The sequence below is a fragment of the Dysidea avara genome, chromosome 2, assembly GCF_963678975.1.
Source record: "Dysidea avara chromosome 2, odDysAvar1.4, whole genome shotgun sequence".
In the NCBI taxonomy this organism is placed as follows: domain Eukaryota; kingdom Metazoa; phylum Porifera; class Demospongiae; order Dictyoceratida; family Dysideidae; genus Dysidea; species Dysidea avara.
This window is the reverse complement of record NC_089273.1, coordinates 30,145,186-30,395,811: the sequence shown is the minus strand read 5'-3', so window position 1 is coordinate 30,395,811 and position 250,626 is coordinate 30,145,186. Positions and strand designations below refer to the sequence as shown.

At 37.7% G+C, this 250,626-nt stretch overlaps 3 protein-coding genes across 3 annotated transcripts; 2 read left to right on the top strand and 1 right to left on the bottom strand.

Moving 5' to 3' along the window:
• Positions 1–7,233: 7,233 nt before the first annotated feature.
• Positions 7,234–158,878, top strand: LOC136247993 (uncharacterized). Its single transcript, XM_066039811.1, has 28 exons — positions 7,234–7,420; positions 16,277–16,984; positions 40,935–41,201; positions 43,942–44,030; positions 51,623–52,363; positions 84,073–84,156; positions 84,218–84,379; positions 84,817–84,862; positions 153,539–153,805; positions 153,861–154,115; positions 154,175–154,450; positions 155,359–155,651; positions 155,711–155,799; positions 155,854–155,974; positions 156,031–156,111; positions 156,197–156,298; positions 156,348–156,395; positions 156,448–156,564; positions 156,612–156,680; positions 156,731–156,789; positions 156,840–156,962; positions 157,016–157,334; positions 157,809–157,922; positions 157,975–158,008; positions 158,058–158,203; positions 158,258–158,452; positions 158,509–158,563; positions 158,622–158,878. The coding sequence occupies exons 1-28, from the start codon at positions 7,234–7,236 to the stop codon at positions 158,699–158,701; spliced, it is 5,127 nt and encodes a 1,708-aa protein (XP_065895883.1). The 3' UTR covers positions 158,702–158,878.
• LOC136246320 (uncharacterized) lies at positions 131,953–134,445 on the bottom strand. Its single transcript, XM_066037714.1, has 5 exons — positions 134,325–134,445; positions 134,190–134,270; positions 133,957–134,057; positions 133,566–133,905; positions 131,953–133,017 (listed from the first exon to the last, which is right to left on the bottom strand). The coding sequence occupies exons 1-5, from the start codon at positions 134,443–134,445 to the stop codon at positions 132,905–132,907; spliced, it is 756 nt and encodes a 251-aa protein (XP_065893786.1). The 3' UTR covers positions 131,953–132,904.
• Positions 158,879–178,676: 19,798 nt separating the features above from the next.
• On the top strand, positions 178,677–179,386 carry LOC136247992 (uncharacterized). The gene is made up of 2 exons (XM_066039810.1): positions 178,677–178,734; positions 178,788–179,386. The coding sequence occupies exons 1-2, from the start codon at positions 178,677–178,679 to the stop codon at positions 179,384–179,386; spliced, it is 657 nt and encodes a 218-aa protein (XP_065895882.1).
• Positions 179,387–250,626: the final 71,240 nt, after the last annotated feature.

The window sequence follows — 250,626 nt, the reverse complement described above, 5'->3', positions numbered from 1 at the left end:
GTGCGGCCCAAGAAGCCGGCGCGCAACCCCGTGAGTATATTGACAGGAAGAAAGAAAACTCAATTTTCGCACCTCCGTAGCTCTGTGCTGCCTTGATGAAACAAGACAAATTTTGCTGTGTAGATTCCCTCCACCTTCAGCACTCCACATTCCAAATTTGAGCAAAATCGCTTCAGGCATTCCTGAGATATGCGACTTCAAAAATTGGCTTAGTTTCTTCGTTTTTTACTTCTTATTTTTCTTCCTCTTTTCGCACACTTACAAAAACTGCTATAAAACGCGAACGCGTTATCCGATTGCCTTGAAATTTGGCACACAGAAGGGGGGTATAAAGGCGCATCTCGGTACCAACTTTGGCTGGAATACGATAAATAGGCAAAGAGTTATGAGCGATTATGCACGAAAAATAACACCAATATGTTGTCACGCCTACAGGGTAAACCGCGTATGGGAAGAAGCCGAAAATCGGTGGGTGAATAGGTAAACTATTGAACCTCAAACCTTTTGTGGTTTGAAAGAAATCGAGCTAAAAACCAGGAAGATACAGCGAAAAAATCAACAGTGTGTAACAATTACGCAATCGAGATTAGTTAATTTTTTATTTTTTATTATATTATTATTATTATTATTATTATGCTTGCCACGCCTACCAGATAAATCACTTGGGTAATGCTTTGAAAATCGCTGCACAGATGCAGTTATCATCTTAGAAAGGCTCTTCAATGGTGTAGAAGAATCAGACTTAAAGCCACGGAGTTATAACACGAAATCCAACCTGGTGTAGCAAGTGCGAGATCGAGATACTCTAATAGAGCAGTCATCCTAATAGAGCAGTCACCCTGAACAGAATTCAAGAGATCAGTTAGAAATAAGTAACCTGTATAGAGATCAGCTACAAACAATTCACCCTGTTCAGACATCAGTTAGAAGAAGTTTTCTTGTAGAGAGTTCAGTTACAAACAAATCACCCTGTTGAAAGATCAGCTAGAAGATGTCACCTTGTAGATAGTTCAGTTACAAAGAAACCACCATGTAGAGAATTCAGCTACAAACTAGTGACCCTGTAGATACATCAGCTAGAAGAAGTTACCTTGTAGAGAGTTCAGCTACAAAGAAACCATTCTGTAAAGAGCTCAGCTGCAAACAAATCACCTATACAGAATTCAGCTACAAACAAATCACCCTGTAGAGAGATCAGCTAGAAGAAGTTACCTTGTAGATAGTTCAGCTACAAACAAATCATCCTGTAGAGAGATCAGCTAGAAGAAGTTACCTTGTAGATAGTTCAGCTACAAACAATTCACCCTGTACAGAGCTCAGCTAAAAGAGGTTTCCTTGTAGAAAGTTCAGCTACAAACAAATCACCCTGTAGAGAGATAAGTAAGAAGAAGTTACCTTGTAGATCGTTCAGCTACAAACAATTCACCCTGTAAAGAGATCAGCTAGAAGAAGTTACCTTGTAGAGAGTTCAGCTACAAAGAAACCATCATGTAGAGAATTCAGCTGTAAACAAATCATGTATAGAGAGTTCAGCTACAAACAAATCTCCCTGTAGAGAGATCAGCTAGAAGAAGTTGCCTTGTAGAGAGTTCTGCTACAAACAAATCACCCTGTAGAAAGATCAGCTAGAAGAAATCACCTTGTAGAGAGTTCAGCTTCAAAGAAACAATCATGTGAGAGTTCAGGTACAAACAAATTGTCCTGTAGAGAGATCAGCTAGAAGAAATCACCTTGTAGAGAGTTCAGCTACAAAGAATCTATCATGTAGAGAGTTCAACTACAAATAAATCACCCTGTAGAAAGATCAGCTATAGAAGAAATTACCTTGTAGAGAGTTCAGCTACAAAGAAACCATCATGTAGAGAGTTCAGCTACAAACAAATCTCCCTGTAGAGAGATCAGCTAGAAGAAGTCACCTTGCAGGGAGTTCAGTTACAAAGAAATAAACCATGTAGAGAGTTCAGCTGCAAACAAATCACCTGTAGAGAGTTCAGCTAGAAACAAGTCATCCTGTAGAGAGATCAGCTAGAAACAAGTCACCTTGTAGAGAGTTTAGCTAGAAGAAGTCACATTGTAGAGCTACAAAGAAACTACCATGTAGAGTTCAGCTGCAAACAAATCACCCTGTAGAGAACTCAGCTACAAACAAATCGACCTGTAGAAAGATTAGCTAGAAGAAGTTACCTTATAGGGAGTTCAGCTATGAACTGATCACCCTGTAGAGAGTTCAGCTACAAACAAATCACCCTGTAGAGAGTTAAGTTACAAAGAAACCACCATGTAGAGAGTTCAGCTGCAAAAAATATCAATCACTCTGTAGAGAGTTCAGCTAGAAGAAGTCACCTTATAGAGAATTAAGCTGCAAATAAATCACCCTGTAGAGAATTCAGCTACAAACAAATCACCCTGTAGAAAGGTCAGCTAGAAGAAGTTACCTTGTAGAGAGTTCAGCTACAAAGAAACCACCATATAGAGAGTTCAGCTGCAAACAAATCACCTGTAGAGAGTTCAGCTAGAAAAAAGTCACCCTGTAGAGAGATCAGCTAAAAACAAGCCACACTGTAGAGAGTTCAGCTAGAAGAAGTCACATTGTAGAGAGTTCAGCTACAAAGAAACTACGACGTAGAGAGTTCAGCTGCAAACAAATCATCCTGTAGAGAGTTCAGCTAGAAGAAGTCACCTTTTAGAGAGTTCAGCTACAATGCAACCACCATGTAAAGAGTTCAGCTGCAAAAAACTCAATCACCTTGTAGAAAGATCGGCTAGAAGAAGTTACCTTGTAGAGAGTTCAGCTACAAAGAAACCACCACGTAGAGAGTTCAGCTGCAAAGAAATCACCCTGTAGAAAATGTAGCCACGAACAAATCACCCTGTAGAGAGATCAGCTAGAAGAAATTACTTTGTAAAGATTTCAGCTACAAAGAAACCACCATGTAGAGAGTTCAGCTACAAAGAAACCACCATGTAGAGAGTTCAGCTGCAAAGAAATCACCCTGTATAAAATTCTGCTACAAACAAATTGCCCTGTAGAAAGATCAGCTAGAAGAAGTTACCTTGTAGAGAGTTCAGCTACAACGAAACCACCATGTAGAGAGTTCAGCTACAAACAAATCACCTGTAGAGAGTTCAGCTAGAAACAAGTCACCCTGTAGAGAGATCAGCTAGAAACAAGTCACCTTGTAGAGAGTTCAGCTAGAAGAAGTCACATTGTAGAGAATTCAGCTACAAAGAAACCACCATTTAGAGAGTTCAGCTGCAAACAAATCACCTGTAGAGAGTTCAGCTACAAAGAAACCATTCTGTAAAGAGCTCAGCTGCAAACAAATCACTTGTACAGAATTCAGCTACAAACAAATCACCCTGTAGAGAGATCAGCAAGAAGAAATTACCTTGTAGATAGTTCAGTTACAAACAAATCACCCTGTAGAAAGATCAGTTAGAAGAAGTTACCTTGGAGAAAGTTCAGCTACAAAGAAACCATTTTGTAAAGAGCTCAGCTGCAAACAAATCACCAGTACAGAATTCAACTACGAACAAATCTCCCTGTAGAGAGATCAGCTAGAAGAAATTACCTTGTAGAGAGTTCAGCTACAAAGAAACCACCATGTAGAGAGTTCAGCTGCAAAGAAATCAACCTGTAGAAAATTCTTCCAGAAAAAAATTGCCCTGTAGAAAGATCAGTTAGAAGAAGTTACCTTTTAGAGAGTTCAGCTACAAAGATATCATTCTGTAAAGAGCTCAGCTGCAAACAAATCACCTATACAAAATTCAGCTACAAACACATCACCCTGTAGAGAGATCAGCTAGAAGAAGTTACCTTGTAGATCGTTCAGCTACAAACAATTCACCCTGTAGAGAGAGCAATTGGAAGAAGTCACCTTGTAGAGTGTTCAGTTAAAAAGAAACCACCATGGAGATTTCTGTAATCAATATATGTGACCGGGCCTGCGAAAACAGGGCATGTGGGCACAAACTACACCCTGTCACTCTACAGGTCATATCTCAGTACTGGAAAAGTATATTTCCATTCTGTAACTTGCATCATGATGCCAATTAAATGCTTATTAATAGCTGGAAATTGCAGTTTCATAGCATAATGGTGCAAAATGTTATGAGTGGTGAAACTTTGAAAAAGTAGGCAAAAATTGTGTGCCCACATGCCCTATTTTCGCAGGCCCGGTCACATATGTGACCGGATTTGCGAAAAGGGGTCTTCTACACACATCAATTCCGTAAACGTTGGAGACCATAACTCATTGTACAAGTAACATATTAACCTGAAAATTTCACCATGTATTCAGCTATAGTGGTGCTCACCACTGTCCAAATATCAAGGTAATAGCTCTTTCCAATCTGAAGTTATCAATTGTCAAAGTTGGCAAATTGGATGTGTGTGGAAGACCCCTTTTCGCAAATGCGGTCAAATATGTATTATACAGTATATATAATTTGTACATTTACTGATAAAATATTTAAAGTACATCTACTTCATCTTTTCTTCTTCCTGTAGTGAAGAAAAAAACGTAGGTTAAAAAAGTCCCAAAGCTGGTATACAAATACAAAAAGAAATGAAATCTAATCCAAAACAGCCAAGCTGTAAAAACAGTGTGCGGCCCTCAGAAAGGCTATGGTGAAAAAAGATGTGAAATCCAAGGTGGCGGCCAAGAAATGGCTGTGATGGTAGGTTAATGGTAAAAATTTTAATTATGACAATTTAGGTAAATTTTGTGAAGCGGCACAAAAATTCACCTGAATTGTCTTTATTAAAATTTTTACCATTAACCTACCATCACAGCCATTTCTTGGCCGCCACCTTGGATTTCACATCTTTTTTCACCATAGCCTTTCTGAGGGCCGCACACTGTTTTTACAGCTTGGCTGTTTTGGATTAGATAATAGTAATAATAAATATAAAAAATAGCTAATCTTGATTGCATAATTGTTACAGACTGTTGATTTTTCGCTGTATCTTTCTGGTTTTTAGCTCGATTTCTTTCAAACTACAAAAGGTTTGAGGTTCAATAGTTAACCTATTCATCCACCGATTTTCAGCTTCTTCCCATACGCGGTTTACCCTGTAGGCGTGACAACATATTGGTATTATTTTTCGTGCATAATCGCTCATAACTCTTTGCCTGTTTATGGTATTCCAGCCAAAGTTGGTACCGAGATGCGCCTTTATATCCCCCTTCTGTGTGCCAAATTTCAAGGCAATCGGATAACGCGTTCGCGTTTATAGCAGTTTTTGCAAGTGTGCGAAAAGAGGAAGAAAAATAAGAAGAAGAAAAAAACGAAGAAACTAAGCCAATTTTGGAAGTCGCATATCTCAGGAATTCCTAAAGCGATTTCGCTCAAATTTGGAATGTTGAGTACTGAAGGTAGAGGGAATCTACACAGCAAAATTTGTCTTGTTTCATCAAGGCAGCACAGAGCTACGGAGGTGCGAAAATTGCGTTTTCTTTCTTCCTGTCAATATACTCACGGGGTTGCGCGCCAGCTTCTTGGGCCGCACGACACACTACCGTGTGTCTTGATATGTATTATATATATAATTTGTACATTTACTGATAAAATAAGAAATATTTAAAGTATTTAACATCTGCTTCATCTTTTCTTCTTCCTGTGGTAAAGAAAAAAAAGATAGGTTAAGTAGGCCGGCTTTGGGGTATACAAATACAAAAAGAAGTGAAATCTAATCAAAAACAGCTAAGCTGTAAAAAAAGGTGCGGCCCCCACAAAGGCCATGGTGAAAAAAGATGTGAAATCCAAGGTGGCGGCCAAGAAATGGCTGTGATGGTAGTTTAATGGTAAAAATTTTAATAACGACAATTCAGGTGAATTTTGTGCCAAGACCAAGCGGCAACAAATTCACCTGAATTGTTGTTATTAAAATTTTTACCATTAACCTACCATCATAGCCATTTCTTGACCGTCACCTTGGATTTCACATCTTTTTTTACCATGGCCTTTTTGAGGGCCGCATCTTTTTTTACAGCTTAGCTGTTTTTGATTAGATAGAATAATGCAAAGAATTATAAGCATTATTACCTCAGCCTTACTTTTTAGTAAAGAATAGAAGATATTTAGTTACTGGCTGCATGTGCCCTTTATGACACATAGTATTGGAGAATAGCTTATGGTGTCATTTCTGTTTAGGCGACCCACAAGCATTGTGAGTCCCTTATATAATGACATCATTTTCAGTCAAAATATAATACCACTGAATCTCAATAGATCAAATTCGTAAAATTTTCCTGTGGAGGGTAGACCCCCTAGATAGAGCTCTGCATAGTGAGTGTGCTTCACACACTATACTGCTGTACCTAGTTGTATCAGGCAACCAGTTGTGGCCTGGCAAACGTGGTTACTTACTTGTCAACAATTTGGCCTTCCATGCGGGCCGGAGATCATTCATTGTTTAAAGATAATAAAATCAACTGTTTGTTACTATAAAGTTTAGCTAAAGCCTTTTAAGAACTAATACGTAGCTACTTACGACCAGACATTCTTTGTGCTGTAATGAATGATAGCCAGCCTTCTTATAAGAATAAGTGTAATAATAAAATTAGAGGCGGCGTGCCAGGGTATTAAAAAGGGCTGGTGCATAGGATGAGAAGCAATTAGCTAATTAAGTTTGCCTGGCCTTACTGCCGCCTTATAGATACCCCTTCTTCTGAAATTCCCCTGCAAGGTGTGAGTGTGTGTTAAGATTGGGCATATATACAGCACTCTAACTGCTGGAATTTGACTATCTGTACAATTTGGAGAGGGGAGGGGATGCCCATGGGAAGGACGGTACGGAGTCTATAGCGGTATCTATGATTAAATCTTCCCCCCTTCCCCCCCCCCCGTTGCACCTGGATCCCACCCTTTTAAAAGATCCTATGGACACCCCAGCCCTAAAGGGTGTGTTAAGGCACATTCCCGCGCTCGTGTGGTATCATGTGACCTTTCACGTGATTAACACCGTGGGCGGCCGAGTACGAGAACTATAAGGCGTGTCATAGATACTGGTGGGTGTAGTATCTATGGGCGTGTCAAGAAGCGGAGTAGCGAGTAGTTTTCAAACTCTTGTCATCTTTACTATCTATCATGGTAGAAACCAAGAAAAAGGCCTTCAAGAAGTTTTACAAACTATTGTTAAAAGTTTTGCCCATGGAAGAAATTGTAACGACGTTTTACTGCAGCGATCTCCTTCCTGTGAACGTCAAAGCCAAAATTGAGTCTTTGTCGATGAGAGAAAGGTCACAATATTTCTTGGATGAAGTGATATTGCCAGGTCTGGAGATTGACTACACAGACCAATTCGATGAGATGATCAGCGTCATGAAAGACTATGATGATCCTAAAGTGAGGCATCTCGCCGATCGAATTAAAGCTTTTATTGATCAGGACTCGGTGGATCGTCATTTGAAGTCAGGTATTGATATTACATTGTAGGTAATGAATGGTAGTAGTCCTGTAAAACAGTTAGGGAATGAAATATTAAATTATTGGTTTCTTTTGTTATCACAGTGGGTACTAACAGGAGCTTATAAGCGACGAAGGCGCCTTATGGCGCTTGTGAGCTCCTGGTACTAATCAGAAGTAATTTGACCATAAGTCTAATTGCTCAATAAGCTGTGTGGAATAAATTGTTTATTCTAGTTATCAACTTACAATTGCTAGTCAGTTCAATACTGTCTGTTGAAACACTTACGACCTATTCAATCAAGGAATCAAAGGGCTTTTGTACAGTGAATCAAGCAATCATGACATCCAAAAAAGTGACGATCAATCACCTTTGAAAGCATCACAAGAATTTACCAGGCTTTTACGATAGACAATCAAGAATCAAGGCTCTTTATAGGTGAAATCAAGCAATCAAGGTGAAATTTCGACGATCATAATTCTTGATCCCGGTTGTTAGTGTATCAACTGGCAATATGGAAGTGCATGACTACCCCTTGACTTATACCTAAGCAATATCCAAACAAATTATGCACTAAGGCTACTCCAAATAAATTTTGTTTCCTGTCACAGTCTGCATACAGCTGTAAATATTCCGTAGTTCCATATTCCTCATATTTTCTTCTCTGCTGTGTACAGGCTTCTAAAAGCCATCTTGTAACTGTCAGTTTATGTGTCAGCAGTGCTATCAAGTCGGCACAAAATCACCTTTGTGTTATTTTTACAACTTAAACAGGGAGTACTACCTTAAGTATGTTTTTTATGGTTGTACCAGGCAAATAATGGCTTGAAAAGCTGCCAATTTTATAGTGGAAATGGACCGCCTGCCTACATGTAAGTATGCCTTAGTCAGGACAAGAAACAGAGAATTTATTTGGGGTGGCCTAATCAATATTATTCCCCACTCACACCAGATGGGACAATTGGTAGGGATTTGTGAAGGGTTTGTTATTTTAATTTGTCCCTAGGATAGGAGCATTTGCAAAAAAGCATACTGTTAGTGAGATCTGTAATACGAAATTGTCCCAGAATTTATTTGTCAAATAAATTTTGCAATTTCCCAACAAGCATTGGCATACTGTTAGTGATTCCAATGGAGATGTATAACACGAAAGTGTCCCCATGGGGTGAGGGAATTTATTTGTCAAATAGCTTTGCAACAATACTCGTTTATTCCCAACCTGCAGTAGGTGGTGTGTGACATTGTGGTAGGTGCAGTAAAGGCTAGATGTGCAGCTGGTTATGTACTTCAAGTCACACTTAGAGTCTGCATATCCAGGTGCAGCAACCTCAGTACATTACGCATGTCATTCATTAATTGTATCTTTTGCTTGAATTGCTTTTCACAGCTTTAATGGTCATAAGCTGTTTGTGGTGACCAGTACTTGCAGATGCAGTGTAATGGCTAATTACCGTAAATGAGGAAATTTTTATGTTTTATTAGCTGTACAATGCATTAATGTATTGTATTTTCATGGATGGGGTAACTATGAAATTTTATCAATAAAAATTTCTGTATAACAAATATTCACCTTGATACTGTATCTGTGGTCAGCAAACTGTTGGGTAACAAGGCCCTTGCTTTGAAGACTTCACTGCATTATCCTGACCAGGCCATAATTTTTAGAGGTGTGTGCGTAGCTCTATGTTATGTGCAGTGCTTAATTAACTAGTGGTGACAATGAGCATGTACGTTGTAGTGGATGCTTGTGACTGAGATAGGTATGCAGCTACCTCTCTATTTGCAACTACAAAGTGAACTAATTCAGGCAGAGAGGGCATGGTCTCTGTGTGTATTGGCAGGCCATGCTTATAATGATCCATCTGTTGTTCTAACCTGTATACATACTTACCACAATTTTTCGTAAGTTGTAGTAAATACTTACAAGTGTAAATATTTTGTATCATTTTTTTGTGGTCAAAACAACCATGAACTGTTGATGATGAATCACAAATACAAAATAAAACTGTTCCTTGTCCATAAAAAGATTCATTACCAATGGAACAGTCATATAGAGTCCACTTCGACTCTCCCTCTCCCCTCGCGAGCGGCGCGTGCACACACACACACACGCACTATTGAATGGTATGACTGTTATAAATTGTGACCCTTTGTAGTCAACAAACTAAAAGTGATGTGATGAAGTCTACTGGTCTACGTATATAGTCCAGTAATAAAATGGTCATAACCATGCATACTATACTGATGGCGCGTACATACATTCCACTAGCCCAAGCAGCAAAAATCTATAATCCTTGATATTATTTCCACTAAAGACCGCATTTTAGAGTACTATTATCAATTTTTTATGACATGCAGAACTAGGTAGAATATTTTGCTTGACTTTTGACTTCCACACTATATACTGTATATTAAGGTGGCGGTTACCTGGAAGTCATGGTTTTGAAGCCATTTCAAATGAAGCTATATGTCTTGCCACAAAAATTCATCTATTGCATCATGTGATTAGTGTCTACATAATAATTTAAAAGGAAGTTGCATGTACTAAGGCCCGTAGCAAGAAGAAACTTGTTACTATTCCATGTTTTACTGCATTGTAGTGTGCAGCAATTAAGGTTTTTCATAAACTAACACCGAAAGTATTTTCACATGCTCTTACAATCGGCTCTATAGTGTTGTTGTTCAACATCTAATGGCCATACAAATCAGCATGTAGATTGAGGAAGAGCTGGTCTACAATATAATGGTAGCATAGCTCTCCAAATGTGTTCACAACTGAATTTTAAAAATATCCTTTAACACCGGAAATTGTGAGGCAACCGCCACCATTTTGCAATTCCACCCTAGTCTCGTGTGGCCTGACCACTATCTTGCCTCCTCTTCTTCTTTGTGATGTCATTAGTAGGCAAAAAGGGTCTCGTGTATTGCCATCAATGACGTTGTGCATTTCAACCAATATTTGGTACATACGTAGATGTTATTTCATTCACTAGTTGCACATTGGCATGGCAGAACATTAACTTTATTGCCGAACTTCAACAGGTTTGATACTGTTACTATGTGGCATTTCCCAGCAAGAAAAAACAAACATTGTGACTGTTTGTCCATGAACACAACTTTGTCAACGGCAAATTCACCAGACCCTATCTCGACAACCAATGACATCACAAAGAAAAAAGAGGAGGCGAGAGACTAATTCCGCCATTGTACTGCCTGTAGAGGTGTTTTAGATCTTTATTAGGTCCAATGATGCAATTTTTCTCTAAGTGTTTTGGCTGCTTGAATTCCAAACATGTAGAAATATCATGCAGTACAATAGTACTGTATATATTAAGGATGATAAAGGTGTGAGAGTGGCTGGTGATCAATTTTTTTTCACAACACGAGAGTATTGGTTGGGTAAAATCAAACCCAAAATTGTCTTCGGTTTGACCAGAAATGTTTTTGTCAAGTTGCTACAGAATTTTAATTTTTTGGTCACTGAATTTTAATTTTTTGGCCTGTGTGGTCACTGACTAGCTATTCCGTCACCTAGCATAAAAGGGGTGTGTCATCGTGGTTTCAATCGATAGATTGATAATGCGTAGAATAAAGAATGGGACTAATTATTATTATTTCATCTTGTGACCTATCGTGAAGATACCGGTAGCTATCCAGTAACAGTACCTCCGTACAGTAGCATAGTCTAAACGCCTTAAATAAACTTGTGGCGCCTAACACGCTGCTTAAAGAAAGTGATGATACAGAAAATTAACGCCTCGACATGGTTTCGTTGTATGAAGAAGAAGACAAGCAACCTGATTGAAGATGAAAGAAGGGACAAGGCTTAGAGGACCTACACTTGTCAGAACTCCAAAGGCACATCCCACTGGTGAGATTGTTATTGTGGCATAAAATGGTGGCCGTGCACTGCTACGTTTGACCTGTAGCCTTGCGACTGTGGTCAGTGAGTGAGGCAGTAAGGCAGTGAGGCTAAAATTCAAGTTTTGGCGATTTTTAAAAAAATTTTATATGCGACCACCTGCAAGTGTTTTGTTGCATTTGGTGCTGTTTTATGTATTATATGGAGTAGTACTAGTCTGTAAAGGTGATTTTGGTCACGTAAAATGTCTCTAGGGTGATTTTTAAAGGTGGAGTTTTAAGCAGCGTGCGAAAGTTTCACTGCAATCCCTACTTAAATGGTACTACTGTACCGTTTGATAATGCATGTACAGCCGTGGACAAGTGTTGTAGACGTTGCAGTGCTAAGTGAACAGACACAAGTGTTTGTTTTTAGCAAAGTTAACTTCACTACTTAGCTTGCATTTCTGAACGTTTTGCTGTGACCAACACTGTTCTCTACAGGCACTGATCCAGATGAGGAAGTTCCACTCTTAGTGATAGAGTCCCACCATTTAGGCTTTTAGAAATGCAAATGAAGCCTTTAACAGTTGCTGTAATAGCATTACAAGACAAGACGATAATTAATTTTTGAGTGATATTTGAAGTATTATTGCTGTAAAAAAGGGTAAAAGTAAGTATAAAATCCAGTAATGATTGTTTCTTTAACTGATAAAAACTGATTTAGATTTATTGAATTGAAGAAAAACTTGTCAGTCAGGCATATTCCAAAGGGAGTTTCCATTTGAGCTCCCCCTCCCCCCAGGAGCTACCATGATGTGTCAAGCAAACCACATAATATAGCTATAATACCATGTAAACAAAGTTAGTGAGTAAACCTTGTGTTAAACTTGATAAGTTCTAAGTGAATATGGTTAGCAATAATATGTGGTGTGTTATACTTTTAACTAATTGGCGAAGATTTGCTGACTACTTGCATTTACCCATATAATTATATTGCTGTCATTAACTATCAGTTTTGTGAATAGGGGTCTTCCCATGCACAAATCCAATTTGCCAACTTTAACGATTCATAGCTTCAGGCAAATGTAAACTATTGACTTCAAATCTGGTCAGTAGTTAGCACTAAATAGATGAAAAGTTTTAGGGATATTATACAGCTCCTATATGGATGTGTGTTAAATACTTATTTTCAAAAATTCAGTTAGATTATTATACAGTGTAGTGGTCATGAACTTGCAGAAAAGGTTGACCAACAAGTATAAGAATTTTAAACTAAAGTAGGGACAATGTAGTACCATGATAAAAAGTACTGAAACAAGTTGGATTGCAGTAGTATGTAATGTCCAATTGCTGTGAAGCAAACATCCCTACTGTGCATTTCAAACTCAACAGCACAGTAGGGGTATTTGCTTCTTATTGTTTTACAGCAATTGGACATCACATACATACTACTCCAATTCAACTTGTTTCAGTACTTTTTATTGTGGTACTACACTGTCCCTACAGTACTTTAGATTACAATTGCTAATTTTTCTATACTTGTATTATAGATGTATTCCTAATACATCATGATACATGATATGCAAGTTTACATGTGTACATACTTCCCTTATTTGTATATAGGTGTATATTCAACTGTAGAGACTTCTAATCTATCAGATTCACTGGATCCTAGTAATACACGCGTAATAAATGAAGGTAAAGATGCACAAATATGTACATATGTATGAGTATGTATGCATACTGTTAAGGTGGTTATTTCTTTCAAGCCATACATTCTAAGCAAAAGCATTATTTTTTTGCAAGTATTTATGTGTTCCCTTGGAGTCAACATTAGTACACATCATGCAGCATGGAAGCATGTTGCATGATGTTCTGCTTAAATGCATCTACTTGAACCTTAGCCCCATGTTTGAGCTATCAAAGTGCTTAAAGCAGACCAAGTTTCAACCTGCTACGTACCTTTTCACAAGACAATTAGTGATGAATTGTCAAGTTATGCTAATTGTCAAGTTATGCTAATTGGAAAGGCTATCAGACAGGTTTTTGCCAGGTTGGGCATATAATACCATTTGACGGCTTTACTAGGTATGATGTTTTTGCTACCTCCAAATCTGGTATCTAGTTGGTGTGCAAATGTCAGGTTTCTTGATGTTTTTAAAAAATATGTGCTTGTACATATGTTTGACTTTCACACTTACGATTTGATCAAGGGTAAAAGAATTGAAAGTTGTACAGAGTGTGTACGTATCAATGGTTAGCAATTGTTATGGCGGAAAGTTCCAAGGCTGTTGGCAGTGCTCAGGTCTTTGGACAAGGGTGTCAATTTTCTAAGAGGTTTGCCTACGAATGGGGATTGATTCTATTATAAGAAACTTACAACAAGGTGAGTAATTCAAACAATGCAAAGCTAATAATAACAATGTAGCAAACCAGAAGTGCTTTTTAGACTTTTCCCAGGAGCTAAATGGATAATTATTGACTAATTAAACAGAATGGTCTGTAATGATCTCAAAGAAAAAAAGTCAGTAGGTGACCGGATCTGCAATAAGCTGACATAATGACGCATTTTTCAAATTCTTTATAATTGAATATTTATAATCTACTTAGCTGAGTGCATGCACTGGCCAGGTTTCGGCATTGTATTCCAACAACTTTTTGAGTTACAGCCCTACAAAGTAGCAGCAACAAAAAGATCGATTTGTACAGCAAGTATTGGGGAAATAAATTACAGGTGCTTACAACAATGACTGTAACTTACAAAATCAATGCAGTATAGAGTTACAATTTATATCATCGTGTTCATAATGAATAGGGGAGTCCATTACATGGTGAGTTTTTCTCCTACTATCTTTCTTCACTACATACAGAGACGAAATCAGTGAAGAAAAATCAATCATGTACGACTGCTTTGACATGACGTAAACAAACGCTCATAACTCATGTATACTATAGGCTACTGCTACGAAACAACAATTTTCGAACTCCTCTTGAGTAGACGAGTAAGATGGTACCCGTGTCTTTATCATTGCACCCTATCTTCATATAGAACAAAGCATTTAAACATTTTACGAATTATTTTTTCATTTAGCAAATATTTTATGCATTGCAAACAATAGCCTATACAGAAAATTTAGGCTTGCGCCATTATGTTGGGTTTTCGCAGATCCGGTCACATATATTACTGTATCATGATACAGCAGAGGCAATATATGTATCAGTACAGGAGTGTAGGAAGCATGGGTGCCATGAGTGCTTGGGCACTCATAAATATTTCCAGTGGTGTAACTAATGGGTGTCAGCACACTGTGCTATATTATATTGCTAAAAAGATCGAGATATTCTAATAGAGCTGTTAATGACTTTAACAAAATAGTCACATGCACTCGCGACCTTTCTTTTTTCTTTGTCTTCAGCTTTACCATTGGGCACCCATAAGTTAAATATCTTCCTACGCCCCTGCAGTATATCTACATACTTTATCATTGCAACTCTAGTACGTACTTATTTATGTATCTGTCTACCTATCAAATATTTGTCTATATACATTCATTTTTTATGTGGTAAAAGCATCAACCATGTGAGAAGAAAGCTAAATGTAGCTTGTGTATGTATAGAACTACTGCATAAGTTTATAAATTTTGCTCTTAGGTGGGTGTTGGTTTGATGTACAACTGTAGCAACTCTAGACTATAAAAATAGCTTTCTCATTGGACTTAATGCATGTGTGACAACTGAAAATGATGTTGCAGGGCTTGCAAGCTACCTAGAATAATGTACATATATCACTTTGAGTTGAAAGTGTTTCCCCATCTTATGTATACAGTAATAGAGAGCAGTTTTGTCTAGACACTGTATCTGTGTAAGAAAGCATGATAGACAAACTATAAAACAGTTGAAAAGAGAGTTCTGTAATAATCTATTGCGGTTTGTGTGATCATAGATAATAGGCTACTGTACTTAAAAGGCATGGGAAAATGTGATGCCACTAAATGCATACAATTCTATTGGAAGTCCATGTATTACACGATGAAGATCATTATTATGCTAGCTGCACTTGAAGAAACAGATTGTCGAAACAATAAATTTTCCACCCAATGATTGTAAAAGTTTGTTCAAGTAGGGAACTAGAATGGTGCCAGCGAAGAAAAGTGGCTCAAATGTACTTAAACTCCTAAATTATAGTCCATATACTTTTAACTCTGATAAGTATGCCTTATCATTTTATCAGAGAGAACCAGAGGAAATATCAGAGCAAAACAAAAACAGTTGCTCAACCAAGTATCTTCCATTTTTAGCAAAAGTTTAAAGCCCCTAGTAGTGCAGTGCAAGGGTAAAAGTATGTGTTGAGGATACTCCTAGAATCTCGTAGGATAGAAGTGTATGGGCAAGGTATAAATTTACTACATATGACAAAGCACAAAGGTGTGTAATAGTCACAGTTAATGACATACATCCCATTTGTTATAGAACCTAAATTTTGCCAAAACGTTTCACAAAGGCATGATAAAATAAACAGTTGCTGTAGTCTGTTGGATTACAATTGTGACTGGATTTGCAAAAGGTACCTTTTCCACACATTTGACATACCAGCAAACAAAATGATGTGACACTTGACTTCTTACACTGATTAACTTGCTCTTAGTATCAAAATGTAGCCAGATACTGTAGCTACAAAACTTCAAGCAATTATATGCCATGATCAAAACGTTATGAAACTTTAAAGCACAAAAAATGGGTCAAATTTTGTGTGTGAAAAGGTACATTTTTGCAAATCCAGTCACAATGTATGTTTCTTAGAACACTAATTTCATGAAAGCTATGGAGTGTTAGATAGTGCATGATGATTTATTTTGCCATATGGCAGTTGTGGTGGTGAGTGGATTTTTTACTTAACTAAGTGGATTACACCATTTTACTAGCTACAGTGCGTATATGTGCACACTTACTGTATGCATGTACTTATGTACATACTGTAGATGAAATTGTTTCTTGAATTAAATGTGTTTAATGTAATTACAGAATTTGATTCTGTACTTCAAAAATATGAAAAACAGAATAATCCTCTTGGAGCATTTACGTATTTATTTCAACAACTTTCAGTGTTGTTCCAACAGGAAAACTTTTTGAAATTACAAAAAACATGCTCACTGACAGGAGCTGGTTGTTCACGGGAGTTTAAAAAAGAAATTCAAGCAGCTAAAAGCAGTGACGACATCCTGAATGTGTTGGATGACTTCAAGATATACTGCAACTGGCTAAATACTGAGTACTTAAAAATGATTGTAATAAATGCAGGAATGCCAAATGCAGAGAAGTTGATAGTGTCATTTGAAAAACGATTTTATTCTAAACAGGTCTCAGATGTTAAGAAGTATATCAGGAGTACTTATTTTGACCCTCATACTGTTGAATTTGTAACAATGAAAATCAATGAAAACGGTGAAAATCTGACTGTCCAAAAATTAACTGATTACTGCAGAGAGTTAGAAACCAATATGGGATTAGCTACAGGATCAATCACACCAGTTGGTCCTGGTAAAAGTGGATGCTTACTTCTGGTGTGTGCTATGCCTTTACACTGCTCTTTGCATGCTTATGAGATGGCTAAATTGAACTCTTTCAAATTTCGTAAATCTCATATCCAATTTGTGCACATTGAATCATGTCAGAAAATCTTCTCCTTTCCATATTTTGTAACAATGGAAAATCTGCCTGTCATTTCAAAGGGTAAGTTTTTGCATGTCACAGTACTCACAACAATTACATATAATTTTGTATTTACTGTGTAACCGTAATAATTAATAATGTATACTATGTGTATATAGGGATCAATATCTTTCTATTTTACATTCCAGCAATTCCTGAATTTTGTAGTTAGTTTAGTTTACTGAAATTTGCCATGAATTGAACACTACTGTAATGGCAGTCAATTCGATTTCATTCTTGTAGTGAAACTTTTCATCTGATTATAAGCTGAAACTCTTAGAAAATTTAACTTTAATATAATGACAATACTGAAATTCTTCTGTGGAAACCTGCCTTGCTAGTATCAAAGAGAGAAAAACCAATGGATTGTTAAAATTTCAGTCTGATCTGGTAAGAGCTTTCGGAGTTGTAGTGGGGGACAACAATAAGAGCAAAACAATTGATTTGTGTAGTGCCTATATGGGTAAAATTACAGTTGCTTGTTTAATTAATCATAATTATATAACTCTAGAGTGCAACAGGCTACAGAGTTGGGACTTGTGACAGGCTACAGAACTGAGTCATTCTATTCACCATGAACTGGGGCATTCAGCAAGGTGTAGATTTGGCCTAAATAGACCCATGTTATTAAGCAAAAAGGTTATTTAAGCTTAAAATGATGGCAGTGAAGTTACATTTTACCGCAGCATAATCAAAGACACAAACTCATGTTTGCTTCATGGTACAGAAACAAAATGTGTTCTAGTATGGGAAAACCGGTCTTATCACCCATGTCAGCAGATTTGATTTTTCACCCAGAACACAAAGCTACATGAATAAACTATCTAATTTTACAATCAAAGTCAGCTAGACTTGTATGATCAAGACACACGGTAGTGTGTCGTGCGGCCCAAGAAGCCGGCGCGAAACCCCGTGTTTATATTGACAGGAAGAAACAAAACGCAATTTTCGCACCTCCGTAGCTCTGTGCTGCCTTGATGAAACAAGACAAATTTTGCTTTGTAGATTCCCTCCACCTTCAGTACTCGACATGCCAAATTTGAGCGAAATCGCTTCAGGCATTCCTGAGATATGCGACTTCCAAAATTGGCTTAGTTTCTTCGTTTTTTTTTTCTTCTTATTTTTCTTCCTCTTTTCGCACACTTACAAAAACTGCTATAAAACGCGAACGCGTTATCCGATTGCCTTGAAATTTGGCACACAGAAGGGGGGTATAAAGGCGCATCTCGGTACCAACTTTGGCTGGAATACCATAAACAGGCAAAGAGTTATGAGCGATTATGCACGAAAAATAACACCAATATGTTGTTACGCCTACAGGGTAAACCGCGTATGGGAAGAAGCTGAAAATCGGTGGGTGAATAGGTTATCTATTGAACCTCAAACCTTTTGTGGTTTGAAAGAAATCGAGCTAAAAACCAGGAAGATACAGCGAAAAAAGCAACAGTGTGTAACAATTACGCAATCGAGATTAGCTAATTTTTTATTATTATATTTTATTATTATTATTATTATTATGCTTGCCACGCCTACCAGATAAACCACGTGGGGTAATGCTTTGAAAATCGCTGTACAGATGGAGTTATCATCTTAGAAAGGCTCTTCAATGGTGTAGAAGAATCAGACTTAAAGCCACGGAGTTATAACACGAAATCCAACTTGGTGTAGCAAGTGCGAGATCGAGATACTCTAATAGAGCAGTCATCCTAATAGAGCAGTCATCCTAATAGAGCAGTCACCCTGAACAGAATTCAAGAGATCAGTTAGAAATAAGTAACCTGTATAGAGATCAGCTACAAACAAATCACCCTGTAGAGAGTTCAGCTACAAACAATTCACCCTGTTCAGACATCAGTTAGAAGAAGTTTTCTTGTAGAGAGTTCAGTTACAAACAAATCACCCTGTTGAAAGATCAGGTAGAAAATGTCACCTTGTAGATAGTTCAGTTACAAAGAAACCACCATGTAGAGAATTCAGCTACAAACTAGTGACCATGTAGATACATCAGCTAGAAGAAGTTACCTTGTAGAGAGTTCAGCTACAAAGAAACCATTCTGTAAAGAGCTCAGCTGCAAACAAATCACCTATACAGAATTCAGCTACAAACAAATCACCCTGTAGAGAGATCAGCTAGAAGAAGTTACCTTGTAGATAGTTCAGCTACAAACAAATCATTCTGTAGAGAGATCAGCTAGAAGAAGTTACCTTGTAGATCGTTCAGCTGCAAACAATTCACCCTGCAAAGAGATCAGCTAGAAGAAGTTACCTTGTAGAGAGTTCAGCTACAAAGAAACCATCATGTAGATAGTTCAGGTACAAACAAATCACCCTGTAGAAAGATCAGCTATAGAAGAAATCACCTTGTAGAGAGTTCAGCTACAAAGAAACTATGATGTAGAGAGTTCAACTACAAACAAATCACCCTGTAGAAAGATAACTATAGAAGAAATCACCTTGTAGAGAGTTCAGCTACAAAGAAACCATCATGTAGAGAATTCAGCTACAAACAAATCGGCCTGTAGAGAGATCAGCTAGAAGAAATTACCTTGTAGAGAGTTCAGCTACAAAGAAACCATCATGTGGAGAGTTCAGCTGCAAACAAATCACCTGTAGAGAGTTAAGCTACAAACAAATCTCCCTGTAGAGAGATCAGCTAGAAGAAGTCACCTTGCAGGGAGTTCAGTTACAAAGAAATAAACCATGTAGAGAGTTCAGCTGCAAACAAATCACCTGTAGAGAGTTCAGCTAGAAACAAGTCACGCTGTAGAGAGATCAGCTAGAAACAAGTCACCTTGTAGAGAGTTCAGCTAGAAGAAGTCATATTGTAGAGCTACAAAGAAACTACCTTGTAGAGTTCAGCTGCAAACAAATCACCCTGTAGAGAACTCAGCTACAAACAAATCGCCCTGTAGAAAGATTAGCTAGAAGAAGTTACCTTATAGGGAGTTCAGCTATGAACAGATCACCCTGTAGAGAGTTCAGCTACAAACAAATCACCCTGTAGAGAGTTCAGTTACAAAGAAACCACCATGTAGAGAGTTCAGCTGCAAAAAAAATCAATCACTCTGTTGAGAGTTCAGCTAGAAGAAGTCACCTTGTAGAGAGTTAAGGTGCAAATAAATCACCCTGTAGAGAATTCAGCTACAAACAAATCACCCTGTAGAAAGATCAGCTAGAAGAAGTTACCTTGTAGAGAGTTCAGCTACAAAGAAACCACCATGTAGAGAGTTCAGCTGCAAACAAATCACCTGTAGAGAGTTCAGCTAGAAACAAGTCACCCTGTAGAGAGATCAGCTAAAAACAAGTCACCCTGTAGAGAGTTCAGCTAGAAGACGTCACATTGTACAGAGTTCAGCTACAAAGAAACTACGACGTAGAGAGTTCAGCTGCAAACAAATCATCCTGTAGAGAGTTCAGCTAGAAGAAGTCACCTTTTAGAGAGTTCAGCTACAAAGCAACCACCATGTAAAGAGTTCAGCTGCAAAAAACTCAATCACCTTGTAGAAAGATCGGCTAGAAGAAGTTACCTTGTAGAGAGTTCAGCTACAAAGAAACCACCATGTAGAGAGTTCAGCTGCAAACAAATCACCTGTAGAGAGTTCAGCTAGAAACAAGTCACCCTGTAGAGAGTTCAGCTAGAAGAAGTCACATTGTAGAGAGTTCAGCTACAATGAAACTCCCATGTAGAGAGTTCAGCTGCAAACAAATCACCCTTTAGAGAACTCAGCTACAAACAAATATGCAGTGTAAAAAGATCAGCTAGAAGAAGTTACCTTGTAGAGAGTTCAGCTACAACGAAACCACCATGTAGAGAGTTCAGCTACAAACAAATCACCTGTAGAGAGTTCAGCTAGAAACAAGTCACCCTGTAGAGAGATCAGCTAGAAACAAGTCACATTGTAGAGAGTTCAGCTACAAAGAAACCACATTTAGAGAGTTCAGCTGCAAACATATCACCCAGTAGAAAGTTCAGCTATGAACAGATCACCCTGTTGAGAGTTCAGTTAGAAACAAGGAATCCTGTAGAGAGATCACCTAGAAGTATCGCCTTGTAGAGATTTCAGCTACAAACAAATCACCTGTAGAGAGTTCAGCTACAAACAAATCACCCTGTAGAGAGATCAGCTAGAAGAAGTCACCTTGTAGAGAGTTCAGCTATAAAGAAACCACCATGTAGACAATTCAGCTGCAAACAAACACCCTGTAGAGAACTCAGCTACAAACAATTCACCCTGTACAGAGCTCAGTTAAAAGAGGTTTCCTTGTAGAGAGTTCAGCTACAGACAAATCACCCTGTAGAGAGATCAATTAGAAGAAGTTACCTTGTAGATCGTTCAGCTGCAAACAATTCACCCTGTAAAGAGATCAGCTAGAAGAAGTTACCTTGTAGAGAGTTCAGCTACAAAGAAACCATCATGTAGAGAATTCAGCCGCAAACAAATCATGTGTAGAAAGTTCAGCTACAAACAAATCTCCCTGTAGAGAGATCAGCTAGAAGAAGTTTCCTTGTAGAGAGTTCTGCTACAAACAAATCACCCTGTAGAAAGATCAGCTAGAAGAAATCACCTTGTAGAGAGTTCAGCTTCAAAGAAACAATCATGTGAGAGTTCAGATACAAACAAATTGTCCTGTAGAGAGATCAGCTAGAAGAAGTTACCTTGTAGAGAGTTCAGCTACAAAGAAACCATCATGTAGATAGTTCAGGTACAAACAAATCACCCTGTAGAAAGATCAGCTATAGAAGAAATCACCTTGTAGAGAGTTCAGCTACAAAGAAACTATCATGTAGAGAGTTCAACTACAAACAAATCACCCTGTAGAAAGATCAGCTATAGAAGAAATCACCTTGTAGAGAGTTCAGCTACAAACAAATCGGCCTGTAGAGAGATCAGCTAGAAGAAATTACCTTGTAGAGAGTTCAGCTACAAAGAAACCATCATGTGGAGAGTTCAGCTGCAAACAAATCACCTGTAGAGAGTTAAGCTACAAACAAATCTCCCTGTAGAGAGATCAGCTAGAAGAAGTCACCTTGCAGGGAGTTCAGTTACAAAGAAATAAACCATGTAGAGAGTTCAGCTGCAAACAAATCACCTGTAGAGAGTTCAGCTAGAAACAAGTCACCCTGTAGAGAGATCAGCTAGAAACAAGTCACCTTGTAGAGAGTTCAGCTAGAAGAAGTCATATTGTAGAGCTACAAAGAAACTACCTTGTAGAGTTCAGCTGCAAACAAATCACCCTGTAGAGAACTCAGCTACAAACAAATCGCCCTGTAGAAAGATTAGCTAGAAGAAGTTACCTTATAGGGAGTTCAGCTATGAACAGATCACCCTGTAGAGAGTTCAGCTACAAACAAATCACCCTGTAGAGAGTTCAGTTACAAAGAAACCACCATGTAGAGAGTTCAGCTGCAAAAAAAATCAATCACTCTGTTGAGAGTTCAGCTAGAAGAAGTCACCTTGTAGAGAGTTAAGGTGCAAATAAATCACCCTGTAGAGAATTCAGCTACAAACAAATCACCCTGTAGAAAGATCAGCTAGAAGAAGTTACCTTGTAGAGAGTTCAGCTACAACGAAACCACCATGTAGAGAGTTCAGCTACAAACAAATCACCTGTAGAGAGTTCAGCTAGAAACAAGTCACCCTGTAGAGAAATCAGCTAAAAACAAGTCACCCTGTAGAGAGTTCAGCTAGAAGATGTCACATTGTACAGAGTTCAGCTACAAAGAAACTACCACGTAGAGAGTTCAGCTGCAAACAAATCATCCTGTAGAGAGTTCAGCTAGAAGAAGTCACCTTTTAGAGAGTTCAGCTACAAAGCAACCACCATGTAAAGAGTTCAGCTGCAAAAAACTCAATCACCTTGTAGAAAGATCGGCTAGAAGAAGTTACCTTGTAGAGAGTTCAGCTACAAAGAAACCACCATGTAGAGAGTTCAGCTGCAAACAAATCACCTGTAGAGAGTTCAGCTAGAAACAAGTCACCCTGTAGAGAGTTCAGCTAGAAGAAGTCACATTGTAGAGAGTTCAGCTACAATGAAACTCCCATGTAGAGAGTTCAGCTGCAAACAAATCACCCTGTAGAGAACTCAGCTACAAACAAATATGCAGTGTAAAAAGATCAGCTAGAAGAAGTTACCTTGTAGAGAGTTCAGCTACAACGAAACCACCATGTAGAGAGTTCAGCTACAAACAAATCACCTGTAGAGAGTTCAGCTAGAAACAAGTTACCCTGTAGAGAGATCAGCTAGAAACAAGTCACATTGTAGAGAGTTCAGCTACAAAGAAACCACCATTTAGAGAGTTCAGCTGCAAACATATCACCCAGTAGAAAGTTCAGCTATGAACAGATCACCCTGTTGAGAGTTCAGTTAGAAACAAGGAATCCTGTAGAGAGATCACCTAGAAGTATCGCCTTGTAGAGAGTTCAGCTACAAACAAATCACCTGTAGAGAGTTCAGCTACAAACAAATCACCCTGTAGAGAGATCAGCTAGAAGAAGTCACCTTGTAGAGAGTTCAGCTATAAAGAAACCACCATGTAGACAATTCAGCTGCAAACAAACACCCTGTAGAGAACTCAGCTACAAACAAAGCGCCCTGTAGAAAGATCAGCTAGAAGAAGTTACCTTGTAGGGATTTCAGCTACAAACAAATCACCCTGTAGAGAGATCAGCTAGAAGAAATTACCTTGTAGATAGTTCAGCTACAAACAAATCACCCTGTAGAAAGATCAGTTAGAAGAAGTTACCTAGTAGAGAGTTCAGCTACAAAGAAACCACTATGTAGAGAGTTCAGCTGCAAAGAAATCACCCTGTAGAAAATTCTGCCAGAAACAAATTGCCCTGTAGAAAGATCAGTTAGAAGAAGTTACCTTTTAGAGAGTTCAGCTACAAAGAAACCATTCTGTAAAGAGCTCAGCTGCAAACAAATCACCTATACAGAATTCAGCTACAAACACATCACCCTGTAGAGAGATCAGCTAGAAGAAGTTACCTTGTAGATCGTTCAGCTACAAACAATTCACCCTGTAGAGAGAACAATTAGAAGAAGTCACCTTGTAGAGTGCTCAGTTACAAAGAAACCACCATGGAGATTTCTGTAATCAATATATGTGACCGGATTTGTGAAAAGGGGTCTTCCACAAACATCCAATTCCATAAACGTTGGAGACCATAACTCAGTGTTCAAGTAACATATTAACCTGAAAATTTCACCATGTATTCAGCTATATATAGTGGTGCTCACCACTGCCCAAATTTCAAGGCAATAGCTCTTTCCAATATGAAGTTATCAATTGTCAAAGTTGGCAAATTGGATGTGTGTGGAAGACCCCTTTTCGCAAATCCGGTCACATATGTATTATACAGCATATATAATTTGTACATTTACTGATAAAATATTTAAAGTACATCTACTTCATCTTTTCTTCTTCCTGTAGTAAAGAAAAAAACATAGGTTAAAAAAGTCCCAAAGCTGGTCATAGGCCGGCTTTGGGGTATACAAATACAAAAAGAAATGAAATCTAATCCAAAACAGCCAAGCTGTAAAAAAAGTGTGCGGCCCTCAGAAAGGCTATGGTGAAAAAAGATGTGAAATCCAAGGTGGCGGCCAAGAAATGGCTGTGATGGTAGGTTAATGGTAAAATTTTTAATAATGACAATTTAGGTAAATTTTGTGAAGCGGTACAAAAATTCACCTGAATTGTCGTTATTAAAATTTTTACCATTAACCTACCATCACAGCCATTTCTTGGCCGCCACCTTGGATTTCACATCTTTTTTCACCATAGCCTTTCTGAGGGCCGCACACTTTTTTTACAGCTTGGCTGTTTTGGATTAGATCTGGTTATGCTGGCTGCTTTTCCCAACCGCAGTGGCGATCCGTACATGCATTGTGGGGCCTTAAAGGAGTACTGGCCAGCCTGGGGATGGCTGTATATGGCTGTACAGCTCCGCGGTGTTGAATAAATACCTCTGCTGTGAAGTTCCTTTCAGTTTTGAGACCTGAATGGCCCATAACGTGCTCTAGTTCATCCCTACACTTTCTTTTTCAATTTTTTTGGAACAGCCTCTTGCCCTCCATCCGGGTCCCTGCCTCCCTCCCCTTTTGGAGCTTGCCTGATACAGTCAACCTTGGTTCCAAAACTATCTAAAATGGCAGGAAACTTAGTTGAATGTTCTAGAATGTAAGGAATTGGTGTGAAACATGTGAAAATTTGGCACACATAGCTTCGATTATTGGCGAGCTACAACACACTAAATACTTAAAACTGGCATATGTCAATACTTTTGAATATGTGATAAGACTGGTTTTTCCAGACTGGGTCACATACACCTACAGATTGATAGCCAGATACTCCAGAACAGCTAACTCAATCTCAGCCACTAGCCACTTACAACAGCTACAGCAACCAGTTTACAGCTTTGTATTATTGGGTGAATCACGAGATCTTACATGACACACTTGTATGTAACTCAGTCTGGGAAAACTGGTCTTATCGCCCACATCAACAGATTTGATTTTTCACCAAGAACACAAAATTACATGAATAAACTATCTAATTTTTAATCAAAATTAGCTAGACTTGAGTAGTCTGGTTTTGCCGGCTGCTTTTCCCAAGCCCAGTGGCAATCCATACATGCGGAGTGGGGCCTTAATGGAGCTCTGGCCAGCCTGGGGATGGCTGTATATGGCTGTACAGCTCCGTGGTGTTGAATAAATACCTCTGCTCTGCTGTGAATTTCCTTTTATTTTAGCCAGTTTTGAGAGCTGAATACTTGGCCTAGTTCATCCCTACGCCTCCTTTTTCAAATTTTTGAACAACCTCTTGCCCCCCAATCTGGGCCCCTGCCTCCCTCCACTTTTGGAGCTCAACTGATACAGTCACTCAGTTCAAAAACTATCTAAAACGGCGGGAAACTTAGTTGTTGGCTACTTGCACAGTGGATGCTCTAGAAAGTAAGGAATTGGTATAAAACGTGTGAAAATTTGGTATACATATATGGCTTCAACCCTTGGCGAGCTACATCACAGTAAATATTTAAAACTGGCTTTTCTCGATACAATAGGCGATAAGACCGTTTTTTCCCAGACTGGGTCACAAATAAGGATATTCTTACTTTCCATAAAAAAGGCAAATCCATTGGTATATTAGATATTTCAATTCGAGTCTTTCTTTGCTGTTTACTGAAACAATTCATACATGTGCTAAGGTAGTCATGTAGCATACCATTTTACCTACAGAGTTTGTTAAAAATTGGCTATCACTATTTTCCCATGAAATTAAGACTAACTTTCTTTCTTTGGACAGGGCAAACAATGGCATTATACAGTACTACCAGGTGGTAGAGTAAGTGGAAGCTCATGAAACAAATTATCATTCAGCTTGGTGAAATTGAACCTTTTTGACCGACAACCAAGGTTGTTAGCAATTTTAACAAATCCAGAAAAGCTGAAGCTTCTGTGATTGACTGGGGAGAGATGTTTGGCAAGGCTACTTATGATCTTTGGGGAGATGTTTACATGTTAAAGCAAGTACAAAAGGTTGTTGCAGCAGTTAGGGTTGCACTCACACCGAATACTGAGGCTGTTATTCAAGCTATTTTAACAAAAACATCTATGTAGCAGAGACTGCGTATTTATGCTAAAAACTGTGTGTGAAAAGCCCTCAAGCATTTTCAACATCAGCTAGTCCTTATTAAAGGTTACATTGTCTGCATTTAAGCAGTTCAAGTTTTTAATCCATGCAAGCTTGCTACACTTAATGTCTCACATGTCAATTCATTGCAAGTTATTCCTGCACTTGAAGATGGGGAAGTTTGAGAGGTTGAAAGTTGAACTCTGTGCGTACAGAGCAAAAGCTAATTGAATTAGTTTTTACCTCAGTACACTTGAATGGTGGAAACTAAACTCAACAGGTTTGTCTTCTTGTTCATATGGAATCAAAAAGTGTTAGTAATGCAGCCTTTCTCAACTGCAGCAGAGAGAGTGTTGTCATTGCTGATTGCAGGATTTGGAGATCTGCAAGAAAATTCTCTTAGTTATTATCTAATCCAAAACAGCCAAGCTGTAAAAAAGGTGTGCGGCCCTCAAAAAGGCTATGGTGAAAAAAGATGTGAAATCCAAGGTGGCGGCCAACAAATGGCTGTGATGGTAGATTAATGGTAAAAATTTTAATAACAACAATTCAGATGAATTTTGGTGCCGCTTGGTCAATTGGCACAAAATTCACCTGAATTTGTCGTTATTAAAATTATATCATTAATCTACCATCACAGCCATTTCTTGGCCGTCACCTTGGATTTCACATCTTTTTTCACCATAGCCTTTTTGAGGGCCGCACACCTTTTTTACAGCTTGGCTGTTTTGGATTAGATTTCACTTCTTTTTGTATTTGTATACCCCAAAGCCGGCCTATGGCCTGCTTTGGGACTTTTTTAACCTATCTTTTTTTCTTTACCACAGGAAGAAGAAAAGATGAAGCAGATGTACCTTAAATATTTCTGATTTTATCAGTAAATGTACAAATTATATATATAATACATATATTTATTACAGAACTGTCCATGGTGGTTTCTGTGTAACTGAACACTCTTCAAGGCAACTTCTTCTAGCTGATCTCTCTACAGGGTGATTTGTGTGTAGCTGAACTATCAACAAGGTAACTTCTTCTAGCTGTTCTCTCTAGAGGGTGAATTATTTGTAGCTGGATTCTGTACAGGTGATTTTTTTGCTGCTGAGCTCTTTACAGAATGGTTTCTTTGTAGCTGAACTCTCTACAAGGTAACTTCTTCTAACTGATCTCTCTACAGGGAGATTTGTTTGTAGCTGAACTCTCTACAGGTTATTTGTTTGCAGCTGAACTATCTAGATGATGGTTTCTTTGTAGCTGAACTCTCTACAAGGTAATTTCTTCTAGCTGAACTCTCTACATGGTGGTTTCTTTGTAGCAGAACTCTCTACAAGATAACTTCTTCTAACTGATCTTTCTACAGGGCAATTTGTTTGTGGCAGAATTTTCTACAGGGTGATTTCTTTGCAGCTGAACTCTCTACATGGTGGTTTCTTTTTACTGTAGCTGAACTCTCTACAAGGTAATTTCTTCTAGCTGATCTCTCTACAGGGAGATTTGTTTGTAGCTGAACTCTCTACAGGTGATTTGTTTGCAGCTGAACTATCTAGATGATGGTTTCTTTATAGCTGAACTCTCTACAAGGTAATTTCTTCTAGCTGAACTCTCTACATGGTGGTTTCTTTGTAGCTGAACTCTCTACAAGATAAATTCTTCTAACTGATCTTTCTACAGGGCAATTTGTTTGCGGCAGAATTTTCTACAGGGTGATTTCTTTACAGTTGAACTCTCTACATGGTGGATTTTTTTACTGTAGCTGAACTATCTACAAGGTAATTTCTTCTAGCTAATCTCTCTACAGGGTGATTTGTTTGTAGCTGAATTCTATACAGGTGATCTGTTTGCAGCTGAACTCTTTACAGAATGGTTTCTTTGTAGCTGAACTCTCTACAAGGTAACTTCTTCTAACTGAACTCTCTACAGGGAGATTTGTTTGCAGCTGAACTCTCTTCATGATGGTTTCTTTGTAGCTGAACTCTCTACAAGGTGACTTCTTCTAGCTGATCTTTCTACAGGGTGATTTGTTTGTAGCTGATTTTTCTACAGGGTGATGTGTTTGCATCTGAACTCTCTATATGGTGGTTTCTTTGTAGCTGAACTCTCTACAAGGTGACTTCTTCTAGCTGATCTCTCTACAGGGAGATTTGTTTGTAGCTGAACTCTCTTCATGATGGTTTCTTTGTAGCTGAACTCTCTACAAGGTAACTTCTTCTAACTGAACTCTCTACAGGGAGATTTGTTTGCAGCTGAACTCTCTTCATGATGGTTTCTTTGTAGCTGAACTCTCTACAAGGTGACTTCTTCTAGCTGATCTCTCTACAGGGTGATTTGTTAGTAGCTGAACTCTCTTCATGATGGTTTCTTTGTAGCTGAACTCTCTACAAGGTGACTTCTTCTAACTGAACTCTCTACAGGGAGATTTGTTTGCAGCTGAACTCTCTTCATGATGGTTTCTTTGTAGCTGAACTCTCTACAAGGTGACTTCTTCTAGCTGATCTCTCTACAGGGTGATTTGTTCGTGGCAGAACTCTCTTCATGATGGTTTCTTTGTAGCTGAACTCTCTACAAGGTGACTTCTTCTAGCTGATCTCTCTACAGGGTGATTTGTTAGTAGCTGAACTCTCTTCATGATGGTTTCTTTGTAGCTGAACTCTCTACAAGGTAACTTCTTCTAACTGAACTCTCTACAGGGAGATTTGTTTGCAGCTGAACTCTCTTCATGATGGTTTCTTTGTAGCTGAACTCTCTACAAGGTAACTTCTTCTAGCTGAACTCCCTACATGGTGGTTTGTTTGTAGCTGAACTCTCCACAGGTGATTTGTTTGTAGCTGAACTATCCACATGATGGCTTCTTTAAATTTGTAGCTGAACTCTCTACAAGGTAACTTCTTCTAGCTGATCTCTCTACAGGGTGATTTGTTTGTAGCTGAATTCTGTACAGGTGATTTGTTTGCAGCTGAGCTCTTTACAGAATGGTTTCTTTGTAGCTGAACTCTCTACAAGGTAACTTCTTCTAACTGAACTCTCTACAGGGAGATTTGTTTGCAGCTGAACTCTCTTCATGATAGTTTCTTTGTAGCTGAACTCTCTACAAGGTAACTTCTTCTAGCTGAACTCCCTACATGGTGGTTTCTTTGTAGTTGAACTCTCTACAGGTGATTTGTTTGCAGCTGAACTATCCACATGATGGCTTCTTTCAATTTGTAGCTGAACTCTCTACAAGGTAACTTCTTCTAGCTGATCTCTCTACAGGGTGATTTGTTTGTAGCTGAATTCTGTATAGGTGATTTGTTTGCAGCTGAGCTCTTTACAGAATGGTTTCTTTGTAGCTGAACTCTCTACAAGGTAACATCTTCTAGCTGAACTCCCTACATGGTGGTTTCTTTGTAGTTGAACTTTCTACAAGGTGACTTCTTCTAGCTGATCTTTCTACAGGGTGATTTCTTTGTAGCTGAATTCTGTACAGGTGATTTGTTTACAGCTGCATGAGCTCTTTACAGAATGGTTTCTTTGTAGCTGAACTCTCTACAAGGTAGCTTCTTCTAGCTGATGTCTCCACAAGGTCACTAGTTTGTAGCTGAACTTTCTACATGGTGGTTTCTTTGTAACTGAACTCTCTACAAGGTAACTTCTTCTAGCTGATCTCTCTACAGGGAGATTGGTTTGTAGCTGAACTCTCTGCAGGTGATTTGTTTGCAGCTGAACTATCTAGATGATGGTTTCTTTGTAGCTGAACTCTCTACAAGGTAATTTCTTCAAGCTGAACTCTCTACATGGTGGTTTCTTTGTAGCTGAACTCTCTACAAGATAACTTCTTCTAACTGATCTTTCTACAGGGCAATTTGTTTGTGGCAGAATTTTCTACAGGGTGATTTCTTTGCAGCTGAACTCTCTACATGGTGGTTTCTTTTTACTGTAGCTGAACTCTCTACAAGGTAATTTCTTCTAGCTGATCTCTCTACAGGGTGATTTGTTTGTAGCTGAATTCTATACAGGTGATTTGTTTGCAGCTGAGCTCTTTACAGAATGGTTTCTTTGTAGCTGAACTCTCTACAAGGTAACTTCTTCTAAAAGAACTCTCTACAGGGAGATTTGTTTGCAGCTGAACTCTCTTCATGATGGTTTCTTTGTAGCTGAACTATCAACAAGGCAACTTCTTCTAGCTGATCTCTCTACAGGTTGATTTGTTTGTAGCTGAATTCTGTACAGGTGATTTGTTTGCAGCTGAGCTCTTTACAGAATGGTTTCTATGTAGCTGAACTCTTTACAAGGTAACTTCTTCTAGCTGATGTCTCTACAGGGTCACTAGTTTGTAAATGAATTCTCTACATGGTGGTTTCTTTGTAACTGAACTCTCTACAAAGAAACTTCTCCTAGCTTATTTCTCTACAGGGAGATTTGTTTGTAGCTGAACTCTTTACAGGTGATTTGTTTACAGCTGAACTCTCTACATGATGGTTTCTTTGTAGCTGAACTCTCTACAAGGTAACTTCTTCTAGCTGATCTCTCTACAGGGCGATTTGTTTGTTGCTGAACTCTCTACATTGTGGTTTCTTTGTTGCTGAACTCTACAAGATGATTTCTTCTACGTAGCTGAATTACCTCTTTCTATAGTTGCATGAATTCCCTATAAGGTAACTTCTTCTAGCTGATCTCTCTACAGGGTGAATTGTTTGTGGCTGATCTCTCTACAGGGTGACTTGTTTGTAGCTGATCTCTATACAGGTTACTTGTTTCTAACTGATCTCTTGAATTCTCTTCGGGTGACTGCTCTATTAGGATGACTGCTCTATTAGAGTATCTCGATCTCACACTTGCTACACCAAGTTGGATTTCGTGTTATAACTCCGTGGCTTTAAGTCTGATTCTTCTACACCATTGAAGAGCCTTTCTAAGATGATAACTCCATCTGTACAGCGATTATCAAAGCATTACCCCAAGTGGTTTACCTGGTAGGCGTGGCAAGCAGTCGTTTTTTTTATTAGCTAATCACGATTGCGTAATTGTTACACACTGTTGGTTTTTTCGTTGTATCGTCCTGGTTTTTAGCTCGATTTCTTTCAAACCACAAAAGGTTTGAGGTTCAATAGTTAACCTATTCACCCACCGATTTTCAGCTTCTTCCCATACGCGGTTTACCCTGTAGGCGTGACAACATATTGGTGTTATTTTTCGTGAATAATCGCTCATAACTCTTTGCCTGTTTATCGTATTCCAGCCAATGTTGGTACAGAGATGCGCCTTTATACCCCCCTTCTGTGTGCCAAATTTCAAGGCGATCGGATATGGCGTTCGCGTTTTATAGCAGTTTTTGTAAGTGTGCGAAAAGAGGAAGAAAATAAGAAGAAAAAAATAACGAAGAAACTTAGCCAATTTTTGAAGTCGCATATCTCGGGAACGCTTGAAGCGATTTCGCTCAAATTTGGAATGTGGAGTGTTGAAGGTGGAGGTGTAGAGAACAGGTTATATAGCGCTTATTATTTAGAATTAGTGTGTACCATTTAGAATGTATTATGTAATGTTTAATCACGTGAGAATACTGTGGCATGTGTTGTGTGTGCTCGAGCTGAGGGGAATCCGTCGACATCACGGCAATCCAGGATAGTTCCAGTTCGTTACGGTCCTGATCGCCAACGTTTTCACATATTGTTTGGTGCTGTGGACCAGTGGGAGTGATTTGCTGACGCAACTGACTCGACCCTCGACCGGGACTCTTACTTCACCGTACACCCCCAGAAGTCGTGGTACCGTGGCAGACTGCCTAGCAGTTAACGGTACCATTTAAGGCAAGCTTCTTTAACTGTCAGTACTGTTTTTTTTTTGTTCCTGTCGTTTTAGCGAATCATTCTGATGGAGGATCTAACACGCCTTCAAGCTTCCCGGAAGGCCTACAAGTCACACGTCACGAGGCTCTACAATAAGATTGATGACTTGTTTAACTCTGAGACCGACGATTATACTATCACAACCTTGACTACTGCCGTCGAACAACTGAGCAGCAAACAGACTAAGATCACTGAGCTAGATGAACGGATCACCACGCTGATTAAGGAACCTGAGGAGCTCACTGAGGCTATGATCGAAGCTGGAGAACTCGAGGACTCAATCATGGATAAGATTGCTAAGGTGAAGAGGTTTATAGAGCTAAATAAGAATAGTGTAAAGCCACATACATTGATAAACCCCACCACTCAACCACCAACTGAGATGGGTCCATTACTATCAAATCCGCATCTACAGCCTATGAGCTCAGCCACTACACTATCACTAGAAGCTAGTCCACTGTTAAACTCTACACACCAGACTGTATCAACCATTGTTAGTAGTGCCCCAATACCGTCCAGTGTTAGTCTAGCAACTCAACCAACAGCAAGCAGCAATGCCACAGTCACAACAGTGCCACTCGTTATCCCGCTGCTGTTACCTTCTCTGGTGCCTGCTACAAACACCACAGCAAGTCTTAATTCTTTAGCACTTCCAATGTTACCAGTGACCACTATTACAAGTACAACAAGCCTTTCAAGTCATAGCTCTATTACCACCCCAGAACAGAGAAGCCATGTACATGCCTCCTTACAATCAGCTAACAGTCGTCTCCCTAAACTCACATTGCCTACTTTCTCTGGAGACCCCTTAAGCTGGCAAACTTTCTGGGACTCATTCAATGCAGCAGTGCACACAAATCCTGCCTTAGGTGGTATACAAAAGTTTAACTACTTGAAGGCCCAGTTACAAGGAGATGCTGCAAGAGCCATAGCAGGTCTTCCACTTACAGAGCTGAACTACCAGCATTCAGTTGCACTACTTGAAGAGAGATTTGGACAACCTCACAAACTGATCAATGCACACATGCAAGTCCTGTTAGATATGCCTAATGCTACTACAAGCCTTACCAGTCTCCGTCTGCTTTATGACACAGTTGCAACACACACAAGGGCACTTGCTTCTTTGGGGAAGTTGAAGGACTCGTATGGTGATATAATGGTGTCAGTTATATTGAAGAAGCTCCCTGCAGAGATTAGAAGAAATCTTGCACGAGAACAGGCAAATACTGAGTGGACGTTTGACGATTTGACAGCAGCTATTTTGAAAGAGATCAGAGTTCTCGAATCTGGTTACCAACCAACAGATTTACATGCTTCCTCCAGAAGCACAGCGACATTTTATGTTGGATCCAAGAGCAATTCCCCAGGTTCTCACTCAGGTACTAAGAAAAGTACAGCTTGTGTCTTTTGTAAGGCCCACATCCTTCACACTCCTGTGTTACAACAGATCAGCAAGCACGGATTGACATAGTTAAGAAGGAAAACTTGTGTTTTAACTGTTTGGGCCATCATAAGATCTCTCAATGCACATCCAGATTTCGCTGCAAGAAACGACATCACACAAGTCTGTACAGCAGTGAGACACCTAGTCCCAATGACAGCAGAAGCAGTAACCAAGGTGGTGCATCATCTGATGTTCAAGTTGTCCCTGCCACAACAGCTGGTCTGCTTACTTCAGCATTTAATAGTCACTCCCACAACTATACTTGTTTATTGAAGACAGCTGTTACCCCTGTTATTGCTGGCTCCATCAAGACACAGGCCAACATCTTATTCGATGAAGGAGCTCAACGCTCATTTATTTCTGCTGAACTTGCCACTGAACTGTGCATTCAGCCGACTTCAACACAAGGAATGGCACTAGCATCCTTTGGCACCACTACAGCTTCATACCAAGAGCTTGGTGTGGCAACTGTAGAGACTGAGACGATATCCGGTGAAGTTATTCCAATATCAGTTCTGGTTATACCATCAATAGCAGCTCCTATTCAAAGCTCAATCAACTCTTCGGTCAGAAACATGTCGTATTTACAAGGTCTCAAGTTGGCACACCCAGTAACCTCCAACCATCAATTCAAGATTTCCATCCTCATTGGGACCGACTATTATTGGACATTTATCCAAGATCACATAGTCAGAGGAGACGGTCCCACAGCTCAGCAATCCAATCTGGGCTATTTGCTGTCAGGACCAGTACTTTCTCCACTTCTAGAATCATCATCGTCAGTTCTTTTACAACTCACTTCAGCAGTACCTACTCCAGAAGCACCAGATCTAGAACAATTCTGGTCAGTAGAAGCAATTGGCTCTACCAGTGACAAATCATCTGACTCATCATTCCTACAGACATACCAAGATACTTGTGTTTATCAGTCACCCACAGGAATGTACGTAGCAAGATTCCCATGGAAGGAAGACAGACCATTCTTACCATCAAATTTTGCCATTTGTCAGAAGAGAACAACTCACCTGCTCAACAAGTTAAAGGGTACTCCACAACTCTTGAAGATCTATGATGAGATAATAGTGGAACAAGAGAGACGTGGATTTATTGAGAGGATTAATGATCACAGTACCAACAATACACATTATTTACCACATCGCCCTGTGAAGAAGGATTCCACCACAACACCTATTCGTATCGTATACAACTGTAGCTGTAGAGAACATTCAAATTCTCCTAGTCTCAATGACTGTTTGATGGTGGGGCCTCCATTCCTTAATAACCTTTGTGCCATCTTACTCAGATTCCATAATCATAATTATGCGCTTTCTACAGACATCGAGAAGGCCTTTTTACATGTTCAGTTGCATAATGATGATCGGAACTTTACTCGCTTCCTATGGCCAAAGCTACCAGATAAACCAGACAGCAAGTTTCAGGCGTACCACTTTGCAGTTGTACCATTTGGCTCCTGTAGTTCCCCCTTCATGCTTGCTGCTGTTCTTAATCTACATCTAAACAATACGCCTTCACCCATAGCTGATGATATGAAAGAGAATCTATACGTAGATAATATTTTGTCAGGCTGTGATACAGAGGAGGAAGTAGTACAGTACTACACTCAAGCTAGAACAATCATGGGTAAGGCAAAGTTTAATCTGCGGTCGTGGTCCTCTAACAGTCAACAGCTCCAAGAACTTGTAGCCAAAGAGAAGACAGGAGATCCTAGCACAACAGTTGGAATTTTGGGGTTACAGTGGAACATAGCAACTGATACTTTGTCGCTCTCCCCAAAGAAGCTGTCCACTAACACAAGTCTACTTACCAAGAGAGACGTGTTGCAAACATCCTCACAAATCTATGATCCTCTAGGATGGGCTACACCCATTACAATTAAGGCCAAGATACTACTTCAAGATATTTGGCAAAGCAAGCTCTCTTGGGATGAGCCTCTACCAACTTATATCAGAGACAGATGGATCGGTATTCTTGCTGACTTGTTTGAGTTACCCAAGCTAACAGTACCAAGACCCTACTTCACACCATCTAATCAGAGGTACAATACTTGTAACATGTATGTGTTTTCAGATGCCAGCACCAAAGCTTATGGCACAGTAGTGTACTTATGTCAGCAGGGCAAGGTCTGTTTAGTGATGTCCAAGAGCCGAGTTGCACCTACCAAGACTGTTACACTACCCAAACTAGAGTTAATGGCTGCAGTAATGGCTTCTCGACTAGCTAACTTTGTCAAGTCTTCACTACATAGTTACAATTTATCTACCAATACTCACTTATGGACTGATAGCCAAATTGTGCTGTATTGGATTTACAAACAGACCAGTTCAAAGCTATTTATCAATCACCGTGTCACTGAAATTGTCAACTCCTTCCCACCTAAGATGTGGTCATTTACTCCAACATCAGACAACCCAGCTGACCTACTTACAAGAGGCATATCAGCCCAGCAGTTATTTTCTTCACAGTTGTGGCTTCACGGTCCCTGCTGGTTACCATCAGAATCTGAATGGCCCAAGTGGTTGCCAACAGGTATTCTACACATCAACATAGCAGAAGCTGAGGAGGAGGTAGAAGTGACTACACCAGAAGATGACGCCAGCATTACTACAGGTATTTCAAATGTTATCACCATCACACGCCACAGTAACATCTACAAGTTGTTAGCTGTAACTGCATATGTTTTGAGGTTTACTCACAATTTGTCTCGACAACACACTAGACTAAGTGGACCCTTGAGTGCTTCTGAATTGCAGGCAGCTAAGAAGCTCTGGATCTCAAGTAGCCAACACTCATGTTTCAAGGAGGAACTCTCCTATTTGATGAAGAGGAGTAAGCACCATTGCCCTACGCTGGTTAAGCAGCTGAGATTGTTCCTTGACAAGAGTAACCTCATACGATGTGGTGGCAGAATACACAATGCCCCTGTAGCAGATGCTGCCAAATTTCCAATTCTACTACCCCCCAAACACTTACTGACTGACATGTTTATACAACAAACACACAAGAAGCTTCACCATGCTGGAGTCAGTGCCACCGTAACCGCGTTGAGACAAGTCTTCTGGATTCCGACTATTCGACAACGTGTCAAGAAGCAGCTACACCAGTGTGTGACATGCAATAGACTCATGGGTAAACCTTACCAAGCCCCAGATCCTCCACCGTTACCAAGAATGCGTGTAGAAGCATCTCAGCCATTTAAAGTCACAGGAGTTGACTTCACTGGGGCACTGTATGTAAGAGACACAACAGGAGAGAGGAAGGTTTACATATGCTTGTTTACCTGCGCCTGTACTAGGGCAGTTCATTTAGAAATTGTACATGACTTAACTGTAGATAGTTTTTTATTTGCTTTTCGTAGATTCTCAAGCCGAAAGTCACTCCCAACACAGATGCTATCTGACAATGCCTCTACTTATCTTGCTGCTGCGGAGGAAATTAAGCAACTGTTTGAATCTGATGATCTGAAGGAAGCTTTGGGGCGTCAACATGTCACATGGAGTTTTATACCTAAACGGGCCCCATGGTATGGGGGGTTTTGGGAGCGCCTTATAGGCCTCACAAAGCAGGCAGTAAAGAAAACCCTAGGAAGAACGTTTGTATCACTGCAAGTTTTAGAGACAGTTGTTATCGAGATTGAGAGCATGCTTAACGATCGACCACTTACTTATGTGTCTACCGATATTTCTGACCCTGAACCTCTTACCCCGGCTCACCTCATGTACGGCAGAAGAATAGTGTCTGCTCCACACCCTATTGATGACCAGGAGGAGATCACTGATCCATCCTACTTGACTGACAAAGACATGAGAAAGGCTGTAAACAAGCACTCAAGACTTATTCAACAGTTCTGGCTTCGTTGGAAAAGGGAATATTTAACTGCCCTTAGAGAATTTCACAAAGCTTCAGGAAATAACAAACAGTGCATCAAGAAGGGTGATGTTGTGTTGGTCCATGATGACACCCCAAGACTCCACTGGAAGTTGGCTATAGTGGATGATCTAGTCAAGGGAAATGATGGATTAGTTCGCTCAGCCCACATTTCAACTGCTAACTACAAGACTAATAGACCCATCACCAGACTATATCCGTTGGAAGTTGTCAGCACTCCAAATAATTTGACTGGAGAGAGTACAGAGGATAGTTCAACCCCAGTAAGTATGCAACAACAATCTAATGCTGATGTTCAAAGTGATGGTCCAGTACTACCAAGACCTAAGAGAGCAGCTGCTACTAGAGCTATGAAGACAATTTCAAAGTGGACTAATACACTACGCCGCCCCCCGGAGAAAATGTAGAGAACAGGTTATATAGCGCTTATTATTTAGAATTAGTGTGTACTATTCAGAATGTATTATGTAATGTTTAATCACGTGAGAATACTGTGGCATGTGTTGTGTGTGCTCGAGCTGAGGGGAATCCGTCGAGGCAGCACAGAGCTACGGAGGTGCGAAAATTGCGTTTTATAACTTCCTGTCAATATACTCACGGGTGTTACGCACCGGCTTCTTGGGCCGCACGACACACTACCGTGTGTCTTGATATTGAAGCCTCTATCACGTTGAGGTTTAACCATAAATAACACGACTTGTAGTTACTTAACAATTTCTAACTGTGTGCTTGTAATAATTGCTTACATATATGTATGTGTGTAAACTGCAGTACCTTTATATATATGTTTATTACCACTGAGCAAAACAGATAAATTTTGAGCACAATATTAGCAAAAATACACAGGTAAAGGCAGCACCCAGTACCACCAAATGCGTGAAGCGTGCATGCCTGTAGTTTATATTACGAGCATGACTCTGAATAACCTTTTACATTAGCTACAGTACGCACATAGCCAAATAAAGCATACATGGCTCATAATAATTGTAGCTAGCTGTGAAAAGACTAAAATATGCATAAACTCCAACATAAACCATTATTGTACCAGAGGTATTAACTACCCAATTGCTCATAGTTTACATGCATGTGCTATATTGTTTCACCGAAGATCAACTTGTGGATGCCAACCACTGAATATATTGTAACATGGGTAGGGCATGTGTAAAACCATTGTGATGTACAGTAGAGCCGTACACTGCAATGTTGCCATGGATCCGTGTAATTAACCTCATGATGACTGCACACCTGCACACTCACTTTATACCAGGATTAGGATATTCAATGATAAACCGAACAGAGTCTACAATGTATTAAAGTGTTGGTAAAATGTTCTATTATAAACAAGCAATTAGCATATTACGTGACCACCATGCCAACTGCTTGCTGACAAGGCTTTATAATTATAATGTTTGAATGCAGTATGTTCAAGTAGAAGTCCAGAGATTGTGAATTTTTGTCTTTGCTCTGGTCTAGGGACCCGCCGATTATGCTGGCATAATTATGAGCATAATAGGTGCATGAAAGCATTGAGCATACTGCTAGCATAATAGGAAGAATATTTGAGCCATACTACAATTCCTTGATGGTCAAAATACATATCACAGAAAAAGATTGATATACACTAATAGAACAGTTAATAACTCTAATAGAGTATATTGATCTTTTCTGTCACATCATTTTGAAGTGCAAAGATGTAGTGCCCATAACTGCAAGTTTATTAACAAAATGTGATATATGAGCAGGGGCGGATCCAGAGGGGGGGGGGGCTTTGGGGGCTGAAGCCCCCCCCCCCCTTCATATTTAGACTTTACTTGATCAATATGCTGAGTATTATAATGAAATTTTGTCTTAGCATAATTATATGATCACTAATAATACAAATACTCATAAAACCACCTTATAAACATCTTTCCAAGGTATTATCAGTGGATTTATGCTAAAGTTTATGCAACAAGGACCCGGATCAGCATTGGAGGTGTACAAGATCGAGATACTCAAATAGAGTAGTCACCTAACTACTCTAATAGAACATTCACTGGAAGCATAATAATTATTATAGTTGGTTCTGTTATGGAATTTTTCTAAATATTCCTACACCTATACATACAATGAAGGCATTGTTCTGTTTAAAGGGCTTCATTCATCTACTTGTGTAGTTAATATGTATGGCAATACTTAATTCAGGTACACAATTTCCATTGGAAATGCTCTCAGATTCAATCTTGTATTGTTCAATTTTCAAAATTTTCCACTTTCATCATCATTATTCTAACATGCACCTATTCAGTGTTGTACAATTGTGAGAAGGGTGTATCATGTGCTTGGTTGTCTGTACCTACCCAAACTTTTCCATTAACAAAATGCTTCAGAGAGCCATACCTATAATCTAAAGGTAGTATATAAAATATCTACAGGCAAAAATTATTAGGGATTTTATTGTGGAAATGTCTCCAAATTGCAGTATTTTAGCATCTATTTTTCAAAATTTTCCTAGTGGGGCATGCCCCCAGACCCCCCCTAGTTCCAGAATGCAAAGTTTGCACACCTTTACCCAAGAGATTAGTACCTTGAGTTAGCCCCCCCTTTTATAAATCCTAGATCCGCCCCTGATGAGGCATAAAGCTTGAGCATAATTTGAGCATAATAGGCGGGTCCCTACTCTGGTCATAGGAAAGACTTGGTAGACATAACTTACCCAGCAATAGATTTACCTGTTCATATAGAATGAGTAGTATCGAGTACTGTATTTGTAAGTTATGACCATTTAATTATGTACCTGTAGTTTTTTCTGTAGCTTTGAAAGTTCTTGAGTTAGGGCTGAAACTTTAGTTGGCCATTCATATGGCTAAAGGAATGTAGTGGAATCCACAGAGTTCTTGCGTGTCTGATTACAATGTTGTGTATGCTAAGATTCTGTATGTAACAAATGGGGTCTTCCATACACTACAAACTTGTAAATTTGTTTTGGACATTGAATCCCAAATCACCCTTTTATATATTTTCTCTTAGATCATTTTGTAGCTAGGAAATTTCAAGTGGCAAGTAATTCCAATTTGTATATCATTACAGTATGTGGCCACCCTCTTTATTGCCATTACAATGCATAAGTATGTTCATGTGGTGCCTAGCTTCTGTACGTATGACATTATATCGATTAATGTTCTTTAGTAACACACCCACATCAGATCATCAGTCACTACTACACATATCTGGAGGGTCACATGGATGCTGATTCAGTTAGTCACATGATGCACTGTAAACATCTCATAACTGATGATGATTATGATGTCATCACTAGTGCTCCTAATGAAATGAAAATGAACTGTCTGACATTACAATATGTTAAAATGATGGATCTTTCAAAGTTATTTGAGTTTTGTAACATTTTAAAAGACATTGAAACACAACATTCTATTGGAGAAACTTTAGAAGCATGTAAGTATGCATATATGTGACCGGATTTGCGAAAAGGGGTCTTCCACACACATCCAATTTACCAACTTTGACAACTCATAACTTCAGATTGGAAATGGCTATTGATTTGGAATTTGGTCAGTATTGCAAACCAACATAGTTTAGTGGATGGAGATAGTTTCAGGTTAATATGTTTCTTCATAGATACTACACCCACCAGGGATTGGAAACTGGTGTTTATGACACCTCTATCCGCACCTCCGTTGACACCTTTCTACATGAAATAAACATATGCTCTGCCAAGTTATCTTCCCACTGCCGATACTGTAGTCACAATAACGAAGCAGTAACAGTAAAAGAAACTTCCAAAGAAGCACCAAAGTGGTTGCGAACAATGTAATTCCTGCGCGTTCAACTGAAACAGTAATATTTTTAGGCAGTTGACACATGTAGTGACTTTTTTAAAATAGAAAATTTTGTTTTCAAGGCTATAGTTGAGTTTCAAACTGTGTTGGTTCGATTAACTGATGTCTTGTCTATCAGGAAATGAAACGATAACTTACACAGGACATCGATTTGTTACGCAAAAGAAGAAGACCTGGGCGGAGCGCAAATACTGAAAAATTTCTTTGTGATGAAAGAAGCTTTTCACAATTACGCTGGTTCGATTCGTCATACCAAGTTACCTGCACAGTACAAAATTGGCTTTTGTAGAAACTGCCATTTGAGACTTAGAGCGGCTAGCAAAAGTTTGAGAGCGGCAACAGGAGTAATCGTCCTTAGCGTCCTGTCTGGCGTTCAAGAAAGGCCGACAGTGATGGTTCACCAAAAGAAAGGAATTTCAACTTCACACAACTCAATATGCGTTGTATTACAGAAGTTAAAGAAAGTTCTTCTGAGTTAACACCAATCAACTGGAAGTGCGGATACGGCAGATTTTTGTATGGGAAGTATGCGTAGTTTCCAATCCCGGGGGGTGTAGTACCTATGGTTTCTTGAATACTGAGCTATGGTCTTCTGAATTGGATGTGCGTGGAAAACCCCTTTTCGCAAATCCGTAGTATTTAGGCTCTGTAATATGCCTATATTTACTCTCACCAACATATTTACACAGCTGCAATCCTATTTATGGGACCTCACAAGTAGGGCTGTGGGATGCCAAAATATTTTTTGTAGCAACTGGATTAGTTGCAAAGATGCTTCTTGTACTTTGTAATGCTGTGTAATGGACATAGCTGAAAACAAAGCACAATGGCCATCTCCCTTTCCATTATTTAATTGATTGTTGAGGTGCGTGCATTATGATGAATTACCTTTATGCCATTCCTAGTGCCTATTTATTTTAGTGCATGTGGTATGTGCTAGTTCATTTGTTATTTTATAAAATGCATTTGTTATTTTATAAAAATGTAAACAACCAAGTAGATGAAAAAATTAGGAATTAAGGGATCAAAGACAAGTGGGAATAGTTAAAAAGTGGTGAAACAAGCAAGGTTCCCTTTACCTGCAGTAGACATTTAATCCCTAATTCAGTCATGATTATAGACTGAAGTTTAGGGATTTAATGTCCATTAGTATTCCTGCACGTATGCCCATAGTGTTTTGTTAACTGAACAATTTGAACATTTTGATTTTAAGCAATGGTTTACAAATGAGATCAATACTTGTGTTGTAGGATAAAACTAATAGTAAGCTTTCATTACAGATTGCATGTATTCTTGGTATATTATGTCTGTGACCAAATCTGCTGCATGATAGTACATTTTTGAATTATTTTATTTTAAAGTTAGTGTTTGTAATCTACACTGCCAAGTGTGTGTCCTGGTGAAGTGTAAGCATTATATGCTGGGAACTTTTGGAGTTAAATCCCTGCAAATAAACTGAATCAGAAAGATCAATTTGAACAGAATTCATTGGGGAAAATTAAGAAAAAATAGTTGTGTAACTTGCAATGAAATAATACTTGGAGTTAAGACTTGCACCATCTTGTTTGATACTATGAGTAGGAAATGTATTGCTGGAAAAGCACTTTATATCACTTTTCTTTACAACAGGCAAAGACACATAAAATCATTGAAGATCAATTACATACTATACTCTTTGATCATACCCCCAGTTCAAAATTACATGACCAAATTCTCATAACTTCATGCTCCTGTTAATCCACTGCAATGAAGCAAAACTTTTAAAGCTCTTTTTGATTAGGCAGATATATAATATTCATCATTTCATCATTTGCCTCTTCCTTCACGAAAATAATGTTTTAAACATACAACACACAAGACACACTAGACTACAAATAAACTACAAATAATACACACAAGTGTATACGTATCTTATGGACTGTTTTGTCGTTTGTTTATTGTGTCTTTGTACAAAAATTCTTTTGATAAAGCAAGGTCAAGACTGCTCTTTCTTTTGTATTGAAAGGACACATTCCCTTTCATCTTGAAAATATTTCCTACTCTATTTGTAATCTCAGAGACCATCTATAAAGTAAAGAGCTTTTGCAGTTGTGCCCCTGTAGAAAAACATAAATAGTCTCTTTTATTGAAAATGATTTCAGAAGACTATAGGTGTGTACCCACAGCTGACCTGAAGCTGGCTGTGAATATATCCCTGATTTAAAAAAAATTTAGTTGCTGACATGTATAAATACGTAAATACGTACATACATACATATAATTATACTATATGAGTCTATGTGTGTGCTACCCCTACATAAGTATGCAGCATGGTTTTTCAAATATTTTTTTTGCAGTATTGAAAGCAGATTTCCAGTCTATTTCATCTGGTGCTACCCCTGTTCAAGATGTGACCAGAAGTGTCTCAAGATCTGCAATGCTTATGGTAAAAATTGATGCATATCATACAGTATGATAGTACTTGGGTCATGAGGAATTGGACTTCTCTAGCCAAAATTATCACCCTAAAGCCAGCCTTGATTTCCCTTCATGACAGTTTGGCAGCATTAGTTAGGTACAGTCAAGCCCAAAACTGTCTTCGGACCAAGCCCAAACCCCTTCAAAAAGTTTCTGTGGAATTAAAAAAAACTGTATATTTAACAGAATTTTATGCTGACTGACTGACTAAGTATCAGACTAGCTAACTAACAAACTAACTAGTTTACTAACTAATTCTTCTCCAGCCAAGCATAACTTGACTATGGATAAAGCTATGGGCTTGCTTTACTCTTCGACATTGCTTTGTCACAAGAGATTTGCCTATTCGCAAACCGCAGTATGTGCATACAATACACATACATATCCAATACAATTGCCTTGTCCTCCATTGTGTTCCAGTTCTTTTTGCTGAAACACACAAGGTGTTAATTTACAATAGCATGATGCAACTTTCATGTGGCTGTGCTGACTATTGTCTGAATTTTTAATAGAAACTGGATTGATCGCAGAGACTCTGCAACATAGTGTAGCAAGTGAAGCATAGCTGAAAACGGAAATACCTATAGTATACTCATACATGAAATTAAATGTAGTGGCCAAGAAATGGCTGCTAATGCTAATAAATTTAATAATATGCACAGTCATTTTCATTGCTGCTATTTCTTTTTGCAATATTAGCAATCCCTTGAACGTCTTCAGAGTGACCCCAAAATATTTCTATGATTTTTATTTGTGACCCACTGAGCAAAAACCTGACTTGTTTGCACAATTCTGTTTTATAGTATTTGCTGCATACCAACAAATTAAAGTTAACATAGTAGTGAGACTGTATATGCCGTTGTCTAACTGGTTGCATCATGCCATTTGTATTCATTGCAGGCTCATGCCATGCACATGCTAGGAATTAGAATACCACAGAGGTCACAAATGGCTTCTGGGATCGGGAATGTGTCAACCGCGGTAATTCCAGCTCCAATAGCGTATATTAAAGTTGTTGCAGTTAAAAAGCTAATGAATCTAATTACACATCATGCATGACTTAATGAATCTAATTATACCTTAGTTGCTCCAGATGATTCTAGAACTTTCTTCACAAATTAGTGTAGAATATAAAAGCCACAGTGATAGTGGGAAGGCTGCATTCGACTAAACGGCAATCTACCTTGAGCTGGCTTATCTTTCTATTAACCAGTGTGACAGCAGTTAGCGCAGTTGTGATAGTAGTCTGCAGTAACCAAAGTCGCAGCTACAGCTCATTCATTGTGACAAGAAACAGTAAAGCTACCTCTACCAAAGCAGTGAAAAGTTATAGATATAGCTAATAGCTACCTTCTGCCTATTAGTCATCGATAGACAAGCAACTCATTATAAACCTGTGCATTAATATTGTGTCCAATATTTGCATGTTGTAGATATATTGTGTTTTACCTACTTTAGAAATATGCCTCCAAAATGCAGAAGAGCCTCAACCAAAAATAATGTTGATGAGCGTACATGCAATGCGGAATCCGCACCAAGCCATGAATCAACCCCTGCTGACTATCTAACTACGTTGACTCAACAGACAACTTTTGATATGGCTCAAGCATCTACCGAGCAGCTAAATCTTTTCACCATGGCTTTCTTACGTTCACGCTGCCAAGTTTGTTCACTTCCATCATTAGGAAACAAATCCGCTCTAATTAAGCGATTACACGAACATTTCCACCCACCCAGCAATGACCAATCCGAACATGACGCTTCTAACAATCCCACCGCACCTTCAACTGGCAATAACCCTACCACCTCTCGCACACAACAGCGAGCTGGAGACGTAGCAATTTCTCACCCAAATCCTGATCAGCAAGAACGCACACAACAGCGAGTTGGCAATGCTCTGACTTCTCACTCAAATCATAGTCAGCAAACCCATAACTCGGATAATTCGAGTGTCTCCCTGCCTTGACACATCGTCACACAACCGTCAACTATTTTGTTCAAACGCTATCACAAGGCGCTTCATTGACACAAGAAACAGGCGCTAATTTTGTCACTGGGGCTGGGAATACCCAAACTCATCAAACTGCAGTGACTACTTCAGTTCCAGGGGGTATCTTCGTTACTGGAGAGAATTTCCAAACTCCTCCAACTGCCCCCGGTACTTTGGTCACTGGGGGAGGATCTTTGTTAAGACCAGCTACACTCCAAATTGCTAACAATGAGATAATCAACACTACTGAAGCAAATCATGATGCCCTGTCGCCATCTTCACCATTCGGGCCTGCTCCCAGCAATTCACAAGTTACCAACCTACTAGCAACACTGCAACAGCAATATGCCTCGGCCAATACAAATGTCCACCAACCTTCTTTACCACCAGTACCTCCGAAAATCAGAGAAAAAATAATAAAAGGTGACTTCATTGACTTCACTACTTTGTTAACTAAGGTCATGTTCTCCTCTAGAACTGAATCTAGTTTTACCTTTCAGCTTCCAGATAGTGGTGGAGAGCTTTCACTGCACCCTTCTACAAAACCCAAACGAATAACATCTTTCTCCAATTGGATGGAAGCCTGGAATGTCTACCTTGCAGTCTGCATTAATCATACACCATCTCGTGCCCCCAGCTTAGTGGCATATCAACATATTATAGCCTCGGCTAGCTTACAACATCCCCTGGAATCCTGAATGAATTATGCTATCAGGTTCAGGACCCTGGCTGCCTCTGATCTCACACTTAGATGGGATGTCCGCCATGGTGACTTATAGTTGGAGTGTTTTGTTCCTCCTGCCAAGCAACAAACAGAAAGATGGCCTTGCCCTCATTGTAGTGTTACCAACCATTATCCAGATCATTGTCCTTTTTGTCTCTACTCTCCACAATCGATATCTGGTAGATAAGGGAGTAGTTACGGAAGACAATCTACAAACTACTTTGCCACAGCCTTCCCCACTCTCCAACAAACCTCTGTTGCAATCCAGTCAGACCAGCTACCACCTTTACCGGTCTGCAATGATTTCAACTTCAACACTTGCCACAGACAAAGATATAAGTTTGCCCACTGCTGCAAGTAATGTGGTGCCAATCACCCCATATGGAGTTGTCCGCAACCCCAACCCATTACATAAACCCTACTCATGGACTCCAATACGATCGTTCCTGCTTGAACGTGAACTAAGTCTTCACCCTGACAAAGCCTATGTAAAAGCGCTAATCGATGACCTACAACATGGATGTAGTATTGGCTATACTGGACCACAGTTTGTGCACTTAGCAACTAACTTACCATCTGAATTCCAGCAGCCTAATGTTATTGACGCTGCACTTGAAAAGGAGTGCAAAGCTAGACGTATTTTGGGACCATTTCAAGTGCATCCCTTGCAGAATTTTCACACTTCTGGCTTGGGATTAGTACCAAAGCATGATGGGAGTTGGCGTGTAATCTACCACCTGTCTGCACCAGCAGGACACAGCATTAACGACTATATAGACCCACTCACATATTCACTATCTTATTGTACCATTGATCATGCATACACGATCATTAACAAACTGGTACTGGTAGCATTACTCAGCAAAATCGACTTAAAAGATGCTTTCTGTCTAATACCCATGCGACCTGCAGACTAGAACTTGCTAGGAATATACTGGAAGAAACAATTCTTTATAGACACATGCTTACCGTTTTCCCTAAGGTCAGCACCCTTTCTCTTTAACCGTCTATCATCCGCACTACACTGGATACTGCAACATAACTACGTAGTGGAACATTTACTGCATTACCTGGATGATTTCTTAACTGCAGTCTCTGCTAGCTCCAACATGTGTAAAGAGAATCTCAATACTATGCTAGCACTATGCAATAAGCTAGATGTGCTTATCAAACCATCTAAAGTGGAAGGCCCTTCAACCTCACTTACTTTCTTAGGCATCCATCTGAATACTGTGGCCATGGAAGCAAGCATAACTGCAGACAGAAAGCAGGCACTGTTACAAGAATTAAGATCATAGAATTTCAAGAAAATGCACTAAGAGGGAACTTCTTTCCCTAATTGGAAAGCTTTCGTTTGCTTGCAAAGTGATCCCAGCTGGCAGAATTTTTCCAAGACGAATGATAGATTTAAGCACCAAAGTTGATTGTCTTCACCACAGGATCAGGATCATTCTAGATGCCTGTATGGACATGCGATGGTGGCTTGATTTTCTACTGCAGTGGACTGGAAAGAGTCTGATATTAGAAGACCATTGGACCCCAGGCCCTAAGGTGCAACTATACACGGATGCCTCAGGAACTCATGGATGGGGTGCATACTGGTGCGGCAGATGGCTCCAATGACGTTGGTCGAAAGCACAAAAGATGATGGACATCATGTGGAAGGAAATAATATTATTTGCAATATTGTTGTAGCAGTGCACACCTGGAGATCATATTGGTGCAGGCAAAAGATCTTGTTTCACTGCGATAACCAAGCTGTAGTCAGTATATGGAAATCAGGTACCACCCGTGCAAGTGAGACGATGGGCTTGGTTCGTTTACTGTATTTCTGTGCTACTAAATATAACATCAATGTCTGCATTACTTACATACCGGGCATAAATAACGATATCACTGACTGTCCTTCTTGTTATCAACAGGACAAATTTCGAATGCTAGCCCCGGAAGCAAGCTATGCACAGGACATTATACCTACCAACTCCTTCACTGAGGCCTCATGTAATACTAGTCTCATGGAGTTGCTACATCCACCACTCATAGAGGTTACCTTACCATCTCACTCCTCTTCAGTCTGCATTGCAAAACACACCCTATCTTAAAATCGTCTGGCTCACACCAAGGAGGACTCAACAACATAACACTTAAACCTCCATTGCACCCTGTTTGCATGCACAGTTAATCTTAATTATTATTATTATTAATTGTAATAGTATCCTATGTTGCCATGTACAACTAATGCAATACATAAAAGTAAGTACGTAAAAATAAATAATGAAGTGTGCAAAACACTAGATTATAATACATTTAATGTTATTGTACTGTACTGTATATAACATTCTATCACTGTCAATCACTGTCATCTTGTAGCTGGGTGGCTGAGGAATTTGGGTTGGAAATTGGGCGCAGAAACTGCTAAGCTCATGGTTCTATGGAACAATGAATTATTACTTAACTTACAAAAAAACTAAGGTGTCACTTAATTGAATAACGTCATCAGATTGAATAACATTTTGTTGCTCACAAGCCATAGTATTGCTTAGAAATTTACTTAACAGTAACATTATGTAAACGGTTTATGGTTTCAATTATGCATGGTAAGCTTTTGTAGTCTACTACATGTAACTACAGCCCAATGACATCCTCAGTTTCCCAGCTTCCATCCAAATCAACGAAGCAGCAGAATCTTGTTATCACGTTTGTTTGATCAGTGAGTGGTGCCTCATACTATGTTGTTACGGTGGAGTAAGGTGGGAGGAAGGGAGGCGATAGGAGGCTCCACACACTGGGAATTCTGAGGGTGCTAGTTAGTATGTTAATGAGATATATGGAAAACACGTAAGTACACATTAGGTTAAAAAGTCTATGCAAAAAAATTATGCATGTTTTAATTACTTTGGTAATCAGTGACAAAATACTCTATTAAAATAATATCTAATACATCACTTATTTTCATTTTTATGGAGAGTAAGAGTATCTTTGTTTTGTGTCTGTATGTCAAGCCAACTTGAGTTACGTGTACATGTGTTTGTTTACTATATGTTGTAGGTTTATTATTGCCATTTCTAAGATTAAACAGCTTTCTTGTGTAATAGCATGGGTTGTAGTAGGCCAAAAACTATACCTTGATGAATGCCCCAGTTCATGGTGAACATAATGGCACAAATCCCAACTCCATAACCTGTTGCATTCAAGACATACGTAATTATGTTTGAATTAAAAAGTGTCTGTAATAATCTTTTTTTATATAAACAGTGTACAAATAGAACTATACAAATAGATTCGTTTGCTTTTCTTGCTACTGTATCTATTGCTATACATAACTCCAAACAATAAGACCGAAACTTTGACAACTGATTGATTTCTTCCTGTAGACAACAAAGAAACCATAAAATGACATTCCAGAAAATAATAAGTTAGGCTTTGCTTTGTGCTATATTTGTCTCTCACCCACTCTTTTCGTGCTATACTTTTCATATAGCACTCATGGCAGTGCTTTAACTGATTTAAAGAACTTCCAAGTTTTGAGCTGGAGCTTGAGTGAAGCATGCACGAAACTGTTTGAGAGTCACCGAGTAAGCCTCCAGTGTAACAACTGGATATGGATGTACGTACCTTGAGGAATCTCTGAAGTGCCGTTTCCTCTGCCTTCCTGGTGCTTTCTTCCCATCCTTTCCATCTCAGTTTTAGTGTCGGGTGCCATGTAAGTAATTGATTCAAGCACAGTACTATAACTACATGTACGTACCTTAATGTAGCACTGCGGTCACCAATATAGCACTGTGGTTGTGTATATAGCACTGTGGTCTTCTAAACTGTTCTGTATGGCAAATATAGCACTATTTTGCAATTTGATCTTTACTCCAAAGTTCTTTAAACACTATAACTGAATTTTATTAACCAACTATCTAACCACTTTATCTGACTGATGCATTTAGTAAAGCATAACTTCACTGTGATTAAGGCTATGGGAAGACTATATATGGGCTTGATTTCTTCATTGTTAGATGCCTGAAATGTGTATTTTTGCCAATCACAACAACCACTATGCACACATCATTGTCTGATGTACTTTTGTTGTCTTTTTTCCCCCATTTCTTTCTGTACTGCTGTGAACATATTGACTTGTGGTAGAAAGTCATGGATTATTCAGTTCTTTAATTTCATGAAATGATTGCAAAGGAACTTCTCACACTGCCCTTGGAGTTTGACACTGTGTAATGGTTGGAACATCTGTAGCTGAAACCGAAGTGCAATTCCTGCTTCACATTTCAGTAATTGTAAGGCATGCAGTAATCATTTCTGTATAGTGATAGGATGGGTTGCAGAAGTGTTTTCTGTACTGCTCTTTGTTTTAATGCTACATACGTACATAAAACTATATAACAGCTGAAAATGAAGCAAATATGGCTGTTTAGTGTTTCAGAAAATAATACTGTTCAATTGTGCAATTAGTTTATAATGGACCTTGTGCCATACTTTCCTTTGATGTGGCATGCACTGTTCACTAGCAGTGAATTGTGTTATTACAAAAAGGTAAGCATACAAATGTTGTAAAGAAAATAAGAATTTTATATTTGATTTGGTACTATAGAAATGAAAAGTAACAATAGAAGGGAGGTCATTGTTATAGCTGCAGGTGTAGACGACCTTTCTTGTTTTGTTGCTTTTAATTTCTATGATTCCCACTCAGATGTAAAAATTTTTTTGTTTTGCAAATGGTACAAGTGTGTTCATACATACTCATCATTTGCACATTTTGAAATTGGAAATTAGCTGCCAAAGTATCATAAATAAATTTATGTTTTACTGCATTAAGAATTATTTTACTGTTGTTTACCTTTAGGGTACACATGCTTGGAGTACTACTTCAGTGCATTCAAGAGTGCATTTATTGTTTTTAAATATATTAGACCAACTCATTCTATTAATGTCTTCAGCTGATGTCATAAAATTTGACATAATGGAAGAGTGTCGTGGGTTAATGGCTTGCAAAGATCCTTGTGTTTCATTGTTTACTGAACATTATATTAACAAGCTGATCAGTTGCAAGAATTCTGATTATCTAAGCTTTCTTTTATTACCATTTATTACATGGTTTGATCATTCCTTATTAAAACACTTGGTGTTAGCAGCTAAATGTAAAGAAGCCACAAAACTGTTAAATCAATTTGATTCATTAGTTGATGCCAATCAACCTATCACTGTTCCATCCCCATCTCAACTAATGATCCCACTTGATAATAGTGACTACACTTTAGTGGCTACTAAATGTGATGCACATCTTCAGGAGATGAATATAAAACAATTTTTCGATTTCAAGACATCATTATTAACACACTGGGGTATCACTGAACATGCTATTCAACTTGTAGCAATACATACTGATCACAGTGTTTTGTATTGGATGATCCCTGAGGCTATAGCTCCATTAATTGAAAGTCACATTGACCAACGTCAAGTTGAGTTAAAACAAAGTGGGATAATGAGAAGTGCTGTTTTCTCAAAAGAAATTATGATGGAAGGACATGGAAATGATATGTTAAATCATGGACTTTTTTGTTATTTAAATGCAGTTGATAGCAAGGTACGTACGTATGCATGTACAAATGGTTATACACTGTATCTATGAATATGGCTAGAGAATAAATTTATTTACTACGAACGTACGTATATACAATGTTGCTTCATTAGTTACAACAGGAGCGCATTGAAACCTATGGATAAGGAAGCATGTAATTCCATAAACAGCGAAATTCAAACATGGCTGCCGTGTACTATAATAGGTAACTTTTAAAATTTCCTAATTAGGATATTATGTGGAGGAGCATCCTCAAATGCGTCATGTTTCTTCTGTGATGAAGCAAAGCTATGGAAACAAAGTTCAATGGCACAATAGAGGAATAGTAGCACAGGCTTAGCAGGATATAGTCTTTCTACAGTCACTAATCATGTGAAATCACGCCAAATTACTCCACTTGACTATTGTAAGTGTAATATATATATATATATATATATAGACTGACTCTAAATGCATACACTTTGTGATGTAATTGTTATGATGTAATCTTATACCACATTTCCTGTAATGTACTGTAATACAACACTTCCTGTAATGCAGTATATAAGGACATGCAATTGTTTTGTACATTGCTTTTTGCTATTATAATTGTAATAAGAGTGCCACACTGTGTTTGTGAATACGTGATAGTTACATTGGTGGCAACGACGACAGCATCCGCGATCAGTCTTCCTAAGCCGTTTGCTGAAGGAAACCCAGTTGAATGGTTCCAGAAATATGATATTTGTTGCACTGCCAATGGTTGGGAGATCGAGGCCAAAGCTAAACGACTGCCAACACTTTTAGAGAGGGAAGCACTAGCAGTGTGGCTAGAGCTAAGCGAGGCTGAACAGAAAAGCTATAAAGATGCAAAAGCCAAGATATCGAGCGAATGAGGCCAATGCAATTTACATCAATGGACAATTTTCATTACCGCCGCCTGTTCCCAGGAGAATCTCTCTCCGTGTTTGTGCATGAACTGAAACGTCTACTGGATCACGCAATGCCCGAAGCAGATGCTACCACGCGAAAGACACTGTTGACACACCAATTCTTAACGGGCATCCCGGTGGAAGTCAGCAAACAGTTACGTGCCGCTGGAGACATTGATGACCTAGACAAGCTTATTCAAAGAGCTAAGTTACTAATGGCATTAGATTGTGGTGAGAAAACCGCAGCAGTGGGATTGAAGCAACAGACTGACGCTGTTGAAGCCTTGCAACTGAAGATGACCGCCCTTACTGAACAGGTGGCTGCACTGACAACACAACGCAGGAATCCTCGTCCGCCAGCTAGTCTCCTCTGCTTCCGGTGTAATCAACCTGGACACGTGCAAAGAAATTGCCCCAATAGATTATGACGATGTTATACGTGCGGAAGACCAGGACATATCGCCAGTGAGTGCCGCTCGGGAAACGAAAACGGGGCATCCTGGTTGGGCTTCGGGCGCCCCTGAGAACTGTAAGCCCTTTGTGTGAACTTAACTATGATAATCGATATTTTAATAGTGATGTATCTGTATTAAGTAGTAGTAGTAGTACTAAGTGTGGTTTATCTAATGTAGTAGTAGCAGCAGTATGGTCACAGGGTGCTGTAATAAAGGGGGTGCTTGGTAATATGTGTGTTGATGTAATGATGGACTCAGGGTCATCTATTTCATTAATCATGGAAAGTTTTGCTAAAAACTATAACCACCAGCCTCCTACAGATCTTAACTTAATATCAGCAGCGGGAGAACCCATACCAGTTATAGGACAAGTTGTGGCACCTATTCGTGTTGGTAATTTGCTAGTTGATCACAATTTTATTGTTGTTCACTCCTTAATTACACCTGTGATATTGGGCTTAGACTTTTTACATAAACATCGAATAGTTCTTAACTTTACAACAATACCAGTAACAATACACAATTCATCACAGCAGACTGACTTACCTGAGGAATTCATGCCAATTTTGAACTCCGCAAGAAACACTTTGAAGAAAGTTTGTGCTGTGACATGAATTAATGAGCCCGACGAAGATGTTGTTGATTCCTGTGCAATTCCCCTGTTTCATGCAGTAGATGCATATGAAATTCCCAACTGCCAAGATCCAGACTTCATGAAGGTCCTCGAAAAACATAGACAGTTGTTCCGGAACATGCCTGGCAAGACAAATGCGGCAGAATATTCTATTCCAACTGAAGGCAACCCTGTAAAGATCCCTCCACGTAGAATCCCAGCCAATTATCGAGCTGAAGTTGACCATCAGATATCGTCCATGCTACAGCAGGGTATTATACGAGTCAGTTCTAGTCCATGGATGGCACCTGCCGTATTCGTGCATAAGAAGTCTGGTGAAATCCAACTGTGTGTTGACTATAGAGAACTCAACAAGAAGACACTTAAAGATGCCTACCCCCTGCCTCGCCCAGATGAAGTCCAAGATCGTTTGATGGGGTCCACCATATTTTCAACCTTTGACCTCAAGAGTGGATACTGGCAGTTGCCTCTACATCCAGATGACCAACCCAAAACAGCCTTTTGTCCTGGTGCTGGCTTTGGATTATTTGAATTCTGCAGAATTCCATTTGGTCTTTGTGGTGCTCCCGCTTCATTCCAGAGACTTATGAATACAGTTTGTGCAGACCTTCCATTTGTCACCACATACCTGGATGATTTACTTGTTCACTCAGCTAGTAAGCAAGAACATGCACAACACCTGGACATTCTCTTCCACAAGATGTCCGCAGCTGGGCTAACATTCCGGGGATACAAATGTCATGTAGGTCTTTCACAAGTGTCATACCTTGGCCATGTGTTCTCATCAGAGGGAATGCAACCAGACATGCAGAAAGTTAATGCTATCAGAGATTGGGGTACGCCAACTAAACCATCAGCTCTTCGAAGTTTCCTGGGACTTGCATCTTATTATAGACACTATATTCCATGTTTTGCAGACATTGCAGCTCCCCTCTACCACCTAACCAATAAAGGTGTACCATTTGAATGGAATCCTTCTTGTCAGTTGGCATTTAACAATCTCAAAGTTGCCCTCACTCAAGCACCAATTTTGAAATACCCTGACTTCACACTTTCCACTAAACAATTTCACCTCTATACAGATGCTAGTGCTACTGGGATTGGTGCTGTGTTAGAACAATCAGGCCATGTTATTGCATATATGAGTAGAACACTCACCAAGTCAGAACAGAACTATAGTGTAATCCAGAGGGAATGCTTAGCTCTTGTTTATGCCTTAAAGCAGTTTAGGCACTACCTTCTAGGGAGGCCATTTCAGATTTTAACTGACCACGCCCCACTACAGTGGCTCTCTGCTTAGAAAATGGAAGGCCTACTAGCACAATGGGCACTTGCCATTCAAGAGTACGAATTCACTATCCATTATCGTAGGGGACATGAGAATGGTAATGCAGATGCATTATCCAGAAAGGTTTACCCATATACACAGTCGATTGCTGCTACCTCACAGATTCCTGTACTTGCAGAGAGTCTTCATGAACAACAGCTGACTGACCCAGTCATACAAGAACTTCATTCAGCCCTCGCACAAACATCTAGCGATCATGTCTTACCACAGGGCCCCAAGTGGCGCTAATCCCCTCTGTCACGCTACAAACAGTTATGGTCACAACTTTGCATTACTGATGGAATTGTTTGCCGTCATTATGCACCAATCCCACAATTACCTGCTATCACAGTTCCACTCATCCCTGCTTCCCAGTGTTTAAACCTGATAAAACAGCACCACGATGCCCCATCAGCTGGGCATTTGGGATATGATAAAACCGTTTCAAAAGTACGCCAAGTGGGCTATTGGGTTGGAATGCTGCAAGATATTGATAAATATTGTAGAGAGTGTATTATTTGTCAGCGTACCAAGCCTACAGCACCAGTCAAAGCCCCATTAACTAACGTGCCCATTGGAAAACCATGGCAAATGGTTGCAGTTGATATCTTAGAAGTCCCAACATCTTAGAAGTCCCAACATCAAAGCACAATAACCGTTACCTTTTAGTAATACAAGATTATATGACCAAGTGGGCTGATGCTATTCCCATTCCAAACCAAACTGCACGTCATATAACTGAAGAGTTAATAAAAGTATTCAGTCGTTATGGGATTCCTGATATTTTACACTCGGATCAAGGTAGAAACTTTGAGAGTACTATCTTGTCACAGACATTAGAAGCTTTTGGAATAAGTACATCCCGAACTACTGCTTATCACCCAGCTGGTGATGGGCTAGTGGAACGTTTTAATCGATCTCTGCTCCAACTACTTCCTGCTTATGTCCAGCGTTACAATGATTGGGAGCAATATCTTCCATTGGTATTTTATGCCTATAGAACAGCTGTTCATTCATCCACAGGTGTGTCACCTTTTGAATTGGTGTATGGACGCTGTGCACACAAGCCACCTCTTCCCACAAGAGCAGCACATAATGTGATTACCTACCAAGACCAACTTAGTGCAAAATTGGCACAACTGTATGACTTTGTTGAACTGAGCAATGTTAAAGCTAGTGGCCAACAGAAACACCATTTTGACCATGTCACCCAATCAAGAACATTTATAGTTGGTGACTTAGTGTGGCTATCTATCCCTACTGCAGGCAAGCTAGATCCTAAATGGGAAGGAGGGTGGGTAATACAATCAGCCCAGAGCCCAATCACTTTCACAATAAGTGACGGAAGAAGAACTAAGACTGTTCACATTACCCGACTAAGACCTAGAGTACAACCAATTAATGATAACAGTGCCACTGACAGCAGTAGACATGAACAACCATTACAGCAAACCTGGGAGCCACCAGCAGTCGAACACATTATTGTTCAGGACAGTTATCAGCCACGATACCCATCTCGTGTAAGACAACCATCAGAATTTTATCGACCTTAGCTTAGGGACAAGCTTGTACTAGGAGGAGCGAATGTAATATATATATATATAGACTGACTCTAAATGCATACACTTTGTGATGTAATTGTTATGATGTAATCTTATGATGTAATCTTATACCACATTTCCTGTAATGTACTGTAATACAAAACTTCCTGTAATGCAGTATATAAGGACATGCAATTGTTTTGTACATTGCTTTTTGCTATTATAATTGTAATAAGAGTGCCACACTGTGTTTGTGAATACGTGATAATTACATAAGCTCTACCTTCGACACTACAATCTTCCTATCGAAACAGTTTTACATAAGACAATGGAGTAGCAGCCCATTTAGTGTATCCCTGTTGCGCATAAGAATGATGTAACCAATTATATACATAGCAACACTGGACGCCATGTTTGAATTTCTCCCATAGTATTGGCAGTGTAAGATGTTAAATGCTCCCTTGTCCATAGGATTCGATGTGCTCCTGGTTTATTCCTTTGTATATAAAGATAATGTACTGAGCTATGTAGCTTTTGTTTCAATAAAAAATTAAGATTGTATGAGATAGACATCTACTGTACACTACTACAATATGTACGTCTCAAGCAGAATTCACACCATTCAAAAATTCCAGGCAAAAGAGTTAGTTCAAGTATTTCTTTGCTAAGTTTTTTGGTTCACTGCAGAAACAAAGCACAGTAACCCTACCTGATCACATTGGATACCTTTACTAGAGGTTCACTTAAGATCAGCAGCAATAGCTAGATAGTAAAATAATCACAGTAATTAATAAAACAGCCATGTAAAATACATATCATACAGTATGGCAGAACTGTATACTGAAGGTTTGGACTTTTCTGGCCAAAAATATCACCCTAAAGCCAGCCTCACAATACCTTCATAACACCTTGGCAGCAGGGGTGGCTCTAGAAAAAAAAATGCTGACTGGTTTCCAACTTTTGGTAGGGCAGGGTACATACAGTGGTATTGGAATTGGAACCTACTGTACTATATAGATTATTTAGTTAACTACAAGTGAAAATTGCCCTCAAATGTCATTGTAGGCATATACAGAGAGATTTAATACCTTATCGAGCAGTTACAGAAGTTATGAAATCAAGAATGATAATTATTTTTAGAGGCGCTTAATGCACTTGAAGGTACAAATGAAGCATTTTGGATCATTTTATGGGGTGGAGTGTAATTGATCACTAATAGTATCCAAGTACTTAAATACTTTCAATTTAGGCTAAAAGTTCATTGAGCTTTTAATTATTTTTCGATCTCAACAAGCTGACTGGTTCTGGAAACTGGTGAAACTTCCTTAGAATGTGCCTGCTTGGCAGCAGTGGTTAAGTATAACCAAGCCCAAAAGTGCTTTCAGTATGACCTGAAAGGCTTCCAAACAGTTGATACAAAATTTAAAAAAAAGTGGAATTTCCTACTGACTGAATGACTGGCTGAATAATGACTTCAGACAAGCATAACTTGATAATGGCTTAGGATATGGGCACCCCATTGTGTTTAGTAAATTCTACTGTATAATTATGCTTACACAAACATGTGGAATTCTCATGGATCTGGTCATAGCTGGCTATAGTTAGTACATATTATTCAAATTGATTGGTGGAGCCTTCACAATAGTCCATCAATCTGTTGTATCTATTGCTGGGTTAAAAGAATTTAATGTTTAACACTCACCGCTATTACTTGGTGATCTCTGTACTTGCCAGTATCGTGAACAGGAAGCTTCAGTCCTCTTACAATCGGGGGGTTTGGTAAGTGTGCAAGTCCTCAACTGCTGCATGGGAAGTCTAGTAAAATTGGAGATATCATGGCAAAAGTACACACTTCTTTGCTATGCTTGGGTGTGAGAAAGAAATTGGAGATGAGGCAGCTTTCTCACCCACAATTTCCCTTTCAATAGTTGCCACAGAAACATTACGTATTGAGGTAACCTTTCCACCCAAGCAATTCTGTAAGTAGTTTCATTGTGAAAGGCTTGTAAACTTATATAGCACATGCTGCAGTTGTCATACTAACAGTAGCATGTTGCGTGCAAAGGTATAGCCATAGCTTTGAGTGATGGAAGTGTTAAGGTCAAATAGGTAACAGTATGAAATTGCTCATACATTGGATGAACTCCCTAGTAAATGCAAGTATTTCAAAAGTGTGTCTAATTATGCTCATTTGCTTTGTAGTATTTGCTGTCTTATAATATAATATCTATGCTTGAGCTTTGAATCATAAAAATTATACTGTTGTAGTCATGTCAAGGTTTCCTTCAAGTAAGCTGTCTTTAAGGATAATAGCTGAGTAGTTAAGATATTTAATACAGATGAGATCGAAGTGGCTGCTGACTCTAAGAAGCTGATGGTAAAGATCATTTACTAAGATAATTATGTTAAAAAGCAGTAGGGTTTCTTGTACAGCTAATACTGAGGTGAAGGTATATATATCAGCTAACTGACCAGGGAGGGGAATAATGCTGGAAATAGTAAGCTCATATGATAGGACATCCCTAAAATTCACCTCTAGTCTGTAATCCAATCACACGGGACCCAACAGTGATTCCTTTTTTCCCTGCTACCATTGTTTTAATCTTTCTCTCTATAGGTTTCCAGAATCCAGTAAGCAAAGACTCCTCAAATTTAACCAATTGGTTATAGCCAATAGTCACAGCCATATCAACATTAACTTGTTGCACTGCTACATTTACCAAGTTTTGTGGATGAGTTTCTGGCTTCATAGGATGTAGGCACAATTTAAGTTTATTCTTCAATGCTTCTCTGTCTTTCTTGTCATTCTCTATTCAAGCATTTGCTTCTTCTTTGTGGCACTTTTGGACTTTAGTTTCATTAGACTTGCCTCTCAATTCTGCAGCATCTTGCATAAGTTGTGAACACACATGATGGCTAAGTGCCCAAGTCTTAAGGACTTCTGGTTTCATAGTGATTCAAACAATTCCTGCTCGACCATGCCCATACCTCATAAATGTAAATTCTATGAACATCTCACTCCAGGTTCCATTTCACAAGCCATCAATATGTCGCATTACATGATTTCCCCTCTGAAAGTGTGGCAAGATGTCACCTGGCAAATTCTCCATGCTGTCAAGTACGCTAGACCCAATCTAGCATAGTTGTGATGTCCTGCAGCAAAGAAGTAGGGCACCATTGTTTTTACACTGTGAATATGGAGCAGCCAGTCCCCTTCTCTCTCAGCTGTCACAAATACCATCATAAGTAAAACAGGTTTGATAAGACAGTCTAGCGATAGTTTGCATGTTCTACTTTGTAGAGCTTTTGCTTCTAATTCAGTCATGAAAGCTTCAGTACAATGTATATCAAGTTCAACATTGTCTAAAGTTGGTATAAGAATAACTTCAACCACCATCCTTAAAGCTCTCATGCACATAAGCAACTTTTTACGAGCATTTTATGAACTCCACCAAATGCAGAGGACATAATGTCAGCTAGTCCAGTTTCAGCCATTAGATTTCCAACAGCACTAATGAAACTCATGAGCAAGTGCATTCTACCAAGTCTTACAAGAAATGTGGATGGTGGAAATAAAGAAGAAAGTGCCCACTAAATTTCCACAGTATATCTATATAGCTACTGATCCAATGTAAATACTGTAAATTGCTGTCCAGCTGCTTCAGAAAGTCTCTTTGCTTGTAGCATTAATGTAAGTATGGTATCATATTCAGCAGGAGGCATATCAATCAGGGGGAGATAAATAGTTTCAGTCTTTAACTGTAATGATACCCCTTCTTCTCTTCCCTTTCTTGTGTTGAAACCATTATATTCAGGGGATCCATTAAGCACAGATTTTAAAATTCAAGGTCTCTTTCTTTTGCTCGATTTAAAATAACAACAGTCTTTGACAAAGTAGCCAAGCTAGGAACTTTCACTCTCATTGAATCATCTGGTGGTAAGGGCTTCTTTGGACTTGTGTAGCGGTCAACTTTGATAAAATAAGGAATCTTCTGCATCATAGCAAGTTTTGAAATCCATGGTACAAGTTCTTCTCTTGTAATCTCGGATCTGTTATTAGTGTCAGTGTTGGTCATAAATACTGCCATAAAGTGTGTTTGAAGTTTACCACTTTGTGAAAAAAGCTGTTGATCAAAATTGTCGCCAACTACCTGTATAAGAGTATTGTGATTTTTTTAGTCCTTTGAAATCTATCTTAGCATTAGCATTGAAAGCAATTAAATCTCAATAGCTCATCATAGGAACACGTTACCCCAAAGTCATGAATTGTTTTAACTTCCTCCTTGGAATCTCTTAATAATACAGCTAAAGATATTTGTAAAGGAGTGGCTAAGTTTCTGACTACAGACGTAATGATATTTCCAATTAAGAGGGCTGGCAATGATTGGTGAAGCTTTTTGTTCACTTCTGACAATATCGCATTCCAAGTCTTACTTTGACAGCTTGGATAATATGTCTCTGTCAATGTGTCTGCAATAATTATTTCTGTCAATCTCTATTTCAGCTTTTATTTTGCTGGACACTATCATTTATCTCACACAAGTCATCCATGTCATCCGTATCATCAGGAAACATGTTAAACATTATAGCAGCACTAGATTTAAAAACTAATAGTGTACACACTCCTAGTGAAGAAAAAGCAGCCATTTCTTTGTCAAATTTCTCATCAATGATGGTTGATATCAGCTGTCGTTTAGAAAGCTGGTTCCCTCCTTCTTGTACATATTTATCTAATCAAAAACAGCCAAGCTGTAAAAAAAAACACAGCCCTCAAAAAGGCCATGGTGAAAAAAGATGTGAAACCCAAGGTGGCGGCCAAAAAATGGCTGCGATGGTAGGTTAATTGTAAAAATTTTAATAATGACAATTCATGTGAATTTTGTGCCAAGACCCAGTGGCACCAAATTCACCTGAATTGTCGTTATTAAATTTTTTACCATTAACCTACTATCACAGCCATTTCTTGGACGCCACCTTGGATTTCACATCTTTTTTCACCATGGCCTTTTTGAGGGCTGCACCTTTTTTTACAGCTTGGCTGTTTTTGATTAGATATCACTTATTTTTGTATTGGCTTTAGGGCTTATTAACCCATCTGTTTTTTTTTTCTTTACCACATGAGAAGAAAAGAACTTAAAGAAGATTTTTAATACTTCAACTATTTTTGATTTTATTAGTAATTATACAAATTATATACATATTATTTATTACATGCCAATTATAATCCCCACAGGATAATTTTTTTTTGCAGCTGATCTTTCTACTGGGTGACTTGAAATGTAGCTGAACCATCTACAGGATGGTTTCTTTGTAGCTAAACTCTCTACAAGGTTACTTGTTTCTAGCTGATCTCTCTACAAGGTGACTTCTTCTAGCTGATCTCTCTGCAGGGTGACTTGTATCTAGCTGAACCCTCTACAGGGTGATCTGTTCGCCGCTGAACTCTCTACAGGGTGATTTGCTTGTTCGTAGCCGAACTTCCTACATTGTGCATAATTTCAAGCTGATCTCTCGGCAGGGTATTTTGTTTGTAGCTGATCTCTCTACTGGGCAACTTGTTTCAAGCTGAACTCTTTCTAGGGTGATCTTTTCATAGCTGAACTCTCTACAGGGTGATCTTTTCGTAGCTGAACTCTATCTATTTGGAGCTGAGCTCTCTACAAGGTGACTTGTTTCTAGCTGAACTCTGTACAGGATGGTTCCTTTGTAGCTGAACTCTCTACAAGGTGACTTCTTCTAGCTGATCTCTGTAACTTGTTTCTAGCTGATCTCTCTACAGGGTGATTTGGTTGTAGTGGAACTCTCTTAGGGTTTGTAGCTGAACTCTCTACAAGGTGATTTGTTTCTAGTCAAAATCCCTGCTCGGTGATTTGTTTGTAGCCAATCTCTCTGAAGGGTAATTTTTTTGTAGCTGGTGACTTGTTTGTAGCTGAACTGATTTGTTTCTAGTCAAAATCCCTGCTCGGTGATTTGTTTGTAGCCAATCTCTCTGAAGGGTAATTTTTTTGTAGCTGGTGACTTGTTTGTAGCTGAACTGATTTGTTTGTAGCTGAACCCTCTGCAGGGTGTGATTTGTTAGTAGCTGAACTCTTTACAGGGTAGTTTCTTTGTGTCTGAACTCTCTATAAGGTGACTTCTTCTAGCTGATCTCACTACAGTGTAGCTTGTTTGTAGTTCATTTCCTCTCCAGGGTGATCTACTCATAGCTAAACACTCTACAGGGTAGTTTTTGTGGCTGAACTCTCTACAAAGTGACCTCTTCTTTAGCTGATCTCTCAACAGCATGACTTGCTTCTATTTGAACTCTCTACATGGTGATCTGTTTGTAGCTGAGCTCTCTACAGGGTGACTTGTTTCTAGCTGATCTCTCTAGAGTGTGATTTGTTTCTAGTTGAACTCTGACAGGATGGTTTCATTGTAGCCGAACTCTCTACTGGTTGGTTTATTATTTGTAGCTGAACTCTCTACAAGGTGACTTCTTTTAGCTGATCTCTGTAACTTGTCAGGGTGATTTGGTTGTAGCTAAAATCTCTACAAAGTGATTTGGTTGTAGTTTAAATCTCTACACGGTAATTTGTTTACTGCTGAACTCTCTACAGTGTGGTTTCTTGTATAGCTGAACTCCCTACAAGGTAACTTCTTCTAGCTGATCTCTCTACAGGGTGATTTGTTTCTAGCTGAACTCTCCACAGTGTGATTTGTTTGTAGCTGAACTCCCTGCAGAGTGATTTATTTATAGCTGAACTCTCTACAAGGTGATGTCTTTTAGCTGTGAACTCCCTCTTGTTTCAGCTCATCTCTCTATAGAGTAACTTGTTTGTATAGCTGGATTCTTTACAGGGTGGTTTTTGGTTGCTGAATTCTCTACACGGTGACTTGTTTGTAGCTGAATTCTGTAGAAAGTGACTTGTTTGTAGCTGAAGGATGACTTGGCTTGTAGCTGAACTGCCTATAAAATTAACTGTTTGCAGCTGAACTTCCTACAGAATAACTTGCAATGTAATAGAAAATTCTACAATGGAGTAAGTCATAAACGTAACTGAGTGCTCTATTAGGGTGAATGTTCTATTGTGACTGGATTTTGGAAAAACGATCCAAATCGTACATTAGAAGTTTTGCGATGAACGGTTTTAAAGAATTGAAGCCAACATAACTCTCCAAGGATAGCAAGCACGCGTATGAAATTTACACTAAAGGTGCATCAATCTGTTACCTTTCAGACCACTTCCAGTACTTATAGCTGCTTGTAGAGTTTCCCGCCAAATAAGATAGAAAATCTGAGCTGTTGGACGAGCGAAGTAGTATCATGAGTGCTCACAAAGGGGTGAGGGGTGGCGGGGTGGGCAAGAGTTATACCTCAAAATGGAGGCAGACCACGATTGGAGTTCAGAGACGAGATTATAGGGCTGTGCTGGCTCCGTAGTGGTTGATATGTAACAAAGTCCACAGAACAAACGTCTGGCTGTCCACCAATAAACCACTGATTCTTGCCAAGCCAGGTCCTTCACAAGGCCTAAAGCCGCCATTCAAGCTCAATAAATCCCCCAGAAAAGACGTCTGTTGAAAGCAGCCTGGAGTAGTTTGAGTGGTACTGAGTGTCAAAACTACTAGTACAATAGTGTGGCTATCCACTGGTAGTGTTAGTTCACTGGTAGTGTTAGTTTGATTTTGCTTGATGTGCGATTTGGATTGGTTTTGTAAAATCTGATCACTATTAGAGTACCTCGATCTCGCATTTGCTACACGTAGTTGGCTTTCAAATCATAACTCAATGGTTTGCTATCCAGTTCTTCTGTACTACTGTAAGGACTTTCTAGTATGAGTATTCCAGCCACATATCGATTTTTAGTTCATTGCTCTAAGCGGTTTGCCTGATAGGCATGAAAATTTTTGGTAATTTTATTCACGAATCTCAATTGCATAATTGTTACACACCTTCGGTGTTGTGTCATATCTCCATGATCTTAATTTCGATTGTTTACAAACCACCAAAAAGCACTCCTACAATAGTTGATCTATCCACAATCTGATTTTCAACTCATTCCATGAAGCGGTTTACCATGTAGGCGTGACAATAAATCGATCCTGTTTTATGCAAATAATTGGTCATAACTCCTGAACCATTCATCGAATTTGCACCAAATTAGTTCTAGAATTCTTATTTGGACTGCCTTAAATTTCAAGGTGATCTGATTACGTGTTTGTATTTTATAGCAATTTTTCAAAGTGTGTGATAAGACGAAGATTAAGAAGAAGAAAAAACTAAGAAATAAAAATGAAATTTTAGCCACTCATATCTCGGAAATGGCTAAGGCGATTTTCTTCAAATTTGGTATGTGGGGTGGCCTACCTGGCAGGCACCTCTGCAGAAAAACGGGTTCCAATCAGATGAAGGATCACGGAGCTACAAAAGTGTGAATATCACATTTTCTTTCTTCCTGTCAATCTACTCACGGTGTGGCGAGCTGGCTTATCGGGCTGCACGACACACTACTGTGTGTCTTGATTGTACACATCTACAGAAATGTGAATGGTAGTTTTATTGCCAATAAGTTAAGCAATAATTGGATTCGAGGCAGTGTCTAAAGCCTGGTCAGACCTTGTACTCTGATGTGATGCTGCCTGTACAGATCTGGGGCACATAAATGATGCCTTACAGTCTAATGATATCGTACATCTGCTGCATGCAGATCACCAAGAATACCTACCATTCTCACCCTGACTTGTTCAGATTGACTATCATCTCTTTTTTAGCAGATGTCAGTTATTGCTTCTTTTAAACAGGTACTTCCAATTGTTTCTCCCTCTCTACAAACATATGCTGGATGCCATCGACTTGGAGGCTTGGGGCCTTTTTCAGTGTTGCATTGTTCCCCACAAAAAAAAGCAATGGTGAAGAAAGGAAAATGGCTTGTTCTCTGATTGTCTAGCTCACTTAAAATTCATCTTGATGTCTTCATAGACAACATCATCCCTTTCACATGTTGTTCTTTGTGTGGTCTTCTTGTGACAATATTTGTTACTGGATTTGCAAAAAGGTACCTTTTCAACACATTTTACAGACGGGCAAACAAAACAATGTAACTTTTGACTCTGTATATTGATCAACTTGCTCTTAGTTTCAAAATATAACCAGGTACTTTAGCTGCTCTCATTGGAAATTTCAGGGAATTTTATGCAATGACCCAATAGTTATGAAGCTTCAAAGATCAAAAAACGGGTAAACTTTTGTGTGTGAAAAAAGGTACCTTTTTGTAAATCCGGTCACATTTATCAACACACTTTTGATGAATAGCAATGTAATGAGTGCTTAGTTCTTGTTTCTTTTCCAGATTTAAATGTAGGCCATCTTCATACTGCTTACTTGCCTGAATAAGCCTATGTATTGATGTTTGTGATAGTGAGGTATCTTGTAAACAGGAATAAAGTGCTAAAAAAGCACTTGCCTTCTTCAGTGACTATTGTGTAATATAACTATAACAATATCACACTAGCTGTAAGTCCGCATACCTTCCATTCATGTACACTACAGCACTACTGCTCCATTTCAATATCACTTAGCAACACTGACTCGTTATTCCAAATAATTCAAGCAAAATCTATCATTTTGGCTGATTTTATCCAAAACAATTAAATTTTATTATTAAGCAGCTGGGGATGTAAACATGGGTGTAGACAATTAATTAATACTCATAGATAACTGTTTCAATTACGTTAACAAATATTTTACTGAACATTTCTCAGTGAGTCTATATTCGTAAATAGATAAATGTAATGAAAATAGTAGAATTTCCTAAGACAATATCCTGATTTTCCCAATGCTGACAGAAGTCCAGCAGGTGGTTGTGAGTAGTCCATAGTATGGAGAAACATTATGTAACATAAAAAAATATAAACCATATTGCAAGGTTCAGCTAAAAATACCCTTTCTTCTGCTGGAGTAGTGCTTTTAATGTGTAATAATATTCTAATTAACGTTTGTGCTTAATTACTTAATTAACCCATTGCCAGCTGAATTCCTGGTGGATACTGGCCGAATCGCAACATATTACCCTTACCATATACACAGAAGTACTTAGTAACCATGCATCTAAATACTTGCTATGAAATAAGGAACTCGACTGTGTGTTTTTTTGTTTACATAATACTAACCATAATGAAGTTATTACTGGGCAAAATCTAAACTTTGGTAAAAACCAGCCCAAACAAACAATGGAATTCCAACTAACCATCTACAAATGTGCCTTACACTACACAGTAGAGTTGGGTGATACCAAAAGTTTCACAAGACGATTGTTAGTAATGAAAACATCACGATAACGATATGTATCATGATGGTATCTAAATGACAGATCAGTAGTTAGCTGCTTGTACAATTGAGAATTTTGTGAACAAACTTGCTAATTTATACATTGTTTACACCTAATAATTGCTCCTTTCTTGTGAAAAGGCAAGAATATGGTTCATAAATAGAACTACTTAGTAGTAGTGTTGTTCCAGTATACTTTTACTAATACCAAGAGTAAATAATGGAAGAGAGAGTATCCAACTGCCATATACTGCATCAAAAATGAGCTCGTCAAGTAGAGAAGCCATCCTGTAGTGCTTTCAAAGACAGTGTTGAATGAAGTAATAAACACCTGCTAGGTCAGTCTGTTTGTAGTGCCCAGGTATGATTTGAAGTCAAACAGTCTGAGCTAGAAGGTGTTTATTACTTCATTCAACACTTACTTTGATAGCACTACGGGATGGCTTCTCTACTTGATGTGCTCATTTTTGATGCAGTATATGGCAGTTGGATACTCTCTCTTCCATTATTTACTCTTGCTAATACTTGCTTTGGGAAAAGTATATATAGCCCTTTTTCTGTTAGTATTACTTACTAATACTATACCACATGTTGGATGATTTACTATAGATACTCAATACTTTGGTAAAGGGATGGTTAGATACTAAATTGCTTATAATTGCTTCATCAAGATTTAGTTAGTATTTCATAAGTGACTGATTCGTTTATTCAGTATTTCAGCTGAGTTCTTACATTATTTACAGCATATAACTTTAGAAGATTTCTTTTCAAAGCCACCACAAGTAGGCAAGCCTTAAAAGTGTTCTTTGTGCTTAGGCTCAAATAATCACTTTGCTCATGTTGTTTGGTCTATCATTAGTATAGAGTATAGCTTAGTTCACTTTGGTATCTGGAATTGTTGGAGTTCATTGTAACTTTTTGGAATTTGGGAGTTATTAAATAATCACATGCCAGTATAACCATTGAAGAGCATAGAATGGATCCATTAGATTACTGGGTTGGGAAACGGAGGCATTTTCCAGTATTAGCTCCTTAATGGCCTGATATTTTAGCAGTACCAGCCTCAACTGCCCCTATAGAACACATTTTTTTCAACTGGTGGGGATGCTACTAGTGGAAAGAAAAACAGAAATATTTAAACAGAAATATTTATTCAAAGAAATCTGTAGATTGCACCGGCAGATCCAGGCTAATTGTTACTAACTGGTTAGATATAATTATGTTATGTACTAACTACTTACTATAACTTTTGGTAACCTATACTTTACCAAATCAAGTTTGGTAGTAAATACTTTAAAATACTTACTTTTAAAATTTACATACCAAAAGTAATACTAGTACTTTACTATCATTGAAAGTCAAGGTTAAATACGTACTAATTTCAATACTATACTAACAGATTTCTTAATACTGGAACAACACTACTTAGTAGTCATTTAGAAGTATTACATCCATCACAATAGTGTAGAGGCTAAATATCATGATACGATTTGAAAATTAATTTCACGGTACTCTATATTTTTTTACTATTGCCCAGTTCTACTACACAGATGACCAGATTTGATAAAACCAGTCTACCACACACATCCAATTCATTGACCTTAAGTGCTTGTAATATGACCACTCAGTATGCTATTTATCTACAAGCACTTAAGGTCAATGAATTGGATGTGTGTGGTAGACTGGTTTTATCAAATCTGGTCATCTGTGTAGTAGAGCTGGGCAATAGTAAAAAAATATAGAGTACCGTGATATTAATTTTCAAATCGTATCATGATATCTACAATTTTCACGTAGGTCATTCATTGCATTAAACACAAACTGGTCATAATTTGAAAGTGATAGCATACTACTACATTGAGTTATGTTCCTTTAAAATCATTAATCTGGATGTGTGTGGAGACCAAAGCCGGTCACATTATTTTGATTATTAGAACTATTCTGTACAGTTTACTTACAGTACAATCCATGGTTTCTTCATGATTTGTTCCATTTATAGCACTATGCATGTATATACGTATCTACATCTGTGCACCATGTCACTTCTGGTATAATGTCGCCTCCATTGATGTATAGTAGTGTCTTCTTGATAATACAATAGATTTCAACTCAAAAAATGATTTAACTCGCCTATTTTAGTAACAAACACTTACCCGTGATTACATATGTAATAATTGCGCACTAGTCTGGGAAGGATCCGGTTCTCCCAGAAACGGGATGCCTATGGGCATTTCCACTAGTGTTGTTCCAGTTCCAGTAGTATATACTGGAACTAAAATAATTGCAGTTTCAGCTCCAATAATTTTGCTTTCCTTAAGACTCTAGAACTATAATTTTGCCTTCTTCAAAACTGGAACTAGAACTATAAAGAAATTTCATCAAATACTGGAACTAATACTGGAACTGGAATTGGTCATAACTATACAGTTTTTGCAATGAGATTTTATGCTCTTTACAAGACTAGACTTTTATCGGCTGACAAAAGCACACAATGTAGTATATGTGATCGGATTTGCAAAAAAGGTACCTTTTTTCACACACAAATTTTGAGCCACATTTTGAACTTTGAAACTTCATAACTTCTTTATCACGGCATATAACTGTCTGAAATTTTCCATGAGTAAAGCCACAGCATCTGGTCATAGTTTGATATATATCTGGTTATAGTTTTATCTAAACCAAAACAGCCAAGCTGTAAAAAAAGAGTGCGGCCCCCAAAATGGCCAGGGTGAAAAAAGATGTGAAGTCCAAGGTGGCGGCCAAGAAATGGCTGTGATGGTAGGTTAATAGCAAAGATTTTAATTACGACAATTCAGGTGAATTTGCATTACCTCCTCCACTAGGATTCAGCACCAAATTCACCTAAATTGTCGTAATTAAAATTTTTCCATTAACCTACCATCACAGCCATTTCTTGGCCGCCATCTTGGATTTCACATCATTTTCACCCTGGCCTTTTTGGAGGCTGCACTCTTTTTTTACAGCTTGGCTGTTTTTGATTAGATATCACTTCTTTTTGTATTGCAAGCCACAAAGCCAGCCATCAACTGGCTTTGGTGCTTCCTTTTAACTTGTTTTTTTTTCTTCACTTCAGGAATTGTGGAACAAAAGCCAGAAGCAATTGTGTGTATACCTTTTAGTCTGATTAAATATTTGTATATTTCACATTGAATGATATCACATGTAATAAGGTGATTTCTTACATAACTGAACTGTAGCTGAAACTCCCATTGTTTGTAGTTTGAACTCTTTTCAGGGTGACTTGTTTCTAGCTGAACTCTCTACATGGTAATCTGTTTCTAGCACATATTTCTACAAGGTGATTTGTTTGTAGCTGATCTCTCTACAGGGTGACTTGTTTCTAGCTGAACTCTCTACTGGGTGACTTGTTCCTAACTAATCTCTCTACATGGTGATTTGTTTCCAGCGCATATTTCTACTGGGTAATTTGTTTGTATCTGATCTCTCTATAGCGTAACTTGTTTGTAGCTGATCTCTCTACAGGGTGACTTGTTTTTAGCTGAACTCTCTACTGGGTGACTTGTTCCTAACTGATCTCTCTACATGGTGATTTGTTTCCAACACATATTTCTACTGGGTTATTTGTTTGTAGCTGATCTCTATACGGGTTACTTCTTTCTATCTGATCTCTCTTTAGAGTGACTGCTTTATTAGAGTATCTCGATCTCGCACTAAGTTGGATTCTGTGTTATAACTCTGTGGCTTTAAGTCTGATTCTTCCACATCATGGAAGAGCCTTTCTAAGGATCACTCCATCTGTACAGCAATTTTCAAAGTGTTACTCCAAATGGTTTTTCCGGTAGGCGTGGCAAGTGGTCGTTTTATTTTATTGGCTAATCTTGATTGCGTAATTGCTACACACTGTTGGTCTTTTTGCTGTATCTTCATGGTTTTACCTCGATTTCTTTCAAACCAAAAAGGTTTGAGGTTCAATAGTTAACTTATTTACCCACCAATTTTTAGCTTCTTCCCATAGGTGGTTTACCCTGTAGGTGTGACAACATATTGGTATTATTTATCGTTAACAATCGCTGATAACTCCTTGACTGTTTACTTTATTCCAGCCAAACTTTGTACCAAGATGTGCCTTTACACCCCCCCTTCTGTGTGCTAAATTTCAAGGCAATCAGATAATGCGTTCACGTTTTATGGCAGTTTTTGTAAGTGTGGAAAAAGAGGAAGAAAAAAACCAAGAAACTAAGCCAATTTTTGAAGTTGCATAACTCGGGAACCCTTGAAGCGATTTTGCTCAAATTTGGAATGTGGAATACTGAAGTTGGTGGCGTGTCCACAACAAAAATCGTCTTATTTCATCAATGCAGCACAGAGTTACAGAGGTGCGAAAATCATGTTTTCTTTCTTCCTGTCAATATACTCACGGGTGGTGTGCGCCAGCTTCTTTGGCCGCACGACACACCACCGTGTGTCTTGATAGTTTGATATAAAAATCAGCTTAATTGGTGCAAAGAGTCAAACGTTATAATGTTTCGTCTGCTGACATGTAAAATTTTGTGGAAAAGGCACCTTTTCACAAATCCAGTTACATAAAAGATAACTTCATCAAAGCCTGTATGTATTACAACCATCTAGCTCTGCATGTGCTAAAACACTGCTTGAAACAACTGATTAGTTATATTATTAGAAGAGAATGTCAAATGCAATGCTGGCTCAGTCACATTGCGATGTCTGGTTCAGTGTTTAATAATTAGCTACAAGTCTTTTAGTACCACCGTATATAGTGTTAGTGTTATACTTGTTTGCAGGTGTGATAATGCTGATAACTACAGTATTAGCTATTATACATACAAAAAACAATTAAAGCTGGCAAGACTAGCATATATAACTTAATAGTAAGTGTCCATAATTCATTATGGGCTTTTGGTAATACTTCAGTTAAAATAAGTGTTTTATAGAAATTTAAGAATAATTCTAAATGTCAAGGTTCCTGAACTGGAACTAGAACTGTAATTTTAAAGGCTGTGGTTCCAGAACTGGAACTATAGTTGTTCACATTCGCCTGAGCCCTTGTTTCTTGTTAATAACTCTTGTTACATGGGCCAGCTGCCCAAACATTTAGTAGCACTGTGAAGCCCTTTAAACGCCGGAACTGGTAATCAAAAACGTACTTTAATACAGGAGTTTGTAAAAGACGGAATAAGGAATAGCGGAATAACGGAATAATTCGCATCACAACGAACGGGCATTTATATGGTTTATGCAATGTTAGGGTGATTGTACTGTTACAGCTGTGAACTCATCCCTCGTAGATATCCTTACAATGTAGGGTGATTGCGTGTACTGTTACAGCTGTGAACTACACTGCTTCGTCACTCATAGATGTCCTAGCGAAATGATTACTATACACTCTTGCTACTACTGTATGTAGCTAAACTAGAATATACAGTAGTTAGCTATTAGTTTCGTTTTCGAGTCTTCATCCTTCCAGTGGAGGGATGAAACAAAACGACTGCCACGCCCCCTTTGCTCATGACGTTGGTACCATACTTAACATACAGTACCCGCTTACGAAGTGCAAAATTACATTTGATTATAGCTCTTACTAGCTACTACTGTATGTAAAGTATGGTACCAATGTCGCAAGCAAAAGGGGGTGTGACAGCCGTTTCGTTTCATCCCTCCACTGGAAGGATGAAGACTTAAAACGAAACTAATAGCTAACTACTGTATATTCTAGCTGTGCTAGCGCAATGATACTTAGCTACATACAGTAGTAGTAGTAAGAGCATATAGTATTCACTTCGCTAGGACGGCTATGAGCAACGAAGCAGTGTAGTTCACAACTGTAACAGTACACGCAATCGCCCTAACATTGCAAGGATATCTACGACGGATGAGTTCACAGCTGTAACAGTACAATCACCCTAACATTGCATAAGAAGCCATATTGATATAAAACGTCCATTCGTTGTGACTCGAGTTATTCCGCTATTCCGTTATTCCTTAGTTCCGCCTTTTACAAACTCCCAATATCTAGCTGGTACAGGAACAACATTAATGTCCACTAGTGCATATCACTATTAAATGTACTAAACAGTTTGTAGCAAAGATTAATTTTATTCCCTGCATGATTTATAATACCATGCTGCCACATGGCGGCTACAGGGGTTAATAAGAAAGTTATGATAATCAGTGAGGTTGAGGAATGTTTGCACATCTAGAGTTAGAGTAGTACAGTTGACATCTGTACATTTATTAATGCTTTACAGCACAAGTGCTGAAGGTCTGTAGGATACCTGGTCCTACAGCCTGCTCAAAGACTTTAGCTACATAAGGTGTGTTTGAAAAGTTGGAGAAAGGAGAATAAAATCCATGACTGGACCTGACTCGAACCTGCAGCCATCCGATTTACGCTCGAACGCTTACATGAGTCTACCGGGTGGTCAGGATGTTTTCTCCTTGTTATTTTCATGTAATTATATCCATAGGAATTATAGAGAGTAACTCATTATCTCTAAGTACCCCAAGTAGAACCAAATGGACACTAGTTTATTTATTAATGTCTTTGATCAGGCTGTAGGACCAGGTGTCCTACAGACCTTCAGCACTTGTGCTGTAAAACATTAATAAATTAAAATTTAAAAAAGCACATCTTATCAACTATATAATGAGGATTCACTGATAAAATGTTATGAGGGGCAATAAGTAGTTTTTACATGTAAGACTATGCATGGCTTGCATATAATAACATGGAGAAAAGTAGAATTAGTAAGCTAAAGTACTGTGTTGGCGATTTTTGTGTTTGGTAACATTCCACTCACTTTAATGAGGATACAGCATTCTCCTATGGATGAGTGTCCCAATTATGAATAAGCACGGTTACATATATTAGACATTGTTGACTACTCTATTAGTTTAGTTTAAACCTCTCTTTATTTATTAACATGATTCAAAGTCAATCCAATCATCACTGTATATGACATATGTGACCGAATTTTGGAAAACCGTCGACATACGCACAACAGTACTTTTGTAATAAAATGCATTTAAAAACTATGGGTAAAAAACGCAAGCTCCAGAAAAAAATTACGCAAGTTTATTATCGCCTCGATGGTGGGTGAATTAAGCCGCCAATGGATAAATCCTGGGAATCATCGTGTTCGCCTTTCCATAGGGAGTACAAAAATCTTTGTTTCATCTCCATACACAAAACGATTCCAAAGTTACAGACGTTTGTTTACGTTGCTGTGACGAAAGAATTTACCAACGATCGTTTTTCAGTGAATTTTCCTTCTTTCTCGAACAAACAATCGTGCCTGGGGAAATAAACTATACCTTGGTGGATGCATAAATTCATGGCGAACACAATGAGCCGAGATTCAATTCTATACGTCGTTGTATCAGTACGTTATGATAGTTTATGTAAGCGCCTGTAGATCCTTTTCTCGATAGCTTCTGTACATATCAAATTATTTGCTCGTCTGACTGTCTAGTGCTGCATTTCCAACGCTGCTTAACTTAGGAAGCTGAAACTTGGCTAGTCCATTCCTTTGTTCCTGTAGAAAATAAAGAACAAACAAAATGCATTTTGAAAATTGTGCGGATATCGACGGTTTTCTAAAATTAGGTCACATATGGTTCTTTTTCACTCCCTGTGTAAAACTATGTCACTGTGTTGCTTTCAACACCTGCTTTGGAAGAAAATGAGTTTTGTTTAGAATGGTGTGTCCTAGTCAGGAACAAGGGAATCCCTTGGACAATATATATATATATATATATATATATATATATACATTATCAGTGGATTTGGAAGCACTTAAATAAGTTTGTGGAATCTAAATATGCTGCTCAAGGAAAGCGTTGATAGGAAAAATTAGTGCCTTAGTATCGTTGCATTGCATGAAGAATGACGAAGACCAGCCAGATTAAAGGTAGAAGGCACTGAGGGCACACACTCATTGGAACCCCAAACGGCACATCCCACTTATGAGTTTGTTATTACGGCATTAACATGCTGATTGGTGTGGAAACACCCTGGGGCAGTGTGCACTCGGCATACTCGAGCAGTGCACACTCCCAGGTGCAATCACCACTCACCATGTATTTAGTATGTGTGCATACAAAATAAACACGACTATATGTTTTCCTAGCTATACACACCACCCTTCCACCGCACCTAGCTCTATCGCCTACTTTTTCCTAGTTCTAACCACAATAACATTTTCCACAAAGCCATAATAACGTGTACGCAACAACACCAAACAAACACTCATGCAAATAATTATCTACCACATAGCATTGCACCATTGCCATAAATATACATAACAGCACGAAACACAAATAACATTCATACAGATATCTATACACAAGTGCTTTGGGGAAAGGGCAACTGAGGAAATTGTTGGAGTAGGGTGTAATAACTTTTGCACAAGCCACGCAGACAAGCATTGTGGATATGGCATAACTGGATTTACAGTTGTCCACGAAGGAAATATGTCTTCCAATTAGTACAAGATTGCAGCAACGCATCGTATATGCATAGCAACACAACGTGATAGCAGCAACCAATGAATAATCATATAAGTTAAATTTAGTGTAATGGGTTTGGTTTGGCCATGCACAGATAATTAGCACTTCATCCACCCAATTTCTCCCCAAACTTCTTCAGTTCCCTATCACCCTGTTATAGCAACACTGTACCAATGGGCAAATACCTATAAAACACGCATGGTGAAACCACGCGCATCAGGAACATGCAACAGTCATAAGTAATGACGCTTGCTGCTGCAGAATGCAATTCATGTGAAATGAAAGTAGCCCTCAGCTCAAACACATATCGTGCCATAAAATGCACTGCGAAGGCCACAATCAACAAAAGCAAATCGGCAACACAAAGAGCAGAAAGCCAAGTGGTCCGCCCGGCCCTGAAACACAGCTGTCGACCACATGCTTGCAGCACACAGGAAGCCGCAAACAATATATTTATATGTGGGAACAAACTGCAGTAAATTTATCGCTATCGCAACAATTGACAAAATACAATGGGATTACGTTGCCTGGTAGGATGTAGCAAAACACAAGCAAACAGCCGGAGACCCCACAAGCAGGACCAAATATTGATGTCCTAATGATGTAATTCGTAGCCTTGTATGTATGGAAGTGAGCAGATCATACTCATACTGCTAAATGCAGAACACCACGTATGCCAATGCAAATGCAGCAACATGCATGCTAACACAGCACGACAGCCCACACGTAACAACACGCATGCAATGACACACCCGCTGCAACATGCATGCAACAATACACCCGCAATGCCACGCATGCAACGACATGCCTGCATCAACAGTACCGGAAGAAGCTACACGCACCATAGCTCACAAAAAAAAGAAAATTTTACACATAATTTAATGAGCGAAATCGACGGGTACTGACCTGGTGCATCATGCTGATAGACACTCGGAGAAGAGGTACAAATGAACCACACATGCAAAGACAGCATCAATCAGTTGTGTGTTTAGTGAAAATGAGAAAATTCAACACGGACAATCCAAAGCACCACGTAACTGACCTACGTAACTGCACCGTGGAGTCCACATAGTGATGCAAGTAAATGTATGTACAATTAACAAATATTTACTGTGAGTATGTGCAATTAATAAATGTTTTCCCAATGCAATAGTACTATACTGCCTAAACATGAATCAAGTAAACCATGCCTCGTGAATGCATGGTTTATCTGCATTAGAAGAAGGATTAACGATGCTCTTGCAAACATCTCTCATGCATTATTGAGGATAAATGACTGAGAGATATTGATTAGTTTACCCTAATGTAATTCAACTGTTCCATCAAAAGCATCCCGATCTCTTAAACTTGATAAATATCAGGGAATAAGTGTAGTGAGACACCGATGCTAGCAGGAATGACAGGGAACCTAAAAGCATATCCTGATGGTCCGTAAGTATCCCTTAGGACAGCTGCTGTAGGGTATAATCAGCCTTCATCAGTCACAAGGGCAGACAGGACTGACAACAGGCTGCTGTAACTGTTAGCATTCATGGCAGAGAGACAACAGGTTTTCCGGTTGTAATTGCATATTGAAATATTTAACAATACTACATGATATCCTGTGATCACGCAGGCTGTATGCTGAAATGTATGAAGAATGTGTGAAGAATGTGTGCTATGATGTACAAAAGTTGGGAACTGAGGGCATTGAATGGCATAGCGGTTACACATAAGGAAGTTGAATGCACAAGCTATCAAGTTTTTGTATCTTGTAAAACACCAAATACTTGCTATCACAGATAAAGCTAAATATGTAATAACAATGGTAATAGTGTACGTATAAGCGAAGCGGCAAGCAGCAGCCATAATATCTTGTGATTATAACATTCCTTCAATATCACGCATGCAATAACATGCATGCAAATATCACGCATGCAATAACACGCTTACAAATAACACGCATGCAATAACACGCATGCAAATAACACGCATGCATGCAATAACATGCATGTAATAACATGCATGCAATAACATGCATGCAATAACACACATGCAAATAATACGCATGCAATAACACGCATGCAAATAATACGCATGCAAATAACACGCATGCAAATAACACGCATGTAAATGACACGCATGCAAATAACATGCATGCAATAACACGCATGCATGCAATAACATGCATGTAATAACACACATGCAATAACACGCATGCAAATAACACGCATGCAATAACACACATGCAAATAATACGCATGCAAATAACACGCATGCAAATAACACGCATGTAAATGACACGCATGCAAATAACATGCATGCAATAACACGCATGCAAATAACACGCATGCAAATAACATGCATGCAATAACATGCATGCAAATATCACGTGTGCAAATAACATGAATGCAATAACACATGCAAATGTCATGCATGCAAATAACACACATGCAATAACACGCATGCAATAACACGCATGCAATAACACGCATGCAAATAACACGCATGCAATAACACGCATGCAAATAACACACATGCAATAACACGCATGCAATAACACACATGCAATAACACGCATGCAATAACACGCATGCAATAACACGCATGCAATAACACGCATGCAAATAACACGCATGCAAATAACAGCATGCAAATAACACGCATGCAATAACACACATGCAATAACGCGCATGCAAATAACACGCATGCAATAACACACATGCAAATAACACGTATGCAATAACACGCATGCAAATAACACGCATGCAATAACACGCATGCAAATAACACACATGCAATGACACGCACGCAAATGACACACATACAATCACACGCATGCAATGACACGCATGCAATGACACGCATGCAAATGACACGCATGCAATAACACGCATGCAATAACACGCGTGCAAATAACACGCATGCAAATATCATGCTGAATAAGCCATAAAGCAAATACAAGCTGCCTAGCTTTCGGTATTCATCGAAGCCACTGTTTAGTATTAAAGTGCCGGATAACACCATCCCTAACCCTCAGTAACCAACCCTACAATGAGGTAGCAACAGTCCATGCATTAGTGTTGGTCAGTCACAACATTGGTCACAAAACCGTGAGATGGAAAATTAAGAAATGTTCAGACCATGATGAACATAGCCGTATGCCTGGCTGTAGATAAGCCTGGCTGTAGATAAGCCTGGCTGTAGATAAGCCTGGCTGTACAAAAGCCTGGCTGTAGGATTGTGGAAGATAACGATAGTCTATATCTTCAAATTTACTATGAATGGTATGCTGAACTGCACATCTACAACCAGTGTAGATGAATACTAATATGTAGATATGGGAGGCTTTTGTTCGTTAAATGTGTGGGCGGCCGAGGAACGGCCTTATTTTTTGAGCAGAGGTAAGACAACTCTGCACTACGCTACAATAAAGCTAAATTTGCTGACCAGTGTAGATAAATACCAATAGGTACAATTGTATGCATATGAGAGGCTTTTGCTTGTTAAACGCTAATTATATGCGTGGGCGGCCGACGAAAGGCCTATTTTTCCAACAGAGGTAAAACAGCTCTGCACTATGCTACAATAATGCTAAATTTGCTGAAAACATTGAAAACCCTCAGCCACAACAATATGTTGTGTCAAACTAGACGACAGCTCGTTTTCGATTACGCAATACTGATGATAGTTTAATACTTCGTAACCGCAACAGCACGTGGCAATTATATAAAAGTTTTGTAATGGAACGGACTCACCGGGAATCATCAACGGTAGCCATCGCCTAACTGAGAAAATCTCATTCAACATTCACGGAATCGGTAGAAGGCTCTGCCTGTTCATCCTTCACGCAGTCGAGCGTCCACAATGTCCGTTTGATCGCCATGCCACCTCCGCTAGACTTCACCAACTCTGCTCCAAATCGACCCTGAGTAGTAGCGACTTTCCAGTGACACCAAGGACAAAAGTTTTTCTGTCCACCAACACGCCATGCACTATGGCATGATCTCGTGATCTCAAACCTGTCAAACCAGTTTATTACAATGAATCATTATGATGTCATTACATTTCATGTATCCTACAAGATTGGTTCAACTTTTACCTGAAACAAGTGTTGATTTCAGTTTGTGGTGCTAGCACTGCTATTATACAATACCTCTCTAATGGACCTTACAGTCAACTCAAGGATTCTGTGTTGCTGGATTTAATTACTTTACTCGAAAGGCTAGTTTATCACTAAAGGATGCTGGCTTCATTTACTATGGTATGGTACGTAGATTTGCACTGTATCCATTCTACACTCACACCAAGCCATGTTAACTTCAATTTATTGCGTCGCAATAAATTACATTTATTATGGCATAAAATGGTGGCCATGCTCCACTTAATTTGGCCTCCAGCCTTGCAACTGTGGTCAGGCAAGCAGGCAGGCATGCGGACGAAAATTCAAGTTTTGGTAATATTTTAAAATTCTATTCTGTAATTGTTTACTTGTCTTTAATGCTGTATTTGATGTTAGACAGAATAATATTGTTCTGTGAAGGTGATTGTCATCACTTATAGTAAGATGTTTCTAGGATGTTTTTAAAGGGATATCTTTAGGCAGCACACGTCATTCTTGGGGGATCTAAGAACATGGTTGACTTTTTGAAGAAATTAGAATAGAACGATACAGTTCCCACAACATGTCAGGCTGAAGTTGCATCAGTAAGAAAATTCAAGCCCGTGTACTGTATATGTAACAGTAACCATTATTAAAATACATGCATCTGCAGCATCATTTAGTAGTCATCAATCATTCTGATATAAATTGTGGGCTTGTAATAATCATTATCAAAGTGTTTTGGTTATGATGCATTTAGGCTTGTTTGTACGTATATATTTCTGACATAAATACATGAATAACATAATGGTAATGTAAGGTTGTTTCTGACTAAACCTTTTCGAAAGAAGCCTTTATGACCCCAACTATGTAGTACTACCATACTAAATGATATTATATTATCAATCATTTGATAACCTGCCTGTAAGCCTTTCTTCTACTGTAGTCACATGTACAGAAATTGAATTTTTGTGTGTGACTGTCTTAGGAAAAACCTGTATAGTAAGCTCAAGTGTACTTTTTTAAATGTACTGAAAATATCTCACTTTTAAATAGAGCCATGATTACATAATAATGCTGGTTGACATTAAGCAATATTAAAATTATGCGACATAGAGAAAAATCTGAAAGTTTTAATTGAGCCATTACTCAGGGACGATCGATTCACCTTATATGCCATTATAATTTTTCTGCACATGGAGTGTTAAACTATACCTTTTTCATTTTTGTATAGTATCAGCAGGGCATATCCAGGATTTTTCCAAAGGGATTTCCAGAATTGGTAGTGATCATGAGTTATGGATGTAGGATCTGGGGGCATGGCCCCAGCCACTGGTACATTTTGAATATAAAAATTATTCAAACTTTACTAGATTTATGATTTCATGAATAGTACACTGTAAATACTATTTTCAATAAAATCATGTGCTTTATTTCATTAAAATCCTAAAACTCTCGTTTCATGGCTGGTGAACTTTTGAAATCCTTCAATTGAAATGATAAACTCAAGATTTAGCTACTAAATCAATCTTCAATTCCATAGGATTTACATATATTACTTTTATATACATTTCAATCATTCTATTAAAGTAGTTATGACTGCTCTATTGGAGGACATCTGGCTGCTCTATTACAGTATCTCAAGAATTCAGAGGCATAAGTTTCCTGTTACACTGTAGTTATACCTTAGCTATACTTTATATGTTTAATTTTTTATGTAAAGCACCGTCGCACATGTGTACAAAAAATACAGCACAATGGAGTGTGTTGAGAGGCTAATACAGCACAAGGCAAAGCCAAGTTCTGTATTAACCTTGAGACACCTCTCTCCCCCCTCCCCCCCCCCCCCCCCCCTCGTGTGCTGTATTTTTCATACATACATAAGTGGTGCTTTAAGTGCTGCTGGTTATCTTGCTCATAGCAATTTTCTTGGGCACCTGAATTGCTTGTATTAGACAGGAAAGCTATCTTTTAACTGGCAAGATGCCTTAGTTGCTGTTGCAATAAATTTTTTTTTTTCCGCTGAGTGTTCTGTTAAATTAAGTAACTGTGCTATTAGAGTATCTTAATCTCAACTTACATGAAATTGTATATTATGCCAATTATGCTCTTAAATCACTTCAAATTGTCAGAATAATTCCAAACTCTTTTAACCCATCATTATGTTCAAAATTATGCAGGCATATTGCCTGGACCTCTAGCAGTGTCATGCATTTGATCCATCATGCCATATGTGTGGAGTTGTTACTTTAATTCTCCATGTCAGACTGTCATAGAACTAACTGGTAGGATTAGTTTAACAATTTACAATGCCGGTTACATGATCAATCATGCTGTCTGAGTGGGGTTGTGTTTGTAACGATCCTTATATAACTACACTACATAACTGTATTGTATTTGCCCGAACATACTGTATATTTGCCCAATTATCCGCATATCTGTACTGTATAACTCATACAGTACAGTTATGCAGCTAATCAGTACAATATGGATGTGGCACTTTGATCCTCCTATGCAAAGTACATTAAGCATTGTTGTAAAACAAGGCAAGAAGTAAATTATTAGCGTGCTGTGTGTTTATAAAGAGAGTTAATTCAAGGGATAGTGATTACTGGGTGTCTGGTTTTTGGAAGTAGCACAGCATCAGCTAATTTGTGACTGGATTTGCGAAAAGGGGTCTTCCACACACATCCAATTTACCAACTTTGATGATTCATAACTTTGGGTTGGAAAAGGGAATTACCTTGAAATTTGGTGAATTGTCAGTACCAACATAGCCTTAACGATGGAGAAAATTTCAAGTTTACATGTTACTCAAAAACTGGTAATGTGACCGGACCTGTTAGCACAAGCTTAATTTTACAGTAGAATACAATAAACGCAAAGGGGAGAAATATTTACGAAATCAAAAAAAAATTCCATAAATTTTTTAGCGTTTGTTTCACAATGAAAGAAGGTGATAACAGCAAAAACTATAGTAGCATCGTGGTTCCCAAAGCAAGAGGAGTTCGAAACTCTTTGTTTCATGTCAGTACTCCTAAAGAGAGAGAACATATGAACGTTAGTTTTCCTTACCTTGGATGAGTGGTTTGGCATTGTTTTTTTCTTAAGTTTTTGCCTTTTCCCAGCTTCTAGGAGATGCCCGAAAGACAAAAATTAATCATCAATGGATTTGCCTGTTAATAGAGAATCCAATGGTGTAAGTTGCATCTCAGTAAAGGACTGCATTGAAACATTATGACCATTTATTTAAGTGCCTATAGTTTTTTTGTTTTTTTGTATTGTATTGTCACTGTACAAAATCAATTTCTTTGCTGTTGCCACTTTGTAGCCTTATAACTTTGAAAGTTCTTGGCTTCTAGAGCTGAAACTTTGGTTGACCATCCCTTTGGCTATCTAGATAAAGAAAAATTAATAAAATGGAATTCGAAAAATGCGCTAACCTATGGGGTTCTTGCAGGTCTGGTCACAAATTACGGTCAATATAATTGGGTATGTGTGTGGAAGACCCCTTTTTGTAAAGCCAGTCACATTTGTGACATACTCTGCATAAGTTTACCCTTTGTTAACCCTAACCAGTGTCTGTCGCCATAAATTTTACTTGGCTCCACAAAATATGCCATTCAAAACATCTAGTTCCCCTTAATATTATAGCAACCCTGCAACTCCTGGATTGTAAATGGATAGATTTTAATGGGCATGCATTCAAAGCAACTTATGTGGCTTTTCGGATACAAAGGGTCTAGCAATTATTGCAATAGTGCATGAGAAACTAAACCATAATCACATAGTTTGAATAGTCTACAATGTTAATATGTATGAGTGCTTGTTTTCTTTCAACTTACTAATATAACTTCTTTGTTTAACAAGTCATTGACATAGTTTGCAGTTGTAATCCATGTTGTGTTATAACCATTACCAGTGACACCTCTGTGGCTATATTTTGCAGGAAGATGCTCTTTTGTACAGACGACTAGTTGACATTGATCATATTGCTACCATCAAGCAACTGCATACAAATGATCAAATAGAGGTAAAGCACATTATTTTACATTTGTAAATATTATTTATTGCTTACAATCTTTTGTTTTTAGTTGTTACAGAAATATGATAAATTAAAAATTAAGTTTAACCAACTTCAAGAAGAGTTTTCTAATTTGCAGTCACGTGAAAGTATTGGAAAACAAACTTCAGATGCAACTATATCAAATTTGAAAAAAGTTGCGAGCAAGTACCAAGCTCTTAATTCAGCAAAGGTTTGAGCAATTCTGATTCAGAAGTATTGCATGTGTGTTATGTCTTATGTTACCAGATTTGAACAAAAATGCAACACAAAATATGTAAGGAAGCCAAAACAATTTGGCACCCCATAGCACATTGCTATAATAATATTGTGACACAAATGTGGCCAGCCGCCTGGCCAACTAAACATTTTGGCACATTACTCAAATTCCATTTTATTGCTCCTTTATATTAACAAATGAATTGAACAACTCAAAATGGGACATGGTTGGTGCTTGAGATTGCTTTCAGCTCTATATGTTAATACACTAAAGAGCTGGCTTAAGGTTATAAGATATGTACCCTGAAATTTGCCATTGTGGTTAGGTGGCTTCATTGTACATATTCTGTATGTACGTATGTATGTACAAAGGTTTTCAGAAAACCTATGACAGGCATGATTTTTCTACAGGTTAAAGAAGAATCTGTTCCCAGTGCTAAATTAGATTCCTCTACTGGTACGTATGTACGTATAAATATACAATACAAATTATTAAACTTTCAATTTGTGCAAGTCTCAACTATAAGCAATAAAAGTGGTGAAACAAGAGATGAATGATGGTATTACAGCATATATAGCTGTGTGGAAAATTTTTCATTGGAAAGTCATAACTTCATTGGCAAAGTGGGGACTTTCAAACAGGACTATGTTGTAATGCCATCATTCATAATCTTGTTTCTATTAGTTGGGTCCATACTTTATTGTTAAATGATTGTTTAATATGTTAGTTCAAACCATAATCATAGATAGTACATAATTACATGTACGTTAGATAAGGTATAATCAATGCTATGATATGTGACTGGATCTGTGAAAACCCAACATAATGGCACAAACCTAAATTTTCACTATAAGCCATTAATTATAAAATGTTTGTGTAATTGAAAAAAATTAAATTTTTGAATGCTGTGTTCTTTGTGAAGTAAGGGACTAATGATGAAAACCTGGATATTTGCCTGCTCAAGGGAAGTTTGTGAAAATCTTCGTTTCATTGCAGTAGACTTAAGGATTCGTGAGTTATAGGCATTTGTTTAAGGTATTATAGCAATCATATGCAATTGATCTTTCTTCACTGATTTTGTCTCTGTATGTAGTGAAGAAAGGTGATAGAAGGAAAATCTTACCCAATAATGGACCCCCTATTCATGGCGAGCACAATGGTGCAAGTTGCAACTCTGTACTTCATTGTGTTTGCAAGTTACAGATATATTTTGTAGGCACTTGTAATTTATTTTCCCAATACTTGCTGTACAAATTGATCTTTCTGTTGTTGCTACTATGTGGGGCTGTACAGTACTGCTCACGAACAATGTTGCATGTGGTCACGTGTGGCCTCCGTGACACGCATGTGAATCATGCGAATTACATACTTATTTGTGTTTGTACAGTATCTTGTTATTTATTGCATATGTCTTCGTTATGTCTTCGTTATTTCTAATGACATCCACTTTGACTCAAAATCCTGATCAACTTTACTTTACAATGGCTAGCAGACAATAGCTAGCTAGCTATGTGCATGCTCATTTCTTAGCACACAGTTCACTGGTTTCAATGTGTGATTGTACAGCCAGGGAATTCCCTGACTTTTCTACCACTCTTAATGATTGGGTGAAAGTATAGTTGTACGTACCAGAGTTAAATCTTGTAATTATTACTGTATAATAAACTCTTGCATAGCTATAAGTATATAATACTTTTCAGAAGTTAGGAATTCAGCAGCTGCAGTGCGATTACCTGTTAAAGAAACATTACATATTGATTTATTAATAAAGCTTCGTTGTGCATCTCGTATATTTCTGAAGATAGTAACCAGCGGCTGCAGTGTGTCGACATGTTAAACAGAAAGAGCACATAAATTAAGCAAACCATGAATTAAACACGTAGCAGCCATGCAGTACATGAAGTAAAAATTGATAGCTAGTTAGCTACAGTCTAGTACATACAATGACAAAGAGTCTTCTGAAAACACAATTTATCACGGTGCTAGTTATGAACATGCATAATACCTGGTTAGAAATGTTCATACAGATTCAGTATGCTTTCATTCATGGCTTGCAGTGAAATTGTGTGACGCACGTGTTGCATACATGCACTTGCAACATTGCTTGTGAGTAGTACTGTAACTCCAAAAGCTGTTGGCATACAAGGCTGAAACTTGGCTAGAGTACACACTTGGCTAAGTAGATTATTAATTAAAAATTTGAAAAATGCTCCACTATGTCAGGTTTTCACAAATCTGGTCACACATTCATGTGTGACTGCTCTATTATAAAAATCAAACATGGCTGTTGTGTTAGGGTGACTGCTTCACTAGAATATCTGGAGTAGGACTTAGACGACTAGCCTACATAACTACTAGAGACATGGTTGATAGGATTGTTCACAACAAGTATGGCTAGGTCATTTGGCAGAATGTTGATATGCTTAATAATTTTTAGTGCTGCTACATGCAGATAGTAAAGGGGCTATCATGCAGGTATAGGTATACTGTTTAAATGAAGTTTAAAATATTTAAAACGAGTTAATGTTGGAATGTAACAGATATAGTATACTCACCATGTCATTGGTTGTTTGGAGAAGAGCATTAATAAGAGTTAGTGCTATATTTAGAACATCAGCGCATGCGCATGCAGTAACACGTGCAACCGTGAAGAATGGGTAGACAAACTGCTTCTACTTCTCGCAAGTCCGCGGCAAAGAAGACACAACGATCCCAAACCTCTGGGGAGATGGAAGACACGCAGCCGCCGCCGCCAAAACGGAGCCAATAGCAGCTACTCCGCGACCCCTGACAGTGGATGACATCCCTGCGATCGTGGCAGCTATCCGGGCACCACTAACTGTCACACCCACATCAGGAGGACTTACTACCGCAACGTCTACCATTACAACCACTGTCCGATCTGGAGTACTCGACACCGTAGCTACCACCGCATCCGGCGGATCTACAACTACCACGACAGCGTCGGCCGGATCTCCCACCCCTACTACAGCATCGTCTGGCTCCCCAACTCTCCCCACCACAGCAGCGTCTAACCCCACATCTCTCACCACTATAGCGGCTGCTACCTGGACCTCCGACAGCCTTCGAGATGGTGGTAAGCTATAAATTTGTACATAACACGTTTATTAATTAATGAGCTGTTGTATTGTTGTTACTAATTAACACGTTGCATGTGTCATACGTCAGTTGTTGGGCTTACCATTCACTAGTCACTTAGTAATTTAATTAATGTGTTAATGCATTGTTGTTACTAATTAACACTTTGCCTTTATCATACATTACATGCCATTCAGTTGTTGGGCCTACCTTTCACTAGTATTGCCATCATGCATTCACCCATATGCAGCAACACCTTCACATTATACCCCCACCCCTCATGTATACTAGTCAGCGAGCTATGTTCTCTTTGTGCATGTATCATCACGCCTATGCATTTACTTCAATCTGTTACCCCCCCCCCCCCCTTCTTAACCTGGTCCTCTTCCTCATCTAATAGCTCTCGGCCATCTCCCAAGTAGCAGTCAGATCTGGCACATACCAGAGATTCAGGAAGTAATCCAAGCCTCTCGCCAGGCAGGCGCAACCTCTACTTCAAGATCACTCTTCCCATCAGGCAGTAACATGAATCCACCCATCATGGTTAGCGCTGGGCTCCCACCCATCCCTACCAAGTTGCTCAACAGAATTCAGGAAGGACTCTTCATAGAAATGTCAGACCTACTACCTGATACATTAACATCTGCTGAATACAATGCTGGTGAAGACCATGGTGACAGCCAAAAGCCAAAGCACCACAGAGAGGTAAGCACTATGGAGTGGGTCCAGTCCTTTGGAGTGTACATGGCAGTGATGTCTCGCACAAAACCGCAGCGCATAGCAGATCTTCTGGGCTACCAACAGCGGATTATCCAAGCCTCATACAATCGTCAGCCAGGTTGCTGGGCAGTTTATGATCGCCAGTTCCACTTGAAGGCTTCTGCAACCTCTTCAACAGACTGGTCAACGATTGATCTCAATCTATGGCATGATGCTTTCCCTGACCAAAACATGACCCAGGCACTACCTCCATCGCAGTCACAGCCAAGACCCCAATACAGCACTCAGAGGTATGCAAGCAACCAACCCAGACGTACCCCTCCATCACAGCAATGCATTTGCTTGGACTGGAACGATGATCCCAACCCTGACTGCCCACATCCTCATTGTAAATACGAGCACACGTGCTATAGATGTGCCTTCAACCCCAGAATTGTTGATAAACGCCACAAGGCAATGTTCTGCCCAAATAAAGGTAAAAGGTTTCAACGCGAACCCCTCATCAACCAACCAAGGGGACAACTGTGAACTGAAGCTGACTGTTATCATTACTTGATTGTAACTATAGTCCTAATTTGATGTTGTAATGACTAGTTACCAATACTGTTTGAACAAATGAGTCACACTAATCTGTATGTTTGTTTATCATGCTATGCAACTGTACTGCATGCCCCCCCCCCCCCCCCCCTTATTGCATATTACACAATAGTTACCCCTACCCTCCCTGTCCTATCTAGCTGATGCACTGGATCTGGATGAACGTCCATGGATTAACCAATGGCTCTTACAGGTGGAAAAATCATCAGATATTGTCAAGGTTCCTGCAGAGGCAATAGCCATTACATCACCCTTATTGTCAAAAACTGGAGCAACCTCTTAGCAACACACCCAGATCAGTCCCTAGTAAATTTCTTCCTTGCCGGAATCTCGCAGGGTTTCCGTATAGGCTATCACAACCCTCAAAGCTCTCTGAAATCTGCCAAACGGAACTTAGTTTGTGCTCTACAACACCCTGAAGTAGTTGATCATTACTTGGAGGAAGAGCTGGCTCTTAAACGAGTCACAGGGCCTTTCCTCAAGGAATTAGTGCCAGAATTACATATCAACCACTTCGGAGTGATTCCCAAAAAGCACCAACCCGGTAAATGGCGCCTTATAGTGGATCTATCCCATCCATCGGGCCACAGTGTGAATGATGGAATTCCAAAGCCACTCTGCTCCCTTTCCTATATCACTGTGGATTCAGCTATTGCAGAAATTATGAAATTGGGAAGGGGCACACTGCTTGCCAAAGTCGATGTTAAGAGTGCATTTCGCCTCTTACCCGTCCATTCAGCAGATCGTCACCTCCTAGCTATGAATTGGAATGCACAGGTCTTCATTGATACTTTCCTTCCATTTGGCCTAAGGTCTGCACCAAAACTTTTCAATATCCTTGCTGACCTTTTATCTTGGATTCTTGAGCAAAAGGGCGTGAGTCCTCTTCTCCACTATCTGGATGATTTTCTCATTATATCTCCACCCAAATCACCTGCATGCTATAACAACCTCCAAGTTATTCTCGAAGTATGCTCACACCTTGGTATCCCCTTAGCAATGGAAAAAATAGAGAGACCTGCAGAGATACTTACATTCTTAGGAATTACCCTAGACACCCAAAACATGGAGGCCCGACTTCCACCTACCAAGCTGCAGAACATTCGTAACGAGATTAAAGCATGGCTCAAAAAGAGAGATGCCAACAAAAGGGCCATCCTATCACTTGTTGGTCTTTTACAGCACGCCACGAAAGTTGTCAAGCCAGGCAGAACATTTGTGTCACGAATGTATGCAACAGCTGCAAGAGTGAAGAAGTTGTCTCACCGAACCAGACTCAACACCGCATTCAAATCAGACTTGCGCTGGTGGCACTTGTTTGTTACCTATTGGAATGGAGTCAGTTTTCTGCACTGTTCAAAAGAAACTACCTTTGATTACTGTCTGTGGACGGATGCTTCTGGTACGTGGGGCTGTGGGGCACGATTTGGAGACCAATGGTTCCAGTTCCGCTGGCCTCCTGAGTGGACACCAATTACCATAATGGCCAAGGAACTCGTACCCATCGTCTTGAGCTGCTCAATCTGGGGTAGATTGTTAAACCGAAAGAAGGTACAGTTCTTTTGTGACAATCTTGGGCTCGTAGATTCCATTCGGAAAGGCGCTTCAAAAGACAACATAGTGATGCACCTCCTGAGATGTCTATGGTTTTTTACAGCTCATTATGACATTCACATTACGATCACCCACCTTCCAGGAGTTCAAAACACAGCAGCTGACTTACTGTCAAGAAATAAGCTTCAGCAATTCTTCATCCTACATCCAACAGCGTCTCGCTTACCAACTCCAATCCCACTCTGCCTTGCTCGAATTATATCACCAAGGCAACTTGACTGGACATCATCTCATTTCCTCCGATACTTCAAACAAGTCATCCAGTTTTCCAGATAGTCATTCCACATCTTATCTACACCTTGTGAACCATTACAATAGCCGCAAACACGTTAAGTTATATACTAACATTGATATTTCCTAGGGCATTTCATATCCGTGTATTTGTTCTCATGTCATACAATCAAGTGTAAGTGTGTATCTTCACGAGACTAATTATGAGGTGCATAATATGCACTTTTGCATACACACTCACAGGCATACCCCATAATGTATATTGTCACACTAAGCTTTCTCTTAGGTACACATATCGCACCTCTTCTTTATTAATTGTTTACACGGGCATGCTTGCTTCAAGTTCGCACTTACATTGCACCTCACCACGCATCCGTACACAATTTCCCCATGTATTGTTACCAGGCTGCTACCTTTATGGTCTACTGTCATCATCCTTGTAGATGGGTTTCACCACCTCATGCCCTTACCAGATGCTGCACATTTAACTGATCTCTACTGCAAGGCCAACCAATTCCTTATTCAAGGACTGGCTCCATCAACTATCACAACATACTCAGCTGGAAAGAACAAGTACATTCAATTCTGCACAGCATCTAGAATTTCCCCGATACCGTAATCAGAAACAACACTGATCCTGTTTGCTTCCTATCTGGCTACTGCTAACATGTCCCACACCACTATTAAAGTGTATCTGGCAGCCATCCGTCATATGCACGTTGTTGCAGGCCTACATGAACGGTTCAGTGAGCAGCTCACTCCTCGACTTCAGCTAATCTTATGTGGCATTAAAAAAGGCTCAAGCATCTACTTCTTCACCGAGGGTCCAACTGCCAATCACTCTCCAATTAATGCAAAGCATAAAAAACATACTTTCTAACCAACCCCACTTGTACAGAAATATCATGCTTTGGGCTGCTTGCTGTTTGGCCTTTTTTGGATTCTTGCGTGTTAGTGAGTTTATCATCCCAAGCCACAATGGCTATGACCCATCTCTACACCTGTCACTCCAGGATATCTCCATAGATCACAGAGATAATCCCAATGTTCTGAGAATCCATGTCAAACAATCAAAGACTGACCCTTTTCGGCAAGGAGTACAAATTTACTTAGGCGCAACCAACACAAATGTATGTCCCATACTAGGTATCCTCCCATACCTGGCATGAAGAGGAACACAACCAGGACCTCTATTCCTCACAGAGAATGGCCAAGGCCTTACCAGACAAATTTTCTGCACAGCATTAAACTCAGTCCTGTCCGAATTGCAAGTTAATTGCAATTGGTACAATTCCCACAGCTTCCGCATTGGAGCAGCAACCACCGCAGCCAAAGCAAATATACCTGACGCATACATCAAGATGTTAGGCAGATGGCAGAGTGACGCTTACCAAAGATACATCAAGACACCTCCATGTGAGCTAGCCAAATTTTCCGCATTGATAGCTTCAGCTTCATCTAGTATTCCACAGCAGAGTGACAGCACCTAGATAACAGTAACAAGAAACACATGAACTGACTTGATATGCAGCACTACACATTTATTGCACGCTTAAGTACAGTATCATACATCACACAGAGTACTGTAACTTGACTGTATTCTATTTACATGTACACACACATAATATGCTTGTAATATAAATAAGCAATAATGCATCGAAGCATCTGCACCAGAATCCTTGGTGGTGAAAGATTCCCACGTATACATGGTCATCTTTCTATGGTTTCAGCAGCAAGAATTTGGACGGTCATTTGCTGATCCCGCTCCAACCTTCTTGCCTGCCCAAGTATTTGTCGCTTGATTTGTATTATTACTCTTGGCCTGTAAAAGTCAAAACAATTGAAATAAATTAGGTCTTCCCCAAAGCAGTTGGGGCCTTGCACACCTACCAACTCACCACAATCAACTTTAGATCGTGGTAGAGCCAAATGATCTCAGAAACAACCAAAGCTACATACAAACTGGGGAAGGGTTAGACTACTACCAAAGACAGTTGTTCCCAGTAAAGGTTAGTGACAACATTAATATCATTTACAGCAATGGTCATCATCTCCTTCATGCATGATCCATTCACGTTCCATATTAACACTTTCCATATTTAGACAGCACAAAGTAATTAAAGCTCTCACACTGGTATCATGAAAGGAAAGGCACAGATGGCAAACATTTGTCAGAATCCCAAAAGGCACATGCCACTGGTGAGTTTGCTATTGTGATGTAATATGGTATTTATATGATGCATCATTTAGCCTCTAGCTGTACGACTGTGGTTATGCAGGCAAGTAGACTAAAATTTGGCTTAAGATTCATTTTTACAGTTAGTATTCATTCTTCTTTAAGATTTTTATTACTTTTAATGCAGTATTTAGCTATAACAATTACAACTAAGACTCTTACTTTATGTAAAGGTGCTTTTCGTTGCATAAGATGTTTCTATGATACCATACTATAATTTTGATAGTGTCTATTTACATAATTGTACATACATAGCTGAGAAATTAACATTTGCACTAACCAGTTGTATGTTCCACTTCTGTATAAATATGTATAATACACATGTAAATTGCTGAGTAAGCAGAATCATTATGGTCCTTAAGGCATCTATAAAACTACATAACTATAAATGGTTCTACTTCATTTTAAGTTACGTACGGTACTGCCAAGCACAACATTGCACTCCCTCACGCATGCAATTTTGCTCAAGATTTTAAAACTTGCTAACTAAGGGGCATGGCAACTGTTTTGCTTGAAATTCTTGTGAGCGAAACGGCTGCCACACTTTCTTGGGAGTGAAACAGTTGTCACGCCCTTAATCAGTGATTAACTCTTAAGGGTCATTCCATGTCAAATCACCGAGAAATTGTAGGGTCACCTCTCAGATTTTGACGAAACTTGATGTGTTTGTGGTACCTATAATATCCATCACCTATACCAATTTTTAGCCTCATACATCGCATAGTTTCTGATTTATGACCACAAATATTTTGAATATTTCATGAAAAATTGGTTCGTCTTGAGTTACAAAATCAACTGTAGCTCACCACTATGTTAATATTTTAAAATAAAATTTTCAGCGATTAATGACTGTTAATTGATCTTTCAAGTAATCCATAAACTATTGGCCGCTTATATGGCTTCCCATGAAATTTAATTTGTTCTATAACTTACAAATGGTTTTAGCAAATGTTCTGTATTTTTTTACTGGATATAAGCTAACACTAGTACACAGTTTAGTCCAAACCCAACTGCTAAATTTGCTTTAGAACATGAGTTACAGTTTTTCCTTTTATACTAGAATTAGTCCTACAGTTTACGCACAAGATCCTTGATACTTTTATGGTACACTATGCTAAACAGCACAAACTATTGTGCGTTTTTATTTTTGTCTTTTAGCTTCTCAGTCATCACATATTTATCTTTCAGGTTGACACTCCCAGAAATCCTTTTCTTTACTTCCACACTATTCATCATCTGGACTTGCTATTTCAAAATGGCAAACACTCTTCTTTGGCAAAATTACTAAAGTGGTTTGTATGAAAATTTCATGTCTATTGCATTAAAGATGACGGAGTAGTTCTAATTTAAGTGAGAGGGTGTAGAATAGCAAGATGCGTGTGCTTGTTGCTATGGAATACCTAATTTACAGGTACTAAAATGCGTGAACATGTCACAGGCTAATTAAGTGACCATAATATTTATTTTAGTGCAAAACAGACTATGTCTTGGGAAGCCTTGTACAAACTGTACAGAGCACCCTTAAGGTTTTAAAAGGCTCCATTAAAAACTTTAATCCTTAATATTTCAAAACGTGCTGCTTCAAATTCTTTGAATTTTTTAGTAAATAATAATTAGGTTATGGTCTATTGTTGGTAAAAGTTTTGTGGTGGGTCCACAATAGGTTCAAGAGATATAATTAAATATGTTGTGGTATGTAGTGGAATTTTGTAGTCTATTTTTTGCTATATGGGAGTGTACACCTCTAATAACCACTGCTGATAAGGCCGTACCAACTTTGTCTTACACAATGAAGGTGTCCAAGTACAGTGCAACCTGTATTAGTGACCACCTGTATTAGTGACCACCTGTATTGAAAGACCACCTTTGTGCTGCAGTTTATTTAGTTGCATAGTTTTCAATGCAGCCAGCTTATATAGCTTGCAAAGGCAGTACAATGACCAGCTAATGACACCACGTCAGTTGTTCAATTGAGTATGTAGCAACATACCTGCTGCTTACTTTGGGTAATGTAACAATGAAGATTATTCGAGACAACAGGGACGTTGCTTTCAACTCTCACATACAATTCCGTGGTACGAGAAAACTGCACTCTTTTGTGCCAATATCAGATAGCAGAATGGAAATAAAATTTTACTCAAAATCTGATGTTTTCAGGAAAGAGAGCAGAATGAAGCTTCATCAGAATCGATTGCTGGATTTGTCACTTGTTTGCATGAAGAGAATCGGTGGTTAGCTTGTGTGTTTGAAGTTTGCAGTGACACTAAGGAAGTGAAGTTGACATTTCTGTATCCACATGGTCCATCAAATTTGTTCAAGTACCCAGAGCCCCAGAATATCCACACTATACCAATGGATGACATTCTAACTCTCGTAGACCCAAGGACAAGAAGTGGTTGTGTGTACTCTGACAAAAAAAAAGAAATGACTTTTGCTACCAAACAGCATCACACTGTATCACCACAGTAACAAACTTGTATTACATGCCTTTGTCACAACCTGTTTATATATGTATACACTTAATTTGCAGTTGAATCAAAGAGTCTTGTGTGTCTGCAAACCTAATCAGCAGAATGGGCTTCAAGGTGTGAAATACTGTATGAGATATCTACTATAATACCGCAAACACCGCTAGCTACCTATCTCATAATCCCATAGAGATCCCAAGCTGAAACTTTTGCAACTTGAACTAATAGGTGAATGTTTGACAAATATTCACAAAAAATTCTAATCAGCACTTTTTGGTAGAGCAAAGGTCAAATATTAGGAGACATGGTTAATTATTAACTTCATCAAATTAAGCTGTTAATATACCAAACGAAAGCTTTTTCTTTGAGCTTTAAAGTGGTGCAATTAATTTTAAAAACACCAAGGTTATGATGCATTTAATGATCACAAGTACAGCATAAATAGAATACTAAATAAACCATTTCTGGGAAGCCATACAAGCAATGGGTGAAGGGACACATGACCACTTTGGATACCCACACACTGAATTTCGTCCAATTCTGAGGAGGCCATGTGCAAAACTTTGGTGAACTGATATGGAATTATCCATACAGTAAATCCAACTAAATAAATTGCAGCACAAAGGTGGTCTTTCAATACAGGTGGTCACTAATACAGGTTGCACTGTACTTGGACGCCTTCATTGTGTAAGACAAAGTTGGCATGGCCTTATCAGCAGTGGTTATTAGAGCTGTACACTCCCACATAGCAATAATAGACTACAAAATTCCACTACATACCACAACATATTTAATTATATCTCTTAAACCCATTGTGGCCCCACCACAAAAATTTTACCAACAATATACCATAACCTAATTATTATTTACTAAAAAATGTAAAGAATTTGAAGCAGCAATTTTTGAAATATTAAGGATTAAAGTTTTTAATGGAGCCTTTTTGAACCTTAATTAAATTGATATCCCATAGTTTATGGATTACTCGAAAGATCAATTAACAGTCTTTAATCACAGCAAAAGTTAACTTTAAAATATTAACACAGTGGTGAGCTACAGTTGATTTTGTAACTCAAGACGAACCAATTTTTCATGAAATATTCAAAATATTTGTGGTCATAAATTAGAAACTATGTGGTGTATGAGGCTAAAAATTGGTATGGGTGATGAGCACCCTAGGTACTACAAATACACCAGGTTTCGTCAAAATTCGAGAGGTGACCCTATAATTTCTCAGTGATTTGACATGGAATGACCCTTAAGCAAAATTGTGCGTGCGAGTGAGTACGACATTGCACTTAAATGGTACCGTACATGTCTAAGGAAAATTAGAAATTCATTTATGCACGTAAGTAGAGCTCACATCAATGACCCAAGGGAAGTTAGGTTATCTAATGCTTGTTGAAATTTTATTCCTGCTTCAATCACTCAACAATATATATATATATATATGTATATATACATATATATAGGCCCCGGCCGATTATGCCGGCATAATTTAAAGCATAATAGGCAGGCAAAAGCATCGAGCATAATGCTGGCATAATAGGCAAAATACACAAGCATATTGTTGTTTAATTTTACCAAACCTAGGCCATTCCATCATTCTTTGAGTTCCAGCTCGAGTTCCTGCAAACAACGATCTCTCGAACACTCTTCTAGAAGATCCAGCCATTAAGTAGCGCCTTAATACTAATAACTATAATTATTACAGAGTGGCGCTATAAATAAAGTGCCATGGCAGCTGGTGAAGGTGTACTAGCACAACTCAGTGAAGCGTCGTCTGCATCGAGTGATGAACAGGACAGTGATGTCGATGATCATGATACAGTTAGTTTAATATCTTCTACCTCGGGGACGTCTAAGACAACATCGCTAAGTGAATGTCATGGGGAAAGTAGGAGTACCTCTGCTACTGATAACGCTTTAAAGAGAGCTCCATCATCTCTTCTCTCAGTATTACAGCAAGCTAAAACATCAGATTTAAGTCGAAAAAGAGCAATTCGCAATAATCCACCTAAGGGAAAGAAAAGAAAAGTATCTACTGGCACTGGTTCATCTGCATCAACTTCAATGAAATCAGTGACCCCAAGAGATAGGTGCAATCGATTCCCGAAAGAGTACTTGACTGTGTCTGGTGGAAAGCTCTTTTGTGGATGTTGTAGAGAGGAGGTGTCAATGAAGCTTAGCAGTATAAAGCATCACATTGATTCCAATAAGCACAAAGTGAACAAGGAGAAAGAAGCCAAGAGAGTATGCGGTGACAAAACTTTAGCCCAGCAGTTGCAAGCATATGAAAGTGAAACTCATCCTAGAGGTGAAACTCTATCTGAATCGCACAAACTGTACAGAATAAAAGTAGTGACAGCTTTTTTGAAATCAGGAATACCACTTCAAAAGGTTGGCGGACTGAAAGAAGTTTTGGAGATTGGTGGATACAGGCTGACAGATGAAAGAGGTATGCGTGACCTAATACCATTTGTTCGTACTAATGAAGGGAATAAGATCAAGGAAGAGCTTTCAGGGAAATTTGTTTCCATAATTTTTGATGGCACTACCAGGCTTGGGGAGGCTTTTGCTATTGTACTACGGTTTATTTTAGCAGACAAAATTGTGCAAAGGTTGGTAAAGCTACAAATACTTGCAAAGCCAATGAATGGTGAGGAACTAGCTCGTGAGGTTATTAGTATTTTACAAGTTACGTATGGAGTAAAGTCAGATCAGCTCTTGGCATGCATGCATGACCGCGCATCTGTTAATGGTGCAGCCATGAGAACAATAAACGTAGTCTTTCCCTCACTTGTTGATATAGGATGCTACTCTCATACCATTGATTTGGCAGGAGATAAGTTTGATGTTCCAGTACTTGATGAATTTTTTCGACTGTGGGTCAGTTTGTTTGCTCACAGTTCACGGGCAAAAGTTGACTGGCGGACAACAACTGGGATTTCAATTAAGTCTCATAGTTGCACAAGGTGGTGGAGCAAATGGGAAGTGCTGCACCAAGTTTTCAAATATTTCGGTGATATTGTCTCATTTTTACGAAATACAGAAGCATCACCTGCAACTACAGTCAAATTACTGCAGTTGTTTTCTGACAGGCAAAAGCATGAGTATCTGCAGCTTGAACTAGCAGTAGTTATTGATGCAGGTGAACCATTTGTCAAGGCTACGTATAGCCTAGAGGGAGACGGGGCTTTGGCATTCAAATGCTATGAAATATATACCAAACTGCTTAGTGCTATAGAATTACAGCACTATCCCAATCTCTCTGCTGTGGCAAAAAGGTTGACAGGCAGTGTGCATTCCTTGCTTGACAGGTTTATGAAGTATGGGAAAGATAGGGTTACACCTGTTGTGAAGTATTTTAAATCTAAATTTTCAAATGAACTGTCTAAGAGTCTATCAATTTTTAAAGCTGCACGAGTCTTTGCTCCATCAAAAGTGAAAGAAGTGGCACCAGATGTTAGCATTGTTAATTCATTATCAGAAATAACCTTTTTGAACAACAAAACAACATTAGACAATCTCAAGTCTGAACTCCCGCAGTACATTGCGGTATCTGCAGATACATCGCCAGAAGTAGATGTCATGTCCTGGTGGGCTGAACATTCACAGGAGTTACCGCACTGGTCATCCGCTGCAATGATGGTTGCTCTTATACAGCCTTCATCAGGTGCTGTTGAAAGAGTATTCTCAATTTTAACAAACACTTTCAATGCACAGCAAGAGAGTTCCCTTCAAGATTATATTGAAGCATCCCTCATGCTGCAATATAACTATTAGTGACACTATCAGTGCATGTAAAAAACAATCAGTAATTATACTAAAACAATATACATGAATGTTATGTACTGTACTTGTAATGTAGCATAATAAGAAATGATGAGCATAATTTTGAGCATAATGGGCTATACTTTTGAGCAGTGCTCAAAAGCATAATGGGCAAATTTTTGAGCATAATAGGCCGGGGCCTACATATATAGCCATCACTGAAGTAGGGATTAAAATTAATGTCCGCTGGCATAGCTGCTTAGATGACCTTCCTTGTTTCATTGCTTTCTATTTCTGTGTTTCCTAATTTTTTCTTACACTTGTTTGTTCACCTTTTGTAACAGCATAATTATTACTGGTAAACCATTGCATACCACATAAAAAAATGGTGCTAAACACATAGTTAATTGTGTGGAAAAGGGCCATTCCAGCAAAGATATGTGACCATATTTTACAAAAGTGATACAAATCACATATCAGACAAAATCAAACTAACACAACCAGTAGATAGGTACACTATCATACTACTAGTTTTGACCCTCAGTACTACACAAACTACACAAGCTAGTTGTAACAGACATCTTTTCTTGGTGGCATAGATAGCTCAAATAGCAGCTTCTGGCCTTGTTAAAAGCTTGGCTTGTCAAGAATCCATGACTTACTGTTGGATGACCTGATAATGTCGACCAAATGTTTTTCTGTTGATTTTTCTGCATATCAGCCACTAAGAAGCCAACATAGTGGATTTCAATCATGGTCTACCACCATTTTGAATCTCTTACCCACCCCACCACCCCCACTGTCCTCCACTTTGTGAATACTCGTGATACTACTTATTACACTATTTTAACATTGAAACAATAATGTGTTTTGGTATTCAGGTAATCAAAGAATGTGTTGAGTATTCACGTTTACATATATGTATGATTATGAGACATATGACATACGTAATCATGTGACCAGACTTGTGAAAAAAAAAACACATGTGGGCACATGCGCTTACTTTTTTCAGATAATTATTATTGCCCATAACGTTTGGTGCCAACATGCTATGGCTTTGAAATTTTATGCATATATTAAGCAATTAATTAGCTTTATAAAATAAATAGCAGAGTGCAAATATTTTATGCCAGTACTGAGATATTCACTGCTGTGTGACAGGGTGTAGTTTGTGCCAGTTTGTCCTATTTTGCAGGCTTGGTCACATACTTTTTTGAGACTAGGTGATTGCACTAGTGAATCATAAGTACTGTATGTGTGTTACAATGTTGAAATGTTAAAGTGATTAATAGTAATGAGATGAGCTTTATGCACAAGAGATAGCAATATTAATTAAGCAGTAAGGTGTTATAATGATCTGGTTGGGTAGTTGATCGATCGGGTGATTACTACTTTAAACTGCAGTATTGAATTACTGCACTGGAGCACACTTAAACATATGACATAAGAAATATGTGGCCCGGTCTGGGGAAACTGGTCTTTTCACCCATGTCAGCAGATTCAATTTTTCACCAAGAACACAAAGCTACATGAATAATCTATCTAATTTCACTATCAAAAGTAACTAGATTGGAGTGGTCTGCTTTTGCTGGCTGCTTTTCCCAAGCCCAGTGGCAATCTGTACATGAGATGTGGGGTCTTAGTGGAGCTCTAGTCAGCCTGGGGATGGCTGTGTGTGGCTGTATAGCTCTGTGGTATTGCATAAAGACTTGTAGTGTAAATTTCCTTTCATTTTAGCTAGTTTTAATGCCTGAATAGCCCATAACTAGGCATAAGTCATCCCTACGCCATCCTTTTCAATTTTTGAATAGTATCTTACACTCCTCCTGGGCCCTGCCTCCCTGCCCTTTCGGAGTTCACCTGATACAGTCAACCACGGTTCAAAAATATCTAAATGGTTGGAAACTTAGCTGCTGGCTACTTGCACAGCATAATAAATTTTGTAATTTTATGTACAGATTTGCTGTATCACATGACTTTTCTTGTGTGCGTTAATAAGAATAATGAAACAGTGACATGTGTAAACTAGTCAGGTGTGAACGATACGCTGTTATTAAACTTTGGCAAAGAAGACCAGCTCAAGATTCATGACAAATGGTGCCCAACGTGGAGCATGACCTCTACAGAAGAACCAGAAAAGCTAATTCATTGGTGCTGAGTTTAAAGGCACCTGTAGAGGTATACTTTCAATTTTGTGAAGGTTATTTCTCGCTTTGTCTACTTATTTTTAGCCAGACTATAGTTTACAGTATCTACCTGCAAGTTATTTCTATGTTACACTGTATCTTCCATGTTATTTCAATTTCTATTTCCATGTTACAAAAATAATTAAGTGTTGCAAATACATGTGTATAGATAAACATAATTCAATATTTCAAACTAATATGACCTGGCCAGCAAAATGTGGGCATGTGAGCACAAAGTACACCTGTCATATAACAGGATATATCTTAGCATTTGCATTACAAGGAAATTAAATGTGTCCAAGCTTCATTGTTATAGCACAAAATTAACAGTCATGAAATATTATGTAATCACATGTCTAGTTTTTGAGGCACAAACCGGATGTATAACTAACCAATTGTAGTGATTTTAGCCCAACCAGAAGTAATCTCGTCCACTGTCATTACTCACAATACATCGATAGTTACCAGCATCTTCTGGTGTTAGGTTAACAATTGTGAGAGTTTTAGTGTTAACTCCAGTAGCACCAGATGAAATACTACTATTCTGTCTCTCCCAACTGTATGATGTTGCTCCTACTGCTTCACTACTTAGTGATAAACTATCAGTATCACTTGCTATTTTGACTGTTTGATTATGTGGATGTGAAGTGATTTTAGGTTTGTTTCCTAGCACAAGAATATATTATTACAAATTTAACTACCAATGTACATACTTAATTCAGAAATATTGGAAGTAAAATGATCTCCATACTCATTCTTAACCACACACTCATAGGTTCCACCATTATCCTTTGTCACACTATCAATAGTGAGAGTATTACTAGTCTCTCCATTAATATCTTCTCCATTATGTCTCCATTGGTAACTGAAGTTCTCCTTCCCTACACCACTCACTGTGGCAGTGAACTTGACAGGTTGTGTAACTTCTACAATTTGACTGGGTGGATACACAGTCGCTTCTGGTAGACCTGTATACCAAAGTGTACGCACATTATTATACAGCTAACATGTAATTAAGGCTCAAACAACTAGTAGTTTCCTGTATTCGAATATTTCCTTTAACTGTTGCAAAATTATTCAGATATTTAGTGCTAGGTTTCATTGTTATGAATGCAATCCAGTAATTAAGGTGGCCACCACCAAGATGCCTATAAATAACCACAAACAGGTTTGTAGCTTCCATGAATATATTACTGAGAAGAAAACAATAGCATAGTGTTCTTTCTGAAAGGATTACCACAGAGATATTGTGATACAAAGTATTTAGAAGTTTATAGCTACCTGAAGTAAGCCACAAGTCCATACAAAGTGTTGCGCTTACAGCGATCACCACAGCATTGGTACATTTTCACAACTTGGTGGCTGCCTAATTTAATTCTCCAATTAGTCACCACTGCTTTTCCTGTCTTAATTGCTGACAGGTAATCATGTGCCACTGTATAAATGATTATGTGCAAATAATCACTGGTTGATTTTATTATTTGGATGCAATGCAAGCAAATATTAATCCATATAATATTCAGCTATTCCCTTGAGCCCTACATGCAATATTTAATATTCATACCAGTAACTGTTAGTTTAGCTGGATTTGATGCAACACTACCTCCATCATTACTAATAGTACAAGTGTAGGTGTTATCATCAGATGACCTCACATCTGGGATCACCAGGGTATTGGTGTTTATACTGACCACTTTACTTGAAAATGTTCCTGATCTGATTGCCCATTCATATTTAACATCATCACCAGCTGCGAAACATGTAAAGTAGGAGTGTTGTCTGAGATCAATAGTATGTGATGACGGTTGGATGATAATCCTCAGAGATTTTACTACATATAAAAATAATATATTGTACAAACTGTATTATGAATTTTAATGAATGTGCATAATGATTATGCTATTCCATAGTATTGCCGTAATACATAGTTACAACATAGCTTAAATAATGTTATATTAAAATTATACATAGTTACTACATGGCTAAAATTATATTAAATTGTATTGACAAAAATTATATTATGCAAAACTCCCAAGAACACGCTAGTGTTCGAGGGAGAGTGCATTATTTTGTCATATCCTGAGTAACTCTGTTATGATTGATATATTCTAGATGAAACAATCAGAGATATAGTATTTTATAGTGAAACAGTACCTGTTAGGGGTATTCTAACGGTGTAGGAAAAAATAGCTCCAACCACAGGATTCAAACTGTTTCCTGCAGGAGGGATGGATTTTCCTCCTTTAAACCAAACTATTTATTAATATATATTAAAGCTTTACAGTGACCAGCACTGAAGGTCATGATCAGCAGGGGCAGATCCGGACTATTAAAAAGGGGGTTCCATTTTTGGAATTGCAACTTCAGCCTAGCTGTTAGTTGAAGACCAAAAAAAAAAAAAAGGTCGTCACCTACTGACAACAGTTACCCCTCACCATAGATACCCTTACCAACTATATTTCCTTTTTTATTTCTAGATACATAACTTGCTACACTGCTCCTCAAAGACTACTGTGACTACTCTATTAGAGTATATCAATTTGACTGCTCTATTAGAGTATCTCGAGTAAGAGAGGCTCTTTCAAAAGGGGGTTTCCATGGAACCCTCCTGGATCTGCCCCTGATCAGTCACAATACTGGATGATTACAGAAATTCTAAGGTTAATGTAGTGAGGGACTAGCTAAGAAAAAAAGACTGCTGTTTGATGCTGAAACATTAACAATGGAAATGTTCTACTGTGTCAACAATTTATGCAAAAGGCATCATAAATTTGGAACAATAGGCCATTGCATCTAATACAATCGGTGAATTTCGGGCACTGCTCAAAAGTTATACTAGGTAGCATATTACGTATCTTCATCTCTAATGCCACCTTATAATCAGATGGCAAACAACTGTTGGATTATCTATTTTAAATGGACTTTATTGTTAGATGATAAAAATTTAGTGCAAAACCCAATTTGATGCATACATTTAATTATGCGACAAGAAATCATTGGACACCAAAGGAACGCAGGAGATGCCTTACCATGTGTGACAAGGCACCATGTAGTCTCCCCACACGTGCATGATAGACACCTTACAGCTATTACAGGAAACAGGCAAATAGTCCAAAATCAATCTACCACATAGTCGAGCAAGATGTATAGTGTGGCAATGAAATTCCAAGGAGAACATGGCCTGGATGGATAAGCAGTTGTGCTAAGGCAGTGCACAAGTTCAAAGGTATATTCCAGAGGAGGTACAACATTGCATCATTCAATAATGATGCAATATCACCATACGGTACGTACGCACAATACAAGATGGCGTACTGTACAGAGGCAAAAGAATTTCACTGGACAGAGGAGGTACAACATACATTAAGCGCTGTCAAAAATAATTCATAATTTGACTTTTTAAGGATTAATGGAGCACATTTCAAGTGTTAATCTCTTTCATCATCACAATTGGTCCTCCGTCTCTCTTCCATCATGTGACAATGACTCCAGTTGCTTGCCATGTACATTTATATCAAACCACTGCAATCAGTGGGTTCACTGCACCATTTAATTATGCGTAAGATAAGCCCCAATTGACACCTAGTTTATTTTGGTTTTTTTTTGCAACCCTGTTAAAAGTAGGGTTTTTTCATTTACTCAATGCAAATTATGTGCTCTCTTCACTCTAGGCCACTGCTATGACACATGGTGCTACTTATCACATGTTTAATTCCAATAAGCACCCACATGTGTGCACTTGATGTAATTACAATTATTGACACTAGCCAGCATTGCATTTGATATTTTCTTCTAATATTGTAGCTAATCAGTTGTTCCAAGCAGTGTTTTAGCACATTCATACGCGGTAATACATACAGCTTTTATGAAGTTATAATTATACTAATTTGTTTGCGTTTTTTGTTAGCAGCAAACTGAGCTCTTGCAAAGAGCATAACATCAAATTGGTAAAATTGTACGGTTATGACCAATTCATACTTGATAAAATTTATTTATAGTTTTAGTTCTAGTTCCAGTTTTGTGGAAAGTAAAATTATAGTTCTAGTTCCAGTTCCACTCTTAAGGAAAGCAAATTATTGTTCCTGCTCCAGTTCTAGTTTTAGAACTGGAATAAAAAGGGCTGGAACTTGAATTATTTTAGTTTCAGTACTGAGAACTGGAACAACACTACGCAGAATCCATTTTTATGCCAACAAAGAAATTATCTACGTTTCATTGACAAATGAGCGGTTTTTTCCTTTTAAGCTAATGCATTCTTCAAAGTTGGAAAAATGGTCCTGGAGTGTAGTAGTAATTGTTTCACAGTTCTGCTTTCCAGTGAATGGCTCATTGCTCTTACTAGACAGTAAAATGATGAATGTAGCATGACTTGTTTCAGTATGTAGCTAACAAGAAATTGAACATACTGCCTAAGAAACTTTTCTTCACCTAATCTCTCCATTGCAGCTTATGATTATCTCTTAAATTTTCTTAATAACAATATAATTATTGTTATATTGTATTTTTATAGCATTGCCATGAGTGCATATTAAAAATAAAGCACAAGGCACGTGGCCGAGTTGCTATAAAGCATGAGACAAAGCCAAGTGCTTAATTAGCATCAAGGCAAAGTACCAAGTGCTTTATTTTTCATAAAGCATGAGCAAGGCAATGCTTAAATGATTTATGGAACTTTGCAGTAGTGTAGTTTCGCCATACATTACAACTTGTAATAACATGTGTTGCATGAATTATTAGCAGCCTAAATGTACACAAACTGGTTTAACAAAGTAACTCACGCATAATTCACTATAGTTTAGCATGGTAGACATTCATCGTGTATTTGGCTGGTTTTGGTCATAACCCACAATCGATTCATTGGTCACACATGGTGAAGTATTTCCGTGATGTCTCCAGGACTTGTCCATTTACATTAACAAACGAAACAGAAATGCTACCTTCTCCCACCCATTATCAAAGCATTTAGGTATGGCTATAAAAGTAAACCAGTAGTAGCACTTGAGTTGGCTGGGGTGATTGACCACTCAGCGTGGTGCAGGCTATCAGCCTTCACCGGCTTGTGTGATTAGTAGTCGTACTGGCGTGAGCGCTACAGGCTATTAGCCTGCACTAGAACATGTGAACAACTGTGCTTTATTGCCCACAATGAGTGCTTTATTGCACAGCAGAGTGCTTAAACTGTATAATAAAGCACACTTTCAGCAATAAAGCACTGTTTGCCCTAAAGTGTACTTTTGGATATGGATTTTGATGTAATTACTGTGTAAGGCAGCCATAAGGCTGATACAACACAGGGGGCACAACCCCAAATAATAAGTACAATACATTGTACATCAAAGTTATATGATTGTCTAAATGTTCGGTCCAGCCACTAGTCATATACGGTACAGCTCAACTATAACTTTACACATGCATGGTAACCCACGCATGATAGCACACGTGATTTTACGTGGAACTGCAACTAACCACTCATTAAAATATAATCTAATCCAAAACAGCCAAGCTGTAAAAAAAGTGTGCGGCCCTCAAAAAGGCTATGGTGAAAAAAGATGTGAAATCCAAGGTGGCGGCCAAGAAATGGCTGTGATGGTAGGTTAATGGTAAAAATTTTAATAACGACAATTCAGGTGAATTTTGGTGCCGCTTGGTCAATTGGCACAAAATTCACCTTAATTGTCATTATTAAAAGTTTTACCATTAACCTACCATCACAGCCATTTCTTGGCCGCCACCTTGGATTTCACATCTTTTTTCACCATAGCCTTTTTGAGGGCCGCACACTTTTTTTACAGCTTGGCTGTTTTGGATTAGATTTCACTTCTTTTTGTATTTGCATACCCCAAAGCTGGCCTATGGCCGGCTTTGGGACTTTTTTAACCTATATTTTTTTCTTTGCCACAGGAAGAAGAAAAGATGAAGCAGATATACTTTAGATATTTCTGATTGTATCAGTAAATGTACAAATTATATATATAATACATATGTGACCAGATTTTACAGAACCAAACCAAATCGCAGATCAGGCAAAATCAAACACCATTGAAGAGCCTTTCTAAGATGATTACTCCATCTGTACAGCAATTTTCAAAGCATTAGCCCAAGCGGTTTATCTGGTAGGCGTGGCAAACAGTCGTTTTTTTTTATTAGCTAATCTCGATTGCGTAATTGTTACCAGTGTTGGGCAAGTTACTTTGTAAAAGTAACTAGTTACATATTACATATTACTTGCAACTGAACTATTTAGTTACAATTACATATTACCCATAGAATAAAGTAACTAATAATATTACATATTATATTACTTTGTGTTCACAGCCTTAAGCTGTCACGTGTGAAACTACCACTTTATCACGTGACATGATTGCGCTGTTGGACAATGTGCAAATCTTGGTTATAAGTAAGAAGCTGGTGAATAGGCTTCATTCAGTAGGCTTCATTCAGTAGGCTTCGTTACTTTGTTGTGGCTAGGCGTTACTCAGAGGATAACTAATGAGATTAGTAACTTCGTTACTTATAGTAATATTATTACGTAATATTAGACTCGTTACAGTAATTATATTACTTAGGTAACGCGTTACATTTGTAAGTAAAGTAATTTGAGTTATGTTACCGTTTTTATAGCGTATTTCGTTATAATACTTAGTTACCACAAAAGTAATAATATTACGTAACGCGTTACTTATGTAACGCGTTACTCCCAACACTGATTGTTACACTGTTGGTTTTTTCGTTGTATCTTCCTGGTTTTTAGCTCGATTCCTTTCAAACCACAAAAGGTTTGAGGTTTAATAGTTAACCTATTCACCCACCGATTTTCAGCATCTTCCCATACGTGGTTTACCCTGTAGGCGTGACAACATATTGGTGTTATTTTTGATTATGATTATGATTATGATTATGATTACTGAAAACACAGTTACAAACTGATATGTTCAGGTAAGGAAAAAACATTACAAATCACGTAGATAAGAGTCAGTTATAATTTATCTAAAAATACTTGTAGAGATTGGGATTCTATTGTGTCAGTTGGTAAATTGTTCCAATCGCGGATAGATTTGGGGTAATAGCTGAATTTATAATGATCTGTTCTAGCAAACGGAATCTCAAAATGGAAGGGGTGGTGGTGGTGGGTGGGATATGTGGTGTTAGTGAAATAATTTGGGACTGTTAAGACTGATGAGGAGTAAACAATGTTGTAGAATACTTTTAATCTAGTCACATATCGTCGGTGTTGAAGTGATGGCCATTGTAGATCTGTTAACATAGATGTAACACTACTGTTATATTGGTAGTCTGACTTGACCCAACGAGCAGCACGTCGTTGTACCATTTCTATACTTTGTATCTCCTTCTGCAAGTAGGGGTCCCATACTGCCGATCCATACTCCAACAGTGGTCTCACTATACTGGTGTAGGCTAAACATTTAGTTTCTGCAGAACATCTATAAAGGTTACGTTTAACAAAGTTTAGCATCCTTGTTGGTTTAGAGATAACTTGATTGATATGAGGTGTAAATGACATTTTTGAGTCTAGGAGAATTCCTAAATAAGGGTGTTGGGTAACTCGCTGCAAAAAGTAATTTCTGATAGTATAGTTGAAAGTAGAGGAGGATGTTAGTCTACTACAGGTAAGTACCACACACTTGGAAGTGTTTAATTCCATTAACCAAGTTTCAGTCCACTTTAATATAATGTTGAGGTCATGTTGTAATAATAATTGATCTTGCTGACTATTGATAGTTCGATATAATATGCAATCATCTGCAAAAAGTTTCAAATGGGATGAGATGCCACACTTGATGTCATTAATGTAGAGCAAAAACATCAATGGGCCAAGAACAGTTCCTTGGGGAACACCTGACTGAACTTGCACAAAATTTGAATCATGTCCATTCACAACAACACGCTGTGTTCGCTGAGTCAGCCAAATCTTTATCCAGTCATAAGTTGTACCTTGAATCCCATAGTGAGAAAGCTTGTTTAAGAGTCTACAATGCGGAACTGTATCAAATGCTTCCCTAAAGTCAATGAAAATCATATCTACTTGGGAAGTATTATCCATGGCCAATTGTACGTCTTCAACAACAGATATGAGCTGAGCCTCACATGAATGACCTGCTCTAAAACCAAATTGCTCGTCAATTAATATGTTGTTGGTGTTGAGGTGTTCTGCAATGTGGTGATACATAATATGTTCTAATATCTTGCAACAAACTGAAATTAGTGAAATTGGCCGGTAATTGTTGGTGTTGCTTCTATCCCCCTTTTTAAACACAGGTGTTATGTTGGCTTTTAGCCAATCATTTGGTATATGTCTAGATGTTAGGGACTGGATAAAGATAACAGTTAGAATTGGAGCAATCTCTTTTGCACAAAATTTTAGAATCCTGGTAGGGATGTTGTCAGAACCAGATGCCTTACTTGGATCTAGAGTTTGGAGGAGGTTTTGTACACCATCACATGAAACTGCAATATCTGGAATTATAGGATGTGAAGTGCTGTCGCAGTTTGGTATGTCAGTGGTATTCTCTTGAGTAAATATAGACTGAAATTTGTTGTTTAGAACAGTAGCTTTTTCTTTAGAGCTGTTGATAGTATTACCATTTTCATTTAAAGGAGGTATACCATGTTGGTCTTTACGAATATTCTTTATGTATTTCCAGAAATTCTTGTGATTTGTCTTTTCATTTTCGTTGAATAGGTTAGTTTGATATTTGGTGTGAGCATTTCTAATACAGTTTGTGATTTTATTTCTTAGAATACGGTAGTCATTCCAAGCCTTTTCAGTTTGAAGAGATTTAGCTTTGCGATATAAACGAGTTCAACGGTTCATTAATCTTTTTATAGAAGGGGTAATCCATGGGAGGTTGTTTCTAGATTGTGGTGGTTTTTGAGGGATATGTGAAGTAATTGCATTGTTTATAGCTTGTTTAAAGTTGTTCCAATTACTTTCAACATCATTGGAGTAGGGATTGCTTGAAAGAAATTGCAGCTGGAAGTCTAATATATCTGATTTAACACCCTCCATATTTCCTTTGTGGTACAGATAGATGGGATGGTCTATTTTATCAGACAGAGGTTTATTTGGTAATTCAAAGCAATAGAGAATTGCATCATGGTCAGAAATTCCTGGAGTTATTTCTACATTTGATATGAGACTGGGATGAGAACACAATATCAAGTCCAGTATATTGTTACCTCGAGTAGGTACACTAATAAGTTGTTCTAGACCATGATCATTGATAGTATCTACAAAAAGTTTGTTAGTGTCAGTGCCATATGTTGGGCTGGGATTGATGTGGGCATAGCCATCCTGCCATGAGATGTCTGGGAAATTGAAATCACCACCAACTAGCAAACATGGAGAGTTTTCAGGATCTTCAGTGTGCAGTTGTGATAAACAATTCTTTAAACTTATAATTGAACTACAAGAGTTATAAGGGGGCCGGTAAAGAGAGCATATATGCAATGGCTTTTGGTTATGAATGTGGAGTTTCCCCCAAATCATTTCGGCATCAGACTCACAAGAAGTAAGAGTTGTTACTTCAGACAATTGTAAGGAGTTTTTAAACACGATAAATACACCACCACCACCAAGAGATCTATCTTTTCTAATAATTTTGTATGTATTTGGCAAAATCTGAGCAGATAAAAAGGACTCATCAATGTGGGATTCACACCCAAGAATAATAATGTCTATATTGTGATGTGATAGGATACTAGCAAGTTGATTTCTTTTACATAAACTTCGTAGGCTACGACAATTAATGTTCAATAATTTGAGAAAATGAGTTTCATTAGTATGGTTGATAAAAGGGTCCACAGTGCGGAGGTGGGTGTTCAAGTCTCCGACCTCCGCACTATCTTCCCGTTTTTTATTCGATACTGGTTACCATTTTTGTTTTTCTCAGCTAGTTGGGACTTTAAAGTTTTATTCAACTCTTGTTCCTTAGGTGTGAGATCTGGAGTAATATAGATTCTTCTGACATCCTCAGGGACATCTGATTTTCTAAGCTTTGTGCAGCTGCGAAGGACAGCAGCTTTTTCTTGACTAGAATTGAAAGTGATTTTGAGCTGTCTAGGTTTTTCTCTCTTTTTACCAATTCTTATTGCCTGGGTAATTGCTGTTGGAACACTAAGATATTTATCAACAATGGATGATGTTTTTGAAATGTCATGAGACTTTCTGTTGGAAGGGTCTGGATCATCACATTCTGGTAAATTGTGGACTATAACATTTAGCTTACGCTTTTCTTTCTCTCTTTCTTCATTATCAATGATGTGACAGTGGCAGTGTTCTATACCATATGCGTATTTTGTACCGTACGCGTATGGTATGTACCATACGCGTATGGTACATACCATACGCGTACGGTACGATTTTCCGTACCATACGCGTACGGTATAGACATACGCGTATGGTACGTACCATATGCGTATTATGCCTTTTCTCTAGCCTTGCCATCACCTAGCTACAATGGGCTGTCTTTACAAGCATTCAGTTCTAGCTGAGCAAACTTAGAACTCAACACAATAATCTTCTTACTACTGAGCTGTAACTATAAATTTATTCATCAGCACACACATGCATTTTATCCTTGCCACGCCCATGCAATACCCACTATAGCCCTATACTAATGTACCTAAATCTTATGTCACTTTGTCTGCAGAACTTTACATAAATGGTACTGTGCATGTATGCTACTTTATACATGCAGTAGCTATCAGAAGCATGCAGATGGTCTTATAATATTCTCAATTATAAGTGTGGATAACTGACAATTTACAACAGAATTGAGTAAATAAGCAAGGAGAGCAATTACCACATGCATGGTAGCTAGTAAGTTCTAACTGAATTATACATAATTATGCTGCTTGTGCAAAGCTAATAACTGACTGGAAAAATGAACTTCGTAAGTGTCATCAGTTGTGCAACATGGCTCCTCTGCTCACTGTATTTGCATTTTTATATACTATGTACACTCTTCTTCTTTTGAGGATCCAATTTCTTGTTTACGTACTTTTCTTGTTTATACATACTGTAAATAGTATATTCATCACACTGGACCTACAGCACAAATTAATGTGGATGTTGTTAACTTTAAAGAGTACATTCAGATAAGAGTAGCTAAACACATTGTCTTCCCATCCACAAGCATGACAGTAAGTAGCAAGTAGCTATACAACGCACTTAACAATAATAAAACAATGCTACTTAATATACATTCATTACTGAACTATACATTAGAACTCATAAACTCACCATAAAATCTCTGCCATGTTATGTTTTCCTACTTCATCTCAGCAGGCAATGCACATGCCTCGTTCAATAGCAAAAATTCAGCGAACTACAGTTTAAAAAAAGTTATTGCACAATTAATTACTATGCGCATCAGTCTTAGAGTATAGAATGTCTAATATTGCTATATGCTACAGCCATGCAGATTTACATTAATTAGCAAACTAAAAACATTACTTTCTCTACAGTTATATCTCTTAGCTACCTCCCTCAATGTTATTGTATCAGCATTCTCCAGGTCTTCCTCTGTTTGAGCAATCATTATACATTGTACTTCTTGAGCTCATCTGATTAAAATTGTCTGCTCAACTGTGACACACCTTTAGTGCCACCAGGCATAAATATCCATTTTTAAGTGGAAGCTATATAGTGTACTAACAAATTAAAGGTAAACAATAGATTATATGTAGCAACAATAGAATAAAATATTTAATGAAGTACTATATATATGCCTGAAAAAATTGGCTCCATTTGCCAATGGATGCAAATTATTTAATATGGTTGCTATGTTGTAACCAATCAGAATGTAATATATTATGGATAATTATATCAAAATCTTATGTTTATATTTAGCTACAATGCTACCTCTACTGGCTTAGCATTTATATCACTATGCATTCCAGTTATATTCATTGAAAAATCGTGAATATCAATATGCTGGCACAATTCTACAGCCTAAAAGAAATCAATGTCTTTTGTCCTAAATAATGCTTTAGAAGATCAAACTTCAAATTTCAGTTTCTGAGTAAGACAAGGAGCATACTGCTCTTCTTTTATGTTGAAGGGATAATTGGGCACCTTTAAACCCAAACACATTTTTACAAAGTTCATATATACAAGTATAGAGAAACCCCTAGTATAGAGTTTTGGGTAATATCGCTCTACATAGCTTTTAATTAATGTACTAATCTTTGACTATCTTCAGGAGTATTTGTAAACACATAAATATTATGTGTGGGTATTGTTCTAATTGTGGCAGACCATTTATAGGCAAAACAGACTACTGTATATAATATTATTAATCAATAACTGAAAGTACACAATAACAACTAACTCTTACAACTACAGTACATATTAATGTTACAGGCATGCATAAATTACATTATATTACATCATGTCACATCATTACATTACATCATTAACTCTATTATAGATATGAAGGAGGAGTAGCATTTGTAATAATGGCCTAGTTTTTGAATTTTCATTGTATCAACAATGGATCATGAATCCAATAAGAAGCAATATATGTGTAGCAATTGCAGCCACAATGTACTGTGTGGAAGAAGAAACATAAATTAAAATTTACCATACGTTGTCAGTGTGTGCAGTTGCTATGCAACAGCTAGATAATTTGTGGCCAGATTTGCAAAAAGGTACCTTTTTCACAGACAAAATTTGACCCATGTATATTTTGAACTTCGGGGTTCCGTAAGTTTTTGAACATATACCTTATAATTGCCTGTATGCAATTATCCATAAGTATACAGTACAGTAGCTACTAGTATCTATCTGAATTTTGATACTAAGAGCAAATTTATCAGTGTAAGGAGTCAAGTGTTATGCCATTTTGTTTGTTGGTATGTAAAATGTGTGGAAAAGGTACCTTTTCACAAATCTGGTCATTTTAACTTAACTATTCTAAAGAACATATACAGTATACCAGCTTGTGTACTTTCAAATCAATTACACTGTGGATAAATGAAGTCATTTATTATAAAAATGCAAGATGGAAATCCATGACAAATAAGGCAGTAGACAGCAGGACGAGGCAATAAATCAATATGTACAAAAGTCAGAAGACATCAAGAAAATAATCCACAGGTGCTTACATAAACCATCATAATTATATGGGTGATGGCTCTATTGCATGTATTTTGTGGAACTGTCAGATGCTTTGATGAAATGAAATGTTAAACAGACAACGAGATACATTGTTATAGCTAGATATACACCAATGACTACGTATAAATCAAGACATATTATATTTAATCCCCTTCCTTTGATTATACTTTTCAGACTTATACTGTATGCAGCTAGGTGTTATCATGTTTTTCGTAAAGCTTCCAACCCAGATGATTGACCTTTATTAGTTTTTGACAATGTAGAATTTCATCAGATCCTACCAGATCAGCAGGACTTAACACACTGTCAATTCAAGACTGGATCTGCCAAAAGTGTGATGAATTCATTATTGTTTTTATCATATATTGTCCTAAATCAAGATGTCATGTCAGTTTCATCACTTATATATAGTCATGCGAGATATCATGTTATTCTTTTATTTTAAGGAATGCTTTATTTTAAATAGGTTTGCATCATGCGGTAAAGTAAATTATATCTTAATCGCAGTAATCAGATCAACTTACCAAGCCATTCACTAGAATTGACACATATAAATTCAGCTTCTTTCCTTCCACTGCTATATATGGAACAACTTGCAACCAGAGACTTTTGAAGCTTCATCTATCACCGTGTTTAACAACCTTCTTATAAATGAACTGTAAAATTGTAATTAGTTAGCTGTAGCTATATGATTTGATTTGAATATTGCATTTATACTCGCTGTGCGAGGTCTTGCAATCATATAATAATAATAAAATATATGATTGCTCTATTAGAGTATCTCGATCTTCACTGAACAGAAAGACTAGCTCCTCCCCCTCCCTCTTCCCCGAACAGCAGAGTGCCATCAGGCGTAGTCAATAGGTACGGTAGTGCAAAAACCTTCTGCTTGATATTATACGCATACCAGGTTAGCTATACTCAGATGGTACGATTTTCCGTACCATACGCGTATGGTTGTACGCGTATACGCATATGGTATGTACCATACGCGTATGTACAAAATATGCATATGGTATAGAACAGCAGCAATATCATTCGAGGTATCGTTCATGACAATATCAGTATTAGACTCTGGAGTTGAAACAGTTTGGACTGTGTCTTTCTTAGAAGCATTGGCTGGAGGAGGACTGCCTGTAAGTTGGTCTAACTTTTCACTAAGAGACTTTACTATATTTCTGAGCTCTTTTAATTCACAATTTTGCATTGATAACAGACAATATGGACACATGTACTTATCATCGGACTCACAGATTTTCTCAAACGCTTGGCTGGTTAGACCAGAACATTTTCGATGAATCCACGATTGACATTGACCTTCGCAAAAGACAGCATCTTGACCTTCTTCTCCTTCCAAAATAACTTCTTGACAAATAGTACAATAAGTCTCTGCTTCAGTATCTTTGTGTTTTTTCTCCGTTTTGTTCAATGGCGAAGAGTCAAGAGGTCGTCCGCGCTTAGGCAATCTATTCCTCGTCTGAGACATCTGTAAAACCAGAGTCTAAGTGTTCAATGGCGTCTGTTCGTTAATGGACGGAAAATTCTGATAATAATTGACTGAAGAATTTTTAGTGAATAATCGCTCATAACTCTTTGCCTGTTTATCGTATTCCAGCCAAAGTTGGTGCCGAGATGCGCCTTTATACCCCCCTTCTGTGTGCCAAATTTCAAGGCAATCGGATGTGGCGTTCGCGTTTTATAGCAGTTTTTGTAAGTGTGCGAAAAGAGGAAGAAAAATAAGAAAAAAAAAACTAAGAAACTATGCCAATTTTTGAAGTCGCATATCTCCGGAACGCTTGAAGCGATTTCGCTCAAATTTGGAATGTGGAGTGCTGAAGTTGGAGGGAGTGTCCACAGCAAGAATCGTCTTGTTTCATAAAGGCAGCACAGAGCTACGGAGGTGCGAAAATTGCGTTTTCTTTCTTCCTGTCAATATACTCACTGGAGTTGTGCGCCGGCTTCTTGGGCCGCACGACACACTACCGTGTGTCTTGATTTCCACGTAACATATATCCTCACAAACTTCAGTGATATTACATTGTATGCTGTCAACTCGCGAGTTACCTTCCACGGCTGAGACATCAGTTGCATGGCTACGTATTTCGTGAGTTATCCTTACTGTAGCTATGGCATTAGCTAACACAATGCTTGGGAAAATGCTTGAGGAACGCCAAGCAAAAACAAAAACGCTTAAAGAACGCAGACAAAAACGAAGCACAACACTAGCAAAAGAATTATATCTTTTGTTACACTACAGCAGTACAATGTTGGTTTAGGCAGTAGCAAAGATTATTATAATTATTGTTATTAATTAACTATATATACGTAGCTGTAGCCTATACCTTACTACAGGCGCACGGTGTGGCCTATACAGCATACTTGTTTCTTACCCATGTGTGTCCATTTCTTTTTATCCAGCTAGATAACCACAACTTACTTAGCCAGCAGCAGAGCAGCGCCAGTGCCAACTGGCTAGCTACTGACATTGATGAAGACGATAAAAGCAGAGATCAAGGCCTTTATTTAATTTATGTTTATTTGTATACATCACCTATTATAAGTTTAGTATCTCTGAACAGTTCCTTGTTCGTAGCTCAGCTCACATCAGTTCAGCTCATATCAGTAGCTACACACTTCACATAACCCGAGACAAAATCTCTTGGAACTATGGTTATCCGCTGATTGTAGTAGTCTACATACTTACCGTTTAAACCCCCATTCAGCTGCCTGAATCAGAGCTCGGACAGAACGGTTCATTCTTGGGATTTCCCAGGTTAGCTTTACTCATTCTGTATCTCACGCAACTTTGTGGATAGTCTAGTACGTAAGTAGTACGTACTTGGTGGGGACTATTCTACGGAAAGGAACGGAATGATGGACTAAACTACGGAACGGAACGCTTTCTCAAATTGAAGCTTGCAACTTACCATTGCTGAAACTGGGGAAACTGCCCTTACGAGTTATCAGTGGCACCTCCAGTGGGTGATTAAACATAAGATAAAAAGAATTAAAGGATCGATTGTGGGTTCTTGTTGGTTCTCATTAGTAACGAAGCATTAATTATGGGATGAGCTGTATCAGTGATGTTCATCCTTGGTTCATCTACGGATATACCAAGAAGGGCACTTTATGTGAGCTGGTTTGCTCATTTTGACTTTAGAAAACAGTCTGGGCCGGCTTTTCAAGTCATGTAAGTGTACAAATAAAGCAAGCAGGAAGACACTGGTAACAGGAAAGAGCCAGCTGAATTAAAACTTGAAGAATTTTGTGCAGTGTGAGAGGAGCAAATATTTTGGCAGATCGCAAAGGGGTATATTCTGCGAACATCACTGAATTGTATGCATGGAGTTATTAACAGCCGGTGCAGTGGACTAATGCTGTATTCAATAGTGAACTGATTTTTTCTGTTGCACAAATTCAAGGATGTGTCTGACTGCTAGCCTTGAATCAGGCCAAATGCCAAAACTCCAAGATCAACTAAATGTCAATTATAAGCCTAGCTATGCATGTGAAACCATGCCCATAGCCACCAGGCAAATGGGATTTGGACCAAGATGTGTGTGTAATTTCAATGTATCTAGTCAGACCGGAAATGGAACACTCACATTAATTACATACCACCTAAGAATTCTAGGATTTCTTAAGTGTAACATTTCACATGCTTCACTTCAAACAAAACAGGTTAAATTTGTTCATCTATTTTCAAGTGATTCCCGGTCCAGCTGCATGGTCCATGAAATTACAGTGGGATCATACAGTGTGGGCTGCTCTGTGTTGGATCTACTCTAGAGTTGAGATTTCAAGGTAGACTGCCAATGTACCGACACTGTTTTAGCATATTTAAGAGGGGGACAAATGAATACAGTAATGCTAGATTATTTAAGTATACAAATTTTTCATAATGAAATTGATATCCCATTTTGATTTATACCTCCACTTTGCAACATATTCAAGAAGTTACCACCCTTTTAATCTCCAACCGCTGTCATTAAATAACCAAGATCTCACCAGTCCTTGTTTTTTCCATCTACAATTTTGCTTTGGAACAATAATTATCTAAAGGCTCTAATTCATACTACTTGATTTAGTATTTAAATCTGTAACTCACCTCATGGTTTTACTAATTTTATTCTTCATTTCCTTTGAAGTTGTACAGTATAGGTAAACAAAGATAAATTTTCTCTCCCATCTTGTTCTAGGACTGAGAAAAATTTTATTATTTGTATACAGGCTCAAAATTGAGGAAATATAAAGCAAGTGAATTAATATTATACAGTCAGTTTGCTTTTTGTGAATCAGAGACCATACAATTACTTTAATTATGATGTAATGTAATTATGATGTAATTTTGGACTATAAAAACAGACTTTTTGATTGTAATTTTGCTGCTGTAAATTAAGATTGTTCTCTACCTATGTGTGTTAAAAACTGCGCTTTAGAGACTATCCTACCAGGGGAACCTTTTACATTTTAGATATTTAATGTCTCCAACTGTAACAAAAATTCAATGAATTCATGCATGCATCTCATCGCTGGTTGTCTGAACATTCTGCAAGTGATACCTCACTCAATCAACCATATATTCTGTTTATTAGACTGAATAAAGTCATGATCACCTAGACTTTTTCCTGTCACCAGTAACTTTCTAGTTAATTTCTCTGTGGATATTACGCTCTGAAACTGAAGAAATTGAGTGGTCTTCTAAACTATTTATCTTGTCAAGATCACCAAAAGCAACTGACATCCAATCAGCTACTGTATTGTAGTAACAAAACTTGCCTTGGTCATGCAATAAATGAATTGAAGAGACCTGCTTGATATATCAGGTAATAGAACAATGCACTGCATGAAACAGCTATTAATACTTTATTATTATCCTATTCCATTTCCTGGAAGTTCCACTGATGAATGCAACTTCAGCAATGATAGCGACTAGACAAGCTGTAAGTTTTGATTCAGAAAGCATTCCATTCTGTAAAATAGACCCCATCCTGGATTCAACTCACTACTCAGGCTAAGATATCTGACATTATGTAGTCCACTATTCTGTTAATGAATCATTGATGTTCACACAATATAGCCTCCTTGAGGTATCTGAATGTTTGCTCTTCACACACTGCACAAAATTCATTTAGATTCTGTTTAGCCTGACAGAGTTGATTCAGCTTGTCACCATACTTGTTTCCTTTGTAGTGTAGCTACATACTGCCGGATTTATGCCTATTAGAAAGGCTGAGCCCCAGATTGTACATTCTAAAGTCAAAGTAAGCAAAAACAACTAACATATTAGCAAAAACAAGTCATGCATTAAGTTCCCTACTTGATACATCCGAAGATAAACAGCAAGAACCCACAATCGATCTTTATCTTTCTTGGGGTACGTTTGTTTACCAGCTGGAAGTGCCACCGATAACTTGTACAGCAATGGTAAGCTGCAAGCTTCAATCTGAGAAAGCATTCCGTTCCGTAGTTTAGTCCATCGTTCCGTTCCGTTCCGTAGAATAGACCCCACCTACGTACTTGGTCCAAACTTAAGCAGCGCTTGCCAGTGCCAACTCGCTCGGCGAAAATCGCTCATATAGACAACCTGGAAAGTTAAAAATATACTATACAAATTATTTTATAGTGTATTATGTTATGTTTGTACACTGTATGCATGTTGGCTTTCAGTCCAGCTTGACATCATGCACGTCTTTCAGTGGTAGCCTTGTACGTAGCTAGGAGCCTTTTCTCGCAGGCCAGTCTCACTGATTGGTGCTCTCGAAGACTCTATTAGTTAATCACACATACAGTAGGAATGCACAGACACATGAACTAGCTAGCCATTTTAATGTAGTTGGTAAACGTCAGCCCAAAACGAAACGCTACGCCAACGGGACGTGTTGTGCAAAATGTTAAACGCCGGTGGAACGAGAACATTTTTTGTCCGCTACAGTACTTTATACGTATAAAGATTAACTGAGTGCTAGCTATTAAATTGTGACATGGGTATCTTACATTTCACTGCGTGGTTTACTGGTTTTCCATTGTATACTCCATAAGAATATTGCGTGTTTCCACGAGACCTTCTGCTCTGTGTACGTACTTCCACTAGAAGTGAGGTGAGTACACAGACGTGAGCCACGTACTAACGTGGCGTGGAATCATGCATGTTCACGCGTGATATGATGAAGTTATAGTTGAGCTGTACCGTATGATCATACTAAACTTAGTTGTACGAGAATTCATCTAGGGTAGAGCATTCAATTATTTCATTTGGTAAATTATTCTAGTCTATAATGGTGTGAGAGAAGAGGTTTTTCTGATAGTAGTTAGATGACGCTAAAGGTGGTATCAATCGTTGTTGGTGTGATAAACGTGTACAGTGAGACAAGGAATGACATGAGTAGTGCTCTAGGATACTTATATCTAAACCAAAACAGCCAAGCTGTAAAAAAAGAGTGCGGCCCCCAAGGTGAAAAAAGATATGAAATCCAAGGTGGCGGCCAAGAAATAGCTGTGATGGTAGGTTAATGGCAAAAATTTTAATTACGACAATTCAGGTGAATTTGGTGCCCACTAGGATTCGATACCATTTTCACCTGAATTGTCGTAATTAAAATTTTTGCCATTAACCTACCATCACAGCCATTTCTTGGCCGCCACCTTGGATTTCAAATCTTTTTTCACCTTGGGGGCCGCACTCTTTTGTTACAGCTTGGCTGTTTTGATTTAGATATCACTTCTTTTTGTCGAGGGGTCCGACACGAAGACCTTAGATTCAATATTAGCTAGATTCAAGCTAAGATTTGGGATTTTGAACAGGATTTGGAAGGAATTTATGTATTTCAAATCTTTTGAAATACCACACAATTCACATAAAATCTTCAATTTTACATGCTGATTAATAACTACCTGTACAATTTTATCTTTTATTATCACAATTACATCCTATAATAGTCTTACAACTGATCAGGTTATAATATGTACAATCAACCAGTGCTAAACATAGTACAAAAGCTACTTTACATAGGTCTCGAGTCATTGCTGCATCCTTCACAGAACCATTGCTCTTTCATGTCATCCAACACTTGCATGTTTTGGAGGCATGCTACATGATACTACTTTCTGCACCTGTTGCACTGAACCATTTTTTCTCCTGTGTAAGGACATCTGCAAGTACAATAGACATCAATTATTATAAGCTTTGAATTTTTCCTCTTTGTTCTTACCACTGGAAATAGTGATATTTCGTTATGCTCAATGCATGCTATAAGGTGGTCTGTCATCTTTTGCTGATCATAAACAACAGTAGATAGATCCTGTCCATGTGCCAAGCTAGAAATATATGCACAGGCAAACAGTCCACAATCAAATGTCCCAGATTGTGTATTTACCTTGGAAACGTCTACGGTCAATAAATCTTGGTTGGTATAAAGTAATTTAGCCAAAATAATTTGAGTGGCTGTACTAATGCTTGCATTCAATGAATCATATACCGTGATATCAACATCATTCTACAAAGTCGAAACTACAATCCAGTGGTTATATTGATATGCAAAATTTGCAGTGATCCTTTAGGTAGTGGCCTGAATGTGGCTGACTGGAACAAAACAGTATTCTGCAATCCTCCAAGTTGAGGAAATTTATTCTTCACCAAATGCTGAACAGCATTCACATGCAAATCATTCAATCATTGTCCTTTGATGAGTATTTCTCTTTCAGCTAAGGTTAACTTGTACTTCCCAATATGCGCCCAATATTTTGTCATGGAGCAAATTTCTGGATATTCAATTTCTTCACCTATTACTACAGCATCTTCGATGCTACCTTCCTTTTTGAATGCTTGTGTAGCTAATACACTATCACTGGTACCTGATGCAAATGGTTGCTTTAGTCTGACCCTAAACAATTGGTCAGCTGAAATTCTTTCAGTGTCTTGAAATAACCAAATTGCTGTGGTCTTCCTGATTAAGACGTCCTGTCCCTTATCATTGACTTTAATAAATGGTGTATATACATAATTGTGTTGGTCACTCAACAGCTTGGGATTAAATTCTGGGTCCCCAATCTTTTGCTTATAGATAGATATCGTGTTAGATGGTAATTCTATCCCTGGGTGGAAACATGAATGGTAATTCTGGGTGTGTGTTTGAGATTCCTGGTGATACATCTGGGTCATTTTTATGCCTTTGGTCAATGTATTTCTCAATGATACTAATTGAATTATCTTCTTTGTTGCTAGTGTCCATTGACATTATTACCTCCCTTTCATCATAGCCTGCTAAACTGAAGCACTTCACTATATAGGAAGGCAATTCTTTCTGCATTATTGCAATGATATCAATACCTGGACCATCACCTTGTATCGCATCATCCGTAGACAATCTCCTATACAAAAACACAATAGATGAATTAATACATGCAATATGTTTTTGTGTTAACATACACGCACACATAATTATATATAACTCACATTTCTGCTAAAGATGATGCTGATTGCTCAAAGGACAGCTACAGTACTTACAAAGGTTTGATCTGGAAGATGACAACAACTTGCAAGTATAACTATCAGGGATGAAGAGTAACTATAGGGACAGATGGATTAATTAGTATAATTGCATTAACATACAAAATGTGAATTTATAATAATTATGAATCAGTAGTTTCACTACTTGTGTAGAGCTATCAATGATACCCATGCAGAGCATCTCAATAATTAAACAGCTGAGTAGACTCTGGATGTCTATGTAACACATTCATGTACAGTCATGCACATGTTAAATCTTCTTTTTGTGTACTTCTGATGACTGTACGGTATGGTAATACATGTCAATATCTATTATTGTCATGACTTTGTTCCACTAGAAGCTAGGAATCTGAGGCTGTAGGGATGTGCCAATGTTGTGATGCCAGCCAGAAACTCAATTTGTACACAGAAAAACTTAATATTGATATCAGAGTATGATAAAGATGTATGATATAAAGGCGTACACACAGTCGTACTGTGTAGTGGTTTAGGGCACAAAAGGGCAGCCACTCATGGTAATGCCCTGGGCTGTACTAGTGTTTAACAGTTATTATTAGTAATAAAACAGCCATTGAGCATGTAAACCACAGCCCTTAGGCTCCATGCATCCTTATTCTTTTATGTAACCCAGCCAGAAACTCAATTTGTACACAGAAAAACTTAATATTGATATCAGAGTATGATAAAGATGTATGATATAAAGGCGTACACACAGTCGTACTGTGTAGTGGTTTAGGGCACAAAAGGGCAGCCACTCATGGTAATGCCCTGGGCTGTACTAGTGTTTAACAGTTATTATTAGTAATAAAACAGCCATTGAGCATGTAAACCACAGCCCTTAGGCTCCATGCATCCTTATTCTTTTATGTAACCCAAACTCCATTATTGTTAGCCAAATAGCTAATATATACAACTTTTCTACCAATAATGATCCAAAAAAATTTCAATTTATTAGAGAGTTCACCAAGTCACACGTTCTTCCCCCTCGACTTCACCATAACGCTACTACAGCTGATGCTGACCTTGATAAAGCTGAACTTTCTAATCAGTACTTTTATTCCATTTTTACCTCAAGTGACTACTGTCTACCTGATACAACTCATTTAACTGTTCCTGTAAATCATCTGGACTCGATTAACTTCACAGAGCAAAAAGTGATAGATGCTCTCAACAACCTCAACCCGAACAAGGATAGAGGAATTGACAACATCGCACCTGTCATCTTAAAGAACTGTGCTTTTGCCCTTGCTTTACCCATCCATCACCTTTTCACAACCAGCTTATGTAGCGGAAACTTACCCTCTGAATGGAAAACACACAAAATAATTCCTGTGTTCAAATCTGGAGACAAAACTTCTGTTGCCAACTATCGACCAATTTCACTCCTTTGTGTCATCTCTAAAGTGCTAGAAAGATTGGTCTATGACAAAGTGATAGATACAATAGCTCCCTCCATCACTCCGCATCAATTTGGTTTTCAAAGTAACGCTTCAACTCAACAACAACTTCTCATCTACTTTCATCAGCTAATCACTTCGAGGGAAGAATTATACACCATCTACATTGACTTCAGGAAAGCCTTTGATAGTGTGCCACACAATGAATTATTGGTTAAATTACGGAACATAGGAATCACAGGCACTCTATGGAATTAGTTTAACAGCTATTTAAGTAACAGATCCCAGTGTGTCTCTGTTGAAAACCACCTGTCAGATTGCCTACCTGTAATCTCTGGTGTTCCCCAGGGAAGCATTCTGGGTCCTTTGCTTTTCCTGATCTTTATAAATGATCTGCCATCTACCATCATATCTCAACTACTTGAATTTGCAGATGATACAAAGTGCTTTTGGCAAATCATTTCCATACTGGACATACAGCAGCTTCAAGACAACCTCAACTCTTTATTTAATTGGACTATTAACAATCATCTGTCATTTAACCTCTCTAAATTCGTATTCATTAGCTTCCATCGTAAATTCAACTCTCAGTACATCATAAATGACCATATAATCAATGAATCACCCAGTTGCAAAGACCTAGGGATTATTTTCACTAACTCATTGTCGTGGAGAAAGCATTATGAAATGATTTCCTCTAAAGCCTACAAGTCACTTGGACTGCTACGCAGAGTATTCAAGGATTCGCATTGTCCTCAGGTTAGAAAATCCCTATACATATCATTAGTGAGATCTAAATTGCTATACTGCTCCACATTGTGGAGACCTTATTTGTTGAAAGACATAGAATTAATTGAGAAGGTACAAAGGCGTGCTACTAAATTCATGCTCTCTGATTACACTTCAGACTATAGGACTAGATTGACCCAACTTGGTATGTTGCCATTGATGTATATTTATGAAATATCTGACATCCTCTTTTTCATCAAATCACTTAAAACTCCTACAGATAAGTTCAATATCCTGAACTATGTCAGCTTCAATACTGGTTCTACTAGATCTTCTGGAATCAAACTACACCACAAGACAGCCCATACCAATGCAGCTATGAACTCCTATTTTTTTGCCTACCTAGACTATGGAACTCTTTGCCAATAATTGATCATATGCAATCACTAGCTGCAATAAAACAGAAATTGAAGAAATTTTTATGGAATCATTTCCTAGCTAACTTTGACAATTCACCTTGTTGTTTCCATTACCTTTGTCCCTGTTCCCGTTTTTCCAAGAATCCTGCATCTAACAATTTTAACCACTTGTAACTAAGTATGTAGATGTTAGTGTATAGTTATTATTTAATGTATGTTAGGCTATCAGTGTAGGTCACTGGTAGACCCTCAGAATTATTATTCTGTAAAGCATTATTATTATTATTATTAATTATCAAATTTAGGCCCCTATTTGGTGATTATTAGTTTCTCATCCAGCCTTTCTAAATGTTATGATGCGGGCGGGAGGGTATTACCATTAGACCATTATTTTATAATATCAACACACTGATGTATAGACCTTGTCCAGTTGTCTTTCTTTCTTACTACAAACATTTCCTTCACCCTACTTTTTTATCACCAACTGTTTTACGACAGTCAACTGAAGCCTGCTTTGATGAAGTCGATACTGAGAACACGATTACAACTGGGTGGATCCACTGCAGCAATTTGCTAAAGAAAAGAACAGTTCTCCTGGCGATACACAGTGCACTGTAGCGTTCATCAACCAAAAAAATTATAAAGGTTTCGTACCGCGTGTTCTTCTGAGCATTCACAGAGTTAATAATGGCTTACCATGCGGTAGCCTAAGAAGGATGCGGGCGGTGGATGAGAAACTAATAATCACCAAATAGGGGCCTTAAGGCCGTGCCAAGTTGAATGCGCGGATCATACAGCGTAAGCTAACAGTCAGAGGATTTCATTATGTATCAACTGACTGTCTGATTACGTCGTGATAGCAAGCGTGATAACCTTATGGGATGGCTAAAATACTCATATTGTAAACCCGTGATCATGTTAGCTACTTTAGCTATAGCTATAGGCGCAACATACACTACGAGCTAGTACGTACCTCGAGGAAATCCACAGCATTTAGCTCTATACATGCAGTGCATGTGGCTACACCTCGGGCTACACAATAAGACAGTGTAGCTCGTGAGGTAGCTTGCCAAGGACGACAGAAGATGACTGACACGAATCGCAAGGATAGAGGCAAGGATAGAGCCGGCTAGCTACAGTATAGCTACTTAACAAATTAACTCACCCTAGCTTGACTGAAGTCTCACGGAGATGTTGTTATCGCCCAAGTTAGCTAGCTCTTTACTATATCACTTCAAACTTTGGCAGCGTCAGTAGGAGACACGACACTCTCCAAGTGCAACTAAACGGAAAGTTGTGGAACAAATACAAAAATTTACGGATTTCTTTATGTTGTTGTAATGGATTTAAAAACTTGATTCAAGGATTTTAAGTAAGATTTGAAAATTTGAGCAGCAAAGAGAGATCAGAAGATTCTTTCAAAGATTTAAGGATTTGATGGGATTGAATCCAAAGAGATGTTAGATTCGGCACGTGTCGGACCCCTCGCTTTTTGTATTGCAAGTCACAAAGCTGGCCATATGACTTAGATGCTACTTCCTTTTAACTTGTAAGGAATTGTAGAAGAAAGGAAGTAATTGTGTGTATAGCTTTAGTCTGATGAAATATTTGTATATATAACATTGAATGATGATTATCACATACTGTAGTTAATAAGGTGATTTCTTACATAACTGAACTGTAGCTGAAACTCTCATTGTTTGTAGCTGAACTCTTTTCAGGGTCATTTGTATCTAACTGAACTCTCTACAGGATGATTTGTTTCTAACTGAACTCTCTACAGGGTGATTTGTGTGCAGCTGAACTCTCTACATAGTGATTTCTTTATAGCTGAACTCTCTGCAAGGTGACTTGTTCAAGCTGAACTTTCTACAGGGTGGCTGAATTCTCTACAGGGTGATTTGTTTGCAACTGAACTCTCTACAAGATGATTTGTTTCTAGCTGATCTCTCTATAGTGTAAATCGATTGTAGCTGAACTCTCTACAGGGTGACTTGTTTCTAGCTGAACTCTCTATAGGGTATTCTGTTTGCAGTTGAACTCTCTACAGCATGGTTTCTTTGTAGCTGATCTCTCTACAGGGTGACTTGTTTTTAGCTGATCTCTGGATGACTTGTTTCTAGCTGATCTCTCTACAGCATGGTTTCTTTGTAGGTGATTTCTCTACAGGGTGACTTGTTTCTAACTGATGTCTCTACAGGGTGACTTGTTTCTAGCTGATCTCTGGATGACTTGTTTCTAGCTGAACTCTCTATAGGGTTATCTGTTTGTAATTGAACACTCTACAGGATGGTTTCTTTGTAGCTGCTCTATCTACGGGGTGACTTGTTTCTAGTTGATCTCTCTACATGGTGACTTGTTTCTAGCTGAACTCTCTATAGGGTTATCTGTTTGTAATTGAACTCTCTACAGGATGGTTTCTTGTAGCTGCTCTCTCTACTGGGTGACTTGTTTCTAGCTGATTTCTCTACACGGTGACTTGTTTCTAGCTGATCTCTGGATGACTTGCTTCTAGCTGATCTCTCTACACGGTGACTTGTTTCTAGCTGAACTCTCTATAGGGTTATCTGTTCGTAATTGAACTCTCTACAGGATGGTTTCTTTGTAGCTGCTCTCTCTTCGGGTTGACTTGTTTCTAACTGATGTCTCTACAGGGTGAACTTGTTTCTGGCTGAACTCTCTACAGATGATTTGTTTGCAGCTGAACTCTCTACATGGTGGTTTCTTTGTAGCTGAACTCTCTACAAGGTAATTTCTTCTAGCTGATCTCTCTACAGGTTGATCTCTCTACAGGTTGATCTCTCTACAGGTTGATCTGTTCGTAGCTGAACTTTCTACAGGGTGATTTGTTTGCAGCTGAACTCTTTATATGATGGTTTCTTTGTACCTGAGCTCTGTACAAGGTAACTTCTTCTAACTGATCTCTCTATAGGGTGACTTGTTTGTAGTTGAATTACCTGCAGGGTGATTTGTTTGTAGTTGGACTCTCTACCAGGTGATCCTTCTAGCTGATCTCTCTACAGGATGACTTTTTCTAGCTGAACTCTCTACAGGGTGACCTGTTCGTAGCTGCACTCTCTACAGGGTGATATATTTGCAGCTGAACTCTCTACATGGTGGTTTCTTTGTAACTAAACTCTCTATAAGGTGATGTCTTATAGCTAATCTCTCTACTGGATGACTAATTGTTTCTAGCTGATCTCTCTATAGAGTTATAACTTTCTCTATAGAGTTGTAACATGTTTGTATAGCTGAACTCTTTACAGGGTGGTTTTTTGATTGGTTGCTGAACTCTCCAGCTACACGGTGACTTGTTTGTACCACAGAGTGACTTTTTTGTAGCTGAACTCTCTACAGAGTGACTTACTTGTAGCTGAACATTGCATAAAGTAACTTGTTTGTAGCTGAATTCTCTACAGAGTGACTTGTTGTCTGTACAAGGTGACTTGTTTATAGCTGAATTCTCTTCAGTGTGACTTATAATGTTCTGAAACTCTACAGCAACATATTTGTAGCTGAACTCTCTACAGGGTGACTTGCTTATAGCTGAATATTCTACAAGATTAATTGTTTGTAGCTGAACTCCCTACAGATTAATTTGCAATGTAATATAATTCTATGATGGACTAAGTTATAAACGTAACTGAATGCTCTATTAGAGTGACTGTTCTATTAGAGTATCTCAATCTCGCATATGCTACACATAGTTGGCTTTGGAATCATAACTCAGTGGTTTGTAATCCGATTCTTCTGTACTACTTCAAGGACTTTCTATGATAATTATTCCAGCTACACACCGATTTTCAGCTCACTGCTCTAAGCGGTTTGCCTGGTAAAACTAATAGTGATTGAGACCATTGTTAATAAGAAGACATACAAATCCACATAAAAAACCTCGGTCTCATGCGACCACAAAATACTGGTTTGCAAATGAACCAAGTATGGGCATGGTAAGGGTGGAAAAAAAGAAAATGATCTACAGATATATAAGACTATACTGTAACTACATGTATAACATACAAGTAAAAATTAGGACTACTTTTTTATTCATAAAAATCGATCGCGTAATTGTGACACAGGTTGGGTTTTGCGTTATATCTCGATGTCCTTTAATTGGATTCCTTTCAAACCACAAAAAGGCACTCCTACGATAGTTACTCCATCTACATAGCAAATTTTCAGCTCATTCCTTCAAGCGGTTTATCCTGTGGGCGTGGCAGACCTTCGACTTTATTTACGCAAATAATCGGTCATAATTCCGTGAATGTTCATCGGATATCTACCAAATTTGGAACTGAGATTCGCCTTAATGAGCCGTTTACGTGTGCCACATTTCAGCCCGATTGGAGCACGAATTCGTGTTTTATGGCGGATTTTGCAAAGTGTACGAAAAGAAGTAGAAGAAAAAAACGAAGAAAAAGAACCCAAACTTTGGCGGCTCGTATCTCGGAAATGGCTGGAGCGATTTTCTTCAAATTTGGAATGTGCACTCCCCTACCTAGCCGGCACTACTGCAGCAACTTTGGTTTTAATCGGATACGGAATCACGGAGCTACAAAGGTGTGAAAACCGCATTTACTTTCTTCCTGTAAAGGTCTGCATTATTCCACGGAACGGCACGGAACGGAATGGCATATTCCGTAGCATTATTCTCCGGAACGGAACATGCTACTGTAGCTATGTACGCAAAATGATTATACTTAATTTACAAATTAATATGATTGTCTAAATTAGTTTTAAAATGTTCTAAGTTATTAGAGTCGACTATGTAAGGAGGTAGGGTATTCTAGAGCCTGACAGTTGATGGAAAGAAAGAGTTTAAATAACAGTTAGTTCTTGATGCCAGTTGGATGAATCTGGAATCATGACCACGAGTTGGTAATGCAGTTCTAATCAGATAGTCATGGGGGACAGCTATAAAGTTGTTGAGAATTTTATAGAACATCAATAGTTTAGCATAATGTCTTCTAGTTTCAAGAGTAGGCCAGTGCAGGTGAGTCAGCATTGTTGTCACACTTGATGTTCTCCTAAAATCATTATATACAAACCTGGCTGATCGACGTTGCACCATTTATAACCAAGAGTTCCTTATATATATTATGAACTCTTAATTGCTATAACCTAGTCTTTGAACATGGGCGGCTTATATAGAGTGGCTCTAGATCAATCTATATAATAAGGGACTTGAAATTCTATAAACAACGTCACATTCATATGCATCTCTATCTACATGTAATAGTTGTATCATGTAACCGAGTGATTTGCCTGATATGTACACCCAAGTTCGAGGGCCGTTAGGCCCGAGAGCGTGGGTGTACATATCAGGCAAATCACGAGGGCACGTGATACAACTGATATGTACCATGTAGGCTAATAGCCTACTGTGGTGGGCGACTAATCACCCAAGCCAATACGAGGCAACCCGCTGGATTTATTATATAGAGACTCTTGTAAAATTCGATTATGGGTCAGCAGCAAGCAACGTTGCAGTTACGTTTGTTAACATAAACGGGAAAATCCTATGAATATCACAGAAACACTCAATTTTGCGATTTAACAAGTGTTTCAAAGTTGCTACATCGTTTAACCACTGTTTACAATGTTTTCTAAACATCCAGAGGGGTAAGCTTCGCTGTAGAGTGGTTACCTCGTGATATACGAAAAGTGGGCGTGGTACGTAATCAAACACGCAGACACGCGATTGTAAATTAACCATGACACTAGTTCTCACCTTAAACTTCCGTTTGTCAACTCATAGGGTGGTAAGGGTGCCAAATCGCCTTCGTATGAGTGCTGTAGAATGCAAAATCGGGTTCATGGTTTTCATCACGTGAGTAATAATAAACTCCCACAATCGAATACTGCTAGGATTCTTATAAAAACAAACAACATTACCTCATCAGATATATTAAGGCCATGGTACATTTAAATGTATCATGGCCAGCCATGGTTTATTTTAAATGTACCATAGCCAGCCATGGTTTAACTTAAATGTACCATGGCCAGCCAGGGTTTATAAGATATGTACCCTGGAATTTGGCTTTGAAGTTAGGTGGTTTCATGGTACATATAATAATTATTGTATAGCTATACGTAGCTATATTCATAGATAGTATATATTCTACGTACCTACGTAGAATATAGTTACTATCTATGCTATATTATACGCGTATAGGTCTGCAAAGCTATAATAACTTTTTAGTTAACAAACTACAGCAATATCACCAACAACCTATAGTCATTTTCTCTCAGCCACTGCATGTATCATGCGCACAGCTATATAAAGACACCGCATGCCCACATATACTTATGATGTATGCATGTCTGAAACGATTGTGACCAATGCAAATAGGTTGATGCCAGTTAAAAATACAATAATCAGTAATTAACAGCAACTTGAAAAAATGTTAATAACAGCAACATCATGGAGTAGCTAAAATAAGCAACAAAGACAGTGTATACAGTTAACGTCAAAAGTAAAACTACAGCAAATAAATGGTAAACTAAAATACAGTCAGTAAACATGCACTAACTAACTTCAACACAGCTGGGACAACTCCAATGTGTGTTCTTTTCCCATGCGCTTTCAGGAACAGGAGAAATGCATACATCCCCATGGTACCATTTTGAACACTTTGAACAGCATATCTTTGGAGGTTGATGTGGCATGTCAGGCATTCTACAAAGGCAGTAAACACTCACTCGTTCAGTCTTTTTAACTTTCAGGTTTTTCCTTCTTTTCCCTCTGATTGGAAACATAGAGAAACATTGCTGCTCAATACAAGATATGAGATGGTTGCGCATTTCAGATTGGTCAAATACTAGTGTGCCAGGGTTTTCACCCAAACACAGAGCCACCGCATATGCAATGCTGAATAAACCACAATCATTACATCCAGTCTGTTTGTGAACATTAACAATGCTCAGAGTAAATTCTGATTTACTGGTGTGCAGTAAACAGGCCACTTGTGCTTTCATTGATGGACTGCCATGACAAAACATGCTATCAAACACCAACACATTTTCCGGCTGACTACTACCAAGGTTACTAATTGTCACCCAATGATTTCTGCTGCTATCATGTATAATTTGAATGAAACCACTTTCAACAATAGAATAACTCATTGTCATTGCATAGCCTACATCTTGAAATTTTGCTTCAAACTGCTTGTTAAATATATATTGACTGGCATTGATGATTGCAGCATTAATCCAATTGCCTGACATTACCACAGTTTTGTCCACATCCATCAAGTGCAACTCATCAATCCAAGAATGAATGCCTTCATCTTTGGGCAGTTCTCTGTATGTGTCCAAGTCTACAGCAGGAGTCTGTTTATTTGTAGGAAGACGCTGCTTTTTTTTTGCCAAGTCGAATACTTTAAAACAGGTTTTTGGAAGCTTCATTGACAGTTCCAACTTGACTTGACGGATTGTTGCCCAATAAGAGTGGTCCACTGTGTGGTAAGTCTTCCTCACTGTACACATGATGATCTACATGTTGGAGCACACATATTGATTATTATCGTAATGATTATATTGAACATAAAACCAGTAAATAAAATTAATAGTTATTGTTGGTTGCACGGTAGTAGCTTTTGGTGCATCAGTGCCACATTGTAATGGTGAGACATAAACAAATCTATGCTAGCACCCCATTTGCTGCTTACTATATCTCAATGCTTTTCTATTTCTGCTTAATTTGTTAGAACATGGTGATCGGGTTTCTACTCTATTTAGAGTCCTCTTGACAATGTGGGTTCATGCTATTATTCTTATTCAGAATATAGCATTTTGTTTTAGGCCTTGTTGGGACAAAGATTTTTGGGCATTATTTGCTGTAATGTAGAGGTATTCCTCTTTCAGAGGTAAAATTGTATGGACCAAACTTGTTGGGACCAAAATCTCCGTCCCTCTATTGTGTTCTTAATTCAGAGACTTTGTTAAGAGGGGCTTCACTGTAAACCAATTCAGATATCATTAAATTGATTAAGTGGTCAGCTTAAGTACATCCCTTTTGTCAAACAGCTACACACACTCACCTGATCTGTGACTGATACCCAAAAGATTCCTCGTCCACTCACACAAGTTATCAAATTCTGTGCTGGGGAAAATCAACACAAATTCAATGCCGTACTTATTGCAACATGAAGCAGTAATACATTTCTCTTTCATAAAACAAGCCAAAAGTTCAGTTTTCAACAGTGGCCTTTGTTTGTAAAACTCTAAATCTCTAAACTTATCAAAATCATGGCGATCTGCTGAAGTACCTAAAACATAATTCCCAATCCTTCTTAGCTCTGGTCTACCACACTGGTTTCTAATTTGCATCCATGTATGAACATCTAGACTCAAATACATTAGGACTTCTCCTGGCTTCCTCTGAAAGACACAAGTGAATGGTAGTGGTCAACCTTACCAAGTAAATCTTACCTTCTCATCCTCCAATTCCATATAAACATCATCCATTGAATAATCGATTTTATGGAATGGATTTGTTTCTTCATAAAGTCGTAGTAAGTCAAGCATCAATCCTGCACATAAGTACACACATGGGTAATTAAAGAGTAAATTAATATGTGTCTGTGTTTTGGTATATAGTAGTGCTTTTTTCTTATAGGTTGCACATATCTTGGGAAAGCACACTTGTACAAATTTGTACATACCTTTATCATGCTGAGCAAGGTTCTCTGTACATCCAACAGTCGTTTGTGAATCACAGTCCATGTGGCAGTCAGCCAGCCCATCTATGTCAGAAATATGCATACCCAATGATGAAAATACACAACTAAACTAAATACCTTCTTCGCTCTTCAACTTCTTGGGTTTGGTAGCATCCTTTTTATCATATATATATAGCAAAAATTTACAAAGTAAAATAATACCAATATATGCAACAAGGAATGAGACCTTTGATTCCATTGGTTCCTGGCTTCATCTTTGCATCAGGTGCACCAATCACTGTATAATCACCTTCTCTGGGTCTTTTATTACCTGATTTTTTTTCCTCCTACTAATACGAACATTCTTACGTAACTGAGTTAGAGTTACACGGGTTGTTTCCTTTGGTTCTAAAGCCATGCCAATGCTCATTTTGGCTGCAATGATATGATAGCAACCCTTTTTTGCAGGACAAGTGCAAGATTCCTTTGGATGTAATGTAACCACATAATGGTGACCTGATGAACCTGAAACTGTAAATACCTTCAACTGTGCATTATGAACTATTTTGCCATCTTCAATACGTTTTCTAGCTCTGGCTTCCTGGGATAAGGCATTTGGCAATTCATGGTTGTTTTCGATATCTTGTTCTTCATTTGTTTCTCTGATTTCACCTTTTACTCTAGCAACTATTTCTTCAGGCTTGTAAACTTTAACAGGCAATATGGGTAATGATCCAAAACAATTTTTAAAGCTTGCATGAACATGGAAAGTTCCAAGGCCATTTTGTCCACATGAGATTTCTGACAAATAGTACCCTTGCAAGTAATAGAATGAAAGCATTAGGCAATCAAGTGGTAGGCCATGCCAACCTTCCAGGGATTGAAGGACATGATTCAACCCTTCAGACTGGTTATTTGTTATGCCACTATAAGGATTATACAATCCAACCTGTTCCAATTCCCATCTTCCAACAGACATAACATCTGCATTGATATATGTATTGGAATACTCAGCATATGGAGCACTCCATGTCTGCATCATCTTATCTAACTCTGCTTGGTATTCACTTAAAGAAGGTTTGTGAAACAGCTTTCTTAAGCCACTGATATACACATCAACATCTTCAGAGGGGGCATCACGTTTTTGCAACCATCTTCTTACATCTCTCAACAAGTGATTCCAGCATCTCAGCCATTTTAGGTTAGGTAATACCTTCTGTATTGATGCAACGATTCCCTTCTCATCATCAGTTACTATTGGCTTTCTTGTCTTCTGTAAAGTTGGTACAAGCAGAGTACATTGTTTAAAGAACGTTTCGTGATATTCATGAAACTTGCGCTCATGAATTAAAAAGGCTGCAGGTACCACTGGGCACTCAACAAACAGTGTGTGCCGAAAAGTCAAAACAGAGACATAAAAATCACCTAAATTAAAAGTAGTGTCATATGATAATAGCTGTGGAGACACAGATTCAAGGGTAAGAACACGATCGAATTCTTCCATGACTTCTTTATGACAACAAATACACAGCAAATCTGGATGAGTTTCTATCTTGTGCACAAACTCAGGTAAATCAATTGCCATTGCATGAACATTATACAATGAGTCACGAGATATCTTTCGTTAGCTTAAAATTTTGTTCCGAAGGTTTTCTACTTGCTGGTAGTTTTTAGGCTCAAATACAGGTTGGTGAGAGAGTGCGTGATCAGTCACAACGCTTTTCCGATACACTTGTTTTGCAGTGGCTGTCTTGCAATCAATCTTTATCTTTTCAATAGCTGAGGGGCAAGTACGTACAAATGCTTGGTCTGTATTTTTCTTCTTATTGCGATGGGAAAAAGGAACAAACGATTTTTCATCTCCAAGGTAGTGAAATAGTACTAAACCATTGAATGGTAGCAATTCATAAGCATGCTTTCGGAAATCAGAACAAGGGCCCTTAGGCGAATCAGAAACAAAATATGTCTTTCTTAAAAATGGATCTTTTGCTGGAAGTTTTGCAACTTTGTTGTTAATCCAACGATACTGATCACACTTCCAGTCATCTATAAATAATATGGAAGAAACAAGATAACATTTTGCTACATAAAAAGAGTATAAATTCATCATTAATCAAATAAACTCTTTAACATAAACTGTGCATACAAGCGTACTGCTTTAGTTTACTAAAGTCAGACATAGCTTAAAATACAACACAATGTTACTGATGGCCAAGCACTGAACTTAAAGTTGGCAAACTCCAATTTGGGCTGCTTACCAGCCCAACCAGTCACAAGGCTAGAGGCTAATGACACTCCACACAGCCACCATTTTATGTCACAAAAGCTGACTGACCAGTGGCATGTGTCTTTTAGGGTTCAGAAGATTATCTGCACTGTACACCTTGCAGTAATATCATGTTGACTGTAGAGCTGGGAGATTAAATTGATTATGGGATTAATTGTGATTGTTTCTGAGCATCGTGATGTTGATATTTGATTTAGAATAATCGTGATGTAGTGACATCACATGAAAATGTGCTGATAAAGTTAAAAAAAAGTGGCACATGTTGTTGTCAAACTGGAAAGCAAACCTACACTATGAGACAGTTCATTATAAAATTTTCTACCCATTTGTATTTACAGTGTAATGTTGTGTTTTGTATTGACTATGGCTTTAATCATACTGATTAGTAGCAAACTTGTTTTGTTAAAGTACATTATTGATTATTGTTTTGCACGATATACTTAAATTACACATGTGAAGTTATACAGTACAGCTCAGCTACAAGGTAACATCCGTTCGCATCTCAGACGCGTCTCGAACGTGTCTCGCACGCATTCGAGGGGGCGTGTCCCTTTGAGAAATAGCGCTGTGCAACCTTACCGCAAGAATCCATGCTGTTTGCTTGTGTTTTGAATGCATTTCAAACACATCTCGGACACATCCGGACGTTACCTTGTAGCAGAGCTGTACTGTAACATCATGATTGTTATCACATGCAATCGTGATATGTGACTGGGCCTGCGACAATAGGGCATGTGGGCACATGATTTTTGCCTACTTTTTCACACGTTTATCACTCATAACTTTTTGTACCATTATGCTATGGTATTGCAATTTTCAGTTCTTAGTCAGCATTTAATTGGCATCATGATGCAAGTTACAGAATGCAAAAATACTCTTCTAGCACTGAGATATTACCTGAAGAGTGATGGGGTGTCGTTTGTGCCCACATGCCCTGTTTTCGCAGGCCCAGTCACATATGTTGCATCTGACAATTGTGAAGGTAGCAAAATTCCATAATAGTTGATTGTCATCTTTTTTGACAAGTATATCAAGGTATAAATTTTCTGTATCACATTTAGATACCACAAAAATCAATGAAGTGTATGCATTGCTATAACTAGATAAAACCTCATGATTCACTATCTTGAGTTGCAATTGCTAAGTATAGAGATCGGCTGTACAATATTATAGCTGTGTCCTTCATGATTGAACAAGGCCAATAATAATAAAGTGCTTGAAACACCCTTTGATCAAATATAAACTATATTGCTCAGTAATCAATTGTATCAACCACACCCCTTATTGGTAGCTCACTAAAAACATCTTGAGAACATGCCCTTTAAATTATTGATGCAGCCTACTGTATAATAAGTACCCATCCTAGTGCAACAGCCAGCCACTGTATTCTACAAGATAATAGCAATTTAGTGAAACCTTTTCACCTCTGCAATCCAGAATACCTCCATAGCCTGACATTAATTCATTAAAGTACGTAACTAACATAAGACTTATCCTATAGAGTTGTACCAAGTAAAGGCCAATTAATATTAGCTGTTTTTTTATCATAATAGGAAATCAGTTGGAGAAAGGAGATTCAGCGGAACGGCGGAAAGTGCGGAATTGGCGGAAACAGTGGGATTTTGAATTTAACATCCTTCACACACTAACACCTCTATATCGGACCCAGCTAGCTACTCTGTACTGTACTAGCTAAAATATGTATGACTCACCAAATTTAAAGCGCACTTCCAATTTGAAGTGCCAGATCTGTTTTTCGTCAACCAACACAGGAGGAACAGTTACCTGCTATCTGTTCTGCATACCTTCAGCTCCGTAGTCTCATCCACCAGTCATCTCACACCTTACCAGTTACCACGCCAATGATATATAGTCTTCCAAAGTTCTGCACGGCACTTATTAATTGGAAATTACAAGCGCCTACAGTACCATGATATGCGCCATGCAGTCTAGCCATGGCAGACAACAATATGGCATGGTAAGGTGTGAGATGAATGGTGGATGAGACTATGGAACTGAAAGTATGCAGAACAGATGTAGCAGGCGACTGTTCCTCCTGTGTTGGTTGACGAAAACCAGATCTGGCGCTCCGAATTAGAAGTGCGCTTTAAATTTGTTGAGTCATGCATATTTTAGCTAGTACAGTACGGAGTAGCTAGCTGGGTCCGATATAGAGGTGTTAGTGTGTGAACGATGTTAAATTCAAAATCCTTCTGTTCCCACCATTTCCGCTCTTTCCGCCATTCCGCTGAATCTCCTTTCCCAATCGGTTGTAATGGGCTGTGGCCAGCAGATTGTTCCCTTATTCAGCTTTACGCTCTGGTATGTACTTAAGTAATTTGTTTATGGTTTGTGGAAACCACAAAGCCAACCCTCTGTAAACAGTAAACAATGATGATTGAAACCTAGCCCACTTGTCTGATTAGAAGCTTTGACCTGAGATTAGTGTGAAAACACATAACATTAGCTTTACAGGTACTGCTTTTAGTGGAGTATAAACAAGTGTAACTTGCAGAGACCAACAATCTAACAATCGGTAAATTCAGCCAGATAATGATCGGGTATCAGCTCAGCTCAAAAAATGGGAACTGGTATAACAATATTATCCTATGAAATAGTACTACACTAATAGCTTGGCATCTTAACTAATCTGACACAATTTTCTTGTCTCGATGAACATCGAAAACAGTGGTTTCGTGGTACAATCATGCTATTAAATTTACTATTATCCACCCTGTTAGAAGAACACTACAAATTGATTTTTATGGCATGAAAAAGCAAAAATTAAATGTCATGAACACTGCCATCCCTTGATATTGCCACTTTCACACCACATATCAAAGTAGCCACCCTTGTACATTAAAATGTAGTTCATGATCAGCCAGAGACTTTCCCAAGCTACAGTACAAACCCAAGCAAATACGTACATATTTTTGGTATTGGCAGAAGATAAAATTCATTGCAGAGACATGCTTTGCTGATGTGTGCATGCCAGAATATCTTTTTTAGCTATTAACACTTGCCCTTGGCTTCTTCTGCTTCCAGGGGTGGAGGAAGTAGTTGATATGAGGGGGGGCTTGGCAGACCCAGACTTAGTCTCTGGTTTGGTATGGTGAGACCAAAAAAAAAAAAAGGGTCGCAACCAGCTGACAATAACTGCCCACCTCACCAGCTACACATTCATAGCTGATAAACTACATAAAAATCCTTACATACCTCGCTACACACTGCTCTAATACTGTGACTGCTTTATTAGAGTGACTGCTCTATTAGAGTATCTCGATCTTTATCGCGGTTTTCAGCCCCACTCCAAGAAGGATAACTTCGGCGTGGTATCATTCTGAGGGGGGGGGGGGGGGGGCTTTAGCCCCCTAGTCCTCCCCCCCCCCTTTCCGCCGATTATGCCTGCTTCACACTTATGTCAATAACATGAGAAAGACCCAACCACATATAGCTACTGTAATTATACCTTACCTTTTCGAATCGATTCAGAAAAACTGTAAATGTAGACTTCTCCAGCTTTAGGTAAATTCGGAGGAATTGTGCTGACTTTGTCTTTCGGAGGGTTCTCTAATAGCAGCTTAGCTTCGAAATTCTTCAAAGGAGAGAAAGCGAGTTTTATAACAATTGCTGCTTCTCTTGGAAGAATGCCGGAATCTAGATCTTTTAGGCCATCCTCCACTTTCGCTCCACCGTCAGAATCGTCTTCCATTCTATTTCTCTCACTACAGTGAAGGGAGATAAGACTGATTTACATTAGTCACCAACCCGTCTTCTTCACCTCGTGGTCCCTCGTGTTGTCACCTTGCAAAGTCACGTGAACTCAGTAAAATTGCGTATAAAATAGAAAATAAGTAAAATTGCGTATTAGCTATATCCGGAAAGCTAGTTAGACTATCAAAGCCAAACCGTAGTATAACGTATTTAGTATAGGATATAGTGCGGATTGTATCGAGGAACTTTAATTCGTTCCGGAGAATAATGCCACGGAATATGCCATTCCGTTCCGTGCCGTTCCGTGCCGTTCCGTGGAATAATGCAGACCTCCTGTAAATATACTCACGGTGTGGCGCGCCGGCTTCTTTGGCCGCACGACACACTACCGTGTGTCTTGATCAGGTGGGTCTTGATGTAAAAATTTATAATAAATAATTAATCTGCTATACTTTCTGCATTCATGTAGGGTAGACCACTGGAGATCACTTATCATTTCAGATACACTACTTCTTAGTCTGTAACCTTGTTTGACTCGCCTAGCAACTTGTTGTTGTACCATTTCAATGCAATCAATTGCGTATTGTTGGTGTGGATCCAATACGACATTTGCACATTCCAGTATGGTCTCACTAATGTAGTGTATGCAGCAACTTTCATGAACTCAAACAAATGGTTTACACTGGTATAATGTTTGTTTTACAAAATTTAACATCTCTTACTTGCTTTATTGATTACATCTTGAATATGTTTAGACCAGGACATGGAGTTATGTAATTTTATGAGATTAAAGTACACCTTTTCCTTTGAAATCGCCCACGCAAAGTTCTACAAGTGTGCATAATATATGTGCATTTGTCTGATTATTCCTGTAATGGTCGTATTTGATTACACAATATGTGAACCAGTCTGGGAAAAGGTGTCTTTTTGCCTATTTAAAAGTATCAAGAAATGCTGATTTTAAGTATTTAGTGTGTTGTAGCTTGCCAATGGTTGAAGCCACGTGTACCAAATTTTCACACGTTTTACACCAATTCCTTACCTTCCATAGCATCTTTTGTGTGTCATGAATCTTGAGCTGGTCTTCTTTGCCAAACTTCAGTAACAGTGTATCCTTCACACCTGTCTAGTTTACACGTGTCACTGTCCCATTATTCTTATTAACACACACAGGAAAAGTCATGTGATACAGCAAATATATACGTAATATTATACCACACTCCCCATGTTTAAGAGTGATAAATACAACAATCAAACAGTTCAAAAATGTTCTAATCTATAACAAATAAAATGTCTAGTCCATACCTATCTAAATGTTCAGTTTGCACGTTTCCTTTTAAGTTATCCAGCTATTGCTGCCTCTCTTCGTTGTTTAGGCACAACTCCAGTAGATCCATCTACAGTCTTGTTCACAGACACCTCTAGGGGATACAAATGTTCAACGTTTAGTCGAAACAGCTGTCCACACCTTCCAGACCTTCCTACTTTCACAGTGGCAGCCCTTAATTTTAAGCAAATTCTCAGTTTCCAGAATACTCACTTTGGAGTCATCCTTCATATTGCCAAATGAAATACTAGATCCACCTTTAGCCTTAGAATTGGTCTTATGAACTTCTCTTAATCCTAGCAAGTATTTCTTGCACCACTGTTGGTGAATTGCTGTAGGAGATGTATATGATCTCTAGCTCTTTTAGTTAAGAACTCATTTGTACTACAATAACTTTGAAGTGGGAAGAGTTAGGATTACTGATGATTCTCCTTCCGTAGATAATATGAGGTGATAACGTGTACCTAACAATAGTTGGGTACACATTATCACCTTCGTAGATAGTTTGCTGGCATGTTGTAACAACGTACTAAAATTGAACGCAAACTCATCATTCAAACTGTTCCAACTGACACCAAACAGCTTGCACACACTATTTTCTACACCGGTTAATTCAGAAGATCCTTTCAATTCGTCTTCCCCCTTTTGGGATGGTAGACAACACTCAGACTGCTGTATTAATTTCAGGAGGTCAATAGAATTTGAATTCCATTTTGTGAGATTAAACCCTCTTCAAAACATGATGTGCTTAGACACCCTATATCACTTAAAGGATTCTGGAACATTTGCACCTTCAGACACCAAGTCATCTACATGAAGAGATTGATCCAATAGGTCAACTATTTGAGGATAATCAGAACGATATCTTTCTATAATTATGTAGTGCAATTACAGCCCCTAAATACTGCAGGTGATGGCCTTAACCCAAACACTAGTCTTGCAAATCTGTACGAAACTACTTAGCTGCCTGCCTTAAGGAGTTCTTTCAGCCAGAGGAATCGAAGCATGTCTCTATCTTCCTTTGTTATGCCGACCATAAGAAAGGCCTTTTCTATATCAGCAACAAGAGCGACTTGGTGACACCAAAATCGAACCATTATGTTCGGCAACTTGGGAATAAGATTTGGACCAACTTGCAAGCAATCATTAAGTGAGAGATTATCATGAGAAGAAGCAGAACTGTCGTAGACAATTTGTACTTTTGTGGTGCTTCTATTAGGTTTCACTATGGGATGACGTGACATGTAATGGACAGACGTGTCATGGGCCAATGAATTACCATTCACTACAGGTTCTATAGTACAGTACCAAGACTCAGCTGCTCTGTTTTTAGAGATTGGGATTCTCTAAGAATGTCAGGTTCTTCGGTCAATCTTCTCTGTAAGTATTTAAAATATATTGTAATGATCTGGAACTTCACACCTTTCCCTAAACAATGGTAGGCCTACTTCATACCATCCCTATGTGAACTTGACATTGGAAAGAAAGAGTTCATTGTTACATAACTCTGGATCTTCACCAATCCCTATAGATTCAACCTCCCAAAACAATCTCAGAACATTTGTAAGTCCATCTCCATTACAGTCAGATAGCCTCAGCATGCTGGGTAGCTTACACAAAGACAAATGTGTTATTACAATGCTGGACACACTGGTCATTGCTAAAGGTCCAGATAGCAACCATCCTGGACTACTGTAGGGCCCCCTTCAATTCGAATCACTTCCTGCCCCACGATATCCCAATAATAATCCGATCCTATAAGCACGTCAATGCCTTCAGGGGAATTGGAGGGTGGGTCTACCAAATCCAGTTTAAGTAAGTCAGGAAACCACTCCAAATTTACCATGTTTGATAGGGAGGAACAAATACTTGGTAACCGTAAGGCTTGTAGTTGCAAACTGTCACTGCCATTCAGTTTCTGCAGACAAATCTGAACCAGGTCACAACTCTTTCCCTTGAATCCTGGTTCACCAAATGCATTCAACTGCAGTCTTTCCCTTTTAAGAGGTTTCAGGTTAAGGCACCTCACAAGTGCATCAGTGACATATGACCTTTGGCTACCAGTGTCAAAGAGAATTTGGCATTAACAGACCTACCACTGGTGCCATCAGAAGCTAGTGCACAAGCTGTTTGCAGTAAAACCTATTTACCTCCCAGTGCAACAGAGTTACTTGAAGTGTTTGAAGTGTTGGAAGTGGTTTCTATAGCTTCTGTGGGAGGAGTTGGTTGTTCAGTAACAGGTGTGTTCTTGTCACAAATGGATTGGTGGTGCCCTTTATTTATAACAATATTTGCATTTCTTGGTAGATTCACATTGCTTTGCATCATATTGTGGCTTCAAACAATTAAAACATCTTCCTGACCGAAGCAAAAAGGAACACCTGTCTTTCATATCTTTAACACTAGAACAATCAGAAGGATAGTGATCTTCTGCACAGTAAACACACCTACATGTTTGCCCTCCAGCATAAAGGGAACTTGCAGTGGAATTAGATTTTGTTGTGAGTTTCAACATTCCCTCAAGCACATTACTAGTATCTGGCCTCTACTTCAGTTTTGATTGTCTCCAACAGATCCTGTATCTTCCAAACCTACCCAGGGTGTGCTCCGGCCATTCTCAATCGAACTTCATTAGGGAGCTTGGGCAAAATCAAAGGAATCAGCATGATGCCATAATGGTCCTGGTTTATACCCAAGGATTCCAGTCTTCTAGTGTGGACGATGATCTTGTCATAAATACTTTTTTATGACGAAGGTCTGTCTAGAGTACCATCAGGATGTTTTGTCAGCTCATCCATATGGGTTGTTATAATGGTCTGCTTTTGTCCTAATCTTCTGTTTAAAATGCTATGGCCTAGTCATAATTACCATCAGTTAAAGTCAGACCTTGTACCACCTTACTAGCTGTCCCTTCTAGAAGTGAACTTAGAAATGTCAGGATTATCATGGACAGCTGACTTAAAGGAGTCCAAGAAACTCATCCAAGTTATGATGTTTCTTCTGAATTTCTGCAACTCCAACTTGGGCAAACGTATTCTAGCAGCGGGCATCAAAGCAGAAGTCACAGCAGTGGGCAGTGTTACCCCAGCTGCTGTGGCTGAGGTCGCAGCCATTGGCTTAAGAAAGACTTCAATTCACCTCCAATAATCGCGAATCCTAGCGGCAATCACTTCAGACTCATCTATTTCACGTTCTATATCATTAACTTCACAAAACACTAAAACTTCAATGTCAATTTTTTGTAACACATTTAATTTATTCTGCAATTGTCCAAAAACAACATTTAAATGGCCAACCTTTTCCCTGTTGCTGGGCCTGTCAGTGCTTCATGGAGCTCATGTGTAAGCTTCGTAATTGCTCCCCGGTGACCGGCTCTTACGGATCTTCAGTCTCTCCAAGTCCATCCTCCCAAAATTACAGGCATATACTTCATGCCAGTTTGAAGCACAAGTGAAACTATTTTCTGAATACATTTTGAACAGATTTCCTCATAGGTTATACATGAGTTATAATAACTGGAGAATAACAGCACAATTCCTCAGGGCAGAAGATGTCTCAGAGCAGAACCTGTTTCATCTAATGTCTCCATTGTATCAGAAATGTTTGGCTTTGACTATATATGACCATGCATGGGTAAGGCAGTTGCTCTTTAACTCGATATATAGAAAACTAGGAATATGGGAATGGTATAGGCATGAAAAGTGGGAACAGAAACAACAAATGGGAGTTGCCTGATACAGGCTGAACAGAATTAATTTTCTTTGCAGCTTTCTGGGTTGTTTTCCTGAAACAATCAAAACACTCTAATAAAGCAGTCAATCTTTGCATGATCTCTTTATCAGTCATATTTCGTGTTTTGTTATTACTTTATGTTCTTGTTATTCATAGAAATTTACATACACTCATATACTTTGAATCACTCGTATGCTTTGAATATGCAAACTATAGTCAGCAAACTTTTATGAAAGCTGCTGCTCATGGTATTGTGAAAGCCACAATCCATAACCTAAGTAAACATTGTAAGGTTTTTAGGTTAGGTTAAGTCAGTGAGAACAATACAGTATTGCAGGTATAGTGGTAAAATAAGGTAATGCCCTGTTAGCTTTGAGTAGTCAGAATTTACTTGTGCTGTGGTATAAATAGCAATAACAGCTACATACATATTGATTGTTAAAATATTTTAATTGCAATGAACAATAAAGTAAGGTTAAAAGGTCCAGCAGTAAATGATGTTATTGTAGATGCATTGTAGTTAACTAGCAAGATTAATACTGTAATTCAGTGTTATTAAAGACTAAGACCTTCACTACTTTTCTAAATGACATTATCATGAATTGAAATTTTCAGCACTTATGTTACATAGCACTCCATTTTTCTAGCCACAAGTCATGACATAAATATATATATATATATATATATATATATATACATATACGTACATAGTGTACTGCTAAGACTTTAGTTAGTTAGGCCAGCCTACCGACAATCAATAGTATTAAATTATTACCAGATAGGTGCCAGTAGCTAGCATTTAAAATAACAGTAACTACATACATATTATATTGGTTGTTAAAATTTTTCGTTACAACAAATAAAGCGGGCATGAGTAAAATGGGGTAAAATATATGGCACAATTCTACAAGTTCATTTGTTACCTGTTCTGACAAAACCAGGCTTATCGTGTATTGAAGTACGCCAGTTTTAAGTTTTTAAAGTGTTGTATCTCGCTAATGGCTTAAGTTATGTGTACAATATTTTCACACGTTTTTCACCAATTCCTTACCTTTAATACCATCCAGTGAACAAGTAGCAACAACCAAGTTTCCTGCCATTTTAAATAGTTTTTTTTACCGAGGTTAACCGTAGCTTGGCTGTATCAGGTGAGCATTACAGTGGGTGGTGGTGGGAGTGGTGGGAGGGCAGGGGTTTAATAAAAGAAAATGGAAGAGGAAGGTGAAGGTGAAGGTGAAGGTGAAGGGATGAATAAGACCAAATTATAGGCCATTCAAGGCTCAAACCTGGCTAAAATGAAAGTAAATGAACAGTACTAGTCTTTATCCAACCCCACAGAGTTGTACAGCCACACACAGTCATCTACTTGTAGGCCAGAGCTCAGTAAATCCAGGCTGGTTGTAACAGTGAAATCTGATAATGTGTTCATGTAGCTTTGTGTTTGTGACAAAAAATCAAACATGCTGTTGTGGGCGATAAGGCCAGTTTTTGCCAAACTGAGTTGCATTTGTTGATTATCAAGAGATTAGTTCCAACGCCAAAACATACACAAAATAAATACTGGTAGGATTTATATATGAAGTCTACTTAGCCAAGTCTACCCTCTGGCAAAGCTCCAGCCTCATATGCCAATAACTTTCAGAGTTACAGCCTTACAAAATAGCAACAACAGAAAAATCTATTTGTGCAGTAAATACGTATAGGGAATATATTACGGGCACTTACTGAAATGGTTGCAACCTGCAAACAGATTGATGTACGGAGGTGAGAGCTTCACCATCGTGTTTGCCATGAATAGGGGAATCGATTACTGGATAAGATTGTCCTTTTATTGCCTTTCTTCACTGCAAAAAAGGGCAAAGTACGTATAATTGATCACATACAATTGCTTTGACATGATGTACACAAATACTTATAACTTGCACATCCTTGAGTCTACTCTAACATAACAAAGATTTTTCACCTCCTCTTTAGTTAGGTGGCTTAGCAAAATAATGTGGACACATCTGACAAAAGCACAAATTTTGTTCTGTGAGTTCCTTACCACATAAGATTAAATTTTTTGATAAGATCCACCTCAGGCATGCCTGTCGAGAAGCCAGTTAAGGCTTGGAAATATGCCTTTATGCAATTTTGGTGTTTTAAATAGTACTTTAGAATAATCTAGAGCATTTCAAGTGACGTTATATGTGACCCAGTCTGGGAAATCGGGCTTATCACCTATTTAAAAGTATCGAGAAATGCTGGTTTTAAGTATTTAGTGTGTTGTAGCTCGCCAATGGTTGAAGCTATGTGTACCAAAATTTCATACGTTTTACACCAATTCCTTACCTTCCAGAGCATCCACTGTGCAAGTAGCCAACAACTAAGTTTCCTGCCATTTTAGATAGTTTTTAAACCGAGGTTGACTGTATCAGGCGAGCTGCAAATTGGGTGGGAGATGGGGGCCCTGGAAGGCGGGCAAGATGGTGTTCAAAATTGAAAAGGAAGGCCAAGGGATGAATTAGGCCAAGTTTTAGGCCAGTGAGATCTCAAAACTGGCTAAAATGAAAGGAAATTCACAGCAGAGATACTTATTCAACACCACAGAGCTGTACGGCCACATACAGTCACCCTCAGGCTGACCAGAGCTCTAGTAAGGCTCCACACCACACGTACGGATCGCCACTGGGCTTGGGAAAAGCAGCCAGCAAAACCAGACCACTCAAGTCTCTAGCTGATTTTGATTGTGGAATTAGATAGTTTATTCATGTAGCTTTGTGTCCTGGGTGAAAATCGAATCTGCTGACATGGGCGATAAGACCTGTTTTCTCAGACTGGGTCACATATTATAAATTATGTCATTAAATTATAGATTATGTCATTAACTTTAAATATTTATCAACACATGTCTATATTTTTGTGTTTTGTTCATGATTACTCTATTAGAGCAGTCGGGCAATACTGTAGCCTCCTGCAACACAAAGACAAGCACATCTCCACTCTGCTTTTTACATGCACTTGAACCACAATCATTTAAAGCATGCAATAATCCACCAGACCACCACCACAAGTACCCTAGGCTGTATTGAGCCCCACAGAGAAATCCATATGCACTCTCCTAAAGCATGTGCATATTTTGACAGATGGAATCTTTAGATTAGCTTGCTCTGAAGTGTACAATTTCCAGCGTAGGGCCCAGATCTAGGAATGTTTATCTCCACAGAAGATTAACCATGTACTTGCTTACAGGAAAAACTAGTAGAGTACATTTCATCAATTGTTTGCTTATGATACAACAATTGTATTATAACAGAAAGATAAAAATAGCAAGGAAAAGAACTAAGCTCTTCTGAAAACTAATCACTGCTGCATGGTCAAACTTATATTTGCAGGACTGATTTATTGAATGTGGGAATTTGAAAGAATAGTACTGCTAGAACAGTCAACAAATATAAAGTTATGTTACACAGTGATAAAATTACCATGACCACTGTGATAGTTGAACTCTTCTTCACATGTGATTTCATAACAGTTATCTTACCCAACTGTGTCAAATATGTCATAGTTGAAATTCTACACTTTTGATTACCTGATCAATGAACTATTACAATTCTCTGTTCTTTAAATCCTAACCTTGTATGCCAAACTATCCATGTGTAATCTTTGGCTGCTAAGTTTCACAGTAATGGTCAATGTAAACATGCAATACTACAAGTTACTTTTCACTGCTACAATTAAGATTGCAATACTCCACCAGAATGCATCATATGTGTGAAGCATATTTAAAACTATAGCATTTGATATGTGCAGATACCGTACCTGTCCAGTCAGGCTCTGGTAGCAAGGCAATTATATTTAAGTATTATGTAGTTAGTCTTTTAACTCTACTATTGCTTAATAAAAATTACCTGGAAATTCATGAAAAAAGTCCATGGTGACTGCATCCCTTGCTTATACTGTACTTCAGTAAGCCACACTTTTCTCTCACAAACCCTGGCGAAATCCTATACATTATATTCACTACTACAAATAAACATTTTTAGCATTAATTCAGCTATAGACTTGAGTAAAGGAATTTTAACTTACATGATATACAACTGTACTGCTGGATTAATGGTATGATGAACCATACTGTTGTGGTCATGCATGTGATTTCAGCATAAGCACTTTGGTCATGCATGCAGCAACAGAACATGTTTTAATACTAAATAACAAGGGCTGGTGTAGTATAAGTTGGTAAGTTATAAAGCTATAGACCATGTGCACACTAAGGCATGGCACTTTATTACATTATCAAAATAATGCATCTGCCATTTTTTGAGGGCAAAATAATATATATACGCATTCTGTCTATGTCTATGAATTTTTATTTAATGCTAATACGAAGGAATCATGCTAAAAGATAGAGTAGCACTAGTATAAAGTTAGTTACTGGGTAAAAGTATATAACATATTTGCTGCATGGTGAGTTATTCCGCCTAGGGAAGGCTTTTACAATAGAATGATGCTCGATACTTTTGCCCTCACTTTTCTCATAAACTATCGTGAAACTTTAAGACATAGCAATTTTTTCCGGTTTTTGCCAGACCACGTCTTGGCATGCACAAGGTCTATAGCTACTTCGCAAACAAGCACAAAATGAATTCTGTAAGATGTATTCTGTGACATGTGAATGACTACAGTATATGTAAGAGATGTTTCATTCATATATCACAAACTAATTACAGTGTATATTTATTTCCATAGTGAACAACTATATAGAGAAATTCCTCTATACAGTTTGTGGATCATAAAAGCTGTATACACTGTAACTGTAAAATGAATGAAAAAAAATCACTTGTCTGCATTGTATAAAGCTTGTGAGAGTAACATAACTGTTTATCAGATCATGGTTTAATGTACAATCCTGCATAATGTTTTCTTGCATAAAACAGAACAAAATTAGCACTTTCTTACCGATTTAAAAAAATCTTTAGCTACATTACTATAAATACTTTTATGAAAGGCCCTTTTTAAGAATAAGATGGATCCTATCAAAAAATTGAAGTTAAGGTTGTACTACATATGTGGAGAAAGTTTGGTGCTTTTGTCACATGTGTCGACATTAGTTTTAAATTCCGTATTAAGCAGCCTAGCTATGAGTATGTGAATAAGATGATATCCAGGTTTTTATTGGTAGACCTTTCTTCACCAAAAAAAGATATTCAAAAAACTTACAAAATTCTTTCAATAATATGCAATTATTTCAACCATTGTATTCACTTCTTTATACTGTACATTTAGGCTTACAAAATTGTATCTGGTTTTTGCAGATCCAGCCACATATGTAGCAATTCACTTTTCTAGCTGTTAAGACATTAGCATTGTACCCTTGATGGGTTTTGCTAATCAACAAATAAATAAAACCTTAGAAAAGTATGTTCCAAAACTGGCTTGGATGTTTGCACTGACTAAAAGAATGGATATTAAAAACCCAAAATAGAATTTAATAATTTTAAGCTTCAAAACTGGTAGAGTAGTAAATGCTTTGAAATCAATGGTGGCTGCTAATTAAATACATAGTTGCAATAATATAAATTTTAATAATAACAGTATTGCCATGTTATTAACTCGTATGACATTAACATCCATTTCATCCATACCCTGGAAGCTTTTAATTTCACTACTAAATAATAGTTAGACACCAAGACCAAGGGAACTAAGTGATTTAGTAACCCCAATGGCCTGAGGCTGTAGCATCCCAAGTGTAGCGAGCATAGGCGGATCTGAGGGGGGGCCAAGGGGTGCTGTGCCCCCCCTGGCCCTTCTCGTGCCCCCCTTGGACCTACAGTACTATATTGATACCAGAAACTAGAATCATGCATTCACAGTGTATTCAGAAGTATAGAAAGCCAGTGAGCAAATAGAAGACAACAGTTATAAATGTACTTTACAGTTATAGCTAAACTGTACACTACAAAGAAAGCGAGGCAAATAAACTTGAATTTTTGTGGAAAGATCGAGATACTCTAATAGAGCAGTCACTACTCTAATAGAACAGTCGCAGTTCTAATGTCATCAATTTACAAATATAACAATGCTAGCTACTCCTTATTTTGTTTTGGTATGCACTTCACCATCAAACAGGTCTATCTCAGATAGGCCATCCAATCTTTGTATGCATTGCAAAGCATACACTTTGTTAGCTAAGTGCTATCAAAAATGCTTTCAAATTCAAACCTAGGAGGTCTAATTTTAAAAATTTTCTTCAACTACAGTCGTAAAAACTGTATGTCCATCATTCATCCAGCCATATGCTAAATAAAGTTATACAAATGAATATAACTTGTGTACTAGAATTCCGCCATTCTTATCCCCACAGTGAAATAAACACTGTTGTGCCCTAAAACTTCTTGCTCCCCCTTGGCCCCTCTTGACAGTGTCTCCTAGATCCGCCTATGGTAGCGAGGGCACTATTAAGGGCCTCAGGGGTTATTAAATCTCTTAGTTCTCGTTGGTCATGGTGTCTAACTTATTTAGACTATAGTAAGTACAGTGTACGCGTACCTTTATAGCCAGAGCATGAGTATGGGGTGAAAGAGCAATGCAGAACAGTGGAACGTTTTTTTCTTGAAGTCCTTACAGCACCCACTAAAATAATCATTCGACCAGTAACCAAAGTAACAGCTAAAGCTACAGTACATACGTCATTTTAGTCTACTATTTGTCCAGAATTATTTGCGGAACATGGAGAATAAGAGTATTACAGTATTAGGCCACTCCAAATGAGAGTGTAGTTTCCCGTCCTCCGCCCGCATCACACCTGGGCACCCGCATTAAATGCTCATTATTGTCATTATTTTCCAAAACCACTCCCTGTGCTGCTTTCTGGAAACTTCTCATGGAGCCTTTTATTTTGCATTGCTAAAAAGCACAATGAAACCTAAAATGAACGGTTCTAATGGTTGCTAGCTTGCAAAAATTGCCATTTTCATGACCTTGAAATCCTCTCAAGATCGAAATATTCTAATAGAGCAGTCGAATCTTTAATAATGAGTAATGATAATAAGCCTCCCGCCCGCACCGAAAAATGAAAACTTCAGGACGGGAAACTACAGTCTTATTTGGAGTGGCCTTATCAAGTACTGCAGTGTGCATTTCATGTAATAATTATTTATCATGTACAAAACTGCTTGAGGGTGGGTTACTAAGTGAACATGTGTAGGTGACTAAGTGGTTTAGTGAACCTGTAAATGAGCCATACCATAGTCTAATTAAGTAAAGTCACACCCTTTTTATCAGCATTGAAACCGGGTCACTACTGCTGACCCGGATGACCCACTGACCCGGATAGTAATCCCGGTCAGACCCGGATTTTATCCAGATGTGACCTGGATTAAATAAAGCCGAGGCGTACGATAAAAGCTTTGTTTTGGGTAGCCTCGAGCAAGCGAGACTACGTTTTAAGCATTCGATTCGTGTTGAGTAAACGAGTAGTTATGTGATAACTAAGCCAGTAAGTTTATAATTTAAAATCAATCAGTGGGTTTGGTTCCACATAGCTACTGTGAGTTTACAGACAGCAATTGGGTATGGCTTTGTGCACACCTAGTATTACAATTTCCCGATACATTAAAGTGGGTGTGGCTCACAGAAGTACTTATTCTGCTGCAAGACTAGACTATATACAACTTGTACAATAATCGATTAGTGGGCGTGGCTCCACGTAAGCTTGCAGACAGCAACGAACAGTTTCATGTTACAGACTGCACCTATTAAAAATGGGCGTGACTGAGCGTATGTTTGTAATGCGATAAGTAGGCGTGGCTCATGAAAGATCTATGCGATTAAGTTTCCATGTCATCAAACGAACAATTTCATTTTACATGTGATCCAATCCGGGTCAGACCCGGATAATTTGTAAGCCGGGTCAGACCCGGATGACCCGGAGAAAATGTGACCCGTTGACCCAGATAACCCCACCCGGTTTCAATGCTGCTTTTTATAACTTTGTTGCATGTGTCACTGCTTGAAGGTTCTTAGTTTACTAATTTGTTAAGATGCCTTACTGTAGTTATACTGATAGTAAAGTGTCAGTAAACTTAAGTATATGGAACATAATTATTTTACTAAGTTTTAAACTCTCAGTAAAACATCAGTAATGCGGGTTTACTGAAAAACTACTAAAATAACAAACAATTAACTGTTCCATATACTGGGGATATACCACTGTAGTAAACTAAGATACTTCAAGCAGTGTGTAGTATAGACTATTTAATAACTATTCTGCACACACAGTTCTAATTTCTTTACTTTGTGTAACTATTGTAGTGAAATCTCCTGAGCTTTTAACACAACCATCATCTCAAAGTATTGGTCTCACTCAACCTGTCACTTTCACATGTTCTGCTACTGGTTATAATGTGAAATATCAATGGACAATTGGATCAGGATCATTTCCTAGTAAAGTGACTGGTATAAACACCAATACCCTGGTGATCCCAGATGTGAGGTCATCTGATGATAACACCTACGCTTGTACTATTAGTAATGATGGAGGTAGTGTCACATCAAATCCAGCTAAACTAACAGTTACTGGTATGACTATTAAGTGTCACATGTTAACTATGCATAGACATTGATATGTATGTAGGATTACCAGAAGTAACTGTACATCCAACAAGTCAAAGTGTGGATGTTAAACACACTATCAAGTTCACTACAACAGTGAAAGGTATAGGGAAAGAAAAATTCATTTTCCAGTGGAGACACAATGGCGAAGATATCAACAGAGAGACTAGTAATACTCTCACTATTGATAGTGTGACAAAGGATGATGGTGGAACCTATGAGTGTGTAGTTAAGAATGAGTATGGAGATTATTGTACATCTAATGTTGCTAAACTAGGCAAGTAATTAAAAGTATAACAGTAGAAGTATTTATGTATTTAGGTTTTCATATTCTAGGAGTGAAGCCTGTCATTATTACCAATCCTCCAAGCCATCAAGTTGTTGACCTAAACAGTAATTTAGATTATTTGTCACTAACTTGTACAGCTACAGAAGCTACATCATACTATTGGGAGAAGGAGAATGCTGTTATTCCAAATAAGGCTGCTGGAGTTAATACCAACACTCTCACTATTTTTAACCTTTCACCAGAAGATGCTGGTAACTACCGATGTATAGTGAGTAATAACAGTGATCTTACCTTCTCTAAATGGGCAACAATTACTGTCAATGGTTAGTTCTTATAGTGTTTTAATATAATCATAGTTTTCTTTAAAGAAACTACCTTGTAATAATTTTTATATGTGCAACAAAAAGTTTATCATAATAATCATAATATTATACAAGTGTTTGAAATAATAGATCTACCTTTTTATTCACTTTAATAAACTGCAAGTATGTTTCTGCTTTTGGGAACATGGAGCATGAGCATATTATTTGATGTTTAGTCCTTATTTCTGGAACATTTCCACACCTATTTTTAGTCTAGACATGTCAATTTCCTGTAACCTGTTATGGAATTAGGGGTAGGTATATGCATAGTTGCATGACTTCCTTCTTTTTATTTCTATGATAAATTTTCCTTGTACTTGTTTGTTTAACATTTTTGTGACTGGTGAGCCTGAGCACACTGCATCAAAAGAAAGGATGGGACCAGGCTTATTATACACATGCCCCAAATCTCAGTTACTAACAAATTTGTTTTCAGCTACCGCACAGCCTGTTACATAACATGACAAATAAGAATCACTAAGAATCACCTCTATAATCAATCCAGTCACTACGGAAAGCTTGGGCAATTATCATTACAAAGGTAAGAAAACCATGATGTGTTACCATAAATTGACACCTTGATTTGTTAGCAAAAAAAATGAGGGTAAAGGCACAAAGCTAAGTATATCACATATACAATGTACATACGTACCTAAAGGCACCTCTGATCAAACAATAAAATAATCAAGCCTTTAGCTTTAGCCATTATTGAGTTACGCTTGATTGAATGCATCAGACAGTCAGTAAAATAGTCAGTCAGTCGAAAATTCTACCAAATAATTTTTCTTGTAAAATTTTGTAGTAACTTATTGGAAGGATTTCAGGTCATACTGCATACTGAAGGTACTTCAGGATTGGTTATTCCTTAGTACTGACAACTAAACTTGATGCTATGGATCTATCTGAAGAACTGGTTACTGCCTCAGGAGCTGGAAGGTTGTATTGCACTGATCCTAAAGATTGTCTGGATATTGCAATGGGAGAGTCGGGTGTTGCAGCTGTGCAACCAATAACCATTCCAGAGTTTATGGAGGAAGCAGTTGAGAAGCTACCAGATGGAAAGGCATTATGCTGGAAGGATGGAAAAGAAAATCCATGGCAGAGTGTAACATATGGAGAGTATCTGAAACTCATTTATAGTGTTTCCAAGTCTTTCCTAGAGGTATATTTCCCTGGCAGTTTAGCTTATACACATTAGCAAATATGTGCTGTTATTCATAGCTTGGATTAGAGCCTTATCACTCAGTTGGTATTCTGGGTTTCAACTCTGTGGAATGGTTTGCATCCAGTATTGGAGCAATATTTGCTGGGTATGAAGTAGTATGGGTAACAAAGTTAAATACTAATGTATTTACTATCGTTAGGGGATTATCAACTGGTATATACACCACTAGCACTCCAGAGGAATGCCAGTACATTCTGGAGGACTGCAAGGCTAATATAGTAGTGGTGGAAAATCAGGAGCAACTTGACAAAATATTTGAGGTATTTCATGCATGTGTTTAATAAACTGCTGAATCAAATAATTTTATGCTGTATAGATTCGTGACAGGCTCCCTCACTTGAAGGCCATAGTTCAGTACAGGGGAGAACCCATCAAGGACTATCCTGACACCTACACCGTATGATGTTGTATTGTTGTATGTACAATGGTATCCTATAGGTTAGGAATAGTGTGTGATTTATTAGTTGTGTGTCTCCTTATAGTGGAGACAATTTCTGAAAGTTGGAAAAGACATTGAAGATTCTGTGATCAGTAATATCATCAAGGCACAGCAACCAAATCAGTGTGCTGTCTTGGCTTATACTGTGAGTTACATTTGCTAGCCTAAAATAATCATTAAAGCTTTGCATATAGTCTGGAACTACTGATAAGGCTAAGGGAGTTATGTTAAGTCATGACAATGTGAGCTATGCATGTAGTGTCAGCAATGCTGCATAAATCCTATTATATATAGCTCACTTGGATAACTATGGCAATAGTTAAAACACAAGAAGAGAAAAGTATTAAAAATGTAGACATTGGCAAAGAGAGATCTGTCAGTTATCTACCTCTTGCTCACATATCTGGGATGGTAATCTAAGACATGCTTTAAAATTGTTATGGATAATATGATTTCAGGTAACCGACATGTATTTGCCTATTCATATCTGTAGCACTGTGTACTTTGCCCAACCAGATGCTTTGCAAGTAAGGTATATATAAGTATTAATAACTGACTACATGTAATATATTCACAGGGTTCAATTATTGATACTCTGAAAGATGTTATGCCTACATTCTTTTTTGGAATACCACGGTACATTACATGGTATTTTCATTGCACTAATACATGCTGTGTTGATATAGTCTGTGGGATGCAGTTAAGGACAGTATTGAAAAACAGATTACAAATGGAAATGTACTGGTGCGTCAATTTATTGAAGTAGCAAAGAAATATACTCAATTGAAATATGAGCACTATTTTAAGAAGTATGATGTATGTTTGTTCATGTTCAATGCTTTCAGACAAGTTTTTTCTTCAGAACGCGACCACCAGTCAAGAATAGGATATTGAAGTTTTTTATTTCAGAAAGAATATTATATGGGATAAAGGAAAAATTAGGTTTACAGTTTTGCAATCACATAATTGTAGGAGCTGCTTCAGTTCATCCTGAAACACTTTCATTTTTCTTAAACTTGGATATACCTATTTTAGAGTTGTATGGAATGACTGAATGTACTGGCATACAAACTTTAAATGTGGTGTCAGAATCTGCTACAGAGTGGAAGACTGAGTCTTGTGGAAAAAGTATTAATGGTGTCAAAACTAAAATTAATTGTGATAGCTATGGTAATCAAGAGGTAAGTGACAACTGTGAGGTGCTACATGCATCAGGGGTGGTGGAACTGGGTAGGCAGGATAGGCAAATGCCTACCCAACTTTTAATAGTAGCTATTGAGCTATCCATAGAAAGCAGTTTGGTTGCTCTGGTTTTCCAAGATCGCTTTTGGATATTTTCACTCGAGATACTCTAATAGAACAGTCAGAAATACCCTAATAGAGCAGTCAGTGACTATTTATTCCATTAGAGTATATTTTAGCAGTTATAATATCAATTTTATAAATGTGAAATTGTCTCCAGGTTCAATCTTAGAAAGCAATTTTTCAAAAAAAAAATTTCTGGCTAGCCTAAGCATGTTGCAAATGCTGATTGCATGTTCTTGCACAACTGTACTGTGATGCTGATGGTGGTCATAAAGGTATGATCTCACAGTTGCCCACCCAACTTGTAGATGCTTCCTCCGCCCCTGTGCATGTGTACATGTTTTGCATAGGTGTTGCTCCAAGGTAGAAATCTGTTTATGGGCTACTGCTACAAGGAAGAGGAAACTAGGGATGTATTTCGTGCTGAAAGATGGTTTTGCTCAGGAGACACTGGCAATATAGAAGTATGTATAGTATGTGTACCTAAGTTTGTGCTGATAAATATTATGCATACAGGATGGCTTTTTATACATTACTGGCCGTTTTAAAGGTAACAGGTGAATTTACCAATATTACGGTTCTTTACTATATGCATGTAGAAATTATCACAACTGTTACACTTACTGATAACCAAGTTTATCCAGTTCATATTGAAGATGTTATCAAGAGTGAAATTTCATTTTTGAGCAATGTAATGCTGATAGGAGATAAGAAATTATACTTAACTTGCCTAGTTACACTGAAGGTGAACACATGTTTGACCAGTAAGAGGCTAGTATAGCGTTGTTCCTGTACATAGTGTATCATTCGTACTGATACTGGAGAAGCTACTGATAATCTGCAGCCACAAGTGATCAAGAAGTTTAAAGAGTTAGGTAGCAAATGTACGAAGGTGTCACAAGTGATAGATACAGTTGACGATAAAGTCCATGGGGCCATTCATCAAGGCATCCATGTCTACAATACACGGCACTGTAAATCATCATATCACAAGGTGACTAATGGTTGTATAGAAATTGAAATTGTTTCATAGGAAGAATTTATTGACAGATTGTAACGTTTAGACTATTACCCACTGATTTTACCATTCCAGGAGGAGAGCTAGGTATGAGTTGCATGATCTTGCATTGTGTGCTGATGTAGTAGTCATGTGATTTACACAGGTCCTACTCTTAAGTTAAAAAGAACAGCAGTATTGAAGAAATATGATGATATTATCTGTGATATGTATGACAACCCTTAGTTTTTTTAGTATGATAACATGCATACATATACCGTATGTCCTCTAAAAATTCGTCATAGTTTTAAATCAATAATTTTCGTCTCGCCGAATTTCGGCCTATAATTAGATAGTAATCACCACTAATTTTAGTTCATCGACCACTTGTCACAGTATAATTGGTATCGTCGATATTAATGCTAGACAACTCTGACGTTCTCGTCACTATCAGCATCCATCGCAAAAATAGCAAACATGTCGAATTTTTTATTAGAGGAACTTATTTCACTGTTAGAATACAGGTGCCTAATAAATAGAGGGGCTGAATTTTTAGAGAACTTAAGGTATTTTAAAATGTCTAATAAACCTGTGTACTTTGAAATGAGACTTATTTTTAACTTCTTCAGTTTGTCATACATATACTATAGAAACTCTAGCATGGCAAGAGCAGATGCAGAAGAAATTCTATGGTTTCCAGAAACTGGTCAAGCACAGTGTTTATTCTAGGATTTCTCCTTTGGGGGGAGGGGGGGGGGGGGGGGGGAATCAGTAATTTGGGAGGTGACCAGGTGAAAGTCTGCTATATAGTTATCCAAAGTTCACAACTATGTTAAACACTTGAAATAGTTGCCAAATACTAGTTAGTCATGTAATGTTGTGTCATGAGTGTTGATTTTGATATTTGTGATTGCATGGGTGAAGCCAGATTGTATGATCAGGCTTTCTGAGATTAAATCCGGTGGGTATTTGTGGTGACTGTGTATGCCATTTTGAAAGCAGAATTTTTTACAAATTACACTTTCTGAGATTGAATTTAAGGACAATTTTCAGAGTGAAGCATGCTAGTTGTAAAAAACTGGGTAGACTTGGGCTCTCAGATATTGAATAGCCATCACTTGCATGAAATTTAGTTAGCAGATTGTATATGTATATGTACCTTAGCAGATTTTTAAAAATGAATTGATCTGATACTGAATCTGATAGCATTTTAGGCTTATTATTACTATTATTATTAGTATTATAAAATACATTAAAGCATACACACAACGAAACAACAATAAATATAACAATTAAACAAAAAGAATATATCTGTCACAACTGTCAATAAGATGTTTCATCAATAGCCGCTCCATCTGCCAAACTTAGTGATCTCCATTTCGTTCGTGATCCACGCACACATATTAAGGCTGCTCGAATAATTGTAAATAATAATCGCGCCCTCACATATCCCATCACAACACTATAATTCGTTTCCCATTTAACTGATAGAGAGTCTGCAAGCCTGCGCAAAAAAATAATCAGCCTCTGAGCCAAATAAACCATCTATAGAAAAGCACAGAGGCGTGAAACTAGCACAACGCGCCAGACAAGCAGCACCATACTTCCTCCTTTTCTCAACTACAGCAGTACGAAGGACAACCTGCAGTGAACGAGATTGATATGACGGAGCATCTGTGTCAACAACCTGAACATCAAACAAAGCATCAACTTGAGAATGCCATACATCACAAATTCAATCAATCAATCTTATTATCTTATTAATTATTATCATTAGTATTGTATCAAAACACAGTTACAAACAATTATAAAACAAAATATGAATGGAGTATTTAAGGCATGATCAGCTTGAGTCGCTACAGTACTTGAGAGCTGAAGAACCCTCCTCAAAATTGTAGCAGTTCCAAGAATAGCTGTATTCTGCAACACATTGCAATTGATTTACACTGTGTAAGTCAAGCTGTTTAATAAAGTCATGAAAATGATAGACATTGCACCAAGTGCTCCAATGATAACAGGAATTACTCTTGTCTTCTCGTTTCATAGGTGTTCCAATTCTATCCTTAAGTCCTGATACTTTGTAATTTTTTCTTGTTCCTTTTCAAGAATTTTTTGTTGGGAGGTATTGCAACATCAACCAGTGTGACCAGATTTTTAGTTTTCTCTACAATAGTGAGGTCAGGCCAACATGCACTAATAAATTTGTCACAATAGATATTGAAATCCCACAATATCTTCACCTGGTGGTTTTCTACAACCTGGGCAGGTACATGACACCACCACTTTGGACAACATTCCACAGAATTATTATTATTATTATTACTAGGACCGCATTACATACAACCAAGTATAAACACCAACGTGACAGCCCCCTGGTGAGGCTATTAGGTGGTGAAGGCACGATCCCCAAATCAACACAATATGTCACAGTAGTGACAGATACAACACAATAATGGCATCGTAACTAAAGGCCACCAGTAGCTAAGCGCCAGTACCATCATTGGTGTGGTAATGGCATAGTGATGTGCACACAGTATACCTAAACCAAAACAGCCAAGCTGTAAAAAAGAGTGCAGCCCTCAAGATGAAAAAGTTGTGAAATCAAAGGTGGTGGCCAAGAAATGGCTGTGATGGTAGGTTAATGGCAAAAAATTTAATTACGACAATTCAGGTGAATTTAGAGCCGAATCCTAGTGGAGGAGGCAATGTAAATTCACCTGAATTGTCGTAATTAAATTTTTTGCTATTGGAGGAGGCAACACAAATTCACCAGAATTGTCGTAATTAAAATTTTTGCCATTAACCTACTATCACAGCCATTTCTTGGCCGCCACCTTGGATTTCACATCTTTTTTCATCCTGGCCTTTTTGGGGGCCGCACTCTCTTTTTACACCTTGGCTGTTTTGGTCTAGATATGTATTGCAAGCCACAAAGCCGGCAATTAGCTGGCTTTGGCACTTCCTTCTAACTTGTGTTTTTTCCTTTCTGCAGGAATTGTGGAACAAAGGAAGAAATGTTGTGTACAGTTTTTTGCCTGATTAAAATTATTTGTATATATATTTAACAATAAAAGATAATCATACTGTAGGTAATAAGGTGACTTCTTATACATAACTGAACGGTAGCTGAAACTCCCATTGCTTGTAGCTGAACTCTTTTCAGAGTGACTTGTTTCTAGCTGAACTCTCTACATGGTGATTTGTCTCCAACACATATTTCTACAGGGTAATTTGTTTGTAGCTGATCCCTATAAGGTAACTTGTATCTAGCTGATATCTCTACAGGGTGACTTGTTTGTAGCTGATCTCTCTACAGGGTGATTTGTTTGTAGCTGAACTCTCTACATGATGGTTTCTTTGTAGTTGAACTCTCTACAAGATAACTTCTTTCAGCTGATCTTTCTATTGGTTGACTTGTTCATAGCTGAACTCTCTACATGATGATTTCTTTGTAGCTGAATTCTCTACAAGGTAACTTCTTCTAGCTGATCTCTCTACAGAGTGACTTATTTGCAGTAGAACTTTCTACATGATGGTTTCTTTGTAGCTGAACTCTCAACAAGGTGATTTCTTATAGCTGAACTATCTACACAGTAATCTTTTCGTAGTTGAACTCTCTGCAGGGTGATTTGTTTGCAGCTGAACTCTCTACAGTATGGTTTCTTTGTAGCTGATGTCGCTACAGGTGACTTGTTTCTAGCTGATCTCTCTACAAGATGGTTTCTAGCTGATCTCTCTACAAGATGGTTTCTTTGTAGCTGAACTCTCTACAGGGTGATTTTTTCTAGCTGAACTCTCTCTAGGGTGATCACTTCACAGTTGAACCCTCTAAAAGGTGGCTTCTTCTATCAAATCTCTCTACAGTGTGATTTGCTTGTAGCTGAACTCTTTACAAGGTTACATTTTCTAGCTGAGCTCTCTGTTATTTCTATCTTATCTCTCTACAGAATATGACTTGTTAGTAAAGCTGAAGTCCTTACATAGTTGTTAAACTCTCTGCATGAAGACTTGTTTATATCAGAACTTCTACAGAGTGAATTATTTATAGCTGAACTCTCTTCAGTGTGACTTGTAATGTTCTGAATCACTACAGTAATACATTTGTAGCTGAACTCTCTGTAGGGTGATTTGCTTCTTGCTGAACTGTCTATAAGATTAACCGTTTGCAGCTGAACTCTCTACAGTATATAATTTGTAGAATTCTATAACGGAGTAAATAAATTAGCTGAATGCTCTATTAGGGTGACTGTTCTATTAGAGTATCTCGATCTCGCATTTGCTACACGGAGTTGGCTTTCGAATCATAACTCAGTGGTTTGTAAGCCAATTCTTCTGTACTACTGCAGGGACTTTATATGAAGATTATTCCAGCTATACACCGCTCATTGCTCTAAGCGGTTTGCCTAGTAGGTGTGAAAATTAACACTTTTTTATTCATAAAAATCTAATTGTGACACGGGTTGGGTTTTGTGTAGGGTTTCCAAAGTAAAAAATCGACCTCTTCAAAATAATTTGCTAACTGCTGTCACATGTTGGACTAACCTCACTTGAATACAGCTGCAGTGGCAATAAATTCCATTGCTTTCTTGGGGTAGAAATCGACCAAGATATCTGCAAAATCTGACATTACGAGCTGTAACTCTCAGAAGCCTTGATCCTTTATCACAATACTGGAGTTCAACCTTCCTTTGTGAGTAAACCTTCACCTAAAAGTATTGGTAGTTTGATTGGTGAGATAGGTTTCCTGTCGCTACATCATTTGAGCACGATTTTGGCTCCAAAAACAGATTTTCGTCTACGGACACTAAACGATTGATAGCCCAAACTTCCTCACACCACAGTAGTAAGGCCACTCCAAATAAATTCTCTGTTTCCCGTCTTGGACTCAGACATATTTGCATTTGGCGGGTGGTCGATTTCCATTATTTCATTATAACATTGGCTAGCTTTTCAAGCCATTAGCGGCCTGGCACAGCCAAGAAGGCTGCACAAAATCATGCTTAAGCTTGTTCCTTCCTTAGTAAGTTGCAAAAATAACTCAAACGTGAAGTTCGTGCTGACTTGATAGCAGTGCTGACACGTGAGCTGACACTATTTCAAGATAGCTTTTGCTGAGCCTACAGTATGCAAGAATAACCGGAAAATAATAGAAAAAATTAATATGGAATAATGGAATATTTAGAGCTGGCAGTCGAGGGGTCCGAAACCAAGCAAAAATTGCCAGTGTGTATCCGACAATTTCCGGAAATTTTAAAGATTTCAGATTTCGATCCTAGATCAACCTACGAGATTTCCAGCTTGTTTCGGACCCCTGTTATTTGTTATTATTGTTAATTAGCAATAATAACAAATAACGCTGGCAGTAACCAGATGCGGGCGGTGGACGGGAAACAGAGAATTTATTTGGAGTGGCCTAATCATCCATCGACAAAGAAGTCACATACGAAGTTTGGTTAAGCTGTGACATCTCTAACCATCTGGGTGAGCGTGATATAGGGCAAAATTAGCCAGAAAACACACCTTCAATTGTTTTCAAAACTTGAGAAGATTGATTGGAGGCCATATCAAGGCTCAAAATGATAGGAAATAATATTATATAGTAAAGGTCTCCATAGATTTATGGTTTTTTCTTGCAAATTCTCTCAACAAAGCCTCAAAGCTGCTCTTCACTTTCGCTCGTGAAAGTAGGGGATACATTGGGATAGGCTATTCCTGGTAGTCTACAAGGCTTGCACCATTGTTTTTCAGTTGTTAAACACCTGTAAAACTTAAAGGGAAGGTAATTCACAAAGTCTAAGGAAAATTGCCACACCTGTATTCCAGACCACTGATAAGAAACCACTTCAGAGCAAAGTGTACCCATGCAGAAGTTTAATACAGACTTCGGTTTGCTTTTAGTTCTTACGAGCAAGCTGTTTTTACCATCTAATGATTTGCTATCGTGTTTGCATATGGGTAAACATAGATCGGTAGGTACACACAAACACACACACACACACACCTAGTCACCTACACAGTTTTATGAAAACAATTTCAGTAAACCAAGTGTGCACCAAGAGCTGGCCTTTGGCCGGCCGTGGTGAAGGTTGGCTGTGGTTTAAAAATTTGAAATCACTAAGCAGCAATACACTGTAGATATTTCTAGAGGGACTTAATACGCTTGAAGGTGTTGGAGAAACAGTTCGGAAAATTTTGTGAGAAAGAGCTTGATGTAATCATAAGTTTGGCCACAAACTGAAATGTTACTGTACAATACTGTAGTAATAAAATTTCGACTTCACCAAATTTTAAATGCATTCACTAATGAGATAATTATAGTTATATGAAACCCCTTCCTAAATGTGCTTCCATGGAATCCAATCTCTGTAATTTTGTTATGTGACGTCCTAGCAATGAAATTTTCATTTAAGTTTCATTACAAAACATATTAATATTTTTTGCAATGTTTTATGAATTCTTCGAAATTATGTTATCTGTTTTTAGCATAGATAACTCAATACGAAACTTTGAACATGTTTTAATGTCATTTGTTATGCTGTTTACAATTTTTACTTTTAATTCATTACATGTACTGTAAGCTCTATTAGAGTGGTTCACTAATTACAGCTTATTAATGTACAGGTAGTTTGAGTAACGTGGACTTGCACCTGTGCCAGCCTTCCTTTAGATCTACTTTTCCTGGAAGACTTTTACTGTAATAATAATAATGTTGGGCATTATAAGTAATTGGAAACAGTGGAAATGGAAACATGAAACGGAAAGTGGAAATGGAAATGGTCAAAGCGTCATATAAATGTACCCTAGGGTAAAACCCTTGTTTAGTGGCCAACTCTTGAAGACCACCTCTGTGCCAAGACCACATTGTAATTAAATCTCAAAGATGGCTAAGGACCACTTTGTGGTCACCTTTGATTAAGACCACCTCTTTTCATGGTAATATTTGGTAAACTTCACACTTGTATTTCATGACTCATATCAATCTCATCTCTGTCCACACTTCACTCAAATCAAATACCATCATCATTAATTGTGACTGGATTTGCGAAAAGGGGTCTTCCACACACTTCCAATTTTATCAAATTGAGAGACCATAAGTTGGCATTCAAGTAACATGCATCCCTGACATTTTCTCCATTCATTAACCTATGTTGGTGTACACTTCTGACCAAATTGCAAGTAAATAGCCTTTTCCAATCTAAAGTTACAAATCATCAAAGTTGGTAAATTGGATGTGTGTGGAAGACCCCTTTTCACAAATCCGGTCACAATTGTGATCAGATTGTGACCAGATTTGCAAAAAGGGGTCTTCCACACGTAACCAGATTTGCGAAAAGGGGTCTTCCACACGTAAATTTGCGAAAAGGGGTAAATCCAGTCTCAATAATTTGTGACCGAATTTTGGAAAATCACCCATACGGGCGCATTTGACACCTAAAATATTTAATGATCAAATCACAAACAATATAGTGCAAATCTGCTTGTTGATGGTTTTAAGTCATTCCCAATACCTTAAAATTCTTGAAATATTTTTAAATTTGTTCCCTGCTCTTATTAGCAACACACTAAACATGAAAATTCTAATTATTTCACGCATACCCATATGGGTGATTTTCCAAAATTCAGTCACATTTCAGTTTAATTTGTACCAACATAAATAATACTATATGGTACCAGAATGTGTTATACAAAAATATTCCATGCAAGTGAAATGTAGCTAGTACACTACAGCTTATTGTATCAATGAAGAGCTTAGTCTTTTTAGCTGCTTTGATAAAGCGGTCTGGCACACCTTATTTTTAACTGCTATTATTATATGACATCACTATTTTTCTACAAATGCTTTGGTACATTATAATATTGTACAGTTCAACCCTGAATTGAAATACGGTATCTATATTTTAATCATTCCATACTTCATGCAGAGTTAATTAACCATTTTAAAATGTATAATATGCATCTGTCAGTATGTCAGCATGTCAGTATGTCAGTATTGTGTTATGGGAATACCATGTTGAAATGATGTTTTTCTTTTCTCCAAATGAGCATGCCCTCATCTGCCAGCTTTTAAAAATTGATAATCCAAAAGTGGGTTCAGATGAACCCCCTCGAACCCCCCCCCCCCCCCCCCCATTTATGGCTGTGTGACAAATGTAAAATTTCTGATTTCCTTTACACTAGCTTGTAGGAAATGTAATCTTCATGACATTTGGTGGTATTACTGCAGATATATACAAAATAATTACCTGCCACAGCTAATTTTGCTATTATTGCCAATTGGTATAGTTAGCTTTGGTTCTAGCTAAATGGAATTAAAAAATCATGCATATAGATATTGCCTCAGGAATTTTAATGACTGATTTCCAATCTATGCAAGGGATAACTTATACCTAAAACTATGGAAGACATACACAGGTGGGTGCACCATGACCAGGGTAGGATAGGTAGCTACATAAAGTAGGTCTGGTCTGGTGACACAGCCCCCCAGAAGCTATAACATGTGTCAGGACTGAAACTTTTGATCTAGGGTAGTTTTATAAACAAATTAAGTATCTAAATCATATTAATTAATCATACTTTATTAAGTGGTCCACATTAATCAAGAGCTGCATGCATGTATAGGAATCAGTGACAGTCAGCAGTTCAATTATATATGGGCCTGAAGTTAATTGTAAAGACATGCAAAGGACCAAGTAAATTTAATTTGCAAAGGATACATCTAGCAGACTAACTAGTGAGGCTACATAGCTTTCAAACTCAATGGAGGACTCTCAAGTGTTTCATATACAGTGACTGCTCTATATTAGAGTATTTGACTGATTACTCTATTAGAGTATCTTGATGTGTATAGAAGGGAGAAGACACATTCTGGAACTGTCACTGATACACCTGTACCTTAGTAGATAATTATAAGCACACTATACATATATATAGCATGCAAGTCTACAGGGATGTGTAGCCTGATCCCAGGAAAATTTTTGGAAGCTATACACTGTAGATCCCCTGAAGTTGAATTTTTGAGCAATTCTAGCAGTTTATCAGAATAAACATTGATTGTTGTGTAAAGGTGACTGCTCTATTAGGGTATCTTGACTAGGGACCCGCCGATTATGCTGGCAGAATTATGAGCATAGTAGGTACCTGAAAGCATTGAGCATAATGCTAGCATAATAGGTAGAATATTTGTATAATAGTATGAATTCTTGCTATCAAAATAGCTATCACAGAAACATCGATATACTCTAATAGAACAGTCAGTAACTCTAATAGAACAATCACATAGCTGACTGTTCTATTAGAGTATATCGATCTTTTCTGTGATATGCACTTTGACAAATAAGTTTGTGCTCAGCCAATTGTTATTTATCCATAAGCTGGAAATTATTAGCAGAACATGAGAACTGAGGCATAAATAATTGGGTATAATTTGAGCATGATAGGTAAGTATTGAGCATAAATTTAAGCATAATAGGTAAATATTTGAACAGTGCAGCATAGCATAATAGTTAAAATTATGAGCATAATCGGCGGGTCCCTACTTACAAGTATCTGGACAGACTTCTAGGCCACACACAGATGCTGTAGTTGACAAGGTGTCTAATGAATGCTTAAGGAGGGCTAATTTGTGTGGTCATCTGACTTGAGTGGGTTTCAAAAAGTTAAAGCTCAGAATACATAGGCTGTTCCTGTTGTTATCTACATGATGCCTACTTTGATGTTTCCTGCTACCACAATCAGGGACTTAGATACTAAAGTTTGATCAGTACTAACTACATGCAAGGTCAATCACCTTAGGTCATCAGTGTCTAGATTATATCTGCCACATTCTAAGGGTTTGCTATCATTTGAATGAGCATCTACAAGTTGATCTTTGCTGCTATCTTACCCTCTCCACAGGAATTTATATCCAGTGTGTCACAAAACTTGAGTTTGAGAGGAGTAGTTCAAATATTTTTCACTGGGTAACAGAAATTGTTGATGCTTATTGTAACTCAATTGTGTTTTCACCTCATGAACACATAGTCAATTTTAACTCTGTGTGTTATGGAACCAGTCAGTTGCATAAGCTGCCTAAACTAGTAAAGCAGTGTTTATCCTCTCAGCAACATTTGCTCTAAGAAAAAGATTATCAGTCGCATGTGTTTCATAGTGGCTCCCTAAAAGGCTTTAGGAACATTTGATATGGATCTCTCCTTTTTGTGGTTACATGATTGTAACATAACCAGTGACAATGAGTCAATGATTTTAGCTCTTCAAGATGGTGTAGTAGTAACTAGATGGATGCAAAGCCATATTTTTGGCCTTGGTGTATGTGACAGCTGTTGCATTTGCAGACGAAGTGTGGAGAGTGTGGAGCATCTTATAAGTAGCTGTACACCTCTTGCCTCTACTACATATTTTGGCGGCATAATCAAGTGTTGAAAGTACTATATCACTACCTTGCGTGACCTGAGCCAGTTTATGAGAATGATTCAATTAAGCTCTATTGAGATCAACCTGTTCAAGTGGTTGGCTATTGTCCGAGTAGCTACCCAGATATGGCACTATGGAACAACAAGATAACTCTGCTTACCTTATTGATGTAAGTATTCCAAGTGACTTCACTCAAAGTTTTGTGAAAGGATTGCAAAATATAGTGATTTGGCCATGCTGATGAAACTTACTTACCATCCTGAGTGTGTTGTCATACTACCAATAATCATATCAATCACTGGTCTGATCTCAAAAGATACCCTTCAAAGTATAGTTGAAGATGCTGGTATTATGAACATGATTTCTAAATTAAAGACAGCGGCACTTTTGGGCTCATGCAGGATCATAAGAAGTGTTCTACTAAGAGACTAACTAGCCTTCTACTCCTACAATTAACATCTACAATTAACATTGATACTTGCTTAGTTAATTAATGTAACTGCATGTATCTTTAATGCTTTTTTCAGCTCTGTATATGTATGGTTTGGTTAGTTCAAAATAATAATAATAATACACCAATAATTTAAAACACTTGAATTAATACTGCAGTCTGCAAATACTGTAGCTATTCCAAGTCTGTTGTAACTATTTATAGCTAGAAAAATTAATGATGTAAAGGAGGGAGCACTTCATTTGTAGCCATTAATTAATTCTGGCAAAACTACATAGATTAGCATAAGTGACTAGCTACAGAAACTGGATGAGAATTATGTTGGAATAATAGGCTAGACACAAGAATAAAAAAAGAGAATAATGGGTGAAAAATTTGGGAAATTCTGGAAGGGATAATAGGTAAATTTTTTAGCATAATAGGCTCAAGCCTACCCTCAGGGTAAAGCACCTTCCATTCTAAAATCGTAGTGAATCTTCCCATCCATCACTGAGATATGCACCTTCAAACTTCGTCTTATTTCTTCTTCGTATTTTTCTATTTAATATTTTTCTTCTTTTTCATCTTTGTCTTGCACACTTTGGAAAAATTGTAATAATGCAATTGCCAATTTCATGCCCCACCCCCCCAGGGGAATACAGGGGATTTGACAAATTGTGGTGTCAAATTCCCCACTACTAGGGCAAAATTGGCTGCCAAATCCCCACTATGTCCCCACCCCTTAGTAGGGGATTTGACAACACCTCAAGGATGACTAAGCACATATTTCATGCATGTAACTAGTAATTAACCTTGTATATACACCTGTAGCTAGTAAATTATAGTGAGTGCAATTTTACTGTTTAGAAATGCAACTACCGAGAATTGGTCAGTGAAATGGACAACTTTCAATTGCCCCAGGTGTGGGGACAAGAAGCAATGTCAAATCCCCACTTGGGATGTGGGGACGCCCAGGGGTGGGGTATGAAATTGACAAGTGCATAATTTGTGTGTGCTTTGTATGATTTATTTAAAATTTGTTGGGCAGTAGGAACATAATACTGCACATTTACAGTCCAGTTTCGGAAGAGATAACACAAAGATCAAATGATTTATGCACGATTTTTCAAAAAGTCAAATAGTGATTTGTAATAACTTGTGTGTGCTTTGTTTGATTTACTTAAATTTGTTGGGTAGTAGGAACATAATACAGCACATTTACAGTCCAATTTTGGAAGAGATCAGACAAAGATCAAAGGATTCATGTGTGATTTTTCAAAACTCAAAAAGTGATTTGTTGCCACGCTTCCAGGATGAACTGCTTGACTGTCACACTCTAAAAACATTTCGAGATGTTGTGGTTGTGTATCCTATTTTTTTAGTGTAAGAACAATTCATTTCTAACGTATTACCGTATTTCTATAAATATAAGCTGCGAGAAATTTTCACGAGATAAATTTTCGAGTTAAAAAATTTTCACCGGTGTCCTCAAGCGACGAAAATTTTTTAACAATGAATTACGTAACTTTATTAATTCTATACGGCTATTTTTTGAGAACCAGAACGACAAGCAGCGAAACTGAAGTGTGGCATCTCTGTTCCATGGAGGCTGCGCCCCAGATTTAGAAGTTGTCCGTCACAAATCAAGCAATGGACTGGAGTGGTATAAGCTCATTCCATGCAACTTGCACATTTGTACATACATACTTTATTTAATGTGTCCTGCAGGGGCGTAGCTAGCCAGAAGGTGATGGAGGGGCAGGCATGCCCCCACGAAACACTCAAAATCATTCATGATTGCAAAAAAGGCTAATGACCCAATGGTGGGCTAGCCAACATACGGTGTTGTATTATTACAGCTGAAATAGCTAACTAGCTACGTAACTATTTCAGTACTGACTGCTTCTAATCGAGGTAGCTATTTTCGTCGAGCATCATCGCACGTGCCACAACTGTACTCCAACAAATTCATCCACAGTCCAGTAGAGCTAATACTTTAGTGCAAATACAGGTTACTTTACGTTAGCCACAGCCTGTGCTGCAGTCCTAGCACACTGCTGACAGGATGACGTATTCACTCACTTCACTCGGCAAAATTCAAATGCCATGTATTGCACCAAATCCCACCTGTCTTGCTAGCAGAACTTGTAAGCTTGACTGATCCACCTGACTGACTGACTGACAAAGTAAAAACAGACTGCACTGCCGTACGTACAAAGGTCCAGTGTGATCGACTCGATAAAATAAACTTGGTACATTTATTTAGCTAACACTTTATCATCTCGTAGGCAGTAGGTTCGTAGCGTCATTTGGTCTCCTTTGTCACTTGTGAATTGTGACTCCTGCCGCGGAGAAGCGGGTCACTCTTTTTAGATTCAAAAATGTTCTATCACGCGAGTAATCTAGGCTAAATATAGAAGTATGTCTCTAATAGTTTCGTTCGATGGATTCACGAGCGAGTTGAATGTTGTGTGTGCGCATTCACTAGCAACCCCTGGTGATACCGCGTAGTAGTGCACATAATTTACAGTCATTTGCGCGTCAGTTTAATACTGGTAAACTTGTGACGAAGGTTTAAAAAAAAATCATTTAGTGATGGGGGGGCAAATTCCCCCCCTTAGCTACGCCTCTGGTGTCCTGTAGTAGCTGTCTATCACGGAATGGCATCATTACCAATGTGCAGCGAAATATAGACGAAGCGAGACGAACCCCTCTCTCCTAGGATCAGGGAGAACTTTGTTTTTAAAAGACTGCAGCAAAGACATATGCTTGACACTCCAATGGCCAAGCCTCGATCCAGGTGGCCAGAAAGTAGTTTACCGAATTCATTCAACTTCTCGAATATTACGTTGGTAAAAAAATTTCGCGTAATTAATTTTCGTCGGATGCTACCTTCGACGAAATATTTTTAACGGTTTATAATTATAGAAATACGGTATATCATAAGCAAAAACATGGTAAAACCATGAAAATTTGAAATTTTCTATCAACTATTGCTTATGATTGCTTAATGATCTGTTGTATCACATACTACATGACCCAATGAGCAATAATGTTTTTTTTATAGCTTCTTTTGCTCTTTAATTGCAACTATCATTATTGATCTCCAAACACCGATAAATATTGAGCTAAATATTATACTTTGAAAGCAGCCTATTGTCCTGTTGGAAAATGCTCATAAAAGGTCTGGTTTGCTCAGATTATGCTTTCAAGTAAATATTAAAAAATATGCAAATATGCTCACTTTTTAATTGTAGTGTATCAGTGCTGTGACAAAGCCCTAACAAAATATTTAACTAATATCAGTCACTGTATGTTTAGGGATTGCTGAAATAATCTTGATGTATATACATCACTCTCATCTATAGTTGCATAAAATTCATTGTAATACAACATCTTTAAGTACTCAGTAACATTAATAAAATATTATTCCAGGTGTATATACCTTGTTAATATTGATGTCACCCCAGCTATATATCTTGAAGACCTATTATGAATGTCAAAGACTTATTTAGCTTGATAACAGTCATTAATAACATTATATATGCATGCAACTTTGGCTTCAGGTGCAGGTAAGTTTTTCAGCACTTTTGTGAAAGTTATGATCCATACTATCAGCTAAAATTCTTAAAGTGCGTATTATGTGTTTTACTGGTGCCTGGAAAACATTATCATACAGTATGGTAGTACTGTGTGTTAGAGTTAAAGCACAGCCACACGTGTGTATAGAAAATACAGTATGAGGGGGTGTGTCGAGAGGCTAATACAGCACAAGGCGAAGCCGAGTGCTGTATTTGCCTCGAGACACTGCAAAAACTTGGATTTACACACCCAGTGGCATATTAAGCACATGTGTAAAATATGTCAAATTTGCAACATGTGTGTTTGTGGAAAAGTGTAGAATAGGTCAAATTTGTGACTATGCACATCACAAGGGGGTTGCCAGCCGCCCATGCAAACTCCTAAATTGTGTACGAGAGTCCCAATATTTAAGTATTTCAGAACGTATTTCTGTACTATTTCAATAAATATTTCATGGATTTCGATGGATTTATAATTGGATTTCTCAGATAGTGTACGAGAGTCCCAAGACGTTGGCTACCCCTCGGCACATCATGACCACATATGATGGAAATGGTATTTCAACACATTTCCTCCAGTAGCACATACATGTTTACAACTTCACTACATATGTGAACAGTGCACAAATGTATAGCAACAAAGATGACTATATGTGCTTCACCTGTGATAGGGTAGCACATAAAAGGAAAATTCATAGTTTTTTGCTGTGAGACACCCCAGAGTACTGTATTTTTCATACACAAAAGCAAGGCGGTGCTTTAAGTGTTATATTGTACTTCCTGGTCGTCTGGCATGAAGCAATTTTCTCTAGTACTCAAACCACTGCGGTTTTTGGTGATAAGGATATCAATAAGTGTTCATATAATCTATTTCTAATCGTAGAACAAACTAATAGGATTAGTTTGGCTAGTTTTAGCAATTTACAATGTTTCGCACGTGATCAATCGTGCTGTCTTAGTGCAATCGTATTTAAAAAGCTTTGCGATCAGACGATCAGTAAATACTAGTTAAAGCACAGCCACAAGTGCAATATGGAAAAAAATAGCACAAGGGCGTGGGCGAGAGACTAATACAGCACGAGGCAAAGCCGAGTGCTGTATTAGGTTCGAGACCATTCCCGAGTGCTATTTTTTCCATATTGTGCAAGCAATGGCGGTGCTTTAACTGGTTTATTATACTAAAGTAATGGCTGCAAAGAGTGGGGGTGACGCCAAGTAGTAGGAGGTGAGTGCCTATCCGCATAAGTTCGATACCATGTGTATTACAACGTAAAGTACGTCAAATGTTAAAACATAAGCACAGGGCTTATATTACTAACATTATTTCATCCTCAAACGATAACAAATTGTTCTGGAGATATATTAAAGCTAAACAACAAGATACTACAGGAATTACTACCTTAAAAGGTCCTGATGGTGAAGCTATAACAGAGTCAATAGATAAAGCAAATATCTTAAATGAACATTTTAAATCTACATTTACCACAGAACAATTTGATAACTTTCCTTCTAAGTCCAATTCTCCATATCCATCTATGCCACATTTTGAGATTACCACACAAGGAGTTTACAATATACTAAATGAAGGTAATTCAAACAAATCTCCAGGTCCTGACAAGTTACACCCTTATGCCCTAAGAGCCACAGCAGCAGAGATATCACCTATGCTTACCCACATCTTCCAACAGTCTCTCAGCTACAGTAGATTACCAACTCAATGGAAGCATGCATATGTCACATCAGTTTATAAAAAAAGGAGACAAATCAGATCCCAAAAACTACCGTCCAATATCACTAACTTCAGTAATCTGCAAAACCATGGAGCACATCATTGTCAGCCAATTAATGAAACATCTAGAGTCAACTAACATCTTAACAGAAAATCAATTCGGCTTCAGAGAACATCACTCCTGTGAATCACAACTGCTTGTGACTGTCAATGATTTAACCAAAACAATAAACAATAAACTACAGGTAGATTTTGGCAGTACTAGACTTCTCCAAGGCCTTTGACAAGGTTGCACATGCTCGACTTCTAAACAAACTGGAGTATTATGGAGTGAGAGGAAGTTTGCTGGAATGGTTTGAATCATTTCTACACAACAGAACACAGCAAGTAGTAATAGAAGGCCGTCATTCCATATCTTGTGACATAACATCTGGTGTCCCCCAAGGCTCAGTTCTTGGACCTGCCCTTTTCCTAATATATATCAACGACATAACTACAAACATACATAGTGAGTTGCTACTGTTTGCAGATGACATTTTAATTTATAGGCCTATACACTCACCAAGTGATCAGAAGATTCTGCAGGATGACTTAACTACTCTTATAAAATGGGCAAATGAATGGCAGATGGACTTTAATGTATCTAAATGCAACATCTTACAAGTTACCACACACCATACCACCAAAACATTTACATATCAAATGAATGGAGTGCCCTTGAAATCAGTAGAAAAGATTAAATATCTTGGAGTTTACTTGAACAATAAACTTTCATGGCACGATCACATTGACTACATATGCAACAAAGCAAATCGATTACTTGGTTTCCTAAAGCGAAATTTACATTCTTGTCATAAACACTTCAAAGAATATGCCTACAAACAATTTCTGCTACCATCTATCGAATATTGTTGTGCCATCTGGGACCCACACCACCAAAATGACATTTCTAAACTTGAAATGATTCAACATCGAGCTGCTCGTTTCGTCTTAAATAAGCCTTGGAACAGACACCACCGTGACAGTATCACAGACATGTTAAATGAATTAAATTGGCCATCTTTACAAGAACGCAGAAAGCAAGCACGCCTCATCCTATTGTACAAGATAGTTAATCATTTATTATTGGTCCCAAATCGCTGTCTGCCATCATTAAATCAAACTGCTACCAGAGCCCATCATGATCAGAAATTTAATCATATACAATCTTCAGTAAACACGTATCTCTATTCATTCCTACCCAGAACTATTCCCCATTGGAACGATCTATGTATCCCAAATCTATCTACCATTGATCTTGAAACATTTAAACAATCAACTACTCCTACTTTATAACTGTAACTTAGCACTTATTGTATTTATTGTAACTTAGCACTCACTGTAATTTAGTACTCATTGTAATTCTAGCACTTATTGTAACTTACCACTTACTGTAATTTAGCACTAGTTGTAACCTAGCACCTATTGTAACTTAGCACTTATTGTAACTTAGTACTAATCATTATTGTAACTTAAATTATAGGCACTTATGTTATTGTAACTTAAACTAGGCACTTATGTGTACGTACCTTGTACATTAGTGTAAAAACCCTGTTGGGTGTTTGCTAATCAATAAATAAATAAATATTACAGTGATTCAGCATGATGAAGCTAGCTAGCTACGTAGCTTTAATTGATTTGAGCTGCTAAGAGCCACAGTAAGTGGCCGACTGTTTGTTCCTTGTTTGAAGCCCAGCTTAATGCCCATGAGTAAGTCTGTGACTTTGTTATAGATAGGCTTGCTATCATGTTTAGCGGGCGAGAGTGCATTATAGAAGCCATGGTGTGGCACTGGGAATGATACCATGAAGACAACTGGAAGCGAATTAACTTAACGTGTTCCACCTGGCTTTACAATGTGTGAACAGGAGTCACTTTGTAGTGTTGCTAACGCCATCTACTCTGTTCCCTTGCTAACTGCATTTGCTAAGGATGGCTTTCAGGATAATTCACCCACTTGTGTTTAGGTCATGGCATTGTTCTATGTGTTTATGATACGTCATAATTGTTGAATGGCTTCATAACATTGCAGTGGTTTGGTGTAAGGAATGTGATAATGTGTCTGGAATTGGTCATGCTTTGGTCAACTTGTTTACTGTTTCAGCAGTGCTGTATTTGGGATCGAAGGGAAAACACAGCACGCTTGGGCAAATACAGCACAGTTGAAACAAATACAGCACACTGCCAGCTTTGGAATGTGCAGCCAGGTGTACAATATAGAAATAAAAGCATACTTTTCACTTTGATCTTTTCACCAAAAGTACAATAAGTGTTTATACAATCTATTTCTAGCTGTATAACAAATTCGTAGGATTATTTTGGCTGGTTTTAGTGATTTACAGTATGTTGTTTATGTAACATTCGCTACATTCCTTAAATAAATTAGTCACATAACTGTATTGTATTTGCCCAATTAGCTGCATAACTGTACTGTATGATACATATAGTACAGATATGCAGCTGATTAGTACTGTATGGATAATGATACGCAGCATCGCTTCGATCCTCCAACGCAAAGTGCAATATATTAGGAATCAGGGCTTTTCAGCCAAAATATAACCTTAAAACCACCCTCACTTTCCCTTCATTACAGCTTGGCAGCATTGGTAAGGCACAGCCAATTCCAAAATTTTTTTCAGATTGATCCCAACCCTTCCAAAAAGTAGCTATGGAATCTTAGAAATATTTTTTAAAACAGAACTTTTTGCTGACTGACTGAACTAAATTTTATGCTGGCTGACTAACTAACTAACTGATGTGTCTAGTCAAGCATAACTCGACAATAGATAAGGCTAAGGCTTGATTTCTTCACTGTTCAACTTCACTTCATATGTAAATGTTTGTTTGCCAACTGCAGTACATACAATACATGCATCATGGACTACCTTTTGTCCTCCTTTGTGTTCGGGATTCATTAAAACCCGGAATAACGAACAGTGGAATTACGGAATAAGCTTTCTTAACATCTTATGATTATCTATAGCATTTATACAATACTCACCTCATAACAACTGCCTGGAGAATGCAATCACAATGGCAGGCAGCACTAAGTTGATCCTCAGGGCGATAGAATACGCACAAAACTAACCACTCTAGAATAACCTAACTAAGCTAAACTACTTTCTAATACACTTTGCCACATAATCACTACAAACTACTTGCTACACTTGCTTATGCCAGCTATCATACATGAGTAACTGCCTGAATTTATTAGTGACAAAAGACTCCACCCCAAAAATCTGTTGGATGATTGTCACTTAAGACAAACTATTATGCATACACTATATAGATTGTTACATAATTAACTGAAATTGTAAAGTAATTTGCTGAATTAGCTGAGCTTATTTATTCACACTTCTTGATTTTTATTGATTGTTGAGTTTAGCTGTTTTTGTAGGTGTTACTGCTGACTGTAATGTGTTACAATACAATGTAAGTACTGTAGTACATTATAGACCAATCTAGCTAGATCTACATGATCTTGTAAGTATAAAAGCACTGGATTTTTGTTGTACCTTAAAGTGATTGTTAAAGTCTGATCAAGTAATGAGTACATTTGGCAGAGTTTGCAACAGGTTATGGGCCCAGGATTGCTTAACAGCTAGCTCATAATAGCATTGGAACTTGCGTATGTTGGAATTAGAATCAATGGCTGCAGAATTGAGATCTGTGACTGTTGTTCCCTTGAATGCTTTGAATTACCCAACATGGAAAGTGCAGTGTCGAATGGCTTTGATGAAGGAAGGACTGTGGAATATAGTAAACGGCTCTGAAACTGCTCCACCTGAAGATAATGCTGATACATATACAAAGTTCGTAGTAAAGAGAGACCGTGCTTTAGCCACCATTGTACTCTCTGTTGACACATCGCTACTGCACTTACTAGGAGATCCAGATAACCCTGTTACTGTGTGGAAAAGATTGAGTGATCAATTTCAGAAGAAATCATGTGCTAACAAGTTAGAACTGTGACATAAGCTGTACTCTTTGAGACTAAAGGATGGTGATTCAGTTCAAGCACATATAAAGGCAATGACAGAGATTTTTGATGGACTGTCAATGATCGAAGACCCAATTACTGAAGAGAATCGTGTTGTGCATTTGTTAGCTAGTTGCTGGATTCATACAGTATGCTTGTTACAGCTTTTGAGACCAGTTCAGAAGTTCCTAAAATGGAAGTGGTTACAAAGAGATTGCTGAATGAAGAAAAGAAAATAACAGAAAGGGAAAGTGTTGGTGGCAGAGCAGTTTTATTAAGTGATCAACATCCTAGAAACAGTAAAGTGATAAGGTGTTACCACTACCACAAATTGGGCCATGTTCTAAGGAATTGTGTAGAGCGTATACAGGCAGAAAAGAAAGCCAAGAAGGAGAACCATGCCAAAGAGAAGGCATTCAAGGTCAAGGAGAAACAATATGATAGTGATGGCTCAGATAGTGAGAGCACTGGTTTAGTTATGGTAACGTTGAAGCTGCAACAGAACAAAAGAAACTGTAAACGTCATGATGTGCTGTATGTACCAAAGTTGTCATACAACTTGTTGAGTGTATTCAAAGCCACAGAATTTGGAAAAATGGTACAGTTGGTTGAAAGTAGCTGTAAAATTGTGAATGCAAGCACACAAAAAGTGGTTTCAACTGCAACCGGAGTAGGAAGTTTATATTATCTTGATTGTCAAGTTTCTAGTCAACAGGTCAATGCAGCCGACAGTGGTAGTAAGAAGGAGCAAGTGTGGCATTGACGTTATGGCCACTTAGGAGTACAAAGCCTGCAAAAGTTAGCAAGGAACAAAATGGTTGATGGTTTCGACTACAGTGCATTAGTAGATATTGATTTCTGCGAATCATGTGTAGAGGGTAAGCATCACAGAAACTAATTTCCTGTGAGTGAAAGTAGGCCATCTGAGGAAGTACTTGGTTTAGTTCATACCACTGCTTGAAGGTTCTCAGTTTACTAATTTGTTAAGATGCCTTACTGTAGTTATACTGATAGTAAAGTGTCAGTAAACTTAAGTATATGGAACATAATTATTTTACTAAGTTTTAAACTCTCAGTAAAACATCAGTGAATGCGGGTTTACTGAAAAACTACTAAAATAACAAACAATTAACTGTTCCATATACTGGGGATATACCACTGTAGTAAACTAAGATATTTCAAGCAGTGTACTGATGTATGTGGAAAAATGAGTACACAATCACTGAGTGGGGCTGAGTATTTCTTAACCTTTATTGATGACAAAACCCGCTACATTTGGGTGTATGTGTTGAAACATAAAAGTGAAGTCTTTAGTCGATTTCAAGAGTGGAAAGCTCAGGTGGAAAAGTCAATAGGTTGCTCATTGAAAATTTTGCATTCTGATAATGGTGGTGAGTACACTCAATGAGTTTAGAAGCTACTTGAAGACAGAAGGAGTTAGACATGAATTAACTGTGCCAAAATCTCCTGAGCAAAATGGTGTTGCGGAAAGGATGAACTGCACATTAGGTACATGCGATGTTGTCTGATTCTAGACTACCACAGCAGTTTGAGGCAGAGGCTCTGTCAACTGCAGTTTACTTGAGAAATCGATGCCCAACCAAAGTCTTGCCTGAAATGACACCAGTCACACCATCTGAAGCTTTTACAGGTGTGAAACCTAACGACAAACACCTACGTACTTTTGGATGTGTTGCTTACAGCCATGTTCCCAAAGATGAATGGCATAAGCTTGATTCAAAGGCCAAGAAATGTATTTTCCTTGGCTATGGCAGGGAGGTTAAAGGGTACAGGTTGTATGGTACACAACACAAAAGGGTGTTTCATAGCAGAGATGTTTTGTTCAATGAAACAGAATTTGAATGTAAGGAGCCAGCTCTGTAACGAAAACAGAGGAAAAGCCAGAAGAGAAACGGTATGTATCAATTGAATATTTCAGTGATGGTGACCATGATGGTGAAAGTGAAGTAGAACCACTTCTGCAATGATCTACGAGGAAGAGGCAGCCACCTAATTATTACGGAAATCATGTTTTTGTAGCAGACAGTCATTTAAAGGAGCCAACTAATATCACAGAAGTTTTGAACAGCCCAGATAAAGTCAAGTGGGAAGATGCTATGGAAAGGGAAATGCAATTGCTATATGCAAATAATGTTTGGGATTTAGTGGAACTCTCAAAGGATCGTAAAGCTATTGGAAGTAAATGGGTTTTCAAGTTAAAGGTCAATGCTGATGGACTGGTGGAATGTTACAAAGCTCGACTGGTGGCTCAAGGTTTCTCCCAGAAGTTTGGACTTTATTATGATGAAATATTTTGTCCGGTAGACAGGTTTGAATCAGTCAGAACAGTGATTGCTCTGACAGTACAACACAGTTTGAAGCTACATCAAATGGATCTAACAAATGCCTTCTTGAATGGCAACCTGAAAGAAGAAGTATACAAGAAACAACTAGAAGGTTTCACCATCAAAGGTCAAGAACACCTAGTCTGCAGGTTGAAACAAAGTATTAATTTATGGCCTGAAACAATCCCCACGATGCTGGAATTCTGCACTTGATGACCAACTGACAAAGATAGGATTTTTGCAGACACCAAGTGACCCATGTCTTTATGTAGTTACAGAAGAAAACCCATTTATAATCGCAGTGTATGTTGATGATATTTTACTAGCAGCTAAAGGAGAGACACAAATGCTAGCGTTCAAACAAGCCCTTGCCAAACAGTTTGAAATCAAAGACATGGGTGAGCTGCATAATTTTTTTGGAGTAAAAGTTGTAATAGACAAGCATACTGAAACAGTATGGATTGGCCAGCCAGCTTTCTCCAAAACCATCCTATTCAAATTTGGAATGAAAAACTCCAATGAAGTAACCGCACCTGTTGATACCAGTACAAAACTCATGAAAGCTGATGAACATGATGATTACTTTAACCATACCTTATACCAACCAGCAGTTGGTAGCCTACTATATCTTTCCACAAGAACATGACCTGACATTGCGTATGCAGTAGGCAATGTTGCAAAATTTTGTACCAAACCCACCAATGAATATTGGAAATCAGTTAAACGCATTATGCAATATTTGAAAGGCACACTGAATTATGGATTGTTGTATAGTAAAGATGGTGCTAAAGATCTTGTTGGATTCTCAGATTCTGACTGGGTGGGAGATCTCAATGACCGCAAGTCTACATCAGGGTTCATATTTCAAGTTAATGGAACTGCAGTCAGTTGGAGAAGCAAGAAGCAAACATGTGTAGCCTTGTCCACTGCAGAAGCAGAATACATGGCATTAGCAAATGCAGCACAAGAGGCAGTGTGGATGAGACGGCTGACTACAGACTTAATGGAGAATCTACATCACCAACAGTAATCTTTGAAGATAATCAATCAGCCATTTCAATGGCCAAGAACCCACAATTCCATGGATGTGCTAAACATATTGACATCAAATACCAGTTTATTTGAGAACAAGTCAAAAGCAGTACTGTTGAATTGAATATTGTAGAAATGAAGAGATGATTGCTGATATACTCACAAAAGGACTTTGCCTCGAGAAGTTTGCAAGACTACAAGAATTGACTGGAGTTAAGATGATCATACAGTTTGACTGCAAGTGAAGAAGGAGTGTTGGATGATTTTCACATGAGACAAACTATTATGCATACACTATATAGATTGTTACATAATTTACTGAAATTGTAAAGTAATTTGCTGAATTAGCTAAGCTTATTTATTCACACTTCTTGATTTTTGTTGATTGCTGAGTGTAGCTGCTTTTGTAGGTGTTACTGCTGACTGCAATGTGTTGCAATACAATGTAAGTACTGTAGTACATTGTAGAACAATCTAGCTAGATCTACACAAATTTGTAAGTATAAAAGCACTGGATTTTTGATGTACCTTACCTTGACCTATGTAAAGTGATTATTAAAGTCTGATCAAGTAATGAGTACATTTGGCAGAGTTTTCAACAAAGTCTACCTTGAAATAGTCTACTTTAGCTAACCTTCCTCAACTTTTTTAGTTATCTATCGCCAAAAAGAAACTTAAAGGGTTAAGTGTTGTTTTAAGCTCCCATCATTTTGTACCTCATGACTCTAATAAATTCAGGTAGCTACTAGTGTGTGATAACTGGTAGAAGCAAGTGTAGCAGAAGAACTTAATAGTTTTGTAGCGATTATGTAGCAAAGTGTATTAGAAAGTAGTTTAGCTTAGTTAGGTTATTCTAGAGTGGTTAGTTTTGTGTGTATTCTATTTAAAGATTGCCCTGAGGATTGTCTTTGTGCTGCCTGCCATCTTGGTTGCATTCTCAAGGGAGTTGCTATGAGGTAAGTATTGTGTAAATGCTATAGATGGTATTTATAACCGTACAATGTTAAGAATACTTATTCTGTAATTCTGCTGTTCCGTTATTCCATATTCTGGGTTTTAATGCATCCCGTTGTGTTTCAGTTGTTTTCATCACTGACAATGCAAGGTGTTGATTTGCTATAGTACAATGCAGCTTCCCTGTGGCAGATTTGGCTAATCGCCTGTATTTTCCGTAATGAATGGATTGATTGCAGATATATTTCTCATGCTGTTCTTCATTGTAACGTTGTGTAATAGGAGAAGCATAGCTGAAAACAAAGGGTAGTGGCCACCTCCCTTTTTGTTACATAATTGATTGTTGGGGCATGTGTTATAGCACAAAATGCATTATTGGTGCCATTCTTTAATTTAATGCAGTATGTGCAGGTTTCTATTATTATGTTATTTAAGGTAAACAAACAAGTAGAAGGAAAGATTAGGAATTTTAAGTTTGATTAGGGATCAAAGAATAGTAGTGAAACAAGGGACTAGCTAAAAGTGGTTAAACAAGGTAGATTACAGATATATACCAGTGGACATCTAATCAATTTACGGTTACAGACTGAAGTTTAGGGACTTAATGTCCACTATTATATCTGCAGATACAGACAACCTTCCTTGTTTCACAACTTTTTTAAACCAGGCGTGTACCCTCAGCTGGCTGTCTTTGCTTAGCTGTGGGCGCATGCCTGACTACCACTAGCTAAACTGTAGGCTGATTTTGTTTCGTTTCTCCATTTCAATTCCAGTTTTTATAAGTATCCAAATGAAGTCTGTAGTAAACTTCTGCATGGGTAAACTTTACTCTGAGGTAGTTTGTTTTTGGAAATACAGGTGTGGCGACTCTCCTCAGACTTTGTGAATTACCTTCCCTTTGGGTTTTACAGGAATTTAACAATTGAGAAACAGCAGTTCAGGCCTTGTAGACTACCAGGAATACCCTATCCCTTCAAGTTGGAAAGGGGTCATATCCCCAATGTACACGAATGAAAATGAAGAACAGCTTTGAGGCTTTGTCGAGACATGATGTTGTGGGAAAAAACATTATAGTCAAACTATAAAACTATTTAGAAGATACTTCTGTGCACAAGATTATGTTGTTAAAAGTGGTTCGTTTCACAATCACTTCCTTAGCAGTGCATAACAACATAATTAAAAATTTCATTGAATTACAAAATCCAAGAATTACAATAAATTAATTATGCACAATCAAAACATATTAGTTAAAATATTAAAATAGTGATACCATATAAGTGGTTAATTCCAGATGTGTCAGCTAGTTACATGACACCTGGTTTTGGGAGTATTACAACATTAACTTGTTTCTTTGATCCCTAATCCAACCTTTTTTTCCTTATACTTGTTTTGATTAAAGCAATTCAACATCATGATGCAAGTATTGTCACCAATAACTATTGCCCAATATTAATGATTTGGTAACTTAATGCCTTATTTATTCATCCTAGAGTACTGTCTATGTAAATTTACATAAAATCTTGAGTGGTATAGTGTATCTTCCTAATAATTATATAGTACTCCATGAATTCCTATAACCACCATATGATGGCATTCGTGTTCTGTTTTGTCTATCTATTTGTAATATTAATGCATAAGACATGTTCAATCACTTCAGCTGGATCAGAAAGACAACTATCTGAGCCACTACTAGGAGCAGCTCTGCAAAAAGATGCAATGTGTAAAGCCCTATTGAAAAAAAGGTAAGTTGTAATAAAATCCAATAGCTAACTGTAAAAATTATTTGTGTTCATTTAGAGCCAAAAATTGGCGACATTGTCACAATTGTAATACCAAAGATCAAAGCTGACTGGGAGTGTGTTGCCTACAGTTTATACTTTGAGCCACCAGATGTTGAAGGCATCACGGAAAAGTGTCTAAAAGATCCATGAAAGTGTTGTCAAGAAGTGATTATAGAATGAATTTATAAAGGACGTGGTATCAGCCCAAGATCATGGTCAGTACTGATAGAAACACTCAAGAAAATTCAACTTATAAAAGCTGCAGAGGACATTAGAGAAGAATTATTTGCTAAGAACTAAAGTGCATACATATGTTAACAAACTACATTACATACATGCACATTATAACAGATATTTCCTTGATGCAACACAAACAAGTTTTCTTTACACTTTATCTACTACATGATATTATTTTATTGATGTATCCAACATGAACATTTTTTAGAAATTTTTTATTGTGTATTTTTTAAGACTGTATAGAATTCATACTTGCTCGAAATGAAAACAGTATAAAGTTTGTGAGAGATGACTAGCTAGCAAATGATAGATGGTATTGTAATGGTGCAAATGATAGAAGCTCCTGCATCTTGCTTAACTGAATAAGCTGTGTGTATGTTACTGCTATTACAGAATTACAGATATGTATTCATTGTCATATACGTCATACCTTTACCATAGTTATGCAGTCATCCACATCATTTTGTACTTTCTTTATGTGGTAATATTTGCTGACTAGCACAATATTAGTGTTTGATTCTTGTACTGTCAGCAGTGAATCACATGTGTAACTAGTAGTTACAGTGATCTGGTACTTTGTGACTGAGCCATCTTTTGTAGTGCCTCAGATTGTGGTCTCTATAAGACATGAGCATGGCACTATGGGATTTAGAGGCTATGTTACTTTTTGGAAAAACTCAAATTAATAAACATTTCAACAAATTAATATTTTTTTGCACATTTGGATTAAGCAACTATTAAACCTTCTTGCTGTGAAGTTTCACACCCATAGCTTCTCTTTCCTAGTAGATATGGATGATTATATCAGATCATGTAGTAATTTCACATGTGTACATGTGGGACAACAATTGTGACCCTATTTTGGAAAACCATACATTTGGGCACAGAGACCAATTTTCTTTTTATAGCTACAATGAAGCACTAACACTGTGAAAAAGGTGGGATATAAGATGGTATTTCCAGTGGCTAATTGAATACAAATAAGCTTTAATATAAATCCTGTATTATACTCATCTTATACTTTTGTATAACGCATACTATACTATTGCATGTATGGTTTCAGTTTAATTACCACAATACTTGAAATAGCTTATATCTGATATAATGCCTACACTATACTATCGCATAATATGGTTTCAGTATGTTTAACACATTAACTAAAGCCTTATGTGGGATTGTTAGTATAAGTACATATAATAGGATGGATGGCTGTGGTATTTAGGATTAATAGTGTGAGCATTGTAAATACAATGCGAGAACTATTAATCCCGAATACCACAACCATCCGTCCTATTGTAAATTAATCCAACAACCATAGCAACTGTTACTAGGCAACATAAATTCAAAAAATAACCACTGCAAAGATCTATCACACTTAGCAAACATTGCCTAGCTACTGTTACTATGGTCTCAAAATGACTTTTACCTTAGAAACGGTTACCTAGCAACCATTGCTAAGCAACCATATTGTTGTTATTCCTTGGGCATGTATCACTATGGTTACAATAGTTGTCAAGTCGGACATTTACTTCTAATATAAATGTACCACACTATTCTAGCCAATCAAATTAGTATAATTAAGATTTTTGCCAAGGGACCTTGACAAACAAGTATAATACTAATTCTATTGGCTTATCGCTTGACGTATTTCAATATAACACGTCAAGCTGCTATTGAGAGTATTATACAGTAACACATTCAGTTGTTGGATTATACAGGTTATACCAAGCTTTTTTGTACTCAATAAGCTACTGGAAATACCATCTTATATCCCTCTTTTTTCACAGTGTGAGTGGTTATCTACCTTGTGTGAAAATTTTGTGTTGATGCATTGAATCATTCCAAAGATATGGCTACTTTACTATCTAATACATAACAAATTAACTTTTCATTATCAGTTAGAAGTGTCATATCCCTACTGTGCTCAAGATACCATAACGGAAATGCACAGTAGGGATATGAACACTTCTGATTTAATATCATGGACTACTCCAACTAGTTTCAGTACTTTTTATCGATGTGCTATGGTCCCTAATCTAGTTGAAAATTCCAAATTTTTCGTGTACTTGTTTGTTAACTTTTTTTTGTAAATAATTTTATTATGACTGGTGAACCCATGCATACCGCATCTGAAATGGCACCGTATGCCCCAGCTATATCAATTATCATCTGAAAAGTGAAGTATCCATTACGCTTTGGTTGTCAGCTATGTTCAAGCCGTTACACAGCATTTCGAATCAAGAACTTTTCCGGAAGCACCTCTACAATCTACGCTTACCAAAAGAAATGGTACCGCACCCCAATTTTATTAATCATCGTCTGAAAAGTGAAGTATCCATTATGCTTCGCTGTTGGCTATGTTCAACCTGTTACACGGCAATACAAATCAAGAACTGTTTGAAAAGCACCTCTGCAATCAAAATAGCCACTATGAAAAATATGGACGGTTTCCGCTTTGAAGGGAAGCCATCACATGCTACCGCTAAATCGACACCTTTCCCTGTCAGCAAAGATGAATGGGACACAAAGGAGGACACTGGTAAGTCCATGAAGAATGCATTGTACATACTGCAGTATGACAAAAGGCACCTGTCGGGCCGAAGCAATGTCGAACAGTGAAAAATTAAGCCCGTAGCCTTAGCTGTTATCAAGTTACGCTTCTCTGAAGGTATCAGTCAGTCAGTCACTTACTCAGTCAATCAGCAGAAAATTCCGTTGAATAAATTTTTTTTAAAATTCTGTAGCAACTTGTTGAAAGCGTTTCGGGTCGATCTGAAAGCTTGTTTGGGCTTAGTTTTACCTCACTAATACTGCCTCATCATCATCAGGAAAAATTGAGGCTGGCTTTTAGGTGATTGTATTTCGTGGGCTACGCCTACTGCTTTGTGGTCCCTACTATACAGTTACTATCGTACTGTATGATATATCGAGAGATATTACATTTTGAAATTTGTGGTTTTCTCGTACATTATCAATGTGATTGCCCAGAAGGGGCAACTGTTACCTCCTCCCATAGATAATGTATGGGAAAACTGCAAACTTTAAAATGTCATATCTCATGACCTATACTGTATATGCTATCCCTTTTAAAGTTGGAGACGTAACTTTTGACATTCACACCTACAAAATAATGTAAAATTCTGGTTGGTTGGGGCAACAGTATAAAATTTCTTATTATGAAAGTCATCTATTGTGAGAAAAAAAATTAATTTTTGAGGCTAAGGTGAGTTTTAATTCAAGTGGTTTATCTGAAGCTGCTTAACCTGAGCCTTTGGAGTTACTACCAACCTGATAAATGTTTGCAAGTATTACTTTGTTTGCATTGATGATGCAGCAAAATATGTGACCGGATTATGCAAAGAGTCCTCCTGGCTCCTCCACAAACATCCATTCTATGAACTTGCAAAATCATAACTTAGTGCTAAACAAACATACAAGCTCCCAGCCATTAAACTACATATTTTGGCACTCAAGAAATTTTGAAGTCAATATAGCTTATTACCTTTTATTATTTGTCAAAGTTGATAAATTGAATATGTGCAGAAGACTCCTTTTTGTAAATCCAGTCACATATAATGAATAGTATAATGAATACATACATATGCCACATAAAAGTTATGCAAACAAAACCACTGGCCTTTGACAGCTCCACAAAATTTCTTTTCTTTATGTAATACATGCATTAAATGTATGCGTGTATGTGCATGCACATGTGTGCCCTTGTATATGTACAATAATGTAAATACCACAAACACATCAAGACTTACTTCATTCCCACAAATTCAGGTACAAATTCTCTGCACTGTTCTACTTGACCCAGATCACCAACAATGGTTCCAACTGTCCTAAACTAGAGGTTAGAGTATTTATGTCCATGTATGATGTTTGTATTTAAAATTGATCATCACATAACAACTTGAAAATTATCTAAGCATGCATGTACGTAAACATTATTAACAAAATATTTCTAAGCTAGCTCAATAGTGATACCATGCAGGTGTTGGTTGTCTTTAAGAATAAAATGAGACATCAAACAAGTTTTGTTGCCTGTAATGAACTTCAAAGAATGCTATATAATATCAAGAGTATCAAACAGTACAGTAGTACCATTTAAGTAGGGATCCTTTCAAAAATTTTGCCAAAATTCTGTCTTCAAAAATCATCCTAGAGACATTTTATGTGACAAAAATCACCATTACAAAATAGTAATAGTCCATATAATACATAATAATTATATAACAAAACTCTTACAGGTGGCTGTTTATTGAGTTTTAAAAAATCACCAAAACTTGAGTTTTAGTCTCACTGACTGCCCCACTACCTGACCACAGTCACAATGCTAGAGGCCAAACAAAGCAGAGCATGGCCACTATTTTATGCCATGGTACACATTACTGAAGAATGCAACAAGTAGAACCCTAAACTACAGTAAAGCCTGCCTTAACCACAGAATATGGGGAACTCCACTTCTCACTGAGCAAATGGGTAAGATGTTTATAAATGATGGTATCTTCCTTTCCCATACCTACAGATGTGGAAAATAGAAGTGGATTAAGACAAGTTACATTGTAACTAGCTGTGCCACAACATAAAACTAAACAGACTAGTATTTAAAATAAAGGGTTAATTAATAATGAAATAGGGATTTAACTATGTAATAAAAAGCAGTGGAACAAGAGATGAATAATGGTGTTAAAACATAGCTCAGTGGGAAAGTCCCTACTTTGGTACATTAGCTATTATTATTTGTTCAATGCCAAAGAAGGGACTTCCCGCTGAGCTGTACTGTAACGCCATCATTCATCTCTTGTTTCACTACATTCTATTGCATAGCTAGATCCCTACTTCATTTTTAAATTAATAATTTTTTGAAATACTAGTATAATAGGGAGGGAGAGTGTTGAACTATGATATAGACTGTAAAAAATGAGCTGTTAAGTAACCCACATACCTTCACTTCGTTTCTTCTCGTAAACTTGACCATTGTTAATTGCTGAGATTTAACACCTTAAACATTTTGACGGATGGACCTCACAGAATCACAATAGCTGAAACTCCACCAAGAAGTGTCACTTTCACTAGAACTGTCGAGGCGAGGCAGGGGATGGCAACCATGATGAAATCATGACCATTATGAAATATCGAATCAAATCTTGACCTCATTCAGACAACCATGATGAAATCTCAATGCTTGCTTTCCAGGTAAGCTGCTTGTGTCTTTCTCTTTACACAGCAAATCCCTCTGCATGATGTGCCATACTTTTCTGATTACACTGTTCATTCACTCAGTAGTCACATATACAAAGAGCACCCTGTGTGCTTATATTAGTCACCAATCAACACAAATTATCGAGCCATTTGAATGATGCTATAGGACTTTATGGGCTCATTTTTCACAGTATATATAGTGTAGTTTCAGTGACATTCTCCCTCCCCATTATATACTCTTGACAATATTAATCTATACAAAAACAGTCAAGCTATGAAAATAAGTGCAACCTTCAAAAAAGCCAGGGTGAAAGAAAAGTTGTAAAATCCAATGTAACTGACAATAGGTGGCTGTGATGGTAGACTAATGACCAAAAATTAATAATGACAATTCAGGTGAATTTGTGTTGCCTTCAGAGTCACTAGGATTCAGCACCAAGAACTGTAGTTATTAATAAATTTGTGTCATCACAACCACTTCTTGGCAGCCACCTTGGATTTCACATCTTTTTCCCCCTGGAATTTTAGGGGCTACACTCTTTTTCACAGTTTGGCTGCTTTGCGTGATAACACTTTATTGGATTTGTATACTCCATATACTCCAAAGCCTGCCTATGACCAGCTTTGAAGCATCTTTTATGTATTTGTCTTTTTTTTTCTTTACTGCAGAAAGAAGTAAGGCATCAAGAATGAAATTCTTTAGTATTTTACTTATATGCTGCATTAAAAAATAATACTGCATCTACAGGTTGGTTGGCTTGTAGCAGAAATTCCTACAACTACAAAGTAACTTGTTTACTGTATATATAGCTGAACTCTCTTACAGAGTGACTTCCAACGTAGCTAGACTCTCTGTAGGGTGATTTGTTGGAGCTAAACTCTAGTTACAAGATGTAACTTGACGCTCTGCTGTTGTAGCTGAACTCTCTACATCGAAATTTGTTTGTGGCACAAGGTGAGTTTTGTTGCTGAATTCTCTACAGGGTGATTTGTTCGTAGCTTAATTAGTATCTCTACATTATGACTATTTGTAGATAAACTCTCCATACACAGGGTGATTTGTTTATAGCTGAATTCTCTACTGTACGTCAACACTACAGGTGACTTCTTTCTGGCTGATCTCTCTACAGGATGGCTTATTTGTAGCTGACAGGTTGATTTTTTTTTAGCGAGCTCTCTACAGGGTGACATTTTGTATACAGGTGTAGCTGAACTCTTTACTGGGTGACTTGTTTATAACTGAATTCTGTACAGGGTAACCTGTTTGTAGCTGAACTCTACAGGTGACTTCTGTTTGACTGATCTTTCTACAGGGTGGCTTGTTTGTAGCTGAACTCACCACAGGTTTATATAATATTTGTTTTTAGCTGACAGGATGACTCTTTGTAACTGAACACTCTATATACTAACTGGGTGGCATGGATTGTTTTTAGTTGAACTCTTACTAGGTAACTTATTTGTAGCTGAACTCACCTCAGGGTGATTTGTTCATAGCAGAGTTTTCTGTTAGATCTAGCTTGTAGCTGAACTCTCTACAGAGCTACTTGTTTGTAGCTGAAGTCTCCACAGGGTGATTTGTTTTTAGCTGAATTATCTACTGTGTGACTTGTTTATAGTTGATTTCTACAGGGTGGTGTTTTGTAGCTGAATACTCCAAAGGGTGGTTTGTTGGTAGGTGGACTCTCTACACAGTGACTTGTAATGTAGCAGAATGAACATTTGTTTATGCATTAGTAACAAGTGTACGATTGAGATACTCTGATAGTACAGTCAGCCTATTGAAGCATTCACATTGGAGGTAAGATACTGAAATTCATTGACAAATGTTCGTTCATTTGGGAGCATTTGAATACAAACTCATAACATTTGAATCCTATACGCAGGAGCCCAATGCATATAATCAAGTCACGTGTAGCTGAAAATAGTACAGGACACGACATGCACGTGGTGTCAAGTTGTTAACATGTACCTTGCTATTGGTTACACTTAATTAACAGCCTGTTGTCTACAGTCAGGTGCATGTGAAGCCAAAAATGTTACACATGATGGCTAGCATGCCAGGATTACTGTGATAAACCAGTGGCAGATCTAGATGGGTTTCTGGGGTTTCGACAGAAGCCCCCTTTTAAAATTAGCTCAGTGGAAGTCTAAATACATAAACACTGTTGTGCTGACTATTTATCATATCAAACAACTATACACTGTATTTCAGTAGTATGCATGGAGCTGCACTTAACTGACACCATCATATAGCTATTAAACCCTCAGCAACACTTCACTTTTCATCTCCTACTGCATTAAAAATGATCGAGATACTCTTATAGAGCAGTCAAGTAACTACTCTAATAGAGCAATCAAAGCTACAGCTTATAGTCACCATCTTTGCCCCATAGTTAGCTATAGTATTTACAGTCTAAAAGCATTGGATTTATTGTAATCGCTAACTAAAAGTAGCTTAACAGATACCAAGCTTTCTCACAAGGCCCTAGTGTTAAGTTTCATGTAGTATCCATGGTCAAAATTAGCTATTTAGAATAATGACTACATTTACTGTGCAAAGCATGCAAACTTGGGCTCTGGGGGCATGACCCCAGGAAATTTTTGAAGATTAGGCCCTCTAAAAGTGAATCTGAGAGTGTTTTTAGCAGTTTTTTAGTGGAAAATAGCTAACTTTTCCATTAAATCAAGACTGATTGCAATATGTAGGAGTAGCTATCATGTACGCATGATAATCTTTTCATTTGTAGCTACCAAGCAGTTAGATATAGCTAGCTATATACCATAATGCATCAGCTCCTCTTCAACAGTCTCAACTGTCTATATTACTGATAAAAATAATGTTGTTGGATCAGTGGCTAAAAAAACTAGTTTTTACAACTAGCCCAAACCTGAGACCGGGGGGAGGTAGTAGTATTATAAACAAAATTTTCTTTGTATTTGAATTACTCATGTATTTTGTGTTCTATATTGTCACAAAAAGACAATGAAGGGAATGATTGAAGGGATTTCAGAGGGTATGAGAGAGCATATTTACCTATTTGAAACACAATTGTGGCAAGATTAAATCTGGAAGCAATTTGAGATGACTTGGAACAATGAAATAACAAACAAACTTACAGTAACGTACAAGTCAATTCTTTAGATCAAAATATTGATTTTTAAGGCAATTATTTTATATCAATAGTGGACTGTGAAAATGACCATAACTCTAAGTTGCAATTTTAGTGGACCAAAAGTGGAAAATGTTTGAAAATGGCAATCTCATGACTGGATCTTGAGGTACTTTTAGTCAAATCCCTGTAAACATGCACAGCACATGTATGTAAATTTTGACTTTTTCTTTTCTGTGGTGCAGTTTGCTGACTTTTACTTACAACTAGCCAAATCACCATTTACAACTAGCCAAAAGTCACTTACAACTAGTTTTTTGGCCACAACTAGCCCCTTCTTTTAGCCCCTGTGTTGGATCCTACTGGAAGGTTGGAGTAGATTATTTCACACATCATGAAGTTGGAAGAATTGTAGAAAATGCTTATCCCACCCTCAACATAACACTGGACTATCATCCATCTGGGATTCATCAACATTGAGTGACTATGAATACAAACTACACAAGTTTGACTGTGATGATTTTGCAGTCTGCATGAAGGATGCTGTTTCTAAATACTCCTATGATCAAACAAAGCCAGACAATAGGGGAAGCCTTTATGGGATAATGTGTGGAAGATACATATATAGCTACAGGGGTGGATTTAGGGGGGGGGGGGGGGGGGGGGGGATGGCCAAGGGGACTGTAGTCCCCCCTTTCCTTTCTAAGTTAGTACTTGGCCAATAAAACTCTAAATATTCTATGTGTATCAAAAGCAGACTTATTTCAGCAACTATGCATCACTACCAACATAAATAATGTTTATGTAACTATATACCTATTGTTCAACTCTGTTCCAGGAGAATATAGCTTCCTTTTCCTCAAGAGCTCTTCAAAAACAAGTTTCGATTGTGGGTTCTATCTTCAGTTACAAAAGTTTAATTGTGCGTTTTGTTTTATTAAGATGCTAAGCAGTGTTTTCCACTATAGCTATAAGAGGTGATTAGTGTGGTTTTTATATTTTAAAATGAATCATACAATTCAAAAATGTTAGTTGGTTTAATTGATTAGACTTATCCGCTTCAGTATAATGTAGCTAGCTACCAACTCAGCCATTTAGCAAACTGTATTCTTTTGGTAATTTGCGGTCTCATAAGGTAGCTGTAGTATATTTCCTCACTTTTGTCTTTGAATGTAAAATCTGTATCAGTTACCTTCTGATATGACCCTATGCTGTTGGTTATGGTGCTGGCATTTGTAACTAGCCTAGAGTTCAGTCTTCATAACCCAGCAGATACAATAAGTTGACTATCACAACAACAAACTCAGAAAGCCCATAAATGCAAATACAGTTGCACTTTGCTAAGAATTGCCAGTGGACTAGCTAATAGCTACTAGTACCCTTCACTGCAATCTGTTTTTCACTAGGATAAGGAGCATGCACCGCAAGAAAAAGAATTTTCCTTTTATGCACTACCCTATCACAGGGGTGGATCCAGGACTTGGCAAGGGGAGACGCACAAACAAGCTAAGTTGTAGGTGGTTGGGGGGAGCCAGCTGCAGATTCCCTTGTTAACTAGTTCAATACTGCAATTTTTAAGCAGCAAATAATACACCACTTAGTAGTATCTCACTGTTGATTTTTACCATTTTGACCTTTTTACCATTTGACCAAGTCTTAAAAGTTGTTTATAAAAGGCTCTGAATGTCTCAGACAACAGCAACATGATAATTATTTTAGAGGTGCTTAATATACATGAAGATGCTGGGTGACAATTTTGTGGCTACTTTGACTTTGGTTCGCTTTGGTTTCAGGTGAATTTGTAATAAATTGCTAGCAAAAGCATATTTTCATGAGTTTCTTGGCCTGACATAAAGTTTAGTAGCTATTTTAATCAGAAGTATGGCTGGCTCCTTCCAAAAGGTGAAGAGGGTGGGGGCATTTGCCCCAAATGTCCCATCCTGGATCCGCCATTGTATCACAGGTGAAGTACATAATAGTCACCTTTTTTGCTATACATTTGTGCACTGTTCACATATGTAGTGAAGTTGCAAACATGTATGTGCTACTGGAGGATATATGTTGAAATACCATTTCAATCATATCTGGTCATGTAGTCACAAATTTGACCTATTCTACACATTTCTGCAAACATATTATGTTGAAATTTGACCTATTTTACACATGTGCTCAATATGCCATTGTGTGTGTAAATCCAAGTTTTTTTTTGCAGTGATGCAATGGCATACTAATAATTGTGATGTTCAACACCACTACTACTCAGCTATACATGTTTCTGCCTCACAGATTTAGATAATTAGAGCATGGCTAAGAGGAGCTGATGCAAAATGGTGCTATATCTAAATGCTTGGTAGCTACAAATGAAAAGATTAAAAGTAAAAATTGAATGATATATAATAAACTGAATTCCATTATTTTCCACTGAAAAACTGTTAAAAATACTCTCAGATTCACTTTTAGAGGGCCTAGTTTTCAAAAATGTCTTGGACGGGGAAGGGGCATGCCCCCAAACCCCCTAGGTTGGCATGCTTTGCATGCTAGTGTGCTTCACACACTAATGTAGTTGCTATTCCAAATAACTGATTTGCCCATGATTTGCCCATGGGTCTTGTGAGAAGGCTTGGTATCTTCTAATGTCTGGTTAGTTACCTATGCCTTGTCCAGCTTAGCCCCCCTTTCAAAAAATCCTAGATCTACCCCTGAACTAAACAGAGGTAGAAACATGTATAGCTAAGTAGTAGTGGTGTTGAACATCACAATTATTAGTATGCATGCTCCTTAGCCTAGTCACACTTCATTACCCTTAACACCAATAAAGTGTATTGAAAAGCAGAATGCAGTGAAGGTACTAGTAGCTGTTAGCTAGTCCACTGGAAATCATTAGCAAAGTGCAACTTAATTTTGCATTTATGGGCCTTCTGAATTTGCTGTTGTGATGGTCAACTTATTTGTAGATCTGCCGGGTTATGAAGACTGATCTATAGCTAGCTACGTACAAATACTAGCACCGTAACCCACAGCATGGGGTCATATCAGAAGGTAACTGATACAGATTTTACAGTCATATAAAAAAGTGCTATAGCTGCCTTATAAACTTGTAAAATATCAAATGACTACAGTTCGCTAAATGGCTGAGTTGTTAACTACATTATTATACCGAAGCTGATAACTCTAACCAATTAAACCAACTAACACATTTTTAAGCATATAATAAATTCATTTTAAAATATAAAAACCACACTAAACACCTCTTATAGCCATAGTGGAAACACCTGAATAAAACAAAACCCACAATTAAAACTTTTGTAACTAAAGATGTAACCCAAAATCAAAACCATTTTCTTGAAGACTCTTGAGGAAAAGGAAGCTGTACTCTCCTGGAACAGAGTTGACAATAGTTATAGTTACATAGACATTATTGTGTTGGTAGTGATGCATAGTTCCTGAAATAAGTCTGCTTTTGATACACATAGAACATTTTGGGTTTTATTGGCCAAATACTATCTTAGAAAGGAAAGGGCCTGGGACTACAGCCTCCTTAGCCCCCTCCCTAAATCTGCCCCTGTAGATACTGTAACTTGTTGTTCACAACTAGTAATTGTAGCATACGTACACTTATTGATTGTAACATGCACTGCACTATTGTTGATTTTACATCCTAGGCAAACCAGCTGTGCTGTCTGCCTATATAGTAATTAATAATAGAGAATAAAATAAAGATGCCTATTCAGCTATACCAACTTTCAGAAACCCCCTTTTAAAAATCCTATATCCACCACTGCAAACTACTACTTCACTGCTGTTTACACTCATTTTACTATTTATATCAAAGAGTATTTCAACAAGTAAGTGCATAGAATCCTCACAACAATAGGTCTTACTTGTCAGATGTAATAATTTAAAAAAAATTTGATTGTGGATTTTAAATATTAGAAACACCCGAATAATCCCCAGTTTTTCATTCAAACATTCAAATGCTCAAGTCTAGCATTCGCTTATGCACTACTTGTTACACATAGTTGGAACTCTGTGGCTTTTACTCCAAATCTTCTACACTACATACTACAAAGGACTATCTAAGATTATACTATCTACATTTTGGTTTTTAGGTCACTCTTCTTGGTGGTTTACCTTGTAGGAGTGAAACTAATACTTTTTAACCATAAAACTTGATTGTGTAATTGTGACACAAGTTCAGGGAGTAGGGTTGCAAGGGGTTCGGGAACCCCCCAGGGGCGTAGCCAGCCAATATTTGATGGTTGGGCATAACAACTTAATTACACACAACACGTTCACTTTCATGTGAGACATTACCAAAGGAAAATATGAAAAGTATGTACACGACGCCTACAGCTACCTATGCTATAGTGTAAACAAATGTTACTTGCATGCATGCAAACATTTACTAGCTATAAGCTATACTATTCTTTTAAACTTGTAGGGTATGCATCCATCGACGATCGTCGTAGCAGAGTATCACGTGACATCAAACTGCTGAACCTACAAGAACCAATAATGTAAACAGTTCATCACATATTTACTACAATCAACTGGCAGAATAGCTTACAGACCAACCACCACAGCGATATGCAATGCTTTTTCAAGTAAACGCCACATGGCCCCAAATGAAGGCCTGGGGTGCTAATTTATGAACTATGAGTCAGCATGCCAAGAAAACTTCGTCCCAGACTTATAGCACCCAATGTACATTTTGCATGAATCTGGTGTAAACCACAACTCGGTTAATCAGTACAAATTATGCACGTGACACTTTATAATGACTTCACCTTTTCTCCATTTCCAGTTCCATTTGCATATACCATTGTTATCTATAGAAGAGTGCGATTTCCCGTTTTCTTTCATTAGCAGTAAGTTAGGCTATACGGTAGTTTCCTTATCAAAAAAAATACGCTTGACTTGACAAGTCCACTGAAACGAAATCTTTTGCTGTCAGCAACATCGACACTGAATCCTACTGACGATTATCACTCGGCACTGTGACTTAGAGATACAGTACCACGACTATAGTGTACTACGCTTCGACTCCATTTTAAATTTCGAATTTAGATCGCGCCAATGAGCGTGGCACGTGCGTCTATAAATTATACATGAAGTGTAATTATACCGTGTTTTTCAGGTTTCTGGCGAAAATCAAAGCATTAACGTGATCAAACACGTGATCCGTGCTTCGAACTAGCAAGGCTTGCATAACTTGCAACATACTAGCAATACTTGAACGTGTACAATGATCGGCAAAAGGTGCGAATATTCACTTTAAATGCCTTGCAAGTTCGAGATGTTTGAATTACAGATCACATGTTTGATCACGTTTATGCTTTGATTTTCGCAAGAAACCTGAAAAACACGGTAGGGACTTCCCAAGGGATTTTCCGCTTAATGGATCACATGATACACCATCTATCTCGATCCCTTCTGCGAAGTCATGGTTCAACAAATGAGGTACACGTTTACGCTTTACAGTATTAAGGTGGGTATTTTGTGTGCTGCTGTGAATCATCGCGTGGATCTTAAGCTACTTGTGATGGTTGGGCAAAAGCTTGTGATGGTTGGGCAAGAAACTGTGATGGTTGGGCAAATGCCCGCCCATGCCCACCCTTGGCTACGCCACTGGAACCCCATCTTGTAAAATTTAGACTTATGAGTTTACAGCAGGGCCCTATAAACACACCATTTAGTGTGGCAAGACAAATTGAGTGAGTAATATAGTGTATAGAACAGCACAACAATTGATAAAGCTTGCATTCATCTCTCAGGTAAGAATTTACAAAGGTAATATGAACCCTCTTTTATAAGATCAATATACTCTAATAGAGCAGTCAGGTAATTACTCTAATACAGCAGTCACGTATACTCCAATAGAACATGTTTCAAAAGTGGAGTTTTTCCAGAGATTCTAGCATTAAATGGAAAACTGCATGAGCATGATCTATTGACCTTATACTGCTATAGCTTTGGTGTGTAGTGTTTAAAGATATAGAACTCCAGCTAGTAAGCTTAACTTACCACTTGGGCATGCAAATAATCTATGCTATGCATAGTTATAGAATGTTTTGATTGTAAGTCATTTCATTTGTATCAGTGGATTCATCACAGCAAAACTCATGTATGGATACTAAATAATACTAACTGATACTAACTCTGTATTAATTGAATTTTACTCAATATCACTCTGTCTTGGAATGTTTTTTTTTTTCCAAGTAAAGCTTAGCCACAGGAAAAACTAGATTAATGTGCAAATTTTGACAGAATTTGAATAATGGTCCCAAGATGGTCCCAAGACGGAGCAAAACTGAATAAAATACTGAGTTAGTATCAGTCAGTATTATTTAGCATCCATACATGAGCTTTGCTGTGCATGCTCCCTATACCAGTGGGATAACTATCACTTACAGATAACTATAAGTTTTTTATTTATTTATTTATTAATGCTTTACAGCACAAGTGCTGAAGGTCTGTAGGACACCTGGTCCTACAGCCTGCTCATAGACTTTAGCTACTTAGACTTTAACTACTTAAGGTGTGTTTGAAAAGTTTGAGAAAGGAGAAAAAATCCATGACTGGACCTAGGTGGCCTCGAACCTGCAGCCATCCGATTTACGCTCGAACGCTTACAGGAGTCTACCAGGTGGTCAGGATGTTTTTTCCTTGTTATTTTCATGTAATTATATCCATAGGAATTCTAGAGAGTAACTCATTATCTCTAAGTACCCCAAGTAGAACCAAATGGACACTAGTTTATTTATTAGTGTCTCTATGTGTTATGTTGCCTGTTTCCATTATGCATATCTACTACTAGTTTCATTCCAGGGACACTTATGTGACTTATAGTACTTTTTGCATACTGAAATATAACAATTTGCTGAGGTTTGATTCATTAAAATATTGAAAGTCTCTCAGCAGCTGGGGGCTGTGCCTCTAGACCCCTGTTTCTGGGCTGCTGTTGGAGCCCCTTGGATACGCCCCTGAAGTTGGATTTTGAGTCATAACTTCACAATCTCTACATGGATTCCTTTCAAACTACAAAAAGAAGACACTACTATGATGGTTACTCCATCTACATAGAAATTTTCCTTCAAGGGGTTTACCATATGGGCATGACAGAAGTTTCATCTTTTCTATATGAATAATTGGTCATAACTTTGTGCAAATTCCCACCAAACTTGGTTCTGACATTTACTGTGGCTTGCAAGTGTGCCAAATTTTAGCTTGATTGGAGTAAATCATTGTTTTATAGCAGATTTTACAAAGTATGCAAAAAGAAGTAGAAGAAAAATGAAGAAAAAAACCCTAAAACTTTGGCCAGACATATCTCGGAAATGGCTGAGGTGATTTTCTTCAAATTTTATATGTTGACTCCCCTACCGTGTGGGCACTTCCGCAGCAAATTTAGTTTAAGAGATCATGGAGCTACACTGTACATATGCATGAATATCACATTTTCTTTCTTCCTGTGCCAATTTCTTGGGGCACATGACACACTACCATGTGTCTTGATAAATTTCATCTCATTATTGAAATACATAATTATATTGACATCATTACAGTCACTATTTGGTCACAGATAGGCCCCAGCCAATTATGCCGGCATAATTTGTGACCGGGCCTGTGAAAACAGGGCATGTGGGCACAAACTACACCCTATCACTCTACATGTAATATCTCTGTACTGGAAAAGTATATTTCCATTCTGTAACTTGCATCATGATGCCAATTAAATGCGTATTAAGAACCAAAAAATACAAAGCCATAGCATAATGATACAGAAAGTTATGAGTCATGAAAGTGTGAGAAAGTAGGCAAAAATCATGTGCCCACATGCCCTATTATCGCAGGCCCAGTCACATTTAATGCAGAATAGGTGACCAAAAGCATCAAGCATAATGCCCTCATAATAGGGGTGATATTTAAAAATTTAATTAAAACGCGGAATATGCGCGCCTGAAAGAAAGCGAATAATCACTGCCAATAGTATACTTAATGCATTTAACAACATGTAATAATTATACTGTTTCTCTGTTGGTTATTCACACTTTGCAGAAATAAGATCAAAATACTCTAATAGAGCAGTCACTTACTCTAATGCAGCAGTCAGAAAACACTGATATACTCTAATAAAATAGTCAGTTTTAGAGCATAATCTTGATTTTGAAAGCATCATTTTGAGCATAATAGGTATAATTTTTGAGCAATGCTCAAAAGCATAATGGGTAAAATTTTGGGCATGATAGGCTGGGGCCTAGTCACAGCCTATGTATTGCCTACGTATCCAGTATGTATTGCACAAGAAATGTTGGTTGGGGTAACACACTTGAGAATAGTACTATTCATAATTTCTTAATACATGCAAGATTGAGATATTCTAATAGAGCAGTCACTTACTCTAATAGAATGATCATTGGAATAGTTTATTATCCACTATACACCTTGCTTATTTGTTTTCACTATAAAGCCTTAAGGGGAAGGGACCCCTTACTGTCTCCCTGGTGGAGAGCTAAGTACTGATCACTAGCTATGTCGGAAACACAGTTGATTATCAAAAAACAAAAGATGTGAAATGTGAAAAGATGTGAAATCCAAGGTGGCGGCCAAGAAATGACTGTGATGGTAGGTTAATGGTAAAAATTTTAATAACAACAATTCAGGTGAATTTGGTGCAACTTGGTCTTGGCACAAAATTCACCTGAATTGTTGTTATTAAAATTTTTACCATTAACCTACCATCACAGCCATTTCTTGGCCGCCACCTTGGATTTCACATCTTTTTTCACCATAGCCTTTCTGAGGGCTGCACTCTTCTTTTACAGCTTGGCTGTTTTGGATTAGATTTCACTTCTTTTTGTATTTGTATACCCAAAGCTGGCCTATGGCCGGCTTTAGGGCTTTTTAACCTATCATTTTTTTTCTTTACCACAGGAAGAAGAAAAGATGAAGCAGAGTAATTTCTTTGTAGCTGAACTCTCTTACATGGTGGTTTCTTTGTAGCTGAACTCTCTACAAGGTGACTTCTTCTAGCTGATCTCTCTACAGGATGACTTGTTTCTAACTGAACTCTCTACAGGGTGATCTGTTCATAGCAGAACTTTCTACTGGGTGATTTGTTTGCAGCTGAACTCTCTACATGATGGTTTCTTTGTAACTGAACTCTCTACAAGGTAACTTCTTCTAGCTGATCTCTCTACAGGACAATTTGTTTGTAGCTGAATTCTCTACAGGGTGATTTGTTTCAGCTGAACTCTCTACATGATGGTTTTTTTTAAGCTGAACTCTCAATTAGGTACCTTCTTCTAGCTGATTTTACTACAGGGTGACTTGTTTGTAGCTGAATTCCCTACACAATAACTTGCAATGTAATGTAATTGAGTAAATTATAAACTCAGCTGAATGCTTTATTAGGGTGACTGTTCTATTAGAGTATCTCGATTTCGCAATTGCTGCACGTAGTTGCCTTTCGAATCATAACTCAGTGGCGATTCTTCTGTACTACTGCAAGGACTTTCTATGATGATTATTCCAGCTACACAATGGTTTTCAGCTCGTTGCTCTAAGCGGTTTGCCTGGTAGACACGAAAACTAATAGTTTTTTTATTCATAAAAATCGATCGCGTAATTTTGACACAGGTTGGGTTTTGTGCCATATCTCCATGGTCTTTATCCCGATTTCTTTCAAACCACAAAAAGGCACTCCTATGATGGTTGCTCCATCTACATATCAATTTTCAACTGATTCCTCCTAGGGTTTACCCTGTAGGCGTGACAGACCTTCGACCTTATTTTACGCAAATAATTGGTCATAACTCCATGAATGTTCATCGGATTCCTACCAAAGTTGTTACTGATATCCGCCTTAATGAGCCCTTTAAGTGTGCCAAATTTCAGCCCGATCTCAACACGTATTCGTGTTTTATGGCGGATTTTGCGAAGTGTGTGAAATGAAAAAGAAGAAAAAAAAAACCAGAAATTAAAACAAAATTTTGTTCGCTCGTATCTCGGAAATGGCTGGGGCGATTTTCTTCAAATTTGGTATGTAGACTCCCCTCACTGGCCGGCACGTCTCTAGCAAATTTGGTTTCAATCGGAGTAGGGATCACAGAACTACATAGGTGTGCAAATTGCGTTTTCTTTCTTCCTGTTAATATACTCACGGTGTGGAGCGCCGGCTTCTTGGGCCGCACGACACACTACCGTGTGTCTTGATACTTACCACAAACATACACACTCTAACTACTAGCTATATACACAAATGAATGTAGTTCATTTTAGATGCACTTACAGAATAATTATTATTATGATGCTACTGAGAACATACACATATTCTGGCCAGCAGCATCCAAACACTTGAATAGTATCACTTAGCACCTACAAAACATACAAGCAATTTTAAAAGATTACACAAGTGCACATAAAATTCACCTACGTTTAAAAAAATCATAATTACAACAAAATAATGCCAAAATGCTAAAATTCAATTGGTTTGTAAATTCCATTTTAGTACTAAATATTACTTGTGGTTTGGTGTAGTTTGTGCCCAAATTCCTGGTCCAGTCACATAACCTAATAGGAGCACCCAAATATTTTATGTATGTAAGCCCTGTGTAACTGCATTTTAGACCCATTACATATGTAACAATCTCAGCAAAAATTTCACATATCCCACAAATTCCATTTTATTGCTTCTCTGCTATCTATAGCAACAAAGGAACCAGTCCTTTTATGATGAATCATTTTAGAGTTATAGCGCTAGACAGTTAGAATAGCAATAAATTGATTTGTAAAGCAACATGCACAACAAATAATTACAGATGCTGACATTACTCAGAACTGAACAAGCTACATAGATGGGACTCAGCTCAATCTGTTAACAATAAACTGGCAAATCTGTCAAAGTGTAGTACTTCCTCCATGTGAATTAAGAAGTCTTTTAAAATAAAGAAATGACGACAGCAAACTTTCTTTATTTCTACTACATAAATATGTGCCTACGTATAACTTTTGTGAAAATGACTGAAGAGAGAATTGTGTGAAAATTGTAGGTCAATAGCATGATGACTGGGAAAGTTACAGGTAGTTAAAGTTGATGAATTGGATGTATGTGGAAGCCTGGTTTTATCAGATCCAGTTACAAATAGTCTATTCCAGCACTCGGATATGATGTGTTATGTGATAGGGCTGTAGTTGGTGCCCACTTGTCTTGTTTTTGCAGGCTCGGTCAAAAGTATTATTGAAACCTCTGGTTTATTTACACCACTTTTACAATCACATTACTCAGGGGCAGATCCAGGAGCTGGCAAGGGGAGGGGCACAAACATGATAAGTTGTAGGTAGTTGGGGAGAGCCAGATTTTCTAGTTCAGTGCTGCATTATTGAAGCAGCAAATAATCACCTCTTAGTAGTGTCTCACTATTGATTTTTGCCATTTTGTTTTCAGATGGTTGTGAAGTCTTAAAAGCTGTTTAAAAGGCTCTGAATGTCTTGAACAACAGCAATGCACGAAGGTATTGCAGCTAGCTTGACTTTGGTTTGCTTTGGTTTCAGGTGAATTTGTAATAAATGCTAGTAAAATGTGCATAATATTTTCATGAGTTGATAAAGTGATCTTGGCCTGACATAATAAGCTATTTTAATCACTGAGAAGCATGGCTGGCTCTTCCGGGGGAGGGGGGGTGGGAGTTTACCCCAAATGTCCCATCCTGGATCCACCATTGTTACTGCAATTGTAACTAGAAAATTGATTTGTGCATTTTTTCCTGAGCATACATACCTGACCAATGGCGGATCCAGGATGGGGCATTTGGGGCAAATGCCCCCCCCCCCTTCAAGAAATTGCATACAAGATCGAGATACTCTAATAGAGCAGTCAGTTACTCTAATAAAGCAGTCACAATGTTCATGAGGCAGTGTAGCTTACCTATGAAGCTATAAATAGGATTTTATTTTACATAACGGACGTGATATATTTGGTAAAGGATCACTAGCTATTATTGTTGTGACCTTTTTTTTTTTTTTGGTCTTCAACTGTTTTTCAGCAAGGTGCCCCCCCTCTTTCCAAACTCTGGATCCGCCCCTGCTGACTGTTCAGTATAATAAACAAATTGATAACTAAACTAAAAAAAGGTTCGGCTTTTAAGGTCGTCATCTCCTTTTGATTCCTTATTTTTCTACATTAGATTATAGTGTACTGATAATTACCTTACATGGACTATTTTTGTATGACACATTCTGGTGCAAACTAAGTGATAATGGTATGGATAGATTAATGACTTGAGTGAAGTATGGACCAAAATATGGGAGCTCTAGTTTGGAGCTTAATTAACTACCAAATATACGATCTTTGTAAAGAGGTGGTCTATATAAGGTGACAATGAAGTAGCCTAATTATTAAGTAAATTTTAGCTATCTTTAGGATCGTTCAGTTTAAAAGCTGATTCCTCATTTCTGTTTGTGAAAAACTCTTATTCTGTGTATAACTATATCTGCATGTCATTAGTCACCACAGATTGGCATCAAGATTGCTGTGGAGAATAGCTATACTTCAGGAGTATACAGGATTTTTTCAAAGGTGAAAGGGAACATACATCATTGAGATACATACTAAACCAAGCTAGAATCTACAGACATAGATCCCATCATGTTCAACATTTAAATGCTTCAAAATTCAGACTGTATGATAAACTAGTACATTGCATGGTGTACATACTTATGCTGTAGATAAGTAAATAATATTGAGTCCTGAGATATTATTAAAAGTATAAGTTGTGAAATTTAAGGGTAGCTCCAGGAATAGGTGACAGGTTTTCAAATTTTCTGTTGCATCTCTTTGTTGTCCAAGTTTTTTTACTAAACCACAGAGAACCGAAGGTAATAAAATTATATATTACTTTCTTGAACTTTATAGAGTCAACATGTAATCTAGCTAGCTATACTTCACCAAAAACTTCATGTATCAAGACACACGATAGTGTGTCGTGCGGCCCAAGAAGCCGGCGCGCCACACCGTGAGTATATTAACAGGAAGAAAGAAAACTCAATTTTCACACCTATGTAGCTCTGTGATCCCTTATCCGATTGGAACCAAATTTGCTGGAGACGTGCCGCCCAGCTAGGGTAGTCTACATACCAAATTTGAAGAAAATCGCTCCAGCCATTTCCGAGAAACGAGCGAACAAAATTTCGTTTTAATTTCTTCGTTTTTTTCTTCTTCTTCATCTTCTTCATTTCGCACACTTCGCAAAATTCGCCATAAAACACGAATGCGTGCTTGGATTTGGCTGAAATTTGGCACACTTAAAGGGCTCATTAAGGCGGATCTCCGTACCAACTTTGGTAGGAATCCGATGAACATTCACGGAGTTATGACCGATTATTTGCGTAAAATAAGGTCGAAGGTCTGTCACGCCTACAGGGTAAACGCCTTGGAGGAATCAGTTGAAAATTGATATGTAGATGGAGCAACCATCGTAGGAGTGCCTTTTTGTGGTTTGAAAGGAATCGGGATAAAGACCATGGAGATATGACACGAAACCCAACCTGTGTCAAAATTACGCGATGGATTTTTATGAATAAAAAAACTATTAATTTTCGTATCTACCAGGCAAACCGCTTAGAGCAACGAGCTGAAAATCAGTATGTAGCTGGAATAATCATCATAGAAAGTCCTTGCAGTAGTACAGAAGAATCGGATTACAAATCACTGAGTTATGATTCGAAAGGCAACTAGGTGCAGCAAATGCGAGATCGAGATACTCTAATAGAACAGTCACCCTAATAAAGCATTCAGCTGCATTTATAATTTACTCAGTTATATTACATTGTAAGTTATTCTGTGGGGAATTCAGCTACAAACAAGTCACCCTGTAGTCAGATCAGCTAGAAGAAGGTACCTAATAGAGAGTTCAGCTACAAATAAGCCATCATGTAGAGAGTTCAGCTCAAATAAATCACACTGTAGAGAATTCAGCTACAAACAAATTGCCCTGTAGAGAGATCAGCTAGAAGAAGTTACCTTGTAGAGAGTTCAGTTACAAAGAAACAATCATGCAAAGAGTTTAACTACAAACAAATCACCCAGTAAAAAGTTCCGCTATGAACAGATCACACTGTAGAGAGTTCAGTTAGAAACAAGTCATCCTGTAGAGAGATCAGCTAGAAGAAGTCACCTTGTAGAGAGTTCAGTTACAAAGAAACAATCATGCAAAGAGTTTAGCTGCAAACAAATCACCCAGTAGAAAGTTCCGCTATTAACAGATCACACTGTAGAGAGTTCAGTTAGAAACAAGTCATCCTGTAGATAGATCAGCTAGAAGAAGTCACTTTGTAGAGAGTTCAGCTACAAAGAAAACACCATGTAAAAGAGAATCAGCTGCAAACAAATCTCCTGTAGAGAATTCAACTACAAACAAATCACCCTGTAGAAAGATCAGCTAGAAGAAGTTACCTTGTAGAGAGTTCAGCTACAAACAAATCACCCTGTAGAGAGTTCAGCTAGAAACAAGTCACCCTGTAGAGAGATCAGCTAGAAACAAGCCACCCGTAGAGAGTTCAGCTAGAAGAAGTTACATTGTAGAGAGTTCAGCTACAAACAAGTCACCATGTAGAGAGTTCAGCTAGAAGAAGTTACATTGTAGAGAGTTCAGCTACAAACAAATCACCCTGTAGAGAATTCAGCTACAAACAAGTCACCCTGTAGAGAGATCAGCTAGAAGAAGTTACCTTGTAGAGAGTTCAGCTACAAACAAATCACCCTGTAGAAAGTTCAGTTACAAACAAGTCACCCTGTAGAGAGATCAGCTAGAAACAAGTCATCCTGTAGAGAGTTCAGCTAGAAGAAGTTACGTTGTACAGAGTTCAGCTACAAAGAAACTACCATGTAGAGAGTTCAGCTGCAAATAAATCGCCCTGTAGAGAGTTCAGCTACAAACAAATCACCCTGTAGAAAGATCCGCTAGAAGAAGTTACCTTGTAGAGAGTTCAGCTACAAACAAATCACCCTGTACAAAGGTCAGCTAGAAGAAGTTACCTTGTAGAGAGTTCAGCTACAAACAAATCACCCTGTAGAGAGTTCAGCTAGAAACAAGCCACCCATAGAGAGTTCAGCTAGAAGAAGTTACATTGTAGAGAGTTCAGCTACAAACAAGTCACCATGTAGAGAGTTCAGCTAGAAGAAGTTACCTTGTAGAGAGTTCAGCTACAAACAAATCACCCTGTAGAGAGTTCAGCTACAAACAAGTCACCCTGCAGAGAGATCAGCTAGAAACAAGTCATCCTGTAGAGAGTTCAGCTAGAAGAAGTTACCTTGTAGAGAGTTCAGCTACAAACAAATCACCCTGTAGACAGTTCAGCTACAAACAAGTCACCCTGTAGAGAGATCAGCTAGAAACAAGTCATCCTGTAGAGAGTTCAGCTAGAAGAAGTTACATTGTAGAGAGTTCAGCTACAAAGAAACTACCATGTAGAGAATTCAGCTACAGAAGAAGTTACCTTGTAGAGGGTTCAGCTACAAACAAATCACCTTGTAGAGAGTTCAGATAGAAACAAGTCACCCTGTAGAGAGTTCAGCTAGAAACAAGCCACCCGTAGAGAGTTCAGCTAGAAGAAGTTACATTGTAGAGAGTTCAGCTACAAAGAAGCTACCTTGTAGAGAGTTCAGCTGCAAACAAATCGCCCTGTAGAGAATTCAGCTACAAACAAATCACCCTGTAGAAAGATCAGCTAGAAGAAGTTACCTTGTAGAGAGTTCAGCTACAAACAAATCACCCAGTAGAGAGTTCAGCTAGAAACAAGTCACCCTGTAGAGAGATCAGCTAGAAACAAGTCACCCTGTAGAGAGTTCAGCTAGAAACAAGTCACCCTGTAGAGAGATCAGCTAGAAACAAGTCACCCTGTAGAGAGTTCAGCTAGAAGAAGTTACATTGTAGAGAGTTCAGCTACAAAGAAACTACCATGTAGAGAATTCAGCTACAGAAGAAGTTACCTTGTAGAGGGTTCAGCTACAAACAAATCACCTTGTAGAGAGTTCAGATAGAAACAAGTCACCCTGTAGAGAGTTCAGCTAGAAACAAGCCACCCGTAGAGAGTTCAGCTAGAAGAAGTTACATTGTAGAGAGTTCAGCTACAAAGAAGCTACCTTGTAGAGAGTTCAGCTGCAAACAAATTGCCCTGTAGAGAATTCAGCTACAAACAAATCACCCTGTAGAAAGATCAGCTAGAAGAAGTTACCTTGTAGAGAGTTCAGCTACAAACAAATCACCCTGTAGAGAGTTCAGCTTCAAACAAGTCACCATGTAGAGAGTTCAGCTAGAAGAAGTTACATTGTAGAGAGTTCAGCTACAAAGAAACTACCATGTAAAGAGTTCAGCTGCAAACAAATCGCCCTGTAGAGAATTCAGCTACAAACAAATCACCCTGTAAAAAGATCAGCTAGAAGAAGTTACCTTGTAGAGAGTTCAGCTACAAACAAATCACCTTGTAGAGAGTTCAGCTAGAAACAAGTCACCCTGTAGAGAGATCAACTAGAAACAAGCCACCCGTAGATAGTTCAGCTAGAATAAGTTACACTGTAGAGAGTTCGGCTACAAAGAAACTACCATGTAGAGAGTTCAGCTGCAAACAAATTGCCCTGTAGAGAATTCAGCTACAAACAAATCACCCTGTAGAAAGATCAGCTAGAAGAAGTTACCTTGTAGAGAGTTCAGCTACAAACAAATCACCCTGTAGAGAGTTCAGCTACAAACAAGTCACCCTGTAGAGAGATCAGCTAGAAACAAGTCATCCTTTAGAGAGTTCAGCTAGAAGAAGTTACATTGTAGAGAGTTCAGCTACAAAGAAACTACCATGTAGAGAGTTTAGCTGCAAACAAATCGCCCTGTAGAGAATTCGGCTACAAACAAATCACCCTGTAGAAAGATTAGCTAGAAGAAGTTACCTTGTAGAGAGTTCAGCTACAAACAAATCACCTTGTAGAGAGTTCAGCTACAAACAAGTCACCCTGTAGAGAGATTAGCTAGAAACAAGCCACCCGTAGAGAGTTTAGCTAGAAGAAGTTACATTGTAGAGAGTTCAGCAGTTTAGCTGCAAACAAATCACCCTGTAGAGAATTCAGCTACAAACAAATCACCCTGTAGAAATATCAGCTAGAAGAAGTTACCTTGTAGAGAGTTCAGCTACAAACAAGTCACCCTGTAGAGAGATCAGCTAGAAACAAGCCACCCGTAGAGAGTTTAGCTAGAAGAAGTTACATTGTAGAGAGTTCAGCAGTTTAGCTGCAAACAAATCGCCCTGTAGAGAATTCAGCTACAAACAAATCACCCTGTAGAAAGATCAGCTAGAAGAAGTTACCTTGTAGAGAGTTCAGCTACAAACAAATCACCCTGTAGAGAGTTCAGCTACAAACAAGTTATCTGGTAGAGGGATCAGCTAGAAGGATCACTTTGCAGAGAGTTCAGCTACAAACAAGTTATCTGGTAGAGGGATCAGCTAGAAGGATCACCTTGCAGAGAGGTCAGCTACAAAGAAATCACCCTGCTTCATCTTTTCTTCTTCCTGTAGTAAAGGAAAAAATGACAGGTTAAAAAGCCCTAAAGCCGGCCATAGGTCGGCTTTGGGGTATACAAATGCAAAAAGAAGTGAAATCTAATCCAAAACAGCCAAGCTGTAAAAAAAGAGTGCGGCCCTGAGAAAGGCTATGGTGAAAAAAGATGTGAAATCCAAGGTGGCGGCCAAGAAATGGCTGTGATGGTAGGTTAATGGTAAAAATTTTAATAACAGCAATTCAGTGAATTTGGTGCCGCTTGGTCTTGGCACAAAATTCACTTGAATTGTCGTTATTAAAATTTTTACCATTAACCTACCATCACAGCCATTTCTTGGCCGCCACCTTGGATTTCACATCTTTTTTCACCATAGCCTTTCTCAGGGCCGCACTCTTTTTTTACAGCTTGGCTGTTTTGGATTAGATTAACCTTAACAGTAATTCTCAAGTATGACAAAGCTATTTAGGAACTAATATTAATAATTCTTCACTAGATGATTATGAATTAGAGTTAAAAATACTCCCTTTATAATTTCTGTCACTTACTCATTAATTTTATCACAGATTGCAGGGAATATATAATCTATGATTCATTGTGTAATAAAATAAACTACATGTATTCATTAGATAATATCAGCATTAGGCCTGCATCATATCATAATAATAAAGCATAATGAAATAAAATGTTGTTTCTTTGCTTTTGTTTCTATTACAGTGTGCAAGCTGTTTCTTATTGAAGCATATACTGCTGCACATAGCTATGTATGTAGTCTATGTTTATGTCAGGAGGCATGCTTTTGAGGTGTATAATAGCTGAGCAGGATTACACCTTTGCGTGCCACTTGTATCATGTTGCTTTAGCTACTTGTTTTCAACTCATTTTTGTTGTTAAATACTGCAGCTGTTGCATACTAGCTATCGTGTGCTGTGTTGCAGATACATACTTGCTTCTGTTGCTTATTAACATGAATGGCATTGTTGCTGTTTATTGCTTTAACCAGCTGCATGCTTCCTATTCAGCTGTAACTACTATCAGGAGTTCAAGCACTATTGTAAACCTTGTTACTATGTAATACTTCTTACAGCTTGCTTATTTTACACCCTGCCTTTAGTACTGTACTGCTTATTGGCTCATGATTATGCAGCCTGTGGCTGGCTGGCTAGCTGCTGCTATAGTAGTTTGTTGTAACTGCCTGTAGTTTGCTGCTACTTCCCGCTGCCGCTTGCAGCTTGTTGCAGCTATATACCTGCTACTTGAAACTTTTTATAGAAGCTGTTTGTACCTTGCTGCATGTTTCCTGCAGTAGGATACCGCTGATGTGATTGCTGTTGCTCGTACTTTATTCTTTATTATTAATTACTTGGAAGGCAGCACAGCTGATCTTCCTAGGATGTAAAATCAACAATTGTGCAGTGCATGTTACAATCATTACAAGTATGTATGCTACAATTAATTGTGAACAAAAAGTTACAGTATGTATGTGTTATATCAATATAAGTTAGCTACAGTGCGTAGGTTACAATTACTAATCATAAAGGTAGATTATAGTATGTATGTTACAATTACTAATTATAAACAGTAAGTTACAGTACGCATGTAAAACTACTAATTACAAGCCTTACAGTGTGTGTGTTACAATTAACAGTATTACTAACAATCAATAACTTAAGCAATTGATTTGTAAAACAATTCAGAGTATATAATAGCTTCAATAGCAGGGATAGGTAACAAGTTCCAATCACAGAAAGTCTTCAGAAAGTAACTAACATGATAATAGCAGTAGGTACATTGAAGTGAAAAGGATGTTGGGATCTAGTTAAATGGGTGGTGGTGGTGGTAGGGGTAGCTGTAATATAGGTTGGTATTTCTATAGTTATTGGAATAGGATTGTGAAGCTTGTAATATGTCCTCTAATGTTTATAAGAACACAGTCATCTGCAAATAATCTGACAGATGAAGTAATATTGGTAGTAATGTCATTGATGTATAATAAAAAGATTTGTGGGCCTAGAGCCATTCCTTGAAGAGCGCCTGAATCAACATGAATGGAAGTTAAACTATAACCCTTGATGACAACCCGTTGTGTTCACTTTGTAAGCCAGCTGAATATCCAGTTGTACACATTACCTTGAATTCCATAATAGTATAGTTTCTTCATTAAGTGTTGATGTGAACGGTATCGAATGCTTTATGGAAATCAATAAATATTAAGTCAATTAAAAGATGGCGATCCAGTGCTAGTTGAATTTCTTCTACAATATTAAGTAATTGTAATTTGCTGCTGCTTCTACACTGCTGTTACTGTTAGTGCTTTTAGGTAGCTTGATGCTGCTATTGATACTTGCAACTAACTGCTGCTGTGACTGTATGTTAATGTTAATACTTCTTACATCTTGTATGTTTTTATTTCTTTCAGCTTGCTTTCAATATAATCACTATAGATTGCAAGTAGTCTGCTGCATACTTGCAGTCTGCTTCTACAGCTCGCAAGTTACTGCTACTTGGTGTTTGCAGCAGAAGGAGGAGCAGCAGCAGCAGCAGCAGCAGCAGCAGCAGCAGCAGCAGCAGCAGCAGCAGCAGCAGCAGCAGCAGCAGCAGCAGCAGCAGCAGCAGCAGCAGCAGCAGCAGCAGCAGCAGCAGCAGCAGCAGCAGCAGCAGCAGCAGCAGCAGCAGCAGCAGCAAGAAGTACAGTGTGCAAGCTGTAAGAAGCACTAACAGTTACAGCCACAGTAGCAGATAATTGAAAGCATCAGTAGAAGCAGCTGCAGCAAAGTACAAGTAACAGTAGTATGCTCTAAGAAACAGCAAGCAATAAGTAGCTTCAGCAGCAAGTGTTAGTGTTGAGATAGCTGCAGCAAGCTGCAAGCTGTAGCAGCTACTAGTTGAAGCAGCCAGCTAGCCTGCAAGCAGTAGTACAAACAAGCTTCAAGAAGTAGAAGCATGTATAATTGTAAGAAGCACCAACATTCACAGCCACAGTAGCCATGGCAGCAGTTAGCTGCAAACACCAGAAGAATCAGCAAACTACAGCCAGTCGGAAATCATTAACAGCAGCAGTAGTAGTTCTAGACTACGAGCATCAGCAGCTGCATGTAGCTTGTTGTAAGTACAGCAATTTTCAAGTAGCAGGAAGTTTACTGTATAAACTTTGCTTTGGGATGAAAATAGCAACAATGATACAGTTGAGTTGCATGCAGAATTGATATAGATAATAGTTTTAAATAGCTATTAATGACTCACAGGCTTTTCATGACCATCTCAAACTTAACTCGATTTATAGCTACTTTATTTAGTAGGAACTACTATATGGCTTATCCCACAGATTTGTAAACCGACTAACATTTAACATATCATAATCTATACGTCACATGCATACGTACAGTACCTTGGACTATATACAAAGACTGTATCATATAATTAGGTTAGTCAACAAAGACAAATTATAAATATCTACCATGCATGCATTTCTATCACATGCATATCTAGCCATAGTTGTGCAACTGGGCAACGACTGCATGTATACAAAGCCTAATTTTCCCCAGTTATGTAACTAGTTGACCTGTATACTTATCTGAACATCCATCTGTGCAACCAGGCAAAGCTTGTGTATCTGTGCTTAATATGTAGCTACACACAATAGTGAAAAAGTACATACATATAAGATGAGTGATAAGATACCTCAAACTATGCCATACTTCAGTGGACATAAAATTATTAGGTCACACTATTCTCCCTCCAAATCATCTCTTTCAGTAGCTGGTAGTAAGTCCTTGATTAAATGCTCCATGTAAGGACCATGTTTATTGCTCCATCTAAACATAATCAGGGCATGAAATATGCGACGAGTCAATGATGAACTGAAGTATTTTAAAAGGTCTTAGTAATAGCAACAATACAAAGATGTAAGCAGATACAAAAGCCAAAAATTCAAACCTTTTAGAAACTATACTACAAGCATTCAGGCAGATACAGGAAAGTAAATTAACGTTGTGCACTGATCATCCTGAATGTACACCTGAACAGCACGGCTTAAGGATCAGATAGATTATATTAGCTACTGATTAAATACTTGTCTTCTGCAACACTAGCAAAGTAATCGTAACTCACAACCTCAAAACTGTCCTATAGGCATTCCACCCCAATTTTTAAATTTTTGAAGATTTTATGAAGCATAGATTGCTAATCTCAGAAATATGTAGTTTATTGGGTTGTAATTAGCTACTCTGGCATTCACAGTGCTTTACAAGGTATATTCGTTTTCTCCGGGGCTCCCCATACATTTAAAGGATAAATGGCATACTTAATGAAGAAACCACCTATTGCTTCAGTCTAGCTGCATATTTGTACATGCAATGAGAGTAAGTTGAGCATTTACTGGATCTCTGAGTCAGTGATCATTGTATGTATTGTGGTGAGCTAATACAGTATGTCTATAGGTAAGAGTTTCGTTAATTATGTATGATATGTTTCAGTCACTGCATATTTGTCAGTACAATGGTGCATACCTATGGGCAAATGGCTATCTAAAGTAAATGAAAGTTAGCAACTTTTGAGCTAAACAACTAAAGTGGAGGTGTCACAATGATGCAGAGCATTACCTAAGGTGGAGTTGTGGTTCAAATAATTATGGCACTGTTGTACAGACTTCAATCTTCAAAGTGGCTGTATACTTTTCAGTTGATGATACAACCATCCAGCAGAACTCATTGTTGTGTAGCTAAGCTAGCTCAAGTAAAACTCTAGCAAAGTAACTCACTTTAATTATATACGTAGTTGTGCAGTTTATAAAGTAGCTAAGTACCAGTGAATACCTTCCATCTGCCAGTACTATTATAGCTCTTATCAGGGCTGAAGCCCATAGATTTTGAGTGATCCAGTTATCCATGGTCTGCAATGGAGGTCACAGTCATGTACATTCTTTTTTTTGTTAATCTGATGTGATTTTTAGATTATCTGCTTTCATGTAATACTCAATTCAAGTGCATGTGCTAAGTATGCACAGTATTCCAAGCTAGGGGGTCTGGGGGTGTGCTCCCCCAAGGGAAATTTTTGAAAAATAGATGCTCTGAAATGGCATCTGGAAGCTACTTTACTTGCAAGGCCTCTCCCTCCTTTTTGTTACTTGAATATCAAGGATATATCTTGCAGCTGGTAATTTTGTACTACATTACAACTTAACTCAATTTAATATCTAGTTTTACTGTCCCAATTTTAGTGAAAGCTTAGTACTTAGAGATACAGAAGCCATTGGGATTGTATTGCTAATGCATGACATGCATGCATAATCAATTAGCCCAATGCAATGCCATGCAGATGACTTACTGGAATTTTTGAGTGATTAGAAGACAATTAACATACATGTATTGGGTATCTATGTAAAACAGTGCCTATAATTTATTCTATACCCAATGCTCTATTAGAGTATTGCGATGACTGTTCTATTAGAGTATATCATGGTGACTGCTCTTTTAGTGTATCCAGAGCTCTCAACTGGTGGAAATCATTTTGAGTGAGAACATAAGTGAACATGAGTGAGTTTGGTATGAAAATGAGTGAGATTATGTAGAGGGCAGGAGACTCACCTGCAGTGTGTGAATCACACTCCTAAATCCAAAGAATTTCGCCTCTAGTCTGGGGGTATGAGAAAAGTTTGCAACTCAAGACATTCTCAAGTGTAATTTTGATAGAAAATTAGACAAAATCATACAGATTTTAATCACATACAGAAAGGGATTATATTGCATAATGTATACATAGCTATTATATAATTCATTGTTTGTATTGTGTAGTGCTGGGTGATATAGATTTTTCTTATGTCATATGTCATGGCAAAATTTATTCACGATATGAATATATATCATGATATACAGTGTATGCCCATAACAGTTGATTGCTTACAAGTTACAATACTTAGTCTTAAGGTTGAATTTGCAATGCCTTTGTCATCTTATGGTACATCTACTACAAGTGTAATTGCTGGCACTGGCTCTTTGAAATACTATTTTGCATTGCATTGTAAACATATCTGTGTATTTACCTAGCACCTTTCCAAATGGTAGAAAGGACACTATATTGGATGTAAATGTTACCAGAATATGTAATGGTAAAACTAACGCGCTCTCAATGAGGTGCATTGCAAGGCTTGGCAAAACTAGCACTTTACAAGCTTACATAGTACTGGGAAAGTCACCTGAGCTCTATCACAATAATATTAATTAATTTTTCAGACTATCATATCATGACATAATTAAATAAATATATCACAATACAAAATATATTTGTTATATTGCCCAGCACTACTGCTGTATGCCCTGTTATATTCTGATGCTGCTTTCTTCACAGATTTGAGCACTGCAGCTGCAGGACTGCATTTATGACAAGGCTCTGTTTTTGATTATAACAGATGATGACCTGAATACAGCTATAGAAAGAAGTCACCTGCGGCGACATCAGCTATACAGAAACTATCCTGTAGAGAGTTCAGGTACAAACAAATCACCCTGCAGAGAGTTTGGCTACAAAAAATCACCCTGTAGAGTATTCAGCTACAAGTAAATCATCTTGTAGAGAATACATACAATAACTATACAGCATGGAAATGACTTAGTATAATTGCATGTTAAAAAAAATTATGTGAAGCGAGTTAATTAGCTAGTTAGCTATAAGGTATGTGCAATGAGTTCAATAAGGGCTATGGAAGACTTTCTGTTTACATGGCTTCTGTTGATGGTTGGTGGCTGAACAACCCTAAAATATGGGAATATATCTATCACTCATGAATAATTATAATCTATGATGAATACAAGCTGCAAGCGAGTGGTCACCTGATGCTAACAAACGGCTGTTTTAGTTCGAGATTTATACTGTGTGTCAGAGAGAATAGCTAATGCGTGAGTTTAGAGGTGTTGTGAGAGAGTGAGATTTTGCTTCAATGCGTGAGACTCACGCAGAATGCATATGCGTGAGAGTTGAGAGCTCTGCTATCTCGATCCTTTTTTACAAATTAAAGTAGCTGAAAAGTGGTCCGGCCAATGCTGGACCGTGGGCTCCGGCCCTGGCTCTTATTGCAACGCTTTAAAAGATTACGAAATTGGCTTACGTAGCTATTGCGGCATGATAAAACCCTTTATAAGGCTTAAGACATTCATTCCATTGGAGCTAAAATTACGGAGCAACCACGGCCACACTGAAGTAAATTAACTAAACGCGCGTGTTGTTATTTTGTACAAGGTTCTCGCTATTGCGTGTTAATCAATTAGAAATTAGGGGGAAATCAGAAATCAATTAATTAGAAAAAATATAAAACTGAGGTAGGGTTTCCAACTCAAAATAGGAAGGTACTTCCTTTTGTTGTTTCTGGTGATTTTCTCACAGACTGACCTTTAAGATAAAGCAAACAAGTACTAATTTATTATTGGATTGCTTGTAGTATCGGATATCAGCATAAGTTTAACACAGAAAAACATACAAAAAGTGGTCATGTGACCAAAAATATCATAATAGTTAAATTGGGCAGCTTATCAGAAAATTACTGTATTTTAGGGTAACTAAAGTCACAATTAGTGTATTTCTTGCCTTATAATGAAGACTTCTACATCTTGTGCTATAGCACATCCTTTATAACTGCATGTAATGGGATTGTTGGCCACATGACCGCTTTTTGGATATTTACTGTTAAACTGCACTAATATTGAAAGTGATAAACAGTTTAAAATAATATATTAGTACTTGTTTGTTTTGTCTTAGGGTCAGCCTGCATGAAAATCGTCAGAAACAATGAAAAAAGCTGAGGCATCATCTTATTTTGCAGCAGAAATCCTATAAGAAGGGATTTTTGGTCACGTGACCACTTTTTGGATATTTACATATGGTAACATTGTGCAGAAAGCAACTGCTGCTAACAAATTAGCACTTGTTTGCTTTAGCTTAAAGGTAAATCCATGTAAAAATCTCCAGAAACAACAAAACGAAGCACTTTCCTATTTTGAGTGGAAACCCTAACTGAGGGCGTCTATTATTATTATTATTATTATTATTATTATTGATAAGCGCCGTGAGAAAGGGTGGGATCTGGAAAGGTTTATTTGTAAGGGCGAGGCTGGTGCACTTGATCGTACTCGTCCTGACTACAGTTGTGCCCAAAAGTATGTGGAAATGGCCGATTTAATATCGCGATTAATCTTTTGGGCATTTGTCAGTATAGCTATTTGTGAATGGTCCGTCGTACTCTACTTCCAATGTGGAGATAATATCACTGAATGAGTCTCAGTATTGTTTTGTTAAGCAGAATACAATCAGAGTTAGTAATAATTTCACCAGTGAGTTACAAGACATTGTTAATAAAACTGAACATGTTATAATAAGTATTACAATTAACAAGACAGTGATTTTCATTGCTCCATCAAATGGTAGTAGATGTAATGAAGAAGATTTTGATGGTATTTCCAAAGGACTGTTTACAACCTTAATGACAATATTTGTCATCATCATCTTGGTATCAATTGCTAACATTACTCTACATGTGGTGTTCAAGGAGTTACGTACAACAGCTGGTGTATTGGTGATGATGCTGTGCAGCATTATGATTGTGTATGCAATCGTCTCAATCACATCCCTTACCTATAGCTTTATAAGTGGTGGAAGTGAAAATCCTATAGCGTGTGTAGTGTTAGCCAGCATGTTGTACTATGTAACACTAATATATCAGGCGAACAAACTCGTTATTCTGTTTCAGTTTGCTTATCTCATGTATAAAAGTTACAAGTTACAATCACAGGATACGATAGATAAAAGATGCTTGATGATCAAGTTTGTCATTTTTATTTTGCTATCGTCCATACTGTGTTACCTGTTAGCAATAATAATTGACTTTGCTGTTACTGGAAAATTTTATAGCCAAAGAGATTCACTCTGTTATGGCAGGCAGTTTGATCTTGATAATGTTTCTGTATTTCGTGTTGTATCCATTGCAGAATTTGCTCTATTTGTCATAATAGAGATCATAGTGTTTTCCATAGGACTTATTTTGTATTTTTTAGTTAACAAATCTTGTTGTGAAACAATATCAACTAATTTTCGAATTGCTATTGCTTTATCAACTACAATTGGAGTGAGCTTCATTCTACTGACTATCCTTCATGCAATTGAAGTTTCAGCTGATGATACGGTTCCTGTAATTAACAGTGGAGCTTTGATTGAGCAATTGCTCTTGTTTCTATTGTTTCTAACATCAAGTAAAGTTCGTAATGGTCTGAAGGAGATGTTTGTTTATGAAAAGAAAAAGAGAAGCTCTGCATCTTTAATCCAGTTAAGAAAATCTACAGAAGAACATAGTATTGGTGGAGCTTATAAAGAATTGCGTATACCCTTGGTGGTTGTGTCTTGATTATAAGAGTATATTATGATGCATAAAATATTATTATAAGTGCTAAATGATTTGCATTGGATATGGCACTCAATTTAGCTACCCTAAAAGTCAAATAGTGTTTCCATAATCATGCAGAATGTAGGTTATGTTCGTGGAACAATTCACAGACACAGCAATTTGTCTTCTTGATGTGTATGTGTAAACAATGTCTATATATAGGCTAATTTCCTTGTGATATAGCTATGTAGCTAAACCATTTATGTGTGTAATGATGGTTCATGGCATGAACACTAAATTTTACATAATGTAACAGCTACAGTATTGTGTTTGTATGTAAGCAGTGTATCAAGCTACAGGGACCAATACCTCACTTACTCCAGCTGCATACACTCTGACTGGTATAATTATACTGTATGTTATAAACTTAAGCACTTTACTAGCCTTTAAATTAATTTGCAGCTCACCAAGCTGACAATCTGCACCTGTATAGCACACAATAACTATTACTGCTTACCACAAAACATGGTAAATTGCAGCTGCTGTCTGCTTGCATGCAGTTTTCAATTGCACAATGCTAACATCCTTATTCATAATTATGTTTATTGAGTATACTATATACATTATTTTTTTATACAAACTATTTTATGCCAATATCATTCCATGGCCAATAGCATTCCTAGCTTCTGCTTTGTCCCCCTGGGGGCATGCACTTGATAGCTATAGTATATGGTTATGCAGTACGCTTTCTGTGGTTGTCAGTGAAATCTCTCTTGAGATGCTAACCCACTATATAGGGACCTGCAAGTATATCGTGCACTGCGATGCAACTATATGTATTGCAATAAATAGCCCAGTCAGTATATAAGTATATTGAATGAGAATGACATGCTAAACAATCATGTTAGGCAGTGTATAGTGTCTCCAGACTACTATTATACAACATTACTATCCTGTTGCTATAATATGGCTTTGCACTCATTCTTCATTGCAGGATTTAATGGGAACAATTGTATTTCATCTGCTTTCCTGTTCATGTGTTCTGTAGGAAAACATCCCCTTGTGGAGGCTTCTTTATTTTATACTGTTACCTTCATCTAAGTGGCATGACTCACATTACCATTTAGGCAACTATATGAGGAAGCTGCCTTTATAAAAGTTACCATGCAATTGACTGGATGTGAAAATGTTAAAAAATAAAGTTTATAAGAATTCTTACACGTATACACACATATACATGCACTTTATTTGTATTATACACAATTCATTCTTTTAGTCTATCTTTCTGGTATCATCCATCACTTCTCCTGGTGCGGACTTTGCTCACCAAACTTAAAACATTCCTTCTGGGTTATGTTATAGTACTGCACTATGTCACATGCAAGCGTTGATAACACCCTTAAATAATTTTATATATAATGGCTTTGTTGGTGCTAAAATAGATCAAGCATGCATACTTTAAAAGGTGAAAAATGAATAGTGTACAGAGAATTCAACAGTGCATGTAAGAATGAAACACTGCAATTAACATTAGTACACTATAAAGTTCACTTGAACACCCATGCAAGGGTTTAGTATACTCCCACAAGGAGTAACTGCATGTTGTGGCTGTGTTACTAGTGCATCAAACACCCTGTGAGAAGTTATCTAAACCCCTGCATAGTAAGTATAACCCAGGGAAGTAATGGAAAGCAGGTACATAGGGTGTATACCAAGTTCCCCATTTTTAACAGTGTGCAGTGTCATTTCACACATGCAACACCACAATTCATGGTCTAGTGTCACACCTTAGCTGTTTACATAATTATGTGCATGCATGCATTGCACTTGCTTGTAAGCACACACCGATTTCACATACCTTAATAACACACTAATAATCTGTTGGTGTCACAGTGGTATATTACAAACTCAATTAGTTTCCATCATACACTAAATTATGTGAAGTGTACACACACCATTCCTCAGTGTTAGTATCACACTAATAATTAGTTGGTGTGGTAGCACACCTAGGGCGTGGACATATTTTGGTGTCTTTCACACACCTCATTTTTTTACAGTGCAAGAAGGTGATATTGACAACGTTTGTTCCTGTGAAATCCTCACATGTAGTGGTTGCATCATTTCTTGTCTGCGGTGTGTATTTCTGCTTTACAGAATCATCCACACACCTGAAGATATAGCAATATTAAAAAGAGACTGTATACCCTTTTTGAATGGGCAAAGAAGTGGCTAATGAGTTTTAATCCTTCTAAATGCATGCATCTAACTACACCCACAAGACAAATCCTTAACCATCACATTACTCAATCTGTGACTCAATCATTCAACAAACCACCAGTGCCAAATACCTTGGAGTTACCATCACAAGCAATCTCTCATGGTATGAACATATCAACAAGATAACCATCAAAGCCAATTCCACCAGAGCTTTCTTGCAAAGGATACTCAATCAGTGTCAGCCATCCACCAAATCAGCCTGTTACACAACCTAAATCTGCCCTATGCTTGAGTATGCTTCAACTGTCTGGAGAAACCAAGCCTAGTTAAACATGCTTTACAAGATCATCAATAATCTTATTTCAGTACTACATGACCATCTTACCCAGCCATCTATATATAATCACCGAGATCACAATAAGAGATATATTCAGCAGGCAGCTAGAAAACACACATATCTGTACTACTTCTTTCCAGCTGTCGTCAGACTTTAGAACTCCCTTCCTGAAGAAACTGTAAATTCAGCAGTCTTTTTCAATTTAGAAATTCACTTGTTTAATTAGCTTTAATGTTTACATGTACATCATACTCAATTCTGAGTTGTGCACATTATAAATAACTTACACTGTATAGAGATCGATCACTCTGTAGAAGCATCAACTAGGAATAAGTCACAGTATACTAAGACTAGAACCAAGTCACCATGTAGAGAGTTTAGCTACAAACAAGTCACCATGTAGAGAGATCAGCTAGAAACAAGTTATCCTATGTATAGTGTGTTCAGCTACAAAGAAGCCACCTGTAGAGAGATTAGCTACAATAAACACTGTAGAGAGAAAAAGATAATTCAACTACAGATAAATTACCCTGCAAAGAGTTCAGCTACACATGAATTACCTTGTGGAGAGATCAGCTGCAGATAAATCACACTGTAGAGAGATCAGCTACAACATCAGCTAGAAATAAGTCGCCCTGTAGATAGATCAGCTAGAACAAAGGAACTGTAGAGAGTTCAGCTACAAACAGACCACACTTTTAGGTCAACTAGAAAAATGTCACCATGTAGAGAGATTAGCCAGAAACTAGTTACCCTGTAGAGAGTTCAGCTAAAAACAGGTCACTTTGTGGAGAGTTCGGCTATGAAAAAATCACCCTGTACAGAGATCAGACATGAACAAATCACACTGTAGAGATATTAACTTGAAATGTTACCCTAAAGTGTAGAGTTCAACTACAAACAAATCACCCTGTAGAGAATTCAGATACATGTAAATCACCCTCTAGAGAGATCGACTGCAAACAAATCACACTGTAAAGAGATCAACTATGACACCAGCTAAAAATAAGTCACCTTGCAGAAAGATTAGCTAGAACAAAGGCTCCATATAGAGAATTCAGCTACAAACAAGTCACCCTGTAGAGACAGCATTCAGAAACAAGCCACCCTGTAGAGAGTTCAGTTAAAAACAAGTCACCTTGTAGAGAGTTCAGCTACGAAAAAATCACCCTGTATAGACGTCAGCTACAAACCAACAACATTGTAGAGAGATCAGTTAGAAAAGGTGACTCTGTAGTGTGGAGGGTTCAGCTACAAACAATTTACCCTGCAGAAAGTTCATCTAAAAAAAAGTCACCCTGTAGAGAGTTCAGTTACAAACTAGAGGATTCAGCTACAAACAAGTCACTCTGTGGAGAGATCAATTAAAAAAAAACAGGTCACCCTGTAGAGAGATCAGCTAGAAACAAGTGTGAGTTCAGCTACAAACAAATCACCCTGAGAGGAGATCAGCTTGAAACAAGTCACTCTGTAGAGAGATCACCTAGAAACAAGTCATGCTATAGAAAGATCAGATAGAACCAAGTCATCATGCAGAGAGTTCAGCTATAATTTACCCTGTATGGAGATCAGGTAGAAACAAGTCACCCCATACAGTGAGCAGCTAGAAATAAGTCATCCTGTAGTGGATTCAACTACAAACGAGCCACTCTGTAGAGACATCAGCTACGACATCAGCTAGAAATAAGTCACCCTATAGATCAGCTGGAACCAAGGAATCATCTAGAGAGTTCAGCTACAACAATTCACCCTGTAGAGAGATAAACTACAAACAAATCTCACTGTAGAGATATTAGTAGGAATAATGTAGAGAATTCAGCTAGAATAAAATCACCCTGTAGACAGATTAGTCAGAGAAATAAATCATTCTGTATAGAGATCAGGTCACCCTGTAGAGAGATTAGGTCACCCTGTAGAGAGATCAAGTCATCATGTAGAGAGTTCAGCTACAATTAAACAAAGCACCCTGTAGAGAGTTCAACTACAAATCAGAGAGATCAGTTCAAGCAACAAACAACTCACCATGTAAGATCAGCTACAAACAAGGCACCCTTTATAGAAATCAGCTACAAACAAGTCACCCTGTAGAGAGTTCAACTACAAATAAATCATGAAGTCAGCTATAAAAGAAAAGTCACCCTGTGGAGAGATTACGTAGTTAGAAACAAGTCACCCGATAAAGTGATTAACTAGAAACTAGTGAGAGATCAGCTAGAAACATTTAACCCAGTGGATAGTTCAGCTACATACAAATCACCTTGTAGAGAGTTCGGCTTTAAACAAGTCATCCTGTAGAGAAATCAGCTAGAAATAAGGCAACATGTAAAGAATTCAGCTATAAACAAATTATCCCATAGTGATTTCAGCTACATTAATGTGACCATGTAGAATACATTTCAAGTCACCCAGTGGAGATCAGATAAAATCAAGTTATTCTGTAGAAAAGAAATGGTATGTAATAATTGATAAAATCAAAACTAGAGTAGTTAATATAAAAGGGTCTGCTTTGAATGTGTTTCTTCTTTCTCTGTAGTAAAGGAAACAAACACAGGTTAAAAGAACCCCAAAACTGACAACAAGATGGCTTTGGTGAATACACATAATATACAAAAAGAAGTGATATCTACACCAAAACACCCAAGCTTTAAAAAGGTGCAGCCTTCAAAATGGCCATGATTAAAAAAGATGTGAAATCCAAGGTGGCTGCCAAGAAATGGCTGTGATGGTAGGTTAATAGTAAAAAAAACAAAAAAACAATAACAACAATTCAGGTGTATTTGGTGCCGCTTGGTCTTGGCACCATAACTCACCTGAATTGTAGTAATTAAAATTTTTATCATTAACCTATCATTACAGCTATTTCTTGACCGCTACCTTGGATTTCACATCTTTTTTATGAACTCATTATAAAAATTATATTTAGCTTGTAATTATAAGTAAAAAACAATAATTGCACAATTTTTTTTTATTCTGTGAATAATATTGGAAACATTCATATGATTAGAGAAGTTAGTATTTATTGACAAGGTTAAATATAATTAACACTATTATACAGGAGACTATAACTGGTAGATACACAAAAGGGAGCAGCTATTTTGCAATGACTGAAAGATGTTACAATTGTTGATAACATTTACAAGTTCATTCATACAAAAGCTGTACATTACTTTTTATCATTTTTACTATAAATAAGTTACGTAGCTTAAGAAGCATATATATCACCTAGCTGCACCAAACAAGATTTTAGTTACAGTTTCCTCTTCCTTCTTCTGTACTTCTCCCTCTACCCATGTACTTACCTCATAACAATTATCACTTTAATTAAATTGCCGTATAAACTAATCAGCCTTTTTCCAATTGCACAACTACAACAGGAAATACAAACTCCTGTAATGAGACCCCTATAAACCAAGCCATTGAAACCAGCAGCTCCACAGTCTTTACCAACGATGTTGTACAGCACCTAGCTAGGCATTGTAACCTCATCAGGTAGAGCTGATACCACTGGCTATCAAGTTCTAACATTGGATATATCTACTGCCTTGATCATAAAAAATTGATTTGCATGCATGTTGTCAGCTATGACTAAAGGAGATCTCCTGTTCAACTTATGGCTTATAACATTCCCTTTGTGTATAATTATACAATTGAACACCTCGTGTAAGCTGACAGCAACTGAAATTTATAGAGTGAGACTATCTCCATGTGGTAATCTATTGTGTATCAGTGCATGCAATACATGTGCAGATTATCGTGCATGCATATGTACACTACAATTAAATGTGACTGAATTTTGGAAAATCCACCCATATGGGTACGGTGCACATGAAATAATTAGAATTTTCATATTCAGTGGGTGCTAATAAGAGCACGGCACAATTTTGAAAATATTTCAAGACTTTTCTTGTACTTTAAGGCATTAAGAACCATCAACAAGTAGATTTGCACTATAAAGTTTGTGATTTAATCATTACATATTTCAGGTGTCAAATGCACCCATATGGGTGATTTTCCAAATTCAGTCACAAATAATGTGATTTGTGCATAACGCTGGACATGTGTTTGCTCTTAATGTGTAGTACATAGCATGCACCCCTGTGGTGTATGTGATGTGTAGGAATGATAGTTCAGATTTTCCCATTAGTTAGCAAATGTGAACTATCATCTCCTACACATTATATACCCCACATAAGTACATTTTATGCACAACACATTTAGAGTTCATCACATATGCACGAGTACACATTCTATTGTAGATGAGTAGTATAAAAGCTAGCTAAGTGCATAATTTTATGGCACATTCATGTTGCCAAAAAGGAATTGTCTGTAGGAAGTATAGTTTGATTCAGTGTCTTGATCTACATAATTATTCACAGCTGCTATATTCAGTAATGCATACATGCTAATATGGTAGTGGTAAAGGGAGTACCTTCATGAATGTCATTGTGGTTAGCAAACTAGTCTATGTAGACATATACATGGTCTTCAAGAAGACAAGATGTAACCGTTGCAAAGGGTCTGTACATGTTGCAAAGTAGTGTACTATATAAGGGTAGTGCTAATGAAATTGTATGTCATACACAATGAAAATTGTTTAGCAGAAGTTATATAATTATTACTGTCTGTGTTATACATGATTTTATTTTTATTGTAATCAAGACACAGTTACCAACGGTATATGCAATTGTTTGTAAACTCCTTGATTATAGTGTGCTTCTTTAGATTTTCTTGGTTGGTGTTTAGATGCAGAACTTCTGTTTTGATTTAAAAACATCTTCCTCAGGCCATGGCGAACTTTCCTTGATGATACAAACAACAGAAACAAGAACAATTGCTCAATCATTGTTCCACTACTCACAGCTAGAAAAGTATCATCAGACGAAGCTTCAGTACCTTGAAGGATGGCTAGTAAGATGATACCCACTCCAATTGTACTTGTTAAAGCAATAGTGATGCGAAAATTAGTTGATATGTTTTTACAAGATGACTTGCTAACCAAAAAGTATAAAGTAAGTCCTACGAAAAACACTATGATCTCCATTATGAGGAATAGAGCAAATTCTGCAATGGATACACCACGAAACACAGAAGCATCATCAAAATTGAACTGTTTACCAAAGCACAGTAAATCTCTTTTGCTATAAAACTGTCCAGTGACAGCCAAGTCGATTAATATTGCTAACAGTAAACACAGCATGGGCAATGTCAAAGCAAAAATGCCAAATTTGAGCATCAAACGTCTTTTATCTATTGTATCCTGTGACTGTAATTTATAGCTTTTATACATGAGATAAGCAAACTGAAACTGAATAATGAGTTTGAGAGCCAGCTTCACAAGTATTAAATAAATAAACATGCTCACCAGCACTACACAAGCTGTTGGATTCTCACGTCCATCATTGATAAAGCTATAGATGACTGATATAATTGGGATAATTGTAGCCACAATTACGACACAGCACATTGCCATGACCAATACACCTACCATTGTACGCAACTCCTTGAAAACCAAGTGTAGAGTAATGTTAGCAATTGCTACCAAGATACTGATAACAAATATCACCATTAAGATTATAAACAGTTCTTTGGAAATAGTATCTTCACCACCAGTGTGACATCTACTACCATTTGATGGAGCAATGAAAATCACTGTACTGTTAATTGTAGTACTTATTATAACATGTTCAGTTTTATTAATAATATCCTGTAACTCACTGGTGAAATTATCACTAATTCTGATTGTATTCTGATTAACAAAACAATACTGAGATTCATTCAGGAATATTGTCTCCACACTGTCACCTTTAATAACAGTACCATAGTTCACCTCGCCATTCACGAACATACTGAGAAACGCCAGCACGATTAATCGCGATATTAAAGCGACCATTTCCGTACGTTTTGGGCCACAGCTCTCTTCGACAGCTCGCGACAGTCACAAACACTCCCTGACCTTTTCTCTCGAGTTTTCTCTCAAAACTATGTAGCTAGTCACGTGCTAATAGGCTGGGCATCATTGGGCTGTCATGAAAAATTTGAACCCCCCTTATTTTGGTTCCCCCTCTCCTCCCATTATATCAAAATATTTGGACCCCCGGAACAAAAATGTTTGAAATAAATTATATGGAATATTTTATCCCTTACAAAATTTATTAGTAACATCATTTGCACGCATTCAAAGGGGGGTCCAGATATTTCAGCTGAAATATTCGAGCACCCTGTCTATACTATATCCTAGCCCTTAGCAGTTGCATTCAGCAAACTACCATAGTTATACAGAAAAGTGACAAGTATAATACCATATAAAGTGTTTAACTATATACTTCAGGGCAGGCAAGCTAGTGTTCACCACAGAGTAGAGGCTCAGCTGCAGGGAAGCAGGAGAATAATCTTTATTCTTCATACATGTTCCCCAATATGGGATCCATATCACCAAACCAACATAAATCAAGTAGAGATGGTCCAACATAGAGCTGCTCGTTTTGTCAGGTGGGGACTATTCTACGGAACGGAACGGAACGGAACGGAACGGAACGGAATGATGGACTAAACTGCGGAACGGAATGCTTTCTCAGATTGAAGCTTGCAGCTTACCATTGCTGTACAAGTTATCAGTGGCGGTAATCAAACGTACCCCAAGAAAGATAAAACGAATTTAAGGATCGATTGTGGGTTCTTGTTGGTTGTCATTAGTAACGAAGTACTAATTGTGGGAATAGCTGACTCAGTGTGTTCATCTTCGGATATATCAAGTAGGGAACTTAATGCATGATATGTTTTTACTAGTATGTGAGTTATTTTTACTTACTTGACTTTAGAATGTACAGTCTGAGGCCCAGCCTTTCTAATCGGCATAAATCAGTATGTGTATAGCTACACTACAAAGGAAACAAGTATGGTGACAAGCTGAATCAACTCAGTCTAAGCAGAATCTAAAGGAATTTTGTGCAGTGTGTGAGGAGCAAACATTCAGATACCTCAAGGAGGCTATATTGTGTGAACATCAATGATTCATTAACAGAGTAGTGGAGTATTGTCAGATATCTCAGCCTGAGTACTGAGTTGAATTCTGGATGGGGTCTATTTTACAGAATGGAATGCTTTCTGAATCAACTTGCAGCTTGGCTAACTGCTATCATTGCTGAAATTGCATTTTATCAGTGGAACCTTCAGGAAAATGGAATAGGATAATTATAAAACATTAATTAAGTGATTGTTTAGGTAATCATGACTTTATTCAGTCTAATAAACAGAATATATGGTTGATTGAGTGAGGTATCACTTTCAGAATGTTCAGACGACCAGTGATGAGATGCATGGATTCATCGAAATTTTGTTGTGGTTGGAGACATTAAATATCCAAAAGCAAACTGACTGTATAATATTAATTCACTTTCTTTATATTTTCTCAATTTTGGAGCCTTTATACAAATAATTGAATTTTCCTTGTCAATAGAAATCCTAGAATAAGATGGGAGAGAAACTTATCTTTGTTTACCTATACTGTACAACCAAGAGTTCGTAATACTGATTTGTATGGGGGAGAGTGTCTAACTCTCAGTATGGCCTGTACAAACACCCTGCGTAAAGTTCACCTTTCATCAAATCAACACCTTTACTGGGGGGATAGAAAACTGTTGATTAGTGTTGCTGAAGAAGGTAAAGCCTTTGTTCTGAAATAAGGCCGAGGTGTTACTTTAAGCAGGGTGTTTGGTGAATGCATTCAAGTTAGACACTCCACCTTATTATGAACTCTTGGTACAACTTCAAAGGAAAATGAAGAAAACATACAGATGAATCAATAAAATCACTACAGTAAGGTGAATTACAGACTAGTGAGATCTTGGTTAATTAATGACAGTGGTTGGAAATTAAGTGTGGTAGTTTCTTGTTCTTGAATATGTTGCAAAGTGGAAGTACAAATCAAAATGGGATATCAATTTCATTATGAAAAATTTGTATACATAAATAATCTAGCATTACTATTCATTTGTCCTCCACTTAAACATGCTACAACAGTACTAGTGTCAGTACATTGGCAGTGAGTCTACCTTGAAATTTCAACTCTAGAGTAGATCCAACACAGGACAGCCCGCACTGTAACAAATACATGTGATCCTATTGTAATTTCATGGACTAGCTGGACTGGGAATCACTCGAAAATAGACAAACAAATTTAACCTGTTTTGTTTGAAGTGAAGCATGTGAAATGTTACACTTAAGGATTCTTAGGTGGTATGTAATTAATGTGAGTGTTCCATTTCAGGTTTAACTAGATACATTGAAATTACACACACATCCTGGTCCAAATCACATTTGCCTGGTGGCTACGGGCATGGTTTCACATGCGGCTTATAATAGAGATTTGGCTGATCTTGGAGTTTTGGTATTTAGCCTGATTCAAGGCTAGCAGTCAGACACATCCTTGAATTGTGCAACAGATAAAATCAGCTCACTATTGAATAAGGCATTAGTCCACTGCACCAGCTGTTAATATATAAATAACTCCATGCATACACTTCAGTGATGTTTGCAGAATATACCCTCCTTGCGGTCTGCCAAAATATTTGCTCCTCACACACTGCACAAAATTCTTCAAGTTTAATTCAGCTGGCTCTTTCCTGTTACCAGTATCTTCCTGCTTGCTTTATTTATACACTGACTTATGACTTGAAAGACCGGCCCAGACTGTTTTCTAAAGTCTAAATAAGAAAAACAGCTCACATAAAGTTCCCTTCCGTATGGATGAACATCACTGATACAGCTCATCCCACAATAATACTTCGTTACTAATGACAACCAACAAAAACCCACAATCGATCCGTTAATTCTTTTTATCTTATGTTTAATCACCCACTGGAGATGCCACTGCTAACTTATAAGGGAAGTTTCAGCAATGGTAAGTTGCAAGCTTCAATTTGAGAAAGCGTTCCGTTCCGTGGTTTAGTCCATCATTCCGTTCCGTTCCGTTCCGTTCCGTTCCGTAGAATAGTCCCCACCTTTTGTCACAGGTCAACCATGGAGACGAAATAATAGAGACAACATCACTAACATCCTTGAAAACTTGCAATGGCCTACACTACAAGAACGTCGCAAATCAGCTAGACTAGTTTTACTATATAAAGTACTACATGATTTATTAATTATACCGAACTGTTATCTCCCATTTAAATCTACTGTATTACGGACCTGACACTCACACAACTTTAAACTAGTACCTTACCAACCAAGAATTGATGTATATAAATATTCCTTCCTTCCAAGAACTGTAGCAGAATGGAATAGATTAGATGATGAGATTATTGAGACTGACTGTGTTGAAGAATTTAAGCAAAAATTAGCCCCTTCTATGTATATAGTTAAGTAACTTATCGTAAATGTATATATTTTTATAGTTTATTATTGTAATTGTACATATGTATATAATTAAGTAACTTGTCGTAATTGTACATACTTATATAGTTAAGTAACTAATGGAAATTGTACACATGTAATTGCACATCAGCATTATACCCCTGGAGGGTCCTGCTGATTAACAATAAATAATAATAATAACATGCAATTATGATGATATAGCTATTAATATCTTTTTGGAAAACACCTAGGGTATTATTATTGCTATTAGTTTAGTCGCAAAAAATGACAAGGTGAATACAAAAGGCTATAGCTAGGCCTATACCTACCATACACAAAGCATAGTTAAGTACAATAATTCAGTACACAAAGACAAAACTATTGTTTTAATTTTACACAACGGTCATTACACAATAAGTACAAACACAGCTGAGACTTCAATACATTACAGTTAGACAAAGAAACTACTATGGTACACAATTCCAAAAGAACACACTATTTACAAAAGAGAAATCTATAACAATTAAGCGATGCCTGCTTACAACAGATAGCAAGTGAATGTGGTCTGCCTGGTAGGGACAGAAGACAGAGTAAAATATTTTCCAAAATCTAAGCAATGATGATGGTTCAAAATGTTATAGACAAATACGTAGGATGGTAATAGAAAAATGCGATGAGATAGGAGGGAAGGCAAATGTAAGTCAGAGTAACAATGTAATTAAGAGTAGAACAATTAAATTGATCACCACTTAAATTATAATTGAACTGATTCTAATTGCTTGATACTCTGTTGGGTGTGAGAATTCCATGCTTGACAGGCATAGCTATCCCTACAAAAAAATTAAATGGCAAAAAAATATTTGAACACATATGACCAAACAGGACCACAACATTAAGGACCTGTGTAGACAGGTGTGGTTACAAAATTAAAAACTAGCATACATCAGTGAAATACAGTTATTATAATAAGTATGGTTGGTAGGGTTCTGCCCGCACTGGTCGGCAGTGGTTCAAAACGACCAGTACCTCTAAAAACCGACCAGTATCCTCTTAAATCCGACCAGTACAATTCTTGTATATATCACTGATTCACATGCAATATACTCTAATATAACACACAGCATATCAGTTCATGTTAACTTTAGGCCACTACTCAGGAATTTCTGGGCAGAACCCTGGATTGGGCAATGGTTGACAATCTTTAGCTACAAAAATTCTTTCAAGAGATGAAATCTATTACAGGCAGCAACATCTTCACAACAAACAACATGGAAGATGCTGTTATATCAGCAGATTGTTCACGGAGACTGGCTGGTAGTGGCCAAGTAATGTACAGTAATTTCAATTGTCTCATAGCAACTTAATAACTACTTTTAAATCTCTGCAGCAATTGGAGGTACTCTACTTTGGATTGTTTCCTGGAAAGGGCTGATCGTATCATTATGATGAGTCCAGAGGGAAAGTCAATTCTATACATCACATTTTCGTAGTGAATAATATCTGGGTGATAGCATGTTATTAGTATGGATATTGCTTAACGTGCTTCAGTTACTAGCTAGCTCAGAAGTTCTGTAGGTCTGCATATAGCTATACTTCAACAAATGAAAATTAGCAAACATTTTAATGAGTTTTGTAGCTAGAACATTAGTCCAGTCATTTTATGGTTTGACCTTAAACTAATTGCAACACAAATGGTTTCAACAGTTTCTAGCACAGAAAAATGTGCTCTATAACATATCAAAAGTCCCGGAAAATACCATAAGGGGAAAGTGACCTTTTGCATGACCTTTTTAGCCATTTTTAGCAAAAAATTAGGAGTTGTACTTCTATTTCAGCTGTACACTATCCAAACTATTTACATTTGGTATCAAATGATTGTTCTCACTATAAGGAACAAGATGATACTTGTTTGGTATCCATAGCTTAGTTTGTTCTAAAGTTATCATCATTTTACTGGACAAAACTGACATTATTTAGTACCGCCCACGCACTTAATTAAATTTTGGTTTAACCCATTTATTGCTTGTCTAATGGTAGTTTTCCCATGGCAAGGGACTTTTTATAACAGAGGGTCACAATGAAGACTAGAAGGTGCATATGTTACTATGGAAACCAAGAAATAGCATAGCTTTATATCCAATTCGGTTGTTTTCATTCTCTATTGTCATGAAGATGGATTTAATTCTTTATAATTCCAAACCTGACATTGTACAAATTAAGTTAGGTACATACACAATGACACTCATTATAATAAAATTGTACTTCAACCATGGCCATGGTAGTGGAAAATCTGTTCAGTCTCTTGTGTATATAAATGATAAGTTTCGCTTTCATTCAGTGTTGGTGTCTGTATCATCTTCTTCATGGATTGAGATATCTGAGTTGGTGCAGCCTGTTCCATTGCAGTTGCCACAAACAGAAGAGCATTTCACATTGAATTTCTTGCAAGTGCATCTCATGCTGCTGTAGTCAGTGTGGCAGTTACATCTAATCATTTTCAACAGCTCATCTGGAGATTGCAATTTACTGATTATATGTACATGATTATATATACATACTTACTTTGCAATTTCTTTCCAAGAAGCAGCTAAGCATATTAATGAACTGCTGCTTGTTGGTGCTGTTCGATAAAAAGTTCCCTTCTTCATATTTAGCTTCGTATCTTTGGTGAATGACACGTGAGAAGTCATCAACAAAAGATATGGTGCATCTGAGGAGGGTCAAAGGATGCTCTGGAGTGGCTATGTCATTCACCAAAGATATAAAGTTGAACATGAAGAAGGGAACTTTTTTTATCGAACAGCACCAACAAGCAGCAGTTCATTAATATGCTTACCTACTTCTTGGAAAGAAATTGTAAAGTGTACCATGCTTCAGGAGATGCTGGTGTGATGAATGTACAAAAAGCAGTAGAATTAGCCAGAGTAGCAGACACTCTGCTAGTTGGTGATGACACTGATATTCTTGTATCTGTTTGTGACTACTGCAAGGGAACAGGCTGCACCAACTCAGATACTCCCAATCCATGAAGAAGTAATACAGATACCAACACTGAATGAAAGCAAAACTTACCATTTATATACACAAGAAAATAGATTTTCCACTACCACAGCCGTACAATTTTCAATGTAATTGTATATGTACCTAACTTAATGTCAGGTTTGGAATTGTAAAGAATTAAATCCATCTTCATGACAATAGAGCATGAAACAACTGAATTGTGACTGTCTCTGGGAAAACCGGTCTTATTGTCCATTTAAAAGTATCGAGAAATATTAGTTTTAAATATTCAGAGGGTTGTGGCTTGCCAGTGGTGGTAGCTACACGTACACTGTAAATACAGTAACGGTCACAACACACTAACACAGGTGTGATATTGTTGTCCAAACTGGCACATCCTTACAAGAGTAGTATGCACACCATATTAGTCACACTAATAATAGTGTGACCATACATGTACAGCTTAAAAAAAAGTACTTGTGCATTCAGGAGTGGAAGGGTAGAATGTGATAGCTTTATTATCAAAGTCAACCACTCACCATAGTATTATTGTGAAATATTACATCATCTGCAGTTTCACAATTGGTGTAACATTCCTGGAATGTCAACAATATACAAACAGTACACAACACTATTAGTTAGTCAGCAACTTACTGCTTTCAAATCTCTACTTAAACATTGTTTCAAAATGTATACAAAACCTATATCACCAAGCCTGGAGTTTGGTTGTGGATTTAATTTCACTCAACTGAGGCTACCTTAAAATATGTATGGGCCCCACTGATCATCAGTATACAAATTTTTCATCTCTCTACTGTTGACTGGATTAATCTAATGGAAATTCTATGAGTTAATGTTAATCAAGAGTAGATTTACTCTTGGTTAATGCAAATTGGTTACTTTATTGATACAAACATATATACCAGCTGTGCTCATCGACTTGAATAGTCACTACAATAAAATGTGTATTTGTGCATACCACATACACATCACATACTTCGGTGGAGTATGTGATGTGTAGGAGATGATGGTTCACATTTGCTAACTAATGGACAAATGTGAACCATCATCTACACATCACATACACCACAGAAGTGCATGCTATGTACAACACATTAACATACCACATGTGCACAAATACACATTTTATTGTAATGTGTCTGTGTAATGGCTTAGTACAAAATGAGTTTATTTATAGCACATAAATTCAATAAAATTGATGCTTTTCTATACATCCTGCTACCTCTAAATGATAAAGGATGCCTAACTTTTAATGCTAGAATCATCTGTAATAGCAGAAAATAGTTTTTCATTTACAAATCTGTCATGTACACCAATATACAGTCACACTGCTTGTCTTGTGTGCTTCACACACTATATCTTAAAAGTGTGCCTGTACCCCATGGGTGTACTGCTGGTTACGTGTGCTATGACCACCTCAGTTTTAACAGTGTACAGGATTTTCACACATTTTACAGCAATTTATTACCTTCCAGATAATCTACTGAAGAAGTAGTCAACAGCTAAGTTTCCTACCATTTTAGATAGTTATTTAAACTGAGGTTGCCTGTAACAAACAAGCTCCAAAAGGGGTGGGAGGCGGCGGGCCTGGAAGGTGGGCAAGATAGTGTTTTAAAATTAAAGAGGAATGTGTTGGGATATATTTGGACTCCCTGTTTAAATATTACTATTACTATACTACTATTACTATATTAGGCCAAGTTATGGGCCATTTAGGGCTCAAAACTGGCTAAAATGAAAGGAAACTTACAGCACAGGTCATTGTCCAATACCACAGAGCTATACAGCCACACACAGCCATCTCCTGGTTGGCCAGGGCTCCATCAAGGCCCCAGACCACTCGTATGGCTCGCCACTGCTTGAAAAAGGCAGCTAGCAAAAGCAGACCACTTTACTCTGGTCGACTATGGCAGTGAAATTCGATAGTGCATTCTTAAAGCTTTGTTTGTGTGAAAAAAATCAAACTTCCTGTCTTGGGCAATAAGACCAATTTTGCAGATCTAGTTACAATTGCATATACTATTTCTCGGTTTCCATGGTAACAAATGCATCTTCTAGTCTTCATTATGACCCTCTGTTATAAAAAAAGTCCCTTGCCATGGGAAAACTACCATTAGACAAGCAATAAGTGGGTTAAACCAAAATTTAATTGAGTGCGTGGGCGGTACTAAATAATGTCAGTTTTGTCCAGTAAAATGATGATAACTTTAGAACAAATTAAGCTATGGATACCAAACAAGTATCATCTTGTTCCTTATAGTGAGAACAAGCATTTGATACCAAATGTAAATAGTTTGGATAGTGCACAGCTGATATAGAAGCAGGAATCCTATTTTTTTTTGCTAAAAATGGCTAAAAAGGTCATGCAAAAGGTCACTTACCCCTTATGGTATTTTCCGGGACTTTTGATATGTTATAGAGCACATTTTTCTGTGCTAGAAACTGTTGAAACCATTTGTGTTGCAATTAGTTTAAGGTTGACCCCTTTTTCATAAAATGACTGGACTACATGCAGCACCTTATTGTGATGGTAAGTGTATATCTCTGCTGACTTATAGCAACAGGGTACAACTATATTAAAACATGTGCCATGCAATTAAAGGCAGGTGGAGTTACGCAATAGGCACTTTACATCAAATTGCATGGATTGATGTTGGCAGTGGGAAAAGTGTCAGCAGAGGCAGCCTGTCAGAGAAATACAATAGTTAGACTCTTTACACTTGTTAAGAAAGAAATTGGAAGGTTAGCTGAATGCAACAGGTAATAAGGATAAGGATAGTATACGCAGGGGATCTCGTACAGGTTTTGCCTCCAGTGTTCACCCTCCAGTGCCTAACTGGTTTTAATTAATTAAGCAGCTAAAAACAAACAAAAACAAGGGAGGATAGATTATTTCAGCTGAATTATCTGGACCCCCCTTTGAATGCATGTAAACACTGTAAAAACAAAGATGTTCAGTTACACCCTATATAGGGTGTTATGCTACACCAAACCTTTAGAGGTGCTTTTTAACCCCCATAGGGTGTTTTTGTCAAAAGTAGTGAAAAACCACAATTAATTGTGATGCTTGGTTGTTAGATTATTAATACAAAATGGTAACCATTATAAGTAAGGTATAATAAGCATTAAATGTAACTGTGTTATGTATTGTGTTATGATTTCATTTCAATAGTTATAGGCTTCCTTTGAGGAGTTTGACTTTAGAGATGTGATCATGCTTGCACCAGTGAGACCCACCCCAATACCCTCCCCTCAAAGGTTCAGAGTTTTGTAACCAGTGTTACCAAACACCCTTGTGAGAGTTTTGTAGCAACCTGATGGATGTAACAAAACACCCCTGAGAAAGCCCCACAAAAATGGGCGATATAACACCCCTAATGGTGTTTAGAAACACATTTGTTTTTACAGTGAATGGATCTTATTTTGTTATATAAAATTCTAAACAATTATTTTAGTTCAGACATTCACAACTTCTTCACTCACACTAATGCCATTACAACGGGACATCAATTTAAGTTATTTAAATCATTTTCAAGATTAAAAATTAATGTAGATTTGATTAATTTTTTAACAGGATTCTCAATGACTGGAATAGTTTACCTGACTATGTTGTTAATGCTAATTCAAGTAATTGTTTTAAATCATTGTTAGATTATCACTTGCTAATTCTAGATTTATTTTTGTATAGCCATCTTATAATTGTACAAATCCTGTATTGACCCGGTATACAGGCAGTGCCTTTACTGGTAATTAATAATACTAATACTAATGGCGTTAACATTTGGATTTTGTAGGGGGATATAATATTTCAGAGGGGTCCAAATATTTCAAAAAAGAAGACTGGAGGTCCACTTTTTTTTGGGGGGGGGGGGAGGGGGGGTCCAAATATATCGTTACAGGGCCTCTTTCGCGGCAGCCAGGTGGTTATTAGCTATTGCCTATGAGGAAGTGGTTACTGAACCAAAAGGTTTTTATTTTCGCATCTAGTTTCCCGCGAGAATTCGACTTAAAGGGGACACGAAAAGTATAGCATTAGCAATAGGGTTAGGCTAGGGTACAGTTTTGTTTTCTTCCTCACCGTTAGGTTACGTTCTTCTTACTATATTATAGTGTGCATAGTGAGACTACTACGTGAGTAGCATTACGAAGGTAGAAAAGTAGGGGTAGTCTACCCAGGGGCGTAGCCAGGATTTTTTGAAGGGGGGTTCCAGCACCAGCATTGAGTTACTAGAAGCAGGGATCTGGGGGCGCAGCCCCCAGCCACTGAGAGACTTTCAATATTTTAATAAATCAAAACTCAGCAAATTACTATATTTTATGCAAAAAGTACATTAATTATGATGCATTAAGTGCCCCAGGGATGAAGGTAGTACTAGATAAAGTCACCTAGTGGAAACAGACAGCATAACACATAGAGACACATATAGTAATCTGTAAGTGATGGTTATATCTCACTATGGTATAGGAGCCATGAATCCACTGATACAAATAACAATCAAAACAATGTAGCTAACTATACAAATATACATAGCATGAATTAATTTTGCATAACAAAAGTGATAAATTACTGGAGCTCTATATCTTTAAACACTGCACACCAAAGCTATAGCAGTATAAGGTCATGCTAAGTTTTGCATTTAATGTTGGAATGTCTGAAAAACTTCATATGGACATGGATATTTACATGCATGTTCTATTAGAGTATACCTGACTGCTCTATTAGAGTATATATTTGACTGCTCTATTAGAGTATATCGATCTTTTTAACAAGTTTTGAAGAGATGAATGTAAGTTTTATCAAATCACTCATTTTGTCCTGCCACACTAAATGGTGTGTTAGGATCCTGCTTGCAGAAGTCTAAATTTTACAGGGGGGGTTCCTGAACCCCCCGGAACCCCCCCTCCCTACGCCCCTGGGTAGTGGGTAGCTACTGCAGCAGTAAGCACAGTGGTTAGCCCACCGCCTACAGTTCCAGTAGTCCAGGGCTCAAGCCCAGGTTGAGTTTTGTGGTTTTTTCGTTTTTTTTTGTCTAAGTTTTACTGTCGATTCAAAAGCGAGTCCGGCTCAGTTTTTGAACCGACTTCAAGTTCGGTTCAGTAACCACTACCTTATTATTATTATTTAGCTGCTATCGTTGCTGCTTGCTTGGCTACTTGCTTAGCTACTTGCTTTTCAGCTGTTGATTCTGCTTGATATTTATTTTATACTTTAGCTACAGCAATGGCGGATCCAGGATGGGGCATTTGGGGCAAATGCCCACCCCCCCACTCTGTGGAAAAGCCATACTTCTTTTGATAGAAATACTGTACACCTTGTCAGACCAAAATCAATTCATATAAACTGTATATTACTGCTAACTTACATGAAACCAAAGTTAAAACAGCTGTCAAACTGTCGTCTAGCACCTTCGTGCGTACTAAGCGCCTCTAAAAATAGTTATCGTGTTGCTGGTATTAAGACTGTCATAGCCTTTTAAACAGATTTTAAGACATCACTACCATCTGCAAAGGTCATAATGACAAAAAATCAACCTACTATAGTGTGTTCACGTTGAGCTGAATCCTGAAAAACAGCTAAAAATTAAAAGTGGATTTTTTCTCAACAGAGTTAACATTTCAGCCAACCAGATGATTATTGGTAACAGCAAAGGTGTCAACAACAGACACGTACGGTTTGGCTCCATTACAAGTTCGGGAAAGGGCTGCAATGGACACTGTACTTATATGGCTTCCCAATAGGAAATGTATTGTGAAAATTTTGATTGGTCGTAAATATTATGTCAAACATTTGAATAAAAAGATTTTGAAACATTTTTAGCGGGTCAAGCAGTACTACAAATGAGCCAAATTTCAAGATCGTGTGTAATTGCATCCATGAGTTATTAAATGTTTTTGAGGGTTCAGCTCAACGTGAACATACCAGTGGCGGATTTAGGGGGGTTTCAAGGTTTCCACGGAAACCCCCTTTGAAAATTGATTGCGTAACAATTAAATGCTTTAATTATTGCGGTGTGCGCTTCGATCGAGATACTCTAATAGAGCAGTCACAGTAGCTATTAAAGCAGTGTGTAGCAAGTTATTTCAAGTATTTTTTATGTACTATCAATAGGTTGTGACCTTCTTTTTTTTTTTTTTTTGGTCTCACCTTACCAAACCAGACAAGGTAGTGCAAACTTTTGCATATCTCATGTCAGTGTATATCTCCACCTTCTAAACTGGAAACCCCCTTTATAAATTCCTAGATCCGCCACTGCATACTATAGTAGTTGTCTCACTGAGGATTTGGTAATAGACAAATCTGAGTGGTCATTACTACTTAAAACCACAGCAGAATTTTCTCTCCCCAACCACCTTCAACTTAGCCTATTTGTGCCCCTCCCCTTGCCAGCTCCTGGATCCGCCCCTGTACAGATACCTACCTAAATTTGTGTAATTACAAAGATTATTAATCATAGTGTGGTACATACGTGGGGTACAAAGCAAACAAGACGGTATGATTGAAAAGGCCATCTGAAGGACAAATTGCAATTAATGCTAAACCCCTATAAAACTAGCTATACTTTTTAAACTCAACTTAAAATTATTCAATTTAAGGCAGTGGTTGAAAGCAGATAGACTTTCCAACCTTTGAAAAGCTTGTGCGGGTGAATCAACCCTCAGCAGCCTGTAATTAGCCAAGTGTATGCAGAGCCCACATTCATAAAGGTTCAAAAATAAGTGTTCATACACAAATTGGTTGTTTAAAGTGCATTGCATCTAGTTAAACCTATACACTGCTGTTACCTGCAGCCTATTTACTACTGCACGACTAAAATAACTATAATCATTTTACCCATCTACCATTCTCCACAATGGCTCTATCTTATCAATGTTGAATCTAGCATAGGCTAGGTCATGCATTGTTAAATTGGGGCATACAGCACCTTGCCAGACCATTACTTTCAAAGTTAGTGCTGGGGAATGTGCCAAGAAAGTTTTGAAGAGATTTCCACTTGAAGGTAGATCCAGGATAATAGCCCCCAGATCTAGACACCAATGAATATTTGTGACCGGATCTTGGAAAACCTACCTTTTGGGCACAAGCTAACTTTTTGGGAAAACTCAAATGAAAATTTCAACAACATTTTTTAAATTAATTTTTTTGCACATTCGGATAAAGTAACTATTAAACCTCCTTGCTGTGAAGTTTCACACCCATAGCTTCTTTTTCCTAGGAGATATGGATGATTATATCAGACCATGTAGTAATTTCACATGCGTGGGACAACAAGTAACTTACAAATTGGGTGATTTGTTAAGGTGCTGGAATGGCAAAAACTTAGTATTAGACAATGATACATGGCATTTAATTGTAGAAAAGTATCAAGAATACTTCATTAAACTATCAGAAATGTCTTTTAAAGTATTTTAGTTGGTAAGAATGGAATTATTAGTAAACAAAGTGATTTGTCACCATTTGTCACCCTTAATCACCCACAGAACTCAATACATTACCATAAAAATTAGATTGTAATGTACAGGACAGAAAATCAGCCATATCTCAGGAATGCTTAAAGATATTAAACTGAAATTTTATCACAAGATAGATGAGCACCTAGTACCTCATGTAAGCTATAAAACAGAAAATTGACCCATGTGCCAAAAAGGTAGGTTTTCCAAGATCAGGTCACATTTAAAGTTACAGATTTCAAATGCCAGCGAGTGCCACATAATAATAATATGTATATGGTCAATTTTACACACATATACCTTGTATCATTGATATTATAGTAGTATAACTCTGTTGCCTCAGTATCATATACCCAGTTCTAACTAGCTAGCCATGTAGCTAACAGATTAACTCACATGTATGGAGTAACACTATATAGTTAATATTATAATACTTTATCCAGTAGCTATAAGCTAACTGGCAAACCAGCTAGCTAGCTCCATGGAGTACATAATTAATATAATATCAGTTATGAATTTAAATATTGAAGCTAAGCAAGGAGAGTTGCTTGTGCTTCATAACACGTGCCTTATTCTAAATAGAGCATTCCAATGAACCTTTTATTCTACTACAAAATATAGTAGTGCAGAAGACAGATCCATGCCAGAGTTTGGCAAGGTGCATGGAGAAGGGGGTCTGGAGGCTAAAGGCTGTTTAATTCTTGACATGGAGTATTAAAGTTTTATGTACAAATATCTAAATCGTGTGCAATGATATTCATGATTGTACTCCCTTCACCGCAACCGCATATATTAAGGGGGTATAACTACATAAAATTAATACGACATAGAAGAATGTAACTTAAAAAAACAATTTCAATCTATGTTATGGCAATTGTGAGTGAGTAGTGAAAAACACTGGACCATGCAGCTAACTAAGGATCAGAATCTTCTCTGAGACTCCTGCTGTGCACATGACAACACCTTTGACCACAAAATAAGACAGACTGGAATACTACATAAAATTTTGTACTTAGCTAGTCGTTAAGCAAGTGTAAGTCTCTAGTGTAACTTGTAAGCTCACTAAGCTGATAGTCTGCACCTGCATCATACATACCCATACACAATAGCCTACCACATGAAGCTTTTCTCAATCTTTAGAAAATGCAACTGTTGTCAGCTTAAGTGTGGTTATCAATGGCAAGGTAAATGATAGGTCTTAAAATTAGGCCAGGATTATTTACTAGGATAGCTCACTTTAATTGTAATAGGTGAAAATCAGAACAGGATGTCTGTGGTAAGATACCAATTAAAAAATTGGCCAACTGCAGGAAGGAAATGATTGTGTGTTTCTGAGGCTATCCTGCAGAGCTTATAGCCAACACAATAAAAATACTCTGTATATTTCCATGTATACCGTATATGGATTTGGTATGAATCAAATGTACATGTTATTGTGATCAACGATTACATCATGTTTGATTAACTACACAAAACTGTATATTTTTATGCATCTACCAGTCTCTTTACTACAACTGTGTATTTGACCGGATCTACAAAAAGGGGTCTTATAGCATTTCTAATTGCAGGTACTTGGCAACTCAGTTGTAAATAAGATAGCATCATAGCACATGCAGTCTGAAATTTTATCATGTTGTACCTAACATACTGCAATTACTTGCTGTAATTTCAAAGTGATTTCAAAGCATTGAGGTGCTATGTATAGCTGAACTTAGTAATTTGGAAAGGCTATCAGACCCCTTTGCAGATCTGGTCACATTATAGGGTCAGTGTAGAACACAGTCTTTTACCTACCATAAAATTATTAAGTGTAGTTGTATCGTGTCTTTGCACTAGAGGATTGAACTGATTGTCATTGGTTGTATATCGCACAGACATGTGGTAACTAATACAATACTGTTACAATAGCATTGCGCATTATATAGCACTAGCTTGTGATCATAATATTATATACTGGCAAGCATACACAACTACAGCAATAACAATAATTAATTATTATGATTGTGAAGTATAATACAATTTTTACAAATAAAGAGTTCATAACTTACTGGCTATGTAAATCATTGATGGAAAATCCAGCAAGGGCTGGGTCATTGTTAAATTGGGGATAGTCATAGATACTTTACAAGAGATCTAGATATCATTAAATGAATAGTGGTTATTAATATTAATGTGGCTATATACATTTGTATTTCTATACATTTCTATTTCAGGTAAAAAGGAATCTTCACAATCCTCTTAACGAAATAACAATTGACATACAGCAATGAAATACTCTAATAGTACAGTCAATGCAGTACCAGTATTTGAATTTGAGCCAATTCTCATTGGGATTGATATACACACTCATTTGAAAATAAAAGGCATTGACACATTTCACAAATACAATGTAAAATTGACTCTGGACTATATATTCCTTTTTGACCACTTGCAACCTTACCCGGGTGTTCCCTCTCCTTGCCAGTTCTTAGACTCTATCCTGTTCAACTTTTCATGTCCATTTGCCCACGTTTTGTTCTAGTTAATCATAAATTATCTCCTCCAAGTGCCCATAACAGCTTTTCAGTTATATCTATATAGCACAATTCAGGGTCCAATATCTTAGTAACGCAGTATAGCTATAATTGTTGTTATATTGTACAAAACTATGACCAGTTTATTAAAGTAACTATTGTTTTTGCGATTAGGTGTGTTTATATGGCTACACTGTACATACATTCAGTACACAGCACCAACAGACATACACCAGATCTATCCATGCAATAATTGAATAGGCATGTGAGGTTTTAGGAGTTTCCAGAAACAAGCTATTCAGCTTAAATCAAAAGTTGAGAAGATTGAGGTATTCCAGCTAATATAACAGCCAGAATAATCATAATCTGCAATCACAAAGAGATCACGTATACAATGTAAAGAAACCTCTCTAGTGTATAATCCTTGTAAATTACTTACCCTTCCTTATGAAATCACCCAAAATTGCTACTTGGGATGGTTTGATTATGAAACATCAGTCTCTAAATATATTTGCAGCTTTAGTGTTTTCAAGTGTTCATGGTGTGACAGCTATTTTTCAGGCTTAAAACTTTCTGCAAATATATGGAATGATGACATTCTACTATAAAACAATATTGTGGGATGACTTTTACCTTGGTTACTTTGCTAGATCAGATTGTGTGGAATTAAATGCCTCATTGTATCAATGGCTAATGATTGACCATTGCTATGACCTTTTACATAGTTGTCAGCACAATCTTCTAGAACTGTGCCTGCAAACAGCATCTAAAGCCTGATTACACCTGTTATTATTATTATTATTATTGTTTACTGTGCAAAACCTCTTATAAAGAGTATGTGCAAGCACAGATAATGAATCAACAAAATTAATTATGTGATTAATTAATGTTCAGCTAGCCTTGCTTTAAATTGGTCTAAACTTGAACAGGTGATGAGGTTGTTGGGTAAATTGTTCCAGATCTTTATACTTGATGGAAAGAATGAGTTAAGATATGAGTTTACTCTTGTGTTTGGCTGTAACAACCTCATTTGGCGGCCTCATAAACAGTAGTACACAGCTGTATGTGCAAAAACAGGAATAAGAGCACACAATTCCTAAAATTGCATTACAACCTAATTGGAAGCATTTAGGGTAATATTGGAGGCACTTTTGAGCTTGGTTATACCTAACCAATACTGCCAAGGTTCCAGGATGGTATTATGAAGCTGGTTTTTGGGTGATGTATTTTTGGTCAGAAAAATCCAAACCTCCATGATCCCTAATATACAGTACTACCATACTGTATGATTTATAGCTGTGTTCTGCTTGAAAACATCACAGTAGTAACTTTTAGCATTAAAGTGGATGATTATTAGAGATTTTCATAGCAAAGCACTTTTAGTTGCGATAGTATATGTATAGCTATAGTGAATAATTAGCTATATATGTTCAAGTATTACTACGATGATTTTAGCATAGCAAATTGCTTTTAGTTTTAAACAAGCAACAAGTGTAGGTGGAAAGTACTTTAAGTTTTAGTTGTATTCATGGTAGGTACTTTTAGTTTTAGTTTCAGTTATTTGTAAACTTTAAGTAATATTTTAGTTTTAGTATAAGTTTCACTGTAAAAATTGACACACTTTTAGTTTCAGTGTTACTCTTTTGAAAAATCATAAAAACTTCAGTTTTAGTTTCAGATAATTAAAAACAAAAGCCCCAAATAAAACCACTTTTAAGTTTAGTTAACTTAAACAACACTACTACTACTAAGAGATAAATGCACATTAACACTGTAGCTTTGTGTTATGGGCAAAAACTAACTAACAGCAAACTTGGGTTGTGACTTAAGAGGGATGTCTTCTGTGCAATTAATTATCATGAGGAATAAAGAGGATGACAAAATTTGACAAAATTGTAGACTTTCTCTTGTTCAATGATTCCTGCAGTGGCTAAAAAAATCTATTTTTTTACAACTAACCAAACCTGAGAGCGGGGGGGTATTTGTTACATATGTAAACAAGATTTTCATTAATGTTTGATGTACATACATAATGTACTCTATAATTATTGTTGTGATTGTCTAAATAGCTAAAGTAGTGAAGAGAGAACTTGTGTAGTGAAGTGTCAGTGAATGGGGAAGGCTGAAGGAGCTACAGTAAATACTTCCCCAGGAAACTTTTGAAATGTAGTTGTGATGAGATTGAATCTGGAAGCAATTTGAGAGAAATTACTGAAATCTGGATGTTTTAAGGAAATGGTGAATTGAAAGGATAAAAAGAACTACTGTAACATATAGAGGGAGCATAGTTACAGGGTTTGAAAGCAGTGCTATAAAATAAATATATTAGCTAGATTTTAGGGAAATTTCAATCGTGGACTGTAATAAAAGTAACAATGACTATAGGCTGAATTGTAGGGCAATCTCTAATCAAATAGTGGAGTGGAAAATTTTAGCTATCTCAAGATAGGATCTTTAGGTACTTTTAGCCAAACCCCTATAAAAGAGATTTAAGCTGCACACAAGTGCACATAGTAATATTATATGTAAATTTGAGGTTATACTTTTCTGTGGTGCAGCTGGCTATTTTAGTCTGACTTTTACAACTAGCCCAATCACCAATTACAAAAGTCACTTACAACTAGCTTTTTGGCCACAACTAGCCCCTTATTAATCCCCTGGATTCCTGTAGCAAAGAAAAAAAAGGAAGTTTCAAAGTCAGCTTATATATAGTTAATATTGAGGCTTGCATTTATTATCTATACAAAGCAGCCAAGCAGTGAAAAAAAGGTGCATCCCTTCATAAAGACTACTGCAAAAAAGTTTGTGGAATCAAAGGTGATGAATAGCATTAGTATCATCGCAGCAATTTCTTGGCCACCACCTTTGATTTCACAACTTGTTTTGCCCTGGGGTTGCACCCTTTTTTCACAACTTGGTTCTTTTGGTATAGATACTGCAATTTATGCAGTGAATTAAATTTGCACTCTGTACACCCAATTGCAAATAGTTAATTTAGTATAATAGTACCATAACTATAGTGACTGCTCATTATGCTGACATAATTTGAGGTGCTTAGTCATAGAGATAGAATAATTGGTAAAATAGCTTGACACCACAATCATTATTGAACTTATTGCACACGTGACACACCTTTAATAACTTCACATTGTGTTTTGTAACATGCAATTATCATTGTAGTCACTTTCTATGTTTTTTGTACGTTATCTGTTGTGATCTGTTCTGCATAAATGGCAATGCTGCATTTTGTGCTATTGTCAGTGGGTGAGAGGCTTCCTGTTCACATGGCTTCTGTTGACGTTTGATGGCTGCTGTTGGCAAATGTTTCCAGAGAAAAAGATTCACTTGCAATAATATTTTCTTCTTACTTTTAAACAGTTCCATGCAAACCAAAATAACATAAAGTCTTGAGTATAATCACGAACAGAATGGATTGAATTTTAGAGCACTGCAGCATAGCATATAGTAACTAAGTAAACTAAAAGCAAATGCCAAGAAGTTAGTTGTGTATAAACCCCATTTTTTGGAATCTTGCAACAATCTGAGCATTTGTCCATCTCCTGGGCATTCTCCTTTCCTTGCCAGTTCTTAGATCCTTTCTTGTTCATTTCCATTAATCAATATTCTGTGGTCGCCCATTAGTTAATCAAACTGCCCCAAGTGCTCTTAGCATCTTTCATGAAATTTATAGCAGTAACACAATCCAGGTTAGGCATAAATTTCTCTTGGCAAGGACTCATACAGCACAAAAAGCACTGGTACTTTAAAATTTATGCCGTACATTTCATAGTTTAATTTCCTAATATAACTACTCAGTGTATAACATTGTAGTATAAACAATGAAAGCTAAGTCTCAAATTTCAACATACAGTACATATCATTCTATTATATGATTTAGTTAACATAGAAAATATGAAGCCACATATCAACAGACACACCTGATGATTTTTTTGGCATGCAGTCAAACCACATATGTAAGAACACATTTAATTGCAGTCTATATAATTACATAATTGCATTTGGAATTAATGTTATTGTTAAGTGAGCAAATAGTCATGGATGATTTCATAACACATAACCCACTGTAATTTACTGCTAAACCTGGAATTAGAGGTGACATAATACTGGAACGCAATTTTTCTGACTGGACAATGTGGACATACACAGAGTGTTGTGTGTGGTGAATACACCTCCTCTCCTTATAGTGTTTTTAGTTGCAATTGTGTCCAACAGGGTTCTGTATAATAAGACTTCTGTTATTTTTGATATGCATAAATTAATGACATTATACAGGAATTAAGCCTCCATTTTAATATTTTGTTGCTTGTACACTATCGACTGAATACTTCATAGGAGGAATGATAGTTTAGCAGATATCAGAGCCTTACAAGGTTATCTGCAACTATACTTGAATTATGGGAGGAAAAGTGACAATTAGGCCCCAGCCGTTTATGCCGGCATAATTAAAGTGACCAAAAGCATCAAGCATGATACCAGCGTAATAGGGACGATATTTGAAAATTTAATTAAAATGCGGAATACGCGCGCCTGAAAGAAAGCAAATAATCACTGCCAAGACAATTGTTGGTGCATTTCATATTTAAAATCATGTAGGTCTAATATAACTTATTAAACTGTTTCTTTATTGGTTATTCACACTTTGCAGAAATAAGATCGAAATGCTCTAATAGAGCAGTCACTTACTCTAATAGAGCAGTCAGAAAACACTAATTTAATATACTCTAATAAAACAGTCAGTTCTAGAGAATTATCTTGATTTTGAAAGCATAATTTTGAGCATAATAGGTAAAGTTATGGGCCAGGGCCTAGTGACAATATCTTTTAATGTTGATAATTTTTTCACTGAGTAATCCTTAATTATATTCTACATTGTAAACAATTTACTGTTGTTGAATGTGCTGAACTTGGGGTGTCAACTGACTCTATGTATAGTCCGGTAGATATAACTGAAAAAAGGAGTGAACCTAGAAAAAATTCGAAGGAAGTTGATTTTGGTATCATTAGAAAGCAAAGTTTTCATAGAATAACATAACCAAAATCTTCTAAATTCCACCTTGGGGAAAATGTTTTATGGCCAATTTAGTATTGAGGCATATGTGACTGGATTCAGGAAAGTGGATCTTCCACACATATCCAATTTACCAACTTTGACAACTCATAACTTCAGATTGGAAAATGGTATTGACTTGACATTTGATCAGTAGTGAGCACCAACATCACTTATTAGTTGGAGAAAATTTCATGTTGATATTCAACTTGAACACTAAGTTGTGGTTTCTCAATTGCATGCATTTGCAAACCCAGTTTTGCAAATCTGGTCATTTGTTACCAACAAAAATGTGTTATCCTTAAAATATTTTTTTCACAAGAAACAGTTTCCTTAGCACTTCTGCAACTCTCTCTCCCCCACATTTTGCAACATACTAATAATCCATGTTTGCAACAAGAGCATAATATTGCTACCACATGGATTTGCAGTGGAAAGCTTGCATTTATATTGTACAAATATATAAG

What these genes read in the sequence shown, in the direction of transcription:
- LOC136247993 (XM_066039811.1), top strand. Translation starts at nt 7,234, where the DNA reads ATGAGAGAAAGGTCACAATATTTCTTGGATGAAGTGATATTGCCAGGT. An exon ending in ATACAAATGATCAAATAGAG is followed by an intron (nt 84,157 to 84,217) that starts GTAAAGCACATT and finishes TTTTGTTTTTAG; the next exon opens with TTGTTACAGAAATATGATAA. An exon ending in CTTGCCTAGTTACACTGAAG is followed by an intron (nt 158,204 to 158,257) that starts GTGAACACATGT and finishes TCCTGTACATAG; the next exon opens with TGTATCATTCGTACTGATAC.
- LOC136246320 (XM_066037714.1), bottom strand. Translation starts at nt 134,445, where the DNA reads ATGGAATCAAAGGTCTCATTCCTTGTTGCATATATTGGTATTATTTTA. An exon ending in CCTTGCTCAGCATGATAAAG is followed by an intron (nt 134,058 to 134,189) that starts GTATGTACAAAT and finishes ACTTATGTGCAG; the next exon opens with GATTGATGCTTGACTTACTA. An exon ending in GGGTATCAGTCACAGATCAG is followed by an intron (nt 133,018 to 133,565) that starts GTGAGTGTGTGT and finishes TCCAACATGTAG; the next exon opens with ATCATCATGTGTACAGTGAG.
- LOC136247992 (XM_066039810.1), top strand. Translation starts at nt 178,677, where the DNA reads ATGACAGAGATTTTTGATGGACTGTCAATGATCGAAGACCCAATTACT. An exon ending in CCCAATTACTGAAGAGAATC is followed by an intron (nt 178,735 to 178,787) that starts GTGTTGTGCATT and finishes TGCTTGTTACAG; the next exon opens with CTTTTGAGACCAGTTCAGAA.